Raw genomic sequence first — 288,358 nt, 5'->3', positions numbered from 1 at the left:
ATTTGGGATTTCTCTCTTTTCTTTTGGATTAGTGTGTCCAATGGTTTATCAATCTTATTGATTCTTTCAACAAACCAGCTTCTAGTTTCATTGATACATTCTACTGTATTTCTGGTTTCTACCTCATTGATCTCAGCTTTAATCTTGATGATTTCTCTTATGTGTGGAGTTGGTTTGATTTGTTGTTGATTCTCCAGTTCTTTAAGGTGTAGAGACAGCTGGTGTATTCTGGATTTTTCAATTTTTTTGAGTGAGGCTTGGATGGTTATGTATTTTCCCCTTAGGACCGCCTTTGCTGTATCCCCTTGGTTTCCATGAATTGTTTCAGTTCTTCCTTGATCTCCTGGTTGAACCAAGCATTCTAAAGCAAGGTGGTCTTTAGCTTCCACGTGTTTGAGTTCATTCTGAGCTTTTCCTTGTGATTGAGCACCAATTTCAAAGCATTGTGATCTGAGAATATGCAGGGAATAATGTCAGTCTTTTGGTATCTGTTGAGTCCTGATTTGTGGCCCAGTATGTGGTTTATTCTGGAGAAGGTTCCATGTGCACTTGAGAAGAATGAGTATTCTGCTGTTTTAGGGTGGAATGCTCTGTATATATCTCTGAGGTCCATCTGTTCCAATGTGTCATTTCAATGCTCTTGATTCTTTATTGATTTTCTGCTTCGATGATCTGTCTAATTCTGAAAGAGGCGTGTTGAGATCTCCTACGATTAGTGTATTCATATCAATATGACTCTTTATCTTGATTAACAGTTTTCTTAAGTAATTGGCTGCTCCCATATTGGGAGCATAGATATTTACAATTGTTAGATCATCTTGGTGGATAGTCCCTTTAAGGATTATGTAGTGTCCTTCTGTATCTCTGACTACAGTCTTTAGTTTGAAGTCTAATTTATCTGATATGAGAATCGCTGCCCCAGCCTTCTTTTGAGTCCCATTGGCATGAAAGATGCTTCTCCACCCCTTCACTTTCAGTCTGTGTGTATCTTTAAGTTCAAAATGTGTCTCTTGTAGACAACATATGGATGGGTCCTGTCGTTTTATCCAGTCTGCAACCCTGTGCCCTTTTATGGGCACATTTAGGCCATTCACATTGGGATGATTATTGATAGATACGTTTTTATTGACATCGAGTTTCCACTGAAGTCTTTCTTTCTGTAGACTGACTCTATATTTCTGCTCAATGCTATTCTTAGGATTTTTCCTTTTTTATAGAGCCCCCCTTAATATTTCCTGCACCTCTTTCAGGGGAGGCTATGGGTCACGTGCACGTCTCAGGCAATGAGTCTGTTGCACATGTCCAAGAGCACCAGGCTGGGCTTTTGTGCACCTCTGTCAGGGGAGAGTTTGGGGCGCGTGGCTTAGGCTTTCGAAACAATGGCGTGGGTCAAAGAGCGCTGGCCGGGCCTTTTTAACTCTCTCAGGGGAACATGAGGGACGTGCGAGCATATCTCAGGCTTTGTAGTAGGGCTCTCGCATTCTGCCGACCTGCGTGGCTCCCATCCCCTCACAGGAGCCAGATCCCACACATTCTCGGGCATGCTGGCAGCTTAGAGACCAAGACTTGGTTTCTCTGCCGCACTCTCTCTGCCTCAGCGCCAGGGGAGGCTGTCCTGGGACTGGGGACTTAAGCCCCTGTCCCTAGCTGCCCCAATTCCCACAATTTCTCCCCCACGATCCTTTGCTCCTTTGGTGTGCTTTCAACCAGTCTCCAAGTTAATGCTGATCCCCAGACACAGGGCACTCTCGCTCGTATTGGGGTATTACTTTCCAACTGGTCGCCTCTGGTAGCTCCCTCCCCTTTTTGTTTATCTTCTGATATCAGTCTGCAGTTCCCACTCCGCTTTCCCTGCCCACTGGAGTCTTCTGCCCCTGTAGAGATTCTGATCTCAGGCTGATTTCATGGGTGAGTGGAGTTCTTTGGTAGGTAATCAGCTCACTTTGGGGTATCAGCTGAAAAGGCGCATCCTCCTACTCCCCCGCCATCTTGTCCCCCCGAAACATATCTCCTTTATCCATTCATCTGTTGAAGGGTATCTCGGCTCCTTTTCTGGTTTGGCTATTGCGGAAATTGCTGCTATAAATATTAGGGTACATATTCCCATTCCTTTCACTACATCTGTCTTTGGGATAAATACCTAGTAGTGCAATTGCTGGGTCATAGGGTAGCCCTATTTTTAACTTTTTGAGGAATCTCCACACTGTTTTCCAACGTTGCTGCATCAACTTGCATTCCTACCAACTTTGAAAGAGATTTTCCGTTTCTCCATATTCCTGCCAACATTTGTTGTTTTCTGTTTTTTAATTTTTGCCATTCTAACTGGTATAAAGTGGTATTCCATTGTGGTTTTGATTTGTATTTCTCTGATGGCTAATGATGGTGAACATTTTTTCATGTGTCTGTTAACCATTTTTACATCTTCTTTGGAGAAGTGTCTGTTCATATTTTCTGCACATTTTTTGACTTGATTATTTGTTTTTTGGGTGTTGAGTTTGAGAAGTTCTTTATTGATCTTGAATACCAGCCCTTTATCTGCACTGTCATTCGCAAATATCTTCACCTTTTTGTGGATTGCCTCTTAGTTTTATTGACTATTTCCATTGCTGTGCAGATTTTCATCTTGATGAAATATGGAAAGATCATTTTTGTTTTTGTTTCCCTTATCTTTGGAGACATGTCTTGAAAGAAGTTGCTGTGGCCAGTGTTGAAGAGGTTACTGCCTATGTTCTCCACCAGGATTTTGATCAACTCCTGTCTCACCTTGAAGTCTTTCATCCATTTTGAGTTTATCCTTGTGAATGATGTGAGAGAATGGTCAAGTTTCATTCTTCTGCATGAGGCCATCCAAGTTTTCCAGCTCCATTTATTGAAGAGACCCTTTTTTATTGGATATTTTTTCCTGCTTTGTCGAAGATTAGTTGACAATGGAATTGAGGGTCCATATCTGGACTCTCTATTAACTTCTATTGATCAATGTTTCTATTTTTGTACCAGTACCATGCTCTTTTGGTGATCAAAGCTTTGTAACATAGCTTAAAACCAGGTAACACGATACCCCCAGCTTTGTTTTTATTTTTCAGCATTTCCTTGGTGATTTGGTTCTTTTCAGATTCCATAGAAATGTTAGGATTTTTGTTCCAGCCTTTGAGAAATGCCATTCGTATTTTGATTGGGATGGTATTGAATGTACAGATTGCTCTGGGCAGAATAGACAATTTAACAATGTTTTTTCCTCCAATCCCTGAGAATTGAATGTTTTTCCATCTCTTGTATCTTCCGCTATTTCTTTCATACGTATTCTGTAGTTTTTAGAGTATAGTTCCTTTACCTCTTTGGTTAGGTTTATTCCAAATTATTTTATGGTTTTTGGTGCTATTATAAATAGAATTGAATCCATAATTTCTGTTTCCACAGTTAAATTGTGAGTCTATAAAAAAAGCAATTCATTTCTGTGTGTTGATTTTGCTTCCTGTCATATTGATGAATTGTTGTATTGGTTCTAATAACTTAGGGGGGTAGAGTCTTTTGGGTTTTCCACATAAAGTATCATGTCATCTGTGAAGAGAGAGAGTTTGACTTCTTTTTTGCAAATTTGGATATCTTTTATTTATATTTGTTGTGTGATTGCTGAGGCTAGGACTACTAGTACTATGTTGAACAATAATGGTGAGATTGGACCTCCTTGTCATATTCTTGACCTTACAGGAAAAGCTCTGAACTTTTCTCCTATTGATAATGATATTTCTTGTAGGCTTTTTATAGATGGTTTTTCTGATATTGAAGAATGCTCCCTATTTCTCTGTACTTAGAGAAGTTTTAATCCAGAAAGGAAGTGTTATTTTTTCAAATACTTTTTCTGCATCAATTGAGAGGATCATATGGTTCTTGTATTCTCTTTTATCAATGTGCCTTACCACATTGATGGTTTTGTGAATGTTGAACCACCTCTGTGTCCCAGGAATAAACCCCACCTTGTTGTGATGGATAATCCTTTTGATGTACTGTTGGATCCTATTAGCTAGGATCCTATTGAGTTTTTTGGCATCCTTGTTCATCAGGGATATTAGTTTGTAATTCTCCTCTTTATGGAATCTTTGTCTTTTTTTGAGGTCAGGGTAATTCTGGCCTCATAGAACGAATTTGGAAGTTTTCCTGATGTTTCTATTTTTTTAATAGCTTCAGAACAATATATATAATTTCTTTTTTATTTATTATTTTTTATTATGTTATGTTAGCCACCATATAGTACTTTCATTACTTTTTGGTATGGTGTTCCATGGTTCATTGTTTGCATATAACACCCAGTGCTCCATGCAATCCATGACCTCCTTAATAACCATCACCAGGATCACCTATTTTTCTACTCCCCTCCCTTCTAAAACCCTTAATATTTTTTCTGGAGTCAGTAGTCTCTCACGGTTCATCTCCCACTCTGAGATCTGTAAAAGAACTTCTCAAACTCAACACTCAAAAAGCAAATAATCAAGTCAAAAATGGGCAGAATACATGATTTCTTCTTTAAATGTTTGGCAAAATTCAGATGGGGAGCCATCTGTCTCACAACTCTTATTTTTGGGAGGTTCTGATTACTGCTTCTATTTCGTTATTGGTTTATTGTCTGTTCAGACTCTCTATTTATTCCTGTTTCAGTCTTGGCAGTTTATAAGTTTCCAGGAAGGCATCCATTTCTTCCAGATTGCTTAATTTGTTGGCATATAGTTGGAGATAATAATTTCTATTTCTTTTTTCTACTTCCTTGGTGTTAGTCATGATCTTTCCCCTTTCAATCATGATTTTATCAATTTGAGTCCTTTCTCTTTTCTTTTGGAAAACTCTGGCCAGAGGTTTATTGATTTTATTAATTATTTCAAAGAATCAGCTTTTACTTTCATTGATCTGTTCTACCATTTTTCTGGTTTCTATTTCATTGATATTGGCTCCAATCATTATTATTAATTCTATTCTCCCATGTAATATTGGTCTTATTTGCTGTTTTTTCTTCAGCTCCTTTAGGAGGAAGGTTGCATTGTGCATTTGGGATTTCTTTACTTTTTAAAGTCAGCTTGAATGGCTATTTATTTCCCCCTTAGGACTGCCTTTGCAGTATCCCATAGGTTTTGGACTGATGTATTTTTTTTATTATTATTTGTCAGGGATAGAGGGAGAGAGAGCAAGCGAGCACAGGCAGACAGAGAGGCAGGCAGAGGCAGAGGGAGAAGCAGACTCCCTGCCGAGCAAGGAGCCCAATGTGGGACTCGATCCCAGGACGCTGGGACCATGACCCGAGCTGAAGGCAGCTGCTTAACCAACTGAGCCACCCAGGTGTCCCTGGACTGATGTATTTTTGTTTTCATTAGTTTCCATGAATTGTTTAAGTTCTTTAATTTCCTGGTTGATCCAATCATTCTTTAGCAGGATGTTTTTTAACTTCCATGTGTTTGAATTCCTTCCTTTTATTTTCCTTGTGACTGAGTTCCAGTTTCAAAGCACTGTGGTCTGAGAATATGGAGGGAATAATCTCAATCTTTTGGTATCAGTGGAGACTTGATTTGTGACCCAGTATGTGGTCTATTCCAGAGAAAGTTCCATGTGCATTCGAGAAGAATGAGTATCTGTTCTTTTAGGGTGGAATGTTCTGTATGTATACATGAGGTCTCTCTGGTCCAATGTGCAATTCAAAGCTCTTCTTTCTTTGTTGATCTTCTGCTTAGATGACCTGTGTATTTTTGAGAGTGGAGTGTTGTGCTCTCCTGCTATTTATGTATTACTATCAATATGTTTCTTTATTTTGATTACCAGTTGGCTAATGTAGTTATCTGCTCTCCTTTTTTTTTCCCCAATTTATTTATTTTCAGAAAAACAGTATTCATTATTTTTTCACCACACCCAGTGCTCCATGCAAGCTGTGCCCTCTATAATACCCACCACCTGGTACCCCAACCTCCCACCCCCCCACCACTTCAAACCCCTCAGACTGTTTTTCAGAGTCCATAGTCTCTCATGGTTCACCTCCCCTTCCAATTTACCCATATTCCCTACTACTCTCTAACGCCCCTTGTCCTCCATGCTATTGGTTATGCTCCACAAATGAGTGAAACCATATGATAATTGACTCTCTCTGCTTGACTGATGCCTCTTTTTGATAACTAGTCAAACTCAAAATACCTCAGGAAAATGGGGTCAGATACTTAGAAGAACAAAGTTATATTACATTATATGTTAATCAATTGAATTTGAAAAATATTTTAAAAAAGAAAATGAAGTCATTCATTTTCTTTTTTAATTTTTATTTTTTAAATTTCTTTTTAGTTTTCCAGAATCCATTGTTTAAGCAACACACCCAATGCTCCAATTTTAAGTTTCTTTCTCATGCATAGAAATACAAAGAAAGAAACAAAAGCGAGTTTATATTCATTTTCCAGAAAACTTTTTAAAGATTAATGTATGCAATTATCATATGGTTTTACTTATTTGTGGAGCATAACAAATAGCATGGAGGACAAGGGGAGTTAGAGAGGAGAAGGGAGTTGAGAGAAATTGGAAGGGGAGGTGAACCATGAGAGACTATGGACTCTGAAAAACAATCTGAGGGCTTTGAAGGGGCGGGGTTGGGAGGTTGGGGGAACCAGGTGGTGGGTATTGGAGAGGGCATGTATTGCATGGAGCACTAGGTGTGGTGCAAAAACAATGGATATTGTTACACTGAAAATAAATTTTAAAATTAAATTTAAAATGATTAATGTGTGAAGTTTTCTTTTTTATGCATTTTCTGTTTCCTATTTTTAACTTGTTCCATTTTAGTCTTTATCCAAATGTGTAATTTTTTTATAAAGCTACAGTACCCAAGTAGAATAATCCCATTTTATTTTATTCACTTATAAAAATCCACAAAAACAACTTTTGAAATTATAACTTCAAGATTACGTCTTCTATTTTATACTTAATACTTAACTATTTCCCTGATGGAAATTTAGATTCTCAGTTTTTTATAGCACCATCATATGGTATATAAATACAGTACTCTCTGTATTTTATTTAGTATTATTTTTTAAATTTTACTTTATTTTTCAGTGTTCCAAGATTCATTGCTTATGCACCATACCCAGTGCTTCATGCAATACATGCTCTCCTTAATAGCCACCACCAGGCTCACCCATCCCCCACCTCCTCCATTCCAAAACCCTGAGTTTGTTTCTCAGAGTCCACAGTTTCTCAAGGTTCATCTCCCCCTATGATTTACCCCAATCCACTTTTCCTTTTATTCTTCTATTGCCCTCCATATTATTCCTTATGCTCCACAAGTAAGTGAAACAATATGATAATTGACTTTCTCTGCTTGACATATTTCACTCAGCATAATCACCTCCAGTCCAGTCCATGTTGATACAAAAGTTGGATATTCATCCTTTCCGGTAACTATGTAATATTCATTATATATATGGACCATATCTTCCTTATTCATTCGTCTGTTGAAGGGCATCTTGGCTCTTTCCACAGTTTGGTGATTATGGCCATTGCTGATATGAACATTGGGGTACAGGTGGCCCTTCTTTTCACTATATCTGTATTTTGGGGGTACATACCCAATAGTGGAATTGCAGGGTCTCAGGGTAGCTCTATTTTTAATCTCTTAAGGAATCTCCACACTGTTTTCTGAAGTGGCTGCACCAACTGTCATTCCCACCAATAGTGTAAGAGGGTTCCCATTTCTCCACATCCTCTCCAGGACTTGTTGTTTCTTGTCTAGTTAATTTTGGCCATTTTAACTGGTATAAGGTGGTATCTCAATGTGGTTTTGATTTGAAACTCCATGATGGCTAATGATGATGAACATCTTTTCATGTGGCTTTTAGCCATTTATATGTCTTCTTGGAAGAAGTGTGTGTTCATGTCTTCTGCCCATTGTTTGGTGTGATTATCTGTTTTTTGTTTTTTTTTTTTTTTTTGAGTGGTGAGTTTGAGGAGTTCTTTATAGATTTTGGATATCAGCCCTTTGTCTGTGGTGTCATTTGCAAATATCTTTTCTCACTCCGTGGGTTGCTTCTTTGTTTTGTTGACTGTTTCCTTTGCTGTGCAGAAGGTTTTAATCTTGATGAAGTCCCAAATGTTCATTTTCGGTTTTGTTTTCTTTACCTTTGGAGAGGTGTCTTGAAAGAAGATTCTGGGGCCGGTGTTGAAGAGGCTACTACCTATGTTCACCTCTAGGATTTTGATAGATTCCTTCCTCATGTTGAGGTCTTTTATTCATTTCGAGTTTGTTTTCATGTATGGTGTAAGAGAATGGTCAAGTTTCATTCTTCTATACATAGCTGTCCAATTCTCCCGGCCCCATTTTTTGAAGAGACTGTCTTTTTTCCACTGTATATTTTTCCTGCTTTCTCGAAGATTATTTGACCATAGAGTTGTGGGTCCATATCTGGGCTCTCTACTCTGTTGCACTGGTCTATGTGTCTTTGTGCCAGTACCATGCTGTCTTGGTGATCACAGCTTTGTAGTAAGGCTTGAAATCAGGCAACGTGATGCCCCCAGTTTTGTTTTTCCTTTGCAATTCAGGGTCTTTTCTGGTACTGCACAAATTTTAGGATTGTTTCTTCCAGCACTTTGAAAAATGACAGTGGAATTTTGATTGGGATATAATTGAAAGTATAGATTGCACTGGGCAGTATAGACATTGTATTTATTAATTAATTTATTTATTTTCAGTATTCCAGAATTCATTGTTTATGCACAAAACCCAGTGATCCATGTAATACGTGTCCTCCATAATACTCATCACCAGGCTCACCCAACCCCCCACCTACCTCCCCTCCAAACCCTCAGTTTGTTTCTCAGAGTCCACAGTCTCTCATGGTTCATTATCCCCTCTAATTTCCCCCAACTAACTTCTCCTCTCCATCTCCCCATGTCCTCCACATTATTCCTTAAGCTCCACAAATAAATGAAGCCATATGATATATGACTCTCTCTGCTTGACTTATTTCAGTATAGATATTTTAACATTGTTTATTCTTCTAATCCATGAGATGGAATGCTTTTCCATCTTTTTGTGTCTTCTTCAATTTCTTACACGAGTGTTCTGTAGTTCCCATGAAGTTTTAAAATTTAAGCAGTTCAACATGTAAAATTAAAATCATCCTCCTCCCCAACTAGGTCACTCTCCTTAAAGGAAACCACTATTTAAAGCATATATTTTGATGGCTTCCAGATAAAAATACCTGACCTTACTATGTTAGTATATACATATACATAGGTGTGTGTGGATTTATGTGTGTGCAGATGTGTATCTATAAAGCAAACTCAAGGGACATCTGGTTGGCTCAATTGTTTAAGTGTCTGAGTCTTGGCTTTAGCTCAGGTCATGATCTCAAGGTTATGAAATGGAACTCTGAGACAGGGTCCATGCTGGAAGAAGCCTGCTTAAGATTATTTTTCCCTTTGACCCCCCTGACACCCCAAAAAAGTTCAAGCACAAGATTCTCCTTCTTTTGTACCATGCATTGTACTTAATTGTATATCTTAGAGATATTCCCATATATGCATTCACATATACATACACACACATATTTTACCAGTTTGAATGTCATCCCTCCCTAGGGGCCCTGCTAAACTCCATATTATTCCAATATCAGTCAATACAGGAAACAATGCTGTAGGGTGTTAAGTAAGGGGAAAGTATAATCACTTTTGTGGTTTTGGAAAAGTAGTATTGGCTGTTATTTGAAGAGCAGAATGTGCAAGGCAAGGATTAAGAAAAAGGACAATAAGGAAGTTATTGCAGGGATCCAATTAAGACATGAACATGGCTCAAACCAAGGTTATGGCAGTGGAGCAGTAGAGAAGTAGGTGGATTCAAAATATATTTAGCGATTTGACTCAGGTCATGATCTTGGGTTCATGACCTTAAGTCATGAATTTGAGCCCTGCATCTGGTTCCGTGTTGGGGATGGAGCCTGCTTAAGATTATATCTCTCCCTCTCCCTTTACCTCTCACTCCCTGTGGTCCTTCTGTCTAATAATGAGAGATATTTAGTGATGTCTGGGGGACTCCATTTGTTAAGCATCTACCTTTGGCTCAGGTCATGATATTGGAGTCCTGGAATCAAGCACCACATCAGGGTCCCTCCTTAGCAGGGAGTCTGCATCTTCCTCTACCCCTCACCCTGTTCATGCTTTCTCTCTCCCTCTCAAACAAATAAATAAATAAAATCCTTAAAAAAGATATTTAAAATATAAATAGGACAGGATTTGTCAATGCAATGGGTGTGGAGAGTGGGAGAAAAATAAGGAATCTTGGATGACATTCAAGTATCTAGCTAGAGAAATGGGAATGGGAAGGAAGACGGTATCACCTTCCTGAAGCTTATCCTGATGTCCACACTTTGAGAATGACTTCTCCCTTCTCTTAAGAGATATATCACTTTGTATGGGCATCCCTTCTCTCACTCACCATGTTATTTTATGCTAATGAAAGATATATTCCTGCATTGTTCAATCCTTACTTATTGCCAGCTTCTTAGTAGTGGGGAATGGACAGGCAGGTGTAAGTAAAGTAGAGGGAGTAAAGAAAAAGAAACTAGTATTAACTGATCACTTACTTTATGAAATGTTCTGTACTAGGCCTTTTATATGCATTCTTTCATTTTATTTTCACAACCTGATTTTACAGATGACATTCATCTGCTCTCGTATCCTTACCGCTGTTTAAAAATATCCAGAGACAGGCAATTCACTACCCACCTTCATAGTTTGTTTCATCTTTGAATGGTTCTAATTGAACACATTCTCCTTTGCAGATGTATGTATGAGTAGATACAAATATGTATCTACGTATAGAATGTATGTGTTTAAAAACACAAGCACGAAGGCTGTAATTCCTTAGATGGACACAAGTTATGGTCAAATTGATACATAGAAATTTTATTTTAAAATTTGAAACTTAGTAGTGCAATTGTTGGGTCATTGGGTAGTTGTATTTTTCACTTTTCAAGGAACCTCCATACTGTTTTCCAGAGTGGCTGCACCATTTTGCATTCTCACCAATAGTGCAAGGTTCCCCTTTCTCCACATCATCACCAACATCTGTTGTTTCTCATGTCATCCTGACAGTTGTAAGGTGATATCTCATTATAGTTTTGATTTGTGTTTCCATGATGATCAGTGATGTTGAGCATCTCTTCATGTGTCTATTGGCCATCTGGATAGGTTCCTTGGAAAAATGTCTACTCATGAATAGTAATTCAAAAGGATACATCCACACTGATGTTTACAGCAGTATTGTTTACTATATTTAGAAGGAAACAGCACAAGTGTCCATTGAATGAAGAATGGATAAGGAAGATGTGTTATTTACCTATATCTATCTATATCTATAAATATACATATGTATACATATATGTATATACACATGCAATGGAATATAATTAAGCCATAAAAAGAATGAAATCTTGTCATTTGCAATGCCTGGAGTTAGAGAGTATTGTGCTAAGTGAAATCAGTCATCTAGAGAAAGACAAATACCACATGATTTCACTCTTATGTGTAACTTAATATACACAATAAATGAGCAAAGGGGGAAAAAAGAGATGCAAACCAAGATACAAATACTTAGCTGTAGTGAACAAATTAATAGTAACAAGAGCAAGTGGTGGGATGGGTGAAATAAATGATGGGGATTAAGGAGTGACTCTGTGGTGATGAGCACCAGTTGTATGGAATTGTTGAATTATTATATTGCATACCTGAAACTAGAATTACACAGTATGTTAACTAACTAGAATTTAAATAAAAACTTTAAAAATAAAATAACATTTTAAATCTACTAGTAATCAAAGAAGTATAAATGAAAATAGCTACATACTGAATATAATCAAAACAAAACAAAACAAAATAAAACCAGAAAAGTATAAACTGGTGAATTTGAGATGAAATAAATGTAAAAGAGTTCTTGCTGAAAAAAAAAAAAACTACATCATTCTTTTGCCTGTCAGTTTAGCAAGACTTTACACATTATAGTAATCCATGCTGTTGAGAAGTGGCTCAAATGGCACCTACCCCTCTCACTCAACTATAGAAAGGGTGAGTTTAAATGAGAATATCCCTTTAGGAAAAAACGTTAACAAAATGTATCAAAAGCCCTAAGAAGGTTCAGACTCACAAGAAAATAAGATGTACAATAGACACTGAAAAGAATGAACAACCTAATACAAACTGAAACAATAGCGATTTTGGTTATTGTGTTTGCCTACAAGATTGACATTTGACAAAGATGAAAATGGATGCCTTGTGCTGCTACTGTGGATGCAAGTCCAAGATTATGGGACTGAAAATTTTTCCAGAGATCAACTTGGATGTTGGTATCAAAAATTTTAATGTGTGTACCTTTGGACACAGCAATTCAACATGTTAAAAATATATTATGAGGAAATATTCATTAAAGAGTGAAAAGAAACATACACAAAGATATTTGTAGTAAAAACTTATAACAAGTGGTATAATTTAAGATGGACTTAACATCCTTTCTTATTCTTTTATCATTCCCAACTTTTAAAATTTTCAAGCATACAAAAACCATTAAAGGATAGATTGTACAATAATCATCCTACCAGCTGGAGTTGATTGTTAACACTTTTCCATCTTTAATTTATCTACATCTGTGGCTATGTATATCTACACACACACACACACACACACAAACACACAAGCTTTTGATTGTTCGCTTTTGCTAAATCATTTGGAAGCATGATGGCAGTAGATCAGTAACTCTATCCCATATTGTCTCAATAACATTACTACACCTAAAAAAATCCTAATATCATATAACATGTAGTCTATATCAGAAATTTTCCAATCATCTCCAGAATGTCTCCTTTTTAAAAAGATTTTACATATTCATTTTGAGAAAGAGAGAGAGGAGGGGTGGGAGGGAGAGGGACAAGCAGACTTCTCCACTCAGGAGTCCCAAAATGTCTCTTAAGGCTATTCCTTTTTTAATAACCAGGATCAGACAGAGTTCACTTTTTTGTCTTGTCTCTAATTTTTCCCCTATAGCACTAAATTTTTGAAGTGACTAGACCAGTTGCCTTGAAGAATGTTCTTTTTTTCTAGATTTGTCTGTAACTTTGTCCTTAATGCTTTTTGTATTTTTCTATATTTTTGGCTTGGGATTAGCATGTATTAACATTCTCAGAGAAAACAAGAACTTAATATCCAATAATCCAACTTCTAGGATTCTCTCCTGAGATGGTAATCCAAATAAAATACAAGAATTTATTATTTTTAACACAATTTACAGCATTTAAAAATAACAAAAACAAGCTAAATGTTCAAATAACAGAAGATAAGGTAAATAAATTATGGTATATCCATGTAATAGGGTATTTTATAACATTACAATGGGATGAGAAAATTGATACAGTAAAAACTTACTGTTTTACAGTAAGTAAAAACAGTATGATACAAACATACACAAACCACATGATCACAAAAATATCAATATATATGTTTTCATAAGTACAGGAAAACATTAGAAGGTGTAACAAAAAGTAATGGCAAACTTATCTATGAATGATATTTATTTTTATAATTTTCCATTTTTTTTTCAAAATTCCATAAAACATATACGTTGCTTTTATAATCAGATATATGGGTTTTTTTGTTGTTGTTTTAATTCCAGTGTAGTTAACATACGTTGTCATATTAGATTCAGGTGTCCAATATCGTAATCTGACAGTTTCATATATCACCTGAAGCTCATCAAGACAAGTGAACTCCTTATTTTCCATCACTTATTTCACCTATCCCCCCACCCACCTGTCCTCTGATAACCATCATTTTGTTCTAAATAGTTAAGAATCTGTGTCAAAGTTTCTCTCTCTCCCTCTTTTTTCCCCTTTGTTTCTTTGCTTTGTTTTCTAAATTACACGTGAGTGAAATCATGTGGTGTTTGTCTTTCTCGGACTTATTTCACTTAGCATTACACTCTCTAGCTCCATCCCTGTTGGTTCAAATCACAAGATGTCATTGCTTTTCATGGCTGAATAATATTCTAACACACACACACATACACACACACACACACACCACTTCTTTATCCATTCATCTATTGAGAGGCACTTGGTCTTCTTCCATAATTTGGCTATTGTAAATAATGGTGCTATAAATATACGGGTGTGTGTGTGTGTCCCTTTGAATTACTGCTTTTGGAATTTTTAAAAGTATTTATCTATTTATTTATTTATTTATTTATTTTTATTGTTTTTATTATAGTATTAATAGCTGCTTTTATTTAAATTCCAGTTAGTTAACATACAATATAATAATAGTTTCAGTTGTACAACCCTTACATACCACACCCTGTGCTCATCACACTGCACCCCTAAGTCCCCATTGCCTATTTCCCCCATCTTGCCCCCCACCTCCCTTCTGGTGACCTTCAGTTTGGTCTTTTCCTCTATGGTCAGGAAGAAGACAGGTATGTTCACTTTTACCACTGTTATTTAACATAGTGCTGGAAGTCCTAGCCACAGAAATCAGACAACAAATATAAATTAAAAGCATCCAAATCAGCAATGAAGAAGAAAAACTTTCACTATTTGCAGATGACTTGATACTCTATATAGTGTTTTTGTATTTAGGGGATAGATACCCAGTAATGCAATTACTAGATCATAGGGTAATTCTACTTCTAACTTTTGAAGAACCTCCATACTGTTTCCACAGTGCCTGCACCAGTTTGCTTTCCCACCAGAGGGAAAGAAGTTTCCACTTTCTCCACACTCTTGCCAACACTTATTGTTTCTTCTGTTGTTGATTTTAGCCATTCTGACAGGTCTGAGGTGTTATCTCATTGTAGTTTGATTTGCATTTCACCAATGAAGAGTGATGTTCAGCATCTTTTCATGTATCTGTTGGCCATTGAGATGTCTTATTTGAACATGAACAAAAATGTCTGTTCATGTCTTCTGCCCATTTTTTAATTGGATTACTTAACTTTTGAGTGTTGAGTTATGTAAATTCTTTAGATATGTGGGATACTAACCCTAAAGGTCATATATGAAAAAACCTACGTGAACATCATACTCTGGGGAAAAACTGAAAGTTTTACACCTAAGGTCCAAAGGAAGACAAGCATGTCCACTCTAAGTACTTTTATTCAGCATAGTACTGGAAGTCCTAGCCACAACAATTAGACCACAAACAGAAATAAAAAGCACACAAATTTGCAAGGGTTAAGTAAAACTTTCACTATTTGCAGATGACATGATACTTTATGATGAAAACTATAAAGACTACATCAAAAAACTACTAGAACTGATAAATGAATTCAGTAAAGTCATAGAAGTCAATGTGTAGAAATCTGGTGCGTATCTATACACTGATAATGAAGGAGCAGGAACAGAAATTAAGAAAATAATGCCATTTACAATTGCACCAAAATAATAAGGACCTAGAAATAAACCTAACCAAAGAGGTGAAAGAACTGTACTCTGGAAAATATAAAACACAGATGAAAGAAATTGAAGATGACACAAAGAAATAGAAAGACATTCCATGCTCATGGATCGGAAGAACAAATATCATTAAAATGTCCATCAGGGATACTTGGGTGGCTCAGTTTGTTAAACATCTGACTTTGGCTCATGTCATGATCTCAGGATCCTGGAATTGAGCCCCACATAAGGCTCCATGTTCAATGGGGAGTCTGCTTGTCCCTCTGCCACTCCCCCACTCATGGCTTTTCTCTCTCTCTCTCTCTCTCTCTCTCTCAAATAAATAAGTAAAATCTTTAAAAAATGGTACAACTTTAAAAAATAAATTAAAATTTTAATCAGAATATATTTAAATATATTTAAAAGAATGTGTCTCTTATTGAACCCAGTCCTGCTTCACTATATTATCATGGATCCATTTAACAACATCCATGTAGGACAATCAATTCTGTCTCCTTCTTCATTCCCTCCCCTATTTATTTTTCCTCTAGAGCTATCTGTTATTACCTGCAGCTCACATTAGTTGGAAACCCTGCTTGCTCACCATCATTGTACACAGTTCCCTCGTAGTCTTTCTCATAGAAGACTCCATGAGGCTGTATACTGAATGGCTGGGAAGCACGGTTGTAAAAGACCACCTGGGTGGTGTCACCAACCTCAGCCCGGATCGCTGGCCCTGGAATATGGGAAGGAGAGACAATAGGAATAAAAACAGGGATGACAAGGTGAATGGAAACAAAATAAGAAGGAAGGAAAGAAAGGGGAAGTGAAAGAGATTTTTAAAATCCTCTATTTTCTTTTTTTATTAATTAATTTATTTTCAGAAAAACAGTATTCATTATTTTTTCACCACACCCAGTGCTCCATGCAATCCGTGCACTCTATAATACCCACTACCTGGTGCCCCAACCTCCCACCCTCCCACCACTTCAAACCCCTCAGATTGTTTTCCAAAGTCCATAGTCTCTCATGATTCACCTCCACTTCCAATTTACCCTAACTCCCTTCTCCTCTCTAACACCCCTTATCCTCCATGATATTTGTTATGCTCCACAAATAAGTGAAACCATATGATAATTGACTCTCTCTGCTTGACTTATTTCACTCAGCATAATCTCTTCCAGTCCCGTCCATGTTGCTACAAAAGTTGGGTATTCATCCTTTCTGATGGAGGCATAATACTCCATAGTGTATATGGACCACATCTTCCTTATCCATAAACTCAAATTGGATAAAATCCTCTATTTTCAATAATAAGAATAATCCCTTCCTAGTGTATTACAATTTACAGTTATAAAAAGCATTTTAAAATCCATTATCTCATTTTGATCTTCAAACATCATATACAGGGCAGGCGATATTTTAACTTTACAAATAAGGAAACTAGAGCTCAAAGATGTGGAATTGATCTCCCAAATTCAAATAACTGATTAGGAACAGAATAAAGACTTAAATTCAGGGCTTTCTCCCACCCCACTGTCAGATTCAAACCTATTTTCCCTACAATTATTGTCCTTCTTCCTATAGCTGAATTTCCGGGTAGGATCCATCTCAGTATCTGATCTAGACTCAATCCTAAAACATTTCTGAGCATTTAGAATTATTATATCTATGTATAGTTATTGAAATAGGTAGCTGAGCCATGATTTCTGGAGTTTTCTTTGTTCCGTGACCCACTACCTCTGACCTAGGTTGGGTCACCTTTGAGATTAACTGGAAATATCAAGACAATACTCTAAGCATTTATGCTGGCTCAGACCCTCATTCGGTGTTTTCTGGCTTGTTTTCTACTTAATTTCTACAGCTAATGCTACACCTCTGATCCAAGAAGCAAATGAAAATGACTCAATTTCTACACCTAATGCTACATCTCTGACCCAAGAAGCAAATGAAAATGAAAACATAGCATAGCAAAACACGAGATGCCATGGGAAATGGGCTAAGGGAGAAATTTGTAGCTATGAATATTCACATTAAAAAAGATCTCAGATTAACAACTTAACTTTAAGACTTAAGTAATTAGGAAAAGAAACACAAAGTAAACTCAAAGATAGAAGAAAGGAAAGAGCAAAGACAAAGCATAGACAAATAAAATACAGAATAGAAAAACAATAAAGAAAATCAATGAAACCAAAAGTTGGCTCTCTGAAAACATCAACAAAATTGAAGAACTCTCAGTGAGATGGACTAAAGGAAGAGAGGAGACTCAAATTACTAAAATCAAAAATGGAAAGGGAGGATATTACTACTAATTATACTGAAATATATATATATATACATATAATACAAACTATATTTATATATTATATATATGTATATGTGTATATATGTTACACCAAAAAATTGGATAACCTAGATGAAATGGACAGAGTCCTAGAATAGAAAACCTACCAAGACTAAAGCATTTAGAAATACAAAGTCTGAATCTTACCATAACTAGCAAGGAGATTTTTTTTCTTTATTTTTATTTTTACTTTATCACACTGTAGTTAACTTACAGTGTTACATTAGTTTCAGGTGTACAGTATAGTGATTCAACACTTCCATTCAACATCTGGAACTCATCACAAGGTGCACCCTCCTTAATCCCCATCACTTACTTCACCAACCCCCCACCAACCTCCCCTCTGGTAACTGTTAGTTGGTTTTCTTTTTTTTTCCAATTTATTTATTTTCAGAAAAACATTATTCATTATTTTTTCACCACACCCAGTGCTCCATGCAAGCCGTGCTCTCTATAATACCCACCACTTGGTACCCCAACTTCCCACCTGCCCCGCCACTTCAAACCCCTCAGATTGTTTTTCAGAGTCCATAGTCTCTCATGATTCACCTCCCCTTCCAATTTCTCCAACTCCTTTATTTGTGGAGCATAACAAATGGCGTGGAGGACATGGGGAGTTAGTTGGTTTTCTATAGTTAAGAGTTGGCCTTGTGGTTTGCCTCTCTTTCTCTTACTTTTCCTTTGCTCATTTATTTCTTAAATTCCTCATATGAGTGAAATCATATGGTATCTCTCTTTCTTTAATGACATTTTTCATTTAACATTTTTCTCTGTAGCTCCAATCATTTTGCTGCAAAATGGCAAGATTTCATTTTTTCTGGCTGAATAATATTCCATTGTTTATATATACAACCTCTTCAATTGGGATGCTCCTGTATATATTTTGCTGCTATAAACTTATGGGTATGTATATCGCTTTGAACTACAGTTGTTGTATTTTTTGGTAGATATTCAGTAGTAGGATTACAATTGGATTGTTGGATTGTTCCATTTATAACTTTTTGAGGAAAATCAATACTGTCTTTTACAGTGTCTGCACCACTTTGCATTCCCACCAACAGTGAAAAAGGGGTTCCTTCTCTCCAAACCCTCACCAACACTTCTTGCTTCTTGTGTTGTTGATTTCTGTCGTTCTGACAGATGTGAGGTGTTACCACATTGTGGTTTTAATTTTATTTGCCTAATGATGAGTGATGTTGAGCATTTATTCATGTGTCTGTTGCTTATCTGGATTTCTGCTTTGGAGAAATGTCTGTTTATTTCTTCTGCCCACTTTCTATTGAATTATTTGTTTTTTTTTTTTTTTTGAGTATTGAGTTGTGTAAGTTCTTTATATATTTTGGATACTAACCCTTTATTGGATAAGTCATTTGCAAATATCTTCTTCCATTCTGCAGGTTGCCATTTTTGTTTTGTTGAGTGTTTGCTTTGTTGTACAGAAGCTTTTTATTTTGGTGTAGTACCAATAGTTTATTTTGCTTTCATCTTTCTTGCCTGAGAAGACATATTTAGAAAGAAGTTGCTACTAGCAATGTCAAAGAGGTCACTCCCTGTGCTATCCTTTAAGATTTTTATGGTTCTAGGTCTCACATGTATGTCCTTAATCCAGTTTGAGTTTATTTTTGTGTATTGTGTAAGAAAATAGTCTGGTTACATTCTTTTGCATAGAGCTGACCAGTTTTGCTAACATCGTTTGTTGAAAATACTGTGTTTTTCAGTGGAGACAGTCTTTTAAGCAAATGATGCTGTGAAAACTGGATTTCCATATGCAAAAGAAAGAATCAGGACTCCTATTTAATACCGTATACAAAATTAACTCAAAATGCATCAAAGACCTGGAGAGGAGAGGAGTTAGAATGAAAGAAGAGTAGGGGACCCTATGTTTGTCTAGTCCCTGGAATCAGCTTGATAGTTGTCAAATCATTCTAAATACCTACAAGATCTAAGAAAAGAAATGCTGCCATTCTGCCAATAGAAAAAACAACTACTTTTGGCAAAGTAGGAGGTGTGGAGACATGAATCTGGTGTGATATATTTGAGGAGATGGCAGCCAAGAAGGGAACCAGCTTAAGGAGGGTAAACCAAAGTACTAGAAGCAGCAGAGTACAAAATCAGAACTTTAAAAGTCTAGTATTGTGGAGGACATCCCTGGCTTAAAGTTCAAGTGGCAAAGTGAGGTGGAATCCTAGGTGGTGCAGCATAGTCTCTGGGTACTCATGGTTACAAGAAGAATGGGGTTGTCTGTGTGCAGCAGATTTCCCAGGCATCAGAGTGGGGAAACTGGCTGAGGACTGTGAGTCTTGGCACAGGCTTTTTGCTTTGTGTTGCCATAAACTGAGAACCACTTCACGATGGTGCAACTGCTCTTTGGCAGGGGCCCAGGAAAAGGCATAAGTAAAAGCAAGACCCCATCCCTCCCCTGGGGAAAACAGCATGGATCTGCAAAACAAGAGTCCATAAAATTTGGATACTTGAAACTCAATTATATGCCTCAGATAAAAAGTCACAGGCTGGGTGAACACAGAGTTCAGACAGAAACCAGAGAGACAAGAGTGATTGCTTCTTTGTGAGTGCTCACTGAAGAGTTGGGGGAGAACTTTCAGTTCTGGGGCTAGAGAGTAGGGCACCAGCATTTTAATCTTGCCCATCTTTGCTGAAAGACTTCAGGGAGAAAAACAGCACCACATAGTGGAATCTCTTGCCTCTTACACTAAGCCTGGCCCCCTGGCAAAAGAGGCACATTTCCACAATTGCAAGGGTATCTGGGAATCAGCTCGACAGGCACTTCCACCAGAAGACCAGCAGGAATAACTGGCTAACACCAAGTTTGCAGATCATAGAGAACTAAGAACTTCTTCTCTTGGGAAAAACAGTATAAAGCATTCATTTTTTTTTAATTCTTTAGTCTTTCAGGTTTATTTTTTTTGAACTATTATCTTATTTTTTCAATTCATATATATATGTATATATACATTTTATATATGTCATTGTATTGTATTGTATTATATGTGTGTGTGTGCGTGTGTGTGTGTTTCTTTCTTTCCTGTTTTGGGATCTAGTTTCTTTTGTCAAGCAGATTAAAATGCACCCAAGATCTAGTTTGTTTTGTTTTGTTCTATTTTCTTTCTTGTTATATCTTGCTTTGTCTTCTTCTTCTTCTTCTTTCTTCTTCTTTAAATCTCAGTTGTTGTTGCTACTGCTGTCTTTTCTCTCTGTCTTCTATTCTTTTCTGGACATAATGATGAGATGAAAAAATTCACCCCAAAAGGAAGAACAGGAGGTAATACTCACTGAAGATATTAATCAATATAGATATAAGTAAAATATCTGCCCCTATAGGGGCACATGGGTCATTCTTTGTTAAGAATCTTCCTTTGTCTTAAGTCATGATCTTAGGGTCCTGGGATTGAACTCCACATCAGGCTACCTGCTCAGCAAAGAGTCTGCTTCTCTCCCTCCTTCTGCCCCTTCCCACCCTTCCTGTGCTCTCGTTCTATCTCTATCTCTCTCAAATAACTAAATGAAATCTATTAAATAAATTATTATAAATACACGAGCTGGGCTTGAAAAAAACATAGAAGACACTTGAGAATTCTTTACTGCATAAATAAAATAACTAAATCGAATTAAGCTGAAGTTAAGATGCTATTATTAAGATGCAGCCATATATGGAGGCTCTAACAGGAAAGGAAGAACAAGGAAAAGAGATAGCCAGTGATATAGAAGATACAATTATAGAGAATCAGGACTTTTAAAAGTCTTCTCTATGGAGGGACATCGCTCCAGAGGCTAAACCAGGGGGAAGCCTACATAGGGTCAGAAAAACCCCAGGTCCCATGGGGTTACAGAAGGACGTGGGGTGTCTGAGTGTTGCAGAGTTTGCAGGCATTAGAGCAGGGAAGCTGGCTACAGTAACAAAGCCAAGGAGTGAGCTCTCAGCTCAAGGTTACCTTGAACTGGTCACAGGCTGGGTGAGCTTGGAGCGCAGCCGAAAGCCACGGAGATGGAAGGGATTGGGCGCTTTTCTCCAAGTGCGAGCGATTGAGCGCTTTCCTCCAAGCGCGAACAGAGGCCAGGGAGACAGGGGCGGTTGGGCGCTTTTCTCTGAGGGCATACTGAGAAGTGGGACCCCGAGCTCTTGGCTCCTCCGGGCTAGAGATTGGGAGGCCACCATCTTCATTCCCATCTTCCGGAACTCTACAGAAAGTGCTCAGGGAACAAAAGCTCCCAAAAGCATACCTGAGCAGATTACTTAGCCCAGCCCCTGGTAAGGATGGTACAATTCCACCTGGGGCAACGACATTTGAGAATCACTACAACAGGCCCCTCCCCCAGAAGATCAACAAGAAACCCAGTCAAGACCAACTTCACTCACCAAGGAGAATGGCAGAATTCCAGAGGAGGAGAAAGAAAATCTTATCTGGACTAAATGACAAGGCAGAAAAACTCACCACAAATAAAATGAACAAGAGGCAGTACCAAGGACTGGGGACCTAATCAATGCAGACATTGGTAATATGACAGATCTAGAGTTCAGAATGATGATTCTCAAGGTTCTGCCGGGCTCAAAAAAGGCATAGAAGATATTAGAGAAACCCTCTCCAGAGAGATAAAAGCTCTTTCTAGAGAAATAAAAGAACTAAAATCTAACCAAGTTGAAATAAAAAAAAGCTATTAATGAGGTGCAATAAAAAATGGAGGCTCTTACTGCTAGGATAAATGAGGTAGAAGAAAGAATTAGTGATGTAGAAGACCAAATGACAGATAATAAAGAAGCTGAGCAAAAGAGAGACAAACACATACTGGACCATGAGGAGAGAATTCAAAAGATAAGTGACACCATAAGACGACACAACATTAGAATAATTGGGATACCAGAAGAAGAAGAAAGAGAGAGGGGAGCAGAAGGTATATTGGAGAGAATTACTGGAGAGAATTTCCCTAATATGGCAAAGGAAACAAACATCAAAATCCACGAGATGCAAAGAACATCCCTCAAAATCAACAAAAATAGGTCCGCACCTTGTCACCTGATAGTAAAATTTACAAGTCTTAGCGACAAAGAGAAAATCCTGAAAGCAGCCTGGGAAAAGAAGTCTATAACATACAAGGGTAGAAACATTAGATTGGCAGCAGACCTATCCACAGAGACCTGTCAGGCCAGAAAAAAACTGGCGTGATATATTCAGAGCACTAAATGAGAAAAACATGCAGCCAAGTATACTATATCCAGCTAGGCTATCACTGAAAATAGAAGGAAAGATAAAAAGCTTCCAGGACAAACAAAAACTGAAAGAATTTGCAAAAACCAAACCAACTCTACAGGAAATATTGAAAGGGGTCCTGTAAGCAAAGAGAGAGCCTAAAAGTAGTAGATCAGAAAGGAACAGAGGCAATATACAATAACAGTCACCTTACAGGCAATACAATGGCACTAAATTCATAACTCTCAATAGTTACTCTGAATGTTAATGGGCTAAATGCCCCAATCAAAAGACAAAGGGTATCAGAATGGATTAAAAAAAAAAAAAAACATCAACATGCAGCCTACAAGAAACTCATTTTAGACCTGAAGACACCTCCAGATTTAAAGTGAGGGGTTGGAAAACAATGTACCATTCTAATGGACATCAGAAGAAAGCTGGGGTGGCAATCCTTATACCAGATCAATTAGATTTTAAACCAAAGAGTATAATAAGATATGAGGAAGGACAATATATGATACTCAAAGGGTCTGCCCAACAAGAAGATCTAACAATTTTAAATATCTATGCCCCTAACATGGGAGCAGCCAACTATATAAACCAATTAATAACAAAATCAAAGAAATACATCGACAATAATACAATAATAGTAGGGGACTTTAACACTCCCCTCACTAAAATGGACAGACCATCTAAGCAAAAGATCAATAAGGAAATAAAGGCCTTAAATGACCCACTGGACCAGATGGACATCACAGATATATTCAGAACATTACATCTCAAAGCAACAGAATGTACATTCTTCTCTAGTGCACATGGAACCTTCTCCAGAATAGATCACATCTTGGGTCCTAAATCAGGTCTCAAAAGTAATCAAAAGATTGGGATCATTCCCTGCATATTTTCAGACCACAATACTCTGAAGCTAGAACTCAATCACAAGAGGAACGTTGGAAAGAACCCAAATACATGGAGACTAAACAGCATCCTTCTAAAAAATGAATGGGTCAACCAGGAAATTAAAGATGATTTGAAAAAATTCTTGGAAACAAATGATAATGAAAACACAATGGTTGAAGATCTGTGGGAAACAACAAAGGAAGTCCCGAGAGGAAAATATATAGTGGTACAAGCCTTTCTCAAGAAACAAGAAAGGTCTCAAATACACAACAAAACCCTACACCTAAAGGAGCTGGAGAAAGAGCAAGCAAGAAACCCTAAACCCAGCAGGAGAAGAGAAATCATAAAGATCAGAGCAGAAATCAATGAAATAGAAACTAAAAAACAAACAAACAAACAAAAAACCAATAAAACAAATCAACAAAACTAGGAGCTGGTTCTTTGAAAGAATTAATAAGATTGACAACCCCCTGGCCAGACTTATCAAAAATAAAAGAGAAAGGACCCAAATAAATAAAATCATGAATGAAAGAGGAGAGATCACAACCAACACCAAAGAACTACAAACAATTATAAGAACATACTATGAGGAACTCTATGTCAACAAATTTGACAATCTGGAAGAAATGGATACATTTCTAGAGACATATGAACTACCACAATTGAACCAGGAAGAAATAGAAAACCTGAACAGACCCATAACCAGTAAGGAAATTGAAACAGTCATCAAAAATCTCCAAACAAACAAAAGTCTAGGGCCAAACGGCTTCCCAGGGAATTCTACCAAACATTTAAAGAAGAATTAATTCCTGGGCACCTGGGTGGCTCAATGGTTTAAGCCGCTGCCTTTGGCTCCTGGGATCCCAGGGAATTCTACCAAACATTTAAAGAAGAATTAATTCCTGGGCGCCTGGGTGGCTCAGTGGGTTAAGCCGCTGCCTTTGGCTCCTGGGATCGAGTCCCACATCAGGCTCTCTGCTCAGCAGGGAGCCTGCTTCCTCCTCTCTCTCTCTGCCTGCTTCTCTGCCTACTTGTGATCTCTCTCTGTCAAATAAATAAATAAAATATTTAAAAAAGAAGAAGAATTAATTCCTATTCTCCTGAAACTGTTCCAAAAAATAGAAATGGAAAGAAAACTTTCCAAATTCATTTTATGAGGCCAGCATCCCCTTGATCCCAAAACCAGACAAGGGTCCCATCAAAAAAGAGAATTACAGACCAATATCGTTGATGAACACAGATGCGAAAATTCTCACAAAAATACTGGCCGATAGTATCCAACAGTATATTAAAAGGATTATTCACCACGACCAAGTGGGATTTATTCCAGGGCTGCAAGGTTGGTTCAACATCCGCAAATCAATCAATGTGATACAATACATTAATAAAAGATAGAATAAGAACCATATGATACTCTCAATAGATGCTGAAAAAGCATTTGACAAAGTGCAGCATCCCTTCCTGATTAAAACTCTTCAAAGTGTAGGGATAGAGGGCACATACCTCAATATTATCAAAGTCACCTATGAAAAACCCATGGCAAATATCATTCTCAATGGAGAAAAACTAAAGCTTTTCTGCTAAGGTCAGGAACACAGCAAGGATGTCCGTTATCACCACTGCTGTTCAAAATAGTACTAGAAGTCCTAGCCTCAGCAATCAGACAAAAAAAAAAAATAATAATAATAAAATAAAGGCATCCAAATCGGCAAAGAAGAAGTCAAACTATCACTCTTTTCAGATGATATGATACTCTATATGGAAAACCCAAAAGACTCCACTCCAAAACTGCTAGAACTTGTACAGGAATTCAGGAAGGTGTCAGGATATGAAATCAATGCACAGAAATCAGTTGCATTTCTTTACACCAACAACAAGACAGAAGAAAGAGAAATTAAGGAGTCAATCCCATTTACAATTGCACCCAAAACCATAAGACACCTAGGAATAAACTTAACGAAAGAGGCAAAGAATCTATACTCAGAAAACTATAAAGTACTCATGAAAGAAATTGCAGAAGACACAAAGAAATGGAAAAATGTTCCATGCTCCTGGATTGGAAGAACAAATATTATGAATATGTCTATGCTACCTAAAGCAATCTACACATTTAATGCAATGCCGATCAAAATCCCACCCATTTTTTTCAAATAAATGGAGCAAATAATCTTAAAATATATATGGAACCAGAAAAGACCTCGAATAGCCAAAGGAATATTGAAAAAGAAACCCAAAGTTGGTGGCATCACAATCCTGGACTTCAAGCTCTATTACAAAGCTGTCATCATCAAAACAGTATGGTACTGGTACAAAAACAGACGCATAGATCAATGGAACAGAATAGGGAGCCCAGAAATAGACCCTCAACTCTATGGTCAACTAATCTTCAACAGACCAGGAAAGAATGTCCAATGGAAAAAACACGGCCTCTTCAACAAATGGTGCTGGGAAAACTGGACAGCCTCATGCAGAAAAATGAGAGTGGACCATTTCCTTACACCACACAGGATAATAGACTCAAAATGGATGAAGGACCTCAATGTAAGGAAGTACTCAATCAAAATCCTTGTAGAGAACACAGGCAGCAACCTCTTCAACCTCAGCCACAGCAACTTTTTCCTAGGAACATCGCCACAGGCAAGGAAAGCAAGGGCAGAAATGAACTATTGGGATTTCATCAAGATCAAAAGCTTTTGCACAGCAAAGGAAACAGTTAACAAAACCAAAAGACAACTGACAGAATGGGAGAAGATACTTGCAAAAGACAGATCAGATAAAGGGCTAGTATCCAAAATCTATAAAGAGCTTATCAAACTCAACACACAAAGAACAAATATTCCAATCAAGAAATGGGCAGAGGACATTAACAGACATTTCTGCAAGGAAGACATCCCGATGGTCAACAGACCCATGAAAAAGTGCTCCACATCACTCAGCATCAGGGAAATAGAAATCAAAACCATGATGAGATACCACCTCACACCAGTCAGAATGGCTAAAATTAACAAGTCAGGAAATGACAGATGCTGGCAAGGATGCAGAGAAAGGGGAACCCACCTACACTGTTGGTGGTAATGCAAGCTTGTGCAACCACTCTGGAAAACAGCATGGGTGTTTCTCAAAAAGTTGAAAATAGAGCTACCCTATGACCCAGGAATTGCACTACTGGGTATAAAGATACAAACGTAGTGATCCAAAGGGATATGTGCACTTGAATGTTTATAGCAGCAATGTCTACAATAGCCAAACTATGGAAAGAACCTAGATGACCATCAACAGATGAATGGAAAAAGAATAGGTGGTATATATATATATATATATACACACACACAATGGAATACTATGCAGCCATCAAAACAAATGAAATCTTGCCATTTGCGATGACATGGCTGGAACTAGAGGGTATTATGCTTAGGGAACTAAGTCAATTGGAGAAAGACAACTATCATATGATCTCCCTGATGTGAGGAAGTTGAGATGCAATGTGGAGGGTTTGGGGGGTAGGAAAAGAATAAATGAAACAAGATGGGATCAGGAAAGAGACAAACCATAAGAGACTCTTAAACTCACAAAACAAACCGAAGGTTGCTGGGGGGAGGGGGGTATGGAGAGTGTGGTGGGATTATGGACATTGGGGAGGGTATGTGCTATGGTGAGTGCTATGAAGTGTGTAATCCTGGCAATTCACAGACCTGTACCCCTGGGGCTAATAATACATTATATGTTTATAAAAAAATAAAATAAATTATAAAAATATATTTAATTTGAATCTCCCTGAGGGCTAATGATGATGAGCATTTTTTCATGTGTCTGATAGCCATTTGTATGTCTTGATTGGAGAAGTGTCTGTTCATATCTTCTGCCCATTTTTTGATGTGTTTGTCTGTTTCGTGTGGGTTGAGTTTGAGGAGTTCATTATAGATCCTGGATATCAACCTTTTGTCTGTACTGTCATTTGCAAATATCTTCTCCCATTCCGTGGGTCGCCACTTTGTTTTTTTGACTGTTTCCTTTGCTGTGCAGAAGCTTTTGATTTTGATGAAGTCCCAGAAGTTTATTTTCGCTTTTGTTTCCTTTGCCTTTGGAGACGTATCTTGAAAGAAGTTGCTGTGGCTGATATCAAAGAGATTACTGCCTATGTTCTCCTCTAAGATTCTGATGGATTCCTGTCTCACGTTGAGGTCTTTTATCCATTTTGAGTTGATCTTTGTGTACAGTGTAAGAGAATGGTCGATAAAACCACATTGAGATATCACCTTACACCAGTTAGAATGGCCAAAATTAACAAAACAGGAAACAACATGTGTTGGAGAGGATGTGGAGAAAGGGGAACCCTCTTCCACTGTTGGTGGGAATGCAAGTTGGTGCAGCCTCTTTGGAGAACAGTGTGGAGATTCCTCAAGAAATTAAAAATAGAGCTTCCCTATGACCCTACAATTGCACTCCTGGGTATTTACCCCAAAGACACAGATGTCGTGAAAAGAAGGGCCATCTGTACCCCAATGTTTATAGCAGCAATGGCCACAGTCGCCAAACTATGGAAAGAACCAAGATGCCCTTCAACGGATGAATGGATAAGGAAGATGTGGTCCATATACACTATGGAGTATTATGCCTCCATCAGAAAGGATGAATACCCAACTTTTGTAGCAACATGGACGGGACTGGAAGAGATTATGCTGAGTGAAATAAGTCAAGCAGAGAGAGTCAATTATCATATGGTTTCACTTATTTGTGGAGCATAACAAATAGCATGGAGGACAAGGGGCGTTAGAGAGGAGTAGGGAATTTGGGTAAATTGGAAGGGAAGGTGAACCATGAGAGACTATGGACTCTGAAAAACAATCTGAGGGGTTTGAAGTGGTGGGGGGGTGGGAGGTTGGGGTACCGGGTGGTGGGTATTATAGAGGGCACGGCTTGCATGGAGCACTGGGTGTGGTGAAAAAATAATGAATAATGTTTTTCTGAAAATAAATAAATTGGGGAAAAAAATTACATGGAAGCAAACAAAAATGTGATAGTTCAGAACCACTGGGATGCAGCAAAGGTGGTCCTAAGAGGCAAGAATATAGCAGTAAAGGTCTTTCTCAAACAAGTAAATTCTCAAACATACCACCTACCCTTACTTACTCCTAAAAGAGCTAGAAAGGGAACTACAAATGAAGCCTAAATATAGCAGAAGGGAAATAATAATAATTAGAAGAGAAATCAATGGTATACAAATAAAAATGACATTCTAACAGTTCAATAAAACTTGGAGCTAGGATTGATAAATCCCTAACCAGTCATATTAAAAAAAATAATAAATAAATAAAAGAAAAAGAAAGAAAGGACCCAAATAAATAAAATCATGATAGAAAGAGGAGAGACCAAAACCCACACTGAAGAAATACAACAATTATAAGAAAATATTATTACCAATTATATGCCAACAAATTAGGCAATCTGGAAGAAATGGATACATTCTTAGAAACTTAAAAACTACCAGATTAAACAGAAAGAAATAGAAAATCTGGACAGACCCATAACCAACAAAGAAACTGAATCAGTAATCGGGGTGCCTGGGTGGCTCAGTGGGTTTAATGTTTGCATTTAGCTTGGGTCATGATCCCAGGATCCTGGGATTAAGCCCTGCATTGGGCTCTCTGCTCAGTGGGCAGAGTGTTTCTCCATCTTCTGTTCCTCTGCCTACTGCTCTGCCTACTTGTGACACCTCTCTCTGTGTGTCAAATAAATAAATAAATAAATAAATAAAATATTTTAAAAAATAAATTGAATCAGCAATCAACAATCTACTAAAAAACAAGAGTCTAGGGCTGGATGGCCTCCCAGCACTTTAAATTGCCAAACATTTAAAGAATTTAAAGAATTAAGGAAATTGTCACCTTTGCCCTGTTGGTGGAAATATAAAATGGTACAGACACCGTGAAAAACATTATGGTGGCTTCTTAGAAAATTAAAATTAAAAATTAAGTGATATTATGATAGGACTCAGAATTTCCACTTCTGTGCATATATTGAAAAGTAAACAAAGCACGTGTCAAAAGCATATCCATATTCATGGCAGCATTATTTCCCATAACTAAAACATGGAAGCAATGCAAGTGTCCAATAATGGCTGATTGGATACACAAAATATAAACATACCGTGGGATATTATTAATCCATGAAAAAGAATGAAATCTTGTGATTTGCAACAGCATGGATGGAGCTAGAGAGTATAAGGCAAAATCAAATAAATCAATCAAAGAAAGACAAATATGATATGATCTCCCTCATATGTGGAATTGAAGAAACAAAACAGAGGAACAATGGAAAGAGAGAGAAAGAGAAACCAAGAAATACACTCTTAACAATAGGAAACAAGCTGATGGTTACCAGAGGGGAGGAGATGGATGGTTGGAGAAAAAAGTGATGGTGACTAAAGAGTCACCATTGTCTTGATGAGCACCAGATGATGTATGGAATTGTTGAATCACTATTGTACACCTGATACTAATATAACACTGTCTGTTAACTATATTGTAATTAAAATTTAAAATCTTAGTAAAACAATAAAGGCATGGGAATGATGCTAAGAGAAAAGGAGGAAATTCTGTATATGCTGCAATATGGATGAAACTTGAAGACATTATGCTAAGTGAAATCAGCTGGTCACAGAAAGACAAATATTGTATGATTCCTCTTATATGAGATACTTAGAGTAGTCAAAATCACACAGACAGAAAGTTGAATGGTTGTTGCCAGGATTGAGGTGGAGGGAAGAATGAGTAGGTATTGTAGATACAGAGGTAGGTATAGAGTTTCAGTTTTGTAAAATGGAAAGAGTTATAAAGATGGATGGTGGTGATAGTTACACAACATTATGAAGGTATTTAATACCACTGGAGTGTACACTAAAATGGTTAAGATGGTAAATTTTATGTTATGTGTATTTTGCCCCAATAAAAATATTGAAGAATAAAAAAATACTGAGACTCATACTGTAAACCAGCTAATGATAGCTTAATAGTCACTGTCTGCCATCTTTCCCAAAGTGGTTTTCTGCTCTTTATATCTTCCTGTCTGGCAGATGTAAGGCCTACTGTCCATGTTCAGATCTCCCAGAATCAACTGTCACACACTTATTCCCAGAACATGCCAGTTACATTACTTCCATTACCAAAATTTTCTTCCATCTAATGTATTTTACTTCCTGGCTCTACCAAGTGGCTAAACCACATGAAACTTTGCTCTATCTTTTCAATACTGTGCTTTACACAAATCTGTGCTGCTGGGAACCTTATCCAAGACCAGGTTTTAAGCTTTGTACTGCATCCCTCACCATAGCAAGCATGTCTGCATATAATGTCGATCTGTTCCTGGCCTCATATTGCCAAGAACCTGGACAATCTTACTGCATTAAATAGATTTTCAGAAATACACCTGAAGAAGCCCTTCTAAAAGTGAAATCTGTATAGCAGTGCTACCAAAAGAGGCTCACTAATTAAAGTTTCAGTAATTAAATATGATAAATTTTACATACTCTATTCCCATCTTGGATATTTTTGATGAACAAAAATAAATACAAGTCTCTGAGAAGCTCTGCAGCAAAGAATACTATTTGACCACATTTAACCTAGTATTTGGCAAACACATTCAGACTCACAGCCGTTTTTTTCCACCAAACACTTACCCCTTGGAACTCAGTTTGAGAGATGCCTGTTCCAAGTGTACCTCTGAGGTACCCCCAGGCTCCAGTTTCTAAACCCTCTCCAGTTCTCAGGTTCCAGTCAATGAATTTCATAAGTTAAAGATTCCTCACCCAGGATTCCAAGATGCTTATTTTCCTCCAGCTCCACCTTTTCCTGGAATGTCTCATCTTGGAAGGCTTCATATCGGACTTTCCAGTAAGTGCCCCCAATCCGACTGGAACTCTTCTGGAAGAATTTATCTGAGCCACTGGCATATAAAAAAAGCAAATGTTACATGACTTAATTGTGTATCAAATAGATCCCCATCTCATCCTCAGTCTCATCAAGTTATAGATATTTAGGAAGAACCTCAGAGATCCTCCAGGTTAAATTCCACCCAATGAAGGTATCTCCTTGGATGGCACCACTAATAAGAAATACACAGAGTCTCAAGGATGGGGAGAAATTGTCAAGTCTTGAATTTTTCAAAAGTCAAGGGACTTTATTTCAGAGACAGCAATCCCTCTTACTGTTGGATAGTTTTAATGGTTGGAATTCTTTTTTATAGTAGGCTAAAATCTTCTCTTGTAAATTTCAGACAATGGGACCAGTTCTTCCCTCTGAAGTTAAACAGCCTTATGTCTGTCCTAATCATCCTCAGATAGTCAAGATCATTTCTCGCCTTAATTTAAAAAATATATATATTCTTCATTTCAGGGCTACCTGGGTGGGTCAGTCAATTAAGCAACCGATTTCAGTTCAGGTCATGATCTCAGGGTCCTGGGATTGAGTCTTGTGTCTGGCTCTGCACTCAGCAGGTGGTCTGATTCTCCCCCTCCCTCTGTCCCTCCTTCTGCTTGTGCTTTCTTTCTCTGTATCACTCAAATAAATAAATAAAATCTTTTAAAAAATATTCTTCATTTCAAAATGAAAGCCTGCTAAATTAGCAAGCACAGTTGGGAGATTTCTAGAAGCTATGCTGAGACCCAAGTCCTTATTTGCTTATGGTTTCCTCAGATTCATCCCATTATTTCTTACTGGAAGAATAAATATGATGGGTTCCCTAGAATATTCCTCCCCAAATTCTCCTAGTCTTTTACTAAGTACCTCTTCTGTAAAAGACCACAAATCATTGATAGCCCAGTGAGTCAGTATAACTTAAGACCTAGTATCTGAATAGGGATCTAATCTTCTGCCTTATTTTGCCTTCATCTGAGTAATGGATGAGACAGGAAAATTTGGAGAAATAACTCTAAAAGGATGATAATGGAATGGCTACAAGGCAGGTTGCTCCTGCTCTTCCTGTATTTCTCTGAATGCTTTTTATACCCCTGCTCAAATACCTCTTTCATATTATAGAAAAGAAAGGAAGGGGAAATGAGGTAAACAATGAGTAAAATAAAGGAGAGTTGGATAAATGCCATTTCAACTCTTCTGGTTTCTTTTGGGTCTTATTTTCTTAATGAAGCCTGGGATCATAGCAGAAGCTATCTCAAACTGTGCTTGAACCCCTTGCTGAGGATGTGACATAACCCTACAGAAATTCAAGAGCACACTCTCCGGGGGACCACAAGAATTTGGCTAACAGTTGTTATGCAAGTCCAAGCAGACAATGATTGCAACCCCCAAGTGAAGTGAGAGATTTGAGAGGTAGTAATTAATAGGTGTTGGGCTGGGCCCCAGGGAGGGGGAGGAAGCTCACTGTCTCTTACCTGCCCGGTTCCCTCAAATTCTTCCCAGTACTCCCATCATGCCCCATTGGGCCATAGTTCCATAGAATCTCATGGGCCTCAATGAAGTACTGCCGAACTTTGCCTGTGAGTTGGTTCATAGGGGGGGTCGTGGAGCAAGATTTGACCTTGTAGAGTGCTTGCATGCCATCTGGAGGAAAAACATCATGGCTGGCTCCATTCCACCCAACAGGTTTTGTAGCCAGATGACCCATCTTTTCCATTCTAATGTTTTTCCCTCCCACATTTCACTAGGCCACTTTCTCTCACTCCTCAAGAACCTAGCTAAGAGAAAGGGAGGCTATGTGGGAATTCAAGTACCTTTACCTGCTAAGCACAACTGACTCATTTACCAGATCGTCATTCCTGCTTCTGCAAAAGGCTTACATTGTAGCAACGTCAGCGTTTGAACTCAGAACACTTGGGTTCCAGTCTAATTGTTATCAATTTCTGTAGGACTTTTGGCCAGTCACTTCCTAGAGTTGAACTGTAACCCCTGTTTTGTAAATGAGAGAATAGGGATGTCTATCACACTGGACTGGTAGAAGCACCACATTTTAAAAAGGGGGAGTAAGAAAAAAAAAAGGAGTAAGTTACATGTAAAGTGGGAAGCTCCCCAAATAATGGAACATCTTCTATACATGGCAATGAAACTTCAGACTTGGGAATGTCAGGAAAATTTGCATTCTAAATAGTACCTCCAAATGTGGAAAAATGTACATCAAGGCAGAGGGATAATAGATGATACTGCCTTATATTTTCTTGGCAACTTATATAGGTCATTCAGGTATACTATTTGATGTGAGACGTTTGAGTCTCACATCATCCCAAGAAAATTTGAAAATTGCAAATTAGAAATTGAGGTTAAAAAAAGGAGGAAAAAATAATATCATTCTTTTGTTAAATATGTGCTACATGCCAAGCCTTGTGCCAGGTGCTTTATATATCCTTTGATCCTCATAACCATCATGTGAAATGGACTTTTAATGTCCCCTCTTGCAGACGAAGAAAGCAAAAGATCAAAGAGGTTAAATAACTTGCCCAAATTTAAACGACTAGTCAGTGGTGAAACTGAGGCTTAATCTCCTATTTTTTAATGCCAAATTTAAAAGCACATTTTCTTCTTTCAGAGAAGCTATATGAGTTACCAAAGTTAATTAAACCACTGGTAGAATGAAGATTTGAATTCAGGCTTACCTGGCAAACCCTAAGACCCATATTTGTTTCACTATTGTGCTGCATCCCTAACCTCCATCCATATTCATTCATACCCTCTTACCCAGGTATCTTTAGGACCAAGGGAGAGCCCTGGATGATGGAGCATGGGTAAGTGGCCTCTGTTGGTCAAACCTACCACCACGGACTCATTATCCTACTAGTCTATAACTCCTTACCTCAAATCTCTACTCAAATCTACTTTCATATACACATAGTACTTTCCTGACACCTACCTAATTTATTGTATATCAAGTAATTCTAGAAATTAAGAGCTAACAAGGGTCTTAGTGATTATTTAGACCAAAACCCTCATTTTAGAGATGTGGCAAATGAGGCTTATACATGGGAAGGGACTTATACAAAGTCCTACAGTGAGTTTTTCAGAGAGCTGAGATGATAATAACTCAAACCTCCTAATCCCTTGCCTAGTGTTCTTTTCATTGTCTCATACATTCTGCCTCTCCTCTGAGGTTCCTAGATGCACTATGCCATTACTTCAACAATTTTCACTCTCAAAACACAAACCTTCTGCCCCTATTACTATTGGGTCCCAACTAGAGTGTCACTATTTGCCCACAAGACTCTATGGTCTCCCAAAGAAGGCTTCAAGTACTTCAGTCTCTCCTTCCCTCCATTTAATTAGCAGCAAATACCTCCAGGTCTTAATTCCTAAGCATTCTGAGCAAAGAAGAACAATTTAAAAATCTGATTATTCATCTCTATACCATCTTATGTTAGAGATGAGGGAGATAAAACCCAGAGAAATGTTCCTGAGGTCACCGTGCCAGTTAATGGCTGATCCAGGGGAAAGTCTGGCTAGGTCCCCAAACTGCAATCTAATATTTCATCCTTTATGTCTAGCTGGCTCATCTGAAAGACCTATCTTATGGCTTCAGCTCCTGATGATTATTAATGCCATCTCCTTTCTATACTTCAAGTGTCAAATATGTTGGATCTCACCTTGCAAGTGACTGTTCACTTGACAGCTAATCAACCATGTGCCAGGTTCCTGAGGCACCATCTCAGCAGTCACAAAGGTGGCTGGAAAGATGTGAGCCACATCAGTGCGGTGGCCCCGGATGGTCAGTATCTGCCCGTGGAAGAAAGCTGTGTGGACATCTACTTCATTGCCCATGCCAAATAAGTGCCATGCCACACGCTTCTGTGCACACATGCTTAGATCTGGTAAGTTCCCAAAGACAAATCCATTGATTGCTACAAAGGAAAATCCAAAGAAAATATCAGAGTTAGGAGATGGGAGATTTGCCATCTGCCATCCATTCAGATGAATTTTTTTAAAAAGCATACTGTACTGACTATATACCTTATTTAATTTAAAATCTCCTGAACAGCCTGGTAAAATAGGCAGATATCATTGATCTCAAGTAAAGAGTGAGACAACCAAGGCCCAGAGCAGTGAATTTACTTCTCTCCCAAGGCCACAGAGCTGTTAAGTAGTAGAACCAAGATTCCAATCCAGCAATATGAGGAAGCTTTCTAATGAATGGGATTTGTTTTGCAAGTCATTCTTCCCTTCCAGGCCAATTTCCTTCTGAAATTTCCATAGGAGAATTTTCAAGTTAGCTAATTACCATGGTTATCAAAGGTAATTTGTGTAAAACCCAAGAGAAACTGGAGCTGTTGAAACCATCCTTTACATCTTCCCTCTGAGTTTTCACCTTCCTTTGGGATTGCCTGGCTTTGAGACCATCTCTGGCACCAAAGGGACATAAATTTCTTTCTTAATTAAACAAAAAATAAAATCAATTTGTTTGTACTACTAAAATCAGTTATCTACCCATGCCTCAGGGCTTTTGTGTCTTTAGTTTGTTTTAAATTTAATTGCAGTGAACAACTTCCTTACAGCCAACAATTTTCCCCCCAAAAGATGGAAATTATCCCAAACTTTATAGGACAAAGAAGTACTGACTAACTATATAAGGGGGCAACCTTCACCCTGAGGGACTGGGAATAAAGTACATGACTTTGAAATCAATAACCTAGGCAAGATACCTAATGGCAAGAGCACCTCTCTGCAGTCAGACAGATCAGTGTTGGAATTTTAGCTGTGCATTTTTTTTTCTGTTCTGTAATCCTGGAGCCTCAATTTCCTCATAGGAAAAACAAGGAAAAGTTACCTAGTACTTAACTAGTACCTAGTTCCTGTGAGGGCTAAAAACAGGGAAGAGGTACCTACTACTTTTAGTTCTTATGAGATATATGGAAGTACCCACCAAATGCTAGGCCCAGTGTAAACCTTCCATCAGTCTTTACTGTCATGGCGTGGCCACCCTCTCCCAGCTCACCATGCATTCTATTGCTTTCCTGAAAGGCTGCATCTTCTTTGTCTACTGAGGTAGGATCTGAGCAGTAAGTGACAATGTTCTCATCAATATGCCAGCTAAGGTTCTCATCTACCACACTGAAGAACAGGAAGAAATCATTATCCACATCCTTCCGCTGTCGAGGGTAATTCTCATCTAGAGTACCTAGAGTAAGTAAGAAATGTGCTTTTGAGAAACTTCTCTCCTTAGTACCAGCAACTTTCAAGGGGTACTCACAAAAGTAAATAGAAAGATGGGGCCTGAGGAGTCTTTTGTCAACAGAAAAGCAGATAAGGCCTTCTGCCCCTAATTTCTATTTCCCCAGTTAAACACAATTCAGTTGAGCCTAGGACTTGAAGATTGGATGTATAGGACCTAGAATAATTCCCACCCACCATGCCTGCCTGTATCTTCAACCCAGGGCCTTAATCTAACCATTCTCCTACAACACCCAGGTCTTCCAGGTCTGACAATACTTAAACATACCATATGTCCAATGAAGTTCCCCAGTACTCCCCCGATCCCAATGGCTACACTTTTGATCCTAACCATACTTAAACTCCTATCACACACTTTGTTTCTGTGATTTGACTCCCATAATTACTACCTCGATGTTTTAAAATGAAATTGGGAAACTATCAAAATTTTTAAAAGGTAATGAAGTAGGGAAAATAGTGGAATAAATTTAGCAGGGTTTATTCCTGCTAATAAACAAGGGCACTGAATTAACACCCCTTCAGGTTGCTGTTTAGTATGTAAGTGATTCAGCTACATCACTGTTTCCTGTAGATATCCCACACTGCATCTCAATAGATCCCTGTGAGGCCTGTACCTCTTTTACATGTGATAAGGGGTCCAATGAGGCCAGTTGCAATGTCTCGTGGAGCATCTACATGAGAATGGTAGATCCAGGTGAGGCATGCTGGGTCAGCATCAGTGGGTGCATGTCCTTCTGGAATGGTCCAGTTGTAAATGTGACTGCCTCCCGGAGGAACAGAGTCATCAGCTTTTAACCGACCAGAGGAGCCATCTGGGTATAAAGAGCCTAGAAAATGAAATTGCACATGCCCAGTCTCAGGGTGAGTGAGAGGGAGCCTGGCATATATAGAAGCCAAGAGAGGGCTGACATATGGGACAGTGGCCCTCACAACCTGAGGATACACATTCAGGTAATATACAGCTGAAGAATCCCAGACCTCACATCAACAATGGGTAGAAAGGTGACAACCATTGGAGAAGGAGCCATGGCCATGGAAAGTGCTTCACAGCCTGAACCAGTAGTATCCTAGTATAAAACCAGTGGCAAACAAGTGAGAAAGAAAACAGAATTTCCCCCCATCAAGCACTCACTTTGGAAAACAGAAAGCAATTACAGAATCTCAATCTTTTTAAAAGATTACACACACACACACACACACACACACACACACACATATATATATATATAATGTTCAGTTAGCCACATTAGTTTTTGATGTAGTGTCCAATGGTGCATTAGTAATGTGTAATACCCAGTGCACATCACAACACAAGCCATCCTTAATATCCATCACCCTGTAATCTAAAGCCAAACTAAGTTCCTCCTAACATTAAAAATAGAACTACTCTATGATCCAGCAATTACACCACTGGGTATTTACCCTCCAAAACACAAAATACTAATTCGGAGGGGGTACCAACACCCCTATGTTTATGACAACATGATTTACAATAGCCAAATTATGGAAGCAAGCTAAGTGTCTATCCATTGATGAACGGATAAGGGTGTGGTGTATATATATATACAATGGAATATAATTTAGTCATACAAAAGAATGAAATCTTGCCATTTGCAATGACGTGAGTGGAGCTAGAGAGTATTATGTTAAGCAAAATAAGTCAATCAGAGAAAGAAAAATACCATATAATTTCACTTACATGTAGAATTTAAGACATAGATCAAATGAGCAAAGGGGAAAAAAAAGACAAACCAAGAAATAGCTATAAACCTCTTAGCTACAGGGAACAAACTGATGATTACCAGAGGAGAGGTGGGTAGGGAGATGGGTGAAATAGGTGATAAAAATTGAGGAGGGCACTTGTGATGAGCACCACTTGAGGTATGGAATTGTTGAATCACTGTATTGTATATCTGAAACTAATACAACACTATACGTTAACTATAGTAGAATTTAAATTAAAAAACATGAAGCCAACTTAATGATCAGTTGGTCCACTTACCCTTTTTATGGAGGAGAAAACAGGAAAAGTAACTTGTCCAAGGCTATACAGGAATTAGTGGCCCAGTCAAAACCTGGATTCCCTTTATACTTTAGTCACTCACTGTTGTGTCATTATTATAGGCCACTGGGTGGGAGATACAGATTAGTAAACTGCTCTTAAGAAAAAGAAATGGACCTTTCAGAAGACCATGATACTGGAATAGTGTCCCTTTATATTCACAGCACACTCTCGTCTTTCCAAAGAACAGCCAATTATTTTATGGAAATAAAAGGCAGATTGAATCTCCATATACCTAATGAAAGATACGAGGCCCAAAGAGGGGAAGTGGCTTGTCCAGAACCACAACATATGAACAGCAGAAGTGATAACATTAGTTATCAGTTTTTCTGGGAATGTCCCTGCCACCTTAGATCAATAAAGAGGAAAAAAGTCTATTTTCATTCCTAGCTCCTCTCTCTTAAATGTTAGTAAAAGAAATGCAGTATCTATTGTGAAAGGGAGAAAGAAAGGGTGGTCTGATTTACCTTCTGAGTCCTTTTCATAGAAAACGCCATGGGGGTGTATGGTGTAGGGGCGAGAGGCAAAATTCTTCAGGTGGATAATGATGACATCTCCCACCTCAGCCTGCAACACTGGTCCCAAGAAACCCAACCAAGCTGGCTGGACCATTTCATCCATGTATGAGCCATCTCTGTATTCCTTGTAAATGGTTTTCTTGTAACTGCTCCCTATCTGGTTCTTGTCAGATTTTAGGAAGCTGGAAGCTACTCTGGGAAGGAAGAAGAGAAAGACTCAGAATTTTGCCACCATCTTTAAACCTCTGGAGAGTTCCTTTCCCGAAGAAGCTGACCAGAAATGTCGATTTTTTGTTTAAAGCAAAACAAGAGAAAATGAGATTGTACTGACCAAAACACAGAAGGTTAGAGTCTAACTTTTAGACAATGGGAAGCATTAAATTAAGGCATATAAAATTGGGGCACCTGGGTGGCTTAGTCAGTTAAGTGTCTGCCTTTGGCTTGGGTCGTGATCCCAGGGTCCTGAGATTGACCCTTGCATTGGGCTCCCTGCTCAGTGGGGGGTCTGCTTCTCCCTCTCCCTCTGCTCCTTCCCCTGTTTGCTCCCTCTCTCTCTCTCTCTCTATCTCTGTGTGTGTGTCTATCTCAAATAAATAAACAAAAAACTGTAAAAAAAATAAAACATATAAAATGCTCTAGGCAGTATAGACATTTTAACAATGTTTATTCTTCCGATCCAAGAGCATGGAATGGTCTTCCATCTTTTTGGGTCTTCTTCAATTTCTTTCATGAGTGTTCTGTAGTTCCTCAAGTACAGATCCTTTACCTCTTTAGTTAGGTTTATTCCCAGGTATCTTATGGTTCTTGGTGCTATAGTAAATGGAATCGATTCTCTGATTTCCCTTTCTGTGTTTTCATTCTTAGTGTATAAGAAAGCCACTGAATTCTGCACATTGACTTTGTATCCTGCCACGCTGATGAATTGCTGTATGAGTTCTAGTAGTTTGGGGGTGGAGTCTTTTGGGTTTTCCACATAAAGAATCATGTCATCTGCGAAGAGAGAGAGTTTGACTTCTTCATTACCAATTTGGATACCTTTTATTTCTCTCTGTTGTCTGATTGCTGTTGCTAGGACTTCTAATACTATGTTGAACAAGAGTGGTGAAAGTGGGCATCCTTGTCTTGTTCCTGATCTCAATGGGAAGGCTGCAAGCTTTTTCCCATTGAGGATGATATTTGCTGTGGGTCTTTCATAGATAGATTTGATGAGGTTCAGGAATGTTCCCTCTATCCCTATACTTTGAAGCATTTTAATCAGGAACGGATGTTGGATTTTGTCAAATGCTTTTTCTGCATCAATTGAGAGGACCATGTGGTTCTTCTCTCTTCTCATATTAATTTGTTGTATCACATTGATTGATTTGCGAATGTTGAACCATCCTTGTAGCCCAGGGATGAATCCCACCTGATCATGGTGAATAATCTTTTTAATGTGCTGTTGGATCCTGTTGGCTAGGATCTTGTTGAGAATCTTAGCATCCATATTCATCAGTGATATTGGTCTGAAATTCTCCTTTTTGGTAGGGTCCTTGCCTGGTTTGTGGATCAGGGTAATGCTGGCTTCATAGAAAGAGTCTGGAAGTTTTCCTTCTGCTTCAATTTTTTGAAACAGCTTCAGGAGAATAGGTGTTATTTCTTCTTTGAAGGTTTGGTAGAATTCCCCAGGGATTCCATCAGGTCCTGGGCTCTTGTTTTTTGGGAGGTTTTTGATCACTGCTTCAATCTCGTTATTAGATATCGGTCTATTCAGGTTGTCGATTTCTTCCTGGTTCAATTTTGGTCGTTTATATTTTTCCAGGAATGCATCCATTTCATCTAGGTTGCTAAGCTTATTGGCATATAACTGTTCGTAATAACTTCTGATGATTGTTTCTACTTCCTTGGTGTTAGTTGTGATCTCTCCCTTTTCATTCATAATTTTATTAATTTGGGCTTTCTCTCTTTTCTTTCAGATTAGTGTAGCCAGTGGCTTATCGATCTTATTGATTCTTTCAAAAAACCAGCTTCTAGTTTCATTGATACGTTCTACTGTTCTCTGGTTTCTCCCTCATTGATCTCAGCTCTAATGTTGATGATTTCCCTTCTTATGTGTGGAGTTGGTTTGATTTGTTGTTGATCCTCCAGTTCTTTAAGATGTAGAAACAGCTGGTGTGTTCTGGATTTTTCAATTTTTTTGAGCAAGGCTTGGATGGCTATATATTTTCCCCTTAGGACCGCCTTTGCTGTATCCCATAGGTTTTGGACCGAAGTGTCTTCATTCTCATACTGCCTATAGCAATCTATACTTTAAATGCCATTCCGATCAAAATTCCACCGGCATTCTTCAAAGAGCTGGAGCAAATAATCCTAAAATTTGTATGGAATCAGAAGAGACCCCGAATCGCTAAGGAAATGTTGAAAACCAAAAATAAAGCATGCGGCATCACCTTACCTGATTTCAAGCTTTATTACAAAGCTGTGATCACCAAGACAGCATGGTACTGGCATAAAAACAGACACATAGACCAGTGGAACGGAGTAGACAGCCCAGATATGGACCCTCAACTCTATGGTCAATTAATCTTCGACAAAACATGAAAAAATATACAGTGGAAAAAAGACAGTCTCTTCAATAAATGGTGCTGTGTGTCAAAAAGCAAAGAGGCAACCCACGGAATGGGAGAAGATATTTGCAAATGACAGTACAGACAAAAGGTTGATATCCAGGATCTATAATGAACTCCTCAAACTCAATCCACACGAAACAGAAAAACACATCAAAAAATGGGCAGAAGATATGAACAGACACTTCTCCAATCAAGACATACAAATGGCTATCAGACACATGAAAAAATGCTCATCATCATTAGCCCTCAGGGAGATTCAAATTTAAACCACATTGAGATATCACCTTACACCAGTTAGAATGGCCAAAATTAACAAAACAGGAAACACCATGTGTTGGAGAGGATGTGGAGAAAGGGGAACCCTCTTCCACTGTTGGTGGGAATGCAAGTTGGTGCAGCCTCTTTGGAGAACAGTGTGGAGATTCCTCAAGAAATGAAAAATAGAGCTTCCCTACGACTGTGCAATTGCACTCCTGGGTATTTACCCCAAAGATACAGATGTCATGAAAAGAAGGGCCATCTGTACCCCAATGTTTATAGCAGCAATGGCCACAGTCGCCAAACTATGGAAAGAACCAGGATGCCCTTCAACGGATGAATGGATAAGGAAGATGTGGTCCATATACACTATGGCGTATTATGCCGCCATCAGAAAGGATGAATACCCAACTTTTGTAGCAACATGGACGGACTGGAAGAGATTATGCTGAGTGAAATAGTCAAGCAGAGAGAGTCAGTTATCATATGGTTTCACTTATTTGTGGAGCATAACCAATAGCATGGAGGACAAGGGGCGTTAGAGAGGAGTAGGGAATTTGGGTAAATTGGAAGGGGAGGTGAACTATGAGAGACTATGGACTCTGAAAAACAATCTGAGGGGTTTGAAGTGGCGGGGGGGTGGGAGGTTGGGGTACCAGGTGGTGGGTATTATAGAGGGCACGGCTTGCATGGAGCACTGGCTGTGGTGAAAAAATAATGAATACTGTTTTTCTGAAAATAAATAAATTGAAAAAAAACATATAAAATGCTAATATTTGACCACTTTTAACCTCCAAAAAAACCCAAGTTCAAACAGTTCAACCTAATATATAGTAATGGGGAGACAATCAAATATGGACTGACTCTTTTTAAGTGATTAAATCCCAGTCTGTATGGCCTGACTTTGCATCATCTTGCTATATATGTGAGATCTTATAGTATAGTTGTTAAGGTCACAAATGCTAGAGCTGGGATGACGTGATTAAATGCCCATATTGTTACTTACACATCTGTGGGAATTTGAACCAGTTACTTAACTACTTTAAGCACAATTTCCCCATCTGTAAAATGGACATAATCATAGTACCAAGTTCAGACACGATAATGATGACTAAAAAAATTAAAATATATAAAGAGCTTAGGACAGTGCCTGAAAAATAGTAAAAGCTTAATAGATGTTAACTATTATTTCAAAATATTGGGGATAGAGAGGGGGAGGAGCAAGATGGCAGAGGAGTAGGAAACCTAAATTTTGTTTGGTCTCAGAAATTCAGTTAGATAGTTATCAAACCATTCTGAACACCTACAAATTCAACGGGAGATCAAAGAAAAGAATAGACGCAATTCTATGAACAGGAAAGCATCTGCTTTCTGGAAGGAAGGACCTGTGGAAAAGTGAATCTGAGGCAATATACTGAATGATAGACCATGGTTGGGGAGGGGCCGGCTCCTTGCAAATGGTAAATCAGCAGAGCACAAAATCAGAACTTTTAGAAGCGAGTTCCACTGAAGGACATTGCTCCAGAGGCTAATCAGGGGGTGAAGCCCTCGCTAGGACAGTTGGTCTCAGGGTCTGCAGGGTCACAGAAAGACCGGGGTGCCTGAGTATGGCAAACACCCAAGTCTTGGAGTGGGGAAGCCAGCTGCAGAGATGGAGCTGAGGAGTGGGCTCTCAGCTCAGGATTACCTTAAACCATGATATGAGGCACCTTCAGACCACTCTTCAAGAAGGGACCCCACAAGTGGCAGATACAGGGAGACCCCTTTCCCTTCTCCACCAGGAGGAGCAGTGCAGGGGCACACTGCAAGAATCTGCTGGGATTGGAGATTCCAAATGGGACCATGTGCCAGATATAGAAACACTTGGTCACAGGCTGGCTGACCACAGAGTGTGGTGAGAGAACAGGGATACAAGAGTGATTGTTTTTCCCTGAGGATGCACTGAAGAGTAGGACCTTGAGCTCTTGGCTCCTCTGGGTCAGAGATTGGGAGGCTGCCATCTACATTCTTGTCCTCCAAAGCTATACAGAAAGCATTCGGGGAACAAAATCTACTGAGAGCAAACTCGAGCAAATTGTTTAGTCTGGCCCCTGGCAAGGGAAGTGCAATTCCGCATTGGGCAAAAATATTTGACAGTCACTGCAATGCCCCCCCCAATAATATCAGCAAAAGCATCCAGCTAAGACCAAATTTGCTGATTAATGAAAACTGCAAAACACCAGTGGTAGGGGAATACAGTTACATAGAACTTATGTGTCCCCCCACCCCATAATTCTTTTGTCTTTCAAAGCTAAATTTTTAAATTTTTCCTTATTTTTTCCTTTTTCTATTTTTTCCTCATTCCTATTTTAACCTATTTTAACCATTTTATCATATCATTGCCTTTTAAAATATTTTTTTTAATTTTCATTTTTATAGTCACATTCTATCCCTTCATTGTATTTAACCTTATTTTTATATACATGTAAGATTTTCTTTCTTTAAAATTTTGGGATAGTTTCTTCCAACAGCCAAAAATATTCCCGAGTATGGCTTTGTTCTAATGTCCAGCCTAATCACATTCTCATTTAAAAAAATTAAAGATTGTATTTATTCATTTGACAGACAGAGATCACAAGTAGGCAGAGAGAGTGGAGGAAGCACGCTCCCCACTGAAGAGAGAGCCTGATGTGGGGCTCGATCCCAGGACCCTGCAATCATGACCTAAGCTGAAGGCAGAGGCTTTAACCCACTGAGTCACCCAGGCGCCCCGACATTCTCATTTTTTTAAATCAACCAACTTATCAATTCCTTTTCAAAAATATATATTTTTTAAATTTTCATCTTCTGAGTCATAGTCTATCCTTTCATCAATTTTACACATACATACATATGTGTATGTACATGTATATGCTTACTCTTACACATATATATGTATACATATAAATATATATGTTTTTCCTTCTTTAAAATTATGGGAGGCAGATTCTTCTAACAGATCAAAATTAACCCAAAATCAAGTGTGTGGCTCTGTTCTATTAACCAGCCTACTCATATATATATATTTTTTTCCTTTCTTCTTTCCCCAGTATTGGGTCCCTTCTGATTTGGTAAATATATATTTTTCTGAGGTCGTTGTTGTTACCCTTTTAAAACTTTGCTCTCTCATTCATCTATTCTTCTCCGGACAAAATAACAAGGCTGGAAAACTCACCGAAAACAAAACAAAACAGAACAAAAAAACGAAGAGGCAGTACCGACAGCAGGGGACCTAACTGATACAGATATTAGTAAGATGTCAGAACTAGAGTCCAGAATGATGATTATAAAGATACTATCTGGGCTTGAAAAAAGCATAGAATATTCAAGGGAATCCCATTCTGGAAAAATAAAAGCGATTTTGGGAGAAATAAAAGAAAAAAAATACAACCAAGTAGAAATCAAAAAAGCTATTAATGAGGTGCAATAAAAAACTGAGGCTCCTACTGCTAGGATAAATGAGGCAGAAGAGAGAATTGGTGATAGAGAATACCAAATGATGGAGAATAAGGAATCTGAGAAAAAGAGAGTGAAACAACTACTCGATCAGGAAGGGAGAAATTGAGAGATAAGTGATACCATAAGAAAAAAATAAAACAATATTAGAATAATTGGGATCCCAGAAGAAGAAGAAGAAAGGGTGGGGGAAAGAAGGTATATTGAAGAAATTATAGCAGAGAATTTCCCTAATTTGGGGAAGGAAGCAAGCATCAAAATCCGGGAGGCACAGTGAGCCCCCTCAAAATCAATAAACATAGGTCAACACTTCGTCATCCAATAGTAAAGCTTACAAGTCTCAGAGACAAAGAGAAAATCCTGAAAGCACCTCGTGAAAAGAGACCTATAAACTACAAAGGTAGAAATATTAGATTGACAGCAGACCTATCCACGGACACCTGGCAGGCCAGAAAGGATTGGCATGATATATTCAGAGCACCAAACAAGAAAAATATTGAGTCAAGAATACTATATCCAGCTAAGCTCTCATTGAAAATAGAAGGAGAGGTAAAAAGCTTCCAGGCCAAACAAAATCTAAAAGAATTTGCCAACACCAAACCAGCCTTACAGGAGATATTGAAGGGGATCCTCTAAGCAAGGAGAGAGACTAAAAGTAACAGACCAGAAAGGAACAGAGACAATATACAGTAATGGTCACCTTACTGGCAATATATAGTGTCACTAATTTCATATCTTTCAATAGTTACCCTGAATGTAAATGGGTTAAATGTCCCAATCAAAAGACACAAGGTATCAGAATGGATTAAAACAAAACAAAACAAGACAAGACCCATCCATATGCTGTCTACAAGAAGCTCATTTTAGACCCAAAGACACCTCCAGATTTAAAGTGAGGGAATGGAAAACAATATACCATGCTAATGGACATCAAAAGAAACTTGAGGTGGCAAACCTTATACCAGACAAACTAGATTTTTAAACCAAATACTATAATAAGAGATGAGGAAGGACATTATATCATATCTAAAGGGTCTGCCCGACAAGAAGATCTTACAGTTTTAAATATTTATGCCATTAACATGGGAGGAACCAATTATATAAACCAATTAATAACAAAATCAAAGGAACACATTGACAATAATACAATAATAGTAGGGGACATTAACACCCCCTCACTGAAATGGACATATCATCCAAGCAAAAGATCAACAAGGAAATAAAGGCTTTATATGATACACTGGAACAGATGGACATCACAGATATATTCAGAACATTCCATCCCAAAACAACAGAATGCACTAGTTCTTCTCTAGTGCGCATGGAACATTCTCTGGAAGAGAGCACATCCTGGGTCACAAATCAGGTCTCAACTGGTACCAAAAGACTGGGATCATTCCCTGCATATTTTTGGACCACAGTGCTTTGAAACTAGAACTCAACCACAAGAGGACAGTTGGAAAGAACTCAAATACATGGAGGCTAAAGGTCATCCTACTGAAGAATGAATGAGTCAACCAGGAAATTAAAGAAGAATTTAAAAAAAATCATGGAAACAAGTGAAAATGAAAACACGGCTGTTCAAAGTCTTTGGGATGCAGGAAAGGCGGTCCTGGGAGGAAAGTATGTAGCCATGAAAGCCTTTCTCAGCAAACCAGGAAGGTCTCAAATACACAACCTAACCCTATACATAAAAGAGCTGGAGAAAGAACAGTAAACAAAGCCTAAACCCAGCAGGAGAAGAGAAATTATAAAGATCAGAGCAGAAATCAATGAAATAGAAACCAAAAGAACAATCGAACAGAGCAACGAATCTAGGAGCTGAGTTCATTGAAAGAATTAATAATATTGACAACCCCCTGGCCAGATTTATCAAAAAGAAAACAGAAAGGACTCAAATAAATAAAATCATGAATGAAAGAGGAGAGACCACAACCAACACCAAAGAAATACAAGCAATTTTAAGAACATATTATGAGCAACTATATGCCAGAAAATTTGAGAATATGGAAGAAATGGATGCATTCCTAGAGACATATAAATACAAAAACTGAACCAGGAAGAAATATAAAACCTGGACCGACCTATAACCAGTAAGGAGATTGAAGCAGTCATCAAAAATCTCCCAAGAAACAAGAGCCCAGGGCCAGACAGCTTCCCAGGGGAATTCTACCAAACATTTACGGAAGAATACCTAGTCTTCTGAAACTCTTCCAAAAAAAGTAGATAACGGAAGGAAAACTTCCAAACTCATTTTATGAGGTCAGCATTACCTTGATCCCAAAACCAGACAAAGACCTCATGAAAAAGGAGAATTACAGACCAATATCCCTGATGAACATGGATGCAAAAATTCTCACCAAAATACTAGCCAGTAGAATTCAACTGTACACTGAAAGGATTATTTACCACGACCAAGTGAGATTTATTCCTGGGCTGCAAGGTTGGTTCAACATCTGCAAATCAATCAATGTTGCACAGTACATTAATAAAAGAAAGAAGAAGAACCATATGGTACTCTCAATAGGTGCTGAAAAAAAAAAAAAAAACCTCTTGATGAAGTACAGCATCCTTCCTTGAACAAACTCTTCACGGTGCAGGGATAGAGGGTACATACCTCAATAGCATAAAAGCCATCTATGTGAAAAACCCACAGTGAATATCATTCTGAATGGGGAAAAACTGAGAGCTTTTCCCCTAAGGTCAGGAACATGGCAGGGCTGCCCACTATCACCACTGTTATTCAACATAATACTAGAAGTCCTAGCCTCAGTGATCAGACAACAAAATGAAATAAAAGACATCTGAATCAGCAAAGAAGAAGTCAGACTCTCACTCTTTGCAGATGATATGATACTTTATGTGGAAAACCCAAAAGACTCCACTCTAAAACTGCTAGAACTCAAACAGGAATTCAGTAAAGTGTCAGGATATAAAAAGCAACGCACAGAAATCAGTTGCATTTCTATACCCCAACAAGACAGAAGAAAGAGAAATTAAGGTGTTGGTCCCATTTACACTTGCACCCAAAGCCATAAGATACCTAAGAATAAATCTTACCAAAGAAGCAAATAATCTGTACTCTGAAAACTACAGAGTACTCATGACAGAAATTGAAGAAGACACAAAGAAATGGGAAAACGTTCCATGCTCATGGATTGGAAGAAGAAATGTGACATTGTGAAAATGTCAATGATACCTAGAGCAATCTTCACATTTAAAGCAATCCCTCTCAAAATGCCATCAACTTTTCCCCCAAGAAATGAACCGAATAATCCTAAAATTTATATGGAACCAGATAAGAACCCAAATAGGCAAAAGGATGTTGAAAAAGAAAAGCAAGGCTGGTGGCATCACAATTCCAGACTTCAAGCTCTATTACAAAGCTGTCATCATCAAGAAAGTATGGCACTGGCACAAAAGCAGACATATAGATTAGATCAAGGGAACAGAATACAGAGCCCAGAAATGGACCTTCAGATCTACTAATCTACTAATCTTTGACAAAGCAGAAAAGAACGTCCAATGGAAAAAAGATGGTCTCTTGAACAAATGGGCAAATGGGTTGGGAAAATTGGACAGCCACATGCAGAAGAATGAAACTGGACCATTTCCTTACAGCACACACACAAAAAAGACTCAAAATGGATGGAAGACCTCAACGTGAGACAGGAATCCATGAAAATCCTTGAGGAGAACACAGGCAGCAACCTCTTCAACCTCAGCTGCAGCTACTTCTTCCAGAAACATCACCAAAGGCAAGGGAAGCAAGCACAAAAATGAACTATGCGGACCTCATCAAGATCAAAAGCTTTTGCACAGCAAAGGCAACAGCCAACAAAACAAAAACACAACTGACAGAATGGGAGAAGATATTTGCAAATGACATCTCATATAAAGGACTAGTATCCAAAAATCTATAAAGAACTTATCAAACTCAACACCCAAAGAACAAATAATCTGATCAAGAAATGGTCAGAAGACATGAACAGACATTTCTGCAAAGGCATGCAGTTGGCCAACAGGCACATGAAAAAATGCTCAACATCACTCAGCATCAGGGAAATACAAATCAAAACCCCGGTGAGATACCGCCTCACACCAGTCAGAATGGGTAAAATTAACCAGTCAGGAAATGACAGGCATTGGTGAGGATGCAGAGAAAGGGGAAACCTCCTACACTGTTGGTGGGAATGCAACTGGTGAAACCACTCTGGAAAACAGTATGGAGTTTCCTCAAGTAGTTGAAAATAGAGCTACCCTATGACCCAGCAATTGCACTACTGGATATTTACCATAAAGATACAAATGTAGTGATCCGAAGGGGCACGAGCACTGCAATGTTTATAGCAGCAATGTCCACAATAGCCAAGCTGTAGAAAGAGCCTAGATCTCCATCAACAGATGAATGGATAAAGAAGTTGTGTGTGTGTGTGTGTGTGTGTGTGCTTGTGTGTGTGTGTGTGTTTGTGCATATAGATGCATATATATATAATTCATTTGCATGCATATAGATGCATATATATATAATTCCATTGCATGCATATAGATGCATATAGCCCTTTATATGAGATGTCATATAGATGCATGCAATGGAATACTATGCAGCCATCCAAAAAGAAAACAGAATCTTGCCATTTGCAATGATGTGAATGGAACTATAGGGTATTGTGCTAATCGGAATAAGTCCATCAGAGAGACAATTATCATATGATATCAGTGATACGAGGAATTTGAGAGGCAGTGTGGGGGGTCATGTGGAAGGGAGGGAATAATTAAATAAGATTGGTTCAGTGAGTGAGATAAACCTAAAGAGACTCTTAGTCTCAGGAAACAAACTGAGGGTTGCTGGAGGGGATGGGGGTTGGAAGGACGGAGTCCCTTGGTGATGCTCATTGGGAAGGTTATGTGCTATGGTGAGTTCTCTGAATTGTGTAAGACTGATGATTCACACACCTGTATTCTTGAAACAAATAATACATTATATGCTAATTTAAAAAATGGCATGATGGATACTGCTGGCCAGAAGCAGTGCTAGGTATGTAAAGGGAAGGTAGTGGTTTCAGAGGTTTGGTCTCCAGCAGACAACTCCTTTCTCCTTGTACATTTCTACTTTTTCCATAGGTGTTTTTTTGTTTGTTTGTTTGCTTCTTTTTTTGTTCGTTTTGTTTTTTGTTTTTGTTTCTTATTTGAAAGAACTATTAGGGGCAAAGTTAAAGTAAAGTAAAGTAAAGTAAAGAGGTAAATTAGGCAAGCTGGTTATGCCAGGGTACTGTCCATGGCTTTTTATTTTCACTAAGTACCTTATGTTACCAGTAAATTTCACTGTAGGGAAGATGGGATGGAAAAAGTAATACATTTGTTGAAGGTCCCTAAGGTGTTGAGCACTGTGCTTCAGGTTCATGAAAATGTAAGCTTCCTTAATCTTCACAATGTTTCACTCATGGAAGTTTTATTGTTCCTATTTTACAGGTGAGGAACCACTGGCTCAGAATGTTTAAGTTCAGAATAAGCCAGATGAGATACAAACCCTAGTCTTTCTGACTTTAAACACTATGTTTCCAACACTAAATTGTGAGGGACCCTCTGAACCTCTCATCTAGGCCCTTGTGATTGCCCTTACACAGTTATAACCTGGAAATATTGATTAGGTAAATAAATAAAGGTATGAGTTGGTGGCAGAAGTTGAAACTAGGATTCTTTTTTTATTTCTTTTTTGTTACTGAAGTGTATTTAACATACAGTGTTAAATTAATTTCATGGATGTACTGTAATGATTCAACAATTTCATACATTGCTCAGTGCTCCTCAAGGTAAGTATAGTCTTGATCCACTTTATTTATTTCATCCCTCCCTTTACCTACCTCCCCTCTGGCAGCCACTAGTTTGTTTTCTGTCTTTAAGAGTTTATTTTTTAATCTTTTTTCTTTGTTTTATTTCTTATATTCCACATATGTAAGAAATAATGTGGTATATTTCTTTCTCTGACTGATTTACTTCACTTAGCATTATAGTATTTAGGTCCATCTATGTTACTGTAAATGGCAAGATTTCATTCTCTTTTTTGGCTGTGTGATATTTCATTATATATGCATACCATATCTTTCTAATTCATTCATCTATTGATGGTTACTTAGGCTGCTTTCATATCTCGGTTATTCTAAATATTGTTGCAATAAACATAGGGGTGAAAACACCTTTTCAAATTAGTGTTTTCATTTACTTTGTGTAAATAACCAGTAGTAAAATTTCTGGATTATATAGTAATTTTATTCTTTTTTTTTTTTTTTTGAGGAAGTCCATACTGTTTTGCTGCACCAAGTTTCATTCCCACCAAGAGTATATGAGGCTTCTTTTTTCCTACACATCCCCTCCAACACTTGTTATTTCTTCTGTTATTTTAGCTATTCTAACAGGTGTGAGGTGATACCTTACTGTGGTTTTGATTTGCATGTCCCTGATGATTAGCGACACATTGAGCATATTTCCATGTATCTTTGGTCAACCATATGTCTTCTTTGGAAAAATGTCTATTCATGTGCTCTGTCCATTTTTTAAAAATATTTTATTTATTTATTTGACAGAGAGAGATCACAAGCAGGCAGAGAGGGAGGAGGAAGCAGGCTCCCTGATGAGCAGAGAGCCCGATGCGGGACTCGATCCCAGGACCCTGAGATCATGACCTGAGCTGAAGGCAGAGGCTTAACCCACTGAGCCACCAAGGTGCCCCTGCTCTGTCCATTTTTAAATTATTTGTTTGATTTTGGGCTTTGGTCTTGAGTTCTATATTTTTTTAAAAGATTCACTTATTCATTTTCCAAAAAGAGAGGGAAAGAGAGAGCATGAGCAGGGGGAGGGGCAGAAAGAGAGAGAGACTCTCCAGCAGACTTCCTACTGAGCACAGAACCCAACACAGGGCTTGATCCCAGAACCCCAAGACCATGAACTGAGCTGAAGTCAAGAGTCAGATGCTTAACTGAGCCACCCTGGTGCCCTGTGAGTTGTATAAATTCTTTATATATATTGGATATTAACTTCTTATTGGATATATCATTTGTAAATATATTTTCCTATTCAGCAGTTGCCTTTGTGTTTTGAAACTTAAATGACTTTTTAAAAAACATTTTATTTATTTATTTGCCAGAGAGAGAGAGAGATCACAAGTAGGCAGAGAGGCAGGCAGAGAGAGAGGGGGAAGCAGGCTCCCTGCTGAGCAGAAAGCCCAATGCAGGGCTTGATCCTAGGACCCCGAGATCATTACCTGAGCCGAAGGCAGAGGCTTAATCCACTGAACCACCTAGATGACCTGAGACTTAAAGGACTTTTAGGTACATTCTGGTCTTGTGTTTCTCAAATGTGCCTTTAGAGTGAGAAAGATTACTTGCTGGTGCTCCACGGCTAACCACCTTGTCTGAGGGGGCAGCCATACAAATGGGCAGGTCCCTAAATTGCCTTAGCCTGCCCATTTTCTTTCTGCTATTCCCACTAAGAAATCTCCACCTTCATCTATAAAGAGTGAGGGCTTATTATAACATTCTTTCTAGGGAAATGATTAAAAAAATAATTTTGAAAAATGGTAACTCTAAATCAACTTCTGCATTTTATAGGTAAAGTAATTGAGTCCCATAAAGGCAAAATGACTTGTCCAAGATTATCTCTGTTTTCATTAGTAATATAACGAGAACTTAAAACCAAGATCCTTGAAATATTCTTTTTTTTGCATGAATTAGTACAACTTGTTTTCTAAGAATAAGAAAGGAAAATTTAGATTAATTTCTTTATTAAAATTTGAAATGATAACTTATTTTCTGGAATTTACTTTTTGTCAAGCTTTGTGTTAAATAGTTCATATGATTAATTTTATTCCAGTTTTCATAAAAGCCCGATTAACAGATACTATATTCTCAACTTTACAGAGGTATAACTGAGGCTTAGAAAGATTTAATGATTTTTCCAAGGTCACAGACTCAGGAATTTGTTGAGTTGGGATTTGTATCCAGGATGTCTGATTCTAGTTTCTGTGCTCTTAATAAGCTGCCATGTTGCATGTTTTTATATTGCAAATCAGTCTATAGCAGGGGTATTCCAACTATAGCTTGTGGGGCAAATCGGTCCTGCCTCTTGTTTTTTTTTTCCAATTTATTTATTTTCAGAAAAACAGTATTCATTATTTTTTCACCACATCCAGTGCTCCATGCAAGCCGTGCCCTCTATAATACCCACCACCTGGTACCCCAACCTCCCACGTCCCCGCCACTTCAAACCCCTCAGATTGTTTTTCAGAGTCCATAGTCTCTCATGGTTCACCTCCCCTTCCAATTTACCCAAATTTCCTACTCCTCTCTAATGCCCCTTGTCCTCCATGCTATTTGTTATGCTCCACAAATAAGTGAAACCATATGATAATTGACTCTCTCTGCTTGACTTATTTCACTCAGCATAATCTCTTCCAGTCCCGTCCATGTTGCTACAAAAGTTGGGTATTCATCCTTTCTGATGGAGGCATAATACTCCATAGTGTATATGGAACACATCTTCCTTATCCATTCGTCCGTTGAAGGGCATTTTGGTTCTTTCCATAGTTTGGCGACTGTGGCCATTGCTGCTATAAACATTGGGATACAGATGGCCCTTCTTATCACGACATCTGTGTCTTTGGGGTAAATACCCAGGAGTGCAATTGCAGGGTCGTAGGGAAGCTCTATTTTTAATTTCTTGAGGAATCTCCACACTGTTCTCCAAAGAGGCTGCACCAACTTGCTTTCCCACCAACAGTGTAAGAGGGTTCCCCTTTCACCACATCCTCTCCAACACATGTTGTTTCCTGTTTTGTTAATTTTGGCCATTCTAACTGGTGTAAGGTGATATCTCAATGTGGTTTTAATTTGAATCTCCCTGAGGGCTAATGATGATGAGCATTTTTTCATGTGTCTGATAGCCATTTGTATGTCTTGATTGGAGAAGTGTCTGTTCATATCTTCTGCCCATTTTGTGATGTGTTTGTCTGTTTTGTGTGGGTTGAGTTTGAGGAGTTCATTATAGATCCTGGATATCAACCTTTTGTCTGTACTGTCATTTGCAAATATCTACTCCCATTCCATGGGTTGCCTCTTTGATTTTTTGACTGTTACCTTTGCTGTGCAGAAGCTTTTGATTTTGATGAAGTCCCAGAAGTTTATTTTCGCTTTTGTTTCCTTTGACTTTGGAGACGTATCTTGAAAGAAGTTGCTGTGGCTGATATCAAAGAGATTACTGCCTATGTTCTCCTCTAAGATTCTGATGGATTCCTGTCTCACATTGAGGTCTTTTATCCATTTTGAGTTGATCTTTGTATACGGTGTAAGAGAATGGTCGAGTTTCATTCTTCTACATATAGCTGTCCAGTCTTCCCAGCACCATTTATTGAAGAGACAGTCTTTTTCCCACTGTATATTTTTTCCTGTTTTGTCAAAGATTAATTGGCCATAGAGTTGAGGGTCCATATCAGAGCACTCTACTCTGTTCCACTGGTCTATGTGTCTCTTTTTATGCCAGTACCATGCTCTCTCGGTGATCACAGCTTTGTAATAAAGCTTGAAATCAGGTAAGGTGATGCCGCCAGCTTTATTTTTGTTTTTCAACATTTCCTTAGTGATTCGGGGTCTCTTCTGATTCCATACAAATTTTTGGATTATTTGCTCCAGGTCTTTGAAGAATGCCGGTGGAATTTTGATCGGAATGGCATTAAAAGTATAGATTGCTCTAGGCAGTATAGACATTTTAACAATGTTTATTCTTCTGATCCAAGAGCATGGAATGGTCTTCCATCTTTTTGTGTCTTCTTCAATTTCTTTCATGAGTGTTCTATAGTTACTCAAGTACAGATACTTTACCTCTTTAGTTAGGTTTATTCCAAGGTATCTTATGGTTCTTGGTGCTATAGTAAATGGAATCGATTCTCTAATTTCCCTTTCTGTATTTTAATTGTTAGTGTATAAGAAAGCCACTGATTTCTGCACATTGACTTTGTATCCTGCCACGTTGCTGAATTGCTGTATGAGTTCTAGTAGTTTGGGGGTGGAGTCTTTTGGGTTTTCCATATAAAGATTCATGCCATGTGCGAAGAGAGAGAGTTTGACTTCTTCATTACCAATTTGGATACCTTTTATTTCTCTCTGTTGTCTGATTGCTGTTGCTAGGACTTCTAATACTATGTTGAACAAGAGTGGTGAAAGTGGGCATCCTTGTCTTGTTCCTGATCTCAATGGGAAGGCTGCAAGCTTTTTCCCATTGAGGATGTTATTTGCTGTGGGTCTTTCATAGATAGATTTGATGAGGTTCAGGAATGTTCCCTCTATCCCTATACTTTGAAGCGTTTTAATCAGGAACGGATGTTGGATTTTGTCAAATGCTTTTTCTGCATCAATTGAGAGGACCATGTGGTTCTTCTCTCTTCTCATATTAATTTGTTGTATCACATTGATTGATTTGCGAATGTTGAACCATCCTTGTAGCCCAGGGATGAATCCCACCTGATCATGGTGAATAATCTTTTTAATGTGCTGTTGGATCCTGTTGGCTAGGATCTTGTTGAGAATCTTAGCATCCATATTCATCAGTGATATTGGTCTGAAATTCTCCTTTTTGGTAGGGTCCTTGCCTGGTTTGTGGATCAGGGTAATGCTGGCTTCATAGAAAGAGTCTGGAAGTTTTCCTTCTGCTTCAATTTTTTGAAACAGCTTCATGAGAATAGGTGTTATTTCTTCTTGGAAGTTTTGGTAGAATTCCCCAGGGAATCCGTCAGATCCTGGGCTCTTGTTTTTTGGGAGGTTTTTGATCACTGATTCAATCTCGTTATTAGATATCGGTCTATTCTAGTTGCGATTTCTTCCTGGTTCAATTTTGGTCGTTTATATTTTTCCAGGAATGCATCCATTTCATCTAGGTTGCTAAGCTTATTGGCATATAACTGTTCGTAATAACTTCTGATGATTGTTTCTACTTCCTTGGTGTTAGTTGTGATCTCTCCCTTTTCATTCATAATTTTATTAATTTGGGATTTCTCTCTTTTCTTTCGGATTAGTGTAGCCAGTGGCTTATCGATCTTATTGATTCTTTCAAAAAACCAGCTTCTAGTTTCATTGGTACATTCTACTATATCTCTGGTTTCTCCCTCATTGATCTCAGCTCTAATGTTGATGATTTCCCTTCTTATGTGTGGAGTTGGTTTGATTTGTTGTTTATCCTCCAGTTCTTTAAGGTGTAGAGACAGCTGGTGTGTTCTGGATTTTTCAATTTTTTTGAGCAAGGCTTGGATGGCTATATATTTTCCCCTTAGGACCGCCTTTGCTGTATCCCATAGGTTTTGGACCGAAGTGTCTTCATTCTCATTGGTTTCCATGAATTGTTTCAGTTCTTCTTTGATCTCCTGGTTGATGCAAGCATTCTTAAGCAAGGTGGTCTTTATCTTCCAGGTGTTTGAGTTCCTTCGGAACTTTTCCTTGTGATTGAGCTCCAGTTTCAAAGCATTGTGATCTGAGAATTTGCAGGGAATCATCTCAGTATTTTGGTATCTGTTGAGTCCTGATTTGTAACCCAGTATGTCGTCTATTCTGTAGAAGGTTCTGTGTGCACTTGAGAAGAATGAGTATTCTGCTGTTTTAGGGTGGAATGTTCTGTATATATCTATGAGGTCCATCTGGTCCAATGTGTCATTCAATGCTCTTGTTTCTTTATTGATTTTCTGCTTCGATGATCTGTCTAATTCTGAAAGAGGCGTGTTAAGATCTCCTACGATTAGAGTATTCATATCAACATGACTCTTTATCTTGATTAACAGATTTCTTAAGTAATTGGCTGCTCCCATATTGGGAGCATAGATATTTACAATTGTTAGATCATCTTGGTGGATAGTCCCTTTAAGGATTATGTAGTGTCCTTCTGGATCTCTAACTACAGTCTTTAGTTTGAAGTCTAATTAATCTGATATGAGAATCGCTACCCCAGCCTTCTTTTGAGTCCCATTGGCATGAAAGATGCTTCTCCACCCCTTCACTTTCAGTCTGCCTGTATCTTTAGGTTCAAAATGGGTCTCTTGTAGACAGCATATGGGTGCGTCCTGTCGTTTTATCCAATCTGCAACCCTGTGCCATTTTATGGGTGCATTTAGGCCATTCACATTGAGAGTGATTATTGATAGATATGTTTTTATTGACATCGAGTTACCTTTGAAGTCTTTCTTTCTGTAGACTGTCTCTATATTTCTGTTCAATGCTATTCTTGGGATTTTTCCTCTTTTATAGAACCCCCCTTAATATTTCCTGCAGTATCGGCTTGGTGGTTGCATAGTCTTTTAAGCCTTGCCGGTCTTGGAAACTCTTTATCTCTCCATCCATTTTGAATGTCAGTCTTGCTGGATAAAGTATTCTTGGCTGCATGTTCTTCTCATTTAGTGCCCTGAATATCTCTTGGCAGCCTCTTCTGGCTTGCCAGGTCTCTGCGGACAGGTCTGACGTTATTCTGATGGGCTTCCCTCTGTAAGTAAGGAACCTCTTTGCCCTGACGGCTTTCAAGAGATTATACCTACAATTATAATTTCTCTATTTGACTATCAGGTGTCGTGATGTTTTTTTTGGAGTGTATAATCTTGGGTGGAAACCGTTCAGCCTCTAGTAAATGAACGCTGGTTTCATTCGCGAGATTCGGAAAATTTTCATGAAGGACTTGTTCCATGATATCTTCTAGACTTCTTTCTTTCTCCTCCCCTTCAGGAATTCCAATAATTCTGACGTTGTAATGCTTCATGGCATCATTTATTTCTCTGATTCTGCTTTCGTGGGATCTATGCTGTTTGTTCCAGGCTTCCTCCTGATCCTTTCTCTCTATCTGTTTATCTTCCAGATCACTAATTCTATCTTCTGTCTCAGTTACCCTAGCTTTGAGAGAGTTTAGATTAGATTGGAACTCATTGAGAGCATTGTAGATGCTCTCTCCCTGGTAGCTTTAAGCTCCGCCCTAACATTGTGAACATCCTGTCTGGTCGCTTTCAGTTCAGCCCTAATCAATTCTGTTTTGTCATTCATGGCTTTCTCCAACCTAGCTGTTGCCTGGATAATTGTTAGCCTGAATTCTCTTTCCGACATATTGTCTATGTTGATAACCGTTAGCTCTCTTGCAGAAGGTCCATCCTCTGTATTTTTCTTCTATTGGGCATTCCTCCTCCTAGTCATTTTGGTGGGAGAAGACTGAACAGATGTAGCTGGATGTATCAACTCTGGTGCAGTCAAGGTGCACCCTGGAATACTTCTGAGCAATCAGATTCCCCACCCAAATGAGAGACAAAAGAAAAGAAAAAGAAAATGAATAAAAGGAAAAGAAGAAAAAGAAGATGAAAAAAAGATAAAAGAGAGAGAGAGACAGGAAAGAAAGGGAAGATGAAAGAGAAGGTTCAGCCCAGATGGGCCCCAAGGTAAGATTTATGAAGTAGACAGACAAAAAGAGATAGAAAGACTCATACAATTATATGGCAAGAGAAAGAATATATATATATATATATATATATATATATATATATATATGCAAATAAAGAAAGAACCTCATCAAAAAGTACCACAAGTGTAAAATTTATATGCTATCAGGACAAACTCAAAAAACACAGAAACACTGATGGAAGAAGATGAGAGAGTTCTTATAAATTCTCAGTGTGTGCGAGGAAGGTTGTTTTGATTCTTCCTGGATGTATCTTGATATCTTTTTTAAAGGACTCAACTTTCCTAAGATAAAGGGGATTAAAAATTGTTTTACCTATAATGGTGGTATTGATTGGGGAAATGGGATTTCTTTGAGGTTAACTCTATATGAATATTAGAGGATAAAAATAAAAAGTAATATACTAGACTAAACTAAACTAAAATTTTTAAAAAAGGAATTCAAAAAATAAAAATGCAAACAAAAACATAGGTGTATGTATCAAAAAGTTCAGGTTAGAAAGGTATTATGGAATTTGATGTACTGTACAGCTCACTGTGATGGTAAATAGGTTAAAAAAATTTCCTATGTGTAAAAAAAAAAATATGAACCGGAATAGTGGAAACGAGTGAATAATACAAGTTTTCCTATGAAGTAGTGGTGGTTCTCTTGTAGTCCTTTTTTTTTGTTTCTTGGTTTGTTTTCTGGGGGAGGGGCCTCCCACGTGGGTTGTCAGTCAATGATGTTTCTGAGTTGAGTCCCCCCGCCCCCCTCAAGGGGGTGGGCTCTGGGGAAACTGTTTTTTTTTCAGGCTTTTGTTCTCTGGCGGTTTTTTTTTTTTTTCTTGTTCACTTTTTTTCCTCTCACCTTGACCGCCTTTGATGGTTTTTGTAGTATTAAAAGAAATCAAACCGCAGCCTGATCTCTGTCTCAGAGAGAAGCCTCAGTCTGGGTGCAGAAGCTGAATAAATTCCCCCTTTGACGCTAGCAGCGCAGGTTCCAAGTTTTAGACCCTGGGGGCGCAGGATCTTTTGCTCATCCCCAAAGCCAATGCAGTGGCGGCTGTCTGGGAGCTCCCTGCTCCTTGTTTTTTAAATGAACTATTATTTGTTCATAGATATACCTATTGTGCTGCAATGGGCCATTTTAGTAGTTATAACAGTGAAAGGCTATATGTTCTCCAAATAAAATATTTACTAACTGTTCCCTTACTGAACTAGTTAACCAACTGCTGTTCTACAGGTGTTGATTTATTCATTCTTAGGTGACCCCGGAGGAAAGGTTCCAGAATTGCACCCACAATTTGTAGACGTAGGCACTGTGTGCCCTCACAGTGAATTGCTGAATGACTAATATAAGCTCAGAAACCTAGTCTTGTTGGCCTCTTGCTGCCTTCACTGTGTTGACTTAAGTGTGCCTATATAATCTGTTTCTTGTTGCATTTTATGAGTCAGAACAGAGGCCTTATCACCTCCACTCCCTGTCATAAATGTCTTAGAGCTGGACTTGGATCTCAGCTTAATGGGTTTGTTCACCACCTTCCCCTTGTAACTTCAAGGTCTACATATGTGCCAAGTAGGGGAAGAGGTAGATAACCCCAAGGGCTGCTATGGCCTGATTCAGCTTGCTTTGATCACTAAGCTTTTCTGAGTGAACTGTAACTTGTGACTCCTCCCTTTTCCCTTCTGATTGCTTCTACTTGGCTAAGCCTGGGGTGCAGTCTGTGGGGTAAGCTTCTAAGTTTATAGGCACCCTTAAGTACCTTCACTGGTTTATGACCCAGACTTTGTCCCATCAGCTCAGTCTTTGAAAGTTCTCCTCTTTGGACCCTGCTCCAGACACTTCAAATCCAGGAGAGAAAAATGTGTTGAGCCTGCCTAGAGAACAGCATTTGCTTCTAGCCAAGATCTCATCACAAAGTAAGGATATTAGGTGGTATAACCACCATCATACCTGTCTCCTTCTAATTCCTGGGTCTTGTGGGTAGATGCAGTTCTTTCCAAAGATGTATGGAACTCTCTACCTTTTCTCCACAAATTACTCTGTACCTATTCTTTCCTTATACTTTGCTTTTTTGAAACCTTTCTTTTCTACTCTTAATGTAAAGAGTATGTTATCTTCATGGAATCCCAGATCTATAAATTTATAGAGTTGGGAGGGTCCATATCTAATTCAAGGTCTTCTTTGTACAAATAGAGAAACTGAGGCCTGGAGAAAAGAAGAGTCTGAACCAAGGCCACATGGTTGATTACTGCCAGAGCAAACCAGGCCTGGAACCTAGGTGATTTGACTCAGGCTAGTCATTTTTCATTACCCTCTTTCTGGTAAGAATAAGGATGGCCTTAGATATAAAAAAATAATCCAGACTCACATTTTTCTCCTGAATTTTAGGGCCCATTTGCTTTTTTACATTTTTTAAAATAAATTTAATATTTCTAATTTTTATGGGTTTTCGTAGGTTTTAGGATATTGATCTCTGTTAATCCAGACTATATTTTAGCTACATTTGTTCTCCTTGAGGGAAAATGTTGGTAATACAGTCCTGGGTTTTCACTCTAGGAATTGCTAGAAATGGGAGAGGTGGAGTTAATGTGCATTTAAAAAAAAATTCTAACAGTGACTGGTGCACAGCAGGCACATAATTTTGAAGTCACTTTCTTCATCTCAAAAAAGTTATATTGTTTCTCCCCTTAGCAACACAGTATGATAATGTGGTGGCTAAAAGTCTAGATGGGCCAAGTAAAATTCCCCTTCTCTTTTAACTTCCTAACAGTGTGACCTTGTACATGTTACCTTCTTTCTCAGAGCCTGGCTTTCTTCAGCTGTAAAATAAGAATTAGAGTAATTGTTTCACAAGATGATTATGAGACTTAAAGAATGCTTGTAAAGTAGTTATCATAGGGCCTGGCATGTAGAAAGCTCTTCATTTTATTACCAGTTTCATTTTTTTTTCTATTATCAAGCAACCATGCCTTAGAATAACAGGCAGGGCTTACAACTGTGTTTCACAGCAGAAGGAAAAAAAAATTGGTGGGTGTGGGGGCCCTTTGCACATCTAATAAGTCTTCCAAAAGACCCCATTTCTTTTTTTTAACATCTTAATTTAATTTTGTTTTTCTCAGTGTTCCAAGATGCATTGTTTGTGCACCACACCCAGTGATCCATGCAATACATGCCCTCCTTAATACTCACCACCAGGCTCACCCATCCCCTCATCCCCTCCCTTCCAAAACCCTCAGTTTGTTTCTCAGAGTCCAGTCTCTCATTCTTCATCTTCCTCTCTGATTTCCCCCAGTTCTCTTTTCCTTTCTTTCTTTAATGTCCTCCATGTTATTATAGGGCTGATGGAATTTGTCCGTGAGCTTTGTTCGCACTGACAGTGCATTCTCCTCCCCCTTTCAGCAAAGACCAACTATCAAGCTTTGATAAGAAAAATGCAGCCCACCCCCTTGTAATTCCTCCTGAGATCCTAACTGGGATGTGAAAAACACCCAGATACGATCAAAGAACCATCCCAGGTTTTGTACCCAACTGGGCCAAGCAAGACATTCCAAAAGTTTACTTTTGGGGGAAAAAAAAAGCACCCAGCATTGCCCTCTCTTCTATTCATTTCACCCCGGTAACACCGGCCAAATTGGAACCTTGGGCTTATTTATGAGAGAGGATCTGTAACTCAGGATACTGACCGAGCAGGGCTGGCCAACTCATACCAGGGGCTGCAGTTTAGCATCACTGGGCTGCTGACATATATATAGGAGGGTTTACCCTAGAAAAGGTAAGCTTTATTTCCTCTATTTCCAAATCCTACCTCACCTTCCTTTCTTTGCAAAAACCTTTATTTGGCTGGGTTTAGGGGACTCCTAGGTCACTGGGAAAGTCAGTGTCAGAGAGGTTGGAGGAAGCTTGGGTGGGTGGGCAGGAAAGTTAAAGTGAACAAGAGGTTTCTTTCATTTCTCTCGCCAAAATTACCAGGACCACACTGGCTTGACTGCTTCAGTGATAGTCACAGAGTTGTATAAAATAGTTAATTTTCTTGTTGAAATAACGTGCTCATTTTCTGCTTCACAAATTGAGGGGTTTATCTAGGTGATAGATCTGAGAACTACATAAATGGGAACCTCAAACACTTAAAAACAACCACATGTTTTTTATATTTTAAGATCCAAATTGGTGTAGAATAAGTCAATAAATGATAGCTGAACCAAACTATCAGTTTTAAATCAAAATTGTTACTCATGTTTAGTGTCTAAATAGCAGAAATATTTTAGAAAACATGGGTTCATCTGGCTTTGCCAGTAACTGGCTGCTTGACTTTGAGCAAATCCCTTTACCTCTCTGACCTCAGTTTTCTATATGTCACATGAAGGGATTGATAAAAGTTGGTTTCTGAAAGTCTTTATAGATATATGAATCTATAACACATTTGAGCTTTTTACTAAACATCTATTGTATTCCAAGCTCATTGCTAGGAACTCAAATCCATGATTTTGTTTGAACTTTGAAACAGTCTTGTGAGATAAATACTCCCATTTTTGGATGAGAAAACTAAGGCTCAGGTAGGTAAAGGTGATTTGTTGAAAGGTCACATAGCAATTACAGGCAAGAAGAAGGATTTGCATCCAGGTCATCTAATTTAAAATTAGTTTACTTTCTATGATACTGCAACTGAGGTATGAGGAAATAAAGGAGTCTTATTACCAGAAATACCAATATTCAGTGGAATCATATTGTCCCAGAAATGGTAATGTGGTGACACACTGGACATTATTGCCAGGCTGGGGAATCAGAAATCTTAGGGTCTAGTACTGGCTTTCAGGATTTCAGGTGAGTTTCTTCCTCTCTGGCCCTCAATTTTCCCATCTTTGGCATGCTAGGATACAGTAATAATGATTAAATAATAATATGAATTGTACTTGTACTATCTGGAACTCTTTGGGGCTTTTAACATTTTCTGCATTTTCCCTCCCAGAAGAGAAAAGCCTATACCTACTGAAGGTGAGAAAATCCCTATGTGGAATCTATTTTTTTAAGTTTTTACTCAACTTATAGTTAATTAACATACAAAGTACTATTAGTTTCAGGGGTACAATATAGTGATCCAATGTTTCCATACAACACCTGGTGCTCATCACAAGTGCACTCCTGAATCACTGTTACCTATTTAACCCTTCCCCACACACCTCTCCTTTGTTAACCATCAGTTTGTTATCTATAGTTGAGAATCTGTTTCTTGGTTTGCTCTGCACCGCCCCCCCTCCCATTTCTTTCTCCTATGCTTGTTTGTTTTGTTTTGAGTCACAGGGTGAAGAAAAAACATTAAAACATTAAGAAAACAGAGAACCAAAGGTCAATCTTGATGGAGAGTTCTATTAGAAGGGCTGTCAGGCTTAGAGAAAAACCCCTAAAATTAGCTCAGCATTCCTGTGTTCAGTTGAATGATCTTTTGTCTAGAATGAGCCTGTTCAGTCCAGTGTAGCCCAGCAGAGGAATAAAGATGGAGGGAGAGAAAAGAACATTGTGGCATTAAAGGAACAACTTGCAAATCCTAGGAAAAACAGTAATGCAAATTCTTTTGGGTAATGGGGACCAGGCCCATGTGGCATTTTGATGACAGGAAGATGAGGTTAAGGAAAAAGAGACTTGATTTGCTGCTAAATTTCTCCCTAAGGCTATTTTCAAGGGTATATAATTAAACTATGTCTAATTCCAAGTAGCCCAGAAATTCATTCACCCTTTCTCTCTTTCTCTCTTTTTCCATCTCCATCTCTCCCTCTCTCTGTTTCCACCTCTCCTACTTTGGGCACCTCTTCATTCTGTATTTCTTGTCTTTCCTTTCTTCTATTTTCTACTTTTCTTTTCTTTATCCCTCTCTCTTTCCTTCATTTCTTCCTTTCTCTTTCTTTCTTTCTTCTTCCTTTCTTCATTTCTTTTTCTGTCTTCTTTTGGCTTTCTCCTAGGACTCTTCCTTACCTTACATATTTCATTTTTTAAACTTTTCATTTTCATTTTTTCTCCTGAGTCTGGCCTTTCTTTAGGATTTCTTTCTCTGGACTCAGCTGAGAGAAAATAGCCCTGCCCAAGTGAAAAGATTACATAAAGATTTACATACTTTAACTTATCAAATTTTCACAGCAAACTAATGAGGAACCCAAAGCAGAGACTATCTCTATTTAAGAGATCATCACCATGTATGGCTCAGGATATTAGATGACTTGCTCAGTGTCATACAACTAATACATGACGATTCCAGAAATAGAGCCTATTTTTCTCTAGGGTCTGAAGATTTTCAGTTTTTACCATTACATATCCAGGTGATCCTTAAGGGATTTTATGGGTTTTCTTTTCTTCTGTTCTTATAGTGTATTGTAAAGCCAAATTAAAAATGACAATAACAACAATAATAGCAACAACAAATACAGCTTTGGGAAGAAAAAGAGGAAATCAGTAGAGACAAAGAAAACTTTTTTTTTTCAGGTGACTATTAAATTCTCAATGCTATCTCATTCAACTACAACTGAAAACAGTATTCAAACCTGTCTCTCTGACTCAAAAGTTCTGATATTTTTCATTATACCATGTTGTTTCCAAAGAGACTAATCTCAGCCAAATACGTGTCCTGTATGCTTAACATGTGTTGCTGTGTGTGGGAAATTATGAGTGTGCACATGTTGTGCCTATATATAAAATGTTAAATCATAGTGATCCTGGTAAATTTCATTTCTAAACCTATTTCCATCTGTAATAGTAATAGCCACTAATACTTTTTGATCACTTACTTGGGCACTTGATCACTTACTTAAGTCCTATGCACTTATAGATTTATATTCATTTAATCTTCAAACTACTCTGCAATATAGCTAATAGTATTAATTCAATTTCAAAGATGAAAAGACTATGTCTAGAGAAATGAAATAGTTTATCAAGTTACACAGGAAAAGTGGAGCTAGGATTGGTTTAGTAGTCTGATTTCAAACCCTGTGTCCTGGATGTGAAACAGGGAAGACAATCTTTATCTTACAAAAGTTTGAGAATTTAAAAATGGCAGATCTAAAAATCATACTATATAGTGGGAAGTGCTAGGCAAATGCTAGGTAGTATTTTTTCTCAGGTTTTATTGTCTATCTCTTTTGGTTATTAGTCACCACCTTTGAATGCTTGCTCATTGTATGCTGAAGGTCTGTACTGGTTTATTTACAGAATATTTTTACATTTATTATGATATTCTCTAATTGTGAAACTCTTACCCAGAGTAGTTTTCTCTCTAGTTAAGTGAGTTTAAGGTACAACAAAACAATCTGAGGGGTTTGAATTGGTGGGTGGGTGGGAGGTTGGGGTACCAGGTGCTGGGTATTATAGAGGGCACGGATTGCATGGACCACTGGGTGTGGTGAAAAAATAATGAATACTGTTATGCCGAAAATAAATAAAAAATAAATAATAAGAAAAAAAGGTACAACTTTGCTGGCATCTTTCTGAAAGGGGAGTTTAAACGATGCCTAGGTTATATCCAAACTTTTATTGAACAAATGACACCCCTTTCCTGTCAAGTGTTCCAGGGCATTTGTGTTACTTATGTGGGACTATATTTAGACATATGTAAATGTACCTGTGTTTTATCAGTGAGTGGGAGTATTGGCAGACTGTGAGAGCTTAAAAGGATTCTTTGAGAGCTCTTTATGTAAAACATATTTTTGTAGTTCTGCATTTTTGCATTTCATTACATTCTCAAACACTCATGACCCCCAAAAGTTAAGAACTGTATAGGGCAGCTCCATTATATTATAGGTAGGGAAATTTGGGCTTAATAAAGTGAATTGCCAAAAATTACTCTTTGAAATCAGTGGCAAACATGAACCAGAGTCAGCTGGTGGGAAATTGTATGTTTGCGTCAGCTTATGGCACTCTAGTAGTAGCTGTTTATGGTATACCTACAGAGCCCCCATCACCATTTTTGGCAATAGATACACAAAGACCTCTAAGATATGACATCCATCTTCAAAGAGTTTATAGTCCAATCTGAGAAATAAAGATAGTTCATGAGCCTACTCACAGAACGGTAACACAAATATAAAGTCCGACTTAATGCAGTTGGGTGTTATAGAGAGTAAGTAGTCTATCAGAGGTCACTGTTATGGAGAGCCTACAAGAGGCTTTCTGGGGAAGTTAGGATTTAAGTTAGCCCTTAGAGTAGAAATATAGAACATATGGTTTGTTAGGAGAGAGCAGAGATAAATAAAGTGTAGTCAGGTGGGAGAAAGAGAAGGAAACCAGCAGTTACTTTGTTGTGTTCTAAACATGAATTGTACTGGGGCCCTTTCACATAACTTTTCTAATTTACTTCTCCAAGGTTAACATTATTATACATGTTTTATAAGTAGGAAAACAAGTTTAGAGTGGTTATGTATTACCCAAGTCTACACAACTGGTCAGTGGGAGACCCAGGTTTTGGAAAGAAAAACCCAGGAACAGGTCCTCCTCTATATCAAGTGTTTTCTGCCAAATGTCATATGGAGACTCGGAATTAACACTTGATCCATTGCTGTATGGGGAAGGGACTGAGATTTTGTATGAAAGTCTATTGTTCTGTTTATTAACGAGGGTAAATATCTAGGTCTAGCCAGAGTAAATATCTGGGAATTTTCTATGTGAGTCTGTACATATTTTGATTTTCTATTCTTTTTTTTCAATTTATTTATTTTCAGAAAAACAGTATTCATTATTTTTTCACCACATCCAGTGCTCCATGCAACCCGTGCCCTCTGTAATACCCACCACCTGGGTATTCTTGATTAATAGTCATATTAATATATGTGAGTCTGTATATACCTTTGATTTTCTATTTTTGATTAATAGTTACTATCTCATATGTATAGGACTAGAATTCAGTGAAATGATTTATATAAACCACTGAACATGGTGTTTAGCATATAGTAATCTCTCAATGAATGGTAGCTTCCATATGTATTATCCTCATCATGAATGAGATTAACTAGGTGTATCTCTTGCTATATGACTATATGTGTATTTCTAGAAGTGATTATAACAACATGTGGTTACATATTTCAGAGTGTATGGGACTTTCACAGATATATCTATGGCTGTAAGTATATGCATGTTCTCTGTGCTTATATATATATATGAGTATATTTTGTGGAGGGTGGTATAGTATGGTGATCGAGAACATGAGATTGAAGTCATACTTTCTGGGCTCACAACCCAATTCTACTGATTGGGCAAATTCCTTCACTCTTCTGTCATGCAGTTTCTTCTTCTGTAATGTGGGGATAATAATGGTATATGTTTCATAGTGTGGTTGTGAGGATTAATGATTTAATCTATATAAAATGCATAGAATAGTATCTGGTTTGCCATTCACACACAATAATATTGATTTATTGTTGTTGTTGTTGTTATTAAAGTATAAGACTCCGTGTGACAGTGCGATTTTATGTGTGGATGCAAGTGTGTGCATTTCTGGTTTTAGATAAGACTGCATGCACTTATGTCTGCTTTTATATAAGACTGCATGAATTTATGTATTTGTGTATTTATATTATTGTCTGTATTTCTGGTTTTGACCGTAGCTGTGTATGATTTGACTGAAGGCTTCATCCCAACCCCAAGAAGTCCAGTCTTTTGGCTGATGTACTGGAATGAAAGACTGGAGACTCAGTTCTGACTCTGACTCACGAATAGTTCTAATAAACTGTGTTTGTGCAAAGCAGAGAACACTTCTTCTAAGATGTTAATATTTCCCTCACATATTTTCACTTCTTTTGTTTCATTATTTACTTTTTTGAAGCATATTATAAATGCAGAAAAGTGCACAAATGCTAAATTCATAGCACAATATATTTTCACAAATGGAATACACCCATGTAGCCAGTATGTAGATCAATAAATATAACATATCTACAAGCATTTATCCTCTTCTTTTCCCAGTCACTTATCTCTTCCTAAAGGGTAAACACTAGCCTGGCTTCTAACAGCATAGATTAGTTTTATCTGATTTTGTACTTTACCTAAATGAAATCATACAGTATGTATATACTTTTGTTTGGTTTATGGTGTCTTATTTCTTTCTTCAATGTTACATTTGTGAGACACATCTATTTTTTTTTCCAATTTATTTATTTTCAGAAAAACAGTATTCATTATTTTTTCACCACACCCAGTGCTCCATGCAAGCTGTGCCCTCTATAATATCCACCACCTGGTACCCCAATCTCCCACCCCCTTGCCACTTCAAACCCCTCAGATTGTTTTTCAGAGTCCATAGTCTCTCATGGTTCATCTCCCCTTCCAATTTACCCAAAAGCACATACCCTCCCCAATGTCCATAACCCTACCCCCCTTCTCCCAACCCCCCTCCCCCCAGCAACCCACAGTTTGTTTCGTGATATTAAGAGTCACTTATGGTTTGTCTCCCTCCCTATCCCATCTTGTTTCATGGATTCTTCTCCTACCCACTTAAGCCCCCATGTTACATCACCACTCCCTCATCTATTTTTTTATTTGTAGTTGTAGTTTATTCATCATCATTGCTATATAGAATTCCACTGTATAAATAAAATACAGTTTACTCATTCATTCTAGTGTTCATTGACATTTAGGTTATTTCCTTTTTTAGGTCTATGAACATTCCAGTAAACGTTTTTTGGTGAATTCTCATTTGTTTTTAAACAATTCATAGAGGATGGAAAGTGGCAACAAAGGAAAAAGAGGTATAGGGAGAATTGGTGACTTGATTTAGGTGCCAGTGAGTCAGTGAACCAACCAAATTTCTGGTGCCTGTTTCCTAATTCTTGGGCCAGAGTACATTCTTCCTTTTACACTGCTGAAGGGACTGTACCCAGACTTCTAATCTGAAAGAAGCAATGCATGATTATCACTATAAGTGACTTTTCAACTTTGGTCTCCAAAGTCCAATATACACAGATCATTGAATGTTTCTTGAATTGAAAGAGATCAGGTAAGGGAGAGATTCTGGGCTAATTCTTTTTTTTTTTCTTTCTCAGGTAATTGGTTTGGCTCTTGCCTCTTCAGTTTTTCAGACACAGGCAAAGACCTTTTGTTTTCTTTCTCTCTTACCAGCAGCTATTCATCTGACAGATTCCCAGAGTAATGTGGGCCATGGAACCAGGCCATCTCATCTGGACTCTGTTCTTGATGCAACCTTTGTGGCCCCATCCAACTGATGGGGCCACTCGAGTTTACTACTTGGCCATCCAGGATGTGCAGTGGAACTATGCTCCCAAGGGAAGGAACATCATCAGGAACCAGACTCTGGATGACAACACGTATGTGTAATAATTTGTGGATCCCTTGAGGTCAGGAGGTAGCCTTTTTTTTTTTTTTTGGTTACAAATTTGTGTTACAATTTATTTTTTTTCCAATTTATTTATTTTCAGAAAAACAGTATTCATTATTTTTTCACCACACCCAGTGCTCCATGCAAGCCGTGCCCTCTATAATACCCACCACCTGGTACCCCAACCTCCCACCCCCCCACCACTTCAAACCCCTCAGACTGTTTTTCAGAGTCCATAGTCTCTCATGGTTCACCTCCCCTTCCAATTTACCCAAATTCCCTACTCCTCTCTAACGCCCCTTGTCCTCCATTCTATTTGTTATGCTCCACAAATAAGTGAAACCATATGATAATTGACTCTCTTAATTTTTTTTTTTAGGAGGTAGCCTTTTAAATATCTTTTACTCAGGGTGTGTTAGCAGCCAGCTCTTGATCTCCATGGCCATATAACCAGTGGTACATTTGCTGGTAAGAGTTATATGACTCAGGAGACAGCAACCTACAAGGAGTCTTCTTTTCCACACTGAGGTGCCTCAGCGTTTTTAGGGTCTTAAATGATATTCCATATTCTCTTGATTTGAAAATGATATCTACCATGCATTCAAAAAAAGAAAGAAACATGAAATATATACAATATTTATAAGATGTGTGTGTTGGAACTATGCTCCTATACTTGAGTGGAACTACATTGATATTGGATATGTGAAAATGTGAAAAAAATGTGGTAAGCCTCAGAATCAAGGTAATAATAGTAGTAGCTATGACTTATGTAACAATGTCTCTGCAACAGTCACCATACTAGAAATTTACATGCTTTCTCTCACCTAATTATCACAAAAGCTCTAGGAGGTGAGTATGAATATTCTCATCTTACAGATGAGAAAACAGATTCAAGGAGATCAAGAGCCTTGCCCAAGTCCTATAGCTAGTAAACAGAAGAACTGGAACTTAACTTGGGCAATGCTACTACTCTTCTCACCATTCTGCCTTCCAAAGATTCCATAAGATTAGTATTTCTTAATATTTGAGCCTTGCTATGTTCTTCAAATATATGTTAAAAACTAATGCATTAAAGAATCTTTTGTGATCATGAATCACTTTACCTCCTCAAATCCTCAGAATTTTCCAAAATTGACTATAATATCTAAAAGATCTCTAGTATGTATTAGAGTTAGAAAAGCAGCTACACTTTCTGTTTGTTTCTTTGTTTGTTTTTGACAAACCACCTACTTGTCTATCTAGTTTTGGAGTAACACAGACTTTTTATTAGAGGTGTCCTTGAGGGATAACTTTATTAAGTCCCATCCCCAATTTTATTATTTTGTTGTATTTCTGTGTTTATTTCCCTCACTATAGCACATACCCTTCCCAATGAGCATCACCAAGGGACTCCATCCCTCCAACCCCCTTCCCTCCAGCAACCCTCAGTTTGTTTCATGAGATTAAGAGTCTCTTATGGTTTGTCTCACTCTCTGATCACATCTTATTTCATTATTCCCTCCCTTCCACATGACCCCCCACACTGCCTCTCAAATTCCTCGTATCACTGATATCATATGATAATTGTCTCTCTGATGGACTTATTCCGATTAGCACAATACCCTATAGTTCCATCCACATCATTGCAAATGGCAAGATTCTGTTTTCTTTTTGGATGGCTGCATAGTATTCCATTGCATGCATCTATATGACATCTCATATAAAGGGCTATATGCATCTATATGCATGCAATGGAATTATATATATATGCATCTATATGCATGTAATGGAATTATATATATATATATATATATATATATATACACACACAAACACACACACACATAAGCACACACACACACACACACACAACTTCTTTATCCATTCATCTGTTGATGGAGATCTAGGCTCTTTCTACAGCTTGGCTATTGTGGACATTGCTGCTATAAACATTGCAGTGCTCGTGCCCCTTCGGATCACTACATTTGTATCTTTATGGTAAATATCCAGTAGTGCAATTGCTGGGTCATAGGGTAGCTCTATTTTCAACTACTTGAGGAAACTCCATACTGTTTTCCAGAGTGGTTTCACCAGTTGCATTCCCACCAACAGTGTAGGAGGTTTCCCCTTTCTCTGCATCCTCACCAATGCCTGTCATTTCCTGACTGGTTAATTTTACCCATTCTGACTGGTGTGAGGCGGTATCTCACCGGGGTTTTGATTTGTATTTCCCTGATGCTGAGTGATGTTGAGCATTTTTTCATGTGCCTGTTGGCCAACTGCATGCCTTTGCAGAAATGTCTGTTCATGTCTTCTGACCATTTCTTGATCAGATTATTTGTTCTTTGGGTGTTGAGTTTGATAAGTTCTTTATAGATTTTTGGATACTAGTCCTTTATATGAGATGTCATTTGCAAATATCTTCTCCCATTCTGTCAGTTGTGTTTTTGTTTTGTTGGCTGTTGCCTTTGCTGTGCAAAAGCTTTTGATCTTGATGAGGTCCGCATAGTTCATTTTTGTGCTTGCTTCCCTTGCCTTTGGTGATGTTTCTGGAAGAAGTAGCTGCAGCTGAGGTTGAAGAGGTTGCTGCCTGTGTTCTCCTCAAGGATTTTCATGGATTCCTGTCTCACGTTGAGGTCTTCCATCCATTTTGAGTCTTTTTTGTGTGTGTGCTGTAAGGAAATGGTCCAGTTTCATTCTTCTGCATGTGGCTGTCCAATTTTCCCAACCCATTTGCCCATTTGTTCAAGAGACCATCTTTTTTCCATTGGACGTTCTTTTCTGCTTTGTCAAAGATTAGTAGATTAGTAGATCTGAAGGTCCATTTCTGGGCTCTGTATTCTGTTCCCTTGATCTAATCTATATGTCTGCTTTTGTGCCAGTGCCATACTTTCTTGATGATGACAGCTTTGTAATAGAGCTTGAAGTCTGGAATTGTGATGCCACCAGCCTTGCTTTTCTTTTTCAACATCCTTTTGCCTATTTGGGTTCTTATCTGGTTCCATATAAATTTTAGGATTATTCGGTTCATTTCTTGGGGGAAAAGTTGATGGCATTTTGAGAGGGATTGCTTTAAATGTGAAGATTGCTCTAGGTATCATTGACATTTTCACAATGTCACATTTCTTCTTCCAATCCATGAGCATGGAACGTTTTCCCATTTCTTTGTGTCTTCTTCAATTTCTGTCATGAGTACTCTGTAGTTTTCAGAGTACAGATTATTTGCTTCTTTGGTAAGATTTATTCTTAGGTATCTTATGGCTTTGGGTGCAAGTGTAAATGGGACCAACACCTTAATTTCTCTTTCTTCTGTCTTGTTGGGGTATAGAAATGCAACTGATTTCTGTGCGTTGCTTTTTATATCCTGACACTTTACTGAATTCCTGTTTGAGTTCTAGCAGTTTTAGAGTGGAGTCTTTTGGGTTTTCCACATAAAGTATCATATCATCTGCAAAGAGTGAGAGTCTGACTTCTTCTTTGCTGATTCAGATGTCTTTTATTTCATTTTGTTGTCTGATCACTGAGGCTAGGACTTCTAGTATTATGTTGAATAACAGTGGTGATAGTGGGCAGCCCTGCCATGTTCCTGACCTTAGGGGAAAAGCTCTCAGTTTTTCCCCATTCAGAATGATATTCACTGTGGGTTTTTCACATAGATGGCTTTTATGCTATTGAGGTATGTACCCTCTATCCCTGCACCGTGAAGAGTTTGTTCAAGGAAGGATGCTGTACTTCATCAAGAGGTTTTTTTTTTTTTTTTCAGCACCTATTGAGAGTACCATATGGTTCTTCTTCTTTCTTTTATTAATGTACTGTGCAACATTGATTGATTTGCAGATGTTGAACCAACCTTGCAGCCCAGGAATAAATCTCACTTGGTCGTGGTAAATAATCCTTTCAGTGTACAGTTGAATTCTACTGGCTAGTATTTTGGTGAGAATTTTTGCATCCATGTTCATCAGGGATATTGGTCTGTAATTCTCCTTTTTCATGAGGTCTTTGTCTGGTTTTGGGATCAAGGTAATGCTGACCTCATAAAATGAGTTTGGAAGTTTTCCTTCCGTTATCTACTTTTTTTGGAAGAGTTTCAGAAGACTAGGTATTCTTCCGTAAATGTTTGGTAGAATTCCCCTGGGAAGCTGTCTGGCCCTGGGCTCTTGTTTCTTGGGAGATTTTTGATGACTGCTTCAATCTCCTTACTGGTTATAGGTCGGTCCAGGTTTTATATTTCTTCCTGGTTCAGTTTTTGTATTTATATGTCTCTAGGAATGCATCCATTTCTTCCATATTCTCAAATTTTCTGGCATATAGTTGCTCATAATATGTTCTTAAAATTGCTTGTATTTCTTTGGTGTTGGTTGTGGTCTCTCCTCTTTCATTCATGATTTTATTTATTTGAGTCCTTTCTGTTTTCTTTTTGATAAATCTGGCCAGGGGGTTGTCAATATTATTAATTCTTTCAATGAACTCAGCTCCTAGATTCGTTGCTCTGTTCAATTGTCTTTTGGTTTCTATTTCATTGATTTCTGCTCTGATCTTTATAATTTCTCTTCTCCTGCTGGGTTTAGGCTTTGTTTACTGTTCTTTCTCCAGCTCTTTTATGTATAGGGTTAGGTTGTGTATTTGAGACCTTCCTGGTTTGCTGAGAAAGGCTTTCATGGCTACATACTTTCCTCCCAGGACCGCCTTTCCTGCATCCCAAAGACTTTGAACAGCCGTGTTTTCATTTTCACTTGTTTCCATGATTTTTTTTAAATTCTTCTTTAATTTCCTGGTTGACTCATTCATTCTTCAGTAGGATGACCTTTAGCCTCCATGTATTTGAGTTCTTTCCAACTGTCCTCTTGTGGTTGAGTTCTAGTTTCAAAGCACTGTGGTCCAAAAATATGCAGGGAATGATCCCAGTCTTTTGGTACCAGTTGAGACCTGATTTGTGACCCAGGATGTGCTCTCTTCCAGAGAATGTTCCATGCGCACTAGAGAAGAACTAGTGCATTCTGTTGTTTTGGGATGGAATGTTCTGAATATATCTGTGATGTCCATCTGTTCCAGTGTATCATATAAAGCCTTTATTTCCTTGTTGATCTTTTGCTTGGATGATATGTCCATTTCAGTGAGGGGGTGTTAATGTCCCCTACTATTATTGTATTATTGTCAATGTGTTCCTTTGATTTTGTTATTAATTGGTTTATATAATTGGTTCCTCCCATGTTAATGGCATAAATATTTAAAACTGTAAGATCTTCTTGTCGGGCAGACCCTTTAGATATGATATAATGTCCTTCCTCATCTCTTATTATAGTATTTGGTTTAAAAATCTAGTTTGTCTGGTATAAGGTTTGCCACCTCAAGTTTCTTTTGATGTCCATTAGCATGGTATATTGTTTTCCATTCCCTCACTTTAAATCTGGAGGTGTCTTTGGGTCTAAAATGAGCTTCTTGTAGACAGCATATGGATGGGTCTTGTCTTGTTTTGTTTTGTTTTAATCCATTCTGATACCTTGTGTCTTTTGATTGGGACATTTAACCCATTTACATTCAGGGTAACTATTGAAAGATATGAAATTAGTGACACTATATATTGCCAGTAAGGTGACCATTACTGTATATTGTCTCTGTTCCTTTCTGGTCTGTTACTTTTAGTCTCTCTCCTTGCTTAGAGGATCCCCTTCAATATCTCCTGTAAGGCTGGTTTGGTGTTGGCAAATTCTTTTAGATTTTGTTTGGCCTGGAAGCTTTTTACCTCTCCTTCTATTTTCAATGAGAGCTTAGCTGGATATAGTATTCTTGACTCAATATTTTTCTTGTTTGGTGCTCTGAATATATCATGCCAATCCTTTCTGGCCTGCCAGGTGTCCGTGGATAGGTCTGCTGTCAATCTAATATTTCTACCTTTGTAGTTTATAGGTCTCTTTTCACGAGGTGCTTTCAGGATTTTCTCTTTGTCTCTGAGACTTGTAAGCTTTACTATTGGATGACGAAGTGTTGACCTATGTTTATTGATTTTGAGGGGGCTCACTGTGCCTCCCGGATTTTGATGCTTGCTTCCTTCCCCAAATTAGGGAAATTCTCTGCTATAATTTCTTCAATATACCTTCTTTCCCCCACCCTTTCTTCTTCTTCTTCTGGGATCCCAATTATTCTAATATTGTTTTATTTTTTTCTTATGGTATCACTTATCTCTCAATTTCTCCCTTCCTGATCGAGTAGTTGTTTCACTCTCTTTTTCTCAGATTCCTTATTCTCCATCATTTGGTATTCTCTATCACCAATTCTCTCTTCTGCCTCATTTATCCTAGCAGTAGGAGCCTCAGTTTTTTATTGCACCTCATTAATAGCTTTTTTGATTTCTACTTGGTTGTATTTTTTTTTCTTTTATTTCTCCCAAAATCGCTTTTATTTTTCCAGAATGGGATTCCCTTGAATATTCTATGCTTTTTTCAAGCCCAGATAGTATCTTTATAATCATCATTCTGGACTCTAGTTCTGACATCTTACTAATATCTGTATCAGTTAGGTCCCCTGCTGTCGGTACTGCCTCTTCGTTTTTTTGTTCTGTTTTGTTTTGTTTTCGGTGAGTTTTCCAGCCTTGTTATTTTGTCCGGAGAAGAATAGATGAATGAGAGAGCAAAGTTTTAAAAGGGTAACAACAACGACCTCAGAAAAATATATATTTACCAAATCAGAAGGGACCCAAAACTGGGGAAAGAAGAAAGGAAAAAAATATATATATATGAGTAGGCTGGTTAATAGAACAGAGCCACACACTTGATTTTGGGTTAATTTTGATCTGTTAGAAGAATCTGCCTCCCATAATTTTAAAGAAGGAAAAACATATATATTTATATGTATACATATATATGTGTAAGGGTAAGCATATACATGTACATACACATATGTATGTATGTGTAAAATTGATGAAAGGATAGACTATGACTCAGAAGATGAAAATTTAAAAAATATATATTTTTGAAAAGGAATTGATAAGTTGGTTGATTTAAAAAAATGAGAATGTCGGGGCGCCTGGGTGACTCAGTGGGTTAAAGCCTCTGCCTTCAGCTTAGGTCATGATTGCAGGGTCCTGGGATCGAGCCCCACATCAGGCTCTCTCTTCAGTGGGGAGCGTGCTTCCTCCACTCTCTCTGCCTACTTGTGATCTCTGTCTGTCAAATGAATAAATACAATCTTTAATTTTTTTTAAATGAGAATGTGATTAGGCTGGACATTAGAACAAAGCCATACTCGGGAATATTTTTGGCTGTTGGAAGAAACTATCCCAAAATTTTAAAGAAAGAAAATCTTACATGTATATAAAAATAAGGTTAAATACAATGAAGGGATAGAATGTGACTATAAAAATGAAAATTAAAAAAAATATTTTAAAAGGCAATGATATGATAAAATGGTTAAAATAGGTTAAAATAGGAATGAGGAAAAAATAGAAAAAGGAAAAAATAAGGAAAAATTTAAAAATTTAGCTTTGAAAGACAAAAGAATTATGGGGTGGGGGGACACATAAGTTCTATGTAACTGTATTCCCCTACCACTGGTGTTTTGCAGTTTTCATTAATCAGCAAATTTGGTCTTAGCTGGATGCTTTTGCTGATATTATTGGGGGGGGCATTGCAGTGACTGTCAAATATTTTTGCCCAATGCGGAATTGCACTTCCCTTGCCAGGGGCCAGACTAAACAATTTGCTCGAGTTTGCTCTCAGTAGATTTTGTTCCCCGAATGCTTTCTGTATAGCTTTGGAGGACAAGAATGTAGATGGCAGCCTCCCAATCTCTGACCCAGAGGAGCCAAGAGCTCAAGGTCCTACTCTTCAGTGCATCCTCAGGGAAAAACAATCACTCTTGTATCCCTGTTCTCTCACCACACTCTGTGGTCAGCCAGCCTGTGACCAAGTGTTTCTATATCTGGCACATGGTCCCATTTGGAATCTCCAATCCCAGCAGATTCTTGCAGTGTGCCCCTGCACTGCTCCTCCTGGTGGAGAAGGGAAAGGGGTCTCCCTGTATCTGCCACTTGTGGGGTCCCTTCTTGAAGAGTGGTCTGAAGGTGCCTCATATCATGGTTTAAGGTAATCCTGAGCTGAGAGCCCACTCCTCAGCTCCATCTCTGCAGCTGGCTTCCCCACTCCAAGACTTGGGTGTTTGCCATACTCAGGCACCCCGGTCTTTCTGTGACCCTGCAGACCCTGAGACCAACTGTCCTAGCGAGGGCTTCACCCCCTGATTAGCCTCTGGAGCAATGTCCTTCAGTGGAACTCGCTTCTAAAAGTTCTGATTTTGTGCTCTGCTGATTTACCATTTGCAAGGAGCCGGCCCCTCCCCAACCATGGTCTATCATTCAGTATATTGCCTCAGATTCACTTTTCCACAGGTCCTTCCTTCCAGAAAGCAGATGCTTTCCTGTTCATAGAATTGCGTCTATTCTTTTCTTTGATCTCCCGTTGAATTTGTAGGTGTTCAGAATGGTTTGATAACTATCTAACTGAATTTCTGAGACCAAACAAAATTTAGGTTTCCTACTCCTCTGCCATCTTGCTCCTCCCCCTCTCTATCCCCAATATTTTGAAATAATAGTTAACATCTATTAAGCTTTTACTATTTTTCAGGCACTGTCCTAAGCTCTTTATATATTTTAATTTTTTTAGTCATCATTATCGTGTCTGAACTTGGTACTATGATTATGTCCATTTTACAGATGGGGAAATTGTGCTTAAAGTAGTTAAGTAACTGGTTCAAATTCCCACAGATGTGTAAGTAACAATATGGGCATTTAATCACGTCATCCCAGCTCTAGCATTTGTGACCTTAACAACTATACTATAAGATCTCACATATATAGCAAGATGATGCAAAGTCAGGCCATACAGACTGGGATTTAATCACTTAAAAAGAGTCAGTCCATATTTGATTGTCTCCCCATTACTATATATTAGGTTGAACTGTTTGAACTTGGGTTTTTTTGGAGGTTAAAAGTGGTCAAATATTAGCATTTTATATGTTTTTTTTCAATTTATTTATTTTCAGAAAAACAGTATTCATTATTTTTTCACCACAGCCAGTGCTCCATGCAAGCCGTGCCCTCTATAATACCCACCACCTGGTACCCCAACCTCCCACCCCCCGCCACTTCAAACCCCTCAGATTGTTTTTCAGAGTCCATAGTCTCTCATGGTTCATCTCCCCTTCCAATTTACCCAAATTCCCTACTCCTCTCTAACGCCCCTTGTCCTCCATGCTATTGGTTATGCTCCACAAATAAGTGAAACCATATGATAACTGACTCTCTCTGCTTGACTATTTCACTCAGCATAATCTCTTCCAGTCCGTCCATGTTGCTACAAAAGTTGGGTATTCATCCTTTCTGATGGCGGCATAATACGCCATAGTGTATATGGACCACATCTTCCTTATCCATTCATCCGTTGAAGGGCATCCTGGTTCTTTCCATAGTTTGGCGACTGTGGCCATTGCTGCTATAAACATTGGGGTACAGATGGCCCTTCTTTTCATGACATCTGTATCTTTGGGGTAAATACCCAGGAGTGCAATTGCACAGTCGTAGGGAAGCTCTATTTTTCATTTCTTGAGGAATCTCCACACTGTTCTCCAAAGAGGCTGCACCAACTTGCATTCCCACCAACAGTGGAAGAGGGTTCCCCTTTCTCCACATCCTCTCCAACACATGTTGTTTCCTGTTTTGTTAATTTTGGCCATTCTAACTGGTGTAAGGTGATATCTCAATGTGGTTTAAATTTGAATCTCCCTGAGGGCTAATGATGATGAGCATTTTTTCATGTGTCTGATAGCCATTTGTATGTCTTGATTGGAGAAGTGTCTGTTCATATCTTCTGCCCATTTTTTGATGTGTTTTTCTGTTTCGTGTGGATTGAGTTTGAGGAGTTCATTATAGATCCTGGATATCAACCTTTTGTCTGTACTGTCATTTGCAAATATCTTCTCCCATTCCGTGGGTTGCCTCTTTGCTTTTTGACACACAGCACCATTTATTGAAGAGACTGTCTTTTTTCCACTGTATATTTTTTCATGTTTTGTCGAAGATTAATTGACCATAGAGTTGAGGGTCCATATCTGGGCTGTCTACTCCGTTCCACTGGTCTATGTGTCTGTTTTTATGCCAGTACCATGCTGTCTTGGTGATCACAGCTTTGTAATAAAGCTTGAAATCAGGTAAGGTGATTCCGCATGCTTTATTTTTGGTTTTCAACATTTCCTTAGCGATTCGGGGTCTCTTCTGATTCCATACAAATTTTAGGATTATTTGCTCCAGCTCTTTGAAGAATGCCGGTGGAATTTTGATCGGAATGGCATTTAAAGTATAGATTGCTATAGGCAGTATGAGAATGAAGACACTTCGGTCCAAAACCTATGGGATACAGCAAAGGCGGTCCTAAGGGGAAAATATATAGCCATCCAAGCCTTGCTCAAAAAAATTGAAAAATCCAGAACACACCAGCTGTTTCTACATCTTAAAGAACTGGAGGATCAACAACAAATCAAACCAACTCCACACATAAGAAGGGAAATCATCAACATTAGAGCTGAGATCAATGAGGGAGAAACCAGAGAACAGTAGAACGTATCAATGAAACTAGAAGCTGGTTTTTTGAAAGAATCAATAAGATCGATAAGCCACTGGCTACACTAATCTGAAAGAAAAGAGAGAAAGCACAAATTAATAAAATTATGAATGAAAAGGGAGAGATCACAACTAACACCAAGGAAGTAGAAACAATCATCAGAAGTTATTACGAACAGTTATATGCCAATAAGCTTAGCAACCTAGATGAAATGGATGCATTCCTGGAAAAATATAAACGACCAAAATTGAACCAGGAAGAAATCGACAACCTGAATAGACCGATATCTAATAACGAGATTGAAGCAGTGATCAAAAACCTCCCAAAAAACAAGAGCCCAGGACCTGATGGAATCCCTGGGGAATTCTACCAAACCTTCAAAGAAGAAATAACACCTATTCTCCTGAAGCTGTTTCAAAAAATTGAAGCAGAAGGAAAACTTCCAGACTCTTTCTATGAAGCCAGCATTACCCTGATCCACAAACCAGGCAAGGACCCTACCAAAAAGGAGAATTTCAGACCAATATCACTGATGAATATGGATGCTAAGATTCTCAACAAGATCCTAGCCAACAGGATCCAATAGCACATGAAAAAGATTATCCACCATGATCAGGTGGGATTCATCCCTGGGCTACAAGGATGGTTCAACATTCGCAAATCAATCAATGTGATACAACAAATTAATATGAGAAGAGAGAAGAACCACATGGTCCTCTCAATTGATGCAGAAAAAGCATTTGACAAAATCCAACATCCGTTCCTGATTAAAATGCTTCAAAGTATAGGGATAGAGGGAACATTCCTGAACCTCATCAAATCTATCTATGAAAGACCCACAGCAAATATCATCCTCAATGGGAAAAAGCTTGCAGCCTTCCCATTGAGATCAGGAACAAGACAAGGATGCCCACTTTCACCACTCTTGTTCAACATAGTATTAGAAGTCCTAGCAACAGCAATCAGACAACAGAGAGAAATAAAAGGTATCCAAATTGGTAATGAAGAAGTCAAACTCTCTCTCTTCGCAGATGACATGATTCTTTATGTGGAAAACCCAAAAGACTCCACCCCCAAACTACTAGAACTCATACAGCAATTCATCAGCATGGCAGGATACAAAGTCAATGTGCAGAAATCAGTGGCTTTCTTATACACTAACAATGAAAACACAGAAAGGGAAATCAGAGAATCGATTCCATTTACTATAGCACCAAGAACCATAAGATACCTGGGAATAAACCTAACTAAAGAGGTAAAGGATCTGTACTTGAGGAACTACAGAACACTCATGAAAGAAATTGAAGAAGACCCAAAAAGATGGAAGACCATTCCATGCTCTTGGATCGGAAGAATAAACATTGTTAAAATGTCTATACTGCCTAGAGCATTTTATATGTTTTATTTTTTTACAGTTTTTTGTTTATTTATTTGAGATAGACACACACACAGAGATAGAGAGAGAGAGAGAGAGGGAGCAAACAGGGGAAGGAGCAGAGGGAGAGGGAGAAGCAGACCCCCCACTGAGCAGGGAGCCCAATGCAAGGGTCAATCTCAGGACCCTGGGATCACGACCCAAGCCAAAGGCAGACACTTAACTGACTAAGCCACCCAGGTGCCCCAATTTTATATGCCTTAATTTAATGCTTCCCATTGTCTAAAAGTTAGACTCTAACCTTCTGTGTTTTGGTCAGTACAATCTCATTTTCTCTTGTTTTGCTTTAAACAAAAAATCGACATTTCTGGTCAGCTTCTTCGGGAAAGGAACTCTCCAGAGGTTTAAAGATGGTGGCAAAATTCTGAGTCTTTCTCTTCTTCCTTCCCAGAGTAGCTTCCAGCTTCCTAAAATCTGACAAGAACCGGATAGGGAGCAGTTACAAGAAAACCATTTACAAGGAATACAGAGATGGCTCATACATGGATGAAATGGTCCAGCCAGCTTGGTTGGGTTTCTTGGGACCAGTGTTGCAGGCTGAGGTGGGAGATGTCATCATTATCCACCTGAAGAATTTTGCCTCTCGCCCCTACACCATACACCCCCATGGCGTTTTCTATGAAAAGGACTCAGAAGGTAAATCAGACCACCCTTTCTTTCTCCCTTTCACAATAGATACTGCATTTCTTTTACTAACATTTAAGAGAGAGGAGCTAGGAATGAAAATAGACTTTTTTCCTCTTTATTGATCTAAGGTGGCAGGGACATTCCCAGAAAAACTGATAACTAATGTTATCACTTCTGCTGTTCATATGTTGTGGTTCTGGACAAGCCACTTCCCCTCTTTGGGCCTCGTATCTTTCATTAGGTATATGGAGATTCAATCTGCCTTTTATTTCCATAAAATAATTGGCTGTTCTTTGGAAAGACGAGAGTGTGCTGTGAATATAAAGGGACACTATTCCAGTATCATGGTCTTCTGAAAGGTCCATTTCTTTTTCTTAAGAGCAGTTTACTAATCTGTATCTCCCACCCAGTGGCCTATAATAATGACACAACAGTGAGTGACTAAAGTATAAAGGGAATCCAGGTTTTGACTGGGCCACTAATTCCTGTATAGCCTTGGACAAGTTACTTTTCCTGTTTTCTCCTCCATAAAAAGGGTAAGTGGACCAACTGATCATTAAGTTGGCTTCATGTTTTTTAATTTAAATTCTACTATAGTTAACGTATAGTGTTGTATTAGTTTCAGATATACAATACAGTGATTCAACAATTCCATACCTCAAGTGGTGCTCATCACAAGTGCCCTCCTCAATTTTTATCACCTATTTCACCCATCTCCCTACCCACCTCTCCTCTGGTAATCATCAGTTTGTTCCCTGTAGCTAAGAGGTTTATAGCTATTTCTTGGTTTGTCTTTTTTTTCCCCTTTGCTCATTTGATCTATGTCTTAAATTCTACATGTAAGTGAAATTATATGGTATTTTTCTTTCTCTGACTGACTTATTTTGCTTAACATAATACTCTCTAGCTCCACTCACGTCATTGCAAATGGCAAGATTTCATTCTTTTGTATGACTAAATTATATTCCATTGTATATATATATACACCACACCCTTATCCGTTCATCAATGGATAGACACTTAGCTTGCTTCCATAATTTGGCTATTGTAAATCATGTTGTCATAAACATAGGGGTGTTGGTACCCCCTCCGAATTAGTATTTTGTGTTTTGGAGGGTAAATACCCAGTGGTGTAATTGCTGGATCATAGAGTAGTTCTATTTTTAATGTTAGGAGGAATTTAGTTTGGCTTTAGATTACAGGGTGATGGATATTAAGGATGGCTTGTGTTGTGATGTGCACTGGGTATTACACATTACTAATGCACCATTGGACACTACATCAAAAACTAATGTGGCTAACTGAACATTATATATATATATATATATGTGTGTGTGTGTGTGTGTGTGTGTGTGTGTAATCTTTTAAAAAGATTGAGATTCTGTAATTGCTTTCTGTTTTCCAAAGTGAGTGCTTGATGGGGGGAAATTCTGTTTTCTTTCTCACTTGTTTGCCACTGGTTTTATACTAGGATACTACTGGTTCAGGCTGTGAAGCACTTTCCATGGCCATGGCTCCTTCTCCAATGGTTGTCACCTTTCTACCCATTGTTGATGTGAGGTCTGGGATTCTTCAGCTGTATATTACCTGAATGTGTATCCTCAGGTTGTGAGGGCCACTGTCCCATATGTCAGCCCTCTCTTGGCTTCTATATATGCCAGGCTCCCTCTCACTCACCCTGAGACTGGGCATGTGCAATTTCATTTTCTAGGCTCTTTATACCCAGATGGCTCCTCTGGTCGGTTAAAAGCTGATGACTCTGTTCCTCCGGGAGGCAGTCACATTTACAACTGGACCATTCCAGAAGGACATGCACCCACTGATGCTGACCCAGCATGCCTCACCTGGATCTACCATTCTCATGTAGATGCTCCACGAGACATTGCAACTGGCCTCATTGGACCCCTTATCACATGTAAAAGAGGTACAGGCCTCACAGGGATCTATTGAGATGCAGTGTGGGATATCTACAGGAAACAGTGATGTAGCTGAATCACTTACATACTAAACAGCAACCTGAAGGGGTGTTAATTCAGTGCCCTTGTTTATTAGCAGGAATAAACCCTGCTAAATTTATTCCACTATTTTCCCTACTTCATTACCTTTTAAAAATTTTGATAGTTTCCCAATTTCATTTTAAAACATCGAGGCAGTAATTATGGGAGTCAAATCACAGAAACAAAGTGTGTGATAGGAGTTTAAGTATGGTTAGGATCAAAAGTGTAGCCATTGGGATCGGGGGAGTACTGGGGAACTTCATTGGACATATGGTATGTTTAAGTATTGTCAGACCTGGAAGACCTGGGTGTTGTAGGAGAATGGTTAGATTAAGGCCCTGGGTTGAAGATACAGGCAGGTATGGTGGGTGGGAATTATTCTAGGTCCTATACATCCAATCTTCAAGTCCTAGGCTCAACTGAATTGTGTTTAACTGGGGAAATAGAAATTAGGGGCAGAAGGCCTTATCTGCTTTTCTGTTGACAAAAGACTCCTCAGGCCCCATCTTTCTATTTACTTTTGTGAGTACCCCTTGAAAGTTGCTGGTACTAAGGAGAGAAGTTTCTCAAAAGCACATTTCTTACTTACTCTAGGTACTCTAGATGAGAATTACCCTCGACAGCGGAAGGATGTGGATAATGATTTCTTCCTGTTCTTCAGTGTGGTAGATGAGAACCTTAGCTGGCATATTGATGAGAACATTGTCACTTACTGCTCAGATCCTACCTCAGTAGACAAAGAAGATGCAGCCTTTCAGGAAAGCAATAGAATGCATGGTGAGCTGGGAGAGGGTGGCCACGCCATGACAGTAAAGACTGATGGAAGGTTTACACTGGGCCTAGCATTTGGTGGGTACTTCCATATATCTCATAAGAACTAAAAGTAGTAGGTACCTCTTCCCTGTTTTTAGCCCTCACAGGAACTAGGTACTAGTTAAGTACTAGGTAACTTTTCCTTGTTTTTCCTATGAGGAAATTGAGGCTCCAGGATTACAGAACAGAAAAAAAAATGCACAGCTAAAATTCCAACACTGATCTGTCTGACTGCAGAGAGGTGCTCTTGCCATTAGGTATCTTGCCTAGGTTATTGATTTCAAAGTCATGTACTTTATTCCCAGTCCCTCAGGGTGAAGGTTGCCCCCTTATATAGTTAGTCAGTACTTCTTTGTCCTATAAAGTTTGGGATAATTACCATCTTTTGGGGGGAAAATTGTTGGCTGTAAGGAAGTTGTTCACTGCAATTAAATTTAAAACAAACTAAAGACACAAAAGCCCTGAGGCATGGGTAGATAACTGATTTTAGTAGTACAAACAAATTGATTTTATTTTTTGTTTAATTAAGAAAGAAATTTATGTCCCTTTGGTGCCAGAGATGGTCTCAAAGCCAGGCAATCCCAAAGGAAGGTGAAAACTCAGAGGGAAGATGTAAAGGATGGTTTCAACAGCTCCAGTTTCTCTTGGGTTTTACACAAATTACCTTTGATAACCATGGTAATTAGCTAACTTGAAAATTCTCCTATGGAAATTTCAGAAGGAAATTGGCCTGGAAGGGAAGAATAACTTGCAAAACAAATCCCATTCATTAGAAAGCTTCCTCATATTGCTGGATTGGAATCTTGGTTCTACTACTTAACAGCTCTGTGGCCTTGGGAGAGAAGTAAATTCACTGCTCTGGGCCTTGGTTGTCTCACTCTTTACTTGAGATCAATGATATCTGCCTATTTTACCAGGCTGTTCAGGAGATTTTAAATTAAATAAGGTATATAGTCAGTACAGTATGCTTTTTAAAAAAATTCATCTGAATGGATGGCAGATGGCAAATCTCCCATCTCCTAACTCTGATATTTTCTTTGGATTTTCCTTTGTAGCAATCAATGGATTTGTCTTTGGGAACTTACCAGATCTAAGCATGTGTGCACAGAAGCGTGTGGCATGGCACTTATTTGGCATGGGCAATGAAGTAGATGTCCACACAGCTTTCTTCCACGGGCAGATACTGACCATCCGGGGCCACCGCACTGATGTGGCTCACATCTTTCCAGCCACCTTTGTGACTGCTGAGATGGTGCCTCAGGAACCTGGCACATGGTTGATTAGCTGTCAAGTGAACAGTCACTTGCAAGGTGAGATCCAACATATTTGACACTTGAAGTATAGAAAGGAGATGGCATTAATAATCATCAGGAGCTGAAGCCATAAGATAGGTCTTTCAGATGAGCCAGCTAGACATAAAGGATGAAATATTAGATTGCAGTTTGGGGACCTAGCCAGACTTTCCCCTGGATCAGCCATTAACTGGCACGGTGACCTCAGGAACATTTCTCTGGGTTTTATCTCCCTCATCTCTAACATAAGATGGTATAGAGATGGATAATCAGATTTTTAAATTGTTCTTCTTTGCTCAGAATGCTTAGGAATTAAGACCTGGAGGTATTTGCTGCTAATTAAATGGAGGGAAGGAGAGACTGAAGTACTTGAAGCCTTCTTTGGGAGACCATAGAGTCTTGTGGGCAAATAGTGACACTCTAGTTGGGACCCAATAGTAATAGGGGCAGAAGGTTTGTGTTTTGAGAGTGAAAATTGTTGAAGTAATGGCATAGTGCATCTAGGAACCTCAGAGGAGAGGCAGAATGTATGAGACAATGAAAAGAACACTAGGCAAGGGATTAGGAGGTTTGAGTTATTATCATCTCAGCTCTCTGAAAAACTCACTGTAGGACTTTGTATAAGTCCCTTCCCATGTATAAGCCTCATTTGCCACATCTCTAAAATGAGGGTTTTGGTCTAAATAATCACTAAGACCCTTGTTAGCTCTTAATTTCTAGAATTACTTGATATACAATAAATTAGGTAGGTGTCAGGAAAGTACTATGTGTATATGAAAGTAGATTTGAGTAGAGATTTGAGGTAAGGAGTTATAGACTAGTAGGATAATGAGTCCGTGGTGGTAGGTTTGACCAACAGAGGCCACTTACCCATGCTCCATCATCCAGGGCTCTCCCTTGGTCCTAAAGATACCTGGGTAAGAGGGTATGAATGAATATGGATGGAGGTTAGGGATGCAGCACAATAGTGAAACAAATATGGGTCTTAGGGTTTGCCAGGTAAGCCTGAATTCAAATCTTCATTCTACCAGTGGTTTAATTAACTTTGGTAACTCATATAGCTTCTCTGAAAGAAGAAAATGTGCTTTTAAATTTGGCATTAAAAAATAGGAGATTAAGCCTCAGTTTCACCACTGACTAGTCGTTTAAATTTGGGCAAGTTATTTAACCTCTTTGATCTTTTGCTTTCTTCGTCTGCAAGAGGGGACATTAAAAGTCCATTTCACATGATGGTTATGAGGATCAAAGGATATATAAAGCACCTGGCACAAGGCTTGGCATGTAGCACATATTTAACAAAAGAATGATATTATTTTTTCCTCCTTTTTTTAACCTCAAATTTCTAATTTGCAATTTTCAAATTTTCTTGGGATGATGTGAGACTCAAACGTCTCACATCAAATAGTATACCTGAATGACCTATATAAGTTGCCAAGAAAATATAAGGCAGTATCATCTATTATCCCTCTGCCTTGATGTACATTTTTCCACATTTGGAGGTACTATTTAGAATGCAAATTTTCCTGACATTCCCAAGTCTGAAGTTTCATTGCCATGTATAGAAGATGTTCCATTATTTGGGGAGCTTCCCACTTTACATGTAACTTACTCCTTTTTTTTTCTTACTCCCCCTTTTTAAAATGTGGTGCTTCTACCAGTCCAGTGTGATAGACATCCCTATTCTCTCATTTACAAAACAGGGGTTACAGTTCAACTCTAGGAAGTGACTGGCCAAAAGTCCTACAGAAATTGATAACAATTAGACTGGAACCCAAGTGTTCTGAGTTCAAATGCTGACGTTGCTACAATGTAAGCCTTTTGCAGAAGCAGGAATGACGATCTGGTAAATGAGTCAGTTGTGCTTAGCAGGTAAAGGTACTTGAATTCCCACATAGCCTCCCTTTCTCTTAGCTAGGTTCTTGAGGAGTGAGAGAAAGTGGCCTAGTGAAATGTGGGAGGGAAAAACATTAGAATGGAAAAGATGGGTCATCTGGCTACAAAACCTGTTGGGTGGAATGGAGCCAGCCATGATGTTTTTCCTCCAGATGGCATGCAAGCACTCTACAAGGTCAAATCTTGCTCCACGACCCCCCCTATGAACCAACTCACAGGCAAAGTTCGGCAGTACTTCATTGAGGCCCATGAGATTCTATGGAACTATGGCCCAATGGGGCATGATGGGAGTACTGGGAAGAATTTGAGGGAACCGGGCAGGTAAGAGACAGTGAGCTTCCTCCCCCTCCCTGGGGCCCAGCCCAACACCTATTAATTACTACCTCTCAAATCTCTCACTTCACTTGGGGGTTGCAATCATTGTCTGCTTGGACTTGCATAACAACTGTTAGCCAAATTCTTGTGGTCCCCCGGAGAGTGTGCTCTTGAATTTCTGTAGGGTTATGTCACATCCTCAGCAAGGGGTTCAAGCACAGTTTGAGATAGCTTCTGCTATGATCCCAGGCTTCATTAAGAAAATAAGACCCAAAAGAAACCAGAAGAGTTGAAATGGCATTTATCCAACTCTCCTTTATTTTACTCATTGTTTACCTCATTTCCCCTTCCTTTCTTTTCTATAATATGAAAGAGGTATTTGAGCAGGAGTATAAAAAGCATTCAGAGAAATACAGGAAGAGCAGGAGCAACCTGCCTTGTAGCCATTCCATTATCATCCTTTTAGAGTTATTTCTCCAAATTTTCCTGTCTCATCCATTACTCAGATGAAGGCAAAATAAGGCAGAAGATTAGATCCCTATTCAGATACTAGGTCTTAAGTTATACTGACTCACTGGGCTATCAATGATTTGTGGTCTTTTACAGAAGAGGTACTTAGTAAAAGACTAGGAGAATTTGGGGAGGAATATTCTAGGGAACCCATCATATTTATTCTTCCAGTAAGAAATAATGGGATGAATCTGAGGAAACCATAAGCAAATAAGGACTTGGGTCTCAGCATAGCTTCTAGAAATCTCCCAACTGTGCTTGCTAATTTAGCAGGCTTTCATTTTGAAATGAAGAATATTTTTTAAAAGATTTTATTTATTTATTTGAGTGATACAGAGAAAGAAAGCACAAGCAGAAGGAGGGACAGAGGGAGGGGGAGAATCAGACCACCTGCTGAGTGCAGAGCCAGACACAAGACTCAATCCCAGGACCCTGAGATCATGACCTGAACTGAAATCGGTTGCTTAATTGACTGACCCACCCAGGTAGCCCTGAAATGAAGAATATATATATTTTTTAAATTAAGGCGAGAAATGATCTTGACTATCTGAGGATGATTAGGACAGACATAAGGCTGTTTAACTTCAGAGGGAAGAACTGGTCCCATTGTCTGAAATTTACAAGAGAAGATTTTAGCCTACTATAAAAAAGAATTCCAACCATTAAAACTATCCAACAGTAAGAGGGATTGCTGTCTCTGAAATAAAGTCCCTTGACTTTTGAAAAATTCAAGACTTGACAATTTCTCCCCATCCTTGAGACTCTGTGTATTTCTTATTAATGGTGCCATCCAAGGAGATACCTTCATTGGGTGGAATTTAACCTGGAGGATCTCTGAGGTTCTTCCTAAATATCTATAACTTGATGAGACTGAGGATGAGATGGGGATCTATTTGATACACAATTAAGTCATGTAACATTTGCTTTTTTTATATGCCAGTGGCTCAGATAAATTCTTCCAGAAGAGTTCCAGTCGGATTGGGGGCACTTACTGGAAAGTCCGATATGAAGCCTTCCAAGATGAGACATTCCAGGAAAAGGTGGAGCTGGAGGAAAATAAGCATCTTGGAATCCTGGGTGAGGAATCTTTAACTTATGAAATTCATTGACTGGAACCTGAGAACTGGAGAGGGTTTAGAAACTGGAGCCTGGGGGTACCTCAGAGGTACACTTGGAACAGGCATCTCTCAAACTGAGTTCCAAGGGGTAAGTGTTTGGTGGAAAAAAACGGCTGTGAGTCTGAATGTGTTTGCCAAATACTAGGTTAAATGTGGTCAAATAGTATTCTTTGCTGCAGAGCTTCTCAGAGACTTGTATTTATTTTTGTTCATCAAAAATATCCAAGATGGGAATAGAGTATGTAAAATTTATCATATTTAATTACTGAAACTTTAATTAGTGAGCCTCTTTTGGTAGCACTGCTATACAGATTTCACTTTTAGAAGGGCTTCTTCAGGTGTATTTCTGAAAATCTATTTAATGCAGTAAGATTGTCCAGGTTCTTGGCAATATGAGGCCAGGAACAGATCGACATTATATGCAGACATGCTTGCTATGGTGAGGGATGCAGTACAAAGCTTAAAACCTGGTCTTGGATAAGGTTCCCAGCAGCACAGATTTGTGTAAAGCACAGTATTGAAAAGATAGAGCAAAGTTTCATGTGGTTTAGCCACTTGGTAGAGCCAGGAAGTAAAATACATTAGATGGAAGAAAATTTTGGTAATGGAAGTAATGTAACTGGCATGTTCTGGGAATAAGTGTGTGACAGTTGATTCTGGGAGATCTGAACATGGACAGTAGGCCTTACATCTGCCAGACAGGAAGATATAAAGAGCAGAAAACCACTTTGGGAAAGATGGCAGACAGTGACTATTAAGCTATCATTAGCTGGTTTACAGTATGAGTCTCAGTATTTTTTTTTATTCTTCAATATTTTTATTGGGGCAAAATACACATAACATAAAATTTACCATCTTAACCATTTTAGTGTACACTCCAGTGGTATTAAATACCTTCATAATGTTGTGTAACTATCACCACCATCCATCTTTATAACTCTTTCCATTTTACAAAACCGAAACTCTATACCTACCTCTGTATCTACAATACCTACTCATTCTTCCCTCCACCTCAATCCTGGCAACAACCATTCAACTTTCTGTCTGTGTGATTTTGACTACTCTAAGTATCTCATATAAGAGGAATCATACAATATTTGTCTTTCTGTGACCAGCTGATTTCACTTAGCATAATGTCTTCAAGTTTCATCCATATTGCAGCATATACAGAATTTCCTCCTTTTCTCTTAGCATCATTCCCATGCCTTTATTGTTTTACTAAGATTTTAAATTTTAATTACAATATAGTTAACAGACAGTGTTATATTAGTATCAGGTGTACAATAGTGATTCAACAATTCCATACATCATCTGGTGCTCATCAAGACAATGGTGACTCTTTAGTCACCATCACTTTTTTCTCCAACCATCCATCTCCTCCCCTCTGGTAACCATCAGCTTGTTTCCTATTGTTAAGAGTGTATTTCTTGGTTTCTCTTTCTCTCTCTTTCCATTGTTCCTCTGTTTTGTTTCTTCAATTCCACATATGAGGGAGATCATATCATATTTGTCTTTCTTTGATTGATTTATTTGATTTTGCCTTATACTCTCTAGCTCCATCCATGCTGTTGCAAATCACAAGATTTCATTCTTTTTCATGGATTAATAATATCCCACGGTATGTTTATATTTTGTGTATCCAATCAGCCATTATTGGACACTTGCATTGCTTCCATGTTTTAGTTATGGGAAATAATGCTGCCATGAATATGGATATGCTTTTGACACGTGCTTTGTTTACTTTTCAATATATGCACAGAAGTGGAAATTCTGAGTCCTATCATAATATCACTTAATTTTTAATTTTAATTTTCTAAGAAGCCACCATAATGTTTTTCACGGTGTCTGTACCATTTTATATTTCCACCAACAGGGCAAAGGTGACAATTTCCTTAATTCTTTAAATTCTTTAAATGTTTGGCAATTTAAAGTGCTGGGAGGCCATCCAGCCCTAGACTCTTGTTTTTTAGTAGATTGTTGATTGCTGATTCAATTTATTTTTTAAAATATTTTATTTATTTATTTATTTATTTATTTGACACACAGAGAGAGGTGTCACAAGTAGGCAGAGCAGTAGGCAGAGGAACAGAAGATGGAGAAACACTCTGCCCACTGAGCAGAGAGCCCAATGCAGGGCTTAATCCCAGGATCCTGGGATCATGACCCAAGCTAAATGCAAACATTAAACCCACTGAGCCACCCAGGCACCCCGATTACTGATTCAGTTTCTTTGTTGGTTATGGGTCTGTCCAGATTTTCTATTTCTTTCTGTTTAATCTGGTAGTTTTTAAGTTTCTAAGAATGTATCCATTTCTTCCAGATTGCCTAATTTGTTGGCATATAATTGGTAATAATATTTTCTTATAATTGTTGTATTTCTTCAGTGTGGGTTTTGGTCTCTCCTCTTTCTATCATGATTTTATTTATTTGGGTCCTTTCTTTCTTTTTCTTTTATTTATTTATTATTTTTTTTAATATGACTGGTTAGGGATTTATCAATCCTAGCTCCAAGTTTTATTGAACTGTTAGAATGTCATTTTTATTTGTATATCATTGATTTCTCTTCTAATTATTATTATTTCCCTTCTGCTATATTTAGGCTTCATTTGTAGTTCCCTTTCTAGCTCTTTTAGGAGTAAGTAAGGGTAGGTGGTATGTTTGAGAATTTACTTGTTTGAGAAAGACCTTTACTGCTATATTCTTGCCTCTTAGGACCACCTTTGCTGCATCCCAGTGGTTCTGAACTATCACATTTTTGTTTGCTTCCATGTAATTTTTTTCCCCAATTTATTTATTTTCAGAAAAACATTATTCATTATTTTTTCACCACACCCAGTGCTCCATGCAAGCCGTGCCCTCTATAATACCCACCACCCGGTACCCCAACCTCCCACCCCCCCCACCACTTCAAACCCCTCAGATTGTTTTTCAGAGTCCATAGTCTCTCATGGTTCACCTTCCCTTCCAATTTACCCAAATTCCCTACTCCTCTCTAACGCCCCTTGTCCTCCATGCTATTTGTTATGCTCCACAAATAAGTGAAACCATATGATAATTGACTCTCTCTGCTTGACTTATTTCACTCAGCATAATCTCTTCCAGTCCCGTCCATGTTGCTACAAAAGTTGGGTATTCATCCTTTCTGATGGAGGCATAATACTCCATAGTGTATATGGACCACATCTTCCTTATCCATTCATCCGTTGAAGGGCATCTTGGTTCTTTCCATAGTTTGGCGACTGTGGCCATTGCTGCTATAAACATTGGGGTACAGATGGCCCTTCTTTTCACGACATCTGTGTCTTTGGGGTAAATACCCAGGAGTGCAATTGTAGGGTCATAGGGAAGCTCTATTTTTAATTTCTTGAGGAATCTCCACACTGTTCTCCAAAGAGGCTGCACCAACTTGCATTCCCACCAACAGTGGAAGAGGGTTCCCCTTTCTCCACATCCTCTCCAACACATGTTGTTTCCTGTTTTGTTAATTTTGGCCATTCTAACTGGTGTAAGGTGATATCTCAATGTGGTTTTATCGACCATTCTCTTACACTGTACACAAAGATCAACTCAAAATGGATAAAAGACCTCAACGTGAGACAGGAATCCATCAGAATCTTAGAGGAGAACATAGGCAGTAATCTCTTTGATATCAGCCACAGCAACTTCTTTCAAGATACGTCTCCAAAGGCAAAGGAAACAAAAGCGAAAATAAACTTCTGGGACTTCATCAAAATCAAAAGCTTCTGCACAGCAAAGGAAACAGTCAAAAAAACAAAGTGGCGACCCACGGAATGGGAGAAGATATTTGCAAATGACAGTACAGACAAAAGGTTGATATCCAGGATCTATAATGAACTCCTCAAACTCAACCCACACGAAACAGACAAACACATCAAAAAATGGGCAGAAGATATGAACAGACACTTCTCCAATCAAGACATACAAATGGCTATCAGACACATGAAAAAATGCTCATCATCATTAGCCCTCAGGGAGATTCAAATTAAATATATTTTTATAATTTATTTTATTTTTTTATAAACATATAATGTATTATTAGCCCCAGGGGTACAGGTCTGTGAATTGCCAGGATTACACACTTCATAGCACTCACCATAGCACATACCCTCCCCAATGTCCATAATCCCACCACACTCTCCATACCCCCCTCCCCCCAGCAACCTTCGGTTTGTTTTGTGAGTTTAAGAGTCTCTTATGGTTTGTCTCTTTCCTGATCCCATCTTGTTTCATTTATTCTTTTCCTACCCCCCAAACCCTCCACATTGCATCTCAACTTCCTCACATCAGGGAGATCATATGATAGTTGTCTTTCTCCAATTGACTTAGTTCCCTAAGCATAATACCCTCTAGTTCCAGCCATGTCATCGCAAATGGCAAGATTTCATTTGTTTTGATGGCTGCATAGTATTCCATTGTGTGTGTGTATATATATATATATATACCACCTATTCTTTTTCCATTCATCTGTTGATGGTCATCTAGGTTCTTTCCATAGTTTGGCTATTGTAGACATTGCTGCTATAAACATTCAAGTGCACATATCCCTTTGGATCACTACGTTTGTATCTTTATACCCAGTAGTGCAATTCCTGGGTCATAGGGTAGCTCTATTTTCAACTTTTTGAGAAACACCCATGCTGTTTTCCAGAGTGGTTGTACAAGCTTGCATTACCACCAACAGTGTAGGTGGGTTCCCCTTTCTCTGCATCCTTGCCAGCATCTGTCATTTCCTGACTTGTTAATTTTAGCCATTCTGACTGGTGTGAGGTGGTATCTCATCATGGTTTTGATTTCTATTTCCCTGATGCTGAGTGATGTGGAGCACTTTTTCATGGGTCTGTTGACCATCGGGATGTCTTCCTTGCAGAAATGTCTGTTAATGTCCTCTGCCCATTTCTTGATTGGAATATTTGTTCTTTGTGTGTTGAGTTTGATAAGCTCTTTATAGATTTTGGATACTAGCCCTTTATCTGATCTGTCTTTTGCAAGTATCTTCTCCCATTCTGTCAGTTGTCTTTTGGTTTTGTTAACTGTTTCCTTTGCTGTGCAAAAGCTTTTGATCTTGATGAAATCCCAATAGTTCATTTCTGCCCTTGCTTTCCTTGCCTGTGGCGATGTTCCTAGGAAAAAGTTGCTGTGGCTGAGGTTGAAGAGGTTGCTGCCTGTGTTCTCTACAAGGATTTTGATTGAGTACTTCCTTACATTGAGGTCCTTCATCCATTTTGAGTCTATTATCCTGTGTGGTGTAAGGAAATGGTCCACTCTCATTTTTCTGCATGAGGCTGTCCAGTTTTCCCAGCACCATTTGTTGAAGAGGCCGTGTTTTTTCCATTGGACATTCTTTCCTGGTCTGTTGAAGATTAGTTGACCATAGAGTTGAGGGTCTATTTCTGGGCTCCCTATTCTGTTCCATTGATCTATGCGTCTGTTTTTGTACCAGTACCATACTGTTTTGATGATGACAGCTTTGTAATAGAGCTTGAAGTCCAGGATTGTGATGCCACCAACTTTGGGTTTCTTTTTCAATATTCCTTTGGCTATTCGAGGTCTTTTCTGGTTCCATATATATTTTAAGATTATTTGCTCCATTTATTTGAAAAAAATGGGTGGGATTTTGATCGGCATTGCATTAAATGTGTAGATTGCTTTAGGTAGCATAGACATATTCATAATATTTGTTCTTCCAATCCAGGAGCATGGAACATTTTTCCATTTCTTTGTGTCTTCTGCAATTTCTTTCATGAGTACTTTATAGTTTTCTGAGTATAGATTCTTTGCCTCTTTCGTTAAGTTTATTCCTAGGTGTCTTATGGTTTTGGGTGCAATTGTAAATGGGATTGACTCCTTAATTTCTCTTTCTTCTGTCTTGTTGTTGGTGTAAAGAAATGCAACTGATTTCTGTGCATTGATTTCATATCCTGACACCTTCCTGAATTCCTGTACAAGTTCTAGCAGTTTTGGAGTGGAGTCTTTTGGGTTTTCCATATAGAGTATCATATCATCTGAAAAGAGTGATAGTTTGACTTCTTCTTTGCCGATTTGGATGCCTTTATTTTATTATTATTATTTTTTTTTTTGTCTGATTGCTGAGGCTAGGACTTCTAGTACTATTTTGAACAGCAGTGGTGATAACGGACATCCTTGCTGTGTTCCTGACCTTAGCAGAAAAGCTTTAGTTTTTCTCCATTGAGAATGATATTTGCCATGGGTTTTTCATAGGTGACTTTGATAATATTGAGGTATGTGCCCTCTATCCCTACACTTTGAAGAGTTTTAATCAGGAAGGGATGCTGCACTTTGTCAAATGCTTTTTCAGCATCTATTGAGAGTATCATATGGTTCTTATTCTATCTTTTATTAATGTATTGTATCACATTGATTGATTTGCGGATGTTGAACCAACCTTGCAGCCCTGGAATAAATCCCACTTGGTCGTGGTGAATAATCCTTTTAATATACTGTTGGATACTATCGGCCAGTATTTTTGTGAGAATTTTCGCATCTGTGTTCATCAACGATATTGGTCTGTAATTCTCTTTTTTGATGGGACCCTTGTCTGGTTTTGGGATCAAGGGGATGCTGGCCTCATAAAATGAATTTGGAAAGTTTTCTTTCCATTTCTATTTTTTGGAACAGTTTCAGGAGAATAGGAATTAATTCTTCTTCTTTTTTAAATATTTTATTTATTTATTTGACAGAGAGAGATCACAAGTAGGCAGAGAAGCAGGCAGAGAGAGAGAGGAGGAAGCAGGCTCCCTGCTGAGCAGAGAGCCTGATGTGGGACTCGATCCCAGGAGCCAAAGGCAGCGGCTTAACCCACTGAGCCACCCAGGCGCCCAGGAATTAATTCTTCTTTAAATGTTTGGTAGAATTCCCTGGGATCCCAGGAGCCAAAGGCAGCGGCTTAAACCATTGAGCCACCCAGGTGCCCAGGAATTAATTCTTCTTTAAATGTTTGGTAGAATTCCCTGGGAAGCCGTTTGGCCCTAGACTTTTGTTTGTTTGGAGATTTTTGATGACTGTTTCAATTTCCTTACTGGTTATGGGTCTGTTCAGGTTTTCTATTTCTTCCTGGTTCAATTGTGGTAGTTCATATGTCTCTAGAAATGTATCCATTTCTTCCAGATTGTCAAATTTGTTGACATAGAGTTCCTCATAGTATGTTCTTATAATTGTTTGTAGTTCTTTGGTGTTGGTTGTGATCTCTCCTCTTTCATTCATGATTTTATTTATTTGGGTCCTTTCTCTTTTATTTTTGATAAGTCTGGCCAGGGGGTTGTCAATCTTATTAATTCTTTCAAAGAACCAGCTCCTAGTTTTGTTGATTTGTTTTATTGGTTTTTTGTTTGTTTGTTTGTTTTTTAGTTTCTATTTCATTGATTTCTGCTCTGATCTTTATGATTTCTCTTCTCCTGCTGGGTTTAGGGTTTCTTGCTTGCTCTTTCTCCAGCTCCTTTAGGTGTAGGGTTTTGTTGTGTATTTGAGACCTTTCTTGTTTCTTGAGAAAGGCTTGTACCACTATATATTTTCCTCTCGGGACTTCCTTTGTTGTTTCCCACAGATCTTCAACCATTGTGTTTTCATTATCATTTGTTTCCAAGAATTTTTTCAAATCATCTTTAATTTCCTGGTTGACCCATTCATTTTTTAGAAGGATGCTGTTTAGTCTCCATGTATTTGGGTTCTTTCCAACGTTCCTCTTGTGATTGAGTTCTAGCTTCAGAGTATTGTGGTCTGAAAATATGCAGGGAATGATCCCAATCTTTTGATTACTTTTGAGACCTGATTTAGGACCCAAGATGTGATCTATTCTGGAGAAGGTTCCATGTGCACTAGAGAAGAATGTACATTCTGTTGCTTTGAGATGTAATGTTCTGAATATATCTGTGATGTCCATCTGGTCCAGTGGGTCATTTAAGGCCTTTATTTCCTTATTGATCTTTTGCTTAGATGGTCTGTCCATTTTAGTGAGGGGAGTGTTAAAGTCCCCTACTATTATTGTATTATTGTCGATGTATTTCTTTGATTTTGTTATTAATTGGTTTATATAGTTGGCTGCTCCCATGTTAGGGGCATAGATATTTAAAATTGTTAGATCTTCTTGTTGGGCAGACCCTTTGAGTATCATATATTGTCCTTCCTCATATCTTATTATACTCTTTGGTTTAAAATCTAATTGATCTGGTATAAGGATTGCCACCCCAGCTTTCTTCTGATGTCCATTAGAATGGTACATTGTTTTCCAACCCCTCACTTTAAATCTGGAGGTGTCTTCAGGTCTAAAATGAGTTTCTTGTAGGCTGCATGTTGATGTTTTTTTTTTTTTTTAATCCATTCTGATACCCTTTGTCTTTTGATTGGGGCATTTAGCCCATTAACATTCAGAGTAACTATTGAGAGTTATGAATTTAGTGCCATTGTATTGCCTGTAAGGTGACTGTTATTGTATATTGCCTCTGTTCCTTTCTGATCTACTACTTTTAGGCTCTCTCTTTGCTTACAGGACCCCTTTCAATATTTCCTGTAGAGTTGGTTTGGTTTTTGCAAATTCTTTCAGTTTTTGTTTGTCCTGGAAGCTTTTTATCTTTCCTTCTATTTTCAGTGATAGCCTAGCTGGATATAGTATACTTGGCTGCATGTTTTTCTCATTTAGTGCTCTGAATATATCACGCCAGTTTTTTTCTGGCCTGACAGGTCTCTGTGGATAGGTCTGCTGCCAATCTAATGTTTCTACCCTTGTATGTTATAGACTTCTTTTCCCAGGCTGCTTTCAGGATTTTCTCTTTGTCGCTAAGACTTGTAAATTTTACTATCAGGTGACAAGGTGCGGACCTATTTTTGTTGATTTTGAGGGATGTTCTTTGCATCTCGTGGATTTTGATGTTTGTTTCCTTTGCCATATTAGGGAAATTCTCTCCAGTAATTCTCTCCAATATACCTTCTGCTCCCCTCTCTCTTTCTTCTTCTTCTGGTATCCCAATTATTCTAATGTTGTGTCGTCTTATGGTGTCACTTATCTTTTGAATTCTCTCCTCATGGTCCAGTATGTGTTTGTCTCTCTTTTGCTCAGCTTCTTTATTATCTGTCATTTGGTCTTCTACATCACTAATTCTTTCTTCTACCTCATTTATCCTAGCAGTAAGAGCCTCCATTTTTTATTGCACCTCATTAATAGCTTTTTTTTATTTCAACTTGGTTAGATTTTAGTTCTTTTATTTCTCTAGAAAGAGCTTTTATCTCTCTGGAGAGGGTTTCTCTAATATCTTCTATGCCTTTTTTGAGCCCGGCAGAACCTTGAGAATCATCATTCTGAACTCTAGATCTGTCATATTACCAATGTCTGCATTGATTAGGTCCCCAGTCCTTGGTACTGCCTCTTGTTCATTTTATTTGTGGTGAGTTTTTCTGCCTTGTCATTTAGTCCAGATAAGATTTTCTTTCTCCTCCTCTGGAATTCTGCCATTCTCCTTGGTGAGTGAAGTTGGTCTTGACTGGGTTTCTTGTTGATCTTCTGGGGGAGGGGCCTGTTGTAGTGATTCTCAAATGTCGTTGCCCCAGGTGGAATTGTACCATCCTTACCAGGGGCTGGGCTAAGTAATCTGCTCAGGTATGCTTTTGGGAGCTTTTGTTCCCTGAGCACTTTCTGTAGAGTTCCGGAAGATGGGAATGAAGATGGTGGCCTCCCAATCTCTAGCCCGGAGGAGCCAAGAGCTCGGGGTCCCACTTCTCAGTATGCCCTCAGAGAAAAGCGCCCAACCGCCCCTGTCTCCCTGGCCTCTGTTCGCGCTTGGAGGAAAGCGCTCAATCGCTCGCACTTGGAGAAAAGCGCCCAATCCCTTCCATCTCCGTGGCTTTCGGCTGCGCTCCAAGCTCACCCAGCCTGTGACCAGTTCAAGGTAACCTTGAGCTGAGAGCTCACTCCTTGGCTTTGTTACTGTAGCCAGCTTCCCTGCTCTAATGCCTGCAAACTCTGCAACACTCAGACACCCCACGTCCTTCTGTAACCCCATGGGACCTGGGGTTTTTCTGACCCTATGTAGGCTTCCCCCTGGTTTAGCCTCTGGAGCGATGTCCCTCCATAGAGAAGACTTTTAAAAGTCCTGATTCTCTATAATTGTATCTTCTATATCACTGGCTATCTCTTTTCCTTGTTCTTCCTTTCCTGTTAGAGCCTCCATATATGGCTGCATCTTAATAATAGCATCTTAACTTCAGCTTAATTCGATTTAGTTATTTTATTTATGCAGTAAAGAATTCTCAAGTGTCTTCTATGTTTTTTTCAAGCCCAGCTCGTGTATTTATAATAATTTATTTAATAGATTTCATTTAGTTATTTGAGAGAGATAGAGATAGAACGAGAGCACAGGAAGGGTGGGAAGGGGCAGAAGGAGGGAGAGAAGCAGACTCTTTGCTGAGCAGGTAGCCTGATGTGGAGTTCAATCCCAGGACCCTGAGATCATGACTTAAGACAAAGGAAGATTCTTAACAAAGAATGACCCATGTGCCCCTATAGGGGCAGATATTTTACTTATATCTATATTGATTAATATCTTCAGTGAGTATTACCTCCTGTTCTTCCTTTTGGGGTGAATTTTTTCATCTCATCATTATGTCCAGAAAAGAATAGAAGACAGAGAGAAAAGACAGCAGTAGCAACAACAACTGAGATTTAAAGAAGAAGAAAGAAGAAGAAGAAGAAGACAAAGCAAGATATAACAAGAAAGAAAATAGAACAAAACAAAACAAACTAGATCTTGGGTGCATTTTAATCTGCTTGACAAAAGAAACTAGATCCCAAAACAGGAAAGAAAGAAACACACACACACACACACACACAATACAATACAATACAATGACATATATAAAATGTATATATACATATATATATGAATTGAAAAAATAAGATAATAGTTCAAAAAAATAAACCTGAAAGACTAAAGAATTAAAAAAAAATGAATGCTTTATACTGTTTTTCCCAAGAGAAGAAGTTCTTAGTTCTCTATGATCTGCAAACTTGGTGTTAGCCAGTTATTCCTGCTGGTCTTCTGGTGGAAGTGCCTGTCGAGCTGATTCCCAGATACCCTTGCAATTGTGGAAATGTGCCTCTTTTGCCAGGGGGCCAGGCTTAGTGTAAGAGGCAAGAGATTCCACTATGTGGTGCTGTTTTTCTCCCTGAAGTCTTTCAGCAAAGATGGGCAAGATTAAAATGCTGGTGCCCTACTCTCTAGCCCCAGAACTGAAAGTTCTCCCCCAACTCTTCAGTGAGCACTCACAAAGAAGCAATCACTCTTGTCTCTCTGGTTTCTGTCTGAACTCTGTGTTCACCCAGCCTGTGACTTTTTATCTGAGGCATATAATTGAGTTTCAAGTATCCAAATTTTATGGACTCTTGTTTTGCAGATCCATGCTGTTTTCCCCAGGGGAAGGATGGGGTCTTGCTTTTACTTATGCCTTTTCCTGGGCCCCTGCCAAAGAGCAGTTGCACCATCGTGAAGTGGTTCTCAGTTTATGGCAACACAAAGCAAAAAGCCTGTGCCAAGACTCACAGTCCTCAGCCAGTTTCCCCACTCTGATGCCTGGGAAATCTGCTGCACACAGACAACCCCATTCTTCTTGTAACCATGAGTACCCAGAGACTATGCTGCACCACCTAGGATTCCACCTCACTTTGCCACTTGAACTTTAAGCCAGGGATGTCCTCCACAATACTAGACTTTTAAAGTTCTGATTTTGTACTCTGCTGCTTCTAGTACTTTGGTTTACCCTCCTTAAGCTGGTTCCCTTCTTGGCTGCCATCTCCTCAAATATATCACACCAGATTCATGTCTCCACACCTCCTACTTTGCCAAAAGTAGTTGTTTTTTCTATTGGCAGAATGGCAGCATTTCTTTTCTTAGATCTTGTAGGTATTTAGAATGATTTGACAACTATCAAGCTGATTCCAGGGACTAGACAAACATAGGGTCCCCTACTCTTCTTTCATTCTAACTCCTCTCCTCTCCAGGTCTTTGATGCATTTTGAGTTAATTTTGTATACGGTATTAAATAGGAGTCCTGATTCTTTCTTTTGCATATGGAAATCCAGTTTTCACAGCATCATTTGCTTAAAAGACTGTCTCCACTGAAAAACGCAGTATTTTCAACAAACGATGTTAGCAAAACTGGTCAGCTCTATGCAAAAGAATGTAACCAGACTATTTTCTTACACAATACACAAAAATAAACTCAAACTGGATTAAGGACATACATGTGAGACCTAGAACCATAAAAATCTTAAAGGATAGCACAGGGAGTGACCTCTTTGACATTGCTAGTAGCAACTTCTTTCTAAATATGTCTTCTCAGGCAAGAAAGATGAAAGCAAAATAAACTATTGGTACTACACCAAAATAAAAAGCTTCTGTACAACAAAGCAAACACTCAACAAAACAAAAATGGCAACCTGCAGAATGGAAGAAGATATTTGCAAATGACTTATCCAATAAAGGGTTAGTATCCAAAATATATAAAGAACTTACACAACTCAATACTCAAAAAAAAAAAAAAACAAATAATTCAATAGAAAGTGGGCAGAAGAAATAAACAGACATTTCTCCAAAGCAGAAATCCAGATAAGCAACAGACACATGAATAAATGCTCAACATCACTCATCATTAGGCAAATAAAATTAAAACCACAATGTGGTAACACCTCACATCTGTCAGAACGACAGAAATCAACAACACAAGAAGCAAGAATTGTTGGTGAGGGTTTGGAGAGAAGGAACCCCTTTTTCACTGTTGGTGGGAATGCAAAGTGGTGCAGACACTGTAAAAGACAGTATTGATTTTCCTCAAAAAGTTATAAATGGAACAATCCAACAATCCAGTAATCCTACTACTGAATATCTACCAAAAAATACAACAACTGTAGTTCAAAGCGATATACATACCCATAAGTTTATAGCAGCAAAATATATACAGGAGCATCCCAATTGAAGAGGTTGTATATATAAACAATGGAATATTATTCAGCCAGAAAAAATGAAATCTTGCCATTTTGCAGCAAAATGATTGGAGCTACAGAGAAAAATGTTAAATGAAAAATGTCATTAAAGAAAGAGAGATACCATATGATTTCACTCATATGAGGAATTTAAGAAATAAATGAGCAAAGGAAAAGTAAGAGAAAGAGAGGCAAACCACAAGGCCAACTCTTAACTATAGAAAACCAACTAACTCCCCATGTCCTCCACGCCATTTGTTATGCTCCACAAATAAAGGAGTTGGAGAAATTGGAAGGGGAGGTGAATCATGAGAGACTATGGACTCTGAAAAACAATCTGAGGGGTTTGAAGTGGCGGGGCAGGTGGGAAGTTGGGGGTACCAAGTGGTGGGTATTATAGAGAGCACGGCTTGCATGGAGCACTGGGTGTGGTGAAAAAATAATGAATAATGTTTTTCTGAAAATAAATAAATTGGAAAAAAAAAAGAAAACCAACTAACAGTTACCAGAGGGGAGGTTGGTGGGGGGTTGGTGAAGTAAGTGATGGGGATTAAGGAGGGTGCACCTTGTGATAAGTTCCAGATGTTGAATGGAAGTGTTGAATCACTATACTGTACACCTGAAACTAATGTAACACTGTATGTTAACTACAGTGTGATAAAGTAAAAATAAAAATAAAGAAAAAAAATCTCCTTGCTAGTTATGGTAAGATTCAGACTTTGTATTTCTAAATGCTTTAGTCTTGGTAGGTTTTCTATTCTAGGACTCTGTCCATTTCATCTAGGTTATCCAATTTTTTGGTGTAACATATATACACATATACATATATACAATATATAAATATAGTTTGTATTATATGTATATATATATATTTCAGTATAATTAGTAGTAATATCCTCCCTTTCCATTTTTGATTTTAGTAATTTGAGTCTCCTCTCTTCCTTTAGTCCATCTCACTGAGAGTTCTTCAATTTTGTTGATGTTTTCAGAGAGCCAACTTTTGGTTTCATTGATTTTCTTTATTGTTTTTCTATTCTGTATTTTATTTGTCTATGCTTTGTCTTTGCTCTTTCCTTTCTTCTATCTTTGAGTTTACTTTGTGTTTCTTTTCCTAATTACTTAAGTCTTAATGTTAAGTTGTTAATCTGAGATCTTTTTTAATGTGAATATTCATAGCTACAAATTTCTCCCTTAGCCCATTTCCCATGGCATCTCGTGTTTTGCTCTGCTATGTTTTTTTTGTTTGTTTGTTTGTTTTTTTTTCAATTTATTTACTTTCAGAAAAACAGTATTCATTATTTTTTCACCACACCCAGTGCTCCATGCAAGCTGTGCCCTCTATAATACCCACCACCTGGTACCCCAACCTCCCACCCCCCGCCACTTCAAACCCCTCAGATTGTTTTTCAGAGTCCATAGTCTCTCATGGTTCATCTCCCCTTCCAGTTTACCCAAAAGCACATACCCTCCCCAATGTCCATAACCCTACCCCCCTTCTCCCAACCCCCCTCCCCCCAGCAACCCACAGTTTGTTTCGTGAGATTAAGAGTCACTTATGGTTTGTCTCCCTCCCTATCCCATCTTGTTTCATGGATTCTTCTCGTACCCACTTAAGCCCCCATGTTGCATCACCACTCCCTCATATCAGGGAGATCATATGATAGTTGTCTTTCTCCGCTTGACTTATTTCGCTAAGCATGATATGCTCTAGTTCCATCCATGTTGTCGCAAATGGCAAGATTTCATTTCTTTTGATGGCTGCGTAGTATTCCATTGTGTATATATACCACATCTTCTTGATCCATTCATCTGTTGATGGACATCTAAGTTCTTTCCATAGTTTGGCTATTGTGGACATTGCTGCTATAAACATTCGGGTGCACGTGCCCCTTTGGATCACTACGTTTGTATCTTTAGGGTAAATTCCCAGTAGTGCAATTGCTGGGTCATAGGGCAGTTCTATTTTCAACATTTTTAGGAACCTCCATGCTGTTTTCCAGAGTGGTTGCACCAGCTTGCATTCCCACCAACAGTGTAGGAGGGTTCCCCTTTCTCCGCATCCTCGCCAGCATCTGTCATTTCCTGACTTGTTGATTTTAGCCATTCTGACTGGTGTGAGGTGATATCTCATTGTGGTTTTGATTTGTATTTCCCTGATGCCGAGTGATATGGAGCACTTTTTCATGTGTCTGTTGGCCATCTGGATGTCTTCTTTGCAGAAACATCTGGTCATGTCCTCTGCCCATTTCTTGATTGGATTATTTGTTCTTTGGGTGTTGAGTTTGTTAAGTTCTTTATAGATTTTGGACACTAGTCCTTTATCTGATATGTCGTTTGCAAATATCTTCTCCCATTCTGTCAGTTGTCTTTTGGTTTTGTTAACTGTTACCTTTGCTGTGCAAAAGCTTTTGATTTTGATGAAATCCCAAAAGTTCATTTTTGCCCTTGCTTCCCTTGCCTTTGGTGATGTTCCTAGGAAGATGTTGCTGCGGCTGAGGTCGAAGAGGTTGCTGCCTGTGTTCTCCTCAAGGATTTTGATGGATTCCTTTCTCACATGGAGGTCCTTAATCCATTTTGAATCTATTTTTGTGTGTGGTGTAAGGAAATGGTCCAATTTCATTTTTCTGCACGTGGCTGTCCAATTTTCCCAACACCATTTATTGAAGAGGCTGTCTTTTTTCCATTGGACATCCTTTCCTGCTTTGTCGAAGATTAGTTGACCATAGAGTTGAGGGTCTATTTCTGGGCTCTCTATTCTGTTCCATTGGTCTATGTGTCTGTTTTTGTGCCAGTACCATGCTGTCTTGATGATGACAGCTTTGTAATAAAGCTTGAAGTCCGGAATTGTGATGCCACCAACTTTGGCTTTGTTTTTCAATATCCCTTTGGCTATTCGAGGTCTTTTCTGGTTCCATATAAATTTTAGAATTATTTGTTCCATTTCTTTGAAAAAGATGGATGGTACTTTGATAGGAATTGCATTAAATGTGTAGATTGCTTTAGGTAGCATAGACATTTTCACAATATTTATTCTTCCAATCCAGGAGCATGGAACATTTTTCCATTTCTTTGTGTCTTCCTCAATTTCTTTCATGAGTACTTTATAGTTTTCTGAGTATAGATTCTGTGCCTCTTTGGTTAGGTTTATTCCTAGGTATCTTATGGTTTGGGGTGCAATTGTAAATGGGATTGACTCCTTAATTTCTCTTTCTTCTGTCTTGTTGTTGGTGTAGAGAAATGCAACTGATTTCTGTGCATTGATCTTATATCCTGACACTTTACTGAATTCCTGTATACGTTCTAGCAGTTTTGGAGTGGAGTCTTTTGGGTTTTCCACATAGAGTATCATATCATCTGCGAAGAGTGATAATTTGACTTCTTCTTTGCTGATTTGGATGCCTTTAATTTCCTTTTGTTGTCTGATTGCTGAGGCTAGAACTTCTAGTACTATATTGAATAGCAGTGGTGATAATGGACATCCCTGCCGTGTTCCTGACATTAGTGGAAAAGCTTTCAGTTTTTCTCCATTGAGAATGATATTTGCAGTGGGTTTTTCATAGATGGCTTTGATGATATTGAGGTATGTGCCCTCTATCCCTACACTTTGAAGGGTTTTGATCAGGAAGGGATGCTGTACTTTGTCAAATGCTTTTTCAGCATCTATTGAGAGTATCATATGGTTCTTGTTCTTTCTTTTATTGATGTGTTGTATCACATTGACTGATTTGCGGAAGTTGAACCAACCTTGCAGCCCTGGGATAAATCCCACTTGGTCGTGGTGAATAATCCTTTTAATGTACTGTTGAATCCTATTGGCTAGTATTTTGGTGAGAATTTTCGCATCTGTGTTCATCAAGGATATTGGTCTATAGCTCTCTTTTTGGATGGGATCCTTGTCTGGTTTTGGGATCAAGGTGATGCTGGCCTCATAAAGTTTGGGAGTTTTCCTTCCATTTCTATTTTTTGGAAGAGTTTCAGGAGAATAGGAATTAGTTCTTCTTTAAATGTTTGGTAGAATTCCCCCGGGAAGCCATCTGGCCCTAGGCTTTTGTTTGTTTGGAGATTTTTAATGACTGTTTCAATCTCTTTACTGGTTATGGGTCTGTTCAGGCTTTCTATTTCTTCCTGGTTCAATTTTGGTAGTTTATATGTTTCTAGGAATGCATCCATTTCTTCCAGATTGTCAAATTTGTTGGCGTAGAGTTGCTCATAGTATGTTCTTATAATAGTTTGTATTTCTTTGGTGTTAGTTGTGATCTCTCCTCTTTCATTCATGATTTTATTTATTTGGGTCCTTTCTCTTTTCTTTTTGATAAGTCTGGCCAAGGGTTTATCAATTTTATTAATTCTTTCAAAGAACCAGCTCCTAGTTTCGTTGATTTGTTCTATTGTTTTTCTGGTTTCTATTTCATTGATTTCTGCTCTGATCTTTATGATTTCTCTTCTCCTGCTGGGCTTAGGGTTTGTTTCTTGTTCTTTCTCCAGCTCCTTTAGGTGTAGGGTTAGGTTGTGTACCTGAGACCTTTCTTGTTTCTTGAGAAAAGCTTCTACCGCTATATATTTTCCTCTCAGGACTGCGTTTGTTGTGTCCCACAGATTTTGAACCGTTGTATTTTCATTATCATTTGTTTCCATGATTTTTTTCAATTCTTCTTTAATTTCCCGGTTGACCCATTCATTCTTTAGAAGGATGCTGTTTAGTCTCCATGTATTTGGGTTCTTTCCAAACTTCCTCTTGTGTTTGAGTTCTAGCTTCAGAGAATTGTGGTCTGAAAATATGCAGGGAATGATCCCAATCTTTTGATACCGGTTGAGTCCTGATTTAGGACCGAGGATGTGATCTATTCTGGAGAATGTTCCATGTGCACTAGAGAAGAATGTGTATTCTGTTGCTTTGGGATGAAATGTTCTGAATATATCTGTGATGTCCATCTCATCCAGTGTATCATTTAAGGCCTTTATTTCCATGTTGATCTTTTGCTTGGATGATCTGTCCATTTCAGTGAGGGGAGTGTTAAATTCCCCTACTATTATTGTATTATTGTTGATGTGTTTCTTTGATTTTGTTATTAATTGGTTTATATAGTTGGCTGCTCTCACCTTGGGGGCATAGATAGTTAAAATTGTTAGATCTTCTTGTTGGACAGACCCTTTGCGTATGATATAGTGTCCTTCCTCATCTCTTATTATAGTCTTTGGCTTAAAATCTAATTGATCTGATATAAGGATTGCCACTCCTGCTTTTTTCTGATGTCCATTAGCATGGTAAATTCTTTTCCACCCCCTCACTTTAAGTCTGGAGGTGTCTTTGGGTTTAAAATGAGTTTCTTGGAGGCAACATATAGATGGGTTTTGTTTTTTTATCCATTCTGATACCCTGTGTCTTTTGATTGGGGCATTTAGCCCATTAACATTCAGGGTAACTATTGAGAGATATGATTTTAGTGCCATTGTATTGCTTGTAAGGTGACTGTTACTGTATATTGTCTCTGTTCCTTACTGATCTACCACTTGTAGGCTCTCTCTTTGCTTAGAGGACCCCTTTCAGTATTTCCTGTAGAGCTGGTTTGGTGTTTGCAAATTCTTTCAGTTTTTGTTTGTCCTGGAAGCTTTTAATCTCTCCTTCTATTTTCAATGATAGCCTAGCTGGATATAGTATTCTTGGCTGCATGTTTTTCTCGTTTAGTGCTCTGAAAATGTCATGCCAGCTCTTTCTGGCCTGCCAGGTCTCTGTGGATAGGTCAGCTGCCAATCTAATACTTTTACCATTGTATGTTACAGACTTCTTTTCCCGGGCTGCTTTCAGGATTTTCTCTTTGTCACTAAGGCTTGTAAATTTTACTATTAGGTGACGGGGTGTGGGCCTATTCTTATTGATTTTGAGAGGCGTTCTCTGAACCTCCTGAATTTTGATGCTCGTTCCCTTTGCCATATTGGGGAAATTCTCCCCAATAATTCTCTCCAGTATACCTTCTGCTCCCCTCTCTCTTTCTTCTTCTTCTGGAATCCCAATTATTCTAATGTTGTTTCGTCTTATGGTGTCACTTATCTCTCGAATTCTCCCCTCATGGTCCAGTAGCTGTTTGTCCCTCTTTTGCTCAGCTTCTTTATTCTCTGTCATTTGGTCTTCTAGATTGCTAATTCTTTCTTCTGCCTCATTTATCCTAGCAGTGAGAGCCTCCATTTTTGATTGAACTTCATTAATAGCTTTTTTGATTTCAACTTGGTTAGATTTTCGTTCTTTTATTTCTCCAGAAAGGGCTTTTATATCTCTGGAGAGGGTTTCTCTAATATCTTCCATGCCTTTTTCAAGCCTGGCTATAACCTTGAGAATTGTCATTTTGAACTCTAGATCTGACATATTACCAATGTCTGTATTGATTAGGTCCCTAGCCTTCGGTACTGCCTCTTGTTCTTTTTTTTGTTGTGAATTTTTCCGCCTTGTCATTTTGTCCAGCTAAGAGTATATAAAGGAGAAAGTAAAATACTAAAAGGGTGGCAACAATCCCAGGAAAATATGCTTTAACCAAATCAGAAGAGATCCCAAATCATGAGGGGGGATTTCTCCCCCCTCACGATTGGGTGAGGGATCTCCTCTGATTGGGATCTCCTTTGATTGGGATCTCCCAATCTCTTCTGATTGGGATCTCTTCTGATTTGGGGATAAAAAGAGGTTCCAAAAGAAAGAAAGAAAAAAGAATTTAAAAAAAGAGATTGAATTAAAAATTCAATCAAGAATTTAAAAAAGAATTAAGAAAAAAAAGATTGAAGAGATTAGGATCTCTTCTGATTTGGGGATAAAAAGAGGTTCAAAAAGAAAGAAAGAAAAAAAAGAAAAAAAAAGAATTAAAAAAAAGAAAATGAATAAACAAAAGTATAAAAAAGAACAATATATATATATTAGATAATCTAGTTAAAAAACGTTAAAAAAGAAAAGGATAAAGGTTATAAAAAGTTTTAGCAGAAGAAGAGAAAAAAATGAAAAAGAAAAAAATTAAATTAACTGCAAGACTAAAAAATCACAGGCAGAAAGCCATGAGTTCTGTCGTTTGTTTTCTCCTCCTCTGGAGTTCTGCTGCTCTCTCCTTGGTATTGAAACTGCACTCCTTGGTAGGTGAACTTGGTCTTGCCTGGATTTCTTGTTGATCTTCTGGGGGAGGGGCCTGGTGTAGTGATTCTCAAGTGTCTTTGCCCCAGGCGGAATTACACCGCCCTTACCAGGGGCCGGGCTGAGTGATCTGCTCGGCTTTGCTTTCAGGAGCTTTTGTTCCCTGAGCGCTTTCCGTAGAGTTCCGGAAGATGGGAATACAAATGGCGGCCTCCTGGTCTCCGGCCCGGAGGAGCCGAGAGCCCGGGGCCCCGCTCCCCTGTGCGCCCTCAGCGAACAGCTCCTAGTAACTCGCGTCTGCCTAACCTCCGGCCGCGCTCCGAGCTCACCGAGCCTGGGACCGGTTCAAGGTAACCCCGAGCTGCGAGCTCACTGTCGGCTCTGTCTCTGCAGCTGGCTTTCCCATTCCAATATCCGCAAGCTCTGCGACACTCAGACATCCCCGATCCTTCTGTGACCCCGCGGGACCTGAGGTCACGCCGACCCCGTGTGGGCTTCGCCCCGGTTTAGCCTCCGGAGCGATGTCCCTCAGTGGAACAGACTTTTAAAAGTCCTGATTTTGTGCTCCGTTGCTCCGCCGCTTGCCGGGAGCCGGCCCCTCCCCCCGGGGTCTATCTTCCCGTCGCTTTGGATTCACTTCTCCGCCAGTCCTACCTTTCAGAAAGTGGTTGTTTTTCTGTTTCTAGAATTGCTGTTCTTCTTCTCTTCGATCTGCCGATGGATTTGTAGGTGTTTGCAATCTTTAGATAAGCTCTCTAGCTGATCTGCTAGCTGAGGTCTGCTATGTTTTCATTTTCATTTGCTTCTTGGGTCAGAGATGTAGCATTAGGTGTAGAAATTGAGTCATTTTCATTTGCTTCTTGGGTCAGAGGTGTAGCATTAGCTGTAGAAATTGAGTAGAAAACAAGCCAGAAAACACCGAATGAGGGTCTGAGCCAGCATAAATGCTTAGAGTATTGTCTTGATATTTCCAGTTAATCTCAAAGGTGACCCAACCTAGGTCAGAGGTAGTGGGTCACGGAACAAAGAAAACTCCAGGAATCATGGCTCAGCTACCTATTTCAAGAACTATACATAGATATAATAATTCTAAATGCTCAGAAATGTTTTAGGATTGAGTCTAGATCAGATACTGAGATGGATCCTACCCGGAAATTCAGCTATAGGAAGAAGGACAATAATTGTAGGGAAAATAGGTTTGAATCTGACAGTGGGGTGGGAGAAAGCCCTGAATTTAAGTCTTTATTCTGTTCCTAATCAGTTATTTGAATTTGGGAGATCAATTCCACATCTTTGAGCTCTAGTTTCCTTATTTGTAAAGTTAAAATATCGCCTGCCCTGTATATGATGTTTGAAGATCAAAATGAGATAATGGATTTTAAAATGCTTTTTATAACTGTAAATTGTAATACACTAGGAAGGGATTATTCTTATTATTGAAAATAGAGGATTTTATCCAATTTGAGTTTATGGATAAGGAAGATGTGGTCCATATACACTATGGAGTATTATGCCTCCATCAGAAAGGATGAATACCCAACTTTTGTAGCAACATGGACGGGACTGGAAGAGATTATGCTGAGTGAAATAAGTCAAGCAGAGAGAGTCAATTATCATATGGTTTCACTTATTTGTGGAGCATAACAAATATCATGGAGGATAAGGGGTGTTAGAGAGGAGAAGGGAGTTAGGGTAAATTGGAAGGGGAGGTGAATCATGAGAGACTATGGACTTTGGAAAACAATCTGAGGGGTTTGAAGTGGTGGGAGGGTGGGAGGTTGGGGCACCAGGTAGTGGGTATTATAGAGTGCACGGATTGCATGGAGCAGTGGGTGTGGTGAAAAAATAATGAATACTGTTTTTCTGAAAATAAGTTAATTAATAAAAAAAGAAAATAGAGGATTTAAAAAATCTCTTTCACTTCCCCTTTCTTTCCTTCCTTCTTATTTTGTTTCCATTCACCTTGTCATCTCTGTTTTTATTCCTATTGTCTCTCCTTCCCATATTCCAGGGCCAGTGATCCGGGCTGAGGTTGGTGACACCATCCAGGTGGTCTTTTACAACCGTGCTTCCCAGCCATTCAGTATACAGCCTCATGGAGTCTTCTATGAGAAAGACTACGAGGGAACTGTGTACAATGATGGTGAGCAAGCAGGGTTTCCAACTAATGTGAGCTGCAGGTAATAACAGATAGCTCTAGAGGAAAAATAAATAGGGGAGGGAATGAAGAAGGAGACATAATTGATTGTCCTACATGGATGTTGTTAAATGGATCCATGATAATATAGTGAAGCAGGACTGGGTTCAATAAGAGACACATTCTTTTAAATATATTTAAATATATTCTGATTAAAATTTTAATTTATTTTTAAAGTTGTACCATTTTTTAAAGATTTTACTTATTTATTTGAGAGAGAGAGAGAAAAGCCATGAGTGGGGGAGTGGCAGAGGGACAAGCAGACTCCCCATTGAACATGGAGCCTTATGTGGGCCTCAATTCCAGGATCCTGAGATCATGACATGAGCCAAAGTCAGATGTTTAACAAACTGAGCCACCCAAGTATCCCTGATGGACATTTTAATGATATTTGTTCTTCCAATCCATGAGCATGGAATGTCTTTCTATTTCTTTGTGTCATCTTCAATTTCTTTCATCTGTGTTTTATATTTTCCAGAGTACAGTTCTTTCACCTCTTTGGTTAGGTTTATTTCTAGGTCCTTATTATTTTGGTGCAATTGTAAATGGCATTATTTTCTTAATTTCTGTTCCTGCTCCTTCATTATCAGTGTATAGATACGCACCAGATTTCTACACATTGACTTCTATGACTTTACTGAATTCATTTATCAGTTCTAGTAGTTTTTTGATGTAGTCTTTATAGTTTTCATCATAAAGTATCATGTCATCTGCAAATAGTGAAAGTTTTACTTATCCCTTGCAAATTTGTGTGCTTTTTATTTCTGTTTGTGGTCTAATTGTTGTGGCTAGGACTTCCAGTACTATGCTGAATAAAAGTACTTAGAGTGGACATGCTTGTCTTCCTTTGGACCTTAGGTGTAAAACTTTCAGTTTTTCCCCAGAGTATGATGTTCACGTGGGTTTTTTCATATATGACCTTTAGGGTTAGTATCCCACATATCTAAAGAATTTACATAACTCAACACTCAAAAGTTAAGTAATCCAATTAAAAAATGGGCAGAAGACATGAACAGACATTTTTGTTCATGTTCAAATAAGACATCTCAATGGCCAACAGATACATGAAAAGATGCTGAACATCACTCTTCATTGGTGAAATGCAAATCAAACTACAATGAGATAACACCTCAGACCTGTCAGAATGGCTAAAATCAACAACAGAAGAAACAATAAGTGTTGGCAAGAGTGTGGAGAAAGTGGAAACTTCTTTCCCTCTGGTGGGAAAGCAAACTGGTGCAGGCACTGTGGAAACAGTATGGAGGTTCTTCAAAAGTTAGAAGTAGAATTACCCTATGATCTAGTAATTGCATTACTGGGTATCTATCCCCTAAATACAAAAACACTATATAGAGTATCACGTCATCTGCAAATAGTGAAAGTTTTTCTTCTTCATTGCTGATTTGGATGCTTTTAATTTATATTTGTTGTCTGATTTCTGTGGCTAGGACTTCCAGCACTATGTTAAATAACAGTGGTAAAAGTGAACATACCTGTCTTCTTCCTGACCATAGAGGAAAAGACCAAACTGAAGGTCACCAGAAGGGAGGTGGGGGGCAAGATGGGGGAAATAGGCAATGGGGACTTAGGGGTGCAGTGTGATGAGCACAGGGTGTGGTATGTAAGGGTTGTACAACTGAAACTATTATTATATTGTATGTTAACTAACTGGAATTTAAATAAAAGCAGCTATTAATACTATAATAAAAACAATAAAAATAAATAAATAAATAAATAAATAGATAAATACTTTTAAAAATTCCAAAAGCAGTAATTCAAAGGGACACACACACACCCGTATATTTATAGCACCATTATCTACAATAGCCAAATTATGGAAGAAGACCAAGTGCCTCTCAATAGATGAATGGATAAAGAAGTGGTGTGTGTGTGTGTATGTGTGTGTGTGTTAGAATATTATTCAGCCATGAAAAGCAATGACATCTTGTGATTTGAACCAACAGGGATGGAGCTAGAGAGTGTAATGCTAAGTGAAATAAGTCCGAGAAAGACAAACACCACATGATTTCACTCACGTGTAATTTAGAAAACAAAGCAAAGAAACAAAGGGGAAAAAAGAGGGAGAGAGAGAAACTTTGACACAGATTCTTAACTATTTAGAACAAAATGATGGTTATCAGAGGACAGGTGGGTGGGGGGATAGGTGAAATAAGTGATGGAAAATAAGGAGTTCACTTGTCTTGATGAGCTTCAGGTGATATATGAAACTGTCAGATTACGATATTGGACACCTGAATCTAATATGACAACGTATGTTAACTACACTGGAATTAAAACAACAACAAAAAAACCCATATATCTGATTATAAAAGCAACGTATATGTTTTATGGAATTTTGAAAAAAAAATGGAAAATTATAAAAATAAATATCATTCATAGATAAGTTTGCCATTACTTTTTGTTACACCTTCTAATGTTTTCCTGTACTTATGAAAACATATATATTGATATTTTTGTGATCATGTGGTTTGTGTATGTTTGTATCATACTGTTTTTACTTACTTTAAAACAGTAAGTTTTTACTGTATCAATTTTCTCATCCCATTGTAATGTTATAAAATACCCTATTACATGGATATACCATAATTTATTTACCTTATCTTCTGTTATTTGAACATTTAGCTTGTTTCTGTTATTTTTAAATGCTGTAAATTGTGTTAAAAATAATAAATTCTTGTATTTTATTTGGATTACCATCTCAGGAGAGAATCCTAGAAGTTGGATTATTGGATATTAAGTTCTTGTTTTCTCTGAGAATGTTAATACATGCTAATCCCAAGCCAAAAATATAGAAAAATACAAAAAGCATTAAGGACAAAGTTACAGACAAATCTAGAAAAAAAGAACATTCTTCAAGGCAACTGGTCTAGTCACTTCAAAAATTTAGTGCTATAGGGGAAAAATTAGAGACAAGACAAAAAAGTGAACTCTGTCTGATCCTGGTTATTAAAAAAGGAATAGCCTTAAGAGACATTTTGGGACTCCTGAGTGGAGAAGTCTGCTTGTCCCTCTCCCTCCCACCCCTCCTCTCTCTCTTTCTCAAAATGAATATGTAAAATCTTTTTAAAAAGGAGACATTCTGGAGATGATTGGAAAATTTCTGATATAGACTACATGTTATATGATATTAGGATTTTTTTAGGTGTAGTAATGTTATTGAGACAATATGGGATAGAGTTACTGATCTACTGCCATCATGCTTCCAAATGATTTAGCAAAAGCGAACAATCAAAAGCTTGTGTGTTTGTGTGTGTGTGTGTGTGTGTGTGTAGATATACATAGCCACAGATGTAGATAAATTAAAGATGGAAAAGTGTTAACAATCAACTCCAGCTGGTAGGATGATTATTGTACAATCTATCCTTTAATGGTTTTTGTATGCTTGAAAATTTTAAAATTTGGGAATGATAAAAGAATAAGAAAGGATGTTAAGTCCATCTTAAATTATACCACTTGTTATAAGTTTTTACTACAAATATCTTTGTGTATGTTTCTTTTCACTCTTTAATGAATATTTCCTCATAACATATTTTTAACATGTTGAATTGCTGTGTCCGAAGGTACACACATTAAAATTTTTGATACCAACATCCAAGTTGATCTCTGGAAAAATTTTCAGTCCCATAATCTTGGACTTGCATCCACAGTAGCAGCACAAGGCATCCATTTTCATCTTTGTCAAATGTCAATCTTGTAGGCAAACACAATAACCAAAATCGCTATTGTTTCAGTTTGTATTAGGTTGTTCATTCTTTTCAGTGTCTATTGTACATCTTATTTTCTTGTGAGTCTGAACCTTCTTAGGGCTTTTGATACATTTTGTTAACGTTTTTTCCTAAAGGGATATTCTCATTTAAACTCACCCTTTCTATAGTTGAGTGAGAGGGGTAGGTGCCATTTGAGCCACTTCTCAACAGCATGGATTACTATAATGTGTAAAGTCTTGCTAAACTGACAGGCAAAAAAATGATGTAGTTTTTTTTTTTTTTTTTCAGCAAGAACTCTTTTACATTTATTTCATCTCAAATTCACCAGTTCATACTTTTCTGTTTTTATTTTGTTTTGTTTTGTTTTGATTATATTCAGTATGTAGCTATTTTCATTTATACTTCTTTGATTACTAGTAGATTTAAAATGTTATTTTATTTTTAAAGTTTTTATTTAAATTCTAGTTAGTTAACATACTGTGTAATTCTAGTTTCAGGTATGCAATATAATAATTCAACAATTCCATACAACTGGTGCTCATCACCACAGAGTCACTCCTTAATCCCCATCACTTATTTCACCCATCCCACCACTTGCTCTTGTTACTATTAATTTGTTCACTACAGCTAAGTATTTGTATCTTGGTTTGAATCTCTTATTTCCCCCTTTGCTCATTTATTGTGTATATTAAGTTACACATAAGAGTGAAATCATGTGGTATTTGTCTTTCTCTAGATGACTGATTTCACTTAGCACAATACTCTCTAACTCCAGGCATTGCAAATGACAAGATTTCATTCTTTTTATGGCTTAATTATATTCCATTGCATGTGTATATACATTTATGTATACATATGTATATTTATTGATATAGATAGATATAGGTAAATAACACATCTTCCTTATCCATTCTTCATTCAATGGACACTCGTGCTGTTTCTTTCTAAATATAGTAAACAATACTGCTGTAAACATCAGTGTGGATGTATCCTTTTGAATTACTATTCATGAGTAGACATTTTTCCAAAGAACCTATCCAGATGGCCAATAGACACATGAAGAGATGCTCAACATCACTGATCATCATGGAAACACAAATCAAAACTATAATGAGATATCACCTTACAACTGTCAGGATGACATGAGAAACAACAGATGTTGGTGATGATGTGGAGAAAGGGGAACCTTGCACTATTGGTGAGAATGCAAAATGGTGCAGCCACTCTGGAAAACAGTATGGAGGTTCCTTGAAAAGTGAAAAATACAACTACCCAATGACCCAACAATTGCACTACTAAGTTTCAAATTTTAAAATAAAATTTCTATGTATCATTTGACCATAACTTGTGTCCATCTAAGGAATTACAGCCTTCGTGCTTGTGTTTTTAAACACATACATTCTATACGTAGGTACATATTTGTATCTACTCATACATACATCTGGAAAGGAGAATGTGTTCAATCAGAACCATTCAAAGATGAAACAAAATATGAAGGTGGGTAGTGAATTGCCTGTCTCTGGATATTTTTAAACGGCGGTAAGGATACGAGAGCAGATGAATGTATGTTTTCAAGTGAGGAGTATTACAAAGTGTTGTTATTATTATTGTTGTTGTTTTATGTTACATTAATTGCCATACAGTATATCATTAGTTTTTGATGTAATGTTCCATGATTAATTGTTTGTGTATAACACCCAGTATTCCATGCAATACATGCCCTTCTGAATACTCATCACCAGGTTACCCCATCCCCCTCCCCCCTCCCCCTCTAAAATCCTCAGTTTGTTTCCTGCAATCCATAGTCTATCATGGTTCCTCACACCCTCTGATTCGCCCCACTTAATTTTTCTCTTCCTTCTCCAATTACGTTTTAAAGGCTCTTTTAATCCTTAGTCCCTTGAGCTTAGAAAACTGAAACCTGGGAAATTTAAATTCCCCCAGTTTACACAGCAACTATTGTCAGAACCAGAAACTAACTATTGTCTCTTCACTCCTATCCAGGATTCTTTTTAATATCCTATTTGCATATTGCTACTTCTCCAAAATGCCTTCTAGTTTATAATATTTACCCCACATTTTAGAGCTGATGATTCTCACTCTAGCTCATGTGATGATGAGTCCCATTTTCTACCCCCTGCAGGCTCATCCTACCCTGGCTTGGTGGCCAAGCCCTTTGAGAAAGTAACATACCGCTGGACAGTCCCCTCCCATGCTGGCCCTACTGCTCAGGATCCTGCCTGTCTTACCTGGATGTACTTCTCTGCTGCAGATCCCATAAGAGACACAAATTCTGGTCTGGTGGGTCCCCTGTTGGTGTGCAAGACTGGTGCATTGGGTGCAGATGGCAAACAGGTATTACCATGGTTTTTGGCTAGAAAGCCTACTTGGAGGAAAATAAGGCTGTGTTGCTAAATAGGAGTTGAAAGTGGAACTGTGTTCTAGAGATGTGAGAATAGAAAAGAAATAACCAATCTATTTAATCAGAAATTAATAGTTGGTGAGCTCATGTTTTTTTTCATGCTATTCTTTCACTCACAAAAATTTCTTTCTTAGTCTCTATTCCTTTCTGTTCTGTATCCTCTCATCTATTAATTTTTTAAGCCTCATTGTTCTCTAACATTTGACTTTAATTCTTAAATCTCTTTTAGTATTTGCTTGTGTTCTTTCATGTCCAGCTCATCATTCTAGCTGTATATTACTTAACCTCTCTTTGCCTCAGTTTCTTCATCTGTAGTAAAGTGTTAACAATGAAAAAAAGCATCTTAGGTTCCTATGAGGATTAATTAAAATAATCCATATGAAGTGCTTATCACAGTGTCTGGATTACCTAGTAAACACTCAGTAAATGTTAGAAGTAATAATGATAATAGTGATAATAATAGTACATTAATAACAATTATATGCCCTTTACTTTAATTTTCTAATCCCCTCTGACTAGAGTTCTTTCCTGATCTGCTAACCACCTTTCCCCACTCCTTTACTCATGTGATTCCAAGCTATCTTCTATCACTCTCTGTACTTGTCCATAATCCCCATCTTGTTCTTCTTCCCTGTCCCCTTTCATACATTCTTCCCCTCCTGTCTTGTCACTTTGTTCTAACCTGTATCACCCACTTTCAATTTGAAATTACCTGAGGAAAACCTGCTTAGCAACAACTACAGCTCTAGGCAAGAGGTATGGGCTGGTCTCTGTGTCTGGAAAAAGAGATGGGAATGAATCAGGGCTCATTGGGTCTGGAGTAGCACAACCCACAACTGCTGAAACCATTGTCATTCTTTCTCTTCCACGGACCTACAGAAAGGGGTGGATAAGGAATTTTTTCTCCTTTTTACTGTGTTGGATGAGAATAAGAGCTGGTACAGCAATGCCAATCAAGCAGCTGCTATGTTGGATTCACGACTGCTCTCAGAGGATGTCAAGAGTTTCCAAGACTCCAATCAGATGCATGGTATGGGGAGTGCTTTTGCCCTGAGCTACAGTTGAGAGGTTACAAGTAAAAATCTAACCTAAACGTAATCATGTCCTATCCTTGAAAGCACTGATCCCATTGGTCAGCTCTACCCAAAACATGAGCTCGATTGAAGAATTAAAGCTAAAACAATAGTCCTTAGGTTTAGAACTTGGATGTACTATGTCCTCTGTTACACAGTATGGGGAACACTGGAAAAATATGTTGTGAAATGAGGATTACAAACCATGAATACACTAGAGAGTGAGGAGAGAAATCTGGAATAATGCTTTTCCAATCTTATCTTCTCCTTTATTGACCACTATCCATGGTTCTCAACTCTATACTCCAGCCAAATTGGGCTATTTTTTTCAATATATACATACCTTGTACTTTTCTGACTTGATGCCTTTACAGTGCTTTGCCAACCAGTTGAAATGCCTCTCTTTACATTTTTGCCCTTAGCCTGTGGAAATAATTTCCATTCTTTAAGGTCCTACTCAAAAAGTTACGTCATCCATGTAACCATTGTTTTTAATCACCCAATCCCAGGATGATGACATCCTCTTCTGAATCCCTATTGCATTTTAATCAGAATATTTTAATAGCATGTTCTATATAGTTATTTGTTATACAGCTTTTGACATACTAGAGTGTAGTTTCCTTAAAAAGTGAGTATCGTTTGTTGCTTATCACTGCATTATCTACATTTTCCAATACATACTAAATGTTTATTGAGCAAGTGAACTACCAAATTAATGGGTAGGTAGGTAGGTGGGTGGGTGAGTGAATGGGAAGGCATGGTCCCAGTTTGCAAAAAGTTCCCAGCATTTGCAATAAAATAAGACAAATAACACTCATGAAAAAAATATAGAACAAGCCAAGATCAACTATAATTAAGTGCTACATTGTGTGAAATAGCTTTCAAGTGACATGGAGTTCATAGGAGGAGAACATTAATGAAGGAGAATCTAATTAAAGGATTCCTGGAAGAAAGGAGTGATTGAGCCAGGGTTCAAAGGCTAAATAGATTTGCAATTAGAAATGACAGGAAAAGGAAACAGAATCAGGAGATTAACAATGTTATCATCATCATCATCTATGGGGATTACCAAGTAAGGTTACTTGGTTCCAGAGGAAGCGAACATTGAAAAGGGATCAAATTAAAGCAGGCCTCCCTGTGTTTTCAAGAGGAGTATGTAAGATGGGAGGGAGTCATGAATGATTATGTTTTTTATGACTCCATCTCTTGGGTCCCATAATCAATTATATCACCTGGAAAAAGTAAACCAAGCCTATGAACCAAGTTCATTTCAATTTGAACTCATGGACCACCTAAGTAGCACCAGGCAGCATGCCAGGTGATTAGGTGGTCATACTGATAGAGAAAAAAATAATGTGATTCCTGCTAGGTCAATCTTGTGTGGGAGATAAATTTGTAAGTAAATCATTGGACTCTGTGCTCTGTGGTAAGTGATATGGAAGAATTTTGTGCGGGGGGGAGGCGTTTCATGGAAATGATAGAGTAGGAGAGAGAGAGAAATAACTCTACTCCACAGAGGAGGTGACATTTGAACACGGATGTGAAGGATGAGTAATAGTTTTCTGTAGAGGGACCTGAGAGAAAATTTATTCTAGGAAGAGGAAACATTCTGCATCCCCAAAAGGCAGATCTTTATAAGTACAACTAGAATGGCTTAGGGAAGAAGGCAGGAGAGTTTAAGATGACTCAAATTTCAAATTGTGGGAAAACCATAGTATAGAGCTGATGTTATGCTGTAGGTCAGTGCCTGAGTAGTCTGGTCTCATTTTCCTGTTGTCTTACCTTTTCTTTTTCAGCCATTAATGGGTTTCTGTTCTCTAACCTACCCAACCTGGACATGTGCAAGGGTGACACAGTGGCCTGGCACCTGCTTGGCCTGGGCACAGAAACTGATGTGCATGGGGTCATGTTCCAGGGCAACACTGTGAAGCTTCAGGGAATGAGGAAGAGTGCAGCCATGCTCTTTCCTCATACCTTTGTCATGGCCATCATGCAGCCTGACAACCCTGGTAAGTCCCTTAACAGCCAGCCCTAGACTGGGAGGCTCTGTTGGGTATGGTGTTAGATGGGGGGGTGCTGGTGGAAAGAAAAGAAAAGAAAAGAAGACATTTTGAGGGTAAAAGGGAGGTTTTTTAAAACAGCTTTGTCCTCTTTTTTCAATGTGCACTCTGTTCTGGTTATGTGAATTTTTCTCTAAGCTGCAGACAGAAAGTAAAGAGCTGAGGAAGTTCTTTTTCTGAAACTAAAGGAAAGAAGTAAGGATGCTGCCCAGCATCAGGGGAATTCTCATATAGGTAGAGGGTGGACTTGCCTGTGTAGTCCCATACTATGTAGAGATTGTATAGGTACAGTGCTTGCACGGGGAGGGAGGTCCAGGAGGTATACTTATAAGTGTTTTCAATTCTGATATTCTGTGAGAATTTCTGTAAACTTCTGGTGGAATTGGGGTGGAAGGTACTGTGACAGTTTCATACCAGGAATCAGATCATAAGAAATTTTAGTCCAAACTCTTTCATTAATTTGCTATTTAATTTTGATCTAAACAACTTCCATGCTGGCTGCATTTCTTCCTTCTTTTCTTTCTCTGTCCGACTCCCCTAACTCCATCCATCACCTTCATTTCCTATCTTCCTCTTTTCTTCCCTCCTTTCTTTCCTGGTCCTCTCCCCCACATGCCCCTTCCCCAGACTCCCTATTCCTCTCTCACTTCCCTTCATTTCCCCATCTTTATTACATGAAAAAAAATGAGTACAATGTTTCTTTTTTTTTTAATTTCTTTTCAGTGTTCCAGAATTCATTGTTTATACACCACACCCAGTGCTCCTTGCAATACATGCCCTCCATAATACCCACCATCAGGCTCACTCAACCTCCATGCTTCTCCCCTCCAAAACTCTCAGATTGTTTCTCAGAGTCCACAGTCTCTCATGGTTCATCTCCACGTCCAATGTCCCCCAACTCCCATCTTCTCTCCATCTCCCTATGTCCTCCGTCTTATTCCTTATGGTCCACAAATAAATGAAACCACATGATAATTGACTTGGCTTGACATATTTCACTCAGCACAATCTCTTCCAGTCCCGTCCATGTGGATACAAAAGTTGGGTATTCATCCTTTCTGATGGAGACATAATACTCCATAGTGTATAAGGACCACATCTTCCTTATCCATTTGTCAGTTGGTGAAGGGCATCTTGGTTCTTTCCACATTTCAGTGACTGTGGCCATTGCTGCTATGAACATTGGGGTACAGATGGCCCTTCTTTTCACTACCTCTGTATCTTTGGGGTAAATACCCAGTAGTGCAATTGCAAGGTCATAGGGAAGCTCTATTTTTAATTTCTTGAGGAATCTCCACACTGTTCTCCAAAGTGGCTGCACCAACTTGCATACCCACCAAAAGTGTGAGAAGGTTCTCCTTTCCCCACATCCGCTCCAAAAGACGTTGTTTATTGTCTTGTTAATGTTGGCCATTCTAACTGGTGTAAGGTGGTATCTCAACGTGGTTTTGATTTGAATTTCCCTGATGGACAGTGATGATGAACATTTTTTGATGTGTCTGTTAGCCATTTGTATGTCTTCATTGGAGAAGTATCTGTTCATGTCTTCTGCCCATTCTTTGACATGATTATCTGTTTTGTGTGTGTTGAATTTGAGAAGTTCTTTATAGATCCTGGATAGCAGTCCTTTGCCTGTATTGTCGTTTGCGAATATCATCTCCCACTCTGCAGGTTGCCTCTTTGATTTGTTGACGGTTTCCTTTGCTGTGCAGAAGCTTTTGATCTTGATGAAATCCCAAAAATTCATTTTCATTTTTGTTTCCTTTGCCTTTGGAGACATATCTTGAAAGGAGTTTCTGTGGTTGATATTGAAGAGGTTACTGCCTATGTTCTCCTCTAGGATTCTGATGGATTCCTGCCTCACATTGAGGTCTTTTATCCGTTTCAAGTTTACTTTGTGTGTGGTGTAAGAGAATGGCCGAGCTTCATTCCGAGTTTCATAGCTGTCCAATTTTCCCAGCACAGTTTATTGAAGAGACTGTCTTTGTCCACTGTATATTTTTTTTCCTACTTTGTCAAAGATTATTTGCCCATAGAGTTGAGGGTCCATATCTGGGCTCTCTACTCTGTTCCACTGGTCTTTGTGTCTGTTATTGTACCAGTACCATGATGTCTTGGTGATCACAGCTTTGTAGTAAAGCTTGAAATCAGGCAACTGATGCCCCCAGTTTTGTTTTTTTCTTTTTCAACATATCCCTAGCAATTCGCAGTTTCTTCTGGTTCCATACAAATTTTAGGATTGTTTGCTTCAGCTCTTTGGAAAATGCCAGTGGAATTTTGATCAGAATGGCATTGAAAGTATAGATTGTTCTAGGCAGTATACACATTTTAATAATGTTTATTTTTCTGATCCATGAGCATGGAATGGTCTTCCATCTTTTCGTGTCTTCTTCAACTTCTTTCATGAGTGTTTTGTAGTTCCTTGAGTACAGACCCTTTACCTCTTTGACTAGGTTTATTCCCAGGTATCTTGTGGTTCTTGGTGCTATAGTAAATGGAATCGATTCTCTAATTCCCCTTACTGTATTTTTGTTGTTAGAGTATAAGAAAGCAACTGATTTCTTTACATTCATTTTGTATTCTGCCACATTACTGAATTGCGGTATGAGTTCTACCAGTTTGGGGGTGAAGTCTTTTGGGTTTTCAAGGTAAAGTATCATGCCATCTGTGAAGATAGAGAGTTTGACTTCTTCCTTGCCAATCTGGATACTTTTTAGTTATCTTTGTTGTCTGATTGCTGTTGCTAGGACTTCTAATACTATGTTGAACAAGAGTGGTGAGAGTGGGCATCCTTGTTGTGTTCCTAATCTCAAAGGGAAGGCTGTCAGCTTTTTGCCATTGAGGATGGTATTTGCTGTGGGTTTTGCATAGATAGATTCTATGAAGTTGAGGAATATCCCCTCTATCCCTATACTTTGAAGACTTTTAATCAGGAACGGATGCTGGATTTTGTCAAATGCTTTCTCTACATCAATTGAGAGGACCATATGGTTCTTCTCTCTTCTCTTATTGATTTGTTCTATCACATGGATAGATCTGCAAATGTTGAACCATCCTTGCTACCCAGGGATAAATCCCACCTAGTCGTGGTGCATAATTTATTTAATGTACTGTTGGATCCTATTAGCTATGATCTTCTTGAGAATCTTAGCATCCATATTCATCAGTAACATTGGTCTGCAATTCTCCTTTTTGGTGGGGTCTTTGCCTGGTTTGGGGATCAAGATAATGCTGGCTTCATAAAAAGGGTCTAGAAGTATTCCTTCTGCTTCAGTTTTGTGAACCAGCTTCAGGAGAATAGGTTTTATTCCTTCTTAGAATGTTTGGTAGAATTCCCTGGGGAATCTGTCAGATCCTAGGCTCTTGTCTTCATGGGAGGTTTTTTTGTTTTTTGTTTATTGTTTTTTTTTTTTTAGATGTCATGTCTTCCAATTCATTTCTTTTTAGAAAAACAGTATTCATTATTTATTCACCACACCCAGTGCTCCATGCAAGCCGTGCCCTCTATAATACCCACCACCTGGTACCCCAACCTCCGACCCCCCCGCCACTTCAAACCCCTCAGATTGTTTTTCAGAGTCAATAGTCTCTCATGGTTCACCACCCCTTCCAATTTACCCAAAAGCACATACCCTCCCCAATGTCCATAACACTACCCCCTTCTCCCAACTCCCCTCCCCCCATCAACCCACTGTTTGTTTCATGAGATTAAGAGTCACTTATGGTTTGTCTCCCTCCCTATCCCGTCTTGTTTCATGGATTCTTCTCCTACCCACTTAAGCCCCCATGTTGCATCACCACTTCCTCATATCAGGGATATCATATGATAGTTGTCTTTCTCCGCTTGACTTATTTCGCTAAGCATGATACGCTCTAGTTCCATCCATGTTGTCGCAAATGGCAAGATCTAGTTTCTTTTGATGGCTGCATAGTATTCCATCGTGTATATATATACCACATTTTCTTTATCCATTTATCTGTTGATGGACATCTAGGTTCTTTCCATAGTTTGGCTATTGTGGACATTGCTGCTATAAACATTCGGGTGCACATGCCCCTTTGGATCACTACGTTTGTATCTTTAGGGTAAATACCCAGTAGTGCAATTGCTGGGTCATAGGGCAGTTCTATTTTCAACATTTTTAGGAACCTCCATGCTGTTTTCCAGAGTGGTTGCACCAGCTTGCATTCCCACCAACAGTGTAGGAGGGTTCCCCTTTCTTCATATCCTCGGCAGCATCTGTCATTTCCTGGCTTGTTGATTTTAGCCATTCTGACTGGTGTGAGGTGATATCTCATTGTGGTTTTGATTTGTATTTCCCTGATGCCGAGTGATATGGAGCACTTTTTCATGTGTCTGTTGGCCATCTGGATGTCTTCTTTGCAGAAACGTCGGTTCATGTCCTCTGCCCATTTCGTGATTAGATTATTTGTTCTTTGGGTGTTGAGTTTGTTAAGTTCTTTATAATTTTGGACACTAGTCCTTTATCTGATATGTAGTTTGCAAATATCTTCTCCCATTCTGTCAGTTGTCTTTTGATTTTGATAACTGTTTCCTTTGCTGTGCAAAAGCTTTGTATCTTGATGAAATCCCAATAGTTCATTTTTGCCTTTGCTTCCCTTGCCTTTGGCGATGTTCCTAGGAAGATGTTGCTGTGGCTGAGGTCGAAGAGGTTGCTGCCTATGTACTCCTCAAGGATTTTGATGGATTCCTTTCTCACATTGAGGTCCTACATCCATTTTGAGTCTATTTTTGTGTGTGGTGTAAGGAAATGTTCCAATTTCATTTTTCTGCATGTGCTGTCCAATTTTCCCAACACCATTTATTAAAGAGGCTGTCTTTTTTCCATTGGACATTCTTTCCTGCTTTGTCAAAGATTAGTTGACCATAGAGTTGAGGGTCTATTTCTCGGCTCTCTATTCTGTTCCATTGGTCTATGTGTCTGTTTTTGTGCCAGTACAATGCTGTCTTGCTGATGACAGCTTTGTAATAGAGCTTGAAGTCCGGAACTGTGATGCCACCAACTTTGGCTTTCTTTTTCAATAACCCTTTGGCAATTCAAGGTCTTTTGTGGTTCCATATAAATTTTAGAATTATTTGTTCCATTTCTTTGAAAAAGATGGATGGTACTTTGATAGGAATTGAATTAAATGTGTAGATTGCTTTAGGTAGCATAGACATTTTCACAATATTTATTCTTCCAATCCGGGAGCATGGAACATTTTTCCATTTCTTTGTGTCTTCCTCAATTTCTTTCATGAGTACTTTATAGTTTTCTGAGTATAGATTCTTAGCCTTTGGTTAGGTTTATTACCAGGTATCTTATGGTTTGGGGTGCAATTGTAAATGGGATTGGCTCCTTAATTTCTCTTTCTTCTGTCTTGTTGTTGGTGTAGAGAAATGCAACTGATTTCTGTGCGTTGATCTTATATCCTGACACTTTACTGAATTCCTGTACAAGTTCTAGCAGTTTTGGAGTGGAGTATTTTGGGTTTTCCACATAGAGTATCATATCATCTGCGAAGAGTGATAGTTTGACTTCTTCTTTGCCGATTTGGATGCCTTTAATTTCCTTTTGTTTTCTGATTGCTGAGGCTAGGACTTCTAGTACTATGTTGAATAGCAGTGGTGATAATGAACATCCCTGCCGTGTTCCTGACCTTAGCGGAAAAGCTTTCAGTTTTTCTCCATTGAGAATGATATTTGCGGTGGGTTTTTCATAGATGGCTTTGATGATATTGAGGTATGTGCCATCTATCCCTACACTTTGAAGAGTTTTGATCAGGAAGGGATGCTGCACTTTGTCAAATGCTTTTTCAGCATCTATTGAGAGTATCATATGGTTCTTGTTCTTTCTTTTATTGATGTGTTGTATCACATTGACTTATTTGCGGAAGTTGAACCAACCTTGAAGCCCTGGAATAAATCTCACTTGGTCGTGGTGAATAATCCTTTTAAATTACTGTTGAATCCTATTGGCTACTATTTTGGTGAGAATTTTCGCATCTGTGTTCATCAAGGATATTGGTCTTAGCTCTCTTTTATGATGGGATCCTTGTCTGGTTTTGGGATCAAGGTGATGCTGGCCTCATAAAATGAGTTTGAAGTTTTCCTTCCATTTCTATTTTTTGGAACAGTTTCAGGAGAATAGGAATTAGTTCTTCATTAAAGGTTTGGTAGAATTCCCCTGGGAAGCCACCTGGCCCTGGGCTTTTGTTTGTTTGGAGATTTTTAATGACTGTTTCAATCTCTTTACTGATTATGGGTCTGTTCAGGCTTTCTATTTCTTCCTGGTTCAGTTGTGGTAGTTTATATGTTTCTAGGAATGCATCCATTTCTTCCAGGTTGTCAAATTTGTTGGCGTAGAGTTGCTCATAGTATGTTCTTATAATAGTTTCTATTTCTTTGGTGTTAGTTGTGATCTCTCCTCTTTCATTCATGGTTTTATTTATTTGGGTCCTTTCTCTTTTCTTTTTGATAAGTCTGGCCAGGGGTTTATCAATTTTATTAATTCTTTCAAAGAACCAGCTCCTAGTTTCATTGATTTGTTCTATTGTTTTGGTTTCTATTTCATTGATTTCTGCACTGATCTTTATGATTTCTCTTCTCCTGCTGTGTTTAGGGTTTCTTTCTTGTTCTTTCTCCAGCTCCTTTAGGTGTAGGGTTAGGTTGTGTACCTGAGACCTTTCTTGTTTCTTGAGAAAGGCTTGTATCGCTATATATTTTCCTCTCAGGACTGCCTTTGTTGTGTCCCACAGATTTTGAAACATTGTATTTTCATACCATTTTTTCCATAATTTTTTTCAATTATTCTTTAATATCCCGGTTGACCCATTCATTCTTTAGAAGGATGCTGTTTAGTCTCCATGTATTTGGGTTCTTTCCAAACTTCCTCTTGTGGTTGAGTTCTAGCTTCAGAGCACTGTGGTCTGAAAATATACAGGGAATGATCCCAATGTTTTGATACTGGCTGAGTCCTGATTTAGGACAGAGGATGTGATCTATTCTGGAGAATGTTCCATGTGCACTAGAGAGGAATGTGTATTCTGTTGCTTTGGGATGAAATGTTCTGAATATGTATGTGATGTCCATCTGGTCCAGTGTGTCATTTAAGACCTTTATTTCCTTTTTGATATTTCGCTTGGATGATCTGTCCATTTCTGTGAGGGGAGTGTGAATGTCCCCTCCTATTATTATATTATTGTTGATGTGTTTCTTTGATTTTGTTATTCATTGGTTTATATAGTTGGTTGCTCCCATGTTGGGGGCATAAATATTTTTTTCCAATTTATTTATTTTTAGAAAAACAGTATTCATTATTTTTTCACCACACCCAGTGCTCCATGCAAGCTGTGCCCTCTATAATACACACCACCTGGTACCCCAACCTCCGACCCCCCCGCCACTTCAAACCCCTCAGACTGTTTTTCAGAGTCCATAGTCTCTCATGGTTCACCTCCCCTTCCAATTTACCCAAATTCCCTACTCCTCTCTAACGCCCCTTGTCCTCCATGCTATTTGTTATGCTCCACAAATAAGTGAAAACATATGATAATTGACTCTCTCTGCTTGACTTATTTCACTCAGCATAATCTCTTCCAGTCCCATCCATGTTGCTACAAAAGTTGGGTATTCATCCTTTTTGATCGAGACATAATACTCCATAGTGTATATGGACCACATCTTCCTTATCCATTCATCCGTTGAAGGGCATCTTGGTTCTTTCCATAGTTTGGCGACTGTGGCCATTGCTGCTATAAACATTGGGGTACAGATGGCCCTTCTTTTCATGACATCTGTATCTTTGGCATAAATACCCAGGAGTTCAATTGCAGGGTCATAGGGAAGCTCTATTTTTAATTTCTTGAGGAATCTCCACACTGTTCTCCAAAGACGCTGCACCAACTTGCATTCCCACCAACAGTGTAAGAGGGTTCCCCTTTCTCCACATCCTCTCCAACACATGTTGTTTCCTGTTTTGGGGGCATAAATATTTAAAATTGTTAGATTTTCTTGTTGGACAAATCCTTTGAGTATGATTTAGTGTCCTTCCTCATCTCTTATTATAGTCTTTGGCTTAAAATCTAATTGATCTGATATAAGGATTGCCACTCCTGCTTTCTTCTGATATCCATTATCATGGTAAATTTTTTCCACCTCCTCACTTTAAATCTGGAGCTGTCTTCAGGCTTAAAATTAGTTTCTTGGAGGCAACATATAGATGGGTTTTGTTTTTTTATCCATTCTGATACCCTGTGTCTTTTGATTGGGGCATTGAGCCCATTAACTTTCAGGGTAACTATTGAGAGATATAAATTTAGTGCCATTGTATTGCCTGTAAGGTGACTATTACTGTATATGGTCTCTGTTCCTTTCTTATCTACCACTTGTAGGCTCTGTCTTTGCTTAGAGGACCCTTTCAGTATTTCCTGTAGAGCTGGTTTGGTGTTTGCAAATTCTTTCAGTTTTTGTTCGCCCTGGAAGCTTTTTTTTTATAATTTTTTTTAAATTTTTTATAAACATATATTTTTATCCCCAGGGGTACAGGTCTGTGAATCGCCAGGTTTACATACTTCACAGCACTCACCAAAGCACATACCCTCCCCAATGTCCATAACCCCACCCCTCTTCTCCCAACCCCCCGCCCACCAGCAACCCTCAGTTTGTTTTGTGAGATTAAGAGTCACTTATGGTTTGTCTCCCTCCCTATCCCGTCTTGTTTCATTTATTCTTCTCCTATGCCTTAAGCCCCCATGTTACATCACCGCTTCCTCATATCAGGGAGATCATATGATAGTTGTCTTTCTCTGCTTGACTTATTTCGCTGAGCATGATATGCTCTAGTTCCATCCATGTTGTCACAAATGGCAAGATTTCATTTCTTTTGATGGCTGCATAGTATTCCATTGTGTATATATACCACTTCTTCTTGATCCATTTATCTGTTGATGGACATCTAGGTTCTTTCCATAGTTTGGCTATTGTGGACATTGCTGCTATAAACATTCGGGTGCACATGCCCCTTTGGATCACTACGTTTGTATCTTTAGGGTAAATACCCAGTAGTGCAATTGCTGGGTCATAGGGCAGTTCTATTTTCAACATTTTTAGGAACCTCCATGCTGTTTTCCAGAGTGGTTGCACCAGCTTGCATTCCCACCAACAGGGTAGGGGGGTTCCCCTTTCTTCACATCCTCACCAGCATCTGTCATTTCCTGGCTTGTTGATTTTAGCCATTCTGACTGGTGTGAGGTGATATCTCATTGTGGTTTTGATTTGTATTTCCCTGATGCCGAGTGATATGGAGCACTTTTTCATGTGTCTGTTGGCCATCTGGATGTCTTCTTTGCAGAAAAGTCGGTTCATGTCCTCTGCCCATTTCTTGATTGGATTGTTTGTTCTTTGGGTGTTGCGTTTGTTAAGTTCTTTATAGATTTTGGACACTAGTCCTTTATCTGATATGTCATTTGCAAATATCTTCTCCCATTCTGTCAGTTGTCTTTTCTTTTGGTTTTGTTAACTGTTTCCTTTGCTGTGCAAAAGCTTTTGATCTTGATGAAATCCCAATAGTTCATTTTTGCCCTTGCTTCCCTTGCCTTTGGCGATGTACCTAGGAAGATGTTATGCGGTTGAGGTCGAAGAGGTTGCTGCCTGTGTTCTCCTCAAGGATTTTGATGGATTCCTTTCTCACATTGAGGTCCTACATCCATTTTGAGTCTATTTTTGTGTGTGGTGTAAGGAAATGGTCCAATTTCATTTTTCTGCACGTGGCTGTCCAATTTTCCCAACACCATTTATTGAAGAGGCTGTCTTTTTTCCATTGGACATCCTTTCCTGCTTTGTCGAAGATTAGTTGTCCATAGAGTTGAGGGTCTTTTCTGGGCTCTCTATTCTGTTCCTTTGATCTATGTGTCTGTTTTTGTGCCAGTACAATGCTGTCTTGCTGATGACAGCTTTGTAATAGAGCTTGAAGTCCGGAATTGTGATGCCACCAACTTTGGCTTTCCTTTTCAATAACCTTTGGTGATTCGAGGTCTTTCGTGGTTCCATATAAATTTTAGAATTATTTGTTCCATTTCTTTGAAAAAGATGGATGGTACTTTGATAGGAATTGCATTAAATGTGTAGATTGCTTTAGGTAGCATAGACATTTTCACAATATTTATTCTTCCAATCCAGGAGAATGGAACATTTTTCCATTTCTTGTCTTCTTCATTTTCTTTCATGAGTACTTTATAGTTTTCTGAGTATAGATTCTTAGCCTCTTTGGTTAGGTTTATTCCTAGGTATCTTATGGTTTGGGGTGCAATTGTAAATGGGATTGACTCCTTAATTTCTCTTTCTTCTGTCTTGTTGTTGGTGTAGAGAAATGCAACTGATTTCTGTGCGTTGATCTTATATCCTGACACTTTACTGAATTCCTGTACAAGTTCTAGCAGTTTTGGAGTGGAGTATTTTGGGTTTTCCACATAGAGTATCATATCATCTGCGAAGAGTGATAGTTTGACTTCTTCTTTGCTGATTTGGATGCCTTTAATTTCCTTTTGTTTTCTGATTGCTGAGGCTAGGACTTCTAGTACTATGTTGAACAGCAGTAGTGATAATGAACATCCCTGCCGTGTTCCTGACCTTAGCGGAAAAGCTTTCAGTTTTTCTCCATTGAGAATGATATTTGCGGTGGGTTTTTCATAGATGGCTTTGATGATATTGAGGTATGTGCCCTCTATCCCTACACTTTGAAGGGTTTTGATCAGGAAGGGTTGCTGTACTTTGTCAAACGCTTTTTCAGCATCTATTGAGAGTATCATATGGTTCTTGTTCTTTCTTTTATTGATGTGTTGTATCACATTGACTTATTTGCGGATGTTGAACCAACCTTGAAGCCCTGGAATAAATCTCACTTGGTCGTGGTGAATAATCCTTTTAAATTACTGTTGAATCCTATTGGCTACTATTTTGGTGAGAATTTTCGCATCTGCGTTCATCAAGGATATTGGTCTATAGCTCTCTTTTTTGATGGGATCCTTGTCTGGTTTTGGGATCAAGGTGATGCTGGCCTCATAAAATGAGTTTGAAGTTTTCCTTCCATTTCTATTTTTTGGAACAGTTTCAGGAGAATAGGAATTAGTTCTTCTTTTTTTTAATTATTTATTTATTTGACAGACAGAGATCACAAGCAGGCAGAGAGGCAGGCAGAGAGAGAGGAGGAAGCAGGCTCCCTGCTGAGCAAAGAGCCCGATGTGGGGCTTGATCCCAGGACCCTGAGATCATGACCTGAGCCGATGGCAGCGGCTTAACCCACTGAGCCACCCAGGTGCCCGGAATTAGTTCTTCTTTAAATGTTTTGTAGAAATCCCCCCGGGAAGCCATCTGGCCCTTGGCTTTTGTTTGTTTGGAGATTTTTAATGACTGTTTCAATATCCTTACTGGTTAAGGGTCTGTTCAGGCTCTCTATTTCTTCCTGGTTCAGTTGTGGTAGTTTATATGTTTCTAGGAATGTATCCATTTCTTCCAGGTTGTCCAATTTGTTGGCGTAGAGTTGCTCATAGTATGTTCTTATAATAGTTTCTATTTCTTTGGTGTTAGTTGTGATCTCTCCTCTTTCATTCATGATTTTATTTATTTGGGCCCTTATTCTTTTCTTTTTGATAAGTCTGGCCAGGGGTTTATCAGTTTTATTATTTCTTTCAAAGAACCAGTTCCTAGTTTCGTTGATTTGTTCTATTGTTTTTTTGGTTTCTATTTCATTGATTTCTGCTCTGATCTTTATGATTTCTCTTCTCCTGTTGGGCTTAGGGTTTGTTTCTTGTTCTTTCTCCAGCTCCTTTAGGTGTAGGGTTAGGTTGTGTACCTGAGACCTTTCTTGTTTCTTGAGAAAGGCTTGTATCACTATATATTTTCCTCTCAGGACTGCCTTTGTTGTGTCCCACAGATTTTGAACCATTGTGTTTTCATTATCATTTGCCTTTAGGTGTAGGGTTAGGTTGTGTACCTGAGACCTTTCTTGTTTCTTGAGAAAGGCTTGTATCACTATATATTTTCCTCTCAGGACTGCCTTTGTTGTGTCCCACAGATTTTGAACCATTGTGTTTTCATTATCATTTGTTTCCATGATTTTTTTCAATTATTCTTTAATTTCCCGGTTGACCCATTCATTCTTTAGAAGGATGCTGTTTAGTCTCCATGTATTTGGGTTCTTTCCAAACTTCCTCTTGTGGTTGAGTTCTAGCTTCAGAGCACTGTGGTCTGAAAATATGCAGTGAATGATCACAATCTTTTAATACGGGTTGAGTCCTGATTTAGGACCGAGGATGTGATCTATTCTGGAGAATGTTCCATGTGCACTAGAGAATAATGTATATTCTGTTACTTTGGGATGAAATGTACTAAATATATCTGTAATGTCCATCAAAGATGTACGTTTAAGGCCCTTATTTCCTTGTTGATCTTTTGCTTGGATTATCTGTCCATTTCAGTGAGGGGAGTGTTAAAGTCCCCTACTATTATTGTGTTATTGTTGATGTGTTTCTTTGATTTTGTTATTAATTAGTTTATATAGTTGGCTGCTCCCACATTGGGGGCATAGATATTTAAAATTGTTAGATCTTTTTTTTGGACAGACCCTTTGAATATGATATAGTGTCCTTCCTCATCTCTTATTATATCTTTGGCTTAAAATCTAATTGATCTGATATAAGGATCGCCACTCCTGCTTTCTTCTGATGTCCATTATCATGGTAAATTTTTTCCACCTCCTCACTTTAAATCTGGAGGTGTCTTAGGGCTTAAAATGAGTTACTTGGAGGCAACATATAGATGGGTTTTGTTTTTTTTCCAATTTGATACCCTCTGTCTTTTGATTGGGGAATTTAGCCCATTAACATTCAGGGTAAGTATTGAGAGATATGAATTTAGTGCCATGGTATTGCCTATAATGTGACTGTTACTGTATATTGTTTCTGTTCCTTTCTGATCTACCACTTGTAGGCTCTCTCTTTGTTAGAGGACCCCTTTCAATATTTCCTATAGAGCTGGTTTGGTGTTTGCAAATTCTTTCAGTTTTTGTTTGTCCTGGAATCTCTCCTTCTATTAATCTCTACTTCTATTTTCAATGATAGCGTAGCTGGATATAGTATTCTTGGCTGCATGTTTTTCTCGTTTAGTGCTCTGAAAATATCATGCCAGCTCTTTCTGGCCTGCCAGGTCTCTGTGGATAAGTCAGCTGCCAATCTAATATTTTTACCATTGTATGTTACAGACTTCTTTTCCGGGCTTCTTTCAGGATTTTCTCTTTGTCACTAAGACTTGTAAATTTTACTATTAGGTGATGGGGTGTGGGCCTATTCTTATTGATTTTGAGGGGCGTTCTCTGAACCTCCTGAATTCTGATGCTCATTCCCTTTGCCATATTGGGGAAATTCTCCCCAATAATTCTCTCCAGTATACCTTCTGCTCCCCTCTCTCTTTCTTCTTCTTCTGGAATCCCAATTATTCTAATGTTGTTTCGTCTTATGGTGTCACTTATCTCTCGAATTCTCCCCTCATGGTCCAGTAGCTGTTTGTCCCTCTTTTGCTTAGCTTCTTTATTCTCTGTCATTTGGTCTTCTATATCGCTAATTCTTTCTTCTGCCTCATTTATCCGAGCAGTGAGAGCCTCCATTTTTTATTGCACCTCATTAATATCTTTTTTGGTTTCAACTTGGTTAGATTTTAGTTCATTTCTCCAGAAAGGGCTTTTATATCTCCCGAGAGGGTTTCTCTAATATCTTCCATGCCTTTTTCAAGCCCGGCTAGAACCTTGAGAATTGTCATTCTGAATTCTAGATCTGACATATTACCAATGTCTGTATTGATTAGGTCCCTGGCCTTTGGTACTGCCTCTTGTTCTTTTTTTTTTTGTTGTTGTGAATTTTTCTGCCTTGTCATTTTGTCCAGATAAGAGTATATGAAGGAGCAAGTAAAATACTAAAAGTGTGGCATTAACCCCAGGAAAATTTGCTGTAACCAAATCAGAAGAGATCCCAAATCGTGAGGGGAGAGAAAGGGGATAAAAAGAGGTTCAAAAAAAAAGAAAGGAAAAAAAAGGATTAAAAAAAGAAAACGAAGAAAGAAAAGTATGAAAAAGAAAAAAATATATACATATTAGATAAACTCATTAAAAAACTTTAAAAATGAAAAGGGTAAAAGTTAAAAAAAATTTTAAAAATTTAAAAAAAAATTAAAAATTTAGCAAAAGTAGAGAAAAAAATGAAAAAGAAAAAAGTTACTTTAACTGCAAGACTAAAAAATCACAGGGAGAAGCCATGAGTTCCGTGCTTTGCTTTCTCCTCCTCTGGAATTCTGCTGCTCTCCTTGGTATTGAAACCGCACTCCTTGGTAGGTGAACTTGGTCTTGTCTGGATTTATTGTTGATCTTCTCGGGGAGGGGCCTGGTGTAGTGATTCTCAAGTGTCTTTGCCCCAGGCGGAATTGCACTGCCCTTACCAGGGGCCGGGCTGAGTAATCCACTCGGGTTTGCTTTCAGGAGCTTTTGTTCCCTGAGCGCTTTCCGTAGAGTTCCAGAGGATGGGCATACAAATGGCGGCCTCCTGGTCTCTGGCCCGGAGGAGTCGAGAGCCCGGGGCTCCACTCCTCAGTGCGCCCTCAGAGAACAGCACCCAGTAACTCCCGTCTGCCTGACCTCCGGCTGCGCTCCGAGCTCACCGAGCCTGCGGCTGGTTCAAGGTAACCCCGAGCTGTGATCTTACTGTCGTCTCTGTCTCTGTAGCCGGCTTTCCCGTTCTACTTCCCGCAAGCTTTGCGACACTCAGACACCCCCAATCCTTCTGTGACCCTGCGGGACCTGAGGCCACGCTGCCCCCGTGTGGGCTTCACCCCGGTCTAGCCTCTGCAGTGATGTCCCTCAGCAGAACAGACTTTTAAAAGTCCTGATTTTGTGCTCCATTGCTCCACCTCTTGCCAGGAGCCAGCCCCTCCCCGCGGGGTCTATCTTCCCATAGTTTTATATTCAGTTCTCCGCCAGTCCTACCTTTCAGAAAGTGGTTGTTTTTCTGTTTCTAGAATTGCTGTTCTTCTTCTCTTCGATCTGCCGATGGATTTGCAGGTGTTTGCAATCTTTAGATAAGCTATCTAGCTGATCTCCTGCTAGCTGAAGTAGTCTCAGCCTGCTACTTCTCCGCCATCTTGACTCCTCTCCCCCAGCAGATTTTGATTTTCATGAAGTCCCAAAAGTTCATCTTCGCTTTTGTTTCCTTTGCCTTTGAGAAATATCTTGAAAGAAGTTACTGTGGCTGATATCAGCGAGATTACTGCCTTTGTTCTTCTCTAGAATTCTGATGGATTCCTGTCTCATACTGAGGTCATTTATCCATTTTGAGTTTATCTTTGTGTACGGTGTAAGAGAATGGTCGAGTTTCATTCTTCTACATATAGCTGTCCAGTTTCCCTAGCACCATTTATTGAAGAGACTGTCTTTTTTCCACCGTACAATTTTTCCAGTTTTATCGAAGATTATTTGCCCATAGAGTTGAGGGTCCATATCTGGGCTCTCTACTCTGTTCCACTGGTCTATGCGTCTGTTTTTATGCCAGTACCATGCTGTCTTGGTTATCACAGCTTTGTAATAAAGCTTGAAATCAGGTAACGTGATGTCCCCTGTTTTATTTATTTTTTATTTACTTTTTTTTAATTTTTTATTTTTTATAAACATATTTTTGTTTTTCAACATTTCCTTAGCGATTCGGGGTCTCTTCTGATTCCATACAAATTTTTGGATTATTTGCTCCAGCTCTTAGAAGAATACCAGTGGAATTTTGATCAGAATAGCATTAAAAGTATAGATTGCTCTAGGCAGTATAGACATTTTAACAATGTGTATTCTTCTGATCCAAGAGCATGGAATGGTCTTCCATTTTTTTGCTTCTTTTTCAATTTCTTTCATGAGTGTTCTGTAGTTCCTTGAGTACAGATCCTTTACCTCTTTTGTTAGGTTTACTCCCAGGTATCTTATGGTTCTTGGTGCTATACTAAATGGAATCGATTCTCTAATTTCCCTTTCTGTGTTTTAATTATTAGTGTATAAGAAAGCCACTGATTTATGTACATTGACTTTGTCTCCTGCCACATTACTGAATTATTGTACGAGTTCTAATAGTTTGGGCGTGGATTCTTTTGGGTTTTCCATATAAAGAATCATGTCATCTGTGAATAGAGAGAGTTTGACTTATTTTTTTCCAATTTGGATAGCCTTTATTTCTCATTGTTGTCTGATTGCTGTTGCTAGGACTTCTAATACTATGTTGAACAAGAGTGGTGAGAGTGGGCATCCTTGTCGTGTTCCTGATCTCAACTGGAAGGCTGCAAGCTTTTTCCCATTGAGGATGATATTTGCTGTGGGACTTTCATAGATAGTTTTGATGAAGTTCAGGAATGTTCCCTCTATACCTATACTTTGAAGCATTTTAATCAGGAACGGATGCTGGATTTTATCAAATGCTTTTTCTGCATCAATTGAGAGGACCATGTAGTTCTTTACTCTTCCATTATTAATTTCTTCTATCACATTGATTGATTTGCAAAAGTTGAACCATCCTTGTAGCCCAGGGATGAATCCCATCTGGTCATGGTGAATAATCTTTTTAATGTGCTGTTGGATCCTGTTGGCTAGGATCTTGTTGAGAATCTTAGCATCCATATTCATCAGTGATTTTGGTCTGAAAGTCTCCTTTTTGGTAGTGTCTTTGCCTGGTTTGGGGATCAGGGTAATGCTGGCTTCATAGAAAGAGTCTGGAAGTGTTCCTTCTGCTTCAATTTTTTAAAACAGCTTCAGGAGAATAGGTGTTATTTCTTCTTTGAAAGTTTGGAAGAATTCCCCAGGGAATCCATCAGGTCCTGGGCTCTTGTTTTTTGGGAGGTTTTTGATCACTGCTTCAATCTCGTTACTAGATACTAGTCAATTCAAATTGTCAATTTATTCCTGGTTCAATTTTGGTAGTTTATATTTTTCCAGGAATGCATCCATTTCATCTAGTTTGCTTAGCTTATTGGCATATAACTGTTGATAATAACTTCTACTGATTGTTTCTACTTCCTTGGTGTTCGTTGTGATCTCTCCCTTTTCATTCATAATTTTATGAATTTGAGCTTTCTCTCTTTTCTTTTGGATTAGTGTGGCCAATGGTTTATCAATCTTATTGATTCTTTCAGAAAACCAGCTTCTAGTTTTCATTGATACGTTTTACTGTATCTCTGGATTCTACCTCATTGATCTCAGCTCTAATCTTTATTATTTCCCTTTTTATGTGTGGAGTTGGTTTTATTTGTTGTTGTTTTTCCAGTACTTTAAGGTGTAGAGACAGATGCTGTGTTCTGGGTTTTTCAATTTTTTTGAGGGATGATTTCATGGCTATGTATTTCCCCCTTAGAACCACCTTTGCTGTATCCCATAGGTTTTGAATCGAAGTGTCTTCATTCTCATAGGTGTCCATGAATTGTTTCAGTTCTTCTTTGATCTCCTGGTTGATCCAAGCATTCTTAAGCAAGGTGGTCTTTAGCTTCCAAGTGTTTAGTGCCTTCTGAACTTTTCCTTGTGATTGAGCTCCAGTTTCAAAGCATTGTGATCTGAGAATGTGCAGGGAATCATCTCAGTCTTTTGGTATTGGTTGAGCCCTGATTTGTGACCCAGTATGTGGTCTATTCTAGAGAAGGTTCCATGTGCACTTGAGAAGAATGAGTATTCTGTTGTTTTAAGGTGGAATGTTCTGTATTTATCTATGAGGTCCATCTGGTCCAATGTGTCATTCAATGCTCTTGTTTCTTTATTGATTTTCTGCTTCGACGATCTGTCTATTTCTGAGAGAGGCATGTTAAGATCTCCTACGATTAGTGTATTCATATCAATATGACTCTTTATCTTGATTAACAGTTTTCTTATGTAATTGGCTGCTCCCATATTGGGAGCATAGATATTTACAATTGTTAGATCATCTTGGTGGATACTGCCTTTAAGAATGATGTAGTGTCCTTTGGTATCTCTGACTACAGTCTTTAACATCTAATGTATTTGATATGAGAATCGCTACCCCATCTTTCTTTTGAGGACCATTGGCATGAAAGATGCTTCTCCATCCCTTCACTTTCAGTCTGGGTGTATCGTTAGGTTCAAAATGGGTCTCTTGTAGACAACATATTGATGGGTCCTGTCGTTTTATCCAGTCTGCAACCCTGTGCCATTTTATAGGTGCATTTAGCCCATTCACATTGAGGATGATTATTGATAGATACGTTTTTATTGACATCATGTTACCTTTGAAGTCTTTCTTTCTGTATATTGTCTCTATATTTCTGTTCAATGCTATTCTTGGGCTTTTTCCTCTTTTATAGAACACCCTTTAATATTTCCTGCAGTATCGACTTGGTGGTTGCATAGTATTTTAAGCCTTGCCGGTCTTGGAAACTCTTTATCTACCCATTCATTTTGAGTGTCAGTCTTGCTGGATAAAGTATTCTTGGCTGCTTGTTCTTCTCATGTAGTGCCCTGAATATATCTTGCCAGCCCTTTCTGGCGTGCCAGATCTCTGTGGACAGGTCTAATGTTATTCTCATGGGCTTTCCTCTGTACATAAGGATCTTCTTTGTCCTAGCTGCTTTCAACAGGTTCTGCCTACAATCATAATTCTTAATTCTTACTATTAGGTGCCTCGAGGACTTTTGAGAATCTGTAATCTTGGGGGGAAACCTTTCGGCCTCTAGTACATTACACTGTTTCCATTCATGAGATTCGGAAAATTTCCATGAAGAACTTGTTCCACTCTATCTTCTAGACTTCTTTCTTTCTCCTCCCCTTCAGGGATTCCAATAATTCTGATGTTGCAACGTTTCATGGCATTATTTATTTCCCTGATTCTGTTTTTGTGGCTTCTAAGCTGTTTGCTCCAGGATTCCTCCTGATCCTTTCTCTCTATCTGTTTGTCCTCCAGATCACTAATTCTATCTTCTATCTCAGTTACTTTAGCGTTGAGGGAATTTAGATTAGATTGGAACTCATTGAGAGCATTGTGAAGCTCATCCCTGGTAGCTTTTAGCTCTTCCCTAATATTGAAAACATGATCTCTGGAAGTTTTCAGTTTGGCCCTAATCAATTCTGTTTGATCACCCATGGCTTTCTCCAACCTAGCTATTGTTAGCCTGAATTCTCTATCTGACATATTGTCTTTATTGATAGCTGTTAGCTCTGTTGCAGAAGGTTCATCCTCTGAATTTTTCTTCTGTTGGGCATTCCTCCTCCTAGTCATTTAGGTGAGAGATGGCTGAACGGGTGTAGCTGGATGTATTGACTGTGGTGCAGTCAAGGTGCACCCTGGAACACGTCTGAGCAATCAGGGTTCCCCACCCAAATGAGAGGAAAAAGAAAAGGAATAGAAAAAAAGAGAGAGGGAGAGAGACAGGAACGAAATGAGATAAAAGAGATGGTTCAGCCCAAATGGGCCCTAAGGTAAGATTTAGAAGTATATAAACAAAACCAGGTAAACAAAAGGACTGATAAAAGTATATGACAAGAGAAAAAAATTATATATATATATATGTATATATATATATATATATAAATATATATATGCAAAAACACAGAAATACTGGTGGAAGAAAAAGATGGGAGAGTGTTTGTAAATTCTCAGTGTGGGTGAGGAAGGTTGTTTTGATTCTTCCTGGATGTATCTTGATATCTTTGTTAATGGACTCAACTTTCCTAAGATAAAGGGGGTTAGGAATTGGTTTACCTATAGGGGTGGCATTGATTGGGGAAATGGGATTACCTTGAAGTTTAACTCTATATGAATATTAGAAAAATTATAAAATATATAAAAATTTAAAAAAGGAATAAACTAGACTAAATTAAACTAAAATTAAAAAAAGAAATTTAAAAAATAGAAATGCAAAAGGAGAACACAGATGTATGTATCAAAAAGTTCAGGTTAGAAGGTTATTATGGAATTTGATGTACTGGACATCTCACTGTGACAGTAAATAGTTTAAAAATTATCTATATAATAATATAAAATTATCTATATAAAAAAATGAGCCAGAATAGTGGGAACGAATTAATAATAAAAATTGTCCTATGGAGTATTGGTGGTTGTTCTCTTGTCGTCTTTTTTTTTTTTTTTCCTGGTTGGTTTTCTGGGGTGGGGCCTGCCACGTGGGTTTTCAGTCAATGATATTCTCTGAGTTAAGTCCTCCCGCCCCCTTCAAGGGGGTGGGCTCTGAGGAAACCATTTTTTCAGGCTTTTGTTCTCTGGAGGTTTTTATATTTGTTCACTTTTGTTTTTCTCTCTCACCTTGAGTGCTTTTGATGGTTTTTGTAGGTTTAGAGGAAAGCAAACTGCACCCTGACCTCCCTCTCAGAGAGAAGCCTCAGTCTGGCTGCAGAGCCCAAATAAATCCTCCTTTGGCCGCTGGCAGAGCAGGTTCCCAGTCGCAGTCCCTGGGGACTCAGGATTTTTTGCTTGTACCCAAAACCACGGCAGCGGCGGCTGTTTGGGCAGCTCCAGACTGCCAGAGAAGTTCCAAGCAGTGATTGCACACGAGATTTTCCCGCTGGCCCAGGCTGGGAGTGACTGGTCTTTCTGGGTCTGAGAGCACTGGGCTGGTGCCTGTGCCCACCTCTCTCAGCGGAGGGTGCGGGGCATGACTCGGACTCTGATGGCACCACAGGGCACTTGCATGGGGACTGCAAAAAGGCTATGCTTCTGTTGGCTGGTGAGGCTCCCAGCCCCTCACTGGAGCCGGGCAACATGCACTCTCAGGAACCCTGGTGGTTCAGGGACCAAGACCTGGTTTCTCTGCCGCACTCTCTCGGGCTCTGTGCCAGAGGTGGCTGTCCTCGGTCTGGGGACTTAAGCCCGTGACCCTAACACCCTGATTCCCCCAATTTCCCCCTGCTGATCCTTTGCTCTTTTTGAGTGCTTTCTACCAGACTCCAGAGTTAATACTGGTCCCCAGATGCAGGGCACTCTCATATTGGGATATTACTTTCCAATGGGTCACCTCTGGTGGCTCCCTCCCCCTTTTGTTTATCTTCTGATATCAGTCCGACTATCCCACTCCGCTTTACCTGCCCACTGGCGTCTTCTGCTCTGGTAGAGATCCAGAGTTGTGTAATTCTGATCTCAGGCTGATTTCATGGGTGATCAGAGTTCTTTGGAAGGTAATCAGCTCACTTTAGGGTACAGGTTGAAAGGGCGCCTCCTCCTACTTCCCCATCATCTTGCATCCCCCCTCTGGAGGTTTTTTTTTTTTTTTTTCCTTTTCCTCCCCTTGGTGCTTTTGGCGGTTCTTCTGAGGTTAAGAGGAAAGCAAACTGCACCTGGACCTCCATCTCAGAAAGAAGCCTCAGACTGTTTTCCTCTAGGTGCTCAAGAGCACATAAACTCCCCCTCTGCCACCTCCCACCAGCAATGCATGACCCCAACCACAGTCTCGGGTCTCTGGAGCTCCCACTTGTATCCTAGTGCTACCAAAACCACAAGAAGTACTTGTCCAGGGAGCTGGCTTCCAGTGGCTGCTTCTGCTGTGGCTGTCTGGGCACGTCCAGACCACCAGAGAGTTCCCAACCAAAGACAGCATGCTGAGATTTTCACCCTGGCCTGGGCTGGGAATGTTCAGACTCTCACTGGCCCTAGAGAGCACCAGCTAGTTCCTGCATGGACTTCTATCAGGGGAGGGTGTGGAGCGCGACTCAGACCCCTGTTGCACAGCATGTGTGCAAAGTGCAAAAGGCTGTGTTTCTAGAGAGCACCAGCTGGTATCCACACTAGACTATCTCACGTGTGCTCTCAGTTCTGGTGGCTCAGGGACCAAGGCCTGGCTTCTTCATGGCACTCTCTCTGGCACAGTGCCAGTGGTGGCTGTCCTGGGCCCGTGGGCTTAAGCCCCTGTCCCTAACTGCCCAATTCCACCAATTTCCCCTTAAGATCTTTTGCTCTTTTTGAGTGCTTTTAACCAGACTCCCAATCACCTGGCACTCTCATGTTGGGGTATTACTTTCCAATGGGTTGCTTCTGGTGGTTCCATCTCCCTTTTGTTTATCTTCCAATATCAGTCCAGTGTTCCCACTCTGCTTTAACCTGTCCGCTGGTGTCTTCTCTCCCCATAGAGATCCAGAAATGTATAATTCTAATCTCAGGCTGATTTCATGGGTGATCAGAGTTCTTTGGTAGATAACACGCTCACTTTAAGGACCGGTTGAAACAGTGCCTCCTCCGTCTCCTCCATCTTGCCCCCTACCCCTGAGTAGAGTGTTTCTTTAGATTCCATCTATGTCTAACATTTTATCATGTAAAAGTTATTTGGGTAAATACACATATGTAATTAAGCAGCTTTGCAGATGACTTAAAAACCTCACCAGGAGTATTCAGCACTTTGTGTACTGGATGCTTACAGTTATGTTTAAAAAATTGGAAACAAAAAATGACCAGAAAAGAATGCAGCAAAGTGTCAAGAATGTTTGAGTCCTGTGGGTTTATTGGGTTTATTGGTGGCTTTTTATCCTCCTTTTGCTTTGTTTTAAATTTTAGTAAGTTTATATTACACTTAATAGAAATGAACAATTGTATTTAAAAATATTATCTTATGTACCTCAGGTCTTCCAATAGAACTAATGACACTAGAATTTTAATAGATAGTAAAATTCGCAGATACAAAGCTAGGGCTTGTAATGTCTTATTTTCCATCAAATTCATGTTAGAGTTCTCAACACCAAAGAGAAAAAAATTATTATTTATAATTGCCCTAGTCCTTCAGCATCTATTTCCTTTCTTTTTTTATATTGTGTTATGTTCGTTACCACAAAATAATCATTGGTTTTTGATGCAGTGATCCAAGATTCATTGTTTATGCACCACACCCAGTGCTCTATGCAAGACATGCCCACCACCAAGCTCACCGTCCCCCCATCCCCCCCAAAACCCTCAGTTTGTTTCTCAGAGTTCACTGTCTCTTATGGTTTCTCTCCCCCTCTGATATCCCCCAATTGACTTTCCTTTTCTTCTCCTAATGTCCTCCACATTATTTATTATGTTCCACAAGGAAGTGAAACCATATGATAAATGATGTTCTTTGCTTGACTTATTTCACTTAGAATAATCTCCTCCAGTCCCATCCTTATTGATGCAAAAGTTAGATATTCATTCTTTCTGATGGCTGAGTAATATTCCATTGTATATCTGGACAACATTTTCTTTATCTATTCACCTGTTGAAGGGCATCTTGGCTCTTTCCACACTTTGGCTATTGTGGACATTGTTGCTATGAACATTGGGGTACATATAGCCCTTCTTTTCACTTCATCTGTATCTTTGGGGGTAAATACCCAGTAGTACAATTGCCAGGTCATAGGGTAGCTCTATTTTATTTTTTTTTAATTTTTTTTTAAATTTATTTTTTATTTATTTTCAGCATAACAGTATTCATTGTTTTTGTACCACACCCAGTACTCCATGCAATCCCACCACCATACATACCCACCACCATCCATACCCACCACCTGGTTACCACAACGTCCCACATACCCCACCACGTAAAACCCTTCAGATTGTTTTTCAGAGTCCATAGTCTCTCATGGTTCACCTCCCCTTCCAATTTCCCACTACGCCCTTCTCCTAACTCCCCATGTCCTCCATGCTATTTGTTATGCTCCACAAATAAGTGAAACCATATGATAATTGACTATCTCTGCTTGACTTATTTCACTCAGCATAATCTCCTACAGTCCAGTCCATGTGGATACAAAAGTTGAGTATTCATCCTTTCTGATGGAGGCATGATACTCCATAGTGTATATAGACCACATCTTCCTTATCCATTCATCATTTGAAGGCCATCTTGGTTCTTTCAACGGTTTGGCAACCGTGGCCATTGCTGCTATAAACATTGGGGTACAAATGGCACTTCTTTTCACTACATCTGTATCTTTGGGGTAAATACACAGTAGTGCAATTGCAGGGTAATAGGGAAGTTCTATTTCTTTTTGAGGTATAATGTTTTTTTTTTCAATTGATTTATTTTCAGAAAACATTATTCATTATTTTTTCACCACACCCAGTGCTCCATGCAAGCTGTGCCCTCCACAATACCCACCACCTGGTTCCCCAACCTCCCACCCACCCCCGCAACTTGAAACCCCTCAGATTGTTTCTCAGAGTCCATAGTCTCTCATGGTTCACCTCCCCTTCCAATTTACCCAAATTCCCTACTCCTCTCTAACGCCCCTTGTCCTCCATGCTATTGGTTATGCTCCACAAATAAGTGAAACCATATGATAATTGACTCTCTCTGCTTCACTTATTTCACTCAGCATAATCTCTTCCAATCCCGTCCATGTTGCTACACAAGTTGGGTATTCATACTTTCTGATGGAGACATAATACTCCATACTGTATATGGACCACATCTTCCTTATCCATTCTTCCGTTGAAGGGCATCTTGGTTCTTTCCATAGTTTGGCGACTGTGGCCATTGCTGCTATAAACATTGGGGTACAGATGGCCCTTCTTTTCACGACATCTGTGTCTTTGGGGTAAATACCCAGGAGTGCAATTGCAGGGTCATAGGGAAGCTCTATTTTTAATTTCTTGAGGAATCTCCACACTGTTCTCCAAAGAGGCTGCACCAACTTGCATTCCCACCAACAGTGTAAGAGGGTTCCCCTTTCTCCACATCCTCTCCAACACATGTTGTTTCCTGTTTTGTTAATTCTGGCCATTCTAACTGGTGTAAGGTGATATCTCAATGTGGTTTTAATTTGAATCTCCCTGAGGGCTAATGATGAGGAGCATTATTTCATGTGTCTGATAGCCATTTCTATTTCTTGATTGGAGAAGTGTCTGTTCATATATTCTGCCTTTTTTTCCCAATTTATTTATTATCAGAAAAACAGTATTCATTATTTTTTCACCACACCCAGTGCTCCATGCAAGCTGTGCCCTCTATAATACCCACCACCTGGTACCCCAACCTCTTCTGCCCTTTTTTTGATGTGTTTGTCTGTTTCGTGTGTGTTGAGTTTGAGGAGTTCATTATAGATCCTGGATATCAACCTTTTGTCTGTACTGTCATTTGCAAATATCTTCTCCCATTCCATGGGTTGCCTCTTTGTTTTTTTGACTGTTTCCTTTGCTGTGAAGAAGCTTTTGATTTTGATGAAGTCCCAGAAGTTTATTTTCGCTTTTGTTTCCTTTGCCTTTGGAGATGTATCTTGAAAGAAGTTGCTGTGGCTGATATCAAAGAGATTACTGCCTATGTTCTCCTCTAAGATTCTGATGGATTCCTGTCTCACGTTGAGGTCGTTTATCCATTTTGAGTTGATCTTTGTGTACGGTGTAAGAGAATGGTCGAGTTTCATTCTTCTACATATAGCTGTCCAGATTTCCCAGCACCATTTATTGAAGAGAATGTCTTTTTTTCACTGTATATTTTTTCCTGTTTTGTCAAAGATTAATTGACCATAGAGTTGAAGGTCCATATCAGGGCTCTCTACTCTGTTCCACTGGTCTATGTTTCTGTTTTTATGCCAGTACCATGCTGTCTTGGTGATCACAGCTTTGTAATAAAGCTTGAAATCAGGTAAGGTGATGCCGCCAACTTTATTTTTGTTTTTCAACATTTCCTTAGGGATTCGGGGTCTCTTCTGATTCCAAAGAAATTTTAGGATTATTTGCTCCAGCTCTTTGAAGAATGCCGTTGGAATTTTGATCGGAATGGCATTAAAAGTATAGATTGCTCTAGGCAGTAGAGACATTTTAACAATGTTTATTCTTCCGATCCAAGAGCATGGGATGGTCTTCCATCTTTTTGTGTCTTCTTTAATTTCTTTCATGAGTGTTCTATAGTTCCTCAAGTACAGATCCTTTACCCCTTTAGTTAGGTTTATTCCAAGGTATCTTATGGTTCTTGGTGCTATAGTAAATGGAATCGATTCTCTGATTTCCCTTTCTGTATTTTCATTGTTAGTGTATAAGAAAGCCACTGATTACTGCACATTGACTTTGTATCCTGCCACGCTGCTGAATTGCTGTATGAGTTCTAGTAGTTTGGGGGTGGAGTCTTTTGGGTTTTCCATATAAAGAATCATGTCATCTGCGAAGAGAGAGAGTTTCACTTCTTCATTACCAATTTGGATACCTTTTATTTCTCTCCGTTGTCTGATTGCTGTTGCTAGGACTTCTAATACTATGTTGAACAAGAGTGGTGAAAGTGCGCATCCTTGTCTTGTTCCTGATCTCAATGGGAAGGCTGCAAGCTTTTTCCCATTGAGGATGATATTTGATGTGGGTCTTTCATAGATAGATTTGATGAGGTTCAGGAATGTTCCCTCTATCCCTATACTTTGAAGCGTTTTAATCAGGAACGGATGTTGGATTTTGTCAAATGCTTTTTCTGCATCAATTGAGAGGACCATGTGGTTCTTCTCTCTTCTCATATTAATTTGTTGTATCACATTTGATTGATTTGCGAATGTTGAACCATCCTTGTAGCCCAGGGATGAATCCCACCTGATCATCGTGGATAATCTTTTTAATGTGCTGTTGGATCCTGTTGGCTAGGATCTTGTTGAGAATCTTAGCATCCATATTCATCAGTGATATTGGTCTGAAATTCTCCTTTTTGGTAGGGTCCTTGCCTCATTTGGGGATCAGGGTAATGCTGGCTTCATAGAAAGAGTCAGGAAGTTTTCCTTCTGCTTCAATTTTTTGAAACAGCTTCAGGAGAATAGGTGTTATTTCTTCTTTGAAGTTTTGGTAGAATTCCCCAGGGATTCTGTCAGGTCCTGGGCTCTTGTTTTTTGGGAGGTTTTTGATCACTGATTCAATCTCGTTATTAGATATCGGTCTATTCAGGTTGTTGATTTCTTCCTGGTTCAATTTTGGTAGTTTATATTTTTCCAGGAATGCATCCACTTCATCTAGGTTGCTAAGCTTATTGGCATATAACTGTTCGTAATAACTTCTGATGATTGTTTCTACTTCCTTGGTGTTAGTTGTGATCTCTCCCTTTTCATTCATAATTTTATGAATTTGGGATTTCTCTCTTTTCTTTTGGATTAGTGTAGCCAGTGGCTTATCGATCTTATTGATTCTTTCAAAAAACCAGCTTCTAGTTTCATTGATATGTTCTACTGTATCACTGGATTCTCCCTCATTGATCTCAGCTCTAATCTTGATGATTTCCCTTCTTATGTGTGGAGTTGGTTTGATTTGTTGTTGATCCTCCAGTTCTTTAAGGTGTAGAGACAGCTGGTGTGTTCTGGATTTTTCAATTTTTTTGAGCAAGGCTTGGATGGCTATATATTTTCCCCTTAGGACCGCCTTTGCTGTATCCCATAGGTTTTGGATCGAAGTGTCTTTATTCTCATTGGTTTCCATGAATTGTTTCAGTTCTTCTTTGATCTCCTGGTTGATCCAAGCATTCTTAAGCAAGGTGGTCTTTAGCTTCCAGGTGTTTGAGTTCCTTCGGAACTTTTCCTTGTGATTGAGCTCCAGTTTCAAAGCATTGTGATCTGAGAATATGCAGGGAATCATCTCAGTCTTTTGGTATCGGTTGAGTCCTGATTTGTGACCCAGGATGTGGTCTATTCTGGAGAAGGTTCCGTGTGCACTTGAGAAGAATGAGTATTCTGTTGTTTTAGGGTGGAATGTTCTGTATATATCTATGAGGTCCATCTGGTCCAATGTGTCATTCAATGCTCTTGTTTCTTTATTGATTTTCTGCTTCGATGATCTGTCTAATTCTGAGAGTGGCGTGTTAAGATCTCCTACGATTATTGTATTCATATCAATATGACTCTTTATCTTGATTAACAGTTTTCTTATGTAATTGGCTGCTCCCATATTGGGAGCATAGATATTTACAATTGTTAGATCATCTTGGTGGATAGTTCCTTTAAGGATTATGCCCAACAGAAAAAAAATACAGAGGATGGACCTTCTGCAACAGAGCTAACGGCTATCAACATAGACAATATGTCGGAGAGAGAATTCAGGCTAACAATTATCCAGTCAATAGCTAGGTTAGAGAAAGCCATGGATGACCAAACAGAATTGATTAGGGCCGAACTGAAAGCAACCAGACAGGATGTTCACAATGTTAGGGCAGAGCTCAAAGCTACCAGGGAGGAGGTCCACAATGCTCTCAATGAGTTCCAATCTAATCTAAACTCTCTCAAAGCTAGGGTAACTGAGACAGAAGATAGAATTAGTGATCTGGAAGACAAACAGATAGAGAGAAAGGATCAGGGGGAAGCCTGGAACAAACAGCTTAGTTCCCACGAAAGCAGAATCAGGAATATAAATGATGCCATGAAGCGTTCCAATGTCAGAATTATTGGAATTCCTGAAGAGGAGGAGAAAGAAAGAAGTCTAGAAGATATCGTGGAACAAGTCTTTCATGAAAATTTTCCAAATCTCGTGAATGAAACCAGCGTTCATGTACTAGAGGCTGAACGGTCTCCACCCCAGATTATACACTCCAAAAAAACATCACGACACCTGACAGTCAAATAGAGAAATTATAATTGTAGGTATAATCTCTTGAAAGCCGCCCGGGCAGAGAGGCTCCTTACTTACAGAGGGAAGCCCATCAGAATAACGTCAGACCTGTCCACAGAGACCTGGCATGCCAGAAGAGGCTGGCAAGATATATTCAGGGCACTAAATGAGAAGAACATGCAGCCAAGAATACTTTATCTAGCAAGACTGACATTCAAAATGGATGGAGAGATAAAGAGTTTCCAAGACCGGCAAGGCTTAAAAGACTATGCAACCACCAAGCCGACACTGCAGGAAATATTAAGGGGGTTCTATAAAACAGGAAAAATTCCAAGAAGAGCATTGAACAGAAATATAGAGACAGTCTACAGAAAGAAAGAATTCAAAGGTAACTCGATGTCAATAAAAACGTATCTATCAATAATCACTCTCAATGTGAATGGCCTAAATGCACCCATAAAACGGCACAGGGTTGCAGATTGGATAAAACGACAGGACCCATCCATATGCTGTCTACAAGAGACCCATTTTGAACCTAAAGATACATGCAGACTGAAAGTGAAGGGGTGGAGAAGCATCTTTCATGCCAATGGGCCTCAAAAGAAGGCTGGGGTAGCGATTCTCATATCAGATAAATTAGACTTCAAACTAAAGACTGTAGTTAGAGATACAGAGGAAGGTTGTTTTGATTCTTCCTGGATGTATCTTGATATTTTTGTTAAAGGACTCAAGTTTCCTAACATAAAGGGGATTAAAAATTGGTTTACCTATAGGGGTAGTATTGATTGGGGAAAAGGGATTACTTTGAAGTTAAATCTATATGAATATTAGAGGATATAAACAAAAAGGAATATACTAGACTAAACTAAACTAAAATTTTAAAAAAAGGAATTCAAAAAATAAAAATGCAAAAGAAAAACATAGGTGTATGTATCAAAAAGTTCAGGTTAGAAAGGTATTATGGAATTTGATGTCCTGTATAGCTCGCTGTGGTGGCAAATAGGTTAAAAAATTACCTATGTGTAAAAAAAAAAAAAAAAAATATATATATATATATATATATATATATATATATATATGAATGAACCGGAATAGTGGAAACGAGAGAATAATACAAGTTTTCCTATGAAGTAGTGGTTGTTCTCTTGTAGTCCTTTTTTTTATTCTTTCTTGGTTTGTTTTCTGGGGGTGGGGCCTGCCGCGTGGGTTGTCAGTCAATGACGTTTCCTGAGTTGAGTCCCCCCACCCCCCTCAAGGGGGTGGGCTCTGGGGAAATTTGTTTTTTTCAGGCTTTTGTTCCTTGGCGGTTTTTAGGTTTGTTCACTTTTTTCCCTCTCACCTTGACCGCCTTTGATGTTTTTTGTAGTATTAGAAGAAATCAAACCGCACCCTGATCTCCATCTCAGAGCGAAGCCTCAGTCTGGGTGCAGAAGCTGAATAAATTCCCCCTTGGCTGCTGGCAGCGCAGGTTCCAAGTTGCAGACCCTGGGGGCGCAGTATCTTTTGCTCGTCCCCAATGCCAAGGCAGTGGCGGCTGTCTGGGAGCTCCCAACCACCAGAGAGATTCCAAGCAGCGATCGCACACTGAGATTTTGCCGCCGGCCCGGGCTGGGAGTGCCCGGCCAGGGCGCACCTTTCTTCAGAGGCGGCTGTGGGTCGGGCGCGCGTCTGGGGCACTGAGAACGGTCCGTAAGCCCCAGGCTGGGCTTTTGCGCGCCTCTGTCCGGGGAAGAGTTTTGCGCGCGCACGGCTTAGGCTTTGAAACAATGGCGCGGGTCAAGGAGCGCCCGCCAGGCCTCAGTAACCCAGGACGTGCCCGCACATCTCAAGCTTTGTGGTAGGGCTAGTGCTCGTTCTGTAGACCAGCGCAGCTCCCATTCCCTCACAGGAGCCAGAACCCACGCGCTCTGGGGCGCGCTGGTGGCTTAGGGACCAGGAGCTGGTTTCTCACCGCACTCTCTCTGCCTCAGCGCCGGGGAGGCCGTCTGGGACCCGGGACTTAAGTCCCTGTCCCTAGCTGCGCCAATTCCCACAATTTCCCCCCGCAATCCTTTGCTCTTTTGGAGTGCTTTCAACCAGTCTCCAAGTTAATGCTGGTCCCCAGAGGCAGGGCACTCTGGCTCGTATTGGGGTATTACTTTCCCACCGGTCGCCACTGGTGGCTCCCTCCCCCTTTTGTTTATCTTCTGATATCAGTCCACTGTTCCCATTCCACTTTACCTGCTCACTGGCGTCTTCTGCCCGTGTAGAGATCCAGACGTGTATAATTCTGATCTCAGGCTGATTTCATGGGTGATCAGAGTCCTTTAGTAGGTAATCAGCTCACTTTGGGGTACCAGCTAAAAAGACGCCTCTTCCATCTTGTCCGGGAAGTTCTATTTTTAATTTCTTAAGGAATCTCCACACTGTTCTCCAAAGAGGTTGCACCAACTTGCATTCTCACCAACAGTGCAAGAGGGTTCCCCTTTCTCCACATCCTCTCCAACACATGTTGTTTCCTGTCTTGCTAATTTTGGCCCTTCTAAATGGTGAAAGGTGATATCTCAATGTGGTTTTAATTTGAATCTCCCTGATGGCTAGTGATGATGAACAAAGATCCTACCAAAAAGACCAATATCACTGATGATTATGGAGGCCAAGATTCTCAACAAGATCCTAGCAAACAGGATCCAACAGCACATTAAAAATATTATCCACCATGACCAGGTGGGATTCATTCCTGGGCTACAAGGATAGTTCAACATTCGCAAATCAATCAATGTGATAGAACAAATTAATCAGAAAAGATAGAAGAACCACATGGTCCTCTCAATTGATGCAGAAAAAGTATTTGACAAAATCCAGCATCCGTTCCTGATTAAAACGCTTCAAAGTATAGGGATGGAGGGAACATTCTTGAACTTCATCAAATCTATCTATGAAAGACCCACAGCAAATATCCTCAATGGGAAAAAGCTCGCAGCATTCCCTTTGAGATCAGGAACATGAGTAGAATGCTCACTGTCATCACTCTTGTTCAACATAATATTAGAAGTCCTAGCAACAGCAATCAGAGAACAAAGAGAAATAAAAGGTATCCAAATTGGCAATGAAGAAGTCAAACTCTCTCTTCGCAGATGACATGATTCTTTATATGGAAAACCCAAAAGACTTCACCCCCAAACTACTAGAACTCATACAGCAATTCAGTAACGTGGCAGGATACAAAGTCAATGTACAGATACCAGTGGCTTTCTTATACACTAACAATGAAAATACAGAAAGGGAAATTAGAGAATTGATTCCATTTACTATAGCACCAAGAACCATAAGATACCTGGGAATAAACCTAACCAAAGGGGTAAAGGATCTGTACTCGAGGAACTACAGAACACTCATGAAAGAAATTGAAGAAGACACAAAAAGATGAAAGACCATTCCATGCTCTTGGATCAGAAGAATAAACATTGTTAAAATGTCTATACTGCCTAGAGCAATCTATACTTTTAATGCCATTCCGATCAAAATTCCACCGGCATTCTTCAAAGAGCTGGAGAAAATTATCCTAAAATTTGTATGGAATCAGAAGAGACCCCAAATCGCTAAGGAAATGTTGAAAAACAAAAATAAAGCTGGTGGCATCACCTTACCTGATTTCAAGCTTTATTACAAAGCTGTGATCACCAAGACAGCATGGTACTGGCATAAAAACAGACCCATAGACCAGTGGAACAGAGTAGAGATCCCAGATATGGACCCTCAACTCTATGGGCAAATAATCTTTGACAAAACAGAAAAAGATATACAGTGGAAAAAAGACAGCCTTTTCAATAAATGGTGCTGGGGAAACTGGGCAGCTATATGTAGAAGAATGAAACTCGACCATTCTCTTACACCATACACAAAGATAAACTCAAACTGGATAAAAGACCTCAACGTGAGACAGGAGTCCATCAGAATCCTAGAGGAGAACATAAGCAGTAATCTCTTCGAGATCAGCCACAGCAACTTCTTTCAAGATATGTCTCCAAAGGCAAAGGAAACAAAACCAAAATAAACTTCTGGGACTTCATCAAAATAAAAAGCTTCTGCACAGCAAAGGAAACAGTCAAGAAAACAAAGAGGCAACCCAAGGAATGGGAGAAGATATTTGCAAATGACAGTACAGACAAAAAGTTGGTATCCAGGATATATAAAGAACTCCTCAAACTCAACACACACAAAACAAATAATCATATCAAAAAATGGTCAGAAGATATGGACAGAGACTTCTCCAATGAAGTCATACAAATGGCTATCAGACACATGAAAAAATGTTCATCTATTTTAAGTTTTCCAAAGTGTCTGCAACAACTTGCATTCCCACCAACAGTGTAAGAGAGTTCCCCTTTCTCCACATCCTCTCCAACATATGTTGTTTAGTGTCTTGTTAATTTTGCCCATTCTAATTGGTATAAGGTGGCCTTTCTTTTCATTACATCTGTATCTTTGATATAAATACCCAGTAGTGCTATTGCAGGGTCATAGGGTAGCTTTTTTTTTTTTTTAATTTTTTGAGGAACCTCCGCAATGTTTTCCAAAGTGGCTGCACCAACTTCCATTAGCATCAAAGTGTAAGAGGGATCCCTGAGCTCCACATCCTCTCCAACATTTGTTGTTTCCTGCCTTGGAAACAAACTTTGCCATTCTATCTGGTGCAAGGTAGTATCTCAATGTGCTTTGATTTTAATTTCCCTGATGGCTAATGATGATTAACCATTTTTCATGTGTCTGTTAGACATGTGTATGTCTTCTTTGGAGAGGAAGACACATGTTCATGTCTTCTGCCCATTTTTTGACATGATTATCTGGTGTTTGGGTGTTGGGTTTGAGAAGTTCTTTATAGATCTTGGATTTCAGCCCTTTGTCTGTAGTGTTAATTGTGAAAAGACCCCAAATCACCAAGGAAATTTTGAAAAAGAAAAACAGTTCTGGGGGCATCACGTTGCCTGATTTCAAGTTTTATTACAAACTGTGATCACCAAGACAGCATGGTACTGGCACAGAAACAGACACAAAGACCCATGGACCGGAGTAGAGAGCTCAGATATGGGTCGTCAACTCTATGCTCAAATAATTTTTGACAAAGCAATAAATAATATCCAGTGGAAAAAAGACAGTTTCTTCAAAAAATGATGCTGGGAAAATTTGACTGCTATGTAGAGAACAATCAAACTTGGTCATTCTCTTACACCATACACAAGGATAAATTATAAATGGATGAATGACCTCAATGTGTGGCAGGAATTCATCAAAATCCTAGAGGAAAACATAGGCACTAACCTCTTCGACATTGGCCATAGCAACTTCTTTCAAGACACGTCTCCAAAGGGTAAGGAAACAAAAGTGAAAATGAACTTTAGGAACTTCGTCAAGATCAAAAATCTTCTCCACAGCAACGGAAACAAGTCAGCAAAACAAAGAGGCAACCTACAGAATAGAAAGAGATATTCAGAAATGACCCTACAGACTAAGAGTTGATATCCAAGATCGATAAAGGACTTTTCCTTTCTTTCACTATTGGAGCTTTCTTTATGCATTATTCCCCTCTTCCCCACACCCTTTAAAATTTTTTCTTTCACTGCTCCTTTTTCCTCCCCTCTCTCATTTTTCCTCTTCCTCTCTCATAATCTTTTCTTTTTCTTCTCTCTTTTTTTCTCTCATTTCTTATTTCTGATCATTATTTCCTTCCTTCTATTTTTTCTCCATCTTACTTTTTGTCTTTTCTTCTTTTTCATTTTCTTCTTCCAGTCTTGCATCTTCTTTCTAGTCTTCCTTCTTTTCTTTTTCCCTTTTCCTTCCTTCCCCTCACTTTTCTTCTTTTTCCCCTTTTATTTCTTCCTTTGATTTTCCCCTTTTTTGGATTTCCTTTTTCTCCAATTCCCTCTTTATTTCTTTCTTTGTCTCTATTTCTCTCTTTTTAATTTTTCCCTTTCCCCTGTTTTATTTTTTTCTTTTGTTTCACTCTGTATCTTTTCTTTCCTCCTCTGTTTTTCCTTCCTTTTTATTCCTATTTTTTTTGTTTTTCCTTTATTTTACAATAACATTTTCACAAAACATAGTAAATATCCATTTTCTTCCACTTATTTATCTAGATACTAAGGATGTGAGGATGAACTAGGCAGCTCACAGTTAGTGTGAAAGGGATATGATATGATCTTTCCAGGAGCTATAGTAACAACTATAACAAACTCTGCTTGACTTGTGTAGTAAAGTTTTCCTAGAGAATCAGGCACTCAAACTGATCATTTGAGGGAGTAAACTGTCATCAGGCACAGATAGGGGATGGGTGGTGAAGAAATGTTATTGTAGGCAGTGATTTGGAAGCAGCATCTGCCCGAAGAAGATAGCAATATTATAGTTAGTAGGAAGCTTATAGAAAGACTTGGAATCAGCATCTTCTTGAAGAAGTTACACAAACTTATTTTATTCAGTGACCCTCAACTCAAGGTGGTATGCTAAAAGTTGTTTGGAAATGTGTGAAGATACTTTTAGTTGTCACAGTGATTGGGGTATGGAGGAGATGATACTATTATTTAGATAGTGGGAGTCAGAAATGATAAAACTTTTATCAGTATTTAAGGCACTCATGAACAGTGAAGAATAATCCCAAGAAAAATGCTAACAGCAGCCCTGTGGAGGAATAATGAGAAATAAGTCTTAATAGGAGGAAAACTAGGAAGCTGTTTCAAGATCTGATGAGAGCCTGCCAATGGGTGGAAACAATAAGGATGGACGGAAGGGGTAGAGTTAAGGAATATTTGAGAAAGAAATTATGGAACTTTGATGAGGGGCTGAGCAAGAAAAAGATGCCTGAAGTTTCCAGCTTGCGTACTATGTATATAGTGACAACCATTAATCAAATGAGAAAGTACAGAAATAGGGAAGGATAGTAAGGTTTGGGTAGCAAGTATTCATTTTAGGGCATGTCAAGTTTTAACTTCCTGGTGAAGTGCAGGTGGTGTGGCTTTCACAGTTGGTAGTTATGGGTAGAAATGTAGAGGTTGGAGAAGAAGTCCAGGCTAGTGGTTTTGAGTGTTCTCATAGTTCAAGTCCATAAGACGTGATGTTATAGGAAAGAAAACTTAAAGCAGAAATCAATATTTAGGAGGTAAAAGGGAGAAGAGAAGCCAAAATAAGGAAACAGAAAAGAATTTGTCAAAAAGTTAGGAGGAAACACAGATTCCAAAAATAGAATATTTAAAGAGTGGCTTGGGTAATAATGTTCATATGAGAAAATTTAGATGATGTGCTAACTATTCCAAAGGCTCACAACTTCCCAGAATGTCTTCTTTTTGTTCTCATCCCCTACAGCATTTATTGGGCTTTCTTCTCCATACCAATCACTGAGCTCGAGTTTTAGGCCACATATGCAACCACTCATTTGCACACACATGCATTCACTCAAAGCATATTTATTGCACACCTTCTATGTGTTAAGACTGGGGAAGAAGGTTGAAAAAAACAGAATGATTCTTACTCTCTGGGAACATCCACATTAAACGTCAAAACACATACATAGCCATGAGAGACTATGGACTCTCAAAAACAGTCTGAGGGGTTTGAAGTGGCAGGGGGGTGGGAGGTTGGGGTACCAGGTGGTGGGTATTATAGAGGGCACGGCTTGCATGGAGCACTGGGTGTGGTGAAAAAATAATGAATACTGTTTTTCTGAAAATAAATAAATTGGAAAAAACACATACATAAAGCAATAAGATAATTTTAGATTGTGATATATATCATTAAGTTAATAAAATATAGTGTTGTGATAAAATTATAGGGGCATTACTTTAGAGAAGATGTTCATGGAAGGCCTCTTGAAAAATGTGATATTTACACTGAGACCTAAATAATGAAGAGGAAGGAGTGATATAAATATTTCTAAGAAGAATATTTAAAACAGAGGGACGAGGACGTGCCAATGTCCAAAGGTGGAAACAAGAATGGCCTTTCAAGGGTCAGAGTGAAAGATCAGTAGGGTTGTATTGTAGTAAGCTAAGAAAAAGATTAACATGAAATAGGTTGGTGAGATTCATATTATGTGGTGTCTTATAGACCATAGTTAGGAGCTTGGTTTGCATTCTGAGTATGAATGAAGTATTTGAAGCAAGGGAGCAATGTGCTCTGGATCATATTTGTTCAAGAGGGCATCGAATCCTGTGTGAGGAATGGTTGAAGAGAGAAGGGGAAGAAGCAGAGAAGAAAGTTGGGAGACTGTTGAAGTTTCCATGTGAGAGACAATGGTGGCTTTGACTAGCGGAGAGAGTGAAAATGGAAGGATAATTTGGGAGGAAAAGCCAATAGGATTTACTGATGGAATAGATGTGGAAGGATAGGATAAATAGAAGAGTAGAAGTAGTTGTAGAAAAAAAGAATAGATTCTTTCAAGAAGTATATAAACTAGTGGAAAAAACTGTTTTGTGAAGAAAGGAGCACTTAGTGTTTAATCATGTGGTTTAGATGTGAAGTGTGTCATGAGTAAAGAGGCCAAGATTGGAGAGGTTGGTGTGAGCCAGAATAGCCATGGAGAGGTTTCTGGAAGAGAGGAAACATGAATTTGATCTTGGAGAATGAGTGAGGTCTTGTAAATATTTGTGGGAATGATGGGCAGGTGCATTTCAGAAAGGGAGCAACAACATGAGTGAAAATTCCAAGATAGAAATGAGATATGTGATAAGGGAATTCAGGAACAAATTTAGTTGGATCACTGGTTGAATTTGGGACTGAGCCATAGTTTGGAGCTAGCTCATAGAGGCCTTTAAAAGCCAGGGGAAAGAAGTTTGTAGTGATGGGATAGGCAGTGGGCAGGAAATGAAGGAATGATGAAAATAAATGTTCTAAGAAAGTCAGCTTCTCCTGATCAACACTCTGTGAGCCTTAATGTCCTTGACATAAAAACCTGGGGCTTGATATCAGCTCTAGGCAGCTCTACAACAGTGATTTTTAAAACAGATATCCAAATATTTTATTGTAAAAACTGAGGGAAAGTTATTCCAAAGTCCTCTGATATAATAGAATATTATATCAGCCATCAGAAAGGATGAATGCCCAACTTTTGTATCAACATGGATGGGACTGGAGGAGATTATGCTGAGTGAAATAAATCAAGCAGAGAAAATCAATTATCCCATGGTTTCACTTGCTTTTGGAACATAAGGAATAACATGGCAGACAGTAGGAAACGGAAAGGGAAAGTGAATTGGAGGAATTCGGAGGGGAAGATGAACTATGAGAGAACTATGACAGCTGATGATCACCAACCTCTGAGAAACAGAGGTTTTTAGAGGGGAAGGGGTTGGGGGGATGGGTAAGCCTGGTGGTGGGTATTAAGGAGGGCACATATTGCATGGAGCACTGGGTGTGGTACATAAACAATGAATATTGTCACACCCGGGTGAGGGGGAAGTCCTCTGATATAAGCATCCCAGTAGTCAAGAAGGTTTTTTGTTTTGTTTTGTTTTTGTTTTTAATGGGCCCATGAATTTTTTTGAATAATAATTATTGTAGTTTTATTTACTTATTAATAGCTTCATATATTAACTTTTACTATGCAATATGCTAAGCAACATACGCATATTATTTTATTTCATTCTAAAACAACCCAGTGAGATAAGTAAAGTATTTGATTCCCATTGTACCATGAGGGAACTGAAACATAGAGAGGCTTAAAAATTACTTCAAGATTAAATAGCTAACAACTGTCAGGGTTGGGGGACCAACTATCCCAGTTTGCTCAGAACTGAGCAATTTCCACAGGGATATGGAACTTCCAGTGATAAGCCCTGGAAAGCCATCCTTGTGGTGGAGTTTAATTTTGAACCTAAGGAGTGCAGCATTGGAGCCAGAGGTGTTAATATCTGTGCTCACTGCTCTCAATAAAGTTATAATATTCTTTTATCCAAAGCATAGAAGAACCTTATCTGAAACTACCTACACCCTTTTTTTTTAACTTTTTTTAATTTATTTTTTATTTTCAGCATAACAGCATTAATTATTTTTGCACCACACCCAGTGCTCCATGCAATCCGTGCCCTCTATAATACCCACCACCTGGTACCCCGACCTCCCATCCCCTGCCCCTTCAAAACCCTCAGATTGTTTTTCAGAGTCCATAGTCTCTCATGGTTCACCTCCCCTTCCAATTTCCCCCAACTCCCTTCTCCTCTCTATCTCCCCATGTCCTCCATGCTATTTGTTATGCTCCACAAATAAGTGAAATCATATGATAATTGATTCTCTCTGCTTGACTTATTTCACTCAGCATAATCCCTTCCAGTACCGTCCATGTTGCTACAAAAGTTGGGTCTTCGTCCTTTCTGATGGAGGCATAATACTCCATAGTGTATATGGACCACATCTTCTTTATCCATTTGTCCGTTGAAGGGCATCTTGGTTCTTTCCACAAAAAATATTTGTTTTTAACTTCTTTTCAGTGCTCCAGAATTCATTGTTTGTGCACCACACCCAGTGCTCTGTGCAATACGTGGCCTCCACAATACCCACCTCTAGGCTCACCCAACCTCCCACCCCCTTCAGTTAGTTCGTCAGAGCCCACAGTCTCTCATGGTTCATCTCTCCCTCCAATTTCCCCAAACTCCCTTCTCCTTTCCATCTCCCCATGTCCTCTGTGTTATTCCTTATGCTCCACAAATAAGCAAACTGTATGTTAACTCACTCTCTCTGCCTGACTCAGCAAAATCTCGTCCAGTCCCATCTATGTTGATACAAAAGTTGGGTATTCATCTTTTCTGATGGAGGCATAGTGCTCCATAGTATATATGGACCACATCTTCTTTATCCATTTGTCCATTGAAGGGCATCTTTGTTCTTTCCACAGTTTGGCGACTGTGGCCATTGATGCTATGAACATTGGAGTACAGATGACCCTTCTTTTCACTACATCTGTATCTTTGGGGTAAATAGCCAGTAATTCAATTGCAGGATAACAGGGAAGATATATTTTTAATAAAACTACCTGCATTCTACCGTATGCCTAGAAAGAGGCCGTAAATCCCCCAGGGACTACACAGGTATATTCACATTCAGGTTTTTCTTTCTGTTTCTTCCTTAGGGATGTTTGAAATTTACTGCCAGGCAGGCAGCCATAGAGAATCGGGAATGAAAGCAGTCTATAATGTCTCCCAGTGTCCTGTCCATCAAGCTGATGATCACCAACAGTACCAGGCTGCAAGAATCTACTACATCATGGCAGAAGAGGTGGAGTGGGACTATTGCCCTGACAGGAGCTGGGAACTGGAATGGCACAATCAGTCTGAGGAGGAAAGGTAAGGTTTCAGAAAATAAGAGATCACACTTTCAGAGACTCTGGACCATTTTACAGATAAAGAAGTTACTGAAGTACTGAGAAAAGGAAACAGTTATCTAAAGTAACCTAATAAGATACCAGCAAATCTGGAACAGGTACTAAGATGTTGATAAGCTGGAACGCTGGAACTCAATGTTTCTTCTATAGTACTATACCGATGGGTCTGAAGTAAAAGACTTTGCCCATATCTTCCTGCTCTTGATCTTTTACTCTTTTCCTTTAGTTGATTATAGTGCCTACAACATAATTTAAATATAGAGGTCTTACTCAAAGGACTGAACACCCCAAGCTTACCTGTCACTTGACAAAATGTCACTAAGGTACAGCGAAGATGCACAGCAGAAAAATTCCAACATAGAGTAGTGTGAGTAGAATTTTATTTCTTAATAGTATAAATATAAGCAGCCCATGGCCAGTAGGTAAACTAGTCACCCATAATACTTTCTTTTATCTCTGAAACTAAGATGTCTATATTACTTATAGTCATTTCCAGCAATCATACAAGGGTGAAAGCAGTCCAGGGCAAGCAGCAGTATCTGTAAGGTAATGACCTAAAAGTTATATACATCACTTTCTTTCATAACCCATTATTCTGAACTTACTAATGTGGCCATACCTAGCTGCAAGAAAGTCTGGGACTTGGAGAGGTTGGAGGGTTGGGAAAAATAAATGAAGTGGAGTGGGATATACAAGCTTCCAGTAATGTAATAAATAAGTCAGAGAATAAAGGCACATCATAAGTTATATAGCCAATGATTTTGTAATAGAGATGTACTGAGGCAAATGGTAGCTATAGTTGTGAATATGGCACTAATGTATATATTTATCCAATAATTGTGTTGTACACATGAAGCTAATGTAACTTTGTATGTCAACTGTACTAAAAAATAAAGCCTGGAAAATGTAATCTGTCATCCATGGTTATCTGGTCATGAATTCAGCTAAAATATAGGTGATTCTACTGCTAAAAAGGAAGGAGAGGAGAACAGAAACTGAAGTACAGTTTAGCAATTTCCACTATAATTATTTTTGGTGCCCTCACAACTCTTGAGCAATTCCTGTCTTCTTTGTCAGTTGTTGGTTGTTAAAGTGTTGAGGGTAGTGGGGGGAAGGGAGGGGAAAAAAGTGAAACAGGATGGGACCAGGGAGGGAGAAAAACCATAAGAGACTCTTAATCTCAGGAAACAAACTAAGGATTGCTGGGGTGTGGGGTGGGAGTGATAGGGTGGTTGGGTTGTGGAATCAGGGAGGGTATGTGCTATGGTAAGTGCTGTGAATTGTGTAAGACTGATGATTCACAGACCTGTACCCCCTGAAGCAAATAATACATTACATGTTAACAAAATAGAATAAAATAAATAAACAAATAAAATCTTCTTGCTAACTTGTTCTGAAACATAGAGAAAGTGACCTTTCTTTTTTTTTTCATTATATTATGACCTTGTCTTTATTTTTTATTTTTTTAAATTATTATTTATTTATTTATTTTCAGAAAAACAGTATTCATTATTTTTTCACCACACCCAGTGCTCCATGCAAGCCGTGCCCTCTATAATACCCACCACCTGGTACCCCAACCTCCCACCCCCCGCCACTTCAAACCCCTCAGATTGTTTTTCAGAGTCCATAGTCTCTCATGGTTGGAGGACAAGGGGTGTTAGAGAGGAGTAGGGAATTTGGGTAAATTGGAAGGGGAGGTGAACCATGAAAGTGACCTTTCTTACCTGGTACTTAGTTTGCATATCTTTAAAGTGATGTGGTATATGATGAATTATTGAACTCTACCTCTGAAAATAAGGATGTGCAATATGTTGGCTAACTGAATTTAAATAAATCAATAAATCAATAAAGTGAAAGAACTTGATTAGAAGGAAATAAGGAAGAAGCAGCAGAGTTGTATTCAAGTTCTAGCTCCCTTTCTGTCTGACGGTATCAATGAAGATAAGTTCTGTCACTTCTGGACTACTTGTTCTACTTCTACCTATCTCATTATTCTACTGGAAATCTCAAATGATTAAAAAAATATGGTTATTTGTAAACAGGAAAGCATCCCATAAGGGGGAATCTGTAAAATTCCATTTACTCCTTAACTCTTCCTATTCCTTGCTCTCCAGCAGCAGCAGCAGTTAGTGCTCTCCTTCCATCTTATAACTTGTCTGTTTGTCAAAATAATTCCAACTGAGACATCCAATGGAGACGAGAGCTAAAACCCAGAGCTTATGATTCTTTTTCCATTGTTCTTGTCAGAGAAATTATATTACAAGTTATAATCTAGATTATGATAAATAAGGAAACATATACAGGTTTTTAGATCTGGTATCTTTATTGCAGTTATAGAGCCAATGTGGGAAATCTGACATTAGAAAGAATATGTCTTCTCTTTCTTCTGTCTGTGATATGATGTTGGGTCTGACTTAGCTTTCTCATACCTGAAAATAAGGGGTCAAGGCCAGGTGCTAATACCACTCTTTGGATTCCTCTAGTTATGGTCACATCTTTCTGAGTAATCAGAATGGGCTCCTGGGTTCCAGATACAAGAAAGCTGTATTCAGAGAATACACTGATGGTACATTCAAGATCCCTCGGCCACGGACTGGATCAGAGGAACACTTGGGAATATTAGGTAAGTTAGCTCCTCCTAGGATCTATAGGTTTATGATGCTCCTAGGAAGGCTACGTCATATCAGGAAGGCCTCTTTATTTCTTTCTATTAGTTTCTCCTTATGGTAAATGGAACAGTAGTCATAATTTTTAAATCAGCCATAAAAAATAAGCAACCAAAGTGGAGAGATTTATGAATTCTACTGCAACATGAGCCATATTTTTCCAGGAATATCCCTAGGGATCTCTGACAGTTATACATGTTTTAAAGATACTAAAGGAAATGGAAATTAAGAATATCAAAGAGTAAGAAAAATGATGTACAGGGAATCAGTATAATCCTTGCCCCCCAGTTTAATTATTAATTAAGGGCCAGTTAGTTTCCTCATTCTTGTCCTCACATAGAAGAAAGCTATTGGCCCTTGAAGGGACCCAACAGTGTTTGTTTGTTTGTTTACTCTGTGCCCAACTCTTAGTCCTTACTGATAGTGATTCCATAGAGTCCTAATTATCTAGATCCTTATGAAATTACATAGATGATAGATAGATGATGATGATGATAGATAGAGAAAGATGATAGATAGATGATAGATAGATAGATAGATAGATAATAGATAGAAATTTGGTCTGGGAAAATAGGGATAAGTAGTGACACAGTCTTCTTATTGAAGTACCCTCATCCTGTAGGTGCCATTGTCTGTGTAAGGGCTTCTGAACTAAAAAAAAAAAATGAACCAGTTATGATTTTAATTCTAATAACTGAAACCCCTAATTCTAGGGAGCCCCATATGTATGTCCTTTTCTTCAATGCCTTTAGTATCCCTGTTCCACTACTCCACTAATGTGACTTTCTCTTCTTTTGCATATATTAGGTCCACTTCTCAAAGGAGAGGTTGGTGATATCTTAACTGTGGTGTTCAAGAATAATGCCAGCCGTCCCTACTCTGTTCATGCCCATGGAGTGCTAGAATCTAGCACTGGATGGCCACTGGCTGCTGCACCTGGTGAGTGGGAACACATAGTTGAAGGGACAAAGGTTGTGTAGAACCTCTGCTTCAGGACCTTGGCTTGATCTTTTTTGTTTCATTGCCCTTTGAGAACTTAAATAAGAATATTAACCAGGGCACACAACCTTAATTTATCTCTATGAGGTATTCATTTTTGATCTCAGAACAGGGTACATATCTTAGGTCTTTAGTTCGGCCAGACATCCTTAATACTGGTCACACATGAAGTCTTGTACTGGACTTAAGCCTGGATGTAGACTGAGCATCTAACCTTCTCTAGATCTGAAGTTAACCTTGGCTATAGTCTGTTTCTAATCATGGCTAGAGAGTGACCTGTCCCAGACCACAAACTGATCCTTAACCTCAGTCATTGAGAAGGTTATTGTCTTCTTATTATAGATTAATTTTTAAACCTGGTCATATACTAAGTTCTTAATACTAAAATGTAGGGTGGACATGTTCTTGACTGAATTGTCTTCTACACATTTATTCATTGAATAAATCCTTACTGACAGCCTAGTTGGTAAGGAGACAATTTTAGAAATTATGAATGTAGTTGGAAATAATACATGTTCCTACTTTAAAAATAGGTTATTATGAGACAAGTAAAGTTGTAATTGTAATACAGTATCTTTTGTGTTAATGAGTGTTTTTAAATTTTGCCAGAAAAGTATAACAAAGGGTACCTAAGAGGACAGCTAAGATGGTAGCATACTAGGAGGACACAAGGCCCCTCTTGTCACTTGAACAAAACTAGATAATTATTGGATCATTCTGAATACCTAAGAGAACAGCCTGAGTATAGACAGAACAAATTCCACAAATAGAGGGAGAGAAAAGACCAAACTGAAGAAGGCAAGAAGTACAGAGATACAGTTTGGGGGAGATATGGATAATGCATTCTGCAGAGAAGAGGGAGCCCTGGTCACAGAGAGAGGCATATGGGAGTAGAGCACACAAGGTAGTGCAAAAGGAGAATTCACTCCAAAGTCATTGGCTGGAGAAATGAGAGCAGCTTATTATTATGAGCTTTTGAAACAAGCAGGGCTTGGAGACTGGAGTTTTAAAGGTCAGCAGGCACCTAAGGCATGCAGGAGGGAGATTGTTTGCTCTTCTAGGAGCATGTCTGTGGGAGGTAGTATTGACAAGGATGTCTCTTAGGGAAAAAGAGCCAGTGGATGCCATAGCCCTCCCTTGATCCTTCACATAGGCATGAAGCCACCTTTCAAGGGCACCTTGGTCCAACATACACTGCCTAGCCTGATTGTGCCAAGCTGTATGCCTTGAATAAGCCTGCATCAGTCCCAGCACAGCAAGAGCCTTCCAAGAAGACCAGTGTGGGCCCCCACCCACATAACATGTTCCAAAAGTTTGAAGTTTTAAAAGTCAGCAGACTTGGAGTGCCTGGGTGGCTCAGTGGGTTAAGCCGCTGCCTTCGGCTCACGTCGTGATCTCAGGATCCTGGGATCAAGTCCCGCATCGGGCTCTCTGCTCAGCGGGGAGCCTGCTTCCTCCTCTCTCTCTCTCTCTCTCTCTGCCTACCTGTGATCTCTCTCTGTCAAATAAATAAATAAAATCTTTAAAAAAAAATTCAGCAGACTTGGCAGGAATAGAGTCTGGAAAGCACTGAGATGCTCCTAGAGAGAAGGCAGGAAAACAACCCAGAAACAGACAGCATGAAAAGAACAGACAGCGATCCAAAAAAATACTTGGATGTGCAGCAGAGATTATTTGCTCTTCTGGAAGTGATTTCCTGAAAGCAGCAAACAAGGAAACCCCCCTGCTGGGAGAAAGGAACTGCCTGTTGCCATTGCCCCACCCTCCACATAAGCACAGAACCACCTGCACTAGTGTCTGCACAATGCACAACACTGTCACTGACTGCCTAACCTGCTTATACCAAGTCCCACAAATATGCACTCTACCAGTACTGCCTTTCTTGTTCCAACTTGACTAACTCCCAGTGGAGTTAGTCATCCATACTATGTCTCCCAAACATTTATTTTTGTAAAGCTCCAATTCTAGTGGAAGAAACATAATGTCTCATTTATCAAGTAGACCAGTGTAAACCTAGATAAAATCCACCACATTCAGGCCAAGGTCCAAATGCTGCCATATACAGACAAGAAAAGCCTTTAGAGAAGACTGGCCTGAAGAATAGAGCAGCCAAAACACAGCAGCAGAGTGTACACAACACACACCAGAGACACTCCATGAAGTGTAAAGTCCTAGACACTATATGACCTCTTCTTTATAAGGTCATTACTCTCAGGAATAGGGAACACAACAGAATTTCTAACACACAGAAGATAGTGACTTAGACAAAATGCCAAGATGGAGGAATTAATCCCAAATGAAACAAGATAGGGTCATGGCCAGAGATCTAATCAAAGCATATATGGACATGCCTGATGGAGAATTTAGAGCAAAAATCTTAAGGATACTCCCTGGATTTGATAAAAGAATAGAAGACTTCAGAAAGGCTCTTGATGTAAAGATAAAAGAGTTAAAAAAATAATCAGTCAGAAATGAAAAACATAATAACAGATTTAAAACAGACTGATTGTAATGAACACAAGGATAGAAGAAGCAGAGGAAAAATGATTGATATTGAAGAGAAAATAATGAAAAATGATGAAGCTAAACAAAGGAGAGAAAGAAGAATTATGGAACATGAGATTAGACTTACAATCAGTGACATCATCAAACAACATTTATATCATAAAAATCCCAGAAGAGAGAGGAAAGAGGGTAGAAAATTTATTTGAGGAAATGATAGCTAAAAACTTTCCTACTCTGGAGAACGAGGCAGACATCCAAATCTAAGAAGCACAAAAAAATTCCCATTAAAATCAACAAAAGTAGGCCAATACCAAAACACATTGTAATAAAAATATAGTGTTACACAAAAAAGTCCTAACAGTAGAAAGACAGTGGAAGTACCCAACTTAAAAGGGAAGATCCATCTAAGCTACAGACCTCCCCAGAGAAACTGTAATGAATGGGGAAAAAATATATGCAGCCAAGAATACTCTGTACAGCAATATTATCATTCAGAATAGAAGGAGAGATAAAGAGTTTTCCAGACAAATAAATAAGAAAGGAGGCTGTGACCACTAAATCAGCCCTGCAAGAAATATTAAAGGGGGCCCTTTGGGTGGAGGGAGAAAAGACCACAAGTGACAAGAAAATAAATGAACACAGAAAATATACAGAAAAAAATGACAAAAGAAGTAATAAAATGGCAACAAAAACATACCTATCAATAATGACTCTGAATGTGAATGGACTGAACTCTCTATCAAGACATAGGGTGTCAGAATGGATAAAAAACAAGACCCATATATATGCTGCCTACACTCATTTTAGACCTAAAGACATCTGTAAATTGAAAAGGAGGGAATGGAGAAACATTTACCATACAAATGGACATCAAAAGAAAGTTGGAGAAGTGATACTTAGACAACTAGGCTTTATTTATTCTTTTTAATGATACTTAGACAACTAGGCTTTACTTATTCTTTTTTTAATTTTAAAAAAAATTATTAACATATAATGTATTATTATCCCCAGGGGTCCAGGTCTGTGAATTGCCAGGTTTACACACTTCACAGCACTCACCATAGCACATACTCTCCCCAATGTCCATAACCCCACCACCCTCTCCCTCCCCGCCTCCACCCAGCAACCCTCAGTTTATTTTGTGAGATTAAATGCCTCCATCTTGGCATTTTGTCTTTTATGGTTTGTCTTCCTCCTGATCCCATCTTGTTTCATTTATTCTTTCCCAACCCCCTAAAACCCCAATGTTGCATCTCCACTTACTCATATCAGGGATACCATATAGTTGCCTTTCTCCAATTGACTTATTTCATTAAGCATAATACCCTCTAGTTCCATCCACATCATCGCAAATGGCAAGATTTCATTTCTTTTTTTTTTTCTTTTGATGGCTGCATAGTATTGCATTGTGTGTATGTATGTGTGTGTGTGTATATATATATATATATATATATATATATATATATATCTTTATCCATTCATCTGTTGATGGACATCTAGGTTCTTTCCATAGTTTGGCTATTGTGGACATTGCTACTATAAACATTCAGGTGCACATGCCCCTTCGGATCACTACATTTGTATCTTTAGGGTCAATACCCAGTAGCGCAATTGCTGGGACATGGGGTAGCTCTATTTTCAACTTTTTGAGGAACCTCCATACTGTTTTCCAGAGTGCTTGTACCAGCTTCCATTCCAACCAAGAGGTGTAGGAGGGTTCCCCTTTCTCTGCATCCTCGCCAGCATCTGTCATTTCCTGACTTGTTAATTTAAGCCATTCTGACTGGTGCAAGGTGGTATCTCATTGTATTTTTTTAAAGATGTTATTTATTTATTTATTTGACAAACAGAGATCATAAGTAGACAGAGAGACAGGCAGAGAAAGAGGAGTAAGCAGGCTCCCTGATAAGCAGAGATCCCAAAGCGGGGCTTGATTCCAGGACCCTGAGATCATGACCTGAGCCAAAGGTAGAGGCTTTAACCCACTGAACCAGCCAGGTGCCCCTCTCATTGAAATTTTGATTTGTATTTCCCTGATGCCAAGTGATGTGGAGCACTTTTTCATGTGTCTGTTGGCCATCTGGATGTCATCTTTGCAGAAATGTCTGTTCATGTCCTCTGCCCATTTCTTGATCGAATTCTTTGTTCTTTGGGTGTTGAGTTTGATAAGCTCTTTATAGATTTTGGATACTAGCCCTTTATCTGATATGTCATTTGCAAATATCTTCTCCTATTCTGTCAGTTTTCTTTTGGTTTTGTTAACTGTTTCCTTTGCTGTGCAAAAGCTTTTGATCTTGATGAAATCCCAATAGTTCATTTTTGCCCTTGCTTCCCTTGCCTTTTGGCGATGTTCCTAGGAAGAAGTTGTTGTGGCTGAGGTCGAAGAGGTTACTGCCTGCATTCTCCTCAAAGATCTTGATGGATTCCTTTCTTAACATTGAGATCCTTTATCCATTTTGAGTCTGTTTTCATGTGTGGTGTAAGGAAACGGTCCAGTTTTATTTTTCTGCATGTGGCTGTCCAATTTTCCCAGCCCCATTTATTGAAAAGGCTGTCTTTTTTCCATTGGACATTATTTCCTGCTTTGTCAAAGACTAGTTGACCATAGAGTTGAGGGACTATTTATGAGCTCTCTATTCTGTTCCATTGAGCTATGCATCTGGTTTTGTGCCAGTAGTATACTGCCTTACTCATAATATGTTCTTATAATTGTATTTCTTTGGTGTTGATTGTGATCTCTTCAATTTCATTCTTGATTTTATATATTTGGGTCCTTTCTCTTTTCTTTTTGATAAGTCTGCTCAGGGGTTTATCAGTCTTATTAATTCCTTCAAAGGACCAACTCCTAGTTTAGTTGATTTGTTCTATTGTTTTTATTTATTTATTGTTTTGGTTTCAATTTCATTGATTTATGCTCTGATCTTTATGATTTTTCATCTCCTGCTGGATTTAGGCTTTCTTTAGTTGTTCTTTGTCCAGCTCCTTTAGGTGTAGGGTTAGGTTGTGTATTTGAGATCTTTCTTGTTTCTTGAGAAAGGCTTGTATCACTATCTATTTTCCTCTCAGGACTGCCTTTGCTGTGTCCCACAGATTTTGAACCATTGTGTTTTCATTATCATTTGTTTCCATGAGTTTTTTATTTTCAATTCTTCTTTAATTTCCTTGTTGATCCATTCATTCTTTAGAAGGATGCTGTTTAGTCTCCATGTATTTGGGTTCTTTCCAAATTTCTTTTTGTGATTGAGTTCTAGCTACAGAACATTGTGGTCTAAAAATATGCAGGGAATGATCCCAATCTTTTGGTACTGTGTGAGACCTAATTTATGACCCAGGATGTGATCTATTCTGGAGAATGTTCTGTGCGCACTAGAGAAGAATATGTATTCTGTTGCTTTGGGATGGAATGTTCTGAATATATCTGTGGTATCCATCTGGTCCAGTGTATCATATAAAGCCTTTATTTCCTTGTTGATCTTCTGCTTGGATGATCTGTCCATATCAGTGAGGGGAGTGCTAAAGTCCCCTACTATTATTGTATTATTGTTGATGTGTTTCTTTGATTTTGTAATTAATTGGTTTATATAGTTGGCTCTCCCATGTTAGGGACATAGATATTTAAAACTGTTAGGTCTTCTTGTTGGGCAGACACTTTGAGTATGATATAGTGTCCTTCCTCATCTCTTATTATAGTCTTTGGTTTTAAATCTAATTGATCTGATATAAGGATTGCCACTGCATTTTTCTTATGATGTCCATTAGCATGGTACATTTTTTTTCCACCCCCTCACTTTAAATCCAGAGGTGTATTTGGGCCTAAAATGATGTTCTTGTAGACAGCATATTGATGGATTTTTTGTTGTTGTTTTAATCCATTCTGATACCCTGTGTCTTGTGATTGTGGCATTTAGCCCATTTAAATTCAGGGTAACTATTGAGAGATACGAATTTAGAGCTATTGTATTGCCTGTAAGGTGACTGTTACTGTATATTGTCTCTGTCCCTTTCTGACCTACTACTTTTAGGGACTCTCTTTGCTTAGAGGACCCCTTCAATATTTCCTGTAGAGCTGGTTTGGTGTTTACAAATTCTTTAAGTTTTTGTTTGTCCTGAAAGCTCTTTATCTCTCCTTGTATTTTCAGTGATAGTCTAGCTGGATATAGTATTCTTGGCTGCATGTTTTTCTCAGTTAGTGCTCTGAATATATCATGCCAGTTCTTTCTGGCCTTCCAGGTCTCTGTGGATAAGTCTGCTGTCAATTTAATATTTTTACCATTGTATGTTATAGACTTCTTGTCCTGGGCTGCTTTCAGGATTTTCTCTTTGTCTCTAAGACTTGTAAATTTTACTATTAGATGATTGGGTGTGGACCTATTCTTATTTCTTTTGAGGGGGTTTCTCTGCACCTCCTGGATTTTGATGCTTGTTCCCTTTGCCATATAAGGGAAATTCTCTACCATAATTCTCTCCAATATACCTTCTGCTCCCCTCTCTCCTTCTTTTTCTTCTGGAATCCCAATTATTCTAATGTTGTTTCATCTTATGGTATCACTTATCTCTCGAATTCTCCCTTCATGGTCCAGTAGTTGTTTGTCTCTTTTGCTCAACTTCTTTATTCCTTGTCATTTGGTCTTCTGTATCACTAATTCTCTCTTTTGCCTCATTTATCCTAGCAGTAAGAGCCTCCATTTTATATTACACCTCAATCAAAATATAAATAAATAAATAAATAAATAAATAAAATTAATAGCTTTTTTTTATTTCAAATTGTTTAGATTTTAGTTCTTTTATTTCTCCAAAAAGGGCTTTTCTTTCTCCAGACAGGGTTTCTCTAATATCTTGCATGTCTTTTTCGAGCCTGGCTAGCACCTTGAGAATTGTCATTCTGAACTCTAGATCTGACATATTACCAATGTCCATAGTGTTAGGCCCCTAGCCTTCAGTACTGCCTCTTGGTTTTTTTTTGTTGTTGTTGTTGTTGTTGTTTTGTTTTGTTTTTGTTTTTGTTTTTTTTGTGGGTTTTTTTTGGTGAATTTTTCCACTTTGTCATTTTATGTAGATAAGAATTTATGAAGGAATGAATAAAATACTAAAAGGGTGGCAAAGACCCCAGGAAAATGTGTTTTAACCAAATCATAAGAGACCCCAAATAATGGGAGGAAGAAAGGGGATAAAAAGTTCAGAAAAAAATTAAAAGTAAATAAAGAAAAAAATATAAAAAAGAATATATATATATATATATATATACATATATATATGTATATATATATGACTGGTGAATAGAACAATGTCTCCCACTTAATCTTGGGAGTATTTTGTTCCCTTAGGAAAAACTACCTCCCAAAATTTTAAAGAATGAAAATCATATATAGGGGTAAACACAATGAAAAAATGGAATATGAGTATATATACATTTTTTTAATTTCTAAAATAGATGTTGATAAGTAGGTTGGGAGAATAAAGAAAAAAAAAAACTGGAGAGAATTTGCTCAGGCTGGAGACTAGAACAAAGCCCTATGCTAGATTTAGGGTATATTTTGATCTATTAGAAGTTGTACCCCAAATTTTTTTAGAAGAAAAAATCCTATGTGTATACAAAAATAAAGTTAGATACAATGAATGATAAAATATGACTATAATAATGAAGGTTCAAAAAAGTTTTTTTAATGAAAGGTATTAAGATGAACTAGTTAAAACATTAAGATAGGAAAGGGTAAAAGTTAAAAAAAATTAGCGGAAGAAATAATGAAATTAAAAAAAAATAATTAACTTTGCAAGGCTAAAGAATCATGGGGAGAAAGCCATGAATTCCATGCTTTGTTTTCTCTTCCTCTGGAATTCCACTGTTCTTCTTGGTAAGTGAACTTGGGTTTGGCTGGATTTCTTTCTGAACTTCTGGGGGAGGGGCCTGTTGTATTGATTCTCAAGTGTCTTTGCCCCCAGACAGAATTGCACCACCCTTACCAGGGGCCAGGCTAAGTAATCCACTCGGGTTCACTTTCTGGAGCTTTAGTTCCCTGAACACTTTCCGTAGAGTTCTGGAGGACAGGAATAAAAATGACAGCCTCCCAATCTCTGGCCCAGAGGGGGCAAGAGCTTGGGGCCCCACTCCTCAGTGCACCCTCCAAGAAAAGCGCTCATTCTTTCCTGTCTCTCTGGCCTCCAGCTGTGCTTGTGACCAAGTGTCTCTGTCTCTGGCACATAGCCCCTCCTAGAGTCTCTGAGCCCCGCAGATCCCCGCACTCTTCTGGGGGTGTCTCCCCAGAACTTGTGGGGTCCTTGCTCACAAAGCAGTGGCTTGTGCCACTGATCACAATTTAAGGTAACCCCGAGTTGAGAGCTCACTCCTCAGCTCCATATCTGTAGCTGGCTTCCCTACTCTAATACCTGTGAGCTCTATGACACTCAGAGAGTCCCTATCCCATGACCCCATGGGACATGAGGACACACTGTCCCCATGTGGGCTTCACCCCACCTCAGCCTCTGGTGTGATGTCCCTCAGTGGAGCATACTTTTAAAAGTTCTGATTTTGTGCTCCACTTCTCCGTTGCTCCACCACTTGCCAGGAGCCAGCTCCTCCCCCTGTAGTCTATCTATCCATTACTTTGGATTCACTTCTCCACCGATCCTACCTTTCAGAAAGTGAGTGATTTTCTGTTTCTAGAATTGCTGCTCTTCTTCTCTTCAATCTCCTGTTGGATTTGTAGGTGTTTGGAATGGTTTGATAAGCTATCTAGCTGATCTCCTGCTACCTGATGTCATCTCAGTCTGATATTTCCCCACCATCTTGACTTCTCCCCCGACAACTAGACTTTAAAACAAAAATTGTAACAAGAGATGAAGAAGAGGAATATCCAACAAGAAGATCTAACAATTGTAAATATTTATGCCTCCAACTTGGGTACACCTAAATATATTAAACAATAACAAACATGAAGGAATCATTGATAATAATACAATAATAGAAGGGGAATTTAACAGCCCACTCACAACAATGGAAAGATCATCTAAGCAGAAAATCAACAGGGAAACAATGGCTTTTATTTACGCACTAGACCAGATAGACTTAACAGATATATTGAGAACATTTTATCCTACAACAGCAGAATATACATTCTTTTCAAGTGCACATGGGGCATTCTCTAGAATAGATCACATACCAGATCATAAATCAGGCCTCAAACTGTAGAAAAAGACTGAGACAATACTATACATATTTTTAATCACAGTTCTATGATACTTGAAGTCAGCCACAAGAAAAAAATTGGAAATGTCACAAATACATGAAGGTTAAATAACATGCTACTAAAGAATGAAAAGACCACCAGTATATCAAAGAAGAATTTATATATATATATATATATATATATATATACACACACACACACACACACACACACACACACACACGGAAACAAATGAAAATGAAACCACAATGCTCTAAAAACATTGTGACACAGCAAAAGTGATCCTTAAAAGGAAGTATATAGCAGTAGAGGCCTGTCTCAAAAAGCAAGAAAAATCTCAAATAAACAGCCCAGTATTACATCTAAAGGAGCTACATAAAGAATAAGAAATGAAGCCTAAATCCAGCAGAACAATGGAAATAATAAATATTAGAACATAAATAAATGAAGTAAATGATATAGAAATAAACAAACAAAAAACCCACCACCACCACCAGCACCAACAAAAACAATAGGACAGATCAATAAAGCCAGGAACTGGTTCTTTGAAAAAAAATATTAACAAAAGTTATACAATTCTATCTGAACTTATGAAGAAGAAAAGAGAAAGTAGCCAAATAAATAAAATCACAAAAATAGATGAGAAATAACAACCAACACCACAGAAATACAAACAATTATGAGAATACAAAAAAAACCTATATGTGAACAAATTGAACAACTTGGAAGAAACAGGTAAATTCCTAGAACCATATAAACTACTAAAACAGAAACAGCAAAAAATGCAAAATTCAAACAATAGACTAAGCAGCAAAGAAATTGAATCAGTAACCAAAACCTCCCATGAAATGGTTCCTGGGTGGCATAGTTGGTTCAATATCTGACTGTTGGCTTCAGCTCAGGTCATGTTCTCTCAGCTGTGAGATTGAACCCCATGTGAGGCTCCACACTCAGTGAGAATTCTGCTTCAAATTTTTTTCTCACTCTTCCCCATCTGTCCCTCCCTGCTCACATGATCGCTCGCTCTCTCTCTCATCTCTCTCTCTCTCTCTCTCAAATGAGTAAATAGATTATTTTTTTAAATCTCCCAACAAACAAAAGTCCAGGGCCAGATGGCTTCACAGATGAATTCTACAAAACATTTAAATAAAAGTTAATACTAATTCTACTCAAACTATTTCAAAAAATAGAAACGGAGGGAAAACTTCCAAATTCTTTCTGTGAGGCCAGCATTACCCTAATACCAAAACTAGAAAAAGAATCCACAAAAAAGTAAAGTATAAGCCAATATCCCTGATGAACAGAAATGGAAAAATCTTCAATAAAATACTAGCAAAGCAAACCCAACAGTACATTAAATAAATCATTCACCATAATCAAGTGAAATTTATCCCTGGGCTGCAAATACAGTCCAATATTTGCAAACCAATTAACATGACATGCTACATTAATAAAAGAAAATATAAGATAAAATGATTCTCTCAATAGATGCAAAAATACAGTTGACAAAATAAAACATCCATTCATGATAAAAACCCTCAACAAAGTAGGTTTACAGGGAACATACCTCAACATAATAAAGTACATGTACATGTACAAAAAAACCCACAGCTAATATACTCAATGGGGAAAAACTTAGAACTTTTCCTCTATGGTCAGGAACAAGACATGGCTTTTCCTCTATGGTCAGGAACAAGACAGGGATGTCCATTCTCATCAATGTTATTTAATATAATACAGGAAGTTTTACTCCCAATAATTAAACAGCAAAGAGAAATAAAAGGCATTCAGATCAGTAAGGAAGAAGTCAAACTTTCACTATTTGCAGATGGCATGATACTCTATAGAAAACTCAGAAAACTCCATCAAAAATTTGCTAAAACTGGTAGACAAATTCATTAAAGTCACAGAAACCAAAAATCAATGGACAGAAATTTGTTGCATTTCTTTACACCAATAATGAAGCACTAGAGAGAGAAATCAAGGAATCAATCCCATTTACTACTGTACTAAAAACAATAAGATACCTAGGAATAGACCTAATGAAAGAGATAAAAGATCTGCACTCTGAAAACTATAAAACACTGATGAAATAAATTGAAGATGACACAGAGAAATAGAAAATGTTCCATGCTCATGGATTGGAACAATCTAGTGATCAAATTGCTATGGTAATGACACAAAACAGGCAAATAGATCAATGGAACAGAATAGAAAACCCAGAAATGCATCCATAACTATATGACTAATCAATCTTTGACAACACAGGCAATAATATCCAATGGAGAAAAAGACAGTCTCTTCCATAAATGGTGTTGGGAAACCTGGACAGCAACGTTCAAAACTTTGACATCACACTTACTGAGCAACTTTTTACAGGGTATGTCTCCTGAAGCAAGGGAAACAAAAACAAAAATAAACTACTGGGACTTCATCAAGATACAAATATTCTGCACAGTGAAGGAAACAATCCACAAACTAAGAGTCAGCCTACAGAGTGAGAGAAGATACTTAAAAATGACATATTTTATAAATGGTTCCTGTGCAAAATATATAAAGAACTTACCAATCTCAACATCCTAAAACAATCCAGTTAATTAATGGGCAAAAGGCATGAGTAGATATTTTTCCAAATAAGACATACAGATGGCTTACAGATGCGTGGAAAGAAAATCTACATCTCTCATCATCAGGGAAATGTAAATCACAATTCTATTGAGCTAACACCAGTTAGAATGGCTAATATTAACAATAGAAGAAACAACAGGTGGTGGCAGTTGATGCAGAGAAAGGAGAGCACTCTTAGTGGTGTTGGTGGGAATGCAAAATGATGCAGCTGCTCTGGAAAACAGGATGGTGTTTTTTCAGAAAGTGAAAAATGGAACTACCCTATAATCCAGCTATTTACCCAATGGTTACAAAAATATTGATTCAAATGGATATACATACCTGGATGTTTATAGTACCATTATCAATAATAACAAAATTATGGAAAGAGCCCAAACGCCCATTAGCTAATGACTGGATAAAGAAGATGTGATGTATATACAATGAATATTAATCACCCATAAAAAATTCTGTCTTGTCATTTACAATGATGTGGATGAAGATAGAGGGTATAGTGCTAAGCAAAATAAGTCCGTCAGAGAAAGACACCGCCATATGATTTCATTCACATGTGAAATTGAAGAAACAAAACAAACAAACATAGTAGGGAAAAAAGAGAGGCAAAGCAAGAAACAGGCTCTCAATTATACAGAACAAACTGATGGTTACCAGAGGGGAGGTGGGAAGATAGGTTAAATAGGTAATGAGTATTAAAGGGGCGATTGTGATGACCACCGGATGTTGCATGTAAGTGATGAGTCACTGCACATGAAAATAATAGTATACTGTATGCCAACTACCCTGGATTTAAATAATAAACTAGAAAGAAAAAAAAACACGAAAAAAAGAAAAGGGTACTTAATTTAATGTTTGAAGGTTGAGGATAATTTTCTAGAGTAGATAATATCACAAATGAGATTTAAATCAGTAGTTTCCAAAATTTAGCTAGCATCAGAATCATCTAGAAGGTTTGTTAAAGGATAAATTGCTGGGATCAATCCTTAGAATCTTTGTTTCAGTAGGTCTGGGATGAACTTTTTTTTTTAAATTTATTTATTTTCAGAAAAACAGTATTCATTATTTTTTCACCACACCCAGTGCTCCATGCAAGCCGTGCCCTCTATAATACCCACCACCTGGTACCCCAACCTCCCACCTCCCCGCCACTTCAAACCCCTCAGACTGTTTTTCAGAGTCCATAGTCTCTCATGGTTCACCTCCCCTTCCAATTTACCCAAATTCCCTACTCCTCTCTAACACCCCTTGTCCTCCATGCTATTTGTTATGCTCCGCAAATAAGTGAAACCATATGATAATTGACTCTCTCTGCTTGACTTATTTCACTCAGCATACTCTCTTCCAGTCCCGTCCATGTTGCTACAAAAGTTGGGTATTCATCCTTTCTGATGGAGGCATAATACTCCATCGTGTATATGGACCACATCTTCCTTATCCATTCGTCCGTTGAAGGGCATTTTGGTTCTTTCCATAGTTTGGCGACTGTGGCCATTGCTGCTATAAACTTTGGGGCACAGATGGCCCTTCTTTTCACAACATCTGTATCTTTGGGGTAAATACCCAGGAGTGCAATTGCAGGGTCGTAGGGAAGCTCTATTTTTAATTTCTTGAGGATTCTCCACACTGTTCTCCAAAGAGGCTTCACCAAGTTGCATTCCCACCAAGAGTGGAAGAGGGTTCCCCTTTCTCCACATCCTCTCCAACACATGTTTTGTTAATTTTGGCCATTTAACTGGTGTAAGGTGATATCTCAATGTGGTTTTAATTTGAATCTCCCTGAGGGCTAATGATGATGAGCATTTTTTCATGTGTCTGATAGCCATTTGAATTTCTTGATTGGAGGAGTGTCTGTTCATATCTTCTGCCCTTTTTTTTTTTTTGATGTGTTTGTTTCGTGTGGGTTGAGTTTGAGGAGTTCATTATAGATCCTGGATATCAAACTTTTGTCTGTACCGTCATTTGCAAATATCTTCTCCCATTCTGTGGGTTGCCTCTTTGTTTTGTTGACTGTTTCCTTTGCTGTGCAGAAGTTATGATTTTGATGAAGTCCCAGAAGTTTATTTTCGCTTTTGTTTCCTTTGCCTTTGGAGACGTATCTTGAAAGAAGTTGCTGTGGCTGATATCAAAGAGATTACTGCCTATGTTCTCCTCTAAGATTCTGATGGATTCCTGTCTCACGTTGAGGTCCTTTATCCATTTTGAGTTGATCTTTGTGTACGGTGTAAGAGAATGGTCGAGTTTCATTCTTCTACATATAGCTGTCCAGTTTACCCCGCACCATTTATTGAAGAGACTGTCTTTTTTCCACTGTATATTTTTTCCTGTTTTGTCAAAGATTAATTGACCATAGAGTTGAGGGTCCATATCTGGGCTCTCTAATCTGTTCCACTGGTCTATGTGTCTATTTTTATGCCAGTACCATGCTGTCTTGGTGATCACAGCTTTGTAATAAAGCTTGAAATCAGGTAAGGTGATGCCGCCAGCTTTATTTTTGTTTTTCAACATTTCCTTAGTGATTCGGGGTCTCTTCTGATTCCATACAAATTTTAGGATAGTTTGCTCCAGCTCTTCGAAGAATGCCGGTGGAATTTTGATCGGAATGGCATTAAAAGTATAGATTGCGGGGGGGACAAGATGGCGGGGTACTAGGAAGAGGCGTCTTTTCAGCTGGCACCCCAAAGTGAGCTGATTACCTACCAAAGAACTCCGATCACCCATGAAATCAGCCTGAGATCAGAATTATACACGTCTGGATCTCTAGAGGGGCAGAAGACGCCAGTGAGCAGGTAAAGCTGAATGGGAACGGCGGACTGATATCAGAAGATAAACAAAAGGGGGAGGGAGCCACTAGAGGCAACCGGTGGGAAAAAATACCCCAATACGAGCGAGAGTGCCCTGCGTCTGGGGACCAGCATTAACTTGGAGACTGGTTGAAAGCACTCCAAAAGAGCAAAGGATTGCGGGGGGAAATTGTGGGAATCGGGGCGGCTAGGGACAGGGGCTTAAGTCCCCGGTCCCAGGCGGCCTCCGCGGCGCAGAGGCAGAGAGAGTGTGGCGGAGAAACCAGCTCCTGGTCCCTAAACCACCAGCGCGCCCCAGAGCACATGGGTTCCGGCTCCTGTGAGGGGATGGGAGCTGCGCCGATCTGCAGAACGCACACTAGCCCTACCACAAAGCTTGAGATGTGCGCGCACGTCCATTGAGCTCTCCAGGGTTACTAAGGTCCAGGGGCGCTTCTTGATTTGTGCCATTGTTTCAAAGTCTAAGGCGCGAGCGCGCAAAACTCTTCCCCTGACAGAGGCGCGCAAAAGCCCAGCCTGGGGCTTACGGACCAGTGCCAAGTTCTCAGTGCCCCAGACGCGTGCCCGACCCACAGGCGCCTCTGAAAAGAGGTGCGCAGAAGCCGGGCACTCCCAGAACGGGCCGGTGGCAAAATCTCAGTGTGCGATCGCTGCTTAGAACCTTTCTGGCGGTCAGGAGCTCCCAGACAGCCGCCACTGCCTTGGGTTTGGGGACAAGCAAAAGATCCTGCGCCCCCAGGGTCTGCAACTTGGAAGCTGCACTGCCAGCTTCCAAAGGGGAATTTATTCAGCTTCTGCACCGAGACTGAGGCTTCTCTCTGAGACGGAGATCAGGAAGTGTTCCAGGGTGCACCTTAACTGCACCAGAGTTGATACATCCAGCTACATCTGTTCAGTCTTCTCCCACCAAAATGACTAGGAGGAGGAATGCCCAACAGAAGAAAAATACAGAGGATGGACCTTCTGCAACAGAGCTAACGGCTATCAACATAGACAATATGTCGGAAAGAGAATTCAGGCTAACAATTATCCAGGCAATAGCTAGGTTGGAGAAAGCCATGGATGACCAAACAGAATTGATTAGGGCCAAACTGAAAGCGACCAGACAGGATGTTCACAATGTTAGGGCGGAGCTTAAAGCTACCAGGGAGGAGGTCCACAATGCTCTCAATGAGTTCCAATCTAATCTAAACTCTCTCAAAGCTAGGGTAACTGAGACAGAAGATAGAATTAGTGATCTGGAAGACAAACAGATAAAGAGAAAGGATCAGGAGGAAGCCTGGAACAAACAGCTTAGATCCCACGAAAGCAGAATCAGGGAAATAAATGATGCCATGAAGCGTTCCAACTTTAGAATTATTGGAATTCCTGAAGGGGAGGAGAAAGAAAGAAATCTAGAAGATATCGTGGAACAAGTCCTTCATGAAAATTTTCTGAATCTCGCGAATGAAACCAGCGTTCATGTACTAGAGGCTGAATGGTCTCCACCCAAGATTATACACTCCAAAAAAAACATCACGACACCTGATAGTCAAATAGAGAAATTATAATTGTAGGTATAATCTCTTGAAAGCCGCCAGGGCAAAGAGTCTCCTTACTTACAGAGGGAAGCCCATCAGAATAACGTCAGACCTATCCACAGAGACCTGACAAGCCAGAAGAGGCTGCCAAGATATATTCAGGGCACTATATGAGAAGAACATGCAGCCAAGAATACTTTATCCAGCAAGACTGACATTCAAAATGGATGGAGAGATAAAGAGTTTCCAAGACCGGCAAGGCTTAAAAGACTATGCAACCACCAAGCCGATACTGCAGGAAATATTAAGGGGGGTTCTATAAAAGAGGAAAAATCCCAAGAATAGCATTGAAAAGAAATATAGAGACAGTCTACAGAAAGAAAGACTTCAAAGGGAACTTGATGTCAATAAAAACGTATCTATCAATAATCACTCTCAATGTGAATGGCCTAAATGCACCCATAAAACGGCACAGGGTTGCAGATTGGATAAAACGACAGGACCCATCCATATGCTGTCTACAAGAGACCCATTTTGAACCTAAAGATACACGCAGGCTGAAAGGGAAGGGGTGGAGAAGCATCTTTCATGCCAATGGGACTCAAAAGAAGCCTGGGGTAGTGATTCTCATATCAGATAAATTAGACTTCAAACTAAAGACTGTAGTCAGAGATCCAGAAGAACACTACATAAACCTTAAAGGGACTATCCACCAAGATGATCTAACAATTGTAAATATCTATGCTCCCAATATGGAAGCAGCCAATTACTTAAGAAAACTGTTAATCAAGATAAAGAGTCATATTGATATGAATACACAAATCGTAGGAGATCTTAACAGGCCTCTTTCAGAATTAGACAGATCATCGAAGCAGAAAATCAATAAAGAAACAAGAGCATTGAATGACACATTGGACCAGATGGACCTCATAGATATATGCAGAACATTCCACCCTAAAACAGCAGAATACTCATTCTTCTCAAGTGCACATGGAACCTTCTCCAGAATAGACCAGATACTGGGTCACAAATCAGTAATCAATTGATACCAAAAGACTGAGATGATTCCCTTCATATTCTCAGATCACAATGCTTTGAAACTGGAGCTCAATCACAAGGAAAAGTTCCGAAGGAACTCAAACACCTGGAAGCTAAAGACCACCTTTTTTAAGAATGCTTGGATCAACCAGGAGATCAAAGAAAACTGAAACAATTCATGGAAACCAATGAGAATGAAGTCACTTTGGCCCAAAACCTATGGGATACAGCAAAGGCGGTCCTAAGGGGAAAATATATAGCCATCCAAGCCTCGCTCAAAAAAATTGAAAAATCCAGAACACACCAGCTGTCTCTACACCTTAAAGAACTGGAGGATCATCAACAAATCAAACCAACTCCACACATATGAAGGGAAATCATCAAGATTAGAGCTGAGATCAATGAGGGAGAAACCAGAGAAACAGTAGAATGTATCAATGAAACTAGAAGCTGGTTCTTTGAAAGAATCAATGAGATCGATAAGCCACTGGCTACACTAATCCGAAAGCAAAGAGAGAAATCCCAAATTCATAAAATTATGAATGAGAAGGGAGAGATCACAATTAACGCCAAGGAAGTAGAAACAATCATCAGAAGTTATTACAAACAGTTATATGCCAAAAGCTTAGCAAACTAGATGAAATGGATGCATTCCTGGAAAAATAAAACGACCAAAATTGAACCAGGAAGAAATCAACAAACTGAATAGACCGATATGTAATAATGAGATTGAATCAGTGATCAAAAACCTCCCAAAAAACAAGAGCCCAGGACCTGACGGAATCCCTGGGGAATTCTACCAAACCTTCCAAGAAGAAATAACACCTATTCTCCTGAAGCTGTTTCAAAAAAATTGAAGCAGAAGGAAAACTTCCAGACTCTTTCTATGAAGCCAGCATTACCCTGATCCCCAAACCAAGCAAGGACCCTACCAAAAAGGAGAATTTCAGACCAATGTCACTGATGAATATGGATGCTAAGATTCTCAACAAGATCCTAGCCAACAGGATCCAACAGCACATTAAAAAGATTATCCACCATGATCAGGTGGGATTCATCCCTGGGCTACAAGGATGGTTCAACATTCGCAAATCAATCAATGTGATACAACAAATTAATATGAGAAGAGAGAAGAACCACATGGTCCTCTCAATTGATGCAGAAAAAGCATTTGACAAAATCCAGCATCCGTTCCTCAATAAAACGCTTCAAAGTATAGGGATAGAGGGAACATTCCTGAACCTCATCAAATCTATCTATGAAAGACCCACAGCAAATATCATCCTCAATGGGAAAAAGCTTGCAGCCTTCCCATTGAGATCAGGAACAAGACAAGGATGCCCACTTTCACCACTCTTGTTCAACATAGTATTAGAAGTCCTAGCAACAGCAATCAGACAACGGAGAGAAATAAAAGGTATCCAAATTGGTAACGAAGAAGTCAAACTCTCTCTCTTCGCAGATGACATGATTCTTTATATGGAAAACCCCAAAGACTCCACCCCCAAACTACTAGAACTCATACAGCAATTCAGCAACGTGGCAGGATACAAAGTCAATGTGCAGAAATCAGTGGCTTTCTTCTACACTAACAATGAAAATACAGAAAGGGAAATTAGAGAATCGATTCCATTTACTATAGCACCAAGAACCATAAGATGCCTGGGAATAAACCTAACTAAAGAGGTAAAGGATCTGTACTTGAGTAACTATAGAACACTCATGAAAGAAATTGAAGAAGACACAAAAAGATGGAAGACCATTCCATGCTCTTGGATCAGAAGAATAAACATTGTTAAAATGTCTATACTGCCTAGAGCAATCTATACTTTTAATGCCATTCCGATCAAAATTCCACCGGCATTCTTCAAAGAGCTGGAGCAAATAATCCAAAAATTTGTATGGAATCAGAAGAGACCCCGAATCACTAAGGAAATGTTGAAAAACAAAAATAAAGCTGGCGGCATCACCTTACCTGATTTCAAGCTTTATTACAAAGCTGTGATCACCGAGAGAGCATGGTACTGGCATAAAAAGAGACACATAGACCAGTGGAACAGAGTAGAGTGCTCTGATATGGACCCTCAACTCTATGGTCAATTAATCTTTGACAAAACAGGAAAAAATATACAGTGGGAAAAAGACAGTCTCTTCAATAAATGGTGCTGGGAAGACTGGACAGCTATATGTAGAAGAATGAAACTTGACCATTCTCTTACACCGTATACAAAGATCAACTCAAAATGGATAAAAGACCTCAATGTGAGACAGGAATCCATCAGAATCTTAGAGGAGAACATAGGCAGTAATCTCTTTGATATCAGCCACATCAACTTCTTTCAAGATACGTCTCCAAAGGCAAAGGAAACAAAAGCGAAAATAAATTTCTGGGACTTCATCAAAATCAAAACTTTTGCACAGCAAAGGAAACAGTCAACAAAACAAAGAGGCAACCCATGGAATGGGAGAAGATATTTGCAAATGACAGTACAGATAAAAGGTTGATATCCAGGATCTATAATGACCTCCTCAAATTCAACCCACAGGAAACAGACAAACACATCAAAAAATGGGCAGAAGATATGAACAGACACTTCTCCAATCAAGACATACAAATGGCTATCAGAAACATGAAAAAATGCTCATCATCATTAGCCCTCAGGGAGATTCAAATTAAAACCACATTGAGATATCACCTTAACCAGTTAGAATGGCCAAAATTAACAAAACAGGAAACAACATGTGTTGGAGAGGATGTGGAGAAAGGGGAACCCTCTTACACTGTTGGTGGGAATGCAAGTTGGTGCAGCCTCTTTGGAGAACAGTGTGGAGATTCCTCAAGAAATTAAAAATAGAGCTTCCCTACGACCCTGCAATTGCACTCCTGGGTATTTACCCAAAAGATACAGATGTTGTGAAAAGAAGGGCCATCCGTACCCCAAAGTTTATAGCAGCAATGGCCACGGTCGCCAAACTATGGAAAGAACCAAGATGCCCTTCAACGGATGAATGGATCAGGAAGATGTGGTCCATATACACGATGGAGTGTTATGCCTCCATCAGAAAGGATGAATACCCAACTTTTGTAGCAACATGGACGGGACTAGAAGAGATTATGCTGAGTGAAATAAGTCAAGCAGAGAGAGTCAATTATCATATGGTTTCACTTATTTGTGGAGCATAACAAATAGCATGGAGGACAAGGGGCATTAGAGAGTGGTAGGGAATTTGTGTAAATTGGAAGGGGAGGTGAACCATGAGAGACTATGGACTCTGAAAAACAGTCTGAGGGGTTTGAAGTGGCGGGGGTGTGGGAGGATGGGGTACCAGGTGGTGGGTATTATAGAGGGCACGGCTTGCATGGAGCACTGGGTGTGGTGAAAAAATAATGAATACTGTTTTTCTGAAAATAAATAAATTGGAAAAAAAAGTATAGATTGCTCAAGGCAGTATAGACATTTTAACAATGTTTATTCTTCTGATCCAAGAGCATGGAATGGTCTTCCATCTTTTTGTGTCATCTTCAATTTCCTTCACGAGTGTTCTGTAGTTCCTTAAGTACACATCCTTTACCTCTTTAGTTAGGTTTATTCCCAGGTATCTTATGGTTCTTGGTGCTAGAGTAAATGGAATCGATTCTCTAATTTCCCTTTCTGTATTTTCATTGTCAGTGTATAAGAAAGCCACTGATTTCTGCACATTGACTTTGTATCCTGCCACGTTGCTGAATTGCTGTTTGAGTTCTAGTAGTTTGGGGGTGGAGTCTTTTAGGTTTTCCATATAAAGAATCATGTCATCTGCGAAGAGAGAGAGTTTGACTTCTTCGTTACCAATTTGGATACCTTTTATTTCTCTCCGTTGTCTGATTGCTGTTGCTAGGACTTCTAATACTATGTTGAATAAGAGTGGTGACAGTGGGCTTCCTTGTCTTGTTCCTGATCTCAATGGGAAGGCTGCAAGCTTTTTCCCATTGAGGATGATATTTGCTGTGGGTCATTCATAGATAGATTTGATGAGGTTCAGGAATGTTCCCTCTATCCCTATACTTTGAAGCGATTTAATCAGGAACGGATGCTGGATTTTGTCAAATGCTTTTTCTGCATCAATTGAGAGGACCATGTGGTTCTTCTCTCTTCTCATATTAATTTGTTGTATCACATTGATTGATTTGCGAATGTTGAACCATCCTTGTAGCCCAGGGATGAATCCCAACTGATCATGGTGGATAATCTTTTTAATGTGCTGTTGGATCCTGTTGGCTAGGATCTTGTTGAGAATCTTAGCATCCATATTCATCAGTGACATTGGTCTGAAATTCTCCTTTTTGGTAGGGTCCTTGCCTGAGTTGGGGATCAGGGTAATGCTGGCTTCATAGAAAGAGTCTGGAAGTTTTCCTTCTACTTCAATTTTTTTGAAACAGCTTCAGGAGAATAGGTGTTATTTCTTCTTGGAAGGTTTGGTAGAATTCCCCAGGGATTCCGTCAGGTCCTGTGCTCTTGTTTTTTGGGAGGTTTTTGATCACTTATTCAATCTCGTTATTAGATATGGGTCTATTCAGGTTGTCGATTTCTTCCTGGTTCAATTTTGGTTGTTTATATTTTTCCAGGAATGCATCCATTTCCTCTAGGTTCTAAGATTATTGGCATATAACTGTTCGTAATAATTTCTGATGATTGTTTCTACTTCCTTGCTGTTAGTTGTGATCTCTCCCTTTTCATTCATAATTTTATGAATTTGGGTTTTCCCTCTTTTCTTTTGGATTAGAGTAGCCAGTGTCTTATCGATATTATTGATTCTTTCAAAAAACCAGCTTCTAGTTTCATTGATACGTTCTACTGTATCTCTGGTTTCTCCCTCATTCATCTCAGCTCTAATCTTTTTTTTTAAAGATTTTATTTATTTATTTGTCAGAGAGAGAGGGAGAGAGAGCGAGCACAGGCAGACAGAGAGGCAGGCAGAGGGAGAGGGAGAAGCAGGATCCCTGCCGAGCAAGGAGCCCGATGTGGGCCTCGATCCCAGGACACCGGGATCATGACGTGAGCCGAAGGCAGCCGCTTAACCAACTGAGCCACCCAGGCGTCCCAATCTCAGCTCTAATCTTGATGATTTTCCTTCTTATGTGTGGAGTTGGTTTGATTTGTTGTTGATCCTCCAGTTCTTTAAGGTGTAGAGACAGCTGGTGTGTTCTGGATTTTTCAATTTTTTTGAGCGAGGCTTGGATGGCTATATATGTTCCCCTTACGACCGCTTTTGCTGTATACCATAGGTTTTGGACCGAAGTGTCTTCATTCTCATTGGTTTCCATGAATTGTTTCAGTTCTTCTTTGATCTCCTGGTTGATCCAAGCATTCTTAAGCAAGGTGGTCTTTAGCTTCCAGGTGTTTGAGTTCCTTCAGAACTTTTCCTTGTGATTGAGCTCCAGTTTCAAAGCATTGTGATCTGAGAATATGCAGGGAATCATCTCAGTCTTTTGGTATCTGTTGAGTCCTGATTTGTGACCCAGTATGTGGTCTATTCTGGAGAAGGTTCCGTGTGCACTTGAGAAGAATGTGTATTCTATTGTTTTAGGGTGGAAAGTTCAGTATATATCTATGAGGTCCATCTGGTCCAATGTGTCATTCAATGCTCTTGTTTCTTTATTGATTTTCTGCTTCGATGATCTGTCTAATTTTGAGAGAGGCGTGTTAAGATCTCCTACAATTAGTGTATTCATATCAATATGACTCTTTATCTTGATTAACAGTTTTCTTAAGTAATTGGCTGCTCCCATATTGGGAGCATAGATATTTACAATTGTTAGATCATCTTGGTGGATAGTCCCTTTAAGGATTATGTAATGTCCTTCTGTATCTCTGACTACACTCTTTAGTTTGAAGTCTAATTTATCTGATATGAGAATTGCTACCCCAGCCTTCTTTTGAGTCCCATTGGCATGAAAGATGCTTCTCCACCCCTTCCCTTTCAGCCTGCGTGTATCTTTAGGTTCAAAATGGGTCTCTTGTAGACAGCATATGTATGGGTTCTATCGTTTTATCCAATCTGCAACCCTGTGCCATTTTATGGGTGCATTTAGGCCATTCACATTGAGAGTGATTATTGATAGATACGTTTTTATTGACATCGAGTTCCCTTTGAAGTCTTTCTTTCTGTAGACTGTCTCTATATTTCTGTTCAATGCTATTCTTGGGATTTTTCCTCTTTTATTGAACCCCCCTTAATATTTCCTGCAGTGTTGGCTTAGTGGTTGCATAATCTTTTAAGCCTTGCCGGTCTTGGAAACTCTTTATCTCTCCATCCATTTTGAATGTCAGTCTTGCTGGATAAAGTATTCTTGGCTGCATGTTCTTCTCATGTAGTGCCCTGAATATATCTTGCCAGCCTCTTCTGGCTTGCCATGTCTCTGTGGACAGGTCTGACGTTATTCTGATGGGCTTCCCTCTGTAAGTAAGGAGCCTCTATGCCCTGGCGGCTTTCAAGAGATTATACCTACAATTATAATTCCTCCATTTGACTATCAGGTGTCGTGATTTTTTTTGGAATATATAATCTTGGGTGGAGACCGTCCAGCCTCTAGTACATGAATGCTGGTTTCATTCACGAGATTCGGAAAATTTTCATGAAGGACTTGTTCCACGATATCTTCTAGACTTCTTTCTTTCTCCTCCCCTTCAGGAATTCCAATAATTCTGACATTGGAACACTTCATGGCATCATTTATTTCCCTGATTCTGCTTTTGTGGGATCTAAGCTGTTTGTTCCAGGCTTCCTCCTGATCCTTTCTCTTTATCTGTTTGTCTTCCAGATCACTAATTCTATCTTCTGTCTCAGTTACCCTAGCTTTGAGAGAATTTAGATTAGATTGGAACTCATTGAGAGCATTGTGGACCTCCTCCCTGGTAGCTTTAAGCTCTGCCCTAACATTGTGTACATCCTGTCTGGTCGCTTTCATTTCGGCCCTAATCAATTCTGTTTGGTCATCCATGGCTTTCTACAACCTAGCTATTGCCTGGATAATTGTTAGCCTGAATTCTCTTTCCGACATATTGTCTATGTTGATAGCCATTAGCTCTGTTGCTGAAGGTCCATCCTCTGTATTTTTCTTCTGTTGGGCATTCCTCCTTCTAGTCATTTTGGTGGGAGAAGGCTGAACAGATGTAGCTGGATGTATCAACTCTGGTGTAGTCAAGGTGCACCCTGGAACACTTCTGAGCAATCAGGTTTCCCCACCCAAACGAGAGACAAAAGAAAAGAAAAGAAAAAGAAAAAAAAAAAAATAAAAGAGAGAGAGAGAGAGAGAGTGACAGGAAAGAAAGGGAAGATAAAGAGAAGGTTCAGCCCAGATGGGCCCCAAGGTAAGATTTATGAAGTAGTGAAACAAAAAGAGATAAAAATATTGATACAATTTTATGGCAAGGGAATGAATATATACATATATATATATATATATATATATATATATATATATATATATATATATATTTGCATATATATATATGCAAATAAAGAAAGAACCTCGTCAAAAAGAACCACAAGTGTAAAATTTATATGCTATCAGGACAAACACAAAAAACACAGAAACACTGGTGGAAGAAGATGGGAGAGTTCTTATAAATTCTCAGTGTGTGCGAGGAAGGTTGTTTTGATTCTTTCTGGATGTATCTTGTTATCTTTGTTAAAGGACTCAACTTTCCTAAGATAAAGGGGATTAAAAATTGGTTTACCTATAGGGGTAGTATTGATTGGGGAAAGGCGATTACTTTGAAGTTAACTCTATATGAATATTAGAGGATAAAAACAAAAAGGAATATACCAGACTAAACTAAACTAAAATTTTGAAAAAAGGAATTCAGAATTAAAAATGCAAAAGAAAAACATAGGTGTATGTATCAAAAAGTTCAGGTTAGAAAGGTATTATGGAAGTTGATGTACTGTACAGCTCTCTGTGATGGTAAATTGGTTAAAAAAATTACCTATGTGTAAAATATATATATATATATATATATATATATATATATATATATATATATGAACCGGAATAGTGGAAACAAGAGAATAATACAAGTTTTCCTATGAAGTAGTGGTGGTTCTCTTCTAGTCCTTTTTTTTCTTTCTTTCTTGGTTTGTTTTCTGGAGGAGGGGCCTGCCACGTGGGTTGTCTGTCAATGATGTTTCCTGAGTTGAGTCCCCCCGCCCCCCTCAAGGGGGTGGGCTCTGGGGAAACTGGTTTTTTTCAGGCTTTTGTTCTCTGGCGGTTTCTTGCTTGTTCACTTTTTTCCTTCACACCTTGGCCGCCTTTGATGTTTTTTGTAGTATTAGAAGAAATCAAACCGCACCCTGATCTCTATCACAGAGAGAAGCCTCAGTCTGGGTGCAGAAGCTGAATAAATTCCCCCTTGGCCGCTGGCAGCGCAGGTTCCAAGTTTCAGACCCTGGGGGCAGGATCTTTTGCTCGTCCCCAAACACAAGGCAGTGGCGGCTGTCTGGGAGCTCCCGACCGCCAGAGAGGTTCCAAGCAGCGATTGCACACTGAGATTTTGCTGCCGGCCTGGGCTGGGGGTGCCCGGCTTGCATGCACCTCTTTTCAGAGGCGGCTGTGGGTCGGGCGCGCGTCTGGGGCACTGAGAACGGGGCGCTGGTCCGTAAGCCCCAGGCTGGGCTTTTGTGCGCCTCTGTCAGGGGAAGAGTTCCGCGTGCACGGCTTTGGCTTTGAAACAATGGCGCGGGTCAAGGAGCGCCGGCGGGGCCTCAGTAACTCAGGGGAGCTTGAGGGGCATGCGCGCGCATCTCAAGCTTTGTGGTAGGGCTAGTGTGCGTTTTGCAGACCAGCGCAGCTCCCACCCCCTCACAGGAGTAGAACCCACCCATTCTCGGGCGCTGGCGGCTTAGGGACCAGGAGCTGGTTTCTCCGCTTCACTCTCTCTGCCGCAGCATCGGGGAGGCCGTCTGGGACCGGGGACTTAAGCCCCTGTCCCTAGCTGCCCCGATTCCCACAATTTCCCCCGTGATCCTTTGCTCTTTTGGAGTGCTTTCAACCAGTCTCCAAGTTAATGCTGGCCCCAGACGCAGGGCACTCTCGCTCGTATTGGGGTATTACTTTCCCACCGATAGCCACTGGTGGCTCCCTCCCCCTTTTGTTTATCTTCGGATATCAGTCCACCATTCCCATTCCGCTTTACCTGCTCACTGGCGTCTTCTGCCCCTGTAGAGATCCAGACGTGTATAATTCTGATCTCAGGCTGATTTCGTGGGTGATCGGAGTTCTTTGGTAGGTAATCAGCTCACTTCGGGGTACCAGCTGAAAAGGCGCCTCTTCCCGCCATCTTGTCCCCCCTGGGATGAACTTTTGAACAAGTTCTTGGGTAATTCTTGCGTTGCTGGATCAGGAAATCTCAATGCACTGTGAGAACTGCTGATCTAAATGATAAGAACACACACACACACACACACCCCTAAAGGGATAGCATGGAAGAAAAGCAGGAAAATAAAAAGATCAGTTGTAGGGAATTCAATGTGTAAATACCTAATAGTAAGAGTGATGGAAGTTGAAGTAGAGGGAAGAGGATAGATAGGCTGTAAACAAGATCAATGAAGTAAAATCAACAAGACTCAGTGACTAATTGTATATTGAAGATGGAAAAGAAAGGATTCTTAAAAGACATCCACATTTTTGAAAGAAAATCGTGGAATGGTCCCCAGATTTGGGGCTTAAAGTTTAAATAGTGATGTCATTAACCAAGATAGGAAACATGGGAGGAATCTGACTTGGGATGGGAGAGATCACATAATGATGTGCTCACTTTAGACTGTTGAATTTGAAATGTCTGTAAGACAACCAAATAGAGGCCTCTAGTAGATATAGAGGCCTGAAGCTCAGGAAAAATTTATGATCTCATAGAATAAATTTGAAAGTTAACAATATTTAAGTAGTAATTGAATGCAAATTAATGAATACAGCTGTGATAGTAGAGTGCATTAAATGAGATTGTAAGATTTCTAGGATAAGACCTGAAAAAAGATCAATTTTTAAAGGAGGTAGTGATTGAAAAATAAGCCTGAGAAAAAGTGAGCAATATTTTAGAAGGAAAACCAGGAGGAGGTGGTATCAAAGATGTTAAGGAGTGGATCATTTTAAGGACAAAATATCAACAGTTTCAGCTGCTTCAGAGAGGTTAAGTAAGAATGGAAATTTTTCCATTGGATGTAGCAATAGGGGAGAAGCTGGTAGTTTTTTTTAATTAAATTAATTTATTTTCAGAATAACAGTATTCATTATTTTTTTCACCACACCCAGTGCTCCATGCAATCTGTGCCCTCTGTAATATCCACCACCTGGTACCCCAACCTCCCACCCCCCGCCCCTTCAAAACCCTCAGTTGTTTTTCAGAGTCCATAGTCTCTCATGATTCACCTCCCCTTCCAATTTACCCCAACTCCCTTCTCCTCTTAGAGAAGCTGGTAGTTTTAATAAATTGGTGGAAAAGAAGCCAGATTAAAATGGACTGGAAGGTTGTAAGGATGCATTGAAAACAGGAAAACCAGTTATAAATTGTTGTAATAATCTATACAAATGATGATAATGACTTAAACAAAGGTGGTAGAAAATTATGATTAAGAGAATTGGGTTTGTGAGTCACCAGGAAGAACCAATAAGATATGGAGATTGATAGTCAAGGGGATGAGGGAGTTGATTGGTTTAAGGTTAAACAAGCAGATTCTGGTATTAAGTACCTGGATAGTGGTAACACACACAAAGAAAATAAGAACAGAAAACAAGGTGTGTTTTTGTTTATTTGTTTAGTGGGGAAGACAATAAGGTTATTTTTTAACAGTTTGAATGGGTGGTATCTATAAGGCATCCAGGTGGAAACTAGAGCACTTATCAAAACCTGAGGTTATACCTAATTTGTGTATGGGCGTGCAACTGGGAATAGACACATGTATCAATATAAAATATGTAATTTTAAAATGTTGACACCACAAAATATGAAAGTTAATATAAATGCACATAATATATTCTATACATGACAGATTTACTTTTTAAATATTTTATTTATTTTATTTGACTCAGAGAGAGAGCACAAGCAGGAGGAGCATCAGGCAGAGCAGGTTCCCTGATGAGCAAGGAGCCCAATGTGGGACTCAATCCCAGGACTCTGGGGTCATGACCGGAGCCAAAGGCAGCCACTTAACCTGTTGAGCCACCCAGGTGTCCCAAATAACTGGAATTTAATAAAAAAAAAAAAAAAAAACTTTTAAAAATTAAATCTGGGCTGCCTGGATGGATCAGTCAGGTAAGCATCTGCCTTTGCTCAGGTCAAGATACCATGGTTCTGGGGGCACCTGGGTGGCTCAGTGGTTAAGCCGCTGCCTTCGGCTCGGGTCATGATCTCAGGGTCCTGGGATCGAGCCCCACATTGGGCTCTCTGCTTGGCGGGGAGCCTGCTTCCTCCTCTCTCTCTGCCTGCCTCTCTGCCTGCTTGTGATCTCTCTCTGTCAAATAAATAAATAAAATCTTAAAAAAAAAAGATACCATGGTTCTGGAATCAAGCCCCATGTCAGACTCTCTGCTCAGTGAGGTGTCTGCTTCTTTCTCTGCCTGATGCTCCTCCTGCTTGTGTTCTCTCTCTATGTCTGACAAATAAAAGAAATCTTTACAAAAAATCTAGTTAGTTAACATACAGTGTAATATTAGTTTCAGGTGTACATTACAGTGACTCAACACTTCCATACATCACCTTGTGCTCATCATGACAAGCGCACTCATAAGCCTCATCACCTTTTTAACCCATTCATACACACCCCTTCTCTGGTAGCCATCAGTTTGTTCTCCATAATTAAGAGTTTATTTTATGATTTGCCTCTCTCTCTTTTTGTCCCTTTGCTCATGTTTCTTAAATTCCACATGAGTCAAACCGTATGGTATTGTCTTTCTCTGGCTGTCCTATTTCATGTACCATAATGCTCTCTAGCTCCATTCATGACCTTGCAAATGGCAAGGTTATGGATAAGTGATAGTCCTCTCTCTCTCTCTCTCTGTGTGTGTGTGTGTGTGTGTGTGTGTGTGTACATCTTCTTTATCCATTCATCAGGTCATAGACATTTGGGCTATTTCCTTAATCTGGCTATTGTAGATAATACTGCTATAAACATCAGAGTGTATGTATCCCTTTGAATCAGTGTTTTTTGTATTCTTTCAGTAAATAAGTGCAATAAAGGATTGTATGGTGGTTAAATTTTTAACTTTATTTTTTTAAGAGAGGGAGGGAGGGACAGAAGGAAGGATAGAGAATCTTAACCAGGCTCCAAGCCCAATGCAGAGCTCAACACGGGGCTTGATCTCACAACCCTGAGATCATGACCAGAGCCAAAATCAAGAGTTGGATGCTTAACCGTGTCACTTAGGTACTCCCTTTTCAAGGAACCTGCATACTGTTTTATAGTGGCTGCACCAGTTTGCATCCCCACCAATAGTGCAAGAGGATTCCTCATTCTTCACATCCCTGCAAACACTTGTTGTTTCTTGGTTTCTTGTGTTGTTGAAGTTAGCCATTCTGACTGGTGTGAAGGGATATCTCATTTTAGTCTTGATTTGTACTTTCTTATAAATGATAATGAGGATCTCTTCACATGTCTGTTGACCATCTGGACGTCTTCTTTGGAAAAATGCCTATTCATGTCTTCTGCCCATTTTTAAAAGGATTATATTTTTTGGGGGGTGTTGAGTTCTCTATATATTTTGGAAACTAGCCCTTTATCAATTGTCATTTGAAAATATCTTATAGCATTCAGTAAGTCACCTTTTAGTTTTGTGGATCATTTTCGATGTTGTGCAGAAGCTTCTTATTTTGATGAAGTCCTAATAGTTTATTTTTTCCTTTTGATTTTCTTGTCTAAAAAGATATATCTAGAAAGAAGTTGCTACAGTCACTTTTGAAGAAGTCACTCTGCTCTATTCTAGGATTTTTTTTAATGGTTTTAGCTATCACGTTAAGACCTTTAATCCATTTTGAATTTATTTTTGTGTATGCTGTAGGAATATAGTTTCATTCTTTTAGATGTTATTGTCCAGTTTTCCCAACAACATTTGTGGAAGAGACATTCTTTATGCCATAATATAGTCTTTCCTACTTTGTCAAATATTAATGGTCCCTATGGTTAAGGGTTCATTTTTGGGTTTTCTAGTTTGTTCTGTTGGACAATGTGTCTATTTTATACCAGTACCATACTATTTGAATTACTACAGCTTGGCAATATAACTTGAACTCTGGGATTGTGGTGCCTCCAGCCTTGTTTTTCTTTTTCATGTTGCTTTGGCTATTTGGGGTCTGTTGTGGTTCAATACAAATTTCAGGATTGATTATTCTAGTTCTGTAAAAAGGGCTGGTGAAGAGACTGTCTTTTTACACTGTATATTTTTTCCTGTTTTGTCAAAGATTAATTGACCATAGAGTTCAGGGTCCATATCTGGGCTCTCTACTCTGTTCCACTGGTCTATGTGTCTCTTTTTATGCCAGTACCATGCTGTCTTGGTGATCACAGCTTTGTAATAAAGCTTGAAATCAGGTAAGGTGATGCCGCCAGCTTTATTTTTGTTTTTTCAACATTTCCTTAGCGATTCGGGGTCTCTTCTGATTCCATACAAATTTTAGGATTATTTGCTCCAGCTCTTTGAAGAATGCCGGTGGAATTTTGATCGGAATGGCATTAAAAGTATAGATTGCTCTAGGCAGTATAGACATTTCAACAATGTTTATTCTTCCGATCCAAGAGCATGGAATGGTCTTCCATCTATTTGTGTCTTCTTCAAATTCTTTCATGAGTGTTCTGTAGTTCCTCAAGTATAGATCCTTTACCTCTTTAGTTAGGTTTATTCCCAGGTATCTTATGGTTCTTGGTGCTATAGTAAATGGAATCGATTCTCTAATTTCCCTTTCTGTATTTTCATTGTTAGTATAGAAGAAAGCCACTGATTACTGCACATTGACTTTGTATCCTGCCACGTTGCTGAATTGCTGTATGAGTTCTAGTAGTTTGGGGGTGGAGTCTTTTGGGTTTTCCATATAAAGAATCATGACATCTGCGAAGAGAGAGAGTTTGACTTCTTCATTACCAATTTGGATACCTTTTATTTCTCTCTGTTGTCTGATTGCTGTTGCTAGGACATCTAATACTATGTTGAACAAGAGTGGTGAAAGTGGGCATCCTTGTCTTGTTCCTGATCTCAATGGGAAGGCTGCAAGCTTTTTCCCATTGAGGATGATATTTGCTGTGGGTCTTTCATAGATAGATTTGATGAGGTTCAGGAATGTTCCCTCTATCCCTATACTTTGAAGCGTTTTAATCAGGAATGGATGTTGGATTTTGTCAAATGACTTTTCTGCATCAATTGAGAGGACCATGTGGTTCTTCTCTCTTCTCATATTAATTTGTTGTATCACATTTATTGATTTGTGAAAATATACAGTGGAAAAAAGACAGTCTCTTCAATAAATGGTGCTGGGAAAACTGGACACCTATATGTAGAAGAATGAAACTCGACCATTCTCTTACAACGTACACAAAGATCAACTCAAAATGGATAAAAGACCTCAACGTGAGAAAGGAATCCATCAGAATCTTAGAGGAGAACATAGGCAGTAATCTCTTTGATATCAGCCACAACAACTTCTTTCAAGATACATCTCCAAAGGCAAAGGAAACAAAAGCGAAAATAAACTTCTGGGACTACATCAAAATCAAAAGCTTCTGCAGAGCAAAGGAAACAGTCAAAAAAACAAAGAGGCAACCCAAGGAATGGGAGAAGATATTTGCAAATGACAGTAAAGACAAAAGGTTGATATCCAGGATCTATAATGAACTCCTCAAACTCAACCCACACGAAACAGACAAACACATCAAAAAAAGGGCAGAAGATATGAACAGACACTTCTCCAATCAAGAAATACAAATGGCTATCAGACACATGAAAAAATGCTATCATCATTAGCCCTCAGGGAGATTCAAATTAAAACCACAGTCGCCAAACTATGGAAAGAACCAAGATGCCCTTCAACGGATGAATGGATAAGGAAGATGTGGTCCATATACACTATGGAGTATTATGCCTCCATCAGAAAGGACGAATATCCAACTTTTGTAGCAACATGGACGAGACTGGAAGAGATTATGCTGAGTGAAATCAGTCAAGCAGAGAGAGTCAATTATCATATGGTTTCACTCATTTGTGGAGCATAACCAATAGCATGGAGGACAAGGGGTGTTAGAGAGGAATAGGGAATTTGGGTAAATTGGAAGGGGAGGTGAACCATGAGAGACTATGGACTCTGAAAAACAGTCTGAGGGGTTTGAAGTGGCGGGGGGGTGGGAGGTTGGGGTACCAGGTTGTGGGTATTATAGAGGGCACGGCTTGCATGGAGCACTGGGTGTGGTGAAAAAATAATGAATACTGTTTTTCTGAAAATAAATAAATTGGGAAAAAGAAAACCACATTGAGATATCACCTTACATCAGTTAGAATGGCCAAAATTAACAAAACAGGAAACAACATGTGTTGGAGAGAATGTGGAGAAAGGGGAACCCTCTTACACTGTTGGTGGGAATGCAAGTTGGTGCAGCCTCTTTGGAGAACAGTGTGGAGATTCCTAAAGAAATTAAAAATAGACCTTCCCTATGACCCTGCAATTGCACTCCTGGGTATATACCCCAAAGACACAGATGTCCTGAAAAGAAGGGCCATCTGTACCCCAATGTTTATAGCAGCAATGGCCACAGTCGCCAAACTATGGAAAGAACCAGATGCCCTTCAATGGATGAATGGATAAGGAAGATGTGGTCCATATACACAATGGAGTATTATGCCCTGGGTATATACCCCAAAGACACAGATGTCCTGAAAAGAAGGGCCATCTGTACCCCAATGTTTATAGCAGCAATGGCCACAGTCGCCAAACTATGGAAAGAACCAAGATGCCCTTCAACGGATGAATGGATAAGGAAGATGTGGTCCATATACACTATGGAGTATTATGCCTCCATCAGAAAGGATGAATACCCAACTTTTGTAGCAGTTTGGATGGGACTGGAAGAGATTATGCTGAGTGAAATAAGTCAAGCAGAGAGAGTCAATTATCATAAGGTTTCACTTATTTGCGGAGCATAACCAATAGCATGGAGGACAAGGGGTGTTAGAGAGGAGTAGGGAATTTGGGTAAATTGGAAGGGGAGGTGAACCATGAGAGACTATGGACTCTGAAAAACAATCTGAGGGGTTTGAAGTGGTGGGGGGGTGGGAGGTTGGGGTACCAGGTGCTGGGTATTATAGAGGGCACGGCTTGCATGGAGCTGGATGTGGTGAAAAATTAATGAAACTGTTTTTCTGAAAATAAATAAATAAATAATAATTAAAAAAAAACACATTGAGATATTACCTTACACCAGTTAGAATGGCCAAAATTAGCAAAACAGGAAACAACATGTGTTGGAGAGGATGTGGAGAAAGGGGAACCCTCTTACACTCTTTGTGGGAATGCAAGTTGGTGCAGCCTCTTTGGAGAACAGTGTGGAGATTCCTCAAGAAATTAAAAGTAGAGCTTCCCTATGACCCTGCAATTGCACTCTTGGGTATTTACCCCAAAGACACAGATGTCGTGAAAATAAGGGCCATCTGTACAATGTTTATAGCAGCAATGGCCACAGTGGCCAAACTATGGAAAGAACCAGATGCCCTTCAATGGATGAATGGATAAGGAAGATGTGGTCCATATACACAATGGAGTATTATGCCTCCATCAGAGAGGATGAATACCCAACTTTTGTAGCAACATGGACGGGACTGGAAGAGATTATGCTGAGTGAAATCAGTCAAGCAGAGAGAGTCAATTATCATATGGTTCCACTTATTTGTGGAGCATAACAAATAGCATGGATGACAAGGGGCATTAGAGAGGAGTAGGGAATTTGAGTAAATTGGAAGGGGAGGTGAACCATGAGAGACAATGGACTCTGAAAAACAGTCTGAGGGGTTTGAAGTGGCGGGGGGGTGGGAGGTTGGGGTACCAGGTGCTGGGTATTATAGAGGGCACGGCTTGCATGGAGCACTGGGTGTGGTGAAAAAATAATGAGTAATGTTTTTCTGAAAATAAATAAATTGAAAAAAAAGGGCTGGTGATATTTTGTTAGGGATTGCATAAAACGTGGAGATTGCTTTGGGTAGTGACATTTTAACAATATTTATTCTTCCACTATATGAACATATAATATTTTTCCATTTCTTTGTGTCATCTTCAATTTCTTTCATCAGTTTTCTATAACTTTAAGAGTAAAGGACTTTCACCTCTTTGGTTAAATTTATTCCTAGGTATCTTATGGGTTTTGGTGCAATTGTAAATGAGATTGATTCCTTAATTTCTCTTTCTGCTGTTTCACTGTGTAACAGATTACTGTACATTGATTTTGAATCCTGTGAGTTTATCAAATTTGTTTATCAGTTCCCAATGTTTTACGGCGTACTCTCAGGTTTTCTGTATTTAGTTATCATACAATCTGCAACCAGTGGAAGTTTTATTTATTTGGTACTGCTTTGGATACCTTTTATTCTTCTTGGTTGTCTGATTGTTGAGGCCAAGACTTCTAGTACTATGTTAAATAACTGTGATGAGATTGGACATCCCTGTCTTGTTCCTGACTGTGGAGGGAAAATTCTGTTTTTCCACAATGAGGATGATATTAGCTGTGGGTTTTTCATATATGACCCTTATCCTGTTGAGGTATGTTCCCTCTAACCCTGTTTTGTTGAGGGTCTTTATCATGAATGGATGTTGTACTTTGTCAAATGCTTTTTCTTCACTTAGTGAAATGATCATATGGCTCTTATATCATTTCTTTTATTAATGTGATGTATCGCATTGATTGATTTGTAAATATTGAACCACCTTTGCAACCCAGGAGTAAGTTCCAACAGGTTGTCTTGAATTACTTTTTATAAAGTATAATTGGATTTGGTTTCCTGGTATTTTATTGAGGTTTTTTGCCTTTGTGTTCACTGGGAGTATTGGCATGTAGTTCTCTTTTTTAGTAGTGTCTTTATCTGGTTTAGTGCCAGGGCAATGCTGGCATCATAGAATGAATTTGGAAGTTTTTCTTCCATTCTTAGTTTATGGAATAGTTACAAAACAGTAGGTATTATTTCCTTTGCCTTTGGAGACATATCTTGAAAGAAGTTGCTGTGGCTGATATCAAAGAGATTACTGCCTATGTTCTCCTCTAGGATTCTGATGGATTCCTGTCTCACGTTGAGGTCTTTTATCCATTTTGAGTTGATCTTTGTGTACGGTGTAAGAGAATGGTCGAGTTCCATTCTTCTACATATAGCTGTCCAGTTTTCCCAGCACCATTTATTGAAGAGACTGTCTTTTTTCCACTGTATATTTTTTCCTGTTTTGTCAAAGATTAATTAACCATAGAGTTGAGGGTCCATATCAGGGCTCTCTACTCTGTTCCACTGGTCTATGTGTCTCTTTTTATGCCAGTACCATGCTGTCTTGGTGATCACAGCTTTGTAATAAAGCTTGAAATCAGGTAAGGTGATGCCGCCAGCTTTATTTTTGTTTTTCAACATTTCCTTAGCGATTCGGGGTCTCTTATGATTCCATACAAATTTTAGGATTATTTACTCCAGCTCTTTGAAGAATGCCGGTGGAATTTTGATCAGAACGGCATTAAAAGTATAGATTGCTCTAGGCAGTATAGACATTTTAACAATGTTTATTCTTCCGATCCAAGAGCATGGAATGGTCTTCCATCTTTTTGTGTCTTCTTCAATTTCTTTCATGAGTGTTCTGTAGTTCCTCAAGTATAGATCCTTTACCTCTTTAGTTAGGTTTATTCCCAGGTATCTTATGGTTCTTGGTGCCATAGTAAATGGAATCGATTCTCTAATTTCCCTTTCTGTATTTTCATTGTTAGTGTATAAGAAAGCCACTGATTACTGCACATTGACTTTCTATCCTGCCACGTTGCTGAATTGCTGTGTGAGTTCTAGTAGTTTGGGGGTGGAGTCTTTTGGGTTTTCCATATAAAGAATCATGTCATCTGCAAAGAGAGAGAGTTTGACTTCTTCATTGCCAATTTGGATACCTTTTATTTCTCTTTGTTGTCTGGAGAACAGTGTGGAGATTCCTCAAGAAATTAAAAATAGAACTTCCCTATGACCCTGCAATTGCACTCCTGGGTATTTACCCCAATGATACAGATGTAGTGAAAAGAAGGGAGAGAGTCAATTATCATATGGTTTCACTTATTTGTGGAGCATAACAAATAGCATGGAGGACATGGGGTCTTAGAGAGGAGAAGGGAGTTGGGGGAAATTGGAAGGGGAGGTCAACCATGAGAGACTATGTACTGAAAAACAATCTGCGGGGTTTGAAGTATTGGGGAGGGTGGGGGGTTGGGTACCAGGTGGTGGGTATTATAGAGGGCACGGATTGCATGGAGCACTGGGTGTGGTGAAAAAATAATGAATACTGTTATGATGAAAATAAATTAAAAAAATAAATTAAAAAAACACAGTAGGTATTAACTTTTCTTTACATGTTTGGTAGAATTCACCTGTGGAGCTATCTGGTCTTTGGCTTTTGTTTGTTGGAAGGTTTTTGTTTGTTTGTTTGTTTAAGATTTTATTTTTAAGTTATCTCTACACTCAATGTGGCACTCTAACTTACAACCCTGAAATCAGTAGTCGCATGCTCTATCACCTGAGTGAGTCAGAAGCCCCATTAGGTGTTTTTGACTACAGATTTAATTTCTTTTTTCGTTATCAGTCTGTTCAAGTTTTCTATTTCTTCCTGTTTCAGTTTTTGTAAGTTATATGTTTCTATGAATTTATCTAAGTCTTCCAGGTTGTCCAATTTGTTGGTATATAATTTTTCATATTTTCCTTTATTTATTTGCATTTCTGTTGTGTTGGTTACAATTTCTCTCTTTTTTGTGATTTTAAGTATTTGGTTATTTTGTCTTTAATTTTTGATAAGTCTAAATACAGGTTTATAATTTTGTGTTTTTGCTTTTTTTTTTCCCAAAGAACTACCTCTTGGTTTCATTCGGCTGTTTTGTTCTTTGCTTTTTTAGCTTCTATATCATGTATTTCTGCTCTAATTTTTATTAGATTTTATGTATTTACAATAATTATATAATATATATTATATATTATAAATACACATATTTATTATATTTATTATATCCTCCCCTCTACTAGCTTAAGGCTTTGCTTTTTATTCTTTTTCTAGTTCTTTTAGGCACAGAGTTAGGCTGATTATTTGAGATTTTTCTTGCTTTTTGAGGTAGGCCTGTGTTGTTATTGGCCCTCTTAGGAAATCTTAGGTCCCTCTTAGGGCCACTTCTGATGCATCCCAAAGTTTTGTACTGTTATGTTTTCGTTTTCATTTTCATTTATTAACATATATTTTTTAATTCATTCTTTCATGTCCTGGTTTACCCATTCATTGTTCAGTAGCATGTTGTTTAGCCTCCATGTACTTGTGGTCTTCCTGATTTTTTTTCCTTGTGGTTGACTTCTAGTTTCATAGCATTATGGTCAGAAAAGTTGCATGGTATGACTTCAATCTTTTTGTATTTATTGAGGCCTTATTTATGATCTAATATGTGATCTTTCCTGGATATTATTCCAAGTGTGAGGAAATAATGTGTATTCTGCTGTTTTAGGATGAAATGTTTTGAGTATACCTGTTATTTACATCTGATCCAGAGTATCCTTCAGATCCATCTTTTCTTTGTTGATTTTTTGTTTAGATGATCTCCCCACTGGTGTAAGTGGGGTGTTAAAATCCACTGCTATTACTGTATTATTATCAATTAGTTTTTTATTTTTGTTATTGTTTTATACATTTGAATGCTCACATGATGGGGTCCTAAATATTTATAATTGTTACATATTCTTGTTGGATTTTCCCTTTTATTATGTTATATTGCCCTTCTTCATCTATTGTTACAGTCTTTGTTTTCATGTTTAGTTTGTCCAATAGAAGTATTGCTACCTCTGGTTTATTTTACTATTCATTTGTTTAAGTGTTTCTCCATCCTCTCCCTTTTAATCTGTAGGTGTCTTTATATCTAAAATGTATCTCTTCTAGGCAGCATATAGATAGGTCTTTTTTTTTTTAATCCATTCTGAAACCCTATATACTTAGATTGGAGTCTTAAAAGCATTTACATCCAAAGTAATTATTGACAGATATGTATTTATTGTCATTTTATTACTTCTTTTGTTGCTTCTAGAGATGTTCTCTGATTTTTTTTTGTGTTTTGTTGTTTTTATTTAGTTATATTTTTGGATATTTTCTCTTTATTCTTTGCATGTTTATTAGTGATTTTTGATATATGGCTGCCACTATGTTATATATAACCCTTTCAAGAAATTGCTGTCTATATTAAGTTGATGGTCATTCAAGTTTGAATCCATTCTTTACTCCTCTCCTCCATACATTTCAGCTATATGCTATTATATTTCATTTCCTTTGTGTGTGTCAGTTACTTCACTGTTTCTTTTTTTACTTTTTTACATTTTTACTGCTTTTGTAAAAAGCATTTTGAAAAAGCACATTTTACTGCTTTTACTTTTTATTTTTTCTACATTTTTACTGCTTTTGTGTTTCTTGCCTTTATGCTGTCACTTTTGGATTATCCCTTGCATTCAAAGTGTCCCTTTACTATTTTTTGCAGGGGTAGTTTAGTAGTCATGAACTCCTTCAGTTTTTGTTTTTCAGGGAAACTCTTTATCTCTCCTTCAATGATTTTTTTTTAAGATTTTATTTATTTATTTATTTGTCAGAGAGAGAGGAGCGAGAGTGAGCACAGGCACACAGAGAGGTAGGCAGAGGCAGAGGGAGAAGCAGGCTCCCTGCCAGGCAAGGAGCCCGATGCGAGACTCGATCCCAGGACGCTGGGATCATGACCTGAGCTGAAGGCAGCTGCTTAACCAACTGCTCCATCCAGGCGTCCCTCTCCTTCAATGATTTTTTAAATTATTTTAAATTAATTTTATTTTTCAAATTTTTAATTTAAATTTAATTTAATTAACATATACTTTATTATTAGTTTAAGAGGTAGGATTTAGTGATTTATCAGTTGCATAAATGCACAGTGATCATTATTTCTAGTGCCCTCCTTAAGGCCCATCACCCAATTACCCCATCCCTCCAGCCACCACCCTTCCAGCAACCCTCAGTTTGTTTCTTATAGTTAAGAGTCTCTCATGGTTTGCTTCCCTTTCTGTTTTCTTCTATTTTATTTTTGCTTCTTAAATTCCACATATGAGTGAAATCATATGATATTTTTCTTTTTCTGTATGACTTATTTCATTTAACGTAGTTCCATCCATGTCGTTGCAAATGGCAAAATTTCATTCTTTTTGATGGCTAAATAATATTCCATTGTATATATACACACCACATCTATTTTATCCATTCATCTGTCAATAGACAGCTGGGCTCTTCCAGATGTGTCTCTTCCCATATTTTGGCTATTATAGATAATGCTGCTGCAAACATTGGGGTGCATGTTTCCCTTCAAATTAGTATTTTTGCATCCTTTGGGTAAATACTTAGTAGTGCAATTGTTTTATCATAGTGTAGTTGTACTTTTAACTTCTTGAGGAACCTCCATACTGTTTCCCAGAGTGGCTGCACAAGTTTGGATTCCCACCAACGTGTAAGAAGCTTCCTCTTTCTCCTCATCCTTGCCAACATCTGTTGTTTCCTGAGTTGTTCATTTTGCATTCTGATTGGTGTGAGGTAGTATCCCATTGTGGTTTTGATTTGTATTTCCCTGATGCTGAGTGATGTTGAGTATCTCATGAACAGACATTTATCGAAGGAAGACATACAAGCCTCCTATTCTGACTGATAGTCTTGCTAAATAAAATATTATTGGTTGCAGATTTTCCCCATTCATCACTTTGAATATACCATGCCACTTCCTCTGGCTTGCCAGGATTCTGTTGAAAGATCTCTGGTTTGCTTTATTGGGCTTTCCCTTGTAAGTTAGGGATTTCTTTTGCCTTGTTGCTTTCAAGATTTTTATTTATCATTGTATTTTGCCAATTTAATTACAGTATGCCTTGGTGTTGTCCTGCTTTAGTTGATTTTGATGCGACTTCTCTGTGCCTCTTAGATTTAGATGTCTGTTTCCTTCCCCCAGATAAGGGAAGCTTTCAGTTATTTAAATAAATTTTACCCCTGTTTCTCTCTTCTTCTTCTTGTGGGAGTCCCATAATATGAATATTATTACATTTGATGGAGTAATTGAGTTCCCAAAGTTTATTCTCCTGTTGCATAATTCTTTCTCTCTTTTGTCCAGCTTCATTACTTTCCATTACTTTGCCTCCTAGGTCACAAATTCATTTCTCTATTTCCTCTATCCTGCTGTTCATTGCATGAAACATGTTCTGAATATTGTTTGTTACATTCTTCATCTCTGGTTGATTTTTTAAACTCTTATCTCTGTGGTAAGGGTCTCACAGATGCCTTCTATTATTTTCTCAAGCCCAATGAATACCTTTATAAACATTGTTTTAAATTCTAATTTAATTTAAATGAATTTAAATTAAATTCATCAGGTATGTTACTTATATCTGTTTTGCTTAGATCTCTGGCTGTAGCCCATCTTTTTCTTTAATTTGAGAAAAAAAAATGCCTCTTTCTTCATGTTTTGTCTAAATGTGTCTGCCTTCTACTGTGTCTTGACAAAGCCTGTTATGTCTCCTGCCTCTGAAAGTAATGTCCCTATGAAGAAGATGTTATGTACTGCCCAGGACCTGGTGCTTCAGGGAGTATCTCTGCTGTGTGCTGTATGCAATCTGCTGTTGTGTTTTGGCTGTTATTTCCTTCAGGCAAGTTCCTAGATGTTCTCTTTGCCTGCTGTGGACAGTGTTTAGTTTTGGCCTGAATGTGGTGAGTTTTAATTAGGTGTACTCTAATTTGCTTGTGAAATGAGTCCTGTCACCACCAGAAGAAAGGCCCTGAAAAATCTCTGGTCAGGAGACATGGTGTGGGAAGGTGCTTGTGCTGGTCTTCTTGGGAAAGTCCCACACTGGGACTGAGGCAAGCATGACTGAGAAGGGCAGTTCCACAAAAGCACTGGTGGTGGGACTTTGTGTAAGTAATTTAGATGGACAGTGAGTGCTGATGCTATATTACTTCCCACAGGTGGCAGCCCTATGTTTATACTGAGGGGTGGGTGAGGAAGATGGTGCCAGTCAGCTCCTTTGTTCCTGGACATGTGTCTTCCTGAACATTGGTTCTCAGGGACAAACTCTGAGAAGACTAAATTATCTCCTCACTCTGTGCCCCAGGCTTTTTTCAGATAGCTGTTTCCATGGTGTCTTCCCCAGAATTGTTTTCCTGCTTTCTCTCCAGGAACACTGTAGTGACCACTAGGATCTATCCCAGCCAAATCCACAGACCTTTAAATCTCCAGGCTTTAAACCTGGGTGATAGTTAGAACTCACAAAACTCAGTCCCTTTCATTTTCCAAGTCAGTGATTTGGGGGAAATATTCTTATGAATTCCCCATGTGCTCCTCTCTCTGTCACCCTTCTTCCTCCCCTACACAGCCATTGTGGTCCAATTTCCACTTAACCATGTTTCTGCACGTCCTACTTTCTTTAATGTGACCTCTTCTCTCCTTTAGTTGTGATTTCTGTTTTTTCAAACTTTAGGTTAATGTTGGGGATATTTAGGTTGATTTGATAGTTATCTCATTGTGTTTATGGGACAAAGCAAGCCTAGGATTCTCCTACTCTGCCACTATCTTCCTGCTCTTTAGAGTTCAAAATAGTGAAATGTCTTTTCAAAAATGTTCCCATTTTTTTATTTCATTTTATTTTATTTTTTTATTTTATTTGTTTTTATTTCATTTTATTATATTTTTTAAATTATTATTTATTTATTTACTTTCAGAAAAACAGTATTCATTATTTTTTCACCACACCCAGTGCTCCATGCAAGCCGTGCCCTCTATAATACCCACCACCTGGTACCCCAACCTCCCACCCCCCCGCCCCTTTCAAACCCCTCAGACTGTTTTTCAGAGTCCATAGTCTCTCATGGTTCACCTCCCCTTCCAATTTACCCAAATTCCCTACTACTCTCTAACGCCCCTTGTCCTCCATGCTATTGGTTATGCTCCACAAATGAGTGAAACCATATGATAATTGACTCTCTCTGCTTGACTGATTTCACTCAGCATAATCTCTTTCCAGTCCCGTCCATGTTGCTACAAAAGTTGGATATTCGTCCTTTCTGATGGAGGCATAATACTAAATAGTGTATATGGACCACATCTTCCTTATCCATTCATCCGTTGAAGGGCATCTTTGTTCTTTCTATAGTTTGGTGACTGTGGCCATTGCTGCTATAAACATTGGGGTACAGATGGCCCTTCTTTTCACGACATTTGTGTCTTTGGGGTAAATACCCAGGAGTGCAATTGCAGGGTCATAGGGAAGCTCTATATTTAATTTCTTGAGGAATCTCCACACTGTTCTCCAAAGAGGCTGCACCAACTTGCATTCCCACCAACAGTGGAAGAGGGTTCCCCTTTCTCCACATCCTCTCCAACACATGTTGTTTCCCGTTTTGTTAATTTTGGCCATTCTAACAGGTGTAAGGTGATATCTCAATGTGGTTTTAATTTGAATCTCCCTGAGGGCTAATGATGATGAGCATTTTTTCATGTGTCTGATAGCCATTTGTATGTCTTGATTGGAGAAGTGTCTGTTCATATCTTCTGCCCATTTTTTGATGTCTTTGTCTGTTTCGTGTGGGTTGAGTTTGAGGAGTTCATTATAGATCCTGGATATCAATCTTTTGTCTGTACTGTCATTTGCAAATACCTTCTTCCATTCCGTGGGTGGCCTCTTTGTTTTTTTGACTGTTTCCTTTGCTGTGCAGAAGCTTTTGATTTTGATGAAGTCCCAGAAGTTTATTTTCGCTTTTGTTTCCTTTGCCTTTGGAGACGTATCTTGAAAGAAATTGCTGTGGCTGATATCAGAGATTTCTGCCTATGTTCTCCTCTAAGATTCTGATGGATTCCTGTCTCACGTTGAGGTCTTTTATCCATTTTGAGTTGATCTTTGTGTGCGTTGTAAGAGAATGGTCGAGTTTCATTCTTCTACATATAGGTGTCCAGTTTTCCCAGCACCATTTATTGAAGAGACTGTCTTTTTCCATTGTATATTTTTTCCTGTTTTGTCAAAGAGTAATTGACCATAGAGTTGAGCGTCCAATCTGGGCTCTCTACTCTGTTCCACTGGTCTATGTGTCTGTTTTTATGCCAGTACCATGCTGTCTTGGTGATCACAGCTTTGTAATAAAGCTTGAAATCAGGTAAGGTGATGCCACCAGCTTTATTTTTGTTTTTCAACATTTCCTTAGCGATTCGGGGTCTCTTATGATTCCATACAAATTTTAGGATTAATTGCTCCAGCTCTTTGAAGAATGCCGGTGGAATTTTGATCAGAATGGTATTAAAAGTATAGATTGCTCTAGGCAGTATAGACATTTCATCAATGTTTATTCTTCCGATCCAAGAGCATGGAATGGTCTTCCATCTATTTGTGTCTTCTTCAATTTCTTTCATGAGTGTTCTGTAGTTCCTCAAGTATAGATCCTTTAACTCTTTAGTTAGGTTTATTCCCAGGTATCTTATGGTTCCTGGTGCTATAGTAAATGGAATCGATTCTCTAATTTCCCTTTCTGTATTTTCATTGTTAGTGTATAAGAAAGCCACTGATTTCTGCACATTGACTTTGTATCCTGCCATGTTGCTGGATTGCTGTATGAGTTTTAGGAGTTTGGGGGTGGAGTCTTTGGGTTTTCCATATAAAGAATAATGTCATCTGTGAAGAGAGAGAGTTTGACTTCTTCATTACCAATTTGGATACCTTTTATTTCTCTCTGTTGTCTGATTGCTGTTGCTAGGACTTCTAATACTATGTTGAATAAGATTCATATGAAAGTGGGCATCCTTGTCTTGTTCCTGATCTCAATGGGAAGGCTGCAAGCTTTTTCCCATTGAGGATGATATTTGCTGTGGGTCTTTCATAGATAGATTTGATGAGGTTCAGGAATGTTCCCTCTATCCATATACTTTGAAGCGTTTTAATCAGGAACGGATGTTGGATTTTGTCAAATGCTTTTTCTGCATCAATTGAGAGGACCATGTGGTTCTTCTCTCTTCTCATATTAATTTGTTGTATCACATTGATTGATTTGTGAATGTTGAACCATCCTTGTAGCCCAGGGATGAATCCCACCTGATCATGGTGGATAATCTTTTTAATGTGCTGTTGGATCCTGTTGGCTAGGATCTTGTTGAGAATCTTAGCATCCATATTCATCAGTGATATTGGTCTGAAATTCTCCTTTTTGGTAGGGTCCTTGCCTGGGTTGGGGATCAGGGTAATGCTGGCTTCATAGAAAGAGTCTCGAAGTTTTCCTTCTGCTTCAATTTTTTGAAACAGCTTCAGGAGAATAGGTGTTATTTCTTCTTGGAAGGTTTGGTAGAATTCCCCAGGGAATCTCTCAGGTCCTGGGGTCTTGTTTTTTGGGAGGTTTTTGATCACTGATTCAATCTCGTTATTAGATATCAGTCTATTCAGGTTGTCGATTTCTTCCTGGTTCAATTTTGGGACTTTATAGTTTTCCAGGAATGCATCCATTTCATCTAGGTTCCTTAGCTTATTGGCATATAACTGTTGATAATAACTTCTGATGACTGTTTCTACTTCCTTGGTGTTAGTTGTGATCTCTCCCTTTTCATTCATAATTTTATGAATTTGGGCTTTCTCTCTTTTCTTTTGGATTAGTGTAGCCAGTGGCTTATCGATCTTATTGATTCTTTCAAAAAACCAGCTTCTAGTTTCATTGATACGTTCTACTGTATCTCTGGTTTCTCCTTCATTGATCTCAGCTCTAATCTTGATGATTTCCCTTCTTATGTGTGGAGTTGGTTTGATTTGTTGTTGATCCTCCAGTTCTTTAAGGTGTAGAGACAGCTGGTGTGTTCTGGATTTTTCAATTCTTTTGAGCGAAGCTTGGATGGCTATATATTTTCCCCTTAGGACCGCCTTTGCTGTATCCCATAGGTTTTGGTCCGAAGTGTCTTCATTCTCATTGGTTTCCATGAATTGTTTCAGTTCTTCTTTGATCTCCTGGTTGTACCAAGCATTCTTAAGCAAGGTGGTCTTTAGCTTCCAGGTGTTTGAGTTCCTTCAGAACTTTTCCTTGTGATTGAGCTCCAGTTTCAAAGCATTGTGATCTGATAATATGCAGGGAATAATCTCAGTCTTTTGGTATCGGTTGAGTCCTGATTTGTGACCCAGTATGTGGTCTATTCTGGAGAAGGTTCCGTGTGCACTTGAGAAGAATGAGTATTCTGCTGTTTTAGGATGGAATGTTCTGTATATATCTATGAGGTCCATCAGGTCCAATGTGTCATTCAATGCTCTTGTTTCTTTATTGATTTTCTGCTTCGATGATCTGTCTAATTCTGAAAGAGGCGTGTTAAGATCTCCTACGATTAGTGTATTCATATCAATATGACTCTTTATCTTGATAAACAGTTTTCTTAAGTAATTGGCTGCTCCCATATTCGGAGCATAGATATTTACAATTGTTAGATCATCTTGGTGGATAGTCCCTTTAAGGATTATGTAGTGTCCTTCTGTATCTCTGACTACAGTCTTTAGTTTGAAGTCTAATTTATCTGATATGAGAATCGCTACCCCAGCCTTCTTTTGAGTCCCATTGGCATGAAAGAGGCTTCTCCACCCCTTCACTTTCAGTCTGCGTGTATCTTAAGGTTCAAAATGGGTCTCTTGTGGACAGCATGTGGATGGGTCCTGTCGTTTTATCCAATCTGCAACCCTGTTCCATTTTATGGGTGCATTTAGGCCATTCACATTGAGAGTGATTATTGATAGATGCGTTTTTATTGACATCGAGTTACCTTTGAAGTCTTTCTTTCTGTAGACTGTCTCTATATTTCTGTTCAATGCTATTCTTGGGATTTTTCCTCTTTTATAGAACCCATTTTTAATGGGGTTGTTTGTTTTCATATTGTTGACTCAAGAATTCTTTGTGTATTCCGGAAACAGAGGTGAAAGCTTGGCTACTATCGCCAGAACAGGCCCTTATGAGGAAGTGATGCTTGGGCTGATACTTGAATGATACATAGGAATGAGCCCTATTAAGAAAATTTCAGTACATCTTGAACCGCAGGTATAAATATCTTGAAACAGGAATAATCTCAGTGTGTTTGAGAAGTAAGAAGGGGGTAGCATAGCTATAGCATACTGAATAACATGGATGAGAGTAGGAAATTAATTTGGAGAGATAAACAAAAAATAAGAGATATTATCTCAAATCTCGCAATTCATAGTAAAGTGTTTTTATTTCATTGTGATTGTAATGGAAAGCTGTTGTAGGGGTAGCATTGTCTACTTCATATTTTAAAATATTACATTTGTTTTATGAGGGGTTTGTGTTATGGGAGGGACCATTTTTATATCTATTATGGTTGTTCAGGTGACAGAAGATGATTATATGGATTAGGGTAGTAGCTGTGTAGACAAATAGAAGTGGATGGATGGGGATCTATTTCTCAGGAAGATATCTTCAAACGTGCTGATGGATATGAGATACAGGGGGAAGAATAAAAAATAACTCCTGGTTTTTGACTTTAGCAAGTTGTTACACTACTGAGATAGGAGGAGTAGATTTGAGAAGTCAAAGATATATATTTTTATTTGAGTTTGAGATGAAAATTAAACAAACTTTAGTATCAAGTGGGCAGTTGAATAAAGGAGTCCAAAACTCAGTGGAGAGGTTGGAGGATGGCTTCGGTAAAAAGAATAACATGATCAAAACACAAAGTTGTGAAAGTGTGGGATATGCTCAGAGGTAAATAATTAATTAGGTTTGGTCAGTGTATTTTTTTAAGAAGTAGGAAGAGTAGAAATAAGGCTAAAAGATAAGCCAGGGTTGAGTTGGAAAGGGCTTGGATGCTTGGATGAATTGTTTGAACTTTATATTTTGGGTATAAGGGAGCCATTAAAAGTTTGAACAGAAGAATGACTTGAACAGAAAGACGTACGGAAAATATTGATATCACATAGCAAAAATAATATTCAAAAAGAGTAACAAAGTTGGAGAACTTACACTTACCAATTTCTAAACTTACTATAAAACAACAGTAATCTTAGAAGCATATACATAGAAATCTATTGAAACACTTTTTCTTTGAATCTCACTTCTTTTTTTTTTATTATTTCTTTTCAGTGTACCAGAATTCATTGTTTATGTACCACACCCCGTGTTCCATGCAACACATGCCTTCCACAATATCCATCAGCAGGCTCACCCAACCTCCCTTCCCCTTCAAAATCCTGATTGTTTTTCAGAGTCCATAGTCTCTCATGGTTCGTCTCCCCCTCCAATTTCCCCCAACTCCCTTCTCTCCATCTCCCTATGTCCTCTGTGTTATTTCTTATGCTCCACAAATAAGTGAGACCATATGATAATTGACTCTGTCTGCATAACTTATTTCACTCAGCATAATCTCTTCCAGTCCCATCCATGTTGATACAAAAGTTAGGTATTCATCCTTTCTGATGGAGGCATAATACTCCATAGTGTATATGGACCACATCTCCCTTACCCATTCATCTGTTGAAGGGCATCTTGGTTCTTTCCACAGTTTGGCAACCATGGCCATTGCTGCTATAAATATTGGGGTACAGAAAAAGTATTTCAATGATTTCTACATATATACTTCTAAGAGCTGCAGGGCCAATGGCTACTTAAATTTTCAGACTGTATATTATTGTGCCCCTGTTACCTTATGTTGGTCTCTTACATTGAAATATAAACTCCACAAGTTTTAGGTTCATTATCCTATTCTTTTTGTCTATCATAGAGTAGAAACTCAATATAATTTGGCCAAATCCTGGCCCAGTAGGAGTATATATTTACTTCAGACATGTAATTCTCAAGTCTCAGACTCAGACATATAATTAATTAAAATATATATGGATATAATATCTTGAATGTTTTTTTATATTATTATTGGATATAGGGGGATGCTTTTTTAAAAACTACTTTAAAATTTAGGATTCTTACAGAACTATGGGGGTTTAAGCTTAGACTTAACCAAGAATGTGATATAGCTTGATATATTTTTAAGCCATTCTTGGTATCATTTGGTACTCTCTACATTATGAATTTTTAGCAAAAATTTATAATACATGAATGTATGTATTGTAAGCATGTTTAAAGAAATTGTAATAATCCTTACTAACAAGGAAAAGCTATATTGATGTACTTTAGTAATTTTGAAAAAAGAATATGAACTATATAATTTTAGCAATAATTTATTAGCAAACATAAGCAAGCTTTTTCATCTGTAGCTTACCTATTTCTTTTTTTTTTTCACTGTTTCCATTGCTATGTTATTGTTTCTTAAAATTTAGCCACAGTGCTTCTGAGACTCCATTCCCAGAAGGCTAAATTGTAAGGTTAACCTCCAACTATCGAATATAAAATAAGAAAAGGGCAAATGAGGGAGAAGGATAGAGTTCACCTGCACAAATATGTACAAGAGCATAAATGTATACAGATATGTACAGTATTAGACAATGTATACATAAACATGCACACATAAGGGGTACAAAGAGTAGGTCTGCAGAACGGTTACGTGTTCTCTTTCTGGAGGTGGTCAGGAGCACATGGTAGACTTTTGTGATATTCCCCTTTGTTGTTTTTTTTTTTTTCTCCAATTTATTTATTTTCAGAAAAACAGTATTCATTATTTTTTCACCACAACCAGTGCTCCATGCAAGCCGTGCCCTCTATAATACCCACCACCTGGTACCCCCAACCTCCCACCCCCACGCCACTTCAAACCCCTCAGACTGTTTTTCAGAGTCCATAGTCTCTCATGGTTCACCTCCCCTTCCAATTTACCCAAAAGCACATACCCTCCCCAATGTCCATAACCCTACCCCCCTTCTCCCAACCCCCCTCCCCCCAGCAACCCACAGTTTGTTTCGTGAGATTAAGAGTCACTTATGGTTTGTCTCCCTCCCTATCCCATCTTGATTCATGGATTCTTCTCCTACCCACTTAAGCCCCCATGTTGCATCACCACTTCCTCATATCAGGGAGATCATATGATAGTTGTCTTTCTCTGCTTGACATATTTCACTAAGCATGATACGCTCTAGTTCCATCCATGTTGTCGCAAGTGGCAAGATTTCGTTTCTTTTGATGGCTGCATAGTATTCCATTGTGTCCTCTTCTTTATCAATTCATCTGTTGATGGACATCTAGGTTCTTTCCATAGTTTGGCTATTGTGTACATTGCTGCTATAAACATCCTGTTTCATGGATTCTTCTACTACCCACTTAAGCCCCCATGTTGCATCACCACTTCCTCATATCAGGGAGATCATATGATAGTTGTCTTTCTCCGCTTGACTTATTTCGCTAAGCATGATACGCTCTAGTTCCATCCATGTTGTCGCAAATGGTATGATTTCGTTTCTTTTGATGGCTGCATTAGTATTCCATTGTGTCCTCTTCTTTATCCATTCATCTGTTGATGGACATCTAGGTTCTCTCCATAGTTTGGCTATTGTGTACATTGCTGCTATAAACATCCTGTTTCATGGATTCTTCTACTACCCACTTAAGCCCCCATGTTGCATCACCACTTCCTCATATCAGGGAGATCATATGATAGTTGTCTTTCTCCGCTTGACTTATTTCGCTAAGCATGATACGCTCTAGTTCCATCCATGTTGTCGCAAATGGTATGATTTCGTTTCTTTTGATGGCTGCATTAGTATTCCATTGTGTCCTCTTCTTTATCCATTCATCTGTTGATGGACATCTAAGTTCTTTCCATAGTTTGGCTATTGTGGACATTGCTGCTATAAACATTCGGGTGCACGTGCCCCTTTGGATCACTACGTTTTTATCTTTAGGGTAAATTCCCAGTAGTGCAATTGCTGGGTCATAGGGCAGTTCTATTTTCAACATTTTGAGGAAACTTCATGCTGTTTTCCAGAGTGGTTGCACCAGCTTGCATTCCCACCAACAGTGTAGGAGGGTTCCCCTTTCTCCGCATCCTCGCCAGCATCTGTCATTTCCTGACTTGTTGATTTTAGCCATTCTGACTGGTGTGAGGTGATAACTCATTGTGGATTTGATTTGTATTTCCCTGATGCCGAGTGATATGCAGCACTTTTTCATCTGTCTCTTGGCCATCTGGATGTCTTCTTTGAAGAAACATCTGTTCATGTCCTCTGCCCATTTCTTTTTTATTTTTTTTTTAGGTTTTATTTTTTTATTTTTTAAAATAATGAATACTATTTTTCCTCTGCCCATTTCTTGATTGGATTATTTGTTCTTTGGATGTTGAGTTTGCTAAGTTCTTTATAGATTTTGGACACTAGTCCTTTATCTGATATGTCGTTTGCAAATATCTTCTCCCATTCTGTCAGTTGTCTTTCGATTTTGTTAACTGTTTCCTTTGCTGTGCAAAAGCTTTTGATCTTGATGAAATCCCAAAAGTTCATTTTTGCCTTTGCTTCCCTTGCCTTTGGCGATGTTCCTAGGAAGATGTTGCTGCGGCTGAGGTCGAAGAGGTTGCTGCCTGTGTTCTCCTCAAGGATTTTGATGGATTCGTTTCTCACATTGAGGTCCTACATCCATTTTGAGTCTATTTTTGTGTGTGGTGTAAGGAAATGGTCCAATTTCATTTTTCTGCACGTGGCTGTCCAATTTTCCCAACACCATTTATTAAAGAGGCTGTCTTTTTTCCACTGGACATTCTTTCCTGCTTTGTCAAAGATTAGTTGGCCATAGAGTTGAGGGTCTATTTCTGGGCTCTCTATTCTGTTCCATTGGTCTATGTGTCTGTTTTTGTGCCAGTACCATGCTGTCTTGATGATGACAGCTTTGTAATAAAGCTTGAAGTCCGGAATTGTGATGCCACCCACTTTGGCTTTCTTTTTCAATATCCCATTGGCTATTCAAGGTCTTTTCTCGTTCCATATAAATTTTAAAATAATTTGTTCCATTTCTTTGAAATAGATGGATGTTACTTTGATATGAATTGCATTAAATGTGTAGATTGCTTTAGGTAGCATAGACATTTTCACAATATTTATTCTTCCAATCCAGGAGCATGGAACATTTTTCCATTTCTTTGTGTCTTCCTTAATTTCTTTCATGAGTACTTTATAGTTTTCTGAGTATATATTCTTAGCCTCTTTGGTTAGGTTTATTCCTAGGTATCTTATGGTTTGGGGTGCAATTGTAAATGGGATTGACTCCTTAATTTCTCTTTCTTCTGTCTTGTTGTTGGTGTAGAGAAATGCAACTGATTTCTGTGCATTGATCTTATATCCTGACACTTTACTGAATTCCTGTACAAGTTCTAGCAGTTTTGGAGTGGAGTCTTTTGGGTTTTCCACATAGAGTATCATATCATCTGCGAAGAGTGATCATTTGACTTCTTCTTTGCCGATTTGTATGCCTTTAATTTCCTTTTGTTGTCTGATTGCTGAGGCTAGGACTTCTAGTACTATGTTGAATAGCAGTGGTGATAATGGACATCCCTGCCGTGTTCCTGACCTTAGTGGAAAAGCTTTCAGTTTTTCTCCATTGAGAATGATATTTGCAGTGGGTTTTTTAGATGGCTTTGATGATATTGAGGTATGTGCCCTCTATCCCTACACTTTGAAGGGTTTTGATCAGGAAGGGATGCTGTACTTTGTCAAATGCTTTTTCAGCATCTATTGAGAGTATCATATGGTTCTTGTTCTTTCTTTTATGGATGTGTTGAATCACATTGACTGATTTGCGGATGTTGAACCAACCTTGCAACACTGGGATGAATCCCACTTGGTCGTGGTGAATAATCATTTTAATGTACTGTTGAATCCTATTGGCTAGTATTTTGGTGAGAATTTTTGCGTCTGTGTTCATCAAGGATATTGGTCTATAGCTCTCTTTTTTGATGGGATCCTTGTCTGGTTTTGGGATCAAGGTGATGCTGGCGTCATAAAATGAGTTTGGGAGTTTTCCTTCCATTTCTATTTTTTGGAACAGTTTCAGGAGTATACGAATTAGTTCTTCTTTAAATGTTTGGTAGAATTCCCCCGGGAAGTCGTCTGCCCTGGGCTTTTGTTTGTTTGGAGATTTTTTTTTCCAATTTATTTATTTTCAGAAAAACAGTATTCATTATTTTTCACCACACCCAGTGCTCCATGCAAGCCGTGCCCTCTATAATACCCACCACCTGGTACCCCAACCTCCCACCCCCCAGCCACTTCAAACCCCTCAGACTGTTTTTCAGAGTCCATAGTCTCTCATGGTTCACCTCCCCTTCCAATTTACCCAAATTCCCTACTCTTCTCTAACGCCCCTTGTCCTCCATGCTATTGGTTATGCTCCACAAATAAGTGAAACCATATGATAATTGACTCTCTCTGCTTGACTTACTTCACTCAGCATAATCTGAGGTTATGTTTGGAGATTTTTAATGACTGTTTCAATCTCCTTACTGGTTATGGGTCTGTTCAGGCTCTCTATTTCTTCCTGGTTCAATTTTGGTAGTTTATGTTTCTAGGAATGCATCCATTTCTTCCAGATTGTCAAATTTGTTGGTGTAGAGTTGGTCATAGTATGTTCTTATAATAGTTTGTATTTCTTTGGTGTTAGTTGTGATCTCTCCTCTTTCATTCATGATTTTATTTATTTGGGTCCTTTCTCTTTTCTTTTTGATAAGTCTAGCCAAGGGTTTATTAATCTTATTAATTCTTTCAGAGAACCAGCTCCTGGTTTGGTTGATTTGTTCTATTGTTTTTTTGGTTTCTATTTCATTGATTTCTGCTCTGGTCTTTATGATTTCTCTTCTCCTGCTGGGCTTAGGGTTTGTTTCTTGTTCTTTCTCCAGCTCCTTTAGGTGTAGGGTTAGGTTGTGTACCTGAGACCTTTCTTGTTTCTTGAGAAAAGCTTGTACCGCTATATATTTTCCTCTCAGGACTGCCTTTGTTGTGTCCCACAGATTTTGAACCGTTGTATTTTCATTATCATTTGTTTCCATGATTTTTTTTCAATTCTTCTTTAATTTCCCGGTTGACCCATTCATTCTTTAGAAGTTTGCTGTTTAGTCAACATGTATTTGGGTTCCTTCCAAACTTCCTCTTGTGGTTGAGTTCTAGCTTCAGAGCATTGTGGTCTGAAAATATGCAGGGAATGATCCCAATCTTTTGATACCGGTTGAGTCCTGATTTAGGACTGAGGATGTGATCTATTCTGGAGAATGTTCCATGTGCACTAGAGAAGAATGTGTATTCTGTTGCTTTTGGATGAAATGTTCTGAATATATCTGTGATGTCCATCTCATCCAGTGTATCATTTAAGGCCTTGATTTACCTGTTGATCTTTTGCTTGGATGATCTGTCCATTTCAGTGAGGGGAGTGTTAAAGTCCCCTACTATTATTGTATTATTGTTGATGTGTTTCTTTGATTTTATTATTAATTGGTTTATATAGTTGGCTGCTCCCACGTTGGGGGCATAGATATTTAAAATTGTTAGATCTTCTTGTTGGACAGACCCTTTGCGTATGATATAGTGTCCTTCCTCATCTCTTATTATAGTCTTTGGCTTAAAATCTAATTGATCTGATATAAGGATTGCCACTCCTGCTTTTTTCTGATGTCCATTAGCATGGTAAATTCTTTTCCACCCCCTCACTTTAAGTCTGGAGGTGTCTTCGGGTTTAAAATGAGTTTCTTGGAGGCAACATATAGATGGGTTTTGTTTTTTTATCCATTCTGATACCCTGTGTCTTTTGATTGGGGCATTTAGCCCATTAACATTCAGGGTAACTATTGAGACATATGATTTTAGTGCCATTGTTTTGCCTGTAAGGTGACTGTAACTGTATATTGTCTCTGTTCCTTTCTGATCTACCACTTGTAGGCTCTCTCTTTGCTTAGAGGACCCCTTTCAGTATTTCCTGTAGAGCTGGTTTGGTGTTTGCAAATTCTTTCAGTTTTTGTTTGTCCTGGAAGCTTTTAATCTCTCCTTCTATTTTCAGTGATAACCTAGCTGGATATAGTATTCTTGGCTGCATGTTTTTCTCGTTTAGTGCTCTGAAAATATCATGCCAGGTCTTTCTGGCCTGCCAGGTCTCTGTGGATAAGTAAGCTGCCAATCTAATACTTTTACCATTGTATGTTACAGACTTCTTTTCCCGGGCTGCTTTCAGGATTTTCTCTTTGTCACTAAGGCTTGTAAATCTTACTATTAGGTGACAGGGTGTGGGCCTATTCTTATTGATTTTGAGGGGTGTTCTCTGAACCTCCTGAATTCTGATGCTCATTCCCTTTGCCATATTGGGGAAATTCTCCCCAATAATTCTCTGCAGTATACCTTCTGCTCCCCTCTCTCTTTCTTCTTCCTCTGGAATCCCAATTATTCTAATGTTGTTTCATCTTATGGTGTCACTTATCTCTCGAATTCTCCCCTCATGGTCCAGTAGCTGTTTGTCCCTCTTTTGTTCAGCTTCTTTATTCTCTGTCATTTGGTCTTCTAGATTGCTAATTCTTTCTTCTGCCTCATTTATCCTAGCAGTGAGAGCCTCCATTTTTGATTGAACCTCATTCATAGCTTTTTTGATTTCAACTTGGTTAGATTTTAGTTCTTTTATTTCTCCAGAAAGGGCTTTTATATCTCTGGAGAGGGTTACTCTAATATCTTCCATGCCTTTTTCAAGCCTGGCTAGAACCTTGAGAATTGTCATTTTGAACTCTGGAGCTGACATATTACCAATGTCTGTATTGATTATGTCCCTAGCCTTCGGTACTGCCTATTGTTCTTTTTTTTGTTGTGAATTTTTCCGCCTTGTCATTTTGTCCAGCTAAGAGTACATGAAGGAGCAAGTAAAATACTAAAAGGGTGGCAACAATCCCAGGAAAATATGCTTCAACGAAATCAGAAGAGATCCCAAATCGTGAGGGGGGATTTCTCCCCCCTCACGATTGGGTGAGGGATCTCCTCTGATTGGGATCTCCTCTGATTGGGATCTCCCAATCTCTTCTGATTGGGATCTCTTCTGATTTGGGGATAAAAAGAGGTTCAAAAAGAAAGAAAGAAAAAAAAGAATTTAAAAACGAGATTGAATTAAAAATTCAATCAAGAATTTTAAAAAGATTTAAAAAAATAAGATTGAAGAGATTGGGATCTCTTCTTATTCGGGGATAAAAAGAGGTTCAAAATAAAGAAAGAAAAAAAGAATTAAAAAAGAAGATTGAAGAGATTGGGATCTCTTCTTATTTGGGGATAAAAAGAGGTTCAAAATAATGAAAGAAAAAAAAAAGAAATTGAATAAAGAAAAGTATAAAAAAGAAAAAAATATATATATATATTAGATAATCTAGTTAAAAAAACGTTAAAAAAGAAAAGGGTAAAAGTTAAAAAAAATTAGCAGAAGAAGAGAAAAAAATGAAAAAGAAAAAAATTAAATTAACTGCAAGACTAAAAAATCACAGGGAGAAAGCCATGAGTTCCGTGGTTTGTTTTCTCCTCCTCTGGAATTCTGCTGCTCTCTCCTTGGCATTGAAACTGCACTCCTTGGTAGGTGAACTTGGTCTTGCCTGGATTTCTTGTTGATCTTCTGGGGGAGGGGCCTGTTGTAGTGATTCTCAAGTGTCTTTGCCCCAGGCGGAATTACACCGCCCTTACCAGGGTCCGGGCTGAGTGATCCGCTCAGCTTTGCTTTCAGGAGCTTTTGTTCCCTGAGCACTTTCTGTAGAGTTCCAGAGGACGGGTGTAGCTTACCTATTTCTGAAGAAGAGTTTTCTCAGATACATTATAAGCACATTATAAAAGTTAGGCTATCTTATTATTCTCTCTAAAAATTAAATGTCTTTATTTTGATTAAGTTGAACTTAGAGAAACTGCATTATTCTCCAAGATAAGTAATAAAATGAAGTAGAGCATGCTTTTTATTGGTTTCCTCAAATTTCCGGGCGCCTGGGTGGCTCAGTGGGTTAAGCTGTTGCCTTCGGCTCAGGTCATGATCTCAGGGTCCTGGGATCGAGTCCCACATCAGGCTCTCTGCTCAGCAGGGAGCCTGCTTCCTCCTCTCTCTGCCTGCCTGCCTGTCTGCCTAGTTATGATCTCTCTCTGTCAAATAAATAAATAAAATCTTTAAAAAAAAGTTATTAATTTCCAATTTGTGAAGAGCCCTTCTAAATTACAGCTCATATAATAAAGACACCGTATTTTGAGATCAATGACTTGACAAGAGAATGAATTATTTAAAAATGCAACCCCCTCCACAAAACTACAGGAATCAAGACTTGTGGTAATGGCATAAAAATATACAGATTAATGGAAAATAATTCAGGCTACAGAAATAAACCCTTATATTTATCATTAATTAATTTTTAACAAGGGTGCCAAGATAAATTTAAGGGGAAATAATAGTCTTGTTAACAAATGGTGCTGATACATAGTAGATATCAACATGCAAAACAATGGAATTGGACACCTTACCTCTTACCATATAAAAAAACTAACTCAAAATGGATCAAACACCTAAACATAAAAGATGAAACTACAAAAATTTTTAAAGAAAATATAAAAAATTGTGTCTTTGAGTTAGAAAATTGTTCTTAGATACAATACTAAAAGCACAAGTGAATAAATAATAAATAAATTGGACTTCCTCAAAATTAAAAACTTTTAATTAATTTTAATTAATTTTTAAGTGGAGCAGTAATGGTTCCTTCTGCATAAGGGAGCCATAACAGAACTGGCTAGTGTTGGCAGTTCAGCAAAAGTAGCTCCTTGTGTTGAGGATCAGAGCATTAGTGGCTTCTACTTTGAGAGAACACAGAGGTGGTGGCTCCTAGTCGGGGAATGGGACATAAATGGCTCCTTCTTGGGGGGCTGGAGCTGTTGGTGTCTCCTTCTGGGGGAACAGTGTCTGTGGCCTTTGGGTGGGGAATTAAAGCAATTTCTTCCTGGTGGGATATATGGAGCACTACAAATTCTTCTGGGGTGGCACAGAGAAAAGCAATTGCTTCTTCTCCTGGAAAATGCAACAGTGATGGTTCTTTCCACAGAGGCAATGAGCAGATGGACAGCAGTTTTTGTTGTGGGTGTGGGGCATGGAATGGTAGCAGCTTCTTATTGGGAGGATGCTGTGTTGGTGTCTTCCTCGAAGGCAGTATAGCCGCAGCAGCTCCTTCCCTGAGGAAACACAGCAGCAATGACTCCTTGTGAAGCTGGAGGCAAATAACCTATGACTCATTGGATAGAGGGAAGACTGACAGTGGCTCCTTAATAGCTCCTTCTTGGAGGGCAAGATAAGCTTTGAGGGGGCAGATATTGTGCTGGGGCAAAGTAGTTAGGATTCTTGCTTATGGAAGTGGCAGAAGGGCATGGCCCCCAGGCAACATAGTCACTGCTGCTAGTGCCAATAAAGACTCTCTGGTGGTGGTGGTGAGCGATGCTGTGGTTCACCTTCCTTTCTTTTTCCCCATGTGTGTCCTTCCTTGGTACTAGCTGCACCAGACAGGGATGATATAGGTAAGATACTTCTTACAATTTTTGGCCATGTTCAGGTTTTTGTCCTGCTGGATTGGTACAATTTCTTCATTATATCCTAAAGCTCTCAGAACTATTTTTGTGGGTATATAGTTGTTTATTCCTTATTTTCCTTATTTTTGTTGTTATTGTGGGAAGAAGTGAGCTTTAAAACCTCCTTAGTCTACCAATTTGGTGACATCTATCCTATATAATTGAATTTGTATAAAATACTAAAAATGGGCAAATCCACAGAGACATAAAGTAGGTTAGTGGTTGTCTGGGTCTTGGGTGAGTGGGTGATTAGAGAATAATGGCTAAAGAGTGAAGATAATTTTTTTAATGGTAAGAATCTTTCAAAAACTGATTGTGGTGATGTTATAAAATCCTATGAATCTCTGAAAAACAGTCTGAGGGGTTTGAAGTGGCGGGGGGGTGGGAGGTTGGGGTACCAGGTGGTGGGTATTATAGAGGGCACAGCTTGCATGGAGCACTGGGTGTGGTGAAAAAATAATGAATAATGTTTTTCTGAAAATAAATAAATTGGAAAAAAATGTATGAACCAACATAAAAAAATCCTATGAATATACTAAAGATTATAGAATTGTACAATTTAAATGAGTGAGTTATAGATATGCAAATTAAATCTCAATGAAACTGTTATAAAAATTAATATGACATAAGTTAGAGGATGGATTGGAGAGGAGAAAACTTGGAGGGAGATAAACATGTTAGGGGGTTTTGTAATAGTCCATTTGAGAAAATAATGGTATATACTATGACAGTAATATTGGGAAATGGAAGGAGGATAACATGGCAATACAATGTGTTGTAGAGTTATAATCAATAGAACTTACTATTGGTTGCATGTGGAGTGTGTAAAGGTGGGAAGACAAAGAAGACTAAAGTTTTGAATCTGGGTAAGTAAGAGGGTTTTGGTCTTATTCCTAGATACTTTAAGCATAGATTAAGTAAACAGGTTAGTTTTTCAAAGGAGGGGGGTGAATTCAGGACAATTTTAGTTTTTTTTACATGTTGTTAGGATCATCTTTAAACGATGTCCAGAATCTAATTTAAAAAATTCAGATTGGAGCTTAATGTCAAGAGAGGTTTGGCTAAGTATTTACGAGTAACCAGTAAATAGATGATAATTGACACCAGAAGTTAGCTTAAAAATTCCATAGAGAAAATATTGAGAAAGGAAGAAGAGGACTAGAGACAGAGCCTTGTGGGAAACAGCTGAATATAAGAAGCAGCAGTAGTTAACAGGTTAACTAAGGAGAACAAAGCAGAGACAAAAAAGGAAGGAGTATATTATAAACAGAGAGAACAGTATCAGAACTGCTTTACCAGAGGATTGGACATAAGCTTTTATTTTATTTTATTTTTTTACTTTTTTTTCCAATTTATTTATTTTCAGAAAAACAGTATTATTTTTTTCACCACCCCCAGTGCTCCATGCAATCCGTGCCCTCTATAATACCCACCACCTGGTACCCCAACCTCCCACCCCCCCCCCGCCACTTCAAACCCCTCACATTGTTTTTCAGAGTCCATAGTCTCTCATGGTTCACCTCCCCTTCCAATTTACCCCAACTCCCTTCTCCTCTCTAACACCCCTTCTCCTTCATGCTATTTGTTAGGCTCCACAAATAAGTGAAACCATATGATAATTGACTCTCTCTGCTTGACTTATTTCACTCAGCATAATCTCTTCCAGTCCCGTCCATGTTGCTACAGAAGTTGGGTATTCATCCTTTCTGATGGAGGCATAATACTCCATAGTGTATATGGACCACATCTTCCTTATCCATTCATCCGTTGAAGGGCATCTTGGTTCTTTCCATAGTTTGGCGACTGTGGCCATTGCTGCTATAAACATTGGGGTACAGATGGCCCTTCTTTTCATGACATCTGTGTCTTTGGGGTAAATACCCAGGAGTGCAATTGCAGGGTCATAGGGAAGCTCTATTTTTAATTTCTTGAGGACTCTCCACACTGTTCTCCAAAGAGGCTGCACCAACTTGCATTCCCACCAACAGTGGAAGAGGGTTCCCCTTTCTCCACATCCTCTCCAACACATGTTGTTTCCCGTTTTGTTGATTTTGGCCATTCTAACTGGTGTAAGGTGATATATCAATGTGGTTTTAATTTGAATCTCCCTGAGGGGCTAATGATGATGAGCATTTTTTCATGTGTCTGATAGCCATTTGTATGTCTTGATTGGAGAAGTGTCTGTTCATATCTTCTGCCCATTTTTTGATGTGTTTGTCTGTTTCATGTGGGTTGAGTTTGAGGAGTTCATTATAGATCCTGGATATCAACCTTTTGTCTGTACTGTCTTTTGTAAATATCTTCTCCCATTCTGTGGGTTGCCTCTTTGTTTTGTTGACTGTTTCCTTTGCTGTGCAGAAGCTTTTGATTTTGATGAAGTCCCAGAAGTTTTTTTTTTCGCTTTTGTTTCCTTTGCCTTTGGAGACGTATCTTGAAAGAAGTTGCTGTGGCTGATATCAAAGAGATTTCTGCCTATGTTCTCCTCTAAGATTCTGATGGATTCCTGTCTCACATTGAGGTCTTTTATCCATTTTGAGTTGATCTTTGTGTACGGTGTTTTTTTAAGATTTTATTTAGTTATTTGACAGAGAGAGATCACAAGTAAGCAGAGAGGCAGGCAGAGAGAGAGGAAGAGAAGCAGGCTCCCTGCTGAGCAGAGAGCCCAATGCGGGACTCAATCCCAGGACCCTGAGATCATGACCTGAGCTGAAGGCAGTGGCTTAACCCACTGAGCCACCCAGGTGCCTGGACATGAGCTTTTATTTTTTATTTATTTATTTTTTTCAAAGATTTTATTTATTTACTTGACAGAGAGAGATCAGAAGCAGGCAGAGAGGCAGGCAGAGAGAGAGGAGGAAGCAGGCTCCCTGCTGAGCAGAGAGCCCGATGTGGGGCTCCATCCCAGGACCCTGAGATCATGACCCGAGCTGAAGGCAGCGGCTTAACCCACTGAGCCACCCAGGCGCCCCCGGACATGAGCTTTTAAAGATAAAGATAGTAGGAGAGAGACTAAGGGTGTCTCAGGAGGGAGAAAAACAAAGTCACAAAAATAAAATGGAAACTGGTACAGAAATAATAGGAAAAAAAAACAGATTAATAGTCCTGAGACTCACCCACCACAGCTTCTTGGGGGACCTGAGAGTTGGAGAAAAAAAATGATGTGGCCCAACTGGCAATCCTTATTACCCTTCCTAGGTGAGGTTCTCACTTACCAATGGAACATCCCAGAAAGATCTGGCCCAGGGCCCAATGATTCTGCTTGCGTTTCCTGGATCTATTATTCTGCAGTGGATCCCATCAAGGTAAAGACAATATTGGTTTCCTGGAGGTAAGTTGCATAAATGGGTAAAGCCCAGCTCTGAAATGCTGGAATCCAGAGTTTGAGGAAAATTCCTCAAATATGAGGCTTATTTTAATAGACAGAAGGAGAGATGAAGAGAATAGGTAGCACCACATATTTGTGGGTTTTTTTTCTTTGTTTCTTTTTCTTTTTTTTTTGGATCATAAAGTCTATATGCCTAGGATTGTTGTCAAGGGATTCAAATTTTAGCCCCAAATTAGGTTCACTCTTGCCTTTAGGGTGACTTTGGTTGAGTCACTATCTTCCTGTTTCCTCATCTGGAAAATGAGTTTGTCTATCTAGCCAACCTTTCATAGTCAGCTGAGAGCAATCACTTATTGAGAGACATTTTAAGTATTTGGTGCTTTGGGTGATAAAAATATAACGATATAGATAGCTCAATAGATAGATCGATAGATAGATATAGATCTACTATCTATCAGTCTATCTATTAAGGATATCTAATAGATTATCTATCTATAGATATCTAAGATATCCTTATATATCTAAGGATATCTATTGATCTGTAGATCGATAGATAGATATATCTATATATAGATAGATAAAGATCTACTATCTATCAATCTATAGATCAATCGATAGATCTCTATCGATTGATCTATAGATTGATAGATAGTAGATCTTTATCTATTTAGATAGATAGGTAGATAGCAGCTCCTTAAAAGCCATATGAAAGAAAATGCTATGGGGGTCCATGAGAGAGTGATTACTTCTGCTTGGAGGAGGAGATGATGAAAGGGAACCTGGAGAAGGCACCACAATGGAAAGTGTATGTAATTTAAACCTTGAAACCTAAATAGAAGTATATCATAATTTTTTTAATGTTATTTTTTTTCCAATTTATTTATTTTCAGAAAAACATTATTCATTATTTTTTCACCACACCCAGTGCTCCATGCAAGCTGTGCCCTCTAGAATACCCACCACCTGGTACCCCCAACCTCCCACCCCCCCACCACTTCAAACCCCTCAGACTGTTTTTCAGAGTCCATAGTCTCTCATGGTTCACCTCCCCTTCCAATTTACCCAAAAGCACATACCCTCCCCAATGTCCATAACCCTACCCCCCCTTCTCCCAACCCCCCTCCCCCCAGCAACCCACAGTTTGTTTCGTGAGATTAAGAGTCACTTATGGTTTGTCTCCCTCCCTATCCCATCTTGATTCATGGATTCTTCTCCTACCCACTTAAGCCCCCATGTTGCATCACCAGTTCCTCATATCAGGGAGATCATATGATAGAAGTAGATCATAATTTAAGGTGTATGGCAGAGAAGAGGGCATTACAGGAAAAAAAAAAGATTGAAAAAGAAAGCATAAGGAAAAGTACTGGATAGTAAAAGTGCCTTGTGGGTTTGGTGATCAATGGATAGACCAGCCTAGCTAAAGTATTGGTTGGATAGTACACTTAACCTGTGTCCCAAGATGATTCTGAGAATGAATTAAGGTATATATCGGGGGTGCTTATAAATGTAAGACATTATGATAAAATGCTGAACACAGTAGAACTGGATGTCAGTCTTACATCCTGTAGAGCACTGCTACCCAGGGACATCTCTGGTTTTTTTACTGTCACCTCCTTTTTTCCCTTCTCAGGACATGTATAGTGGCCTGATTGGACCCTTGACCATCTGCCAAAAGGGCACCCTGGAACCCTATGGAGGCCGGAATGACATGGACAGAGAATTTGCCTTGCTATTCTTGATCTTTGATGAGAACCAGTCTTGGTATCTGGAGGAGAATATAGCAGCCCATGGGCCCCAGGAGCCAGGCCATGTTAACCTACAAGATGAGACTTTTCTGGAGAGCAATAAAATGCATGGTCTGTAGAAAAGAACCTATCCCTCTTCCAAAGAACTTCTCACTAGTTGCATGAAGGTATAAGATAGGCCCATCACTACCTAAGGGAGCATAACTCTTGAAAGGATGGAGAGGATTATAGGAAGGTGTTGAGTGGACAGATTAGAAGAACTGTCTCCTACTATTGTGCATTTATATACACAAAGTGGATAAGCAGTCCACACTAGATCAGGTGCCCATAAAGCAAGAGCCTGAGAGACACCATAAAGTTGTAGTGGCACCAGCATATTTTAACACACTAGAAAAAGAAGATGGAAATTTATGACCCTCGATATACCTGGTGAAGTGGCTTCATTAGGGCCCCTTTGCTTCAAAATCATGGGTTTAGTTTCTCAATATTATCTTATTTCTTTGCCACTCTGGATCTGGGATCTACTTTTTCAATAGATTCCAATATACATGGATGAAAGACATTTTGTCTTTTAGTCTACTTTCAAAACAAAGTTTCAATGTACAGATCGAAGAACTGGAGAAGAGAGCCTTAGAGTATAGAGTGCTGAATTCATACTGCATACAATGAAGAGCTTTTTGATGTTTGGGTGAATTTTGGAAGGAAATTGTACATCTAAGACTTCCTTCGTTTCAGAGACCTATGTATCATTTCACAAACAAGAGAAAATCTCAGAGTGAGCATTTAGATACATTGAAATGTATGAAGTAATCTCTCACCGTCCTTTCTAGTGCAGCATTTCTTTGTCCTGACTTGAGGATAAGGTGCAGTTTTGATAGTGAATCCAATAGAACTCAAAATCAGTATCTCATTGTCACATGGATTTTAGCTATTTACCCTTGATGGAGATATAAGTGATTCACATTAGAATAGAGGAGTCACAAAGTGAACAATGTGAACTTTTTAGCTCTTGTCAAATCAGAAAAAATAATTTACCCAGGAGAAAAGGGGAATTAGAACTTGTTAGTGTCCATTTGTTTGATTAATCCCCATTTCTATCTATTTACATTTTCATTAATTTAAACTCTTCATGTATCAGTCCATCTGCTTATTTGTCAGGTACTTGTTGAGCTCTTTATGAATGCTGGTACTAAAGATAAGATAATTTTGGGGTCTGAGGGAAAATAAATAATATATTCTTCCCTTCTCTTCCACATTCCTGAAGCAGTTAAAATTGAAAAAAAAGATAGGGATTATTTTTTTTTTATTAAAAGAAGAATAAATTTAATTTGTTAAATTTGTTAGCAGGTAATTAAACTACACCCTTAAATACAAATCAAGTAAGATACAAAAAAATAGAGACTATGATATTAGAAGTCTGGGGCATAGGAAAATTTTACAAATAATCAACTAATAATAATCACAATAGTAAGTATACTGACCTTATTTTTTTCAATTTATTTATTTTCAGAAAAACATTATTCATTATTTTTTCACCACACCCAGTGCTCCTTGCAAGCCGTGCCCTCTATAATACCCACCACCTGGTACCCCAACCTCCCACCACCCCGCCACTTCAAACACCTCAGATTGTTTTTCAGAGTCCATAGTCTGTCATGGTTCACCTCCCCTTCCAATTTACCCAAGTTCCCTTCTCCTCTCTAACGCCCCTTGTCCTCCATGCTATTTGTTATGCTCCACAAATAAGTGAAACCATATGATAATTGACTCTCTCTGCTTGACTGATTTCACTCAGCATAATCTCTTCCAGTCCGGTCCATGTTGCTGCAAAAGTTAGGTATTCATCCTTTCTGATGGAGGCATAATACTCCATAGTGTATATGGACCACATCTTCCTTATCCATTCATCCGTTGAAGGGCATCTTGGTTCTTTCCATAGTTTGGTGACTGTGGCCATTGCTGCTATAAACATTGGGGTACAGATGGCCCTTCTTTTCATGACACCTGTACCTTTGGGGTAAATACCCAGGAGTGCAATTGCATCAAAAAATGGGCAGAAGATATGAACAGACACTTCTTCAATCAAGACATACAAATGGCTATCAGACACATGAAAAAATGTTCATCATCATTAGCCCTCAGGGAGATTCAAATTAAAACCACATTGAGATATCAACTTACACACGTTAGAATGGCCAAAATTAACAAAACAGGAAACAACATGTGTTGGAGAGGATGTGGAGAAAGATAGGGATTCTTTTTTTTTCCCAATTTATTTATTTTTCAGAAAAACAGTATTCATTATTTTTTCACCACACCCAGTGCTCCATGCAAGCTGTGCCCTCTATAATACCCACCACCTGGTACCCCCAACCTCCCACCCCCCCCGCCACTTCAAACCCCTCAGACTGTTTTTCAGAGTCCATAGTCTCTCATGGGGTTTCTTAAGATCAAGTGTGAGCCTATTAAAGAGGCTAATTGGAAAACTAAATTTATTTCTGAAACTAAATGACTTGCTAATACCACCTCTTCAGTTGATAAATCTCCAACCCTGGCATTGACATAAATAAACAACAATACCTTTCCCTTTGCAGGGGCAGAATTTTCTCTATTTTGGCATAGTAAATTCACTTGCATTCTTTTCTGTGGTCAGACTGATTCAAGAGACAGAAGATTCAGAGGGGGTGGAGTTGATCATTTTAATTTCTTTTTTCACATTCACAATTAGTTGGGGTAAAAACAGAGACAGACTATAAATTCTCCTTCCATTATTTCCCCTATTATAGTGTACAGTAAAAATTACTTCCCCTCCATGAGAACACAAGGGGTACAGAAATGTGTCCTGGACATAGTCCTGACAATGTGAGTCAACATGGCTATGGGTAATTTGTTGTCTTTAGAGCATAGTATATAGCCTGGGAAGAAACAGATAATGAGGCCCATGCATTAATATCATTATTAAGTTCAAGAACATGACAAAGTATTTTTATTTAGCATATATTATAGGTTCAGGTGTCTCCTGGGTGCTCTGAAGAATGCAAGGAAACTATATTAGTATAGTACATATATTCATTTCCTGCTTACAAGGAGCCTATATTCTTGTTGGGGATATAAGCTTCCACAAATTAAAAGATGGAGTTTCTGGTGAGGTCCAAATAGTGGTGCAAACGATATTGTAGGGGTTCAGAGGTAGAAGGAGGTTAAAGGAATGAGAAGTGCTAGAAGAAGTAGATCAAGAAAGTGTTCTTGGATAAGGTGAAATTCTGACTGGGCTTTGAAAAGATGGATGAAAGAAGGCAGGATTTCTAGGGGTAAAGATCAGAAACATGAGCAAGGACACAAAGAACATGCATATGGGAACATATGGGGGATAGAGAATAAAACACCCTAATTGGAATAAATGTTTTAGATCAGAGATGAGCAGGGGGAGGTGGTTTAGGCTGATATTTTGAAGGACCTTGTTGGCTGAACTAAGGAGCTGTGGTCTTCATCTTTTAGGCAGGAGAGAGCTATTAGAGTATTTTAAGCAGTAGAATGACATGGTCAGATTAGTCATTTAGAAAGATCACTCCAATAAGACCAATGTGTAAAATGAACTGAAAGGAAACAAATAGAATAGAGATTACAGAAGTTAAGAAGCTATTGCCGTGGGCGTTATGTACAAATAATGAATCATGGAACACTATATCAAAAACTAATGATGTGCTATATGGTGACAAACATAACATTAAAAAGAAGCTATTGCTATCATCAGTCATGATAGGGATTTGCCCTAAGGCAGTGGCAATGGGAAATGGAAATGAGAGAAATGAGACTTTCTTTTTTACAGCCATTAATGGAAAGCTCTACAGCAACCTCAGGGGTCTTACCATGTACCAAGGAGAACGAGTGGCCTGGTACATGCTGGCCATGGGCCAAGATATTGACCTACACACAGTCCACTTCCATGCAGAGAGCTTCTTATATCGGGTGAGTGAGAAAAACACTGAGTACCTCAAGAATGATTAGAGGAATGCTTTGGTAGTCATTGAGGAAGAAGGGAACAACTTCTTAAGGAGCAAGATATTAGTTGAAAGAGGAGAGGTCTTGTACATGGAGAATTGAGCTGGGAATTCTAGTTTGGCTGTATATTCCAGGAGCAGTCACTTACCTCTAGTCCTTAGCTTTCCCTTCTAGTATAGAAGAAATGAGTAGCTTGTTTATGGTATAAGTAGGTTGAAGAAATCAATGTAATTGGATATCAGACAAGGGCTAGAGAGGTAGTGAACAGTGGTCCTAAGAGAAAGAAATTTCAGAGTGATATCTCAGAATCTATGAAAGTTCTTAATCCATTTTTAAAAGAACTTCAATTCAGGAACTACATGAAACAACATGCAGGTTTTGAAAGAAAAGGATATTTTGTCCTAAGGAAAGGGGGCAGTGTTGAAGACACTGGTATAGAATTAAAGATAAAGAAGTGTAATGAAGGTGATAGCATAGAGAGAAAATTAAATTGAGTTCAATTTCTGAAGGAAATATGTGGTTCCTTCCTGGGAGTCAATGCTTAAGCCAAATTCCCCAGCCTGCTGAAAAGTATGGAGATACTAGTTTAACCCACAGAGGAAGCTGGGATTTTCTTTTACTTTGTGACACTTTAAGAAAAAGTAGGAAGAGAGGGTCTTCTCTGTTGATTCAATTTGTGTGGGTGGGCTTATTGGGAAGATGGATAAGTTGGACTCTTTAAGCTGCACTCTGATCTATGAATTTTGGAGCCCCATGTCCCTGATTGGGACATCCAAGCTTTTTAGCTCCTATAAGCTCTGAGATTATATCTTTACCCTTCATTTCCTCTTCCCCACCTCCAATCTTTATTGTAGAATGGAGAGAGCTACCGGGCAGATGTGGTGGATCTGTTCCCAGGAACCTTTGAGGTTGTGGAGATGATAGCCAGCAACCCCGGGACATGGCTGATGCACTGTCATGTTTCTGATCATGTCCATGCTGGTATGGAGACCCTCTTTACTGTCTTGTCCCAAAGAGGTAAGCTCTAACTTCCCAAGATTGGAAGTCTTTAAACACTTTATGTAACCTACTGGAACCAGTTAATCCCTAGAAATCCCTTGCACCTGTCTTTCTGATCCTGAAAGAACCAGGACTTAAGACAGAACATGCCCCACTCAAGTGTTCTCTCAACTAATATTGCTCATTCTCCATTGTCCCCTTGTTCCTGCATCCTCCTGATTACTTTGACACCTATTGATTTCACATTGGTTGACCCAGCCTTAAACTTGTTAGGCTCAAAGCATTGATGCTTACTATAGATATGTTTCCTTTGAAATACATTTCATTTGAATATAAATTTATTATTTTAAGGGTCATTAGAGGTGATATTTCAAGAAATCTTGCGGGGCACCTGGGTGGCTCAGTGGGTTAAAGCCTCTGCCTTCGGCTTGGGTCATGATCCCAGGGTCTTGGGATCGGGCCCCGCATGGGGCTCTCTGCTCAGCAGGGAGCCTGCCTCCTCCTCTCTCTCTCTCCCTGTCTCTCTGCCTACTTGTAGATCTCTTTCTGTCAAATAAATAAATAAAATCTTTAAAAAAAAAAGAAATCTTGCCACTAAGTCCTTAAAGAAGAAGAGGAAATAATTCTAATAGTCACCTCTTAATTGATTTGTGGGGCTTGTGAAAAATTTCTTTCTGTCTTGGAACAATTTGGTCTAAAGCTAGATGGATATATTGGCCATCAATTACAGTTTACCCCAAAAGAGATATTACCAAGAATGAAAAAAAAAAGGTTTTGTCTTATATTTTTATATGGAGAGTGAATTTCTGGGGTAATTTCTTTACCAATCAATTGTTGTTCATCACAAAGAATATAGAAGTTTAGGCTGCCATGGAATTTGTGTCTTTGAGTCATTAACTGCTTAAGAGCCTCTTGACCTGAGTCTATGATTTCCATCCATTGACTCTCTGTCAGTGGAAACAGAAAGTTTGAAAATGTCTTTGGGCATTCAAACAAGCTTAGCAAACCAGGGTAGAGAACACAACTCTGCTATTTACCCCTCATGGAAAGAGGAATTGTCCATTATGATAGCCTGTATCTTGGAAAAGTTTTATTCTCTAGTAAACCGTAGTGTAAAAATGTGGCTTCAACTCTAGTACTACTACTTCTACTCCTACTCTAGTACTATTCTTTACTACCCAGATAGGTCCACATAATTATTTGTTGTATTTTATCAGTCCTTAGAACCAAAGTCAAGTGATGAATTTATGTTTCATCAAGATGTTATAGGTTCAGGGCACCTGAATGTCTCAGTCAGTTAAGTGTTTCCTTTGGCTCACGTGTGATCCCAAGGACCCAGGATCAAGCCCTGTATGGGGTTCCCTGCTCATCATGGAGTTTGCTTTTCCTTCTCCCTCTTTCTCTTTCCCCTCACTCATCATTTCTCTCTCTCAAATGAATTAATAAAATCCTTCTAAAAAGGTGCTATAGATTGAAGACAACAGGTTTTATCTGTCTATGGTGAGTTATCCAAAATCTGGACCATTTAATAGACAACAGACTATCACAATACATATCACCAATGCCTAAGGATAGTTCATATCTCTGACAATAAGCCAGCCCATAAAGCTCACCTATTTGCTTTTTTGTTTGTTTATACCTCACGATAGTCTAATTCAATATTGCTCCAACTGCATATGTGATAACTGGCCAACTATAGTTGAAGACAGATAGGGAAGAAAGGACTAATTGTTGAAACAAGTTTCCTAATGAGGAAACTGGGGATGAATACTGGAGCTAGAATGAAAAATTAGACTGGAGTAAGTTTTTGTTTGTTTACTAAAAGGAGAGGGGAAAAACAAAAACAAAAGAAAATGACCAATGTCTTGTGAGAAAGAATATTTATGTTTTATTATCTCTGCTTCATTTGTGAGAAAGGAGAAAGAGTCATCTGCTGAGTGTGAAAGGTGGTTGGTAAAATAAGGAACTTCAAGAGTGTGGACTAAGGTTTTAAATAACCATTCTGAGAGAAGGGAAAACAAAGTTAACTCTGAGTGATGGAAAATAAATTGATTATTGGCAGGCATCACTGAGGGTCTAAAGTTGGACACAAAGAATACTGGTGTTTACAATTACCTGATTTTTCTCCACCAGTATTCAGCAAAGTCAGACAAAATACAGGTAAAACATAGTTACTGTGTTTTTTGGTAGATGATTATAGTACTTCTGGTAAATTAGTAGTTGAAGTGATAGACCATAAAGTATAGATAGACCAGGAAAGGGAGGGGAGACAGGATGAAGCTAATAGTTTTGGGGGGGAAATGGAAGAATCTAGGAGCTAGAGATCTTTATGAAGTAAGGATACCAGACTAAATGGAATAAGTAGCATTCAAACGCTGAAAGAACAGGAGGATGTTATTAGATTTTATATATCTGAGATGGAGCAGTTCCAAATAACAAGTCCCATGTGACCATGGAAGGTGTTGATAGATAAGAGTAGATGTAAAATTTGGAGTTAAAAGTCCAGAAACTGTGATAAACTTGAGTGGTGAATGGTGGGAACTGAGGAAGAGGAAGACTGAGACAGGTACCAAATTTATTCCATGAATGAAAATAACTACCAAGTAACAGTGACAAAAAATGATTGTGAGTTTTCTAGACAAATAATATAAGCTTTAAACAAGATATATATAGATATCTATATATCTACATATCTACATATATATATATATATCTACATATATACATATATATATCACAAAAAAGGGAGAGACAATTATCTAAAGCAGTATTGAGAGGATATAAAGGAAACATAGTTCTCAGAGATCTCAGCCTCATTAAAGCCAGAAGAGGAAGCAGTGTCCCGAGAAGAGTTTGAATATGTTGGAAAGTGCTTTTGACAAAGAGCAGAAATTTCCTGAAAGGAGAGTATGAAAGGGTGACAAAATAAGAATGTGGATGGGAAGTACCAATAAATATGTACATAATAGCAGAGGAGTGACTTTCCTTTTGGACTCCTAAGCCCATGTTTTTGCTTATATTTTTGTCACTACTCAAAATCAAATCCATATACCAATACTGACTTTGACCATAAGGTAGTTAATTCCAGTGCCTTCATTTTGCTCAGAATACCACAGAGAAATTCCTCTAACCAATGCCAATGCCCACAGCAAACCAGTAGGAATAATAAAACTAACTAATTTCTTTTTGTTTTCCAGAACACATAAGCACTATTACCACCATTACCAAAGAGACTGGAAACGGTAAGAAGAATAACAAATAAACTGGATAGTTACATGTAGTACGTACTTGGTGTAGTGCCCCTGGAAGATGAGATTCACTGACCAAAAGGTGGACTACAATACTAGTGAGAAGCATTATGAGATTTATGTAACATTTCAAAAGCCAGGAACCTAAGGTTCAACTTCTTTAAGCAGATTTATTATCTCTGGCCCCCACTCCCAACTTCCTAAATTGAGAAAAACAGCCTCATCTCCAGTTGAAGGTTATCTTAGCTTCCCACCTAATGTGTGAGGGGAAGGAAAATTCAGGGTTTCTCTGGGTTGGACATGAAGGAGCTATGACACAGACTTAAGGTACTCATATAAACAGTACAAAACTAGTACAAATACCATCATACAGTCTGCTACAGTCTGCCTCAGCCATTTTTATTCTTGTATCTATGGAATACCAAATTGTTGACTCTCCAGAACCAGCCATTTCTGCCCTCCAAAAAAAAAAAAAGTGGAAGTTCTTGTCCTACCTAAACTAGGTCCAGATAGTTCTTTCACTCTCTCTCACACCATTTGAACCTGGACTGAAAAAGACTCAGAAAGTTATGAGCGCTAGTAAGATTGTTAGAGATCATCAGTTTAGTTTGGCGATTTTTTTCAGTTATGTTTGGAAAAGTCCTAATAATCTCCTTAAGTAACTTATAAACTGTCAACCAGGGAACTATGGTATGTCCTGGTGTGATTGGGGTAAGGTAAAGTGAGGCTGAGAGAATGGAATGTCATACATATATATTTGTGTATTCGTATATGTACATATATATTTGTGTGTATATACATATTTTTTGTGTATATTTGGATATATATACATATATATATATATATATATATATATATATATACTTCTATGTACATATATATTTATAAGTTCTTCTTAGAAAGGTTCCACAATTGGAGAAAAAAACCTCAAAAACTGTAATTGTGTACCAATAATTGTGTACATAAGAAACTGAGATGGAAGATAATTTGTCCAAGGTCACAAGAGGAGTTAAGTGGTAGAATATAAACTCAGAACTAGGATGTTTTCCAGTTTTCATTTGAACTCATTATATTTCATCTTCTCTCCATTCTTTAAGAATGTTCATTCATCTGTTTATTTATTTATCAAACATCTACTAAGTTCCAGTGACACTAAATAAAGTAAGACATATTCACTGCTCTCCAGGAGATTTGTGTCTAGATATGAAATTAGACACAAAAACAATAATTGCACTGCTAGTATACATTGTTAAAAAGGAGGGGGGGCAAAAATAACAACTGTTCTTTATTGTGCATTTGCTATCTTCCAGGTGCAATGCTAAATATCTTATAAATATTAATTTACTTTAATCTCAAAAGAAACCTCTGAGCTAAGAAGTATGGTTCTTTTTTAAATTTTTTTATTTATTTGACAGACAGAGATCACAAGTAGGCAGAGAGGCAGGCAGAGAGAGAGAGAGGAGGGGGAAGCAGGCGCCCCACTGAGCAGAGAGCCCTATTACGGACTCGATCCCAGGACCCTGGGATCATGACCTGAGTCAAAGGTAGAGGCTTTAACCCACTGAGCCACCAGGTGCCCTGCTAAGTATGGTTCTTATCACCATTTTATAAAACAGAAGACTGAAGTCCAGAAGTGAGGAAGATTAATTCACTTGGCCCAGGCAAGTAAATCACGGGCATACAAACAGGAAGGATACTTTGGAAACACAAGAAAGGACCATTAACTGTCCAGCTAAATTGAAGATGGCTTTGCAGAGACCTGTAATATTTAAGAGGGGTATAGAAAGATGAAGAGGGAGAAAGGGTGTTAAGAAAGTCTTGGGAGCCTGAAAGAGTGTCAGTTACTCTGGGAAACAAAGAATGAGCTATTGTAGCTAAGAGGAGAAGGTAAAACTTAAAAAAGAGGCAAGTTAGAGCTTGACTGTGAGAGTTGGAATGCCTGGCTTAATTCTGAATTTTATTCTGTGCGTTAATTAGAGATCAGCAAAAGTCTGTATACCAAGAACTAAAACAATCAGATTATTTCACCTGGAAAGATCAATGTGACATCAGTATTATCATGGCTCAAAAAGGTGAGAGACCAGACAGCACAGTGGCAAGTAGCTGCCATGGTCCAATAGTCAAACTGAGCATTGATAAGCTAGATGATTGAGTCATACTGCCTCCCTGAAGATTCTACTCATTGCCCCACTTCTATCCTCTGGAAACATGCAAACCAAATCCAATTACCTTCATTATTATTATTTTTACATCACAAGCCTTTATATATTTGGAGAAATATATCAAGGCCCTTTCTATTCTGAGTTTTAGATCTTTCTATGGAGGGTTTGGGATCTCAGTGATTCCTAAGGGCTTTCTCAGCTGTGATATCATGTCACACAAATTCTTTGTGGCCTATAAATCTGTCTTCATCAGCTGGTCTTTTTAGGGATAGTAGCAGTTCTTCTGTCCATTTTTGATGGAGTTATTTCTTCTTTCCCAGGCATTGACTGCAAATGGTGCCCCATTGGAATACTCTCCAACTCAGGGTTCCTATTTTTCTCTTATTCCATTTCAGATAAAATCCTCAGAGACATTGGAGAAGGAAATGTGAGGATGCTGGGCATGAAGATCCCTGTAAAGAATATTGAGATACTGGCTTCTGTTTTAATTGGTATGAATGTCATTCTCCTGCTCATTGCTCTGGCTCTTAGTGGTGTGGTCTGGTACCAGTATCGGCAAAGAAAGCTACGACGCAACAGAAGGTCCATCCTGGATGACAGCTTCAAGCTTCTGTCCCTCAAGCAGTAACAGCTGAATCCTGCAATGATACATCCTGAATGCAGTCCCAGAAGGCCATGTTCTAGTAACTGACCCTACTGTCATAGGGACATGGGAAGTAGAGAAGCAGAGGATGGAATCAAAATCATCTGGCATTTCTTCACTTATTTATTTACATGGAAGTTATGTACTTTCTCTTTATTTTTTTTCTCCACATGGGCACCTGGGGCAATGAATTTCCCTTGTATCTTATATCACAAATTTCAACAGCTGGTATATATCAACCACTAACACTTGGAAGATCTGGAAATTCCCAATAACTGATTCTTCTTACAAAGTAGATACCAAGGGTAAAACTCATTGATTAAGTTTCTGTTACTTTTCATGGTCTAGGCAAATTCACTCTGATCCAAGGTTAAGTGAGCTACAAAGATAATCCACTTCTAAACTAAGGACTAAGAAAATAGGCATATTGAAAAATGGGTGGGGTGGTATTTGAAGATAAAAATTTTATTTTGATTTTCCTTAGGAATAAAAACTATTTTGGGTAGATAGAATATTGTTGCTATTAGTACCTGCAACCCCTGGTGCCAGAAGTTCCTCAGGAAGTCCTCCAAGTTCCTGGCACAGTTACAATAAAGGCAATGTTGGGTGTCCTTTCCCTATTTTAGGCAACAAATCCTGTAAATCCAAGTACTTGATGGAAGACTATAAAACTGAGCCTGGTGATTTTAATGATTCTTGTGGCCTCTGGGCTTTTGTGACTGTGATGGAAACAAAGAGAACTCACTGGGAGAGTATAATATGGGTTTGATTACCCTGTTTGTGGAGTTTGCATGTTTGTGTTTTGGAAATGAAAAAGCTGTCTTAATCAGAGTGGTTGGTACCATCTTTTAACCCATAAGTACCAAAATACTTTTTAATTCTAAAAATATTATCCAGAGGGAAATAGGGGGCTTAAACCTGTCCACTGGGCAGGGAGAAGTGATCACAGATCTCATGGACTCCTTTGAAATTGGGGGTATAAGAGGTCTATTTGCAATTTGGGGAGCTTTTTAATAGGAGAGGATCCTTCTCTTTGGTACCTTTGAGCAATATTCCTTTGTAACCTATAAGTTCAAGCCTCTCTGAAACCTTGGTCAGATATCACAGACAGACAAGATATAAAGCATGGATGAGATAATATGACCCGACCTCACTACAATAACCCTAATACCATTTTACATGAAAAGTGGAGAACAGAAGGCATAGAGGCAGAATGAAGATAATAACTGAAATAGGCAGTGCTTTACACTTTACAAATCACCTAATACCTGATTGTATTTGACTTGTTTTAGTTCTACCAACGTGATATATGTTTTATATATGAATAAAGAAAAGATCAGATGGAGTAATTTTACCCAAGGTCATTTAGCTAGAAATTGAGCAAAGATTCATGTCTTAATTTGTTTGACTCCAAATACCTGGTTTCATTCGGTATATAATAGAAACTTCCATTGACTGCAACTTTTCCTGTCTTCTCAGGCAACCCGTCTGCCTAGTTAGGTACCCTTTGCAGATAAAATGTAGAAACCCACAAGACTGGTACTCAGTTGCCATATAACATGGAAGGTTGAAGAATAAAACACTGTCTAGAACATATAATTCATTTTGGCTTACAGTAGTCAGTGACTTTCCGGAGACCTTCATGGGAAACAACAGACACATAAGAGGGGAAGGAAATGATGGAAAGTTTAAGTTGTTAGTTGTAAAATCAAATGGTAGAGTATTTAAGCCATTGCTTAATCAGTATATTTAACAACAAAAATTTTTGCCCTATTGTTCACGTGGAAGATATGGAAAACCCAGTGCATACTGGGGACTCTATAGTTAATAATTATGGTTTGCACGCAACTGGGTGGTCGTTAGCTTGGTCATCATCATGAATATGAGACAAGGAGAAGTATGTGGAATAGAAGATGGCGGGGGATTAGGAAGAGGCGCCTTTTCAGCTGGTACCCCAAAGTGAGCTGATAACCTACCAAAGAACTCCGATCACCCATGAAATCAGCCTGAGATCAGAATTATACACGTCTGGATCTCTACAGGGGCAGAAGATGCCAGTGGGCAGGTAAAGTGGAATGGGAACTGCGGACTGATATCGGAAAATAAACAAAAGGGGGAGGGAGCCACCAGTGGCTACCGGTGGGAAAGTAATACCCCAATACGAGCAAGAGTGCCCTGCATCTGGGGACCAGCATTAACTTGGAGACTGGTTGAAAGCAATCCAAAAGAGCAAAGGATCGCGGGGGGAAATTGTGGGAATCAGGGCAGCTAGGGACAGGGGTTTAGGTCCCCAGTCCCAGACGGCCTCCCCTTCCGGCTCCTGTGAGGGGATGGGAGCCGCGCCGGTCTGCAGAACGCGCGCTAGCCCTACCACAAAGCTCGAGATATGTACGCACGTCCCTCAAGCTCCCCTGAGTTACAGAGACCCGGCCGGCACTCTTTGACCCGCGCCATTGTTTCAAAGCCTAAGCCATGCACCCGAAACTCTTCCCCTGACAGAGGCGCACAAAAGCCCAGCCTGGGGCTTACGGACCAGCGCCCTGTTCTTAGTGCCCCAGACGCGCGCCCAACCCATAGCTGCCTCTGAAAAGAGGTACGCGCAAGCCGGGCACTCCCAGCCCTGGCTGGCAGCAAAATCTCAGTGTGCGATCGCTGTTTGGAACCTCTCTGGTGGTCGGGAGCTCCCAGACAGCCGCCACTGCCTTGGCTTTGGGTACAAGCAAAAGACCCTGAGCCCCCAGGGTCTGCAACTTGGAAACTGTGCTGCCAGCAGCCAAGGGGGAATTTATTCAGCTTCTGCACCCAGACTGAAGCTTCTCTCTGAGACAGAGATCAGGGTGCGGTTTGATTTCTTCTAATACTAAAAAAACCATCAAAGGCGGTCAAGGTGAGAGGAAAAAAACCGCCAGAGAACAAAAGCCTGAAAAAAAACAGTTTCCCCAGAGCCCACCCCCTTGAGGGGGGCGGGGGGACTCAACTCAGGAAACATTATTGACTGACAACCCACGTGGCAGGCCCCTCCCCCAGAAAACAAACCAAGAAAGAAAAAAAAAAGGACTACAAGAGAACCACCACTACTTCATAGGAAAACTTGTATTGTTCACTCGTTTCCACTATTCCGGTTCATATATATATATATTTTTTTTTTACACAGAGGTAATTTTTTTAACCTATTTACCATCACAGCGAGCTGTACAGTGCATCAAATTCCATAATACCTTTCTAACCTGAACTTTTTGATACATACACCTATGTTTTTCTTTTGCATTTTTATTTTTTGAATTCCTTTCTTTAAAATATTAGTTTAGTTTAGTCTAGTATATTCCTTTTTATTTTTATCCTCAAATATTCATATAGAGTTAACATCAAAGTAATCCCTTTTCCCCAATCAATACTACACCTATAGGTAAACCAATTTTTAATCCCCTTTATCTTAGGAAAGTGGAGTCCTTTAACAAAGATATCAAGATACATCCAGGAAGAATCAAAACAACCTTCCTCGCACACACTGAGAATTTATAAGAACTCTCCCATCTTCTTCCACCAGTGTTTCTGTGTTTTTTGTGTTTTTCCTGATAGCATATAAATTTTACACTTGTGGTTCTTTTTGACGAGGTTCTTTCTTTATTTGCATATATATATATATATTTTCTTTCTCTTGCCATATAATTGTACCAGTCTTTTTACCTCTTTTTGTTTGTCTACTTCATAAATCTTACCTTGGGGCCCATCTGGGCTGAACCTTCTCTTTCATCTTCCCTTTCTTTCCTGTCTCTCTCTCTCTCTCTCTTTTTTTTTCTTTTTCTTTTTCTTTTTCTTCTTTTCCTTATTTTCTTTTTCTCTTTCTTTTCTTTTGTCTCTCATTTGGGTGGGGAATCCTGTTTGCTCAGAAGTGTTACAGGGTGCACCTTGACTGCACCAGAGTTCATACATCCTGCTACATCTGTTCAGTCTTCTCCCACCAAAATGACTAGGAGGAGGAATACCCAACAGAAGAAAAATACAGAAGATGGACGTTCTGCAACAGAGCTAACGGCTATCAACATAGACAATATGTCGGAAAGAGAATTCAGGCTAACAATTATCCAGGCAATAGCTAGGTTGGAGAAAGCCATGGATGACCAAACAGAATTGATTAGGGCCGAACTGAAAGCGACCAGACAGGATGTTCACAATATTAGGGCAGAGCTTAAAGCTACCAGGGACGAGCTTCACAATGCTCTCAATGAGTTCCAATCAAATCTAAACTCTCTCAAGCTAGGTTAACTGAGACAGAAGATAGAATTAGTGACCTGGAAGACAAACAGATAGAGAGAAAGGATCAGGAGGAAGCCTGGAACAAACAGCTTAGATCCCACGAAAGCAGAATCAGGGAAATAAATGATGCCATGAAGCATCCCAAGGTCAGAATTATTGGAATCCCTGAAGGGGAGGAGAAAATAAGATGTCTAGAAGATATCGTGGAACAAGTCCTTCATGAAAATTTTCCGAATCTCGTGAATGAATCCAGCGTTCATGTACCAGAGGCTGAACGGTCTCCACCCAAGATTATACATTCCAAAAAAACATCACGACACCTGATAGTCAAATTGAGGAATTATAATTGTAGGTATAATCTCTTGAAAGCCGCCAGGGCATAGAGGCTCCTTACTTACAGAGGGAAGCCCATCAGAATAACGTCAGACCTGTCCACAGAGACCTGGCAAGCCAGAAGAGGCTGCCAAGATATATTCAGGACACTAAATGAGAAGAACATGCAGCCAAGAATACTTTATCCAGCAAGACTGACATTCAAAAAGGATGGAGATATAAAGAGTTTTCAAGACAGGCAAGGCTTAAAAGACTATGCAACCACCAAGCTGACACTGCAGGAAATATTAAGGGGGGGGTCTATAAAAGAGGAAAAATCCCAAGAATAGCATTGAACAGAAATATAGAGACATTCTACAGAAAGAAAGAATTCAAAGGTAACTCGATGTCAATAAAAACGTATCTATCAATAATCACTCTCAATGTGAATGGCCTAAATGCACCCATAAAACAGCACAGGGTTGCAGATTGGATAAAACGACAGGACCCATCCATATGCTGTCTACAAGAGACCCATTTTGAACCTAAAAATACACGCAGATTGAAAGTGAAGGGGTGGAGAAGCATCTTTCATGCCAATGGGACTCAAAAGAAGGCTGGCGTAGCGATTCTCATATCAGATAAATTAGACTTCAAACTAAAGACTGTAGACAGAGATACAGAAGGATACTACATAATCCTTAAAGGGACTATCCAACAAGATGATCTAACAATTGTAAATATCTATGCTCCCAATATGGGAGCAGCCAATTACTTAAGAAAACTGTTTATCAAGATAAAGAGTCATATTGATATGAATACACTAATCGTAGGAGATCTTAACACGCCTCTTTCAGAATTAGACAGATCATCGAAGCAGAAAATCAATAAAGAAACAAGAGCATTGAATGACACATTGGGCCAGATGGACCTCATAGATATATACAGAACATTCCACCCTAAAACAAGAGAATACTCATTCTTCTCAGGTGCACACGGAACCTTCTCCAGAATAGACCACATACTGGGTCACAAATCAGGACTCAACCGATACCAAAAGACTGAGATGATTCCCTGCATATTCTCAGATCACAATGCTTTGAAACTGGAGCTCAATTCCAAGGAAAAGTTCCGAAGGAACTCAAACACCTGGAAGCTAAAGAACACCTTGCTTAAGAATGCTTGGATCAACCAGGAGATCAAAGAAGAACTGAAACAATACATGGAAACCAATGAGAATAAAGACACTTCAATCCAAAACCTATGGGATACAGCAAAGGCGGTCATAAGGGGAAAATATATAGCCATCCAAGCCTTGCTCAAAAAAATTGAAAAATCCAGAACACACCAGCTGTCTCTACACCTTAAATAACTGGAGGATCAAAAACAATTACATTTCCTGATCTGAAGCAGAGTTACACACGCAGAAGAAATGTTCCCCTATTACACATACTTCTCTTTTTTTTCAATTTAATTATTTTCAGAAAAACAGTATTCATTATTTTTTCACCACACCCAGTGCTCCATGCAATCCGTGCCCTCAAAAGACCAACCTCCTGGTACCCCAACCTACCACCCCCCCTGCCACTTCAAACCCCTCTGATTGTTTTTCAGAGTCCATAGTCGCTCGTGCTTCACCTCCCCTTCCAATTTACCCCAACTCCCTTCTCCTCTCTAACACCCCTTGTCCTTCATGCTATTTGTTAGGCTCCACAAATAAGTGAAACCATATGATAATTGACTCTCTCTGCTTGACTTATTTCACTCAGCATAATCTCTTCCAGTCCTGTCCATGTTGCTACAAATGTTGGGTATTCATCCTTTCTGATGGAGGCATAATACTCCATGGTGTATATGGACCACATCTTCATTATCCATCTGTCCGTTGAAGGGCATCTTGGTTCTTTCCATAGTTTGGCGACCGTGGCCATTGCTGCTATAAACATTGGGGTACAGATGGCCCGTCTTTTCAAGACATCTGTATCTTTGGGGTAAATGCCCAGGAGTGCAATTGCAGGGTCGTAGGGAAGCTCTATTTTTAATTTCTTGAGGAATCTCCACACAGTTCTCCAAAGAGGCTGTACCAACTTGCATTCCCACCAACAGTGGAAGAGGGTTCCCCTTTCTCCACATCCTCTCCAACACATGTTGTTTCCCGTTTTGTTAATTTTGGCCATTCTAACTGGTGTAAGGTGATATCTCAATGTAGTTTTAATTTGAATCTCCCTGAGGGCTAGTGATGATGAACATATTTCATGTGTCTGAAAGCCATTTGTATGTCTTGATTGGAGAAGTGTCTGTTCATATCTTCTGCGCATTTTTTGAAATGTTTGCCTGTTTCGTGTGTGTTGAGTTTGAGGAGTTCATTATAGATCCTGGATATCAACCTTTTATATGTACTGTCATTTGCAAATATATTCTCCCATTCCGTGGGTTGCCTCTTTGTATTTTTGACTGATTCCTTTGCTGTTCATAAGCTTTTGATTTTGCTGAAAGTCCGAAAAGTTTATTTTCACTTTTGTTTCCTTTGCCTTTGGAGACGTATCTTGAAAGACGTTGCTGTGGCTGATATCGAAGAGATTACTGCCTATGTTCTCCTCTAGGATTCTGATGGATTCCTGTCTCACGTTGAGGTCTTTTATCCATTTTGAGTTTATCTTTGTGTATGGTGTAAGAGAATGGTCGAGTTTCATTCTTCTCCCTATTGCTGTCCAGTTTTCCCAGCACCATTTATTGAAGAGACTGTCTTTTTTCCACTGTATATTTTTTCGTGTTTTGTCAAAGATTAATTGACCATAGAGTTGAGGGTCCATATCTGGGCTCTCTACTCTGTTCCACTGGTCTATGTGTTTGTTTTTATGCCAGTACCATGCTGTCTTGGTGATCATAGCTTTGTAATAAAGCTTGAAATCAGGTAAGGTGATGCTGCCAGCTTTATTTTTGTTTTTCAACATTACCTTAGCGATTCGGGGTCTCTTCTGATTCCATACAAATTTTAGGATTATTTGCTCCAGCTCTTTGAAGAATGCTGGTGGAATTTTGATCAGAATGGCATTAAAAGTATAGATTGCTCTAGGCAGTAGAGACATTTTAACAATGTTTATTCTTCCGATCCAAGAGCATGGAATGGTCTTCCATCTATTTGTGTCTTCTTCAATTTCTTTCATGAGTGTTCTGTAGTTCCTCGAGTAGAGATCCTTTACCTCTTTGTTTAGGTTTATTCTCAGGTGTCTTATGGTTCTTGGTGCTATAGCAAATGGAATCGATTCTCTAATTTCCCTTTCTGTATTTTCATTGTTAATGTATAAGAAAGCCACTGATTTCTGCACATTGACTTTGTATCCTGCCATGTTGCTGAATTGCTGTATGAGTTCTAGTAGTTTGGGGGTGGAGTCTTTGGGTTTTCTATATAAAGAATCATGTCATCTGCGAAGAGAGAGAGTTTGACTTCTTCATTACCAATTTGGATACCTTTTATTTCTCTTTGTTGTCTGATTGCTGTTGCTAGGACTTCTAATACTATGTTGTACAGAGTGGTGAAAGTGGGCATCCTTGTCTTGCTCCTGATCTCAACGGGACAGCTGCAGGCTTTTTCCCATTGAGGATGATATTTGCTGTGGGTCTTTCATAGATAGATTTGATGAGGTTCAGGAATGTTCCCTGTATCCCTATACTTTGAAGTGTTTTAATCAGGAACGGATGCTGGATTTTGTCAAATGCTTTTTCTGCATCAATTGAGAGGACCATGTGGTTTTTCTCTCTTCTCAAATTAATTTGTTGTATCACATTGAGTGATTTGCGAATGTTGAACCATCCTTGTAGCCCAGGGATGAATCCCACCTGATCATGGTGGATAATCTTCTTAATGTGCTGTTGGATCCTGTTGGCTTGGACCTTGTTGAGAATCTTAGCATCCATATTCATCAGTGATATTGGTCTAAAATTCTCCTTTTTGGTAGGGTCTTTGCCTGGTGTGGGGATCAGGGTAATGTTGGCTTCATAGAAAGAGCCTGGAAGTTTTCCTTCTACTTCAATTTTTTGAAACAGCTTCAGGATAATAGGTGTTATTTCTTCTTTGAAGGTTTGGTAGAATTCCCCAGGGAATCCATCAGGTCCTTGTTTTTTGGGAGGTTTTTGATCACTGCTTCAATCTCGTTATTATATATCGGTCTATTCAGGTTGTCGATTTCTTCCTGGTTCAATGTTGGTAGTTTATATTTTTCCAGGAATGCGTCCATTTCATCTAGGTTGCTAAGCTTATTGGCATATAACTGTTGATAATAACTTCTGATGATTGTTTCGACTTCCTTGGTGTTAGTTGTGATCTCTCCCTTTTCATTCATAATTTTATGAATTTGGGCTTTCTCTCTTTTCTTTTGGATTAGTGTGGCCAATGGTTTATCGATCTTATTGATTCTTTCAAAAAACCAGCTTCTAGTTTCGTTGATACATTCTACTGTATCTCTGGTTTCTCCCTCATTGATCTCAGCTCTAATCTTGATGATTTCCCTTCTTTTGTGTGGAGTTAGTTTGATTTATTGTTGATTCTCCAGTTCTTTAATGTATAGAGACAGCTGTTGTGTTCATTATTTTTCAATTTTTTTGAGGGAGGCTTGGATGGCTAGGTACTTTCTCCTTAGGACCGCATTTGCCATATCTCATAGATTTTGGATCAAAGTGTCTTCATTCTCATTGGTTTCCATGAATTGTTTCAGTTCTTCTTTGATCTCCTGGTTGATCCAAGCATTCTTAAGCAAGGTGTTCTTTAGCTTCCAGGTGTTTGAGTTCCTTCGGAAATTTTCGTTGTGATTGAGCTCCAGTTTCAAAGCATTGTGATCTGAGAATATGCAGGGAATCATCTCAGTCCTTTGGTATCGGTTGAGTCCTGATTTCTGACCCAGTATGTGGTCTATTCTGGAGAAGGTTCCGTGTGCACTTGAGAAGAATGAGTATTCTGTTGTTTTAGGGTAGAATGTTCTGTATATATCTATGAGGTCTATCTGGTCCAATGTGTCATTCAATGCTCTTGTTTCTTTATTGATTTTCTGCTTCGATGATCTGTCTAATTCTGAAAGAGGCGTGTTAAGATCTCCTACGATTAGTGTATTCATATCAATATGACTCTTTATCTTGATTAACAGTTTTCTTAAGTAATTGGCTGCTCCCATATCGGAGTATAGATATTTATAATTGTTAGATCATCTTGGTGGATAGTCCCTTTAAGGATTATGTAGTGTCCTTCTGTATCTCTGACTACAGTCTTTAGTTTGAAGTCTAATTTATCTGATATGAGAATCGCTACCCCAGCCTTCTTTTGAGTCCCATTGGCATGAAAGATGCTTCTCCACCCCTTCACTTTCAGTTTGCGTGTATCTTTAGGTTCAAAATGGGTCTCTTGTAGACAACATATGGATGGGATCTGTCGTTTTATCCAGTCTGCAACCCTGTGCCATTTTATGGGCACATTTAGGCCGTTCACATTGAGAGTGATTATTGATAGATACGTTTTTATTGACATTGAGTTACCTTTGAAGTTTTTCTTTCTGTAGACTGTCTCTATATTTCTGTTCAATGCTATTCTTGGGATTTTTCCTCTTTTATAGACCCCCCCTTAATATTTCCTGCAGTGTCAGCTTGGTGGTTGCATAGTCTTTTAAGCCTTGCCTGTCTTGAAAACTCTTTATCTCTCCATCCATTTTGAATGTCAGTCTTGCTGGATAAAGTATTCTTGGCTGCATGTTCTTCTCATTTAGTGCCCTGAATATATCTTGGCAGCCTCTTCTGGCTTGCCAGGTCTCTGTGGACAGGTCTGACGTTATTCTGATGGGCTTCCCTCTGTAAGTAAGGAGCCTCTTTGCTCTGGTGGCTTTCAAGAGATTATACCTACAATTATAATTCCTCAATTTGACTATCAGGTGTCGTGATGTTTTTTTGGAATGTATAATCTTGGGTGGAGACCGTTCAGCCTCTAGTACATGAACGCTGGTTTCATTCACGAGATTCGGAAAATTTTCATGAAGGACTTGTTCCACGATATCTTCTAGACTTCTTTCTTTCTCCTCCCCTTCAGGGATTCCAATAATTCTGACTTTGGGATTCTTCATGGCATCATTTATTTCCCTGATTCTGCTTTCGTGGGATCTAAGCTGTTTGTTCCAGGCTTCCTCCTGATCCTTTCTCTCTATCTGTTTGTCTTCCAGATCACTAATTCTATCTTCTGTCTCAGTTACCCTAGCTTTGAGAGAGTTTAGATTTGATTGGAACTCATTGAGAGCATTGTGAAGCTCGTCCCTGGTAGCTTTAAGCTCTGCCCTAACATTGTGAACATCCTGTCTGGTCGCTTTCAGTTCGGCCCTAATCAATTCTGTTTGGTCATCCATGGCTTTCTCCAACCTAGCTATTGCCTGGATAATTGTTAGCCTGAATTCTTTTTCCGACATATTGTCTATGTTGATAGCCGTTAGCTCTGTTGCAGAAGGTCCATCCTCTGTATTTTTCTTCTGTTGGGCATTCCTACTCCTAGTTTTTTTGGAAGCTGACTGAAGAGTTGTAGCTGGATGTATCAACTCTGCTGCAGTCAAGGTGTACCCTGGAACACTTCTGCCCCCCGGCGTCTTCTGCTCCTGTAAAGATCCAGATGTGTATATTTCTGATCTCACGCTCATTTCATGGGTGATCAGAGTTCTTTGGTAGGTAATCAGCTCACTTGGGGGTACCGGCTGAAAAGGCGTCTCCTCCTACTCCCCCGCCACCTTGTCCCTGAAAACGACACTTTCAATGCCATCCTGATCAAAATAGCACCAGCATTTTTCAAAATTGCTGGAACAAACTATCCTATAGTTTGAATGGAACTGGAAAAGACCCAAATCACTAAGGAAATTTTGAGAAAAAAAAAGAAAACAAAGCTAAGGAAATGTTGAAAAAGAAAAACAAAACTGGGGGCATCATGTTGCCTTATTTCAAGTTATGTTACAAAACTGTGATCATCAAGAGTGCATGGTACAGGCACAAAATCAGACATATTAATCAATGGGCCATAAGAGAGAGCCTAGATATGGACTCCAAACTCTATGGTCAAATAAGATGAATAAATATCTAATGGAAAAAGACAGTCTCTTCAATAAATGAAGTTGGAGAAAATGGAGAGTTACATACAGAACACAAACCCAAACATTCTGTTACACCATACACAAAGATAAACTCAAAATGGATGAAATACCTCAATGTAAGACCTCCATCAAAATCCTAGAGGAGAACATAGCACTAACTACTTTGACATCAGCCACAGGAACTTATTTCAAGACATGTCTCCAAAGGGCAAGGGTAAGAAACAAAAATGAAAATGCACTTTTGGGACTTCATCAAGATCAAAAGCTTCTACATAGCAAAGGAAACAGTCAAGAAACAAAGAAGCAACCCACAGAATGGGAGAAGATATTTATAAATGACACTACAGATAAAGGGCTGATAACCAAGATCTATAAAGAACTTCTCAAACTTAACACCCAAAAAACAAACAAACAACAAAAAAAGTGAAAAATGGGCAGAAGATATGAACAGACACTTCTCCAAAGGACACATACAAATGGCTAACAGACACAAGAAAAAATGTTCATCGTCATTAGCCATCAGGGAAATTCAAATCAAAACCACATAGAAATGCCACCTGATACCAGTAAAAATAACAAAAATTCACAAGGCAAGAAACAACAAATGTTGGAGAGGCTGTAGAGGAAGAGGAACCCTCTTACACTGTTGGTAAGAATGCAAGTTGATAAAGCCGCTTTGGAAAACAGGGTGGAGATTCCTCAAAAAGTTAAAAATAGAGCTACCCTATGACCCAACAATTGCACTATTGAGTATTTAGCTCAACAATACAAATGTAGTGAAAAAAGGGCCATATGCACCCCAATGTTTATAGCAACAATCTCCACAATATCCAAACTCTGGAAAGAGCTGAGATGCCCTTCAAATGGATAAAGAAGATGTGGTCTGTGTATACAATGGAATATTACTCAGCCATCAGAAAGGATGAATATCCAACTTTTGCATTAACATGGATGGGACTGGAGGAGATTATGCTAAGTGAAATAAGTCAAGCAGAGAAAGTCAATTAAATGGTTTCATTTATTTGTTGTACATAAGAATAGCATGGAGGACATTAGGAGAAGGAAGGGAAAAATGATGGGATGGGTAATCAGAGGGGGAGATGAGTGATGAGAGACTATGGACTCTGGGAAACAAACTGAGCATTTTAGAAGGGAGGGGGTGGGGGATGGGTTAGCCTTGCGATGGGTATTAATAAGGTCACATATTGCATGGAGCACTCAGTATTATACACAAAAAATGAATCATGGAACACTACATCAAAAAATAATGATGTACTGTACAATGACTAGCATTACATAATAAAAAATAAATAAAAATAAATAAAAGTATAGTTAAAAATAAATAAATAACATAAAATGACCAAAGGGAAACAACATATTATTTATAGAGGAACACTGACTTGAATGACAAAGGATTTCTATCTGACACTTTGGAGGTCAGAAAGAAGTAACATGACATTTTCAATGCTGAATAAGAGAACTGTAAGTCACAAATCAAATAATCAATGAAACTGTCCTTTAAGGCTGAAGGGGCATTGAGCGCCTGGGTGGCTCAGTGGGTTAAAGCCTCTCCCTTCGGCTCAGGTCATGATCCCAGGGTCCTGGGATGGAGCCCCACATTGGGCTCTCTGCTCAGCAGGGAGCCTGCTTCCTCCTCTCTCTCTCTCTCTCTCTCTCTCTCTGCCTGCCCCTCAGCCTACTTGTGATCTCTGTCTGTCAAACAAATAAATAAAATCTTTAAAAAAAAGCTGAAGGGGCATTAAAGACATCCTCAGACAATGAAAATTAACAGAATTTGTTGCTAACTGACCCACCCTTAAAATATGGCTAAAAGAAAGTTGTTCAACCAGAAAAGACAAGTGATGAAAGAAACAATCTTAGAACATCAGAAGGAGAAAAAGAAAAATAGAAAATGCAAAATAAGGGTAAAAGCAGATATAAAATATTTGAATAATACAATAAATCAGACGAATCTGACATTTACATATAACACTTCAACAAGAGAAGTGGAATACACACTTATCCACATAACCATAGAACATTCATCAAGATAGATGATATAGTGGAAACACCAAGTCTAAAATGATCGAAATTATTCATTGTGTTTGCTCCGAGCATAGTGGAACCAAATTAAAAATTAATAACTGAAAGACTACAGGAAAATATTCAAACACACAGGAATCAATAAATACATTTCTAAATAATTAATAAATTTCGAAAACATCTCAAAGTGAATTTAAAAATATGGACTTGATTAAAATTAAAAACAAAATATATCAAAATGTGTGGGATGCAACTATGGCAGTGTTGAGACGGAAACTTAAAGAACTAAAATGCATCAGGAAAGATAAAAGGGGCACGTGGATGGCTCAGTCAGTTAAGCATCAGACTCTTGGTTTCAGTTCAGGTCATGATCTCAGGGCCATGAGATCAAGCCCCAGTACTGGGCTCCAGGCTCAGTGGGATCTCTGCTTCTCTTTCTTTCTCCCTTTCCCTCTGTCCCTCCTGAACTTGTGTTCTCTCTAAATAAATTTAAAAAAAAAAATTAAAAAGAAAAAAAATTCTTAAGTTGATAAAAATAAATTCTTACATAAAGGAATTATAAATAGAAGATAAAGTAAATCCAAAGCAAACAAAATAAAGGAAAACATAAAGATCAGAGCAGAAAAATAAAACTAAAAACAAAAACAATAAGAAAATAAATAAAAATGGGTTCTTTAAAAAAGGCAATAAAATATAAAACTAAAATTGAAACCCTGGGGATCAGATACAGACATAGATTGGGGGTTGTATTTATAGTAACCAATATTTAGACTTCAGTGGACCATATTCTTACTTGCAGCAGTACTCAAGCAGAGATTTTTTTCCAACAGCTCTATTCACCTGCAGAGCCAAGAGGTGACCCTGTCTGTCCAGTGAGCTTAGTTGGCAATTCTGCCTGAATTAGGTGTCTATCATACTGACCATGGAACTTACTTTAATGCCCCACCTGAGTAGGAAAGCAAACTTACAGCCATACCCAACTGCTGAGCATAGCCTCCAGTTCATGCTTAGCCAGAGAATGGGGGAAGTTGAGGAGTCTATTCTTATACCCCATTCAAGCAGGGAAACAAGATAGCAGCCTTGCCCATTTGGTTTTTATTTTTATTTTATTTTAATATTTTTTATTTTTATTTTTTATGTTAATACAAGTATAGTTAACATAATGCTGTGTTAGTTTGAGGTACACAATAATGATTCTACAGTTACATAATCCAGTGCTCATCATGACAAACACACTCCTTAACCCCCATCACCTATTTCACCTATCCCACCCACCTCATCTCTGGTAACCATCAGTTTGTTCTCAGTAGGGAAGAGTCTGTTTCTGCATTTGTCTCTCTTCTTTTTTTTTTTTTTTTTTTTGCTCTTTGTATCATTTCTTAAATGCCATAAATGAGTGAAATCATATGATATTTGCTTCAAGAGACACATCTAGAAAGAAGTTGCTACAGCTGGTGTCAGAGACATTCCTGCATGTGCTCTCTTCTTAAATTTTTATGGTTTCAGTCTCGCACTGGGTCTTTAATACACTTTGAGTTTGTTTTTGTGTATAGTATAAGAAATTGGTACAGTTTCTTTCTTTTGCATATAACTGACAAGTTTTCACAATATTCTTTCATGCTTTGCCAAAGATTATACGATCATACAATAATGGGCATATTTCTGGGGTTTATAGTCTGTTCCATTGATCTATGTGTCTATTTTTGTGTCAGTACCACACTGTTTTGATTACTTCAGCTTTGTAATAACACTTGAAGTCTGGATTTGTGATGCCTCCAGCTTTGTCTTTTCTTTTTCAAAACTGTTTTAGCTATTTGGGGTCTTTTGTGGTTCCATATAAATTATAGAATTGTCAATTCTAGCTCTGTGAAAAATGCTGGTGTCATTTTGATAAAGATTGCATTAACTGTGTCAATTACTTTGTGGATTATAAACACTATAACAATATTTGTTCTTCTAATCCATGAGCATGGGACGTCTTTCCATGTATTTGTGTAGTCTTCAATTTCTTTCATCAGTGTTTTATAGTTTTCATAATACATATCTTTTGCCTCTTTGGTTAGGTTTATTTCTAGGTATCTTATTATTTTTGGTGCAATGTAATTGGGATTGTTTTCTTATTTTTTTTTTCTTTCTGATGTTTCATTATTGGTGTATAAAAATAAAACAGATTTCATTTTTTAGGCATTTTATTTACTTGAGGGAGAAAAAGAGTGAGACAGCACATGGGAAATGTGAGAGGGAGAAGCAGACTCACCACTGAGCATAAAGCTGGATGTGGGGCTTCATTCTAGGATGCTGAGATCATGACCTGAGCTGAAGGTAGACACAACCAACTGAGCCACCCAGGCTGCCCTACAACAGATTTCTGCACATTGATTTTATACCCTGCAACTTTACTGAATTCATCTATCATTTCTAGTAGTTGTTGTTTTTTGTTTTTTGTGGGTTTTTTGAAGGATTTTTAGGGTTTTCTATATAAAGCATCATGTCACTTGCAAATAATGTAAGATTTACCTCCTCCTTACTGATACTGATTTGTGTTTTTTTTAATCTAATTGCTGTGGCTAGGACTTCCAGTACTCTGTTGAATAAAAATGGTAAGAATGGACATCTATGTCTTGTTCCTGACCTTACGGGAAAGTTCTCAATTTTTCCCATTGTATATGATGTTGGCTATAGATTTTTCATATATGGCCTTTATTATATTGAGGTATGTTTCTTCTAAACCTACTTTGTTGAGAACTTTTATCACACATGGATGTTGTACTTTGTAAAATGCTTTTTCTTCATCTATCAAAATGGCCATTTGATTGTTTTTATCAATTCTCTTATTGATATGATAAGTCTCATTGAGTGATTTGCAAATGTTGAACCACCCTTACATACCAGCAATAAATCCCACTTGATCATGGTGAATGATTTTTTTTTAATGTAGTGTTGGATCATCCTGCCCAGTTGTTAAGCATAGTCTCTAAACCTGTGTAGTCAGGAAACCTACACAGTGACCTTGTGAGCACTGTTAATAACCTTGCCCAGACATGTAGCCAACCAAAAGCAATCCCTGATTACTGAACACACACAAAATAAAATTCAACACCACTTACACAAAGGTAACTACAGATCCCAGCTAGTGTTTCCGCTTGACTATAAAGCCAGACAAGCCTAAAACCAAGAAACCCACCCAGTGACCATGATTCAGTGTTGCACTCAGCCAGCAGACCCACACAACTGTAAAACACAGCCAGTGGTTACCCACCTCCACAGTTGGCTTCACCCAACTACAGACACTGATAATAAGTACTGAGTGCCCATGGATGCTACCAACTCATTCATTTAGTACCTTAAGCAAAGCTTACTTGTGAAGGTCTTTCCTTGCCGAAGTTAATCTGTAAGTTCTGGAAGAGACTTCTTACTCAAATGAGAAAATACCATTGTAAGGATATAAGGGTTATGAAGAATTAAGTAAAAATTGAACCACTAAAGGAAATTAATAAAGCTTCTATAACTGAGCCTCAAAAAATGTAGATCCAAAAGCTATCTGACAAATAACTCAGAACAATTTTCTTAAAGAAGTCCAGCAAACTGAAAAAGTGACCAACTGAACAAATCTAGAAAAATAATGCATGAAAAAAATAATAAGTTAAAGAAATATAAAAAAACAACAAACAGGAAGAATTCATATTCAAAACAAAATGATTACACTGAGGAATTAAATAGGGAGCATAATAACAGACTAAACCAAGCAGAAGTCAGTATCAATTAACTTGAAGACAAGTCATTTGACATTTTTTAGTAAGAGGAGCATAAAGGAAAAAAAAAAGATTTTTAAAAAAATGAGTGAAGAAAGCCTGTGGGGCTTGTGGGATATTATAAAAACAAAACAAACAAAACAAGACAAAACAAAATACACATCATGACATCCCAAGGAGAGGAAAAAGTGAAATAGCATAGTGCTAACTTAAAGCAATAGTGGCTGAAAAATTCCCAAACATGAAGAGACAAATGGACATCTAAATTCATGAGGCCTAAAAAACTGCAAATAAGACTTGGAAAAGGGCTACAACAAAACATATTAAAATGAAATTGTCAAATATCATAAACAGAGGATTTGAAAACCTCAAGAGAAAAGTGACTTGTCAATTATCACATAGAAAAAAGTCCCATAAGACTATTCGTGAATTTCTTGGCAAAAACTTGGTAGGTCAGGAGAAAATGATGATATACTCAAAATAATAAAAGAAAAAAAAGTCAATCAAGAATATTATACATGGCAAAGCTCTCCATGAAGGAGAGAGAGACTTTTCCAAAGAAACAAACAAACAACTGAGGGAGTACAACACCAGTAAAATTTCCTCACAAGAAATGCTAAGGGATGCTCATTAAGTTGAAATGAAATGATGCTGATTCACATGTAAAAACATATTATTGTGTAAAACTCACTGGTACAAGTAAATATATACTCAAGGCCAGAATCTCTAATATTGTAATAGTGGTGTGTAAATTACTTACAACCTTAGTTTAAAAGTTTGAAAAAAAGCATATTTAAAGTAACTGTAACTACAATATTTGTTATTGGATACATGTTATTAGAAATGTATATTGTAACAATAAAACTAAAATTTAAAAGACATGAAGTAAAAATTAAACTTTCTATAGGCTACTGAAGTTAACTTATAAGCTTAAAATAGGATGATATTTCACCTAAGCCTTATGATAATCACAAGGAAAGCCTGTAGTATGTAACAAAAGATTATATTAAGGAATTAAAGTACACCATCACAAAAATCTCATCTAATTAAAATGGAAGACAGCATGAGAGGAATCAAGGAACAAAGATCTACAACTATTGAGAAATATAATTAAAAATATAGTACTAGTCTTTATCTAATATTGTTACTTCACTTTTTTAAGATTTTATTTATTTATTGGACAGAGAAAGAGATCACAAGTAAGCAGATACGCAGGCAGAGAGAGGAGGAATCAGGCTCCCCACTGAGTAGAGAGCCCAATATGATGCAGGGCTCGATCCCAGGATCCTGGGATCACAATCTGTGCCGAACCCACTGAGCCACCCAGGCACCCCTAACGTTGTTACTTTAAATGCCAAATCTCCAATCCAATGACATAGAATGACCGAATAGATTAAAAAAAAAAAATCTAATGACAAATCATTTTGAACATCTGAGAAATCAATTGGAAGTTGGAGAGAAAAAATACTGCAAGGCTACAAGTAGAAAAGCAACCACCTTTTGGAAGTTGGGAGGTGTGGATACTTGAATCTGATGGGATATAGCTGTGGATACAGCAGAGGGAAGGGATCCTGGTTATGGAGGCTACCACAAAGTATTATAAGGAGTGGAGTACAAAATTGGAACTTTTAGAAGTCTTCTACAGTGGAGGATACACCTAGCTTAAAGGTGCTCAGGTGGCAAAATAGGTGGAATCCCAGGTGTGGCACAGTTGTCTTAGGAGCCCCTGGTCACATGAAGAGCAGGTGGGGCCTAAACACTGTGCTGCTCCCAGGCATAGGAGTGTAGGAGCTGTGAGTCTAGGTACCAGCTTTCTGCTCTGTATTGTCATAAACTGAAAACCACTGTGTACTCGTGAAACCACTTTCCTGGGGTTAGGCAGAAGGCAGAAGCTTGGCAAGACCCCAGGAGGAATAGTGTGGATCCATGCCACAGGAGTCCCTAAAGGTTGTAGTTTTGAAACTCAGTCACATGCCTGAGATTTAAACAAACAAACAAAGCAAAACAAAACCTCAGACACAGGCAGGATGTGATGACCCACGGGTCCTGTCCCCGTTTTGCACCAAAGATGTCTCGAGAATTCTTTCTTGGTCATTGTCTCCGGACCTCAGCCCACCGAAACTCACCTAGGTTCTAGAACTTCATCAGGATGAACACAGGCTTATGAGAGAAACCAGGAAGAAAAGAGCTATAGATTGCTCTTCTGTAAGGGCTCCCTAAAGAGCAAGGGGAATGGGGTTAGAGAGCAGGGCTCCTCCATTTTCATCCCACCTATCAGAAAGCCTTCAGGGGGCAAAACAACATCACCTAGTGGAGCCCAGAGCCACCTACACGGAACCCTGTCTCACTGTGCACTGGAGGCACATTTCCACCAGGGCAAGTCCATCTGACTATCAGTGCAATAAGCCCCTCACCCAGAAGAGCAGCATAAACAACTTGCTCCCACCAGGTTTACTGATCATAGAGAGTTGCGAAGCTACAGCTCTTTTACTTTTATTCTCCATTTTAATTTTTTTTCATTTTTTCTTATTTTTAATTCTTTCTTTATTTTTATATACATATTATATGTTTTTTTCTGTTCATTGTATTTCATATTCTTTCTTTCTTTCTTTCTTTCTTATCTTTATATCTAGTTTCTTTTAATAAGCAGACCAAAACATGGACAAGATCTACTTTGTTGTTGTTTTTGTTATTGTTGTTTTTGTTTTTGTTTCTTCCTTTTCATCTTTCTTTTCATTTCTGGACAAAATGATAAGATGGAGAAAATCACCCTGAAAGAAAGAATAAGAAGTAGTACTTACAAACATGGATTTAATCAAAACAGATATGAAAAAGATTATAAAAAAGTAACCTGGGCTTAAAAAAAAGCATAGAAGACACTAGAGAACCTCCCACTCTAGTGATAAAAGAACTAAAACATAGTCAGGCCAAAATTAAAAGTGTTATAATTGAGTTGTAGTAACAAGTGGAGGCCATAAAAATGAGGATAAAAAAGCAGAAGAGCAAATCAGTGATACAGAAAATAAAATTATGGAAAATAATAAAACTGAAAAGAAGAGGGGCAGAAAACAATTAGATCACAAGGGTGGACTTCAGTAATTCAACAATTACATACAGTGAAATAATATCAGTATCATAAGAGTCCCAGAAGAACTGAGAAAAACAGGGAGAAGATTTATTTGAAAATATTATATCTGACAACTTTCCTAATCTGGGGAAGGAAACAGGCATTCAAGTCCAAAAAGCACAGAAAACTTCCCTCAAATTCATCAAGAACAAGCCAACTTCACAACATAGAACAATGTGCAAAATACAAAGATAGATAAAGAATTCTGAAGGCAGGTTGGGGGGAGAAGAAGTTGATGAACTACAAGGGTGAACACATAAGACAGGCAGCAGACCTTTCCACAGAAACCTGGCAAGCCAGAAAGTGGTATGATAAAGTCAACGGGCTAAACGAGAAAAATATGCAGCAAGAATACTTTATCCAGCAAGGCTGTCATTCAGAATAGGAGAGATAAGTAATTTCCAAGACACAGATCAGAGGAATTAGTGAACACTAAACCAGACTGTAAGAAATATTACATGGGACATTTGAGTGGAAGGAGAGAAGAAAAGTAACAACAAGAAGATCTAACAACTGTAAATATTTATGGCCCCAACATGGGAACAACAAACTACATAAGCCAATGTTTAATCAATAAAGAGTCATATTGATAAGAATATGATCATTGTAAAGGATCTTTTTTTAAAAGATTTTATTTATTTATTTATTTGACAGAGAGAAATCACAAGTAGATGGAGAGGCAGGCAGAGAGAGAGAGAAGGAAGCAGGCTCCCTGCTGAGCAGAGAGCCCGATGCGGGACTCGATCCCAGGACCCTGAGATCATGACCTGAGCTGAAGGCAGCAGCTTAACCCACTGAGCCACCCAGGCGCCCCTGTAAAGGATCTTAACTATCCACTCTCAGCAATGGACAGATCACCTAAGCAGAAAATCCACAAAGAAAGAAGAGTTTTGAATGAAACATTAGACCAGATGGACCTCATAGATATACAGAGAACATTCCACCCTAAAATAATAAGAATACTCATTTTTCTCGAGCATACATGGAACTTTCTCCAGAATAGACCACATACTGGGTCACAAATCAGGTCTCAACTGATACCAAAAGAGTAAGATTATTCCCTGCTATTCTCAGATCACAATGCTTTGAAACTGGAACTCAATCACAAGAAAATGTTTGGAAGTAATACAAACACTTGGAAGCTAAAAACCTCCTGCTCAAGAATGTTTGGATAAACAAGGAAATAAAAGATGAACTTCAGCAATTCATGGAAACCAATGAGAATTTCTACACAAAGGTCCAAAACCTAAGGAATATGGCAAAGGCAGAAATAAGGGGGAAATACTTAGCCATCTAAGCCTCATTCAAAAAAAAAAAAAAATAAAGAAAGAAAGAAAGAAAACTCTCAAATGCACTAACTTTCTTTACACTTCAAAGAACTGGACAAAAAACAACAAATTAAGCCAACCCCATGTACAAGAAGGGAAATAATTAAGATTGGAGCCAAGATCAATGAGTTAGAAAATAAAGATACAGTAGAACACGTCAATAACCCTAAAAGCTGGTTCTTTGAAGGAATTAAGAAGATCGATAAACCACGGACCAAACTATTCCAAAAGAAAAAAGAAGGACCCAAATTAATGAAATTATGAATGAAAGGAGAAATGTCATGATTAACTCCAAGGAAATAGAAACAAACATCAGAAACTATTATCAACAGTTATATGCCAATAAGTTAAGCAATCTAGAAGAAATTGATGCATTTCTGGAAGCCTATAAACTTTCAAAACTGAATCAGGAAGAAATTGACATCCTGCATAGACCAATATCTAGTAATGATATTAAATCACTGATCAAAAACCTCCCAATAAAACAAGAAACCTCCCCAAAAAGCAAGCAAACAAACAAAACGAATCCCTGGGAAATTCTGCCAAACATTCAAAGAAAATAATACCTATCCTCCTGAAGCCGTTTCAAAAAATAAAAACAGAAGGAAAATGTTCAGAATCTTTCTATGAAGCCATCATTACTTCAATCCCCAAACCAGGCAAAGACCCCATCCAAAAGGAGAATTTCAGAACAATATCCCTGACGAATATGGATGCCATGATTCTCAACAAGATCCTTAACTAATAGGATCCAACAGTACATGGAAAAGATTATCCACCATGACCAAGAAAAACCAAATGATCCTCTCAATTGATGCAGAAAAAGCATTTGACAAGATACAGCATCTCTTCCTGATTAAAATGTTTCAAAGTATAGGGGTAGAGGGAAAATTCCACAACTTCATAGAATCCATCTATGAAAAACCCACAGCAAATATCATTCTCAATGGGGAAAAACTGACAGCCCTCCCACTGACATCAGGAGCACGTCAAGGATGCCCACTCTCACCACTGTTGTTGAACACAGTACTAGAAGTCCTAGCAACAGCAATCAGACAACAACAACAAATAATAAAAGGTATTCAAATTGGTGAAGAAGAAGTCAAACTCTCTCTTTGCAGATGACATGATATGTTATATGAAAAACCCAAAAGATTCCATCCCCAAATTACTAGAATTCATAAAGCAGAATTGCTGTAATGTAATGTAAGAGGATACAAAATCAATGCACAGAAATCAGTTGCTTTCTTATGCACTAACAATGAAACTGTAGAAAGTGAAATTAGAGAATTAATTCCATTTACAATAGCACAAAAAACCATAAGATACCTGGGAATAAATGTAACCAAAGAGGTAAAGAATATATACTCAAGGAACTACAGAACACTCACAAAAGAAATTGAAGAAGACACAAAAAGATGCAAAAACATTCCATGCTCATGGATCAGAAAAATAAGCATTGTTAAAATGTGCTGCCCAGAGAAATCTACTTTCAATGTCGTCCCAATCAAAATACCACTGTCACTTTTCAAAGCACTGGAACAAACAATCCTATAATTTGTATGGAACCAGAAATGACCCTGAATTGCTAAGGAAATGTTGAAAAAGAAAAACAAAGCTGGGGCATCACATTGCTTGATTTCAAGTATTATTACAAAGCTGTGATCACCAGGGCAGCATAGTACTGACATAAAAAGAGGCACAGACCAATGGAACAAAGTAGACATCCCAGACATGGACCCTCAACTCTATGGTCAAATTATCTTCAACAAGTGGAAAAAAAGATCCAGTTGTAAAAAGACAGCCTCTTCATTAAATGGTGCTGAAAAAATTGGACAGCTAGGTATAGAAGAATGAAACTTGACCATTATCTCACACTATACACAAAGATAAACTCAAAATGGATGAAAGACCTCAATATGATACAGGAATATATCAAAATCCTAGAGGAGAACATAGGCAGTAACCTCTTCAACATCAGCCACATCAACTTTTTCAAGAAGTGTCGCCAGTGGTGGGGGGGGCAAGATGGCGGGGAAGTAGGAGGAGGCACCTTTTCAACCTGTACCCTAAAGTGAACTGATTACCTACCAAAGAACTCCAATCACCCATGAAATCAGCCTGAGATCAGAATTATACACATCTGGATCTCTACAGGGGCACAAGACGCCAGTGGGAAGGTAAAGCAGAGTGGGAACGGTGGACTGATAATGGAAGATTAAAAAAAAAAAAGAGGGAGGGAGCCACCAGAGGTGACCAGTTGGAAAGTAATACCCCTAATATGAGTGAGAGTGCCCTGCATCTGGGGACCAGCATTAACTTGGAGACTGGTTGAAAGCACTCCAAAAAAAACAAAGGATCACGGGGGGGGGAGGGGAATTGTGGGAATCGGGGTGGCTAGGGACAGGGGCTTAAGTCCCTGGTCCCAGGACAGCCTCCCCTGGTGCTGAGCCAGAGAGAGTGCGGTGGAGAAACCAGGTCTTGGTCCCTGAGCTGCCAGCATGCCTGAGATTGCGTGGGGTCTGGCTCCTGTGAGGGGATGGGAGTCATGCCAGATGGCAAAACGCTTGAGCCCTGCTACAGAGCCTGAGATGCGCACACCCCTCATCCTCCCCTGAGAGAGGTACAAAGGCCCAGCTGGCGCTCTTTGACATGCGCCATTGTTTCAGAGCCTAAGACCAGTGCCCCAAACTCTCCCCTGAGAGAGGTGCACGAAGGCCCAGCCTGGTGCTTTTGGACCTGCGCCCTGTTCTCAGAGCCTGAGATGTGTGCATGACCCACAGCCTCCCCTGAGAGAGGTGCACGCAGCCAGGTGCTCTTGGACCCAGAAAGACCAGGCACTCCCAGCCCAGGCCAGCGTGAAAATCTCAGTGTGTGATCACTGCTTGGAACCGCTCTGGCAGTCTGGAGCTGCCCAGACAGCCGCCGATGCCGTGGTTTTGGGTACAAGCAGAAGATCCTGGTTCCCAGGGACCGCGACTTGGAACCTGCTCTGCCAGCAGCCAACGAGAAATTTATATGGGCTCTACAACACCCATGGAATAACAGGCTGAGGCTTCTCTCTGAGAGGGAAGTCAGGGTGCAGTTTGCTTTCCTCTAAACCTATAAAAACCATCAAAAGCGGTCAAGGCAAGAAGAAAAAAAAAGTGAACAAACAAAAACCTCCAGAGAACAAAAGCCTGAAAAAACCAGTTTCCTCAGAGCCCACCCCCTGAGGGGGACTGGAGGACTTAACTCAGGGAACATCATTGACTGAAAACACACGTGGCAGGCCCTTCCCTTAAAAAACCAACCAGGAAAGAAAAAAAAAAAAAAAAAGACTACAAGAGAACAACCAACACTACTCCATACTACAACTTTTACTTTAAATTTGTTCCCACTATTCTGGCTCATTTTTTTTTATATATATAGATAATTTTTTAACCTATTTACCATCACAATGAGCTGTCCAGTACATCAAATTCCATAATAACTTTCTAACCTGAACTTTTTGATACATACACCTTTGTTTGTCTTTTGCATTTCTATTTTTTGAATTTCCATTTTTTTAATTTTAGTTTAGTCTAGTTTATTCCTTTTTTATTTTTATTTTCTAATATTCATATATGGTTAAAGTTCAAACTAATCCCCTTTCCCCAGTCAATACTACACCTATAGGTAAACCAATATGTAATCCCCCTTATCTTAGGAAAGTTGAGTCCTTTAACAAAGATATCAAGATATATCCAGGAAGAATCAAAACAACCTTCCTCGCCCACACTGAGAATTTATAACCACTCTCCCATCTTTTTCTTCCGCTACTGTTTCTGTGTTTTTGTGTTTGTCCTGATAGTATATAAATCTTACACTTGGGGTTCTTTTTGATGAGGTTCTTCCTTTATTGGCATATATATATATATATTATTGTATATATATGTGTATATATATATATATATATATTTCTTTGTCATATACTTTTATCAGTTTTTTTGTTTGTCTGTTTTTGTTTGTATACTTCATAAATCTTACCTTGGGGCCCATATGGGCTGAACCTTCTCTTTCATCTTCCCTTTGTTTCCTGTTTCTCTCTCTCTCTCTCTTTTTTTTTCTTTCTTTTTCTTTTCTTTCTTCTCTTGTTTGGGTGGGGAATCCTGATTGCTCATAAGTGTTCCAGGGGGCACCCTGACTGCACCACAGTCGATATGTCCAGCTACATCTGTTCAGTCATCTTCCACTAAAAATGACTAGCAGGAGGAATGCCAAACGAAGAAAAACACAGAGGATGGATCTTCTGCAACAGAGCTAATGGCTACCAACACAGACAATATGTCGGAAAGAGAATTCAGGTTAACAATTATCCAGGCAATAGCTAGGTTGGAGAAAGCCATGGATGACCAAATGGAATTTATTAGGACCAAGCTGAAAGCGACCAGAGATGATGTTCACAATGTTAGGGCAGAGCTAAAAGCTGCCAGGGCTGAGGTTCACAATGCTCTCAATGAGTTTCAATCTAATCTAAACTCTCTCAAAGCTAGGGTAACTGAGACAGAAGATAGAATTAGTGATTTGGAGGACAAACAGATATAGAGAAAGGATCAGGAGGAAGCCTGGAACAAACACCTTAGAAACCATGAAAACAGAATCAGGGAAATAAAGGATGCCATGAAAGGTTCCAATGTCAGAATCATTGTAATCCCTGAAGGGGAGGAGAAAGAAAGAAGTCTAGAAGATAGGGTGGAACAAGTTCTTCATGAAAATTTTCCCAATCTTGTGAATGGAACCAGAGTTCATGTACTAGAGGCCAAATGGTCTCCACCCAAGATTATAGATTCCCCCCAAAATATATATATATATATATATATATATATACACATCAAGGCACCTGATAGTCAAATTGAGGAACAATAATTGTAGGTATAATCTCTTGAAAGCCACTAGGAGAAAGAGGCTCCTTACTTCCAGAGGAAAGCCCATCAGAATACCATCAGACCTGTCCAACAGAGACCTAGCAAGCCAGAAAGGGCTGGCAAGATATATTCAGGGCACTAAGTGAGAAGAACATGCAGCCAAGAATACTTTTTTTTTTTTCAATTTATTTATTTTTAGAAAATCAGTATTGATTATTTTTTCACCACACCCAGGGCTCCATGCAATCCATGGCCTCTATAATACCCACCACCTGGTACCCCAACCTCCCACACCCCCGCCACTTCAAACCCCTCAGATTGTTTTTCAGTGTCCATAGTCTCTCGTGGTTCACCTCCCTATCCAATTTACCCCAACTCCCTTCTCCTCTCTAACACTCCTTGTCCTCCATGCTATTTGTTATGCTCACAAACTTTATCCAGCAAGACTGACATTCAAAATGGATGGAGAGATAAAGAGTTACCAAGACCATCAGGGCTTAAAAGACTATGCAACAACCAAGTCAACACTGCAGGAAATATTAAGGGGGGGTTCTATAAAAGAGGAAAAATACTAAGAATAGCATTGAACAGAAATATAGAGAAAATCTGCAGAAAGAAAGACTTCAAAGGTAACACAATGTCAATAAAAACATATCTATTAATAATCATTCTCAATGTGAATGGCCTAAATGCGCCTGTAAAATGGCACAGGGTTGCAGATTGGATAAAATGACTGGACCCATCAATATGTTGTCTACAAGAGACCCATGTTGAACCTAAAGATACACACAGACTGAAAGTGAAGGGATGGAGAAGCACTTTCATGCCGATGGGCCTCAAAAGAAGGCTGGAGTAGCAATTCTCATATCAGATAAATTAGATTTTAAACTAAAGACTGTAGTCAGAGATACAGAAGGACACTACATAACTCTTAAAGGGACTATCCACAAAGATGATCTAACAATTGTAAATATTTATATCCCCAATATGGGAGTGGCCAATTACATAGGAAAACTATTAATCAAGATAAAAAGTCATATTGATATGAATACATTAATTGTAGGAGATCTTAACAAGACTCTCTCAGAAATAGCCAGATCATCAAAGCAGAAAATCAATAAAGAAACGAGAGCATTGAATGACACATTGGACCAGATGGACCTCAGAGATTAATACAGAACATTCCACCCTAAAACAACAGAATACACATTCTTCTCAAGTTCACATGGAAACTTTTCAAGAAGAGACCACATACTGGGTCACAAATCAGGACTCAATTGATACTAAAAGACTGAGATGATTCCCTGCATATTCTCAGATCACAATGCTTTGAAACTGGAGCTCAATCACAAGGAAAAGTTCAGAAGGAACTCAAACATCTGGAAGCTAAAGATCACCTTGCTTAAGAATGCTTGGATCAACCATGAGATCAAAGAAGAACTGAAACAATTCATGGAAACCAATGAGAATGAAGACACTTCAATCCAAAACCTATGGGATACAGCAAAGGCGGTCCTAAGGGGGAAATATATAGCCATCCAAGCCTCCCTCAAAAAACTGAAAAATCCAGAAAACATCAGCTGTCTCTACACCTTAAAGAAATGGAGAATCAACAACAAATCAAACAAACTCCACACATAAGAAGGGAAATAATTAAGATTAGAGCTGAGATCAATGAGGTAGAAACCAGAGATACAGTAGAACGTATCAATGAAACTAGAAGCTGGTTTTTTGAAAGAATCAATAAGATCGATAAACCATTGGCCACACTAATCCAAAAGAAAGAGAGAAAGCCCAAATTCATAAAATTATGAATGAAAAGGGAGAGATCACAACGAACACCAAGGAAGTAGACACAATCATCAGAAATTATTATCAACAGTTATGTGCCAATAAGCTAAGCAACCTAGATGAAATGGATGCATTCCTGGAAAACTAAAAACTCCCAAAATTAAACCTGAAAGAAATTGACAACCTGAATACACTGATATCTAGTAACAAGATTGAAGCAGTGATCAAAAACCTCCCAAAAATAAAAGCCCAGGACCTGACGGATTCCCTGGGGAATTCTACCAAACTTTCAAAGAAGAAATAACACCTATTCTCCTGAAGCTGTTTCAAAAAATTGAAGCAGAAGGAAAACTTCCAGACTCTTTCTATGAAGCCAGCATTACCCTGCTCCCCAAAACAGGTAAAGACCCTACCAAAAAGGAGAATTTCAGACCAATATCACTGATGAATGTGGATGCTAAGATTCTCAACAAGATCCTAGGAAACAGGATCCAACAGCACATTAAAAAGATTATCCACCGTGACCAGGTGAGATTAATCCCTGGGATACAAGGATGGTTCAACATTCGCAAATCAATCAATGTGATACAACAAATTAATATGAGAAGAGAGAAAAACCACACGGTCCTCTCAATTGATGCAGAAAAAGCTTTTGACAAAACCCAGCATCCGTTCCTGATTAAAGCACTGGGTGTGGTGAAAAAAATAATGAATAATGTTTTTCTGAAAATAAATAAATTGAAAAAAAAATAAAAATAAATAAAACATTTCAAAGTATATGGATAGAGGGAACATTCCTTAACTTCATCGAATCTATCTACGAAAGACCCATAGCAAATATCCTCAATGGGAAAAAGCTTGCAGCCTTCCTGTTGAGATCAGGAACACGACAAGGATTCCCACTCTCACCACACTTGTTCAACATAGTATTTGAAGTCCTAGCAATAGCACACAGAAAACTAAGAGAAATAAAAGGTATCCAAACTGGCAATGAAGAAGTCAAACTCTCTCTCTTTGCAGATGACATGATTCTTCATATGGAAAACCCAATAGACTTCCACCCCCAAACTACTAGAACTCATATAGCAGTTCAGTAACCTGGCAGGATCCAAGGTCAATGTACAGAAATCAGTGTCTTTCTTTTACACTAACAATGAAAATACAGAAAGGGAAATTAGAGATTTGATTCCATTTACTAGAACACCAAGAACCATAAGATACCTGGGTATAAACCTATCCAAAGAGGTAAAGGACCTGTATTCGATGAACTACAGAACACTCATGCAATAAACTGAAGAAGACACAAAAAGATGGAAGACCATTACATGCTCTTGGATCAGAAGAAAAAACGTTGTTAAAATGTCTATACTGCCTAGAGTAATCTATACTTTTAATGCCATTCCAATCAAAATTCCACTGGTATTCTTCAAGGAGCTGGAGCAATTAATCCTAAAACTTGTATTGAATCTGAAGAGACCCCAAATCACTAAGAAAATGTTGAAAAACAAAAGAAAACTGGGGGCATCACGTTACCTGATTTCAAGCTTTACTACAAATCTATGATCACAAAGACAGCATGGTACTGGCATAAAAACAGACACATAGACCAGAGGAACAGAGTAGAGAGCCCAGATATGGACCCTCAACTCTATGGTCAATTAATCTTTGACAAAACGGGAAAAAATATACAGTGGAAAAAAGACAGTCTCTTCACTAAATGGTGCTGGGAAAACTGGACAGCTATATGTAGAAGAATGAAACTCGACCATTCTCTTACACCGTACACAAAGGTAAACTCAAAATGGATAAAAGACCTCAACGTGAGACAGGAATCCATCAGAATCCTAGAGGAGAACATAGGCAGTAATCTCATTGATATCAGCCACAGCAACATCTTTCAAGATACGTCTCCACAGGCAAAGGAAACAAAAGCGAAAATAAACTTTTGGGACTTCCTCAAAATAAAAAGCTTCTGCACAGCAAAGGAAACAGTCAATAGGACAAAGAGGCAACCCACAGAATGGGAGAAGATATTTGCAAATGACAGTACAGACAAAAGGTTGATATCCAGGATCTATAATGAACTCCTCAAACTCAACCCACACGAAACAGACAAACACATCAAAAAATGGGCAGAAGATATGAACAGACACTTCTCCAATCAAGACATACAAATGGCTAGCAAACACATGAAAAAATGCTCATCATCACTAGCTCTCACGGAGATTCAAATTAAAACCACATTGAGTTATCACCTTACACCAGTTAGAATGGCCAAAATTAACAAGATAGGAAACAACATGTGTTGGAGGGGATGTGGAGAAAGGGAACCCTCTTACACTGCTGGTGGGAATGCAAGTTGGTGCAGCCTCTTTGGAGAACAGTGTGGAGATTCCTCAAGAAATTAAAAATAGAGCTTCCCTATGACCCTGCAATTGCAATCCTGGGCATTTACCCCAAAGATACAGATGTAGTGGAAAGAAGGGCCATCTGTACCCCAATGTTTATAGCAGCAATGGCCACGGTCGCCAAACTGTGGAAAGAACCAAGATGCCCTTCAATGGATGAATGTATAAGGAAGATGTGTTCCATATACACTATGGAGTATTATGCCTCCATCAGAAACGATGGATACCCAACTTTTGTAGCAACATGGACAGGACTGCAGGAGATTATGCTGAGTGAAATAAGTCAAGCCGAGAGAGTCAATTATCATATGGTTTCACTTATTTGTGGAGCATAACAAATAGCATGGAGGACATGGGGAGATAGAGAGGAGAAGGGAGTTGGGGAATATCGGAAGGGGGTTGAACCATGAGAGACTCCTGGACTCTCTTCAACAATCAGAGGGGTTTGAAGTGGCAGGGGGCATGGGAGGTTGGGGGAACCAGGGGTTTGGTATTAGAGAGGAGATAGATTGCATGGAGTACTGGGTGTGGTGCAAAAAAAATGGATACTGTTACTCTGAAAATAAATAAAAAATAAATTAAAAAAAGAAGAAGTGTCTCCAAAGGCAAGGGAAACAAAAGCCAAAATGAATCTGGACTTCATTAAGATCAAAAGATTCTACAAGCAAAGGAAACAGTTAACAAAACGAATAGGCAACCCAAGAAATGGGAGAAGATATTCACAGATGACACTACAGACAAAGGGCTGATATCCAAGTTTTATAGGGAACTTCTCAAACTGAACACACATAAAACAGATACTCATGTCAAAAAATGGAAAGAAGACATGAACAAACACTCCTCCAATGAAGACATACAAATGGCCAGCATACACATGAAAAACTGTTCATCATTATTCAAAACCACATTGAGATAACACCTTACACCAGTTAGAACGGCAAAGATTAATAAGGCAGGAAACAAATGTTGGAGAGGAGCGGGAAAGGGGAACACTCTCACACTTTTGGTGGGAATGCAAGTTGGTGCAGCCACTTTGGGAAACCGTGTAGAGATTCCTCAAATATTTAAAATAGAACTTCCCTATGACCCTGCAATTGCACTACTGGGTATTTACCCCAAAGATACAAATGTAGTAAAAAGAAAGGCCATATGTACCCCACTGTTCATAGCAGCATTGTCCACAATCGCCAAACTACGGAAAGAGCCAAGATGCCCTTCAACAGATGAATGAATAAAGAAGATGTGGTCCATATATACAATGGAATATTATTCAGTCACCAGAAGGGATGAATACCCAACCTTTGCATCAAAATGGATGGGACTGGAAGAGATTATGCTGAATGAAATAAGTTAAGCAGAGTATATCAATTATCATACAGTTTCACTTACTTGTGGACCATAAGGAATTACATGGAGGGCATTAGAAGGAAAGAAAAGTGAACGGGGGAAATAAGAAGGGGAGATGAACCATGCAGGACTGTAGACTCAGAAACAAACTGAGGGTTTTATAGGGAAGGGGGGATAATGGATGAGCCTGGTGGTGGGTATTAAGGAGGGTACGTATTGCATGGAGCACTGGGTGTTGTACATGAACAATGAATCTTGGAACATTGTATCAAAAACTAGTGATGTATTTTATGGTGACTAATATAACACAATAAAAAAAGTAACAGATACAATAAAGGAACAGAGACAATATACAGGAAACTTACACTAATACAATAGCACTAAATTTATATCTTTCAGTAATTCCTCTGAATGAAAGTGGACTGAATGTTCCAGGTAAAAGACATAGAGTATCAGAATGGGATGAAAAAAATAGATCAATTGATATTTGCTTACAAGAGACTCATTTGAGACCCCAAGACACATCCAGATTGAGTGTGAGTGGGTTAGGAAAAATTTATCATAATAATGGACATAAAAAGTAAGTTGGAGTAGCCATACTTTTATCAGACACACTAGATTTTAAACCAAAAACTCTGATAAGAAATGAAGGACACTATATCTTAATAAAGGGGTCTATCCAACAACAGCAACAACAACAAAACTAGCAAGCATAAAAGTTTATGGCCCTAATTTGGGAGCAGCCAAATATATAAATCAATTAATAACAAACTTAAAGAAATACATTGATAATAATACAATAATAGTTGGATACTTTTATATTCAATTCACAGCAATAGACATATCATCTCAGCAGAGATAAGCAAGGAAACAAAGGATTTGAATAACCAACTGGACTTACATAGATATATTCAGAGCATTTCATCCTAAAGCATCAGAATCATATTGTTTTCAAGGGCACATGATACATTCTCCTGAATAGATCATATACTGAATCACAAATCAGGCCTCAAATGGAACAAAAAGATATAGATCATGCCATGCACATTTTCAGACCACAATGCTATGAAATTTGAAATCAACCACAAGAAGAAATTTGGAAGGACCACAGATACATGGAGGTTAAGGAACATCCTACTAAAGAATTGTGTTTCAAGCAGGAAATGAAAGAAGAATTTAAAAAAATAAATGAAAATGAAAACATAACCGTTCAGAACTTTTGAAATGCTGCAAAGATGGTCCAAGGACAGAAGTATATAGCAATACAGGTCTTTCTCAAGAAGCAAGAAAAATCTCAAATATACAACCTAACCTTACATATAAAGGAGCTAGAAAATAAACACAACAAATAAATCCTTCAGGAGAAGAGAAAGAATAAAGATTAGAGCAGAAATCAATGATACAGAAAAAAAAGGAAAATAGATCAACAAAACTAGGAGCTATTTGAAAGAATTAACAAGATGATAAACTCCTAACCAGTCATATAAAAAAGAGAAGAGAAAGGACGCAAATTGATAAAGTCATGAATGAAAGAGGAGAGATCACAACCAACACTACAGAAATAGAAAAAATTATAAAGGAATACTAAGAGCAATTATAGGAACAAAAAAATTAGGAAGTCTTTAAGAAATGGATGAATTCCTAGAAACATATTAACTACCAAAACTGAAATAGGAAGAAATAAAAAAAATTTGAACAGACACATAACAAGCAAAGACATTGTGTCAGAACCCCAAATTTTCCCAATAAGCAAGAGTCTAGGGCCAATGGATTCCCAGGGGAAATTTACCAAACATTTAAAGAACATTTGATGCTTATTCTTCTGAAAAATCTCCTAAAAATAAAAATGGAAGGAAAACTTTCAAACTCATTCTATGAAGCCAGCCTTACCTTGATCCCCAAACCAGACAAAGACTGCAGTAACTGGGAAAACTGGACAGCTATATGTAGAAGAATGAAACTCGACCATTCTCTTACACCATACACAAAGATCAACTCAAAATGGATAAAAGACCTCAACGTGAGACAGGAATCCATCAGAATCTTAGAGGAGAACATAGGCAGTAATCTCTTTGATATCAGCCACAGCAACTTCTTTCAAGATACGTCTCCAAAGGTAAAGGAAACAAAAGCGAAAATAAACTTCTAGGACTTCATCAAAATCAAAAGCTTCTGCATAGCAAAGGAAACAGTCAAAAAAACAAAGAGGCAACCCACGGAATGGGAGAAAATATTTGCAAATGACAGTACAGACAAAAGGTTGATATCCAGGATCTATAATGAACTCCTCAAACTCAACCCACACGAAACAGACAAACACATCAAAAAATGGGCAGAAGATATGAACAGACACTTCTCCAATCAAGACATACAAATGGCTATCAGACACATGAAAAAATGCTCATCATCATTAGCCCTCAGGGAGATTCAAATTAAAACCACATTGATATATCACCTTACACCAGTTAGAATGGCCAAAATTAACAAAACAGGAAACAACATGTGTTGGAGAGGATGTGGAGAAAGGGGAACCCTCTTCCACTGTTGGTGGGAATGCAAGTTGGTGCAGCCTCTTTGGAGAACAGTGTGGAGATTCCTCAAGAAATTAAAAATAGAGCTTCCCTATGACCCTGCAATTGCACTCCTGGGTATTTACCCCAAAGACACAGATGTGAAAAGAAGGGCCATCTGTACCCCAATGTTTATAGCAGCAATGGCCACAGTCGCCAAACCATGGAAAGAACCAAGATGCCCTTCAACGGATGAATGGATAAGGAAGATGTGGTCCATATACACTATGGAGTATTATGCCTCCATCAGAAAGGACGAATATCCAACTTTTGTAGCAACATGGACGGGACTGGAACAGATTATGCTGAGTGAAATAAGTCAAGTAGAGAGAGTCAATTATCATATGGTTTCACTTATTTGTGGAGCATAACAAATAGCATGGAGGACAAGGGGCATTAGAGAAGAGTAGGGAATTTGGATAAATTGGAAGGGGAGGTGAACCATGAGAGACTATGGACTCTGAAAAACAGTCTGAGGGGTTTGAAGTGGTGGGGGGGTGGGAGTTTGGGGAACCAGGTGGTGGGTATTATAGAGGGCACGGCTTGCATGGAGCACTGGGTGTGGTGAAAAAATAATGAATAATGTTTTTCTGAAAATAAATAAATTGGAAAAAATAAATAAAATAAAATAAAATATACGTTTACAAAAAAAAAAGACTGCAGTAAAAATGAAAATCACAGACTCATATATGTGATCAATATAGATGCAAAAGTTCTCAACAATATAGGAGCTAATAGGATCCAATATTACATTATAAGGATTATTCATCACAACAAAGTGGGATTTGTTCCTGTACTGCAGAGGTCATTCACCATCTGCAAATCAACCTGATACAATGCATTAAAAAAGAAAGGATACAAACCATGAGATCCTCTCAATAGATGCAGGGGGAAAAAAACATTTGAAATAATACAGCATCCTTTCTTGGTAAAAACCCTCCACAAAGTAGGAATAGAGGCAACATAGTTCAACATCATAACAGTAGTGTGCGAGAGACCCGCAGCTAATATCATCCTCAATAGGGAAAAATGAGAGCTTTCCCCCTAAGTTCAGGAACACAACAGGGTTGTCCCTTCTCACCAGTGTTGTTCAAAATAGGACTGTAAGTCCTAGCCTCAGCAATCAGACAACAAAAAGGAATAAAATAGATCCAAATCAGCAAGGAGGAATTCAAATTTTCACTATTTGAAGACGTCATGATTCTCTATGTAGAAAATCTGAAAAGATGAATACCCAACTTTTGTATCAACATGGACAGGACTGGAAGAGAATATGAAAAGTGGAATAAGTCAAGCAGAGAGAGTCAATTATTATATGGTTTCGCTCATTTGTGGAGCCTAAGGAATAACACGGAGGACATAGGGGAGTTGGGGGAAATTGGAGGGGAAGATGAACCATGAGAGACTGTGGACTCTAAGAAACAATCTCATGATTTTGGAAGGAGGGGGTGGGAGGTTGGGTGATCCTGGTGGTGGGTATTATGGAGGGCATGCATTGCATGGAGTACTGGGTATGGTGCATAAACAATGAATTCTGGAACACTGAAAAGAAATTTTAAAAAAAAAGAAAAAAAAAAGAAAATCTGCAAGACTCCACCAAAAGATTGCTAGAACTCATACATGAATTCAGCAAAGCTGTAGGATATGAAATCAATGTGCAGAAATCTGTTGTATATCTTTGCATCAATAATGAAGCAACAGAAAAAGAAATTAAGCAATTGATCCAATTTACAATTACACCAAAACTCATAAGATACCTAAGAATAAACCTAAACAAAGAGGTAAAAGAACTATACTTTGAAAACTATAGAATACTTATGAAAGAAATTGAGGAAGGCACAAAGAATGGGAAAAACATTCCATACTCATGAGTTGGAAAAGCGAATATTGTTAAAATGACTATACTACAATGAATCTTGGAACACTACATCAAAAAATAATGATGTATTGTCTGGTGACTGATGTAACACAATAAAAAATAAATAGATGATAGATAGATAGATAGATAGATATAGATAAAATGGCTATACTACTCAAAGCACTCTACTCGGTCAATACAAAATCCTTACCAAAGTAGCACCAGCGTTTTTCATACTGCTGTCACAAATAAGTCTGAAATTTGTATGGAACCAGTAAAGAGCCAGAATAGTCAAATATTGAAAAAGAAAAACAAATTTGGAAGTGTCACTCTGGACTTCAAGCTGTATTCTGTAATTATCAATACAATATGGTATTGGAACAAAAATAGACACAAAGATCAATGGAACAGAATAAACAGAAATGGACCCTCCACTCTATGGTCATCTAATCTCTGACAAACAGGAAAGAATATCCAATGGAGGTGGGGAAAGAAGTCTCTTCAGTAAATAGTGGTGGGAAAATTGGACAGTCACATGTAGAAGAATGAAACTAGACCACTTTATTACACCATACACAAAAATAAACTCAAAATGGGTGAAAGACCTAAATGTGAGACATCAAAATCCTAGAGGAGAACACGGGCAGCAAACCCTTTAACCTCAACCACAACAACTTCTTGCTAGTTACATCTCCAGAGGAAAGGGAAGGAAGGGCAAAAATGAGCTATTTGGACTTCACCTGGATAAAAGTCTTTTTCATAGCAAAGGAAACAATCAACAGAAATAAAAGGCAGCCTATAGAATGGGAGAAGATATTTGCAAATGACACATTAAATAAAGGGCTAGTATCCCAAGTCTATAAAGAAATTATTAAACTCAGCACCCAAACAAACAAACAAATCCAGTTAAGAAATGGGCAGAAGATATGACTAGACATTTCTCCAAGGAAGATACACAAGTGGCTAATAGACACATGAAAATATTTTCGATATAATTCACATCAGAGAAATATAAATCAAAACCACAATGAAATATCACATCACAATGGTGAGAATAGCTAAAGTTAACAACTTAGTGAGCAATAGATATTGGTGAGTATGTGGAGAAAAGATAACCCTTTCACATTGTTCATGGGAATGCAAAGTGGTGCATCCAGTCTGGAAAACAGTATGGTGGTTCCTTGAAATTTAAATTTAGAACTACTCTATGACCCACCTATTTCAGTACTAGACATTTATCTAAAGGATAAAAAAATAGTGATTTGATGAAGCACATGCACCTAAGTGTTTATAGCATCAATGTCCACAATTGCCAAAACATAGAAAGAGTCCAGATTTCCACTGATGGATGAATGGATATAGAACAAGTGATATATATTCAATGGAATGTTACTCAACCAACAAAAAGAATGAAACCCTTGCCATTTGCAAGGATGTAGATAGAACTAGTGTATATTATGCAAAGCAAAAAAGTCAGTTACTGAAAGATAAATTCCATATGATTTCACTCATGTGGAATTTAAGAAAGAAAAAAATGAACATAGGGGAAGGGAAGGAAAAATAAAACAAGATAAAAACAGAGATATGCAAACCATAGGACACTCTTAACTACAGGAAACAAACTGAGGGTTGCAGGAGTGGAGGCAGATGTAGGGATGAGGTAATTGGGTGATGGAAATTTAGGAGAGCACTTGATGTAATGAGCTCTGCGTGTTATAAGCAACTGATGAATCACTAAATTCTACCCTGAACCTGGTAATACACTCTATTTTAGCTACCTTTAATTTAAGTAAAAATAGAAGTAATAACAAATGTGAATATTTATGCACCCAATATCAGAGCACATAATATGTGAAGCAAATATAAATAAAACTAAAATGAGAAATAATCAGAAACACAATAATAGGTCAGGACTGTAATATTTTACTCTCAATAATGGATAGATCAGCCAGACCGAAAATCAATTTAAAAAAAGTGGATTTCACCAACATTATAGATCAAATGGATCAACAGACATATACAGTACATTCCATTAAAGAGCACCAGAATACACATTTGTTTCAAATGCACACAGATACATATGTTTTCAAGATTTTGTTTATTTCAGAGAGAAAGCAAGTGAAGGGAGAGCCAGAGGGATTGAGAATCTCAAGCAGATTCTGTACTGAGAACAGAGTCTGACACAGGGTTCAATCCCTCAACTATGAGATCATGACCTGAGCTGAAACCAAGAGCTGGAAGCTTAACTGACTGAGCCACACAAGAGCCCCATGAACACTGATAATACTTAAGAAAAAAAATGCTTATTTCCCTACAAAGCAAGGCCCCCAAAATTCAAGAAGTTAGTAATCAGATATATCTGATTACCATTGTATGGAAGTATATGTCAATAATAGGAAGAAAACTGGAAAATACACAAATACATGGAAATGAAAGAACACACTTCTGAACAAACAACTATCATGCACATACACACACACAAATATCAAAAGTGAGACTCAGGAAAGATAGCAGAGTAGGATTCTGAGCTCACCGTGTCCCACAGACACACTGAAGTAACAACTACATCTATGTGACTAACTCTAAAAATGACCTGAAGACTGGCAGAACAAATTTTCCAAAGCTAATTGTAGAGAGAAGGAAATATCAATAGGGTAGAAGGGACAGAGATGCGATTCAGAATCAAACCTCCAGTGCAACTAACCACAAACAGGAGGGATATAACACGTACAAAAAGCAAGAGGCTCAGACCCCACAACTGTTATCCCTGACACTAGGGAACTATACTGAGAAGATAAGTTCTCATACTATCTGGCTTTGGGAAAAACAAAACAAAACAAAACAGTGGCACTTGAATTGCAGAGGTTTAAAATCAGCTGGCTTAACTGCAGGAGATCCAAAGGTGTTAGGAAGATGAGTCCCCACCCTTAAAGAGACAGATTACCAAATAATTCAGCCAGAAACACAGCACAGAACCAACAGTTGGGGAAAACACAGCACACACACGTGTGCGCGCGTGCACACACACACACACACACAAAACTATGGTGTAGTAACACAAGATTTATTTATTCTGGAAGGGCAGGGATCTGTAGGAGAATTACCTGCTGCTGGTGGCCAAGAGCAGGTGGTTGCCATTTCTATTCCCTTTCCCCAGCCAAGATCATTGGATGCTTACAGAAGCTAATGCCACATGCTCTACCTTAATATTCCCCTGTGTACCTGCCTTATCCAACTCACCTGCCTCAGCAAGCATCCTTCCAGAGCAGTCTCTGACCCACCACACCTAGCATGCAGTCTCCTGCTATTGAGTACACCTAAAGCTGTGGCAGGGGAGAGAATTGCAGACAACTAAACTTATGGTCAGCTTTGTCTAACAATGAGACTGTGGTGACTGAAGACCTGCCTCTCAATACCATTGGGAACAAATCTGGCCCCCACAACAGGCAAATCAAGTTTTTTTCATCCAGGTGGGATGAAGGCATTCATGTCTCAGACACAATGGGGCACCAATGAAATGGTTTCCATAAAGCTCACACCTATGAAATGCCTGGTTCTAGTGACCAAGGAGAATCATTCTATAGGCACATGTAACAGTGGTCTCATCTACTCAAGGTCACTACATTCAAGACCTGGAGACATACCTGACCTAAGTAAGACATGGAAACAAGCAAAGAGATATAGAAAAAGATAAAGAGAAGGAGCAATATATCCCACATGATCGAAAGAGAAAAATCACAAGAACACAGCTAAATACGATGGAGATAAACAATATGCCTGATAAGAATAAAAAGTAGTGGTCATAAAAACACTCACTGACATTGAGAAATAAGTGGAAGAAGTCAGTGAGAATTTAAAAAAAAAAGATTGGAGGGGAGGAGTCAAGATGGCGGAGAAGTAGCAGGCTGAGACTACTTCAGCTAGCAGAAGATCAGCTAGATAGCTTATCTAAAGATTGCAAACACCTGCAAATCCATCGGCAGATCGAAGAGAAGAACAGCAATTCTAGAAACAGAAAAACAACCACTTTCTGAAAGGTAGGACTGGCGGAGAAGTGAATCCAAAGTGACGGGAAGATAGACCCCGGGGGGAGGAGCCGGCTCCCGGCAAGCGGCGGAGCAACGGAGCACATACTCGGGACTTTTAAAAGTCTGTTCCGCTGAGGGACATCGCTCCGGAGGCTAAACCGGGGCGAAGCCCACGCGGGGTCGGTGTGACCTCAGGTCCCGCAGGGTCACAGAAGGGTCGGGGGGGGGGGTGTGTCTGAGTGTTGCAGAGCTTGCGGATATTGGAACGGGAAAGCCGGCTACAGAGACAGAGCTGACACTAAGCTCACAGCTCGGTGTTGCCTTGAACCGGTCACAGGCTCGGTGAGCTCAGAGCGCGGCCGGAGGTTAGGCAGACGCGAGTTACTAGGAGCTATTCGCTGAGGGCGCACTGGGGAGCGGGGCCCTGGGCTCTCGGCTCCTCCGGGCCGGAGACCAGGAGGCCGCCATTTGTATGCCCATCCTCTGGAACTCTACGGAAAGCGCTCAGGGAACAAAAGCTCCTGAAAGCAAAGCTGAGCGGATCACTCAGCCCGGCCTCTGGTAAGGGCAGTGCAATTCCGCCTGGGGCAAAGACACTTGAGAATCACTACAACAGGCCCCTCCCCAGATGATCAACAAGAAATCCAGGCAAGACCAAGTTCACCTACCAAAGAGTGCAGTTTCAATACCAAGGAGAGAGCAGCAGAATTCCAGAGGAGGAGAAAACAAACCACGGAACTCATGGCTTTCTCCCTGTGATTTTTTAGTCTTGCAGTTAATTTAATTTTTTTTTTTCATTTTTTTCTCTTCTTCTGCTAATTTTTTTTAACTTTTACCCTTTTCTTTTTTAACGTTTTTTAACTAGTTTATCTAATATATATATATATTTTTTCTTTTTTATACTTTTCTTTATTCTTTTATTTTTTTAATTCTTTTTTTCTTTCTTTATTTTTGAACCTCTTTTTATCCCCAAATAAAAAGAGATCCCAATCTCTTCAATCTTTTTTTTTAATTCTTTTCTAAATTCTTGATTGAATTTTTAATTCAATCTCTTTTTTTTAATTCTTTTTTTTCTTTTTTTTTCTTTCTTTCTTTTTGAACCTCTTTTTATCCCCAAATCAGAAGAGATCTCAATCAGAAGAGATTGGGAGATCCCAATCAGAGGAGATCCCTCACCCAATCGTGAGGGGGGAGAAATCCCCCACCACGATTTGGGATTTCCTCTGATTTGGTTAAAACATATTTTCCTGAGATTGTTACCACCCTTTTAGTATTTTACTTGCTCCTTCATATACTCTTAGCTGGACAAAATGACAAGGCGGAAAAATTCACAACAAAAAAAAGAACAAGAGGCAGTACCGAAGGCTAGGGACCTAATCAATGCAGACATTGGTAATATGTCAGATCTAGAGTTCAAAATGACAATTCTCAAGGTTCTAGCCGGGCTTGAAAAAGGCATGGAAGATATTAGAGAAACCCTCTCGGGAGATATAAAAACCCTTTCTGGATAAATAAAAGAACTAAAATCTAACCAAGTTGAAACCAAAAAAGATATTAATGAGGTGCAATCAAAAATGGAGGCTCTCACTGCTAGGATAAATGAGGCAGAAGAAAGAATTAGCGATCTAGAAGACCAAATGACAGAGAATAAATACGCTAAGCAAAAGAGGGACAAACAGCTACTGGACCAGGAGGGGAGAATTCGAGAGATAAGTGACACCATAAGATGAAACAACATTAGAATAATTGGGATTCCAGAGGAAGAATAAAGAGAGAGGGGAGCAGAAGGTATACTGCAGAGAATTATTGGGGAGAATTTCCCCAATATGGCAAAGGGAATGAGCATCAGAATTCAGGAGGTTCAGAGAACACCCCTCAAAATCAATAAGAATAGGCCCACACCCCGTCACCTAATAGTAAGATTTACAAGCCTTAGTGACAAAGAGAAAATCCTGAAAGCAGCCCGGGAAAAGAAGTCTGTAACATACAATGGTAAAAGTATTAGATTGGCAGCTTACTTATCCACAGAGACCTGGCAGGCCAGAAAGAGCTGGCATGACATTTTCAGAGCACTAAACGAGAAAAACATGCACCAAGAATACTATATCCAGCTAGGCTATCATTGAAAATAGGAGAGATTAAAAGCTTCCAGGACAAACAAAAACTGAAAGAATTTGCAAACACCAAACCAGCTCTACAGGAAATACTGAAAGGGGTCCTCTAAGCAAAGAGAGAGCCTACAAGTGGTAGATCAGAAAGGAACAGAGACAATATACAGTAACAGTCACCTTACAGGCAAAACAATGGCACTAAAATCATATGTCTCAATAGTTACCCTGAATGTTAATGGGCTAAATGCCCCAATCAAAAGACACAGGGTATCAGAATGGATAAAAAAACAAAACCCATCTATATGTTGCCTCCAAGAAACTCATTTTAAACCCGAAGACACCTCCAGACTTAAAGTGAGGGGGTGGAAAAGAATTTACCATGCTAATGGACATCAGAAAAAAGCAGGAGTGGCAATCCTTATATCAGATCAATTAGATTTTAAGCCAAAGACTATAATAAGAGATGAGGAAGGACACTATATCATACGCAAAGGGTCTGTCCAACAAGAAGATCTAACAATTTTAAATATCTATGCCCCCAACGTGGGAGCAGCCAACTATATAAACCAATTAATAATAAAATCAAAGAAACACATCAACAATAATACAATAATAGTAGGGGACTTTAACACTCCCCTCACTGAAATGGACAGATCATCCAAGCAAAAGATCAACATGGAAATAAAGGCCTTAAATGATACACTGGATGAGATGGACATCACAGATATATTCAGAATATTTCATCCCAAAGCAACAGAATACACATTCTTGTCTAGTACACATGGAACATTCTCCAGAATAGGTCACATCCTCGGTCCTAAATCAGGACTCAACCGGTATCAAAAGATTGGGATCATTCCCTGCATATTTTCAGACCACAAAGCTCTGAAGCTAGAACTCAACCACAAGAGGAAGTTTGGAAAGAACCCAAACATGGAGACTAAACAGCATCCTTCTAAAGAATGAATGGGTCAACTGGGAAATTAAAGAAGAATTGAAAAAAAATCATGGAAACAAATGATAATGAAAACACAATGGTTCAAAATCTGTGGGACACAACAAAGGCAGTCCTGAGAGGAAAATATATAGCCGTACAAGCTTTTCTCAAGAAACAAGAAAGGTCTCAGGAACACAACCTAACCCTACACCTAAAGGAGCTGGAGAAAGAACAAAAAACAAACCCTAAGCCCTGCAGGAGAAGAGAAATCATAAAGATCAGAGCAGAAATTAATGAAATAGAAACCAAAAAAACAATAGAACAAATCAACCAAACTAGGAGCTGGTTCTTTGAAAGAATTAATAAAATTGATAAACCGCTGGCCAGACTTATCAAAAAGAAAAGAGAGAGGACCCAAATAAATAAAATCATGAATGAAAGAGGAGAGATCACAACTAACACCAAAGAAATACAAACTATTATAAGAACATACTATGAGCAACTCTACACCAACAAATTTGACAATCTGGAAGAAATGGATGCATTCCTAGAAACATTAACTACCAAAATTGAACCAGGAAGAAATAGAAAGGCTGAACATACCCATAACCAGTAAGGAGATTGAAACAGTCATTACAAATCTCCAAACAAACAAAAGCCCAGGGCCAGACGGCTTCCCGGGGGAATTCTACCAAACATTTAAAGAAGAACTAATTCCTATTCTCCTGAAACTGTTCCAAAAAATAGAAATGGAAGGAAAACTCCCATCTCATTTTATGAGGCCAGCATCACCTTGATCCCAAAACCAGACAAGGATCCCATAAAAAAAGAGAGCTATAGACCAATATCCTTGATGAACACAGACGCAAAAATTCTCACCAAAATACTAGCCAATAGGATTCAACAGTACATTAAAAGGATTATTCACCACGACCAAGTGGGATTCATCCCAGTGCTGCAAGGTTGGTTCAACATCCGCAAATCAGTCAATGTGATACAACACATCAATAAAAGAAAGAACAAGAACCATATGATACTCTCAATAGATGCTGAAAAATCATTTGACAAAGTACAGCATCCCTTCCTGATCAAAACCCTTCAAAGTGTAGGGATAGAGGGCACATACCTCAATATCATCAAAGCCATCTATGAAAAACCCACTGCAAATATCATTCTCAATGGAGAAAAACTGAAAGCTTTTCCACTAAGGTCAGGAACATGGCAGGGATGTCCATTATCACCACTGCTATTCAACATAGTACTAGAAGTCCTAGCCTCAGCAATCAGACAACAAAAGGAAATTAAAGGCATCCAAATCGGCAAAGAAGAAGTCAAATGATCACTCTTCGCAGATGATATGATACTCTATGTGGAAAACCCAAAAGAGTCCACTCCAAAACTGCTAGAAGTTGTACAGGAATTCAGTAAAGTGTCAGGATATAAGATCAATGCACAGAAATCAGTTGCATTTCTCTACACCAACAACAAGACAGAAGAAAGAGAAATTAAGGAGTCAATCCCACTTACAATTGCACCCCAAACCATAAGATACCTAGGAATAAACCTAACCAAAGAGGCTAAGAATATATACTCAGAAAACTATAAAGTACTCATGAAAGAAATTAAGGAAGACACAAAGAAATGGAAAAATGTTCCATGCTCCTGGATTGGAAGAATAAATATTGTGAAAATGTCTATGCTACCTAAAGCAATCTACACATTTAATGCAATTCCTATCAAAGTACCATCCATCTTTTTCAAAGAAATGGAACAAATAATTGTAAAATTTATATGGAACCAGAAAAGACCTCGAATAGCCAAAGGGATATTGAAAAAGAAAGCCAAAGTTGGTGGCATCACAATTCTGGACTTCAAGCTCTATTACAAAGCTGTCATCAGCAAGACAGCATGGTACTGGCACAAAAACAGACACATAGACCAATGGAACAGAATAGAGAGCCCAGAAATAGACCCTCAACTCTATGGTCAACTAATCTTTGACAAAGCAGGAAAGAATGTCCAATGGAAGAAAGACAGCCTCTTTAATAAATGGTGTTGGGAAAATTGGACAGCCACGTGCAGAAAAATGAAATTGGACCATTTCCTTACACCACACACAAAAATAGATTCAAAATGGATTAAGGACCTCAATGTGAGAAAGGAATCCATCCAAATCCTTGGGGAGAACACAGGCAGCAACCTCTTCGACCTCAGCCGCAGCAACATCTTCCTAGGAACATCGCCAAAGGCAAGGGAAGCAAAGGCAAAAATGAACTTTTGGGATTTCATCAAGATCAAAAGCTTTTGCACAGCAAAGGAAACAGTTAACAAAATCAAAAGACAACTGACAGAATGGGAGAAGATATTTGCAAATGACATATCAGATAAAGGACTAGTGTCCAAAATCTATAAAGAACTTAACAAACTCAACACCCAAAGAACAAATAATCCAATCAAGAAATGGGCAGAGGACATGAACAGACGTTTCTGCAAAGAAGACATCCAGATGGCCAACAGACACATGAAAAAGTGCTCCATCTCCCTCGGCATCAGGGAAATACAAATCAAAACCACAATGAGATATCACCTCACACCAGTCAGAATGGCTAAAATCAACAAGTCAGGAAATGACAGATGCTGGTGAGGATGTGAAGAAAGGGGAACCCTCCTGCATTGTTGGTGGGAATGCAAGCTGGTGCAACCACTCTGGAAAACAGCATGGAGTTTCCTCAAAATGTTGAAAATAGAACTGCCCTATGACCCAGCAATTGCAGTACGGGGAATTTACCCTAAAGATACAAACGTAATGATCCAAAGGGGCACGTGCACCCGAATGTTTATAGCAGCAATGTCCACAATAGCCAAACTATGGAAAGAACCTAGATGTCCATCAACAGATGAATGGATAAAGAAGAGGTGGTATATATACACAATGGAATACTATGCAGCCATCAAAAGAAACGAAACCTTGCCATTTGCGACAACATGGATGGAACTAGAGCGTATCATGCTTAGCGAAATAAGTCAAGCGGAGAAAGACAACTATCATATGATCTCCCTGATATGAGGAAGTGGTGATGCAACATGGGGGCTTAAGTGGATAGGAGAAGAATCCATGAAACAAGATGGGATAGGGAGGAAGAAAACCATAAGTGACTCTTAATCTCATGAAACAAACTGTGGGTTGCTGGGAGGAGGGGGTTGGGAGAAGGGGGTAGGGTTATGGACATTGGGGAGGGTATGTGCTTTTGGGTAAATTGGAAGGGGTGGTGAACCATAGAGACTATGGACTCTGAAAAACAATCTGAGGGGTTTGAAGTGGCAGGGGGGTGGGAGGTTGGGGTACCAGGTGGTGGGTATTATAGAGGGCATAGCTTGAATGGAGCACTGGGTGTGGTGAAAAAATAATGAATACTGTTTTCCTGAAAATAAATAAATTGGAAAAAAAAAGATTGGAAATTAAAAAAAAAACAGTTGGGCAGGAAGAATTTAATAACTGAAATTTTAAAAA

At 38.7% G+C, this 288,358-nt stretch overlaps 2 protein-coding genes across 6 annotated transcripts; one reads left to right on the top strand and one right to left on the bottom strand.

The window, feature by feature from the left end:
- Window positions 1–15,994: 15,994 nt before the first annotated feature.
- LOC122896620 (hephaestin-like) lies at window positions 15,995–53,426 on the bottom strand. Its single transcript, XM_044234726.1, has 9 exons — window positions 53,342–53,426; window positions 44,174–44,507; window positions 39,572–39,816; window positions 37,657–37,869; window positions 36,807–36,989; window positions 35,461–35,715; window positions 33,265–33,433; window positions 31,684–31,820; window positions 15,995–16,167 (listed from the first exon to the last, which is right to left on the bottom strand). The coding sequence occupies exons 1-9, from the start codon at window positions 53,424–53,426 to the stop codon at window positions 15,995–15,997; spliced, it is 1,794 nt and encodes a 597-aa protein (XP_044090661.1).
- Window positions 53,427–70,539: 17,113 nt separating this feature from the next.
- Window positions 70,540–242,355, top strand: HEPH (hephaestin). 5 transcript variants are annotated; one of them, XM_044234962.1, is made up of 20 exons: window positions 70,540–70,706; window positions 83,133–83,377; window positions 85,080–85,292; window positions 85,960–86,142; window positions 87,234–87,488; window positions 89,516–89,684; window positions 91,129–91,265; window positions 113,438–113,563; window positions 119,489–119,700; window positions 120,647–120,797; window positions 122,637–122,849; window positions 162,529–162,742; window positions 165,267–165,406; window positions 166,257–166,388; window positions 228,055–228,161; window positions 229,815–230,040; window positions 233,759–233,898; window positions 234,786–234,948; window positions 238,128–238,172; window positions 240,736–242,355. In XM_044234962.1, exons 1-20 carry the CDS (start codon window positions 70,540–70,542, stop codon window positions 240,966–240,968), a joined length of 3,471 nt encoding a protein of 1,156 aa, XP_044090897.1. In that variant the 3' UTR covers window positions 240,969–242,355. The 5 variants fall into 5 exon arrangements, with proteins under 5 accessions (XP_044090897.1, XP_044090898.1, XP_044090899.1 ...); XM_044234963.1 differs by lacking the exon at window positions 122,637–122,849 and having other exon boundaries at window positions 113,432–113,563; XM_044234964.1 differs by lacking the exons at window positions 228,055–228,161; window positions 229,815–230,040 and having other exon boundaries at window positions 113,432–113,563.
- Window positions 242,356–288,358: the final 46,003 nt, after the last annotated feature.

This window comes from Neovison vison, chromosome X (genome assembly GCF_020171115.1).
Source record: "Neovison vison isolate M4711 chromosome X, ASM_NN_V1, whole genome shotgun sequence".
Lineage (NCBI taxonomy): Eukaryota > Metazoa > Chordata > Mammalia > Carnivora > Mustelidae > Neogale > Neogale vison.
Note: the sequence above shows the minus strand (reverse complement) of the source record. Positions and strands in the feature narration are given on the sequence as shown.

Coding starts and splice junctions, on each gene's coding strand:
- HEPH (XM_044234962.1), top strand. CDS start 70,540: ATGGAACCAGGCCATCTCATCTGGACTCTGTTCTTGATGCAACCTTTG. Junction 70,707..83,132: donor CAGACTCTGGATGACAACAC/GTATGTGTAATA, acceptor CTTCCTTCCCAG/AGTAGCTTCCAGCTTCCTAA. Junction 162,743..165,266: donor AATCAGTCTGAGGAGGAAAG/GTAAGGTTTCAG, acceptor GGATTCCTCTAG/TTATGGTCACATCTTTCTGA.
- LOC122896620 (XM_044234726.1), bottom strand. CDS start 53,426: ATGGGCAGGCTAAGGCAATTTAGGGACCTGCCCATTTGTATGGCTGCC. Junction 31,821..33,264: donor AATTTGAGGGAACCGGGCAG/GTAAGAGACAGT, acceptor TTTATATGCCAG/TGGCTCAGATAAATTCTTCC. Junction 16,168..31,683: donor TAAGCATCTTGGAATCCTGG/GTGAGGAATCTT, acceptor CCCATATTCCAG/GGCCAGCGATCCGGGCTGAG.